This window comes from Mustela putorius, unplaced genomic scaffold (genome assembly GCF_011764305.1).
Source record: "Mustela putorius furo isolate JIRA1106 unplaced genomic scaffold, ASM1176430v1.1 tig00000224_pilon_pilon_pilon, whole genome shotgun sequence".
In the NCBI taxonomy this organism is placed as follows: domain Eukaryota; kingdom Metazoa; phylum Chordata; class Mammalia; order Carnivora; family Mustelidae; genus Mustela; species Mustela putorius.
Window position 1 is genome coordinate 6,273,373 of NW_025421321.1, and position 288,358 is coordinate 6,561,730.

Genomic DNA, 288,358 nt, shown 5'->3' on the forward strand with positions numbered 1-288,358 from the left:
TTCTCTGATGGCAAAAAATCACCCAGATCCGTGAGGGATGACACATCTCGTTCAAAAGGCATAAAGTGACATTCGTGGCGAAACCGGGAGGTCCGAACGGAGTCTACAGTTTTTTTACTCTGTAATATGTCAACATGGCGGGGGGGGGGGAGGTGAGGGGTCGATGGAGCTATCTGTAGTCCTTGCCTGTCAATGTAAAATCAAGGAAACATATAAGGCTAAAAATTAAATAAAGTGCTGAAAAAGTCCCTTTGACAAGAAGGCCAGAGATTTTGATGCCACGTGGAGAGCATCTGTTTGCCCAAATATAGCGCCCCTTGAACAAAGCATTTCTGATGCCGAGCGCACGCAGTTTATCCTTCTGGAGCATTCTCCATCCTGCAGATCAGTTCGAGTGTCCCTATTGTAGTCCATTTGCACCTGGAGCTGCGGAGGCCTGGCCGGGCTCAGGAGTTTCTGTCCTCATAATGCTGCCTTCCCAGCCACCCACTGAATCGGGCTCCTACTGCATTTCACACTTGGATTAACTCAATCATGCAAATTATGTCAAGCCTAAAAGAAATCAGGCTGCGGGCAAATAAGAAATGCTAATAACAATTGAAAATACAGCTCATAGCCCTGTTGCTCTTTTATGACCCTGCTGCCCACGGGCCTCAGAGGTGCAGGTTCTGGCCAGGAGGGAAAGGAAGGGACAGCCAGGTTTGAGTTATCACATAAATAAAAACCATAGGGTTAATTAGATCCCTGAATCTTGAGTCATCTCTTTGGGTGGAATTTTCTGGTTCCAACGAGATAAGTGGGATAAAGCTTCCCATGCAAAGCATTGCTTGAAATATATTTGTTTGTTCTTACCAAGCAGAGAGTTCCAAAGGATATTTTGCATGTTTCCTTTGGTCCTTCCTGTATAAAGGACTCCTGTCTTGGCCCCAGACTTCTGCCACGATGGTCCCTCTCCTTGGAACACCTTCTGTAGAGACTTGTATCCCCCACTCCGATGCTAATCGTCCCTTCGAGGTCCGGCTCCAACACAGTCTTTCAATCCAGAAGGCTGTCCAGGTGGCTTTCAGGAGACAGGCTCCCTTCCCTCTCTGCTCTGTCCCTTTTTGCTGGCTTAGGTGAGTCACAAACATTTACTGGTTTACATTGTACTCTTCTGTGGATGGGAGGCTCCATCCCGTCTGGTGTGCGGGTCCCCTGATAGGAGAGCCATGCCCTCTGGGCGACTCCCCGCAGATCTGGCACCAAGGTTTTCACGCACCATCGTGGGTGTTCAGTAACTGTTTTAAGAAGGACTTACTTAGTGTTTAGGTGATAGACAAAGGAGGTACCACGATGAAAGGTGTTATTAGAGCTTCTGATTTCTATCACAGACTTGCTCCTTGCCCAGACGATTTGGTTTCCCTCCCTATTGGCAGAGAATACAAGCCAAAGAGAGGGACCCACCAGGTACATTTCTAAACAAAAGCCAAATTGAAAAAGGACCAGGAACACACAAAGAGGTGCTGGGGCGCTGGTGGAAACCCTTGAGTGCATGATTCCAGCCTGTCCTTGGCTCCTAGGGGGGTGAGCCCAAATGAGTAGCAGGTGCTAGGTTTGACCCCCTGCTCCCTCCGGAATTCTTGCTCTGCTTAGCCCTGGGCCTCCTTCAGGGGCTTCATCTCCTTTACTTTAAAGCTATTGACTTAAGATCGCCTGCCCAAGAAAACTTCCTGTACCCACGAACATGGGTTTGATTTAAGTTTATTGAATGCAGAAACTACATTTATAACTTTTCTATATAGGTCACAGCCCTTAACCCAGACTGTAGTTCAAAATTAATCACCCCTACCAGTGGAGTAAGTTGACCTAGCAGGACCCTTCTCCGACCTGACTTCACGTCACCTGCTCCTGCCATGTTGCTTGGGAACGTGGCATGGGGAAGGTGCCACAGAACACAAACAATGGCGTCCATGCTAATGACGATGGGGTCGCTGTTGATCATTGCTGGAGCAACTTCTACTGAGTGCTTCCAAGAGCCAGGTGTTGCGTTTAAGGGACCCACGCTCATGATCTCATTAATTTTTCCTTTGGAAAGCCTCTGGGGCTGATGCTTGATTGTCATCCTTATGATAAACCTTTACACCCAAGGGAGCTGGGGCTTAAGCAAGACTCAGAGCCTGAGCCCCACATCAGCAAGCAAAGCAGCATTTTCCCTGGTCCTGTGGTCTTTCTCAATCTCAGGGTGTATCAGGAAGAGTGAAAGCCACAAGACATACATTTTCTTATACATAATCGCTGTTCTTAACAGATGGACTGGAATGCTGCTGGCTCTTTCTTTTGGGTTGACGCAAACAGTCAGAATTGACCAGAGTCTATTCTCCACTTCCAGTGGGGAGGCTGATACCTGCAGATCAGTAAGTTCATAGACGAATGTACTTGGGTGACCATATATACAGGCAGAAGGAGCCTGCAAATTTCCCCCCGAAGGATCTTTCTCCACAACCTGCGCTTTTGAGAAAAGAGCCACAACGTTAGATTTTATTCTGCATTCGTCTTTCCATTCCTGCCTCTCCTGGAGAAAGCTCAGCAACAAATATTGGCAATAAAATTATCTACCATAATCATTTTTCTCTTAAGCCAACTCACTTATATTTAATGTCCACCAAAGTTGGTGGGTTAAAAATAACCTCCTATTTTCTCCCGTTCAAGGTGATTGGCATCTCTTTTTCTGCTCAAAATTAGAGAGCGTACCCAAGCTCAGGAGCGGTTTTACTCCTGGCGGCTTGTTGGAACTGCACACACGCACACACACACCCCTGACAGATACAACAGGGATTAATGAGCCATGGCCAGAAGTTTGATTTTTCTGTCAAGTGCTCCCATCCGTTTTTAATAAACAGAAGAACAACATAAACTCCGTTGCCCGCGCTCCGCAGCTTAAACCCAGCCGGTCGCTCCCGGTACCAGGAGTGTTGAGCTGAGTTATGATTCTAAACGACTGACAAATGCTTTTATGAGCCCCTTTGGTAGGCTACTCTGGCGACTGCCTTTGCTCCCCCAGTCCCATCGCTCTGCCTCTCTCCAATATGGGCCGCTCTGTGCTTTGCCAGGGGAAACCGTCAAGTGTAATATCACATTTACAACTAAATGGCTTCAATTTATTGTCACTGGTGTAAAAATGCCAAAATACCCACTGTTTTCCCTTTAAGCCACGCTGTGTGCTCTTTTGCAGAAAGCTGTCTCCCGCAAGGACTAGAAGAGGAGCCAAGGTACGGAGAACTGATCACAGCAGATGGTGGGAACCAGGTAGGATCGTGGAACAAGGGCTGACATTGCGGTGCTCATCCCCCGTTCTGATGAAGCTGCATTCTGTTTCCAGGAAACATCTCTCCTTACCAAAAACCCTCATTCCCAGAATCTGCTTGGTCCACATTCTCTCAAAACTTGCGTTGCTCTGAAAAAAAGAAAAAGAAAAAGAAAGAAAAAAATAAAAAAAGAAAAGAAAAGATGAAGAATACAAATGTCTTTTCTCTTTTCCTTTTGATTTTGCAAAATATTAGGATTTAGGTGGGCCATGTACTCCTTCATTCCCCGAGATAGTCGTTGCCTTAAACCAAACTGACCACAGGATGTCACCAGTGTTCCATGAAAATCCCCAGGAAAGAGCATTTACCTGGTAATGCAAAACTGGTTTCTTAAAGAAGGAAGGTCAGAGCGCATGCATGTGGTCACACCTACAATTTCAAATAAACTCCGGTTTTGCAGCGGCCGCCCCAGCTTTATCACGTAAAATGAAAGCAGATCTGAGCTGAAGTTGTCCTTGAAGAAGAGGAGCCACCTACAAGGAAAGCCAGTAAACTTAACAGCCCAGAGCTGCTATTTAATTGTCCCTGAAGAGAAGTCACCCTGAGGCAGAGTTAATAACCAATACCAGATCTTATTTTTTCTCACTTTAATTTTCTTTGAAAGCTTCATGCTCGAGCAATGTGGCGACCAATACGTAACAGAATTAGATGCGGCTCAAATACCTTCCTTGTAGCGACATAGTTAGCCAATCCCAAAATGAGAGTCTAAACAGGTAAAAGGGACCTGAGTAGACATCTGAAACCTATTGAGGGAAATTTGGAAAGAAAAATTAGTTAGATCACAAGCCCCTGTCCTCTCTTGCTCTGTGATGGGGCGCACTCAGCCGTGGTGTGAAAGGGCAGGTCGTGCGTGGGTGAGAGCTTTAAGGGGCTGTGCCCAGGAGAGAACACGAGGGGAAGCCAAGGGCCAGAAATTAGGGAGGCAAAATTTCAGTTTCTGTTTGTAAAACACTTCTTCCGTGGCTTCGTAAATCAAGAGGCCGGAGTTCTCTATAAAAAAGAACAACAACAAAACAAGACCAAAAAACAGAGGGACTTTTCAAAGTTCTCTCCAGAAAAAACAAAAAACAAAACATAGGTCAAGCCAGCCAAAGAGCAAGGCAGCTTGTCAGCTTCCTTCTTGGCCTGCATGAACCCATGGATGAACCCATGGATGAACCCGTGAAATCTTCCACAAGACTCCTGTTGGTTTGTGTTATCAAAGCTTCATGAGCTGACTCAACAAGTATCCTGCCTTTATCCTCTCCGCCGGTATTATCTTGAGTCCTCACCTTTGCTACTGACCGTGGAAGCCTATTCTTTTCAGGCAAGACGTCAGACAGCCCACAGTGGTTCATCTTCAGGACAGTGTGACAGGAAAGAGTTTGCACGGAGGCTGGTTCTCACTCTTTCATTTATCCGTCTGTGGATACAAATCTGAGCACTCTGTTAATTTCAAAGTTTCATGTGGACAATGCTTTTATTGGAATGGCAGCTGATCTGTGCTGAATTGACCCCCTAACCCCAACCCCCTCAAATGCTGAATTTCTAACCCCCAGTGTCTTGGGATAGGACCATATTTGGAGACGGGGTCTTTAAAGAGGGGTTTAAGTTCAAATAAGGTCATATGGGTAGGCCCTAATCTACTAATATGATTAGTATAAGAGAAGGAGATTAGGATGCAGACCCACACAGAAGGAAGGAAGACCATGTGAAGACATAGGGAGAAGGTAGCCATCCACAAGCTGAGGAGAAAGGCGTCAGAAGAAACCAATGCTGCCCACACTTTGATCTTGAACTTCCAGCTTCCGGGTTTGTAGGAAAATAAAATTCTCGTGTTTAAGGCACCTGGCCTGGGGTGCTTCGTGATGGAAGCCCTAGAGCACTAGTACAGGGGCTAAAATATCTCACCTTGGTAATACGAGTTCTAGTCACACACTCTTCGGTTAAACACAGCTCCTGTCTCCATAGTAATGACTGACACCGAGAGCCTGCTGAGAGTGTGCGTGGGCTCAGTGACTGCAGACGCAGCCCACACCACCAGTGAACCCATCATTCACGTGAAATCAGACAACAGTGGGGCTGGCTGGGCCTTATAAACCCTCTGGCCCCTTCTAATTTCACTCAGGGCTCTGTTACAGCAGTCTGGACAGATGGAGCACGGGAGTCCTGTCCACCCCCCCCCATCCCCAGAGTCAGGGTTCCCCACGGTGCCTTTGGGGCTCACTCTGCGCAGCAAACACGAAGTGTTGGAATTCCTTCAGCTGGGTCAAAACTGCCACGGGTTGTATTTGAGTTAGTTACTTGCCTAGTTTATGCCCTTATGCCTGGACCAACCCTGAGGCGAGCTTGTCTCAGCCCAGCGTCTTTCCACAACACACTGCCTCATAAAAATAACTGATTTATTTAAAAAGAAAAAGAAAGAGACAAAATTCTTTAAAAAGACAAGCTAATAGATAATCGTTCTCATCACCAAGGGATTTGCAAGTCAAAGAAAGGATTCAGCATGCAGGCTCTCTAGGAAGGTCCCCTTGTATATCAGAAATATGACTGGCTCTATAGAAATTCATTTTATGACTCTTTAAGACTCACCTATTTTGTAAAGTGAAAGGGAGCACACAGGGACTCTGAGCATAGCAGGTGGAGTCAATAGTCATACCCTGGGAGGGTTCCCTAAGGGAAGGGGTCACAGGCCAGCGAGGAAGGGATACACTTTGATGCCCTTGAATCTGAGGGGAACTTTGTGAACAGCAAGCACTGTGTGCCCTGTTTCATGCGCATTAGCCACTGATTTCCTTTTCACAAGCCTGGGGGGTAAGAACGATGTTTAGCCCCATTCCACAGGTCAAGAGACTGAGGCAGTGAAAGATGAGGTGCTTTGCTCAAGGTCAGATTCCTCGCTGGTCCAAACCACCATGAGCATCCCTAGAAAATAGGGACTTTAGCTTGAATCTGAACTGGAAATTAGAAAATCAAAAAAAGCCACTGGACATTCACAGACTCAAAAATAGAGAACACGTATTGAGCTTCTGGTTCTGAAATTGTTTAATAACTGGAAAGTAGTTTCAAACATGAGTCTGGCCCAGTTTTGAGGAGTCCATTGAGAGGAATACAAGACTTATTTTCCAAAGCGAGTTGCTACATTTTTCAAGGCAATGATTTCAGTCTGAGGTAGGAGGAAACAGATAGGAGGGAGGTGTAATTTAAACATTTTATAACTAATTGATGTGTAAAGTAAAATATAAAGATCCTCCTTGTAGTTTTGACAATTGTGGAATATTCAAAGCCTTCCTTTTTAAGGATTAGGGAAAATATTCAGGTCCTTATTTGTTCAACTCAACCATCTAATTACGTGACTGTCTTCTTCAAAATACCCTACTATAGTCTCAGAGGAGATGTGTGAGTGTTCTACGCCATGTCTTCCTTACAATAATAGTAAGCAGAAAGTAAATACAATTTGGTGTTTAAATAGCTTTCCTCTTTTCTTTGGCCACCCGGGTCTTCATTTCGTTTAATTAATCTGTTCACTACCGACGCGTACCACCTCTCTGCCATGCTTTGGGATGCTGAGAGTTCCTGGTGTACAAAAGAACAATCCGTGTGGTTGGATTCTGGACCGTGAGCTTGCACGTGGGTGTGCGTGCACGCTGGAAACTTTCTTCCTCACCCCTGTGGGTCAGCAGGGACTTCCCGAGTTGTTAGTGGCTTCTGCCCGTTCTGAGCCGTCCACGGGGTCCGACTCCCCGTGCTGAACTCACCAGCTTAGAGAAAGCAAATGATGTCTAAACACCGTAAGGCACAATACTGTGAGGGACCCCACTGGATATCTGGCTCGTTTGTGCCATTACTGTGTGTTCACTTCTGTAAGCGAATATTTAAGTCTGGTCACTTGCTTGGTTTTCCGTGTTGTTTTTAATGCACAGAGCATCTACCGTTCAGCAGCCCTTGCCCCTCTTCCTTTCTTCCTTCCTGTGTGTGGGTGTGTGTCCTCATTTCCCTCCCTGGCTGCCCCCTCATCAGTACATTCCTTGGCCATCCCCCGGTAGGAGAATCGTGGGGCTGGGGGTGGGGTGGAGGATGAGGGGGGCCCAGGCAGGAATCACTGCCTACCTTTGATGCCTTTTCCAGCGCGGTGCTCTGACTAATGAACAGAGGCCACTAATGAAGAACGAGGCCGGGTCTCTCCTTTTCCAGAGACTGAGCCCATTACCCTCTTGGTCCCCACTAGCCTGCGGGCACCCAGCCTGCTTCCCGAATGGATGACTTCTGGCTCACTGTGCCGCTTCCAGTCCTGGTGCCAGTGGCCGTGAATAACCTTGCTTTTGTGCGTATTTATTTTATTTCGAATTTCTCCACCCTGGTTCTTTCCACCTCCAAACTCCCCACTCCTGCCGCCCCCTTCACTGGCCCCATGTGGTGATGTTTCTTGAAATGTTAGATTCTTTCTTCCTCTGTCCCCCCTCCAGCTCTGGAAGCATTTTGTTTCTGTACTGCTTTGTGAAGCTGGTGCTGAGTCCAGATCCTTGGGGCTTTAAAGTCGAATTAATTATTAAACAGGAAGGGAGCGGTACTTTCAGCAGGCGCCAAGTAACTATACTTAAACTGCAACCTGGCACTGTTTTCCCCACCCTGGTGCTGTGGTTTGCTGAAGGCAACTGGAGATTTTTATTCTAGTTTTAATCAAGCATCTCTGTAAGTTTTCAGGCCGTTAAGATTTGGCAGCGGAGGGCTGGGAAGTCAGTCTTCATCACCCCCTGACCATTTTGGAAAAAAAAATATATTATTGTTTTTTAAATCAGAAGTACTTTTCCAAGTTCATAAATCAACCTGAAATTGACCGCTCCCTACTGTGCACCCTTCCTGAGAACAGGGTGGGCTTTTCTCTCAAACGTATGTGCATGTTGTCTTCTATTTCTATCAATTAGTTCCCGCTTGTAGAGAAAGATGAGGTTTTTCGGCTAGAATCATCAGAGCATTGACCTTGTTGCCTTGTGATTGTTATGGTCATGGCTTTAATTTGGAGGCTAAGTTGATGATACCAGGATTGAGAACTACTAATGATGGACATGTAGTCGATTTCCCTAATTTCCTGAATCCAGGCATGAATAGTTTTAAGAAATCCACAACCCTTTGGAGTTGCTGGGCCCATTTGGCCCAGATACTGGCCATGGGTGTTCTGTCCCAGCTTTGTGGGGTAGTCGGTGCCAGTGTTTTGTAGAGAAACCCAAGCCCCTATCAAAGGTATCAAAGTAACAGCCTGAAAGGGCCAGCTGACCCCATGCCGGGCGCCCCCCTTTGATTTTCACAGGGCTGCTGGCGTGTGGTGGCGGTCCTTTCCCGGTCTCAGCTGACTGGCTTTCCACAGGAAGCTGGATAGGAAGAGCGCTCAGTCTGCTTCATTAAGTCTCCCCTGTGGCTGAGCAGCCTTGCGGGCTGCCGCAGTGGGAGGGGGAAGAGCTCTCTGGGTGCAGCTGGGTGCGTAGGTAGGAGCATGAAGCATCCTCAAGAGGAAAGGGAACAAAGATTTGGTTAAAAATTTAGATTCATGCATATACATTGGGAACAGGGCAGAAAACAGTAAGCCCAGCGCATACAACCCTCCTGCTCTCCTCCCGCGGCTTGTGACGAGTGTGCACGTTCGTGACTGAGCAAGGTACACCCTTCCCACCCTTCACGGTGTGTGGGGGCGGGGGGAGCGTTCACTGTGCACATCCTTTCTCTGTGAGAACGGGCAAAAAGGAGGGATGATCTGGGAGCCTGGCTAGCCAATACTCTCTTGAAATGCTTATTTCCTGTTAGAGATAAATATATGTGTGTGCACACATAGATATATACATTTATTTATACGGGCTGACAATTCTTACTTTTAAAAACACATAAAATTCCTACCTCATGTATATTATCTACATCTTGACTGTATAATTTCCATCAGCCAATACATTGAATAATGCTAAGGAAAAAGTGTGGTCCATTGGCTCATTTAAAAAGACCGGTGAGAAGAACCCGGATACATTCACACTCCTGAGAATTTAACTGAACTCTAAATTTCAGCGACCTTCTCTAGACTTCCCTGCATTGCCATCTTCCCCACTGGCGGACCTTTCCTCACTGTCTCATCCTGGGACCCCCCATCGTCCCCCCACCCCCCCGAGTGCCGATGCTGCTTTTGGTTCCCACTCTCCTGTTGGGTCCTGTTACTTAGGATTCTACAGTGGCTGCACTGTAATCGTTAGGCTTCTGACTCCACGAAGTAATTTAAGAACTTAGATGAAAAATGATGTATTCCGCATCGAGCAGTATTTGGAAGATATATTTACTAAACAGACGAGTTTGTACAATTTCGACCTGTTCTTCATGTCCCGTTCTCCCCCACTGTCCCCGAAAATATATTAAGAACTGGTTTTAAAATGAAATGATCGGATTTCTGGTCTTCGACTAAACAAAGATCTCAGTCCTTTTGGTTTGAAAATGAGCTGTTACTCTCATCTCTCGCCCATGGAGTGTTTGCAGCACAAAACTTTCAAAAATACTTTATTTAAAGTAATCTCCTAGGGGCTGCCCTGAATCTTCCATGTTCAGATATTGGAGCATGCTGGAAAAGTGAGTTCGCTTCGTTGAAAAGGAAAACTGGCCAACCACAATAACAACACTGTAAACGAAAACAAAAACAAAAAGAGGAAAGAATATGGGGAATATAAAATATGCATGCACTGCTTTTTCAACACCTTTTATTCCCCCTAGCTTTCAAGATAACTCTCAAAATATCATCAAGACCTATAGTTTCCTGCAGACTATCTCCCCCTGAACGCCAAAAAAGAAAGAGTTAGGAAATGCCTGTTTCTGTCTGATTTGCGTCAACACCGTTCTGAAAGAATAATGAGGCATTGCTGTCGTCGCGAGGAAGATTTACTTTAAAAGGGGGGCGGTCTGGGCGGTTGTCACCGTCCCTACTTGCTCTTTGGAACGACCAGCACCGGGCAGGGCAGGCTTCCGTGCCTCGCGACAGGCTTCGATTCTCGGCTGAGCCCAGCCGCCTGCCACGTTGCAGTCCATCTCTGCAGGTGTATGGGCCACAGCCCTAGGCAAGGCCGTCCCTGCCTTCCCCCAGAGGTCTCCGAGCCCTTCTGCTGCCCAGCTGGTTCCAATTTGAGGCCTACACTCAGTGCTGGAGCTGTATTGAGTTTCTTCCCTGAAACCAACAAAACCTGCTTCAGCATTTTGCTTGGATTAAAATATTTGTCCCTTTTTTCACAGGGCAGAAGGAGGACTCCTGAAGCCTCCGAAGGAAGGAAATCATTACAGGGCCCTACAGAAGTAGGTCATGTGCTACAGCTGCTCATAGTTTAAGAGGAAGAAACATGGGACCTCAAACCTGGAACACGACTCTTTCAAAATGCTTGAGAGCAGCCCAAGAAAAACATCCTCCCGAGGCTTATCTAATAACCATGATCTATAATCGTCTCAATGTGTGCTTGCGTTTCCTTCGGAGTTTGCACCTACTTCCCAGAGCTAACGAGATGTTGAAACAGAACACAGAAAAATTTAATGAAGGGGATTTAATAGTTTGTGTTAAAGCTAATATGGTCCATTAGGAACTGTCATTTTTATAAACAATGAAGATATGTTACCCTCTCCTTTGGTGTAAAGTCATTCCATGCAGGACCTGTAAACATTCAGTAATGATCTGTAGAACATGCATGAAAGACAATTAAGGCGCCACTTGAAAGAAAAGTCTCTTTTGCTCGCATATTTGGTTTCTTGCTAAATAAACTAGGAAAGATCATACATGTGTCAGCATACGCAGACATCGTGCAGAGGAACACGTGTGTGCATCGCCTTGACAAAATCAAAGAATAAGGGTCTTGTAAGTGTGTTTGGTTTGCGTAAGCTTGGGAAATATCGGAGGCGATTAGTTAATTTAGGATCACAGTTTCGGTTCTTCAGTTCATGCTGTAGTAATAGATCCGCCGCTATGGTATGGGGGTGTAGGGAACATGAAATTAACAGTTCACGATGCCATTAAAGGCGCAATGACAACCTTCGAAAGCTGTAAATAAAAAAGTTTCTGTAAAATCTACGCACTGCCAAGATAGTATGTTCTGCTGGGATCCAACTACCTTTCGGAATTTATTTCTTTAATTGTGGCCAGCACCCAACAGGGGTTGGGTTTTAGGAATTGTCTATTTTTTGGAGCCTAACGAAATGTACTTGAGAAAATGAAATCTCGACTCTCCCTGACTTCGTAAACAGAGTTTGCTCCCTCGCTCTCCGTTTTCTCTTAAAGACAAATGGCTCCTTCTTACAGGTTTTAGGTTTGGCAGAATTTGATGAAAAATTCTCCCAAGTCCTTGGTGTTTCCTTCTGTGGACAAGAGGGGGAAGGTGCAGGGATGGGGGGAGTGGAGAGGTCCAGATTAAAATTATTCTACTTATTCACAGAGACTTGAAAGCTCTGGTGAAGAGTTTTGAGAAGTAGCCTCAGGCAGAACTTGCTATCAATGAAGGCCAGGAACAAAAAACATTTAAAAGCAGATTACAAATCCCTCCTAACAAAGCAAAATCAAATCACTGATCGATAAGTGCAGCTGGGTTTAAATTGTTTCCTTAAAAAGGCTTTACAAACTTTTTTGAACGATAGGCTGGAGGCTGAACCTTTTATGCTTCAGAGCAAGTTCCTTCTGGAAAAGTCTTTCCCCTCTCTTCCTGGGAGGCCTCTCCTGGGACAAGCCAGGGTTCCTCTTTTCTTGCTAAACATGGCCCTGTGGCTGGAAAAGGCTTGCAACATGGTTTCCAAGAAAGGGGAAGATGTTCTTTGATGTATGTCAAGTGCTCTAAGATATTTTAGCAAATCGTCCCAGTAGCCTAGCTGGATTCCCCATGGTCATCTCGGAACTATTTGTGAAATGCCCAAACTGGGGTGTCTCCTGTTGCTATAGAATCAACCTGAAACCTAAAGAAAATCTTTAACAAAGAAATGCCCCAGACACTAGGTCACTCAAGCCACAAGAATGTGGGGGGTAGATTGTGGCTTGCTGTCTAGATCAAGGCCATGTGGGGGATGTGGAGACATACCTCCCAGACCCATACTTAAACTCAGATGCCTAGCCCTTTTGGTGACTGAATTCAGAGTTTTGTTTTGTTTTGTTTAAAAAAAAAAGGGGGAGAGAGAAAAGAAAGGAAACCAATGAGCAAGTGGTGTTTAATTTATTCCCATATGTTCCAAATGGCACAGAGATAAGCAAAAAGGGTTCTGGTACATTTTTTAATGATTTCATTATCACCAGACAAGAATTGAAAGATCGTCCAGATGTTACTGGAGAGATAGAAAAATGAGATTAAAATGTAAAAATAATAATAATACTATGAATGGCTCCCTGCCCTAGAAAAGTCCTGGGCCGACCTGATGTGATCTTTGAAGTTAGGCCTATTTGCAAATGAGTTTATACAAAAGGCAGGTGAAGATTAGGTACAAAAACTTGGTTCTGGCCTGGCCCTCTCTTCTGTCCATGAGCATCATTTGACTGGCCAGTGGCCGGGGTGGGAGGGCGGGGATTTGTAATTTTGGAGAAGAATCAGCAGGGGCAAAAGATAAAGGAGTCTCCCTTGTTCACATGGGCTTCCCCAGGCTGAGTGGTGGCCTGGCCTCAGCCCGTGTCTCACACACACAAGAATATGTGGAAGACAGGAATTACCCCCTTGCAAGTGGGTCACAGACCTACTCCTCCCTTTTTCCTGGGCTCTTCCATTCCCATAATATTCACCTTGAAGGAATGGATCCTGTCCCATTACAAAGTGTCTTGGCCACTCTTGTCTGAAGAAAGCTCTCCCTTTTTTGAGGGCTCCTGTCCTGCTCGTATAGAAATAATTTACTTCCTAGCAAATGGTTTTATTATCTCTTCACAGGCCTGCGTGTCACCTAGAAGACAGTAAGCTCCCTGAACGTGAGGACGGAAGTTTTCTCATTCCTGCTCTGGGCTCTTACTGTCCCAACTGCTCAGTAAAAATCGGTCTATTAGGGGTGCCTGGGTGGCTCAATTGATTAAACGTCTGCCTTCGGCTCAGGTCATGATCCTGAAGCCCAGGGATGAGCCCCACATCAGGCTCCCTGTTCAGTGGGGAGCCTGCTTCTCCCTCTGTCTGCCGCTCCCCCCCCCCACCACTTGTGCTCTCTCTCTCTGACAAATAAATAAATATAAATCTTTAAAAAAGGTGGAAGCAAGAAGTGGTTTTGGGAAAGAAATCTCCCCTTGACAGCACTGTCTGTCCCCTCGAACCTTCTTCTAAAAATCCCTTGAGAACAGGAACTGCAACTCCTGAGTTTGGATTTCAGGCCCTTGTCACCCTTTTATTCCATTAGGCTAAGACCTTCCACCACCGGGCAGAAGGAGCAGAACTCCCATCTCCTTGAAAATATTTGAGTTGCCATGTTTCTTCGTTCTGCATGACAAACACAGAAGGACACGTTTGTTTCATGGCTAAAGCACTCTCTGACCTACCTTGAAACCCCAAGAAAAATTCTCCAGCCACAGAGTTGTTTTCTAATGTTGGAAATAACCTCTTTCAGCAAAACGTTACATGAATACAATATAAATCAGTATAGCTATCTGAGTTGTGTATTTGAAACATTTTTAGGGATACTTGTAAATTAGGTTCTCAAAATTCTAACAATATCTACTTGTCTTTTTACTTAGAATTCTTTAATTTTATATTTTTAAAGATTTTATCTATTTATTTGAGAGAGGAAAAAAAAAAAAAAGAAACCATGATCGAGGGTTGGGGGAGAAGCAAGCTCCCTGCCGAGCAGGGGGCTCGATCCCGGGACCCGGAGATCATGATCTGAGCCAAAGGCAGATGCTTAACTGACTGAGCCACCCAAAGCAACCCAATCTTTACATAAGATTTTTTTTAATTTTAGAGTTTATCTTTAAGTAATCTCTATATCCAACATGGGGGTCGAAATCACAACTCTGAGATCAAGAGTCATGTGTTCTGCAGACTAAACCAACCAGGTGCCCCTATAATTCTTTCCCTTTTACCAAAAGACACCTAATTTCCTGTTTCCGGGAATGGAAACAAACAATATATAGCAGTGCATTTATTATGTTAAGGGTTGATCACTGGGTTGTTCAAGCCGCTGAGAACTTTTTGTCTTTGCTCCTGGAGAGGCTTGAAGGATGAGTCTCTCAGCGGTTAATGGTCTTTGTTAATTCATGTGCCATGAAAGTTCTTTTTGCTTGTAGTACAAATCACCTGGTAAAGAGCAAGTTCATCTCTTTAGCTGAAAAAACGTCTGTCAACTCCCCCATATACACAAATACTAGTGACAGCAAAGTTGCGTGTAAAGCCCATTAGTTGCCAAAGCTATTGTGTTCAGCTCTTCCTGCTTGTGTCTGTAACAGGACACAGAGTCAGTGGCTCCAGTTTATACAGCCAGGGCCCTGTTTCCCTCAGTGGTTCTTCAGGTGCATAAAGGCAAGGTCATCCCCAGATTACTGTCAAAATCTAAGTCTGTGCATGGGTTTTTAGTCTATATATATATCAGGTAAAGGCTTATTTTCCACGAAATAGACATGTTCTAAGATCCTGGAGACAGTTGTTGGACACCCATCATGATGGCATGTGTCATTTTTACTACTCTGTGGCTTGGGCGGCCAGCTTCAAGATGTCAGTGAGAAGGTCCATAAAGGGAGTGTGACGAGAACGTGGAAGTGTCAGTGAGGACCTTAAGTCCCCACAGCCCGTTGGAGCCGTTTTACCTGACTTTAAAAGCCCCCCTTCCTCCCTCAGTGATCTTTATGGAATTACCTGCCTTGTTGGTCCATTGTCCCACACAAGCAATTTGGTGTTTTCACCAAACTCGGTATCCTTCTGCTCTAGGACTTGCTCATTCTGGCCTGGAAACTTTCTCTTGTGTCTGCCAGTCATCCTGGAGTCTCCCCAACCAGTCACTTTTTACCTCTTCCAAAACTAACTCTTTAAAGCTTTCGTGCAAGTAAAAACTCTAGTAGAGTACTGGGAAGCGTTGGTCAAATAAAAGCCGTTTAATTGAACTTGGGATGACGTCACCCGATGACAAGTCCTCGCTTATTTCCCTGTCTTTCAAGAAGCTCTCCAGATGAACTCCGGTGTATATCCGGTCCTTCCGCTTCCGGAGATCCTCCTGCTTCTTCGGTTCTCAGTTCTTCAGTTTTTACTGTATTCTTCTACTTATCTGGAACAGGTGCGTGTGTATGCGTACGTGCCCATGTGCACAAGTTATTTTGGGACTACGAGATCCTTCAGGAGGACAGGAATTATCACCTTCCTTTTAAAATTTTTACTATGAGTCCCATTCCCACCTAGTGTCAATAATCCCAGAAGTCATTTGATAAACATTGCCAAATTACTGGTAATTTTTAAGGGAGAATTCTTGTGACTTCAATAAAAACTTCACCTGGGGAAGAAAGATAGAGTAGAGCAAAAACACTGTGCTCTAGTTCTGGATTAGTTCTGGACTAGTTCAATTCTACAAAGTGCATATTTAATAAGAAACCCTAATAAAGAAGAAGTAATGGAAAAATGAGTAATTTTATTTTTTTAAAAAGATTTATTTATTGGGGTGCCTGGATGACTTGGTTGGTTAAGCATTTGCCTTTTGCTCAGGTCATGATCCCAGGATCCTGGAATCGAGCCCCACATTGGGCTCCCTGCTTAGTGGGGAGTCTGTTTCTCCCTCTCCCTCTGCCTGCTCATGCTATCTCTCTCTCTTAAATAAATAATATATAAAATCCTTTAAAAAATAAAAAAAAATATTTATTTCTTGGAGAGACAGAGAGGCAGCACAAGAAGGGGAAGTGGCAGGCAGAGGGAGAAGCAGCCTCCTGGTTGAGCAAGGAGCCTGAAGTGGGACTCAGTCTGAGAACCTGGGATCCTGACCATAGCCAAAGGAAGATGCTTAACCAACTGAGCCACCCAGGCATCCCCAAAATTAGTGCTTTAAAATGCAGATTTCTTTTAGTGTTTCTAATTTTAAGTAGGTTTTGAGGTGGGTAGAACATAGTTCATCTTCAGATAATGTAGTCACAAGCAGAGCTGTCCTATGAAGGTTATTCAACCAATGTTTACCAAAGATACCTCTTGATTCTTTTCTTTTATAAGTAGTGATAGGATTTTTAATCCATTTTTTTTCACTAAAACTCTCTTGTCTTCTTGTCTAGGAATTGGACTATCACACCAAAAAAAAAAAAAAAAAAAGAAAGAAAGAAAAAAGAAGTCAGAAAAGAAACAAAGGGTATCACCATTTTTCTGACATTCAATTTACTTATTTCATTTATTCATTCATTTATTCAGGAAATAAAGAATTTCTGCCTATGGGCATAAGAGATCAGGGGGAAAAAATGTGGAGTCATCCACAAGGTTGAGGTAGAGCTAATGTGTTCCCATCAGATGTCCTGGGATGACTTTTGAGTTTGATTTTTGAAATTCATTCAGATATACAAAGGCCCAGTGGAGAGTTCAGAGAGTGCTGAGATTTAGTTATCCAGGAGACAGTTCAGTGCCTGCCTTGGGAGGAAAGCAACTTACAAAGTCTGAATGATGTAAGGAATGGGTTGCCATTAATCCACTAAGAGATTTCTGCAGGGGAATTTCTGCAAGCTTCAACTCACTATAATGTGGTAGCAAATGCGGTTCTGCAGAGATACTTAGTAAAATTCTCAATGAACTAGTAACAAACCCAGCTCCTTGTACATCTGATACCATTGTATTTATCTAGTAGTCAGCAAAAGAAAAAAAAAAAAACAATGTACGATTATTTTCCTAAGTAAAAGCGAATGAATGAAAATCTAAATCAGCCAAATTGTGCCTTAAAAAGGCATACTTTGACAGAGAGTAACAGTGGGAACTGCATAGTTTGTTGTCTGAATTAAATACAAATTTACACACCCAAATGACTAAAATAATGAAAGTGATAGATTAGTGTATTGATGCATAATCACTGTCTAGAATGCAGAACTTATGAGCAGCCTGATTTTGAGAACAATTACATGTAATTAAAGCTGTGCTGGTTACCAAAAAAAAAAAAAACCAACCCAACAAAACCCCAAAAAACCAACAACAACAACAACAACAAAAAAGCAAAAAAAGCCCAGAGAAGCCCTTTGTGTATAACACCAACTAATTACTTTTTTTTTCCCCCAGGGAGGATAGCTCTTAAATATCTGTGCTGCTATTTATATCTGAGCCCATTCAGGAGTGATAGTGATATGAATATGGATTGCTTAGTGTGTTCTTAGAATGTGATTCGCAACTCATGCTTTTTCGCCAGTCCTCTTTAAACACCTTTATAAAATAATAACATCCTTAAGACTTTATAAAATAATAACATCCTTAAGACTCTTATGTAAGAAGGCCATTAAGATTCCTGCTTTCTGGAGCACCTGGGTGGCTCAGTCCCTAAGCGTCTGCCTTCAGCTTGGGTCATGATCTCAGGATCCTGGGATTGAGCCCCAGTTGGGCTCCCTGCTCAGAAGGAAGCCTGCTTCTCCCTCTCCAGCGCCCCCTGCTTGTGTTCCTCTCTCACTGTATATCTCTTGGTCAAATAAATTAAGTCTTAAGGAAAAAAGGATTCCTGCTTTCTTCATTGTTAATAAAAACAAATCTTTAGGCACCTAGGTGGCTCAGTTAGTTAAGCATCGGCCTTTGGCTCAGGTCATGATCTTGGGTTCTGGAATCGAGCCCTGCACTGGGCTCCCTGCTCAGTAGGGGGTCTGCTTCTCCCTCTCGTCCTCCCTCTCTGTGCTCTCTCTCTCTCCCTCAAATAAATGAATGAAATATTTAAAACAAAAACAAAATTTTAAAACCCCAAATATCTAGACCTAGCATGGCAGTTTGTAAATCAATTTTTCTGGCTTTGTCCTCACTACCTGAAGGGCGACTCATGGTAAATACAGGAATGCTCCAGTGTGACAAACACTCTTTTCCTTGTAAGGTCCCCCAGTACGATCGTATTTAATCTAGCCTCACGACAGTCCTGAACTTCTGTGTCACTCCAGCATAAAAGGTTGTAGTGGTTCGTGTCTGTGTCACCAGGCACCCCCCATCCCTTGCCTTTTGGTAAGATGCAGGTTCAGCCAGCTGTCGGGGCTGCGGGAGAGGCTCTCGCACTGGTGTCCAGCTGCCTCCAAGGCTGCAACCACCTTCCAGGTGCAGTGACCTCACCCATTCCCCCCTCTATCCTAGTTACAGAACCACTTATGGATTTTCTAAGGCAGTTCTTTCAGACATGTTCATCATTCAGAGGATAAGCAACAGCGGCTAGATCCCTTTCCTGTTGTAGAATTGTCCGCACAAATCAGGGAAGGGGGTTTCTATGTCTAGATTCAGCGGGCAGGAAGAAAAGTCACTGGAAGAAATACCAAAATAAATGAGAAAATGGATTTTATTCAGGCGGGTGACCTCTGAGAGGTGTTTTGTTTATTTTCTGTTACCCAAGGTGCTTCTGACTTTTCTGGAATGAAAGGTGATCTGTCGTGCTTGACCATGCGAGATGGGAGATGGCACTGTCCAGGGGGGCAATTCCTGGCTTCAGCCATCAGTGCTCTAAGACTTTCAGAGACTTATCTTATTCCAGGTCTCCATGGGTCCCATTGGAAAAAACTACAGTAATATCTACGTCATAATGCTATTGTGAAGATGAGGAGATTTACAAAAAGGAGGCTTTCCGTGCCAGATCCAAAAGAATTTTGAGTTGCCCTTAGCTGTTCATTAATTAGTTGTATGTAAAAATTAGTAAAAACACAAAAATGAATGATTACTACACGTTAATTTTACCTCCGATTCTCATCGTATTCCTCACTTCTTTGGGTTAGGATATCATGGCAGAAAGTTCTTACTGAATATCGACCTGGTTATATGCTGAAGACATTTTTCTGGAAGGGCACAGACAATACTGTTGATAGCAATTTCCTCAGTGGAAAGGATCGGTCAGGAGAAGGAAGAAGAACTCTTCTTTGTCTTGTACAGGTCTCTGTAGAATTGAATTTTTACTGTGTGCAGTATATATTTTACTTTACTGTAACAGACATGGACACCAAAGTGGAAATGCACTTTTCACATTAACTGATGCTGCACAGGATTCTGGGAGGCAAGAATGGTTTAAATGAAAGACACTGTGGCCCATCTCAAGGCATAGTGGGGATACATGGGGACCCCACACCCTATTACTGACCTCAACACACTCTGATATGGGGATTATAGTCCATATGAGTTGGCCTCAGTCAGACCTGATGTTGAACATCAGTCTGGACACTGGTGAGCTGGGGTGCCCCTGGGAAAGTTAGTTCATCTCTCTGGGCAGCACTTCCCTCACTGGATAGGTTTTAAAAGGAGGATCATAATGTCAAATTCTCCATTTTTCTACTTCCACGTGTGTTGTGAATATTAATAAGCTCTGCCATAGGGTAGGGTGGGGAAAGTTGGTAAATCTTTTTTTTTTTTTTTTTAAAGATCTGATTTACTTTATTTTTAGAGAGAGAAAGAGAGAGCAGGGGGAGGGGCAGAGGGAATGAGAATCTCAAGCAGACTTCATGCCAAGCATGGAGCCCCAAAGAGGCTAGATCTGATAACCCTGGGGTGGTGACCTAAGCTGAAGCCAAGAGTTGGGCATTTAACACAGGTGTGTGGAAAGTTGGTAAAGCTTAGCTTTTTCTTTCCCTTCCTTGATTCCTTGTCTACTTGACCTGTGGAACTTTATTTTCCCCCCAAACATGGTATTTTCAATGAACTATTGGGACTTCATCAAGATAAAAAGCTTCCACACAGCAAAGGAAACAATCAACAAAACTAAAGGTAACCAGCCTACTGAAAGGGAGAAGATATTTGCAATATCTTTTTCTTCTTTTTAAGATTTTATTTATTTATTTGACACACAGAGATTACAAGTAGCAGAGAGGCAGACAGAGAGAGAGGGGGAAGCAGGCTCCCTGCTGAGCAGAGAGCCTGCTGTGGGGCTCAATCCCAGGACTCTGAGATCACGACCTGAGCTGAAGGCAGAGGTTTAACCCACTGAGCCACCCGGGCGCCCTGATATTTACAATATCTTGACAAATCTGATAAATCTGGCAATAAATAAATAAATCTTTGCACTATCTTGACAAATCTGATAAATGACATATCTGATGAAGAGTTAGTATCCAAGCTCTATAAAGAACTTATCAAGCTCAACACCCAAAAACCAAATAATCCAGTTAATAAATGGACAGAAGACATGATTAGACATTTTTCCAAAGAAGACATCCAGATGGCTAACAGACAGATGAAAAAAATGTTCAACATCACTCATCATCAGGGAGGTGCAAATCACATCTACAATGAGATATCACCTCACACCTGTCAGAATGGCTAAAATTAACAACACAGGAAACAACAGATGTTGGCAAAGATGTGGAGAAAGGGGAACATTCTTACACTATTGGTCGGAATGCAAACTGGTGCAGCCACTGTGGAGAACAATATGGAGTTTCCTCAAAAAATTAAAAATGGAATAACCTCAGGATCCACCAACTGTACTGCTAGTATTCACCCAAAAGATACAAAAGTACAGGGATGCCTGGTTGTTAAGTGTCTGCCTTTGGCTTAGGTCATGATCCCAGTGTCCTGGGATGGAGTCCCACATTTGGCTCCCTGCTCAATGGGGAGCCTGCTTCTTCTTCTCTATCTCCCCCATGCTTGTGTTCCCTCTTTCATTGTTCCTCTGTCATAAATAAATGAGACCTAAAAAAAAAAAAAAAAACAAAAAAACCCCACCAAAAAACCCACAAAAACAAAAGTACAGATTCAAAGGGATGCATGCACCCTCATGTTTATAGCAGCATTATCAACCAAAGCCAAACTATGGAAAGAACTCAAATGTTCATCAACTGATGAATGGATAAAGAAGATGTGGTATATGTATATACAGTGGAATATTACTCAGTCATCAAAAAGAGTGAAATCTTGCCATGTGTAGGGACATGGATGGAGCTAGAGAATATTATTATGCTAAAGGAAATAATTCAGTCAGAGAAAGACAAATACCATATGATTTCACTCATACATGGAATTTAAGAAACAAGACATGAACATATGGAAATGGGGAAAATAGAGAGAAGGAAACAAACTGTAAGAGGCTCTCAAAGAGAGAACAAACTAAGGGTTGATGGAGGGAGGTGAGTGGGGCATGGGCTAGGTGGGCGATAGGTATTAAAGAGGACACTTGTTTTGATGAGCACTGGGTGTTGTATGTAAATGATGAATCACTGAATTCTGCTCTTAAAACCAATATTGCACAGTGTGTTAATTAACTAGAATCTAAATAAAAATTGAAAAGGAAAAAATATATTTACGACGCAGTTCCTAAATTATAGTAAATATTATATCTCGATTTAGAAACAAACAATCAAACATGGTATTTTTTAGAAGAATTCGCTCCCTGTCTCTTTCTCTCTCTTACTGTCCTCTCAACACAGTGTTTGGTGTCTTAAAAAAGCTACCCAAAAGAAGCATTCCCAGTCTAGTCCAAAATTTTTTTAAACAAACAAACAAACATAGCCCCCCCTCAGGAAACTTTGCCTCAGAACTGAACCCTACTGTGGCCTGGTTAACATTCTCTGATTCCGCCAAAGTGGAGGCTCAGAATGTCTGCCAGAAGCTACTATTCCCTCTAAATCTGAGAAAAACGAGTAGTCTTTTTTTTTTTTTCTTTTTTAAGCCTTTGTTGGAGGCTAAAGCATCACTAATCATTGACATTCCTTTGTGGTCTTACTTTTTGTAGTTTTAAATTTACTTTTGGGTTCAGGGACTTTTCTAAAATGCCTTTTCTGGGCTTGGCAGGGCACATGGCTGGAGTACTCAGTTCTGCCTAATCGATGGAGAACGTGGCTGGTAAAGTCCATCCTCCCTGCCCTCTTTTGCTTCTATTTTGAGGATTAGAATAGGGTTCAAGTCCAGGGATCCAAAGGAAACCTGACTTCCTTCTTCCTTTCTTTAATTTCCAGTCTTTCCAGCACATCTTTCCAACACCCAGAATGGATTCTGTTTCTATCCCCATTGAAGACTCTTCTCGACTTATCATCACGTAGGCATCTGATCTGCAAATCACCAAGTGTTCTCTGTTGAAGACCTAAAGGCTGACTGTCCCAGCTCAAGTGATGAGCAACATAATGACATTTGGACTGGCTGCGGGAGAAGCTGGATTTCTCGTTGCTCCAGTCACTGGTACACATGATGACAAAACTCAAAGCCAGAAAGCCCACACTACTCCAAGGTAGATCAGGAGTAAACATGCAGTCTTCCAGGAATTACTTTTGAATCCAAGGGTTTCGTGGTAGGACCTACATAGCAAGTTCCCTCCGTGGACTAGAAGTCGCTGGATCAAAATATCCCTCTGGTGCGAAAGTTGCCATATTTGCAGTGTTCCATTCTTTATACAAGAAAGTTCCGTTCTTTATACAAGTGTGCTGCATTTAATAGATACACAGGGCTATGTTCACAGTACCCTAGGTTTATGGAGGAAGGTGTGTCGAACTAACCACGTTTTACAAACTGGCAAGTTTTTGGTTTAGTTTGTGGACCTAGTGTGTAGTATGGGCTCTAGGGGTTGCATTTCATAAGCAAACAGACAGTTATGTGCAGCTCAAAAGGGGGACCAACCAAAGTGTCCACTGACTGACGAGTGGGTAAGAAAGATGCGGTATACACACACACACACACACACACACACACAATGGAATATTATCCATCTAAAAGAATGAAATCTTGTCATTTGCCACAATGTGGATGGAGCTAGAAAGTATCATGCTAAGTGAAATAAGTTGGCCAGAGAAAGACAAATACCATATTATTTCATTCATGTGTGGAACAAAAAAACAAAACAAAACAAAACAAATGAGTGACAAGGGAAAAAGAGAGAGAGGGAAGCAAACCAAGAAACAGACTCTTAACTATAGAGCACAAAATGGTGGTTATCAGAGGGGAGGTGGGCGAGGAGATGGGAGTAAGTGATGAGGATTAAGGAAGGCACTTGCTGCAAGGAGCACCGGCTGGACTATGAAAGTGTTGAACCACTACATTGTATGCCTGAATCTAATATTACACAGTATGTTAATTAACCAGAATTTGAATAAACACTTTAAAAAATGGGACCAACAGATACAAGACTCCAGGAGAGTGGTAAATTCAATTCAGAAAAAGAAATGTTTGGCTCAAAAGTCAGGGAGATGAGGTTCTAAGAATTGGAAGTGGGAAATGAATTAAAATGCTTTTAGTTAAACATTTTAAAGGAGAAGGATCAATAATTATTTCATACCTTGAAATGTGACACTTGTTGGAAACAAATCTTCCTCTTAACCCAAAGGAATGAGAACAAAGACATTTAAGTGGCTGCAGGGAGGGACGGTTGGAGGCAAATGAACCTTTTTATGTCCCTTAAAAAAATTCTTTTTTGAGTCTAGTTGACACACAATGTTACATTAGTTTCAGGTATGCAACAGAGTGATTCAACTTCTCTATACCTTATGCTATGCTCACCACAAATGTAGCTCCCATCTGTCACCACACAACGTTATTACAATATCATTGACTAGACTCCCTATGCTGTGCCTTTCATCCCTGTGATTTATTCACTCCATAACTGGAAACCTGTATCTCCACTCCCCTTCACCCACTGTGCCCATCCTCCACACCCCTTTCCCTTTGGCCGTCATCAGTTTGTTCTCTGTATTTATAGGTCAAATTTGGCTTTTTTGTTTGTTTATTCATTTTCTTTAACGTTCTGCATATGACTAAAATCCTACGGTATTTTTCCTTCTCTGTCTGACTTATTTCACTTAGCATAATACCCTTTACACCCATCCATGTCAATCCAAGTGGCATGATCTCATCACTTTTTATGTCTGTATAATATTCCATCATCATATACACATTCTTTATCCTTACTGATGGACTCTTTTTTAAATTTTTAAATTTTTATTTTTTATTCTTTTTTGGACTCTTTATTTAAAAAAAGATTTTGTTTATTTATTTTAGAGAGAGAGAGTGAGCAGGGAGAGGGGTAGGCGGAGGAGGGGGAGAATCGCAAGCAGACTCTGTGCTGAGCACGGAGCCTGATTCAAGGCTCGACCTCATGACCCGGAGATCATGACCTGAACTGAAATCAAGAGTCAGACGCTTAACTGACTGAGCCACCCAAGCACCCCTACTGATGGACTCTTAAGTTGCTTCTATATCTTCACTATTGTGAATAATGCTGCAATGAACATAGGAGTGGATCTATCTTTTTGAATTAGTGTTTTCATTTTCTTTGGGTGAATACCCAATAGTGGAGTTATTGGATTATATGGTATTTCCATTTTTAGTATTTTAAGCCACAGTGGCTGCGCCAGTTTCCAACCCCAACAACAGTGTGAGAGGGTTCCTTTCTCTTCACGTCCTCGCCAACACCTGTTCTTTCTTGTGTTGTTGATTTTACCCATTCTGACAGGTGTAAGGTGATCTCTCTCTGTGGTTTTGTTTTGCATTTCCCTGATGGTGAGTGATGCTCAGCATCTTCTCATCTGGATGTCGTTGAAAAAAGAGTCTCTTGAGCGCCTCTGCCCATTTTTTAATTGAATTGTAAATAACCAACTGTGTTTGGAGGCAGAAGACTGGGGTTTGAATGTACCCCCCCATCAATTTCCTACATGGCAGCCAAAATGCTTTTTAATGACTCAATTGTGATTATGTCCATAACCACGGTAGGGTTCCCCAGCAGCTTCTCATCATTCTAAAATCCCCATGTCCATAACATCATCTATACAGGGAGACCTAGGGCCAGCCGCACCTGGGACAGTCTGGTTTGTGCTCTTATCCTGGTGTGAGTTTGACAGCACAATCTCTGCAAACACAAGCCTCTAATTTGGACACTTTCTGTCACCCCTACCCCATTGGTCTCCCCTGGGCCCTCCCTGCTCCATCCCTGCTGCCCAGCTGTACATGGGGGCAGAGCCTGCTGGTTGCCAACGTGTGTGTTCTCCTCCTCTTTCTCTTAGTAAGGGATCGATCGCCCCCAACTGTTAGACCTTATACAGTAAAGCCCATTTCTCCTCCCTAGCGATGAGGTACAACCATGTGATTAAGAGCTTGTTAAAGGGATGTGTGCCAAAGTGATGGAGGCAAGACCCAGGGAAAGTTCTTAAAAGGAGGAAGTATGTCCATCTTCTTCCCTTTTCCTTATCCTGCTGCTTGGACCATGGATGTGGAAGTGAGCCCTCTGGGACCATGGAGCTGAGAGATGACAAGATAACTGGGAATGACCAAATGGAATGGACCCACACACCAGCCTGGGGTCACCCACCTACCGACAGTTCCATGAGTAAGAATAAATGCCAAGCTTCACTTACATTACTTTTATTCGGGGTCTCTTTTACATACAGCTATACATACAGCATATCCAAATGAAACAGGATTTGCTACTAGAAATGCCTAAAATACAGGTGTTGGCTTTGTGTCATAAGCTGGTTCTAGGGCTCAGTGGGTTAAGCCTCTGCCTTTGGCACAGGCCATGATCTCAGGATCCTGGGATCAGGCCCTGCATCAGGCTCTCTGCTCAGTGGGGAGTCTGCTTCCCCCTCTCTCTGCTTACCTCTCTACCTGATTGTGATCTCACTCTCTCTTTCAAATAAATAAATGAAATATTTTTTTTAAAAAGAAGCTTGTTCTAAGGACTCAGAAACTGCAGGCTGTCAGGCAAGCGACCCTTTTCACAGATGACCCTTGATGAAAGCACCTCCTACAGTAACTGGAAAGTCAAATTACATACCGGTCAAGTGGGGGAAATGGTGGAGAAACTGGGTGCTCTAGTGGGTATTGGTGGCTCCTTAGCAGAGCCCCTGAAAGAGAGAGATGAACTCAGGTTAGAGGTAGTCATGTGGCAGACAGTGATGGAGGGCGATTTTGTTCTGCAATGGGCAGGACTCTGCAGCGTAAAATTGGGGTTGATGGAGAGACCAAGTTTAAAAAGCTAGCTGTTACTGTGCCCCTAAATGAAACCCGTTGCAAGCAAATCTACAGGCTTAGGAGGTGATATTATAGTCCAAAGTCTTTTCCAGGCATCTCTGGACAGTTTTTTTACTTTGTCAGACAGTGTGAGAGATAGATGAAAGAGGAAGGCGGGTGTGTGTGTGTGTGTGTGTGTGTGTGTGTGAGAGGGGTGGGGAGGGAGGAAGAGGGGGAGGGGAGGAGAAGGAGGAAAAGAGGAGGAAAGACAAGAGAGGCAGGAAGAGGGGGAGGGGAAACACTAGTCCAGTGTCAACACTGCATCCAGAGGGTATGGCCGGCCGCTAGAGCTTATCATTTCAGAGGATCTCAAATTGCTGTCATTAGGCTGAGAGGAGAAGGGATGGAACAGAGGGCTAACAAGAACAAACCAGTGGCTTGGGGCTTTGAGCCTGTTGGGAATTGACAGGTTGCATTCACAGGGTGCTGAGCAGAAGCAAACAGGGCAGGACATGACTGGGTTCTTTAGGCAACCGTGTTGCCAAAGAAGTCAGATATTCGCTTTGCCAGAACCTGTGACCCTCCACCCCTCAAGCCACTCCAGGGGCCCCCAAAGGGCTCAGGTAGGAAGGGGGCTGTGGAAGCTGACCTGCCATCAAGAAAAACCACCGATGCTCATCTCAGATGCGCCACAGCGGAGAAGGGATAAGGCACAGAGAACACGGCCCAGGAGCCCGGGAGACAGTGGGAGCAGGTTCCGGAGGCAAGGGCAACACATGTGCACGTGTGCCCCCCACATGCTTTACTCCATGGCCCAGTTGGGTTGTTGGAAACTGTTTTAGGAATAGGGGCTCCTGGGTGGCTCAGTCTTGAGCGCCTGACAATGGGTGTGGCTCAGGTCATGCTCTTGGAGTTGTGGGATTGGGCTCCACGTTGGACTTGGCACTAAGCGGGGAGTCTGCCGCTCCCTCGCCCTCTGCCCTTCCCCGTCAAAGAAATTTTTGATGAACAGGTGACCACTGCAATTTCCCGTCTTTGTCCTTCAAATCTGAGTGGGGGTATGGTGTTATTTTGGGGACTCTGTGTATTAGTTGGCTAAGGCTGATTGAAAAGCAACACAACAGATACTTAGAGTGTCACGGTTCTGGGAGCTGGGAGTCTGAAAGCAAGATGTCAGCAGGATTGGTTCATTCAGAGAGCTCAGGTGCTAGGAAGGCTCCAGTCCAGGCCTCTTGCCCGGGCTCAGGTGGGTTGCTGGCAACCTGTGAGCAGGCAGGCTCACCACCGTGTCTCCCTCCGCCTTCTTCTTCACACAGTGTTCTGTGAAGTCTTTGGCCCCTGTCTTCCAACCACCATATTCTTACAACATCCTGTGTTCTCCTTCATAGCACATAAATCAATGATAACTAGATGTATATGGAATTGTAAATGGAATTGAATGATAGCTGCTCCTAGGGCCATATTGTAAGCTCCTGAAAGGAAGGCAAAATTTGCTTCTCGGGTGGCCTCTGTGATAGGCTCATGGTCTTGGAATGCCCTCTTCTTGAGTGTGGGCTCAGCTTAGTGACTAAGGTAATATAAGATGACAGAAGGAATCAGAAGGCATTTCTGAGATGAAGTAATAGGAAGGCTGTGGCTTCTGTCCTATGTGCTCTGTCTTGGATCACTCCTTCTGGGGGAAGACAACCGCCATGTTGTAAAGGCAGCCCTGCACAGACAGGCCTACCTGGGTGAGCTCGGACTGGTCTTCCAGCCCCATTCATGACTTGAGATGACTGCAACCTTGTGAGAGATTTTGGGCCAGAGACATCCAGGTAAGCTATGCCTAGACATCTGAGGCAGGGAGCTGTGAGAAAGCAAAAGTTTGCTGGGGTAAGCTGGTAAACCTTGGGCCAATTTATTATCCAGCAATAAGGAGCCATACACTTCCTCATGAAGACATCCCTGGTACATAACCCGAGGACACTGTCAGAAAACACTGGTTGAATGAATGATGTATACATACATGGATTCTCTAATTAGGAAATGTAATATATCACTCCAGCTCTCTAAGTCTCAAGTTCCTCATTTTTAAAAAAGATTTTATTTATTTATTTGAGAGAGAGAAAAACAGAGACAGCACAAGTTGGGGAGAGAGGTAGTGGGAAAGGGAGAAGCAGGCTCCCCAACTGAGCCATGCAGGTGCCCCTTGAGTTCTTCATTTTTAAAATTAGTTACTCTTCTTAAAATAAGGATTAAATAAAACCTTATGCAGGAGTGTCTTATAAACCATAAGCAATGGCACAAATAAGTGAACTCACTTAAGTATTTGTGTTTCCTGTATGCTCTCTCTAGAAATGACCGAAGGGGACTGATGATTTGCCTCATGTGAAGGCCACTGGGCTGTTGGCACACAGCCTATCAGGTTGCCTACCACACTGCCCTGAGGTAATTTACTTTAAATACTTCACCAACCACATATGGCACACGTAAGCGTTTGTTTTCCATGAAAACCCCAGGAGTGCTTATTTAGCATTTGAAAGACCCTAATCAGAAACCCACACCCCAGGGGTGATGAATTATGAGATGGAGACCTTTACCCAGGAACCCACACTCCAGAGGCAAAAACTTTGACTCTTATTCTCCAGACCTGCTGGTGAGAGTCTGCCAACCAGCACAATCGATGTTAGAAGCAACTTTTTATTATTGTTTCTACTGGACAGCATTTAAGTTTGTGGTTGACTTGAAAAATGTGGGGGTTCTTCAATGCCTTATGTCAATAAGGATCTGGGGTGCTTTGGGCCCTGGTGGTCCCCAAAGGAGGACCTTATCTGCTGAGCTGCCTTGGAGGACCAAGGGGCTGCAGGAATGCCGTGGGCTGGTCACAGAGTGAACCTCCACTCAGAATTGAGGACAGAATTTAGGGGCTATCCTAAGCTTAACAGAATGGGCCTGTATAAATTTTTTTTTTAGGATGTGTTTTAGTAAGTGTTTGTGTGGCATGATTTTGCCTGAGACTTGCTTTCTGTGTGACAAAGGGTTGTGGGGCAGGAGACAAACAGCCTTGACCTATCTTGAATCACTGGACATGACTGAAATTCCCCCCAGAGGACCCGACATGGCTGGACCACTGACACATCTTAGGTCAGCTCACAAAACCCAACATTGGTGTGGCTTCACTGTCCACTGCCGAAACGGGACACTCTGTCCAAACTTGTAAAGACCAATACAAGTGGGAAAATGAATGCATTATCACTGAATTGCCCTCAGTCTCCTCAGATGGTGAATCCTGGTGGGAATATATTTGCTAAAAATAACTTGGACTTCATTGCTCTTGCCTCTGCCTTTATGTAAGATCTCCGCTTGCTGTCAGTCAACCCCACTCCCATGGCCCGCTGACCACACCCGCTGCTGGGCCACATCCTCCACACACCCCACATCCACTGGCCGCAGGCCGTGTCTGTCCCCCCAACCGCCATGGGCACAGGCTGTGTGGGCGACTCCCCACACCCGAGAGTTTCAGGGCCCCACCGAGAGGTTGGCAGATTGTCCCTTCCCTCAACTCTGTGTCACCGTCTGTCACCCTAAAATAGCAGAGCTCCCCATTGGTAGCTTTTGCCTCTCGCTGCGCTTCTGTGGGGGATCGGAACTTGTCTTTGGGTGCAGGCAGGGGCAGGAGACAGACACTGTCTCTCTCCCACCCTTTTCCACTCCCTCCTCCAGAGAACTTCACACCAGAAGGCTCTGCCTCCTCCTTCAGCTGCAGCCAAGTCCATGGGCAGCCTGGCTCCCATCAGCCCATCTTCCTTCTGATCACCAGACTTTTCAGGACCCACGGACCCCTCACTGTGGGCACAGCCCCGGTGCAAGCTGAAATTGCTGCTCTTTCATTACTGTGATTCGAGAGACAAGACTTTAAAAATGTCAGGTCCAGAAGGGTCTTTGGTTATGCAAAGATAGGGAATTTTTGCCCTAGTTTTTCTTCCTAAAAAAAGAAGCTTTGCTCCTTGGTCGCTTCGCCTTTCAACTTTCACAGCAGAGGCTTCTGAAGCTTGGGAAGAAACGATCAGCTCCTGTCATGAATTGATGCAGGACAGGAGTCAGGAAGCACATTCAAGGAAGTTCTTCAGAAATGTAAATAACACATAGGATCGTGGCAATAAGATCTGATGTCAATAATTAGCCCTCGTTGAGTTAACAAGTGGATTAACACCATTTACAAGCATGAACCCAAGAATGTGCTGGAAAACAGCCTCTCCAAGATGTGTTGGGACAGAGCCGTTACTAACAGATTAACAAATTCTGGCCAACAGACCGGATATTCTGTTGTTTGACAAACTTAATAAAACAGAGATGCTCACTGATATTGCTTTCCTACTAAATAGAAATATCCCAAGAACATATGCAGAGAGGATAAATAAGTATGCGGCTTTGACAGAAGACTCAGAATGAAAGCAGAATGTGAGGGACAAGAGAAAATCTAGCTAACGCTTCTGTACTGTGGATGGGTTTCCTAGCTTAACACACTGGACATTCGCTGTAATGAGACTTCATTCAAAGACAGAAGTTCTACGTGTATATATACAGGACTTTTTTATTCTGTGTTAACGAGTGATGGATAATCAAAATGTGGCCAGCTTCTGTTCATTTTTGAAGTACATAAAGATCTATTAATCCAAAGAGCAAGAATAAAATGCTGATGTGAAAATATATCAGGCTGTACACTTAAAATATATGTGTGTCTGTGTTCTTGGTGGTATGCTATGTTTTGATTAAAAATTTTTAAAGTGTTAATGCTGAAGATCTCCGCTCTCATTTAGGCCACAGTAAGCCACCATGACTCACATGTTTTTATAAAATACATTTTCTAGGACTACAGCCCACAGCACAGCTCTTCATTGTTTAATTCCTAGGCCGAGTGACTATTTCAGAGTTAGCCACCGAAGTGTTCTGATGGTACATGCTTTGCAAACTCTGATAGGTATGGAAAAAAGTGAGAGGAACATTAACGGTAGCCAAGAACTCTACGCTCTAAACACAAAAATAAGCCCACCAATGCTCTGCTTGCCCCAAAGTCACAAAGCTCTGCTTCTGGCCCATGGGGATGAGGCCAAATAGAGCCTCATTTGCATTGCATAGCACCTGGATTGTTTAAATTCTTTTGGAAGGCACACCTTCCTTATCTGTTGGTCTATTGATGGACACTTGGGCTGTGCCAAATTATGGAAGCAGCCCAAGTGTCTTTCAATAGATGAATGGATAAAGAAGATACAAATATATAGATATACATATATATGTATATATATGGAGTATTACTCAGCCATCAAAAAGAATGAGCTCCTGCCATTTGCGATGACACAGATGGAGCTAGAGAGTATTATGCTAAGTGAAGTAACTCATGCAGAGAAAGACAAATACTGTATGATCTCACTCATATGTGGAACTTAAGAAACAAAACAAATGAGCAAATGGGAAAAAAAGAAAGAGAGAGAGAGAGAGAGACAAACCAAGATGCTGACTTTACAGAGAACAACATGATGGCTACCGGCTGGAGGGGATGGGTGAAATAGGGGATGGAGGTTGAGGAGGGCCTAAGTGTTGCATGGAAGTGTTGAATCACTACATTGGACACCTGAAACTAACATCACATTGTATGTTAACTCTACTGGAAAGAAAACAAAATAATAATAAAAAATTCCTTTGGAAGGCGACTCACGAAGCCCCTCAGCTCTTTTCCATTTAAGTAAGTGAACTGAAAACATGAATCTTGGGAGCAATAATTCAAGTACTGGAATGTACTGGGTGAAATAAAGTCTGAAGATGAGTAATGCTTGAACACATGCCAGAACCTTCTGTCCAAAGCAAATACAGACTTGTCTGCAAGGTGATGATGGCATTGACACAGTGAATGTCACACACCTCAGGATCGGATGGAAGGCTGACATCATCGCATCTCTGTCCTGAGGGGTGGCAGGACGGCTCCTCGGGCCGTGTGTGTTCACTCTGGCTGGCAGTGAGCGTCCCCAGCAAGCCAGAGGGCCTCGTGTTTTCGCCCAGGCCTGTGATGTTGTAGATACAACACAGGCCACGGATCAGTGTTCAGTGGTGCCTTGTCACCAAAATAGTCTATAAGATAAAATCATAAAATAAATAAGACACACATCTTGGCTCTCCTTTTCAAATCTAAAAGGTGGGAAGAAAAACAATCCTTTGGAATTGTGAGGGAAAGAGAGGGGGAGCGGTCAAGCTGCCCATGCACTTGACTTGAGTGGAGGACCCCCGCTCCACCGATCAGTGACCCTGTCGAGGTCACACACACCACACACTTTCTAAAATCACTCTTTCAAGGGGCACGTACCAGCTTTGGCATGGGAAGACGGAGACTGTTAAAGAGTGGGTAGAGGGCCAACCTTCCATGGTGACAGAGTGGGCAGTGATGTAGGTGAAGAGATATGAGCTCTGATGAAGGTTTCCTTTCCCCCAACCCCTTTCTTTATTCAAAAAGCGGGCTTTGAGCTACTGCACCGAGCTATGTTCTGTGGTCGGTGTCTGCTCCTCCAGCCTGAGCAAACATGGTCCTTCTCTCTGCACTGACAACCATCACAGGTACCACCCAGTGCCCTGGAAGGGACGGCTTCCCTGGCAGGTCAGGTCATGGCTGCCATGGGGCTCCAGGCACTAAAGGTGAGGCCCAGGCAGAGAGGTTCTGTGCATGCTGTGGATGTTCCAAAGAGCAGAGAACAGGAATTTCTCAATCACATTTTCCTTGATCGATTCGGTTGCAGTGTGAGGATTTCCTGAATGTTGGCTCTCAAATTATCAATATAATAATATTATATAACAGCTTCCACTCACATATTAATTTTAAAAAGTCTTATCCATACTTTTTTTTTTTTAAAGATTTTATTTATTTATCAGAGAGAGAGGGGGAGAGAGCGAGCACAGGCAGACAGAATGGCAGGCAGAGGCAGAGGGAGAAGCAGGCTCCCTGCTGAGCAAGGAGCCCGAAGTGGGACTCGATCCCAGGACCCTGAGATCATGACCTGAGCTGAAGGCAGCTGCTTAACCCACTGAGCCACCCAGGCGTCCCTTATCCATACTTTTTTAATACGTTGATTATAGCGTTTCCCTCCCCTTCCTCCCTCCCTCCTTCCTCCTTTCCTTCCTGCTTTCCCTCCTCCCCCCTTTCTCCTTCCTTCCCTCATTCTTTCAAAATAGAAGAGATAATATGCCCCAAACCTATTGGCCGAGGGCTTCACTTGTTTGGGGCCCTGGGAAGGCTGGGTCCCCTGAATCAGCTCTTCCTGTCCCCGAGCTTGGAGTGACTCTTCGCTCTGTGACTGTCCCCTTTCTTCTTCCACTTTTTCCCTTCCATTCTCCTGCTAACCTTCGTTTTCAACCTCGCTTGAAACACTGGGGATAAGCTAGCTGCCACCTGCTGGGAAATGCGCTTCTCACACGTTTCCAGGACATAGATCCTACCATTCTCTTCACCCTGGGCACCCCAGTGTCCCTTTTATGCTTCCACTCTGCCCCTTCCCACCCTCGACCATCACAGAGCATGGGCCATGCTCTCACAGCCAGCAACTCCTTTCAACCCATATGTGACCACTCTGCATGTTTTAAACATGCACAGTTTACGTGCTGTTTCTTAGAGTTGACTGGATCTCGTTTTGAAAACAAAATGAAACAAAAACAGTTGCTAAACTCTGAATGAATTCAAAATCCTCCCTCCATTAGGAGAGTTTTACCCTCTCCTTCAGGTGCAATAGTAGTATTTGTTAATTGTTTTTGCAATACTAACCTGTCTTCACTATTTGGCAGTCTATTAAGCATTTCCTTGTCACAAGAGTTGATAAGTAACCTCTCTCTAAATTCTTACAGTGGTCCTATGAGGCAGGAACTGTAATTTTTTAAATGAGCAGAATAAGACCCAGAAAGTTTAAGTGACTTACCCATGTCACCTGGCTGTAAGTGGAAAGGAAGAAGAAGCCCCCCCCCCCCCTCAAAGAGGTGCTGAGCTGCAAGGTAGGGGTGGGGTGAAGGTAGTTTCCCTTCTTGCCCACTTCTTTCATACCATAGAGAAGACACTGCTTGTAGGTCCTTTGTTCCTTTAAGACTTAGAGAAGCCTGAGAGAGCTGGAACAATTACCATTACCTAGTGACCTTGACCTTGGCCTTAACTGAAACACCAAAGAAGGCAAAGCAGCCCAAAGAAGAGAAGAGCTTCAGTCCCATAAAGAACTTTGCTGTTTCTACTACAGCATATTTTTTAGCCTTTAATTCTCTCACAACAATATTACAGTATTATTTTCCTCGGATATATTATTATTACCCAAACTAAGCTTTTCGTTGCTAATTATGTTATTTTGAGACCATCCATACAGTAACAAAAACACATGGTAGAAAATTCAGTCAAACATTCAGTTGGACCTTTTCTTCTTGTTCATGTAATGTCCAGTAATGTCAAATCTAATTTTTACAGAATGAGTTGGGCCCAAGTTCATCCATAAAAATAGATTTTTTTTTTTCAGGGAAAATGGGAAATTGACAATTTCCCCAAGAATCTTATATGAAGAAGTACTCTCTTCTATTTGAACAATGACATGAAATTAAGCACTCCTGGATTCTTTTCCCCTTTATTAATGAATTAGAATACACAATAGATTTAAAATTAAATAAAATTCTCATCAGCATCATTCACGTCTTCATTACTGGTCACTTGTGCTTTGTGCAACTGGGTTTCCATTTAAATGGCATCATGTCAAAATAGGATTTGGCTGTGGATGCCTGCCAGGGGAGTGGGGTGGGGGTGAGGCCTAGCTGGGCTGCAGGCTGACCTGACCCTGTCCAGCCTGCTCCGAGGCCAGTCAGGGCAGGGGACGGCCACAGGGAACCAGCCGGGGAAGCCGTAACGGGGCAGCCAGGTGGAGGCAGCGGCAGAAGGACAAGCACAGATACAGAAAGCCGAGGCCAGCCACGGCCTTGAGACGGTCAACAACCACTCGGGTGACTCCCAATAAAGGCTCCTGAGACAGTTCCTCTCCTGGCACCTGGCTTGAATTGACTCACACAGCAGCTAACTTGGCTTTCCCTTTGTATTCCAGCCTAACACCTGCGGGTCACTTTCCGCATGCTTCTGGACTCTCGTCCAGATTCTCAGGAGATCCCCTGGACAGTGGGGACCTTAGATACTCCCTGGACAGGCAATTTTGGAATTCTCCCTCCTGTGGAAGGCAGACACCTGGACTCAGAGTAGGGCTTGAGGGCAACCGTCTGAAGGGATTTTTGCCTCTTGATTTACTAGTTGTGTTGGAAATGTGAGAACACAATGCTACATGGCTAATTCTTTTCTAATTCTGGTGCTGTTTTCCAAGAGTGACAGATTTCAGAATAACTAAATAATTTCTAGCATCTTTTTTTTTCCTCCCAATATTAGTATTACATGTGAAACCTGGTATTCTGAGACTTTCCACCACCTATCTGGTTCTCTAGGAATCTTTAAAAAGTGCAAGTACTAAAAAAAGAAAGAGGAAGAAAAGAGAAAAAAGAATGATTTCAGGGCCATACATATGTCCCTTTGGCCAAAGAGTGTTTTCTAGTATCATCAGCAGGCCATAATGAACTCAGCATCATTATCTAGTCTTAGTAGTTTAGGGAAGAAGTTAAATATGGTAGCATAATTGATGTCATCATGCATTGCTCAGATTAGGGATTGACTCTTGCATTCTTTGCTGTAGACCACTGGAAAGTCTTTAGTGAAACCACATTTAACCGGTTACGCCGACCGGTTACGCTACCGGTAAAAAGGAAATCCTCCTCCTTCTTGCTCGATTACAGTCAGTCTGAACTTCTCCTGCTCACACACCGCCATTAGCTTATAGAGGATCATGTGATCACAATGGACCCAGATCATCCCTGGGAGAGCTATGCCCATAGGCACCACTTGCCCGGGGGCCACATGTTCTTAAAAGATCACTCCCGTCTGTCTTCTACAATCTTGTATTTTTTCTGTTAAGGAATGACTGTCCTTTCTCACCTTCTGACCCAGAGCCACGTTTTAAAATGAACATAGGAATTCTGCCGAGCATTTTATCAGCTGTGATGGAGCTTCAGGTATTTCTACCAAATTATTAAATTTACGTGGGGGTGCCTCTGTGGCTCAGCATCTGCCTTCGGCTCAGGTCATGATCTTGTGGTCCTGGGATGGAACCCCGTGTTGGGCTCCATCACTCCATTACTCAGGGGGGAGCCAACTTCTCCTTCTCCCGCTGCCCCTGCCCGTGCATACTCTTGTTCTGTCAAATAAATAAAATTAAAAAAAAAAAAAGCTATGTGATAATATGATTCTGAATCCTGTTTTTGTCTTTGGTTTTTTTTTTTTTTTCCCTTCTCTATGTCGACTTCATTTCTAGAGCTGTTCTTTTTCCAAAGCGTATTCCTCAGTGACAGCCCTGGAAAGTGAACCGTGTACGAGGAGCCACCCACATGTATGGGAGCTTATGCAGATTGCTGCAAAGATTCTGAATAAAATATTAGCAGATAGAAATGGCCATCAATTAAAAAAATCAAGTGGAGATCACTCCAGAACACAATAATAGTTCAATATTAAGATATATGTTAATATAAATCACCACTTTAATAAATTAATCATCAATCATATGTTGATCCAAACAAATGCTATAATGTGTCCTAGAGGTAATATCACACTCTCATTTTTTAAAAAAACCTTCCTGTAATGGGTATACCTTCTTACTTCCTTATGATAAATCTACACACATATTCATTTCAATGTTAGTATCAGAGTGTTGTGTGGTAAATCCCTAAAAGACAAGTACTTCCATTTAAGTCAACAGCAGGTCAGGGGCCTCTATTATTACCAATATTATTTAAAATTATTCTGGAAGTACTAGTTGAAGGAATTAAAATCACAGAATAGGGGCGCCTGGGTGGCTAGGTGGGTTAAAGCCTCCGCCTTCGGCTCAGGTCATGATCCCAGGGTCCTGGGATCGAGCCCCACCCGCATTGAGCCCTGCATCATGCTCTCTGCTCAGCAGGGAGCTTGCTTCCTCCTCTCTCTCTGCCTGCTTCTCTTGTGATCTCTCTCTGTCAAATAAATAAAATAAAATCTTAAAAAAGAAATAAAATCACAGAATAAGAGGTCCAAATAATACACCTAAAGAGGAGGCAACATTTTTATTATTTGCAATGATATGATGTGACTTTACATGGAAACCCCATGGGAATTATATAAAATCTTATTTAAAGGTTGGGGCATATGGGTGGCTCAGTCGGTTGAGGACTGATCTCAGTTGATCAGTTTTTGATCTCAAGGACTCTTGATCTCAGTTCACTCAGGTCTTGATCTCAGGGTCGTGAGTTCAAACCCCACGATGGGCTTTGCGTTGGGCATGGAGCCTACTTAAAAAATAAAAATCTTATTTAAAAGAAAAGAAGGGGTGCCTGGGTGGCTCAGTTGGTTAAGCATCTGCCTTCAGGTCAGGTTATGATCCCAAAGTCTTGGAATTGAGCCCCACGTAAGGGCTCCTTATTCAGTGGGGAGTCTGCTCCTCTCTCTCCCTCTGCCCCCCAACTTGTGCTCTCTCTCGTTCTCTCTTTATCTCAAATAAATAAATGAAATTAAAAAAAAAAAAAAGCAAAAGAAATAGGTGACCATGTAAGAAAAAAAAAATTAATAGCTTTTAACCAAACAGAAGAAAGAAGGAAAAAAGGGGACACAGCATTCTTTTTATTTATTCATTCAACACATTTTTTTCTCGAGGGGCTCCTTTGTGCCGAGCCCGGGGACGCAGCTGTGATGAAACGGAGTCCTCATCCTCCAATACCTGCCTTGTTATTAGAGGAGATAAACGGTACATAAGCGAGGAAAGTTGTAAGTAGACAAATCAGACTTTTCAGACAGCGGTAAGTGCTGCGAAGGAATCCAGGAGAAGGGTGGGGTGGGATTGTGAAATTAGGGGGACAGCGACGGAGGAAGGTGTCCCCTGCAGGTGGAAGGATGAGAAAAAGCCCATCACGCAAAGGGCTGGGGACGGAAATGCAAGAGGGCGAAGGAGAAGGAGCTGTAGGCAAAGAGCTCCCGGGGTCTGAGAGACAGTGCAGAGGTAGTACAGCAAGCAAGGGGCTCAGAGCAGGAGCACGCAGGACGCCTTCAGGACACGGAGTTTATTTTAATGGCAACAGGATGCCACAGAAGGACAGGCTTTCAGGGGAGTGTCCGTGATGTCATTCAGTGCTCCCTTGAGAAGCTGACTCTGGCTGCTGTGCAGAGAACGGACGGCAGGCAGCACGGGTGGAAAGAGAACAATCTTCCACCTAGACGAGAGGAGACGGCGGTGGGGCGGCGACAGGGACGCTCGCAGAGCTTTGCCGTGTATTTCAGATGCAAAAAGAATTGCCAGTTCTTGCGAACAGATTGATGTGGAGAATGAGTAGGAGGAGAAATCAGGGTGTAATTCAAAGATCCCATTCACAACAGAAAACAAACAAAACATGAAATGTCTAAAAATAAATTACACGAGAAATGTCCAAAACCTATGTGAAGAAAACTATAAAAAATCTGCTGAGGGACTACGGAAGAGAGGGAAAAAAGATTTGCATAATGGAGAAACAACTTGGTTCTCGCAGAGGATATCAGTGCAATCTCAACAAATTTGGTTTTTAAAAAATATAACAGAAGGTGATGAATCAGAGACCTGTACCTCTGAAACAAATAATATATTATATGTTAATTAAAAAAAATATATCAGAATGATACCAAAGTTCATTGGAAGGAAAAAATATTTATTTGAAAATAGCCACAACATTTGTGGGGAAAATAAAGGGCAGTGACAGAAAAGGTCTCTACCAGCTACAAAAATGTGAATAAAGCCACAGGGAGGGAAACAGGGAGATCCTGGAGGTAGAGAAATAGACAAGCACATGAAAGGAGCAAATGAATGTCTAGTCAAGGAATTGATCCAAATATATCTGCACATTTTCTATATCATAAACATGGCATAACCATGCAGAAAATTATGATTATTAAGTATCTATTGTTAGGCTGCTTAACTAGGCCTTTGAAGAAATAAAGCTGGATCTCAATTTTGCTTTTGACAAAAATAAATTCAAATGGACTAAAGCTGTAAAGGGGAAAAGGTGAGTAATTTTGCCATTGCAGGGTGAGAAAGACCTTTCTACGCATGCTCCGATATCTGAAAGGGATGTTTGTCAATTCAAACTACCTGGACGGTAAAAAGTTGTTTGTGTGTCAAAGAAGCAAGAAGGCAAGCAAAATTCAAGTTTAAAAATATGATTAAACTCATTCAATTCTATGGGTTTGTATCCCATCTATTTGCTCGCAACTTCCGAAAGAGATCTCCAGCCAAGTATTTCCACATTGTTGTAGGTTGAATTGTGTTCCTCCAAAACTATGGTCCAGCCCTCACCCCAGGAATCTGTGACTGTGACCATATTTGGAAATAGGGTCTTTGCGGATGTCATCAAGTGGAGGTGAGGTCATCTGGATGAGGGCTGGCTCTAATTCAGTGACTGGTGTCCCTACAAGAAGAGGAAAATGTAGTCCCAGTCATCCACAAGGAAAGTCAGCCAGGCAAACGCAGAGGCAGAAATACAGTGAAGCAACTACAGACTAAGGAATGCCAAGTCCTGCTGGAAGCCTCCAGAAAGAGACAGACATGGGAATGATTTCCTTTGTGGAACCTCAGAGGGCATGTGGCCGGGCTGACACTCTGATTGCTAACTCCTGGCCTCTGGAACGGCAAGAGAATATGTTTCTGCTGTTTCAAGCTGGTTTGTAGTAATTTGTTACAGCAGCGCTAGGAAACTGATACACCCATCAGTGTCTCATGTTAGGGCTTACTGAGCTTCATTAAAATGAAACTTACCTGCATAAATAAAACACTGGAAATAACATACATCCAATGGTAAGAGTGGTTATATCTGGAGAGTGAGATAAACGGGACTTGAGCTTTTTACATACTTATATGGACTGACTCTTTTGCAAGCTTGTTTTTTTTTTTTTTTTTAAGTAGGAAGAGATTTTCAGAGAAAAGCCTGCCACCATGCCATGAATGGAATCCAAAAATTCAATTGTGTAGAACGGAAGGATATGTTATTGGGGGAGTAGGAGACACGATGGACATGAGCAGCTAACCAGCTAAGAGTTCCACGTGTCCAGTTGCTCATTCCAAACCCAACTTGGTCCCAGCTGGGCCTTGTTGCTGTGCTGGTGGTTGTCTGGATATGTGGCTTAAATATCCTTGGGGCTGATTCGAGGGCTTGGGCTGGCTGGGATTTCTGGAATAATGGCTCCATTCCTGGAATCTCCCGGTTAGTTAGCACCTGTTTCATGTGTCCAATTGTGGAGACTGAGCCTGAGGACACCAGCAGACACAGAGATCCAGAGTCTACCTCTCTCCTCCCCAAACTTCACTTCCTGCCACTGCCCATTGGCTCGGCTCCTGGATCTCTCCACACCTCTCTCTGAAATCACGGGTGCCACAGCCTTAAGAAAGTCAGCCTATCCCCTTTGGAAACTGGGAATGCCTAAAAGTCAGGGACCAATAGCCAATCTCGATACATATCTGAGTTTGAACTTCTATGGGATATACTAAGGAAGTGTGTGTGGTGTGTTATATATTGCACCATGACCTGGATAAGGAGTAATATAAAATAATAGTAAATTATTGTGTCTCATATGATTCTAAGGCCCAGTCCTACTCCCTTAATATTTTGATATTCTTGTTTTAGACTCACTTTTCACAAATCATTGGTTATTAACTGGATTCATTCTACTGGATTGCCGTTTGCCTTATAGGTTCATTAATACTTTAGCATTTGATTGTTTATATACATACACACATATATATATACACATATATTATGTGTGTATATGTATATATTTGTGTATATCTACACATAATATATATGTAAATATGTATGCATATTTATTTTATAGGCAGATGTATTTTATATATATACATATATCATCATATATACATATATATCTATTTATACATCATATATGATATCATCATATATGATATCATATATCATATATGATATCATCATATATGATATTATACATCATATATGATGTATATATGATGATATATGTATATATAATGTATATATGCATATAATGTATATATACATATATAATGTATATATGTATATATAATCATGTGATGATATCATATATGATGTATAAATAGATATGTATATATGTATGTATATATAGTTTATGTGTATGTTTATGTATTTATACATACATGTATAAGGTATATGTATGTGTATATATTTCATATATATGTCTGTGTGTGTGTATATATATATATTTCATGTAAACATATATAAATACAATCTCATGTCCAGAGTTTTTTATCTATTTCAGGTTTGTTGTATATATACCCTACATTGGGCCTGTTGGCGGCATCTGATAGACAATATGCTAATAGTTCTGGATAACTGTTCAACCTACTATAATTAGCCCTAAGTAACTGACCCTTCAACAGTCCCTCAACAGCAGCAGAATAAAGGGCGTTTCTTTAATGTGGCACGTTGGGCTACCTAAAACCCTGAGAATTCCAGCTGCTGACAACTCTCTTCTTCTGATGGAAATACCAGTTTTGTAAATCTCTGTGAATGCTTTCCTGCCAGTTTCCTACCCCATTTTACTTCACATACCAGGCTCTCTGGAATCTTCCTCACCCCAGAAAGCTAAGGTCATTTGTGCTGGTGAATTTTATGTGTCAGTTTGACTGGGCCACAGGATGACCGGAGAGCTGGTGAGACACCATTTCTGGATGCGTTTGTGAGGTTGTTTCTGAGTGTGATTAGCATTTGAATTAGTGGACTGGGTACAGCAGGTTGCCTTCCCCAGTGTGGGTGGGCATCATCTAATTCACTGAGTGCCGGAAGAGAACAAAAAGGTGGCGGGAGAATTCACCCTCTCCCTCTGCCTGAGAGCTTGAGCTGGACTCAGTATTCTCTTGCCCTCAGACTGGACCCCACACCATGGGCTTTCCTCATCGCCAGGCCTTTAGACTCAGACTGGAGCAATGTCATTGGCTCTCCAGGGTCTCCAGCTTGTAGATGGCAGATAGGGGACTTCTCAGCCTCCATGTTGCAGAGTCAACTCTTCATGATATAGGTATATATTTTCCAGTGGGTGTATTTCTCTGGAGAACCCTGACTAATACACCATCCCACAGCTTCGGGGCCAATCCTTCCTATAACTTTCAAGCATCCCAACCCTCCTCAGCCTTTCTACATAGTCCTGGAGCATGAGGGAGCCAGAAATACTGGTTCCACCATTCACCAGGCCAACTTGAGTGTCAAAGGCAAATGAGAATCGCCAGAGCATCTTCCGAAGCTGATGTAGGTACAAGGCAAAGACTGGAAAGCCTGGCCTGCCGCCAGAACATGCAGAGTCCCCAACAGACAACCGTTTCTCTAACAGGGGGGTAACAGAAGGGAGAGACTACATTTATTAACTGTGTCCTTGGCCTGCTGCTGCCTGACTTCCTTTGGGCTTAGCAGACGTGGTTTGGGCGCCCCACACTAATGCATGCATGCTACCATTTGCATGTCTGTGTTAAAGTTGACATAATAAGGAGGGCTTACCTCAAATAAGTGCTTAAATGAATTCTCTTACCGGTGTAACATTTTTGTCTACCACCTCTCACTGTGCCTTGTGGCTGAAAAAGGACGGGACCTGTGAAGAGTGCAGCTGCTCTGAAGCCATGTTTACACGCATTGATGTGCAGGAGGGAGAGAAAATGGGACTGGGGTCGAGTGAACTCCTGTAGGATAAATAGAGATAAATAATTCAGATTCTCATTATAATAGAGGCATATAGCTCTGGTGCATGGGAGCGCCCTGCCTTTGTGCAAATTGGTATGCAGTGGCTGTTCAGAAGCTATAGCATGTAATCTAGCATTAATATTAACATAAATCAGAGGCAGGAATTAGCAATATTTCTGAAGTCTTATAGGATAACTGGATTCACACTATATTGTTTAGTCCTCCTGGGCATTTTAGTAATCGTGTAATAGAAATGTTGAGGTAGTTGAGATATCCTTTATAAGACTCTATGAAAGGATCTTCAACACAATGTCTTTCGTAGACAGTTTTGATAGAATGCGTCGAACAAAAAGAAATATGCCTATTTTGGTAATATGGGTATGTTTCATTAGCTCAGCCTGCAGCGATATGACATTACATTCTAAAAGGAATACAATTAATAACAATGAGAGATTTTTAGCTCTCAGAGTGTAGCTGGAGGAACTAAGCACGGTGTCAGGGCAATTAAGCAGAGTCCCTGCATTACCTTTGTCTGCCCACCCTTAACATCACCCTGTCTCAATGCGTTGAATAGTTATTTCTTGAGCATCGCATTTGTAATTTATTTTGATGTTTCTTATAATTCAGGCCACCATTGTAGGAAAAAAATGATTCCCCCCCCCCTTTTTATTCAGGTAAGAAAAAAAAAAAATCTTTTAAAATAACCAGCTAGGAGAAATGAACATTTCTTTGGATGGGCACAGCGTCCTTTTTTTTTTTCTTTCTTTCTTCTATGAGGGAATAAATGATTGCAAGGAAGATGTACCCAGTAGCTGCCGGGTGACAAACTGGGATAGAGCTACCCTATTGGTACAGCAGCAAAGTAGAGAAACACTTTAGAAGTGGGTAGAGTCTGTGCCTTCTACAAGAGCAATCCGGGGGAAAAAAGTTGTACTTTGAGACGATTAAAATAATCAGCCGGGATATTATTTTATTCAGTGTTAACCTTTATGTTTTATGTTAAATGACAGTGAAGGTTCTGGAACATGGTGATTCCCTAGGGTCCCAGTAGCCGAGATTTCTTTTATTTCTAAAGAGGTTTCATTTCACTCTGCAGTGCTGAAACCGCTCTTGGCTCCGTTCACTGGTCAGTTTTAATAGGCATAGCGAAAGATAAAATGCTTTGAAACATGAAAACTCTGGTTTTTAAAAAACAGACGATGAAGAGGCTGGTTTAAAAACAAAATCCCATTTCTGTGCATCCTGTCTGCCTCAAGCTTTTGGAATCATGGCTCTGTTTGGGAAAGTGGGGAGCCTGAAGGTAATTGGTGCTGAGGAGAGAGTGCGGGGAGAGGCAGAGAGAGAGAGAGAGAGAGACCCCCACCGATCATTCTCGCTGCCCCAAATTTATCCTGACGGACTTTTCTGGGCGAACCTCGACAGTGTGTAAGCAGGCATCCAGAAATGCTACTGTTGAGTCTAAGCCTTGGGGGGATTAATACGCAACTCCATTTCCACTCATGAGTAATGTATTAAAATTTTGTAGCTAATAAATTCTTAATCTGAGCGGCTCCAGGTTATTTCTTACTTACACAGCGGCTTGGTTAATGTAACACCAACCTGGCCAAGGCTCCGGCTACCTGTTATTCTCTCGTGCTGTTTTCCCAAGGCTGCCGAACGCGGTCGGCCAGACTGCCGACTCCCCCTTCCTGTGACCACTGCTTAGTTCCTGCATATATGCAGAAGCACACACCTCTTCAGACAATTAAATCACACCAAACTGCTCGGGGACTGCAGACCTGCGAGGGTTATGTGAGCAGTCCCCCTCCCCTGCTAAGTATTATTGACAAATCCATCAAGGGCAGTGATGCATCGGTTTCCACCTTACCTAGAAGGACACTAGGGCAATGGTGACATGCTGTCACCGTGGTAACTGCAGCTGAAGTGAACAGCCGGTTAGGATAGGTGACCTCTGCTGGCACGGTGCCTAGAGATGGAGCACTCACTTGGCTGCCGTGTCATGGGGACCCCAAGGAGCGGCCCGGTGCCCTCAGATTGATTCATTAGGCCCTAAACGTATCGATCGCTCCAATTTGCAGGAATTTATTATATTGATATTGGACTGATTAACATTTTGTGCCAGACTGGTTCGATATGTGCTTGTAACAGCTTTTAATGATTAATTGACTTTTATGATTCCATCTCAGGGCTGTCAGTGAGCTGTGAACTGTGGGCAGGCTCGCTTCTGGGCTGTCTCTCAAGTGGCACAGGGCAGTGATTGAATACCTCGGAAATTAGTGTCCTTGCTGTCTCATTTTATGAAAGATAAATGCTATGACATTTAATGCAGACCTTAATTTAGAACAGAACTAAGCAGATCATTTTGCAATTTAATCATAAACAGGTAAATATCAAAACTTGTTTAGCATTTTACAAGTAAAGCACACAGAAAACAGAGGCAAAGCAGAGCAGGCGACCGGGGAGCCAGCAAGAGGCAAAATAAAATCCTATGGGCTAGGAGCCGCGCGGCATTTTAATAATCACGTAATTTATTAGGACCAACGTCCGAGCCCATTTTGCAGCCCAGAATATACTGCTCTCATTCACTCCGTGGTGAGCCCCGGGCGTGCTGTCTGGCAAGGGCTGAAAAGTTAGCATTTACCTTCCCGGCCGCAAGCGGCCCAGCAATATTGCCTGGTGAGTCGAGGAAAATACATTGGCTCCTGTGCCCCAAAAGTAAATAGCAGACTAAGGGACGGGCTCAGGTTGAATGTGTGCCCCTGACATGCAATAAGGGGTATATCATATTCAGCGTGGTTTATGTGTTACCTAAAACAACCGTAAACATTATGAAAAGGCAGCCCGGGAAGATGAGATTTTATTGTACTCTCTAACAACAGAGAGAGAGGAGCGCGCGGGCTGGGGGCTGCCAGCTCACACCTTCTCGCATTCATATTTAAAGCATATTTCCTTTCTTTCATTTTAATTAAAAGACTTAAGTTAGGGAGAAACTGTCTAAACATCACGTCAAATTATTCATGTTTGTACATATAAGGAATAAAATAAAATGGGTCTGCGTGCCATTCTCCTTTCTTCTTTCCCCAACCCGCGTTCTTCTATCAAGTGGCACAGAGAGTAAGGACACCTCTACCTGACAGGCAGTTGCCAGTTGCTGACGTGTGACGGGATGGAGGCCGTGTGCATACTGTATGGCCCTCTTCTGAGATATGCTCAAACCCCAGCGTTGTTATTTGACCCGCCCTTCTCGCCTGTGAGAGGCATAGGTGATCAGGAACCAGGCACCGTATGGACGCTGGAAAGGGCTTCTTGTGGCTCTGTGCGCTTCCGTCCAAGGCCAAGACCATCCCTCGTCCTGACCTTGCAGACAGACTACCTGACATCATTTCCACCTGTGCATGGAGCTACGGTTTTGTTCCCTGATTCTTTTATCTGATGGAAAGCAGAGCTTAATCAGGTTTCTTGATACGTGTGTATCTGCACACACACCCAAACAGGCAATCTTTGAATGTATGTACTTCACCTCCATGGTCTGGAGCGCCCTCACCTCACTGTCTGCCCCAGATTCTGAGCCTTGCTTGTCATCCGTGACCGTGGGCTATGCGTGGCCTCACAACCCGCTGTGCAGTGCCCCAAGTGTAGACAGGACCAGAGCATGGGAAAAACCTCAAAGTGCCTCTCTCCTGTTTGGAAATTGAGAAAGCAGAAACATAATTGCTTTTGTTGGATCACAGTCCTGAATAGCAAAAGATGTTTGAAACATCTGCCCTTCCTTTGATTGGCTTTACGTCTTCTCTCTTTTTTGGCTACTGTTCATTATTCTGCATTATATTCATTACCGAGAAATCTCTTCCAAGCCAGTATTTTCATATGCCGAAGGACGACTTGGATGCGGGGTATTTAATCTGATCCAGCCCCACACAAACTCATAATAGACTATGACACACCACATATAGATAAATTCTATAGTGAGGGCTCTGTTTCGTGCTCACGGATCTGGTTCTCTCCATTGTGCCAGAAATACCGTATCCTCAGGCGCAGAGGGGGGAAATGATCTCTTTCCAGTTTCTCCCTTTTATTGCAAAGAGGGGAGAGGAAGACTTTGGCGCCGTCCCGAAGCCCCGCTCCGGGTTCGTGCTGCCGTGCTCCGCAGCAGGGTTTCCTCCGAGTGTGTAAACACACACACACGCCCAGGCACACACTTCAATACCTCTGATCCATCACTTACGTAGGTTCTGCCAGTCCCCCTCCATCAGGGAGGGGTCTGTCCTTTTGGTGTCTCGTCGGCATCATATGCTCACTATGCTTCTCAAATTAGAACTCAGATTTCTTAACTTGGTTGAAACCCACTGGTTTCATCTGACTTCCATTCGTTCCGCAAGGAGAATTTGCAGGCACCGCTCACTACACTCTTGCCTCTTTCCTTCCAATCACTAATCGAATAACTTTCTGTGTCTATTTTATCTTCTGTTTCTGCTGTCAGATACCTGTCATACTATTAGCAGGAATTCCATGAAAAATTTAACAGGAAAAAAAAATGTTGATTCCCCCACATGGACTGCTGGAATACATTCTCTCCACATCCTGTGGTTATTAGCCTTCAAAATGTTTACCTTTTAGTGAGCATTTTAACTCGGGCAGAGGAAGGTATAAAAAAATGTGGACAAGGGTCTTATGCTAAATCTAACAGCTAAGGAAGATTCACAAGTAAAACACGTTCAAAGTTTCTTATTTAAAAAAAAAATACATTTTTTTCCTCCCTACATTTTATCAGTGAGAGTTACCGAAGAACCATGATGGTATGCTTTCCTTCAGTCATACAATTTGCAAACAACCTGTATTAGACATGTAATAGAAATTCTAGTACCAACAACCTTACATTTTTGTTACTAGAATTTCAACGAGGTATTGGCATTTTACTTAGCAATCATTGCCTTCAAAATTGATGGCCCAATCCATCACAGTGGTATGAAGATTTATTGTTTTACTCTATTCTGTAATTGTATCTGTGTGTCTCCTCACGTAGCCCAACAACACCCCCAGTGAAAGGTGCACATACAGGTATATCTTACCTTGTGTCTCAGTCAGTCTGGGCCGCTATGACAAAGTCCCTTAGCTTGTTGGGTGGCAGGCGGGGGTGGGGGGTGGCTTATGAACAGCAGAAAGTTCTTTCTGGCAGGAGGCTGGAAGTCTGCCATCAGCATGCACCCTTGGTAGGGCTCTGGTGAGGACCCCCTTCCATACTGTAGACAGCCAACTTCTTGTTCTCTCATATGGCAGAAAGAGAGTGACCCAGCTCTCTGTCCTCTTGCTGGAAGGGCACTAATCCCATCCATGAGGGCTCCATCCTCATGACCTAATTAATGATCTCCCAAAGGCCACACCTCCAAATATCCTCACGTTGGGGACTGGATTTCAACATCGGAATCTAGGGGGAAGGGGTCACAAACATTCAGGCCACACCCCTGAGGAAAACATAATTTTTCCTGAGATAGTTTAGTCGGAGTTTTAAAACTAGCTAAGTTTATCTCTTCATCCTCATAAGGCCTCAAGAGGGAAGCCTTGGTCGGCTTCCATGTTTCACTGTTTGAAGAGATCCTGAAACGTCAGTACCCAAGCAGTGTTGCTGAACGTCTGCTCGTTTGGTTGAGACGCACACAGGATACTGGTTTGAGGTGATGTTTCACTTAGTATCTAAGTGTTTTGGTGATGTGCAGACAAAAAGACCCACTGCTGAGATGTCACTCACCCTCTGTTCCTCGATAGTGCCAGGGCCTGCTTGGCCTGAGGCCCCACAGCACCCGGTTACCTCCATGGTTGGGCAGGCCCAAGCCACCCTACCTCTGAGTTAGTTCTGGCCTTTTGAGGGAGCTCACGGGTTGATGTGTGGCACTGTGGGTCAGTTTGGTGGCCGTGTGGTGACTTGCCCCCATCGCCCCCTCACCCCCAGCTTCTCCCTCTTCCAGGTGGGAAAGTAGGAACAGGTGAGCAAAGGAGGAGTTGAGGTGCTCCTTTTTTGCCCCTCCTCAGGTGTGATTCCACGAAATGAAACAATCCTGGACTTCCTATCCTTCAGCCATGAAGCCCCATCAGCTCTCAGGGGTCCAGCAGGCTTGTCGTCACACTGCTGCTCTGGTAGTGGAGCTCCCACTTCCCCCTCCACTTGGGTACCATCTGGAGCCCCTGACACAGAGACCCTGGGATGTTAATGGCAAGCTTGTAAGGAGAAAAGAAGAAATGGGGATCCTGAGGGCAGGGAGTCAAAAGTCCACTGCAGAAGAAGGTCTGGCCCTCAGAGAATGGTGGCCACCAGCCGGAGTCTAGGAGACCTGACGCTTGCAACCCAGCGAGCCAGTTCGGGTGCCCAGCTCTCAAGGGGCTGAGGCAAGGCCCAAGGGGTGAGCCCATCAGAACTCTATCCGAGCCCATCTTTGTGGAAACAGGAGGTTTAGGGCACAGGTCTGTTTCCAGAAGGCCGTGATGGGGAGAGGGGGAAGGAAAGAGCAGAGCACCAAAAGGAAAGTCTGACAAGCTGGGGAAGAAATGGACCTTCACCAGGTCTTGATTGTAAGCTAGGCTCTGTGCCAGGAGCTTCGCTGACGTCATTTCCGTGTTTCCCATGGTGTGTTTCCTGTGTCATGGACGGATGAGCTGGAAAGGCAATCAAAAAATTAAGTAAAATACAGTTAATACAAAGATACGGGGAGAACGATGAGGGTGTTACCTAACTGGTTGAACTTCGAGAGCCACTGCATTAGCTCATGGCATCATCAAAGCTCTTGGAGTCCAGCAGTCTTTGACTCGGATCATATGCGGATCAGTTCAGGGGGAATATGATCCCATCGGGCATCAGGCCCACATTCTTGGGACTGGAGAGTGCCGCCTGGGCAATATCCACCCTGAGCAGAGCAGGTGTGACGGGTATGCAAGTGATGGGGACCAACATTCCCATGAGACACAGGGCTGAGCTAGCAGGATGAACTCGGAGGCTTCCTACTCAGCCGTTCTTGGGTATGGCATGAGGAATGAGGAGAGCTGAGCAGTGTAACGGCCAGAAAATCCTGAGTCCTTAGGTCACGGACATCCTGCCTGCTTCCCTGCACAGCAGCTGTGACTTATTCTTGCCTTATTCTTGGAATGGACTCCTGGGTCGGCTTTAGGGTTCCTGTTCCCATCTGTTCAGTCTTCCTAATGTTGACTGTCCATCTACCAAGCTCCCTTGGGCTGAAAGCCAGCACCCTGATAATCCATCCTAGCCACCTCTCTGCCAGAAGACACTCAGCTGCCTGCCTGCCTGTAGGTCAGGGCTGGACCCCTGGAGACTGTTCTGAAAGCTTCCTAGAGATGCATCCATACTCCCCAAGATTACCTGGTCTTCAGCCCTGTGTCCTGGGTCAGAGGTTTCACTGCCTGGTGAGTGCCGTTTCTGACACGGCAAACCCTATGGGGTTACAAAAATGCTCAAGACCCCCAAATGGACAAGATTTCTCTCCAATGTGTTTATCCAATGGCTCCAACCTTTGCCCCTGAGGTTAAAAGGAAGTGGGAATTGACATGAAGAATGGCAGAAGCCGAATAGCAGAACTTCTCATTTGAGTTTGTTTGTCTCCCGTGGCTCGGCTGCTTTTCCTTGGGTTTGGATATCTGGGAATAAATTCTTCAAATTGCATGTTAATTACCGCATTTGTGGCTTCCGTAGTATCAGACATTTGCAGGAAATATTACAGTTATAATTTCCAGATTAATAAAACTGAAGACAAAGTTGACCCAGTGGACATAATTTACTGTACTTTTCAGAAAGCTTCTGATAAGGCCCCTCATAAAAGGCTATTAAGGAAAATAAACAACCATAAGGTAGAGAGTAAAATCCTATAAATTACAGCATCCGAAGAAACTAAACCAAGTGAAGGGATTCACAGTGACCTGCTTGTATGTATTGTGTTGTTTATCGAAAATGCGTGGGCAATGGGTAGTGAAGAAATAAAACAAAACAAAATTAAACAAAACAGAAAAACAACCTTGAATTTCCATTGAGTCTGAATGGCTTTGAAATTGTCAGACCCTGCAGAGAAATAAACAAAACAGAGGCTCTGAGAATAGCACGGTACAGAGGTGCATGTGAAGTGAGGAAGATGTCTGAGGAATGGGGCCGGGGGAGAAAGCGTGTGTGTGTGTACACACACACACACCGTGAAATACCTGCTGTCTGTTCTGTTCTGTACTGGTAGGTTTACTTTATTAGGATTTTTTGGTAACATTATAGATAAAATTCCTCAAGAAAATAGCATTAACAGAAAAAGAAAAGAGCATGTTTAGGGGTAAAGATGAGCACAGGCACAGAATAAAGAAAACCTGAGGCCTGCAAACAGACTTCACAGCCCTGGGGGAGGCGCGGGAGCCCCCTTGCCCCTGCTCCTGCACTCACCTCGCAGCGGGGGTGAGGGGAGCTGAGGCTGAGTCTCTAGGACGACACAGGATAAGACTGGCCCCCAACCAGCTCATCTACTGTGGTAGGACAACACTTGGAACCTCGTCTCCGTAGATGTTTTAGACAGTCTCCTTTTTTTTTTTTTTAAATTTTTATAACCATATAATATATTTTTATCCCCAGGGGTACAGGTCTGTGAATCGCCAGGTTTACACACTTCGCAGCACTCACCATAGCACATACCCTCCCCAATGTCCATAACCCAGCCACCCTTCTCCCAACCCCCAGACAGTCTCCTTCTTAACTGAAGTGGCCGGATGCTCACTCTTCCTCTCATCTGTGTTAAGTTGACCCAGCTACCCAGCCAGCTCCTCAGGGCGCCTGGATCAGGAAGTGACCAAAGGACTGAGCAGGACAAACACCGCTTCCTTGCCCCAGATGGAGGCAGAACCAGCTGGTGGCCAACACAGGGTGCAGGAGAGGATGCCAGAACTGCCCTATAAGAGACAGGCTTCTGGAACTCACCTTCTTGGGTTTTCTTCACTTGCAGGTGGAAAATCTTGTTCCCTGTGTTTCACAAAAGAGATGGGAAAAAGTAAAGGAATCCTTTCCTATTGGGACATGAAAGCTCTTTTAAAAGTTAAATCTTCCGGGGGCACCTGGGTGGCTCAGTGGGTTAAAGCCTCTGCCTTCAGCTCACGTCATGATCTCAGGGTCCTGGGATCGAGTGTTGCCTCTGGCTTTTTGCTCAGTGGGGGGCCAGCTTCCTCCTCTCTCTGTGCCTGTTTCTCTGCCTACTTGTGATCTGTCTGTCAGACACTAAATAAATAAAATCTTAAAAAAAAAAGTTAAATCTTTGATTAAAACACTGTGACAGTATGGTAAATGCAGAGAAGGGTGTCTATGTAGAATTTTATTATTTAATAATAATGCCTAACATTTATTGAGTGCTTTCAATATGGCTGGTGTACTGTACATACCCGATCCCAGTAAAACCCCAGAGATTTCCCCCAAATTCCATTGTATACACAAGGATAATGAGGTATAGAAAAGCTGAGGAATGGACCCAAGGCCATGGAGTTAATTGGCAGAGGCAGAACCCCAACTTGATAGCCAGCTTCCAGAAGTCACCAGGTGACCTACCCTCCTCTACAGCAAACATTTAGCATAATCACTATGCTAATACCTATATCCATATAATTTCATATAATATGTCCTAGATATCATACATGTAACTATGCCGTAAGAGCTAACACTATTTAAGCATTCGTAATTGACCTACTTGGTGCAAATTGCTTTCCATGTACACTTTCCAGTCTTCATTCAACTTAGTGAAGTCAGTGAAATTATCATTACTGAAAACTATACAAACAGTCTGTTTGGATAAATCTGGTCCAAGACATTTTCCTTTCCCTGGGTGGAAGGTAAACCATTTCCTCGTGCAGTTTACCCAGAGATGACTTGATTTCCCCATGTGGTCACACCACAGCAGCTCTGTTCTGGACTTGCTCTGTTTTCTCTACCGCCCAAAGAGCTGTTCTGAGCAGCACTGTCTTCTGGGTTTGGCCCAGGCCTTTTCAGAGTAAAATCCATAGCCAGAGTGAATAGAAGTGCAAGCCATCCCACTTAATGCCATCATAATGCCACCCATCTCTGGAGATCATTATCATTTTAGGAGTGTTTCCAACTCACCTTTGCCAACCTGGGTTTATTTCATTGTCAGAAAGTGAGTGTGAGCGTGGGGACCTAACACCAAGTACGTGACTCCGGTGCATACTGCTGAGTGACTCAGAGGGCCCTAAGCCCAGCCTGTGAGTAGTGTACACACTGTCCTTCGTCTGCAAGACTTGAGTCTTCAGGGCCTCCCTCTTCTTACACATTTGTTATTTCCTATGAATAAACATGCCATGTAAATGTAATGACCTCACTCCAGCGTCCATGGCCAACCCCTGGATATGACCACAGAGTGAAGATGACACGTGCTGGTAAACTTCTCAGAGACAGCTGTCCTCGTCGGTCCTGGTTGTCCTCTTCCACTACCTCAGTCTAAACCTTCACAACAGAGGGTATTAAATGCTGAAATGAGTCTGCTGAAAGGCTCAGATGCTGTAGCTCCCGCTGACCTCGGCCCTGCCTGAACCAAGTGGGAGGAAGTCATCTTGGCGCATATTGGTTCTTCCGGTGGCCCAGGGAGGTGAGCAGGTGTTTCCCAGCCCCTCCTCTCTCAGAGGGGCCATCTTCACATAGGACCTGGTGACAAAAATCACACAGCCAGAACATTAGGACATACAGCTCCCTTTTCCCAATCTTGCCACTGGATGGGTGAAGAGTCCACGACCCGGCAGCCCACACAGGGTGCCGGGCACAGTGTGGCATCCAGGCCAGGGCCTCCTCTTGGCCTCGTAGAGTCCTGGGCAGCTCTGACCTGAGCTCAGGCGCGTCCTTCATTCAGTTGCCTGGTGGAGAAACGTTGCTGGGGATGATTCCCTCTTTATAGCTCAGGAACGCTGTGTTCTTCGGTGAGCCATGTGCCTAATGTGCTTTAGGCTGTGTCTAAGTGATGTGTTTCTCCAACCAAAAGTGAAAAATTCAGACGGTTTGTACCATATTTTTGTATATTGAGAAACAGCTGGTTGATTGACTGAATTTTTAATTTTTCACAGAAATGTTTGATGTTCTGGAGACTGTGTCTTTTAAGTCCTCTGAGGAAAGAAAAGATTTATATGAAAGTTTCTTTTTCCATAAATATTTTAGACTTCACTGGATGGCTGTGAACAGAAGTTCGGTCCCTGAGATGATCCTTCCTCCCCCACCACCTCAAGGTTTGTTTTCCAAAGTCACGACCACCCACTCCGGCTTTGGGGATTTGCCCTTAAACCCTTCTTCCCTATTCAGCTGACATCAAACCCTTCCATCACATTTTGGAATTGGCTTTCGAACTGCTGTTACCGTAATTTCGAATAAACAAGCCTGAATATTCTGTCAAAATACTTACATCACCTGGGCTGCAAAAAATAGGCTATTTCTTCAAGCCTTACACATAATAGACACCAGATGGATATTCATTAGGTATATATATTGGATCAATATTAAATATTAACTAATTCTGGGGGGCGCCTGGGTGGCCTGGTTGGTTAAGTGTCCAACTCTGGGTTTTGGCTCAGATCATGATCTTAGGGTCCTGAGAGGGAGCCCTGCCTCAGGCTCGACGCTCAGCAGGGAGTCTCTCAGGGGATTCTCTCCCTCCCCTTTCTCATCCCCTCACCCCTCCCTCAGTCTTGTGCGCGTGCACATGCTCTCTCTCTTTAATAAATAAATAACATCTTAAAAATAATAGATATTTATTAATTTTTAACACACTAAGGTATTAACATAAAATTACTTATATGTGATACTATAATATTTATATGAATCAATAGATAATTAATAGTATAAAATATATTAAGTTGAATCCAATTGCCTCCCTCAGGTCTAATATATATGGATAAGTAAAATGATTCAAAAAGCTACAAGATTGGAATGAAGCTCATATTTAGTGAATATGTAAGTGGATGCTAAATATGGTGTTACATGTTTCATAAATTATCTCATTTAATCTTCACAAAAACCTAGGTGGTAGAGCCTACTGCCTCCAGCTTTACCCACTGGGAAACTCAAGGATCAGAGAGGGTCAGGCACTCACCCAAGACTGCACAGCTGGTAGGTGAAGTAGCCTGAAAGTTAGTGGAGGCTCTGGTTCTAAGGGCCATGTCTTTACATCCTAAATGCTTCCTTGAACTAGCCCTTTCACTGGTCTTCAGTATTGATTTGTCCCATCTTCTGGAGCCTTTACATTAGGTTCCCTTGGCTGGATTAGAAAGCAGAGCGTGGGCCAGGCCTCCAGAAGTCCATGAAGAACACGCACCCACATGGCCTATGAGTGAAGAAGTGGGGCGGGCGTCTCTTGGCCTCTTGCTCCTGGGTGTTGAGGAACGTATTGGATTAACTGGCTGTCTTTGCACAGTTGCTAACACCCAGCAGGTTTGAACAGATGGGATCATAACTTCCCAGAGTAATTTCAAGGGCACAGGATCAGAGGTCAGGAGACCTCATCCAGCCAGAGTGAAGGAAATGCAAAATATCCAAGTGTCTTACACCAAATTCTATGTACTTAGAAATCTTCAGGTGGGCGGCTCAGTCAGATAAGCATGCGACTCTTGATTTTGGCTCAGGTCCTGATCTCGGGGTGGTGGTCATGATCTCAGGGCCATGGGATTGAGCCCCGAGTTGGGCTCTGCACTCAGTGAGGAGTCTGCTTGTCTCTCTCCCTCTGCCCCTCCCCCCTCAAATAAATAAATAAATAAATAGCGTCTTTGAAAGAAATCTTCGGGTGGTGGCATTTCTTTTCCACAGGGGTGCTTGATGTCACTTTCCCCTCCTTTGTGTGACTCAGCCTGTTCCTTGGACAGGAAGCTGAGCTATTGAAGTCCCTCCTCTCTGATATTTAGTGTGGCATGGAGAGGACAGGGAAGGGAGGAAGGATAAACGTTGAGAGGTGAGAGCCTCCCCAGGAGTCAGCCACTAGTGTAACACGTGCAAGGGCAGCCCCTCACAAAGCAGGGAAGGTGCTCGACACGGTGAGGAGAAGAGGTGTGAAGAGGACCTGTCTCTGTGTCACACCTGGACAGGCCACCACGTTCCAATTTCTTACCTTCCCTTGGGTTTCTGATAAGTTGGTGGTTAAAAATAAAAATTCAGGCACACCTGGGTGGCTCAGTGGGTGGAGTGTCTGCCTTCGGCTCAGGTCATGATCCCAGGGTCCCAGGATCTAGCCCCGCATTGGGCTCCCTGCTCAGCAGGGAGCCTGCTTCTCCCTCTCCCTGCCCCCCCCAACTCATGCTCTCTCTCTCATTCTCTCTTTCAAATGAATAAATGAAATCTTATAAAAAACAAAATCAAAACTCATGAGAAAAGATGATTTAAGACAAAAAGTTGACCCCTGAACAAGATGGGAGTTGGGGCAGTTGAAAATCTACATATAACTTTTGACTCCCCCCAAACTTTTAACTATGAATACCTGCTGTTGGCCAGAAGTCTTACCTATCACATGAAGAGTTGATCAACATGTATTTTATATGTCATATATATTATATACTGCGTTCTCACAGTCGAGCAAGCTAGAGAATAAATATCATTGTTTTTTAAAGATTCTATTTATTTATTTATTTATCTATCTATCACCTATCTATTCATTTGAGAGAGACAGAGAGAGCTGGGGGAGGAGCAGAGGGAGAAGGAGAATCCCAAGCAGACTCTGCACTCAGCACAGAGTTCCACATGGGGCTCGATCCCATGACCCTGAGAGACCATGACCTGAGCTGAAATCAAGAATCAGGTGCTCAATCACTGAGCCATCCAGGCGGCCTTAGAGAAAGAAAACATTAATAAAATCATAAGGAAGGGAAAATACATTTACAGTCCCGTATTGTATTTACTGAAAAAAAAAAAAATCTGTGTATGAGTGGACTGGTGCCATTCCAAGCCCTATTGTTCTCAGACCAACTGTATATTTTCTACATCATAGAATTCTCTATTAAGAGAGAATTCTATTGACATTAATTTAATTGACATTGCCAAGTTCTTCCTCACTCTAAAAAGTCAGTAGTTTTTGCAGAAGTTACGCATTCGGTTCAGCATGACTTTCCCTGGCACTTGCTGTGTGTCCTCCTGCATGGTTAAGAGGTAGAGACAGGAAGGTGAGAATGACCGCTTACCTGCCGGGAAGTTTCGCTGCAATGGTGCCCCCTTCCGCATGGATCATCTGGTTACAGGGGTGGGGTCCTCGTATGGAAAGGGTCCCAGCTTCAGAGGCACAAACTTGCATGACTAGCGATGGGACCTCTGTCCCAGTCCCCTCAATTTCTGACTTTCAGTTTTCTCATTTATAAAGCGTTCAAATACTATTTCTTTTTTGCATGTACATTTGAGGCTTTGGTGAGATCATGAGGGAAAACCACTGAGTGGCACACGCTTTGGCTCTCCTAGGTGCCCTTATTAGTATAGTTTCTTAAGGGGGGAGGCCCTCTTCCCCTCAGCTCCACGGGTAGCAAACTGAGCAAGGCTTCAACGTATTTATTAGGAGCTGGTCCGGCGCATTTCACAGAGTGATATCAGAATTTGGTCAAAGGTGACCAGGGAGGACATCTGAAAACAAACAGTTTAGGCCTTCGCAGTACTGATGCAAAGACTATCTTCCCCCACCCCCACCCTACCCCGCCCCCGCCTTTTCAGTGGCATAATTTGGGAAGCGCTGACTCAGAGTGTTTGAATCTGTGAGAGGGAGGGTGTCACTGGGGGAGAAAAGAGGGAGGTCTCTTCGCCAAGATTTGCAGGTGTTAAATATAAACCCCAACTTGGTTACTGTGACTCTCCTGAGATGGGAGAAGGAAGTGGGTGGGTGGACGGGAGGGTAAGGAGTGGCAGAAACAGGCTGGGAACCAAGGAACTCCATATGAGGAATCTGAACAGATACTCCTTTCATATTTCCTTCCTTCTCCTGGGGGTGGGATTTACATAAGCATTTTCTTGAGTCCAGACCACTAAGACCATGCCTTAAAAGACATTTCACTTTTCCTGCCCATCATCGGGGCCAGTACCTTCCAAGAGGCAGAAATCCTGGAGCAACAACGAAGGTGCTCGCCGTGTTCCAAAGCCTTCCAAATCACGGCACGAGAAAGAACGAGGAGGTGGCAAACCCCACTACCAGCCTGCCATCCGAGCTACCCTTTTAATCAGGAGTGTTTGTTAGCCCGCTGCGTCGCCATCCTGTTCAAGCCCCGCATCAGCTTTGTGATGCCACGCACAGCAGAGTGATCTGTTAAGCCTTCCTAATAAATAGTAACCTTTGGAAAAGTGGTTAATGTTTGCCCCCTAAGAGCCTGTAAAAATATGCCCATTTCACACGCGTGGCAGGGCGGCCCCTGGAAAGACTGAAGGGTGTGCTTTTCAGATGAACGGTGTCTTTTTCAAGTGCAGTATTGTTGTAAAAGGCATATTATATCTGAAATGGATGCACTTTTGGTAGATAATGAATGATAGCACTTCCTTATTGTTGGTACCCACTCTCAACTCTTATGAAAAGTGGGTGCTGTACAGCTTTTGCAATGATCCTACAAAAGAAAAATTTTAGAGGATTTAAATACCTGACTGTTCCTAATTGTTATTCAGAATAAAAGGTTGTACTTCTTAAGTGTTCCCGCTTTTAACACTGTTTTTAGTTCCTCCATTTAAAGCCTGAAAATAAAAATGCTTTTGCATGTGAATACAGAGCTAGGTGTTCCTGGGGGGGTCTGTCTTGGGGGCTGGGGGCAGACACCCCCCCCCCCACCGTGTCAGGAAGCCCATGGGACTGGGGAAGGCCTGGGGAGACCAGGCACTTCAGCCTGCATTCCCACATTTACTGGGCATCTATTATGTGCTGGCTGTTTCCAGGATCTGCAAGGCATATAAATAGTATGACATTTTTCTGCCTCAATTTCAGCTTTCAGTGGCGAGATATGACAGAACCGTTCCCTTGGTTGTGCTATCTGATCAGGGCTTGGGGCATTGAGCAATTCCACATCTGAAAAGGGCCCCACCCGGGTGGTTCCAGCCTACAATGAAGACTCTTAGCTGGAAGTTTCCAGAGACTCTTCACCCCTGGATTCTTCTAGGTGCCTTATGATGCACCTTGGCTTCCAGAGGGAAACTGGACTGAATCTCTTCAGTCCAACCAACAGTAGTTTCATCAAAAGGTGTTTGGGTCAATCGACAGCTGAGAATATTCTATTCCTTAGGTCCCTGGACAGCCAGTTTTTAGCAATATAACTTTTACCCTAAGTCCCTTATCATGTTTAATGAAGGACAGAAACTCATATTTTGTTTTGTTTCCCTTTGGAACAGCCCAGAATGTGCATTCTTCCTGCATTTTGTGTCTGCCTTGCTGCTCCCCTACCTCTCACTCAGACCTGACAGTTCTCAGCACACACTAGGAATTTAATAAGCGTGATTATGCATCCTGAGCGGCTCAATTTTCAGTGATCCTTAACTTCCTTGTTCTGTACTAGACATCCTCCATTTCTAGTACATTCACCTTACTGTCCCTTGGAATACCTTTAGGGTTAACCCGTCTTTCTGGAGTCGCGGCGCCCAGGAGGGGAAAACCCTTCACAACGAGGTAATGATGAAGACTTCCTATCTGCAACCCTTTTAATACCTCCCAGGATGGGACTGGGTCTCACTGTCACAAACCAAGGCAGGATGGCCGTCTCCTGTCAGCCCGTCCGAATCAGAGAGGAGTTCATTGCTGGCTTATGGTGCCAAACCCTTGTGGGCTTCTCCAGGGATAGACAGTTTTGCCTAATTCAGTGGAGACATGTGCGCCCCGAAATTATCTCCATTAGCTATGGTGCTGGGTATGTGGGAACGTGTGTTCTGACTTTCTCAGCAAATGGGTTTACAAAATACTTCAAGGGCTGGTTTTAGTGTCACAGAGAAGCCCTTGTTCAGTTGGCCCGCACTCATCAGTGGGATGCTTGGAGAACAGCGGAGGGGCTGGTTCCCTGGGGCAGCGAGCCGTGCCCCTCCACCTTCGGGAATCAGCAGGGGACACAGAGAGAAGCTCTCCTACCAGCTGCTCAGACTCAAGAGGGTTTCTGCAAGCAGCTTCAAGGTTTAGTAGCATTGAATTCCACAAGTTCTCACACAAATAGGCAATCCTCTACCCCTGGGTATTTTTATCCCCTGGTATACCCCTGATTTAGCTCCCAGGGGATTTCAGATATCACCCTCAAATAAAGGTGTCTGGATTTTCATCACTGTTCCAAACTAATTTTGAATTTAATTGTATCCCATCTTTTATATACTCACATTCTTTTCTGTCTCCCCTTCCAGAATCCTCTCTCTACCGATCATACCAGATCGGTGTCATCCCTAACTTGATGAGCATGATCTCTATTCTAAGCAATTCCTACAGGTAAGAGCAATTCGACATCATGTGCAGCAATCTGAAACGGACCACTGAGGAGGCACCTAGGGAAGCAAGAGCTACAGAGAACGTTCTTTCCATCTTCCTCCCATGCCCTGTTATGTTGTGTGTGTGTGTGTGTTTTTTGGTTTTTTTTTTAGTTCTGTCCATCAGCTGCTGGCAAGCTTAGGGATTCTGAGACAGGATCTCTTTAGGAACCGGGCTCTTTACTTATTAGAGAAAGGACAAACATCCCCCTTGCTCCTCCCCTCCATCTCCTCCCCAACAGTGAGAACCCGGATGATATTCATTCTCAAATGTTTGCAACTTTACAACACAACATGCCGACGTTCTGACAAGAAACATACGGCTGGTACAGGAGGTCCTGGAAATGTTTCCCCTCTGTATTGGAAGTAGAGAATTGCCTTCGTTAGAGTCTCCCAGGTGCTAAAGGAAGAGAGCTGGGCTGAGAAGGGAGAGCTGGACAGAATCCAAAGCTGCTGTGTTATCTTCCTGACTCTCCTTTGCCAGATCTTCCACAGGCGAGAGCACAGTGCGCAAAGCTCCCTCCAAGGGCAGACCTGCTCCTTGCAGCGCTGCCTAATGGCAGACCAATGTGTGTTCATGCCCAATTTGAAGGAGGAAAAAAACAAAACAAAACAAAACAAAAACCCAAAGCTGTCAGTGTGTGGTTTCTATGGCCCCAAGCCAATCCAGGGTCTTGAACGGTTTCATAAATCCTCAAGGCCAAGGCTGCCACAGGCCTGGGGAGGGTGCTATACAGGCGTGATGCTGCCTTGCTGAGGGCATCACACACCAGGGGAATTCCACCTCACTAATGGCCGGGGCCCCTGGGAGTGCACCTCTCGCTGCATTCAGGTTGAAAGGCAGGCTGTTTTTCTCCACTACTTCCCCTTAATCCATTGAGGGGTCATCCCTGCCGTTCTCCACAGGAAAGACCTGCTTTCTGCCAAAAGGCCAAGCCCATCATTCTCCTCCTCCCTGTGAGGGCTTTGCCTCAGAAGCTGATGTGGGGATAACTGCCCCCCAGGACCTCTCAGGTACATGTTGATGGCTATTATTTTCTGGATATTCAATAGTCTTCTTGCTTACAGCTACCTGTCATTTTCACCTGTTGTTCTGGTATCCAATTCTTACCCTAATCTACTTTGCAAAGCCTTCCCTTTATTCTGTGGTATTTCTTCTTGGCTCCTTCCTAGAGGGAGTGAGTTAAATTAAAATTTAAAAACAGAAAAGAATCATGTGAGAAGGTGTACATGCCTCTCAGCGTGCTTTGCATGTGAATTTGTTTCTGAATTCAGATTTCGAGTGTTGAAGTCGCACAGTGTGTCAGATGAGGATGGTGAGCTCCCCTGGATTACTCAGACGTCAGCGAGTAGGATTTCCAGTCAGTGCGAACAACATCCCAGTTCTAGTATCTACTCTACAGAGATGAGGCGAGGTTGAAGGAAGAAAAGGGTAAATGAGACCCTCCATGTCTTATTTCCGACCAGAAAGATTGTGCTTATTAAGTCAGGTCAATATCTGAAATTTTAAATTCAGGTAAGACTTAAAAAAACATACAAACAACCTTTCACTTTGAGATGCTGCTCATTTCTTAGAAACCCATTCCCTAACAGTAGATTTTATCTGCTCTAATAATCTTTTGCTGAGTCAGTAACTCTACCAACTGGACAATAAGCAAGGTAGCAACTTGCTTCGTTATTTTCCCTATAAGTGTGGATTTTATTTCTTCTTCTTCCATTTTCAAAGAGGGGAAGGAAAGAACAACAACCTTGAGATGCAGTGAAGTGCAGGGAACAGTGATTATCCAATGATAAATATCCCAGGTTGGAGAACCCTCCCGTCTTAGCCCAAGGGACTGGGACCCAGACCAAGAGACTGTTCTTTCTTTGTTAGGATATTGTGGCTGCAGCTCCAACTCAGAGGAGCATACTGATTCCTGGGAATGACGGGGGTCCCTCCCGTGGAACCCTCCCAACAAATCACTATAATTAAAAACCATAAATGAATATTATTCTACCAAACTCAGGCCAATTTATTGGTTTTTTTAGATATGCCCACAGCTATGTCAGAAAAAAGTCAAGGCCACTGGTTGAAGAGCTCGCGTGAATTTTACGTATACATGGCAGGGAGTGACTCACTGAATTTCTGTGCAACCACTGTATCTGGAGAAAGAAAATTAGGTATGTATAGAAACTACGTGAATATCTTTTATGTAAAAGAAACTCGATGTGCTTCATCTTCGAAGAGTCTAAAGCAAAGAATATTTTCACCCTGGTAATGTAATAAGTTGTTTTTGATACACACCTTTTGCCTCATTGACTTTTTAGAGCATTTAAGGGCTGAACGGATTAAAAAAAAAATCCCCCAATCTTCTGTTGAGGGTAAAGGGCGGACGTGTACTGGTGTATCAAAGGGAAGAGTACCCAGCCCCCTGGTGCCCAGAACAGATACATCCTGTCCCTAAGGCTTGGCTCAGGGCAGAGACAGGTACCCTGCTCACAGGCATTCCTCTGGAGCTCAGTGACAGTCACTGAGTTCTCCAAGGACTGGGCCAACCAGACACACTCTGATCTTTAGGAGAAAAGAGGAAGACAGCGTGAAGGGGTTTCCTTTCTTTTGTGCGTTCCCAGCCCCCTCCCTTGCTTGGTACAGAGTGGTGAACAAATCAGAATGCATTTGATGGCACGGCCTTGAGAAGCAGTAGTAGACTTCTCTGAACACTTCCAGGGGAGACATCCAGGACACTGGCAGTAAATACAATGCAGCAACGTATCTCAGTGAGGAGCACTGTTGGGTGCCTCAGAGTGTAACTGGGAGCCAGCAGGAAATGGGAAGGGGCTCGGGCCCCTCAGCTACTCCTCCTAGAACCATAGGTCTCTTATGGACGTCCACGGTCTCCCTCCAGCCAGCCGCACTGAGTTAATCACACAGACTCCACTCGGTCCAAGCACAGAACCAGGAAGCAGAGCCAAAACAGGGCTTTCTCCTCCCAAAACGCCGGAGAGGGCATTGTTGTAGACAACGCAGGATAAAGGAGAGAATCTGGCAGGAGGAATCTTTTCCATCCTCCTGGCTGTGGAGTGAACAGGTGGTCCCAAATCTGTCTAAGTGGTGGTGGGGGGGAGGCGGGTGGGGGAGAGGATGAATCTGAAAATATAATGTCCTGAAACTGAAATCCAAACCGCAGAAAGGAGGGGGAATAAGTGATAAGGTAGTAGTCTCAAAATTTTCCACCAAAAGATCAGTAATCTCAGAAGAAAATGCATGTGTTTGGATGAGAAGGGGCAGGGATGTGTCCAAAGCCACCATCTCCAGCCACAAAAAGCATCTGAAGTCTTGGTGGTTGCCGCAAGCTTCTTGCATAATACTAGATTCACACTTATTTTTAATATAAAGGAGTATTTTGAAATTATCTATCTGTTAAATCACTTGACTTGTCCCTGAAAGAATCAGACATTAAATGGGTGCTCCAGGAAGACACACTGTGCTCGTCTGTGACTTGGTTTCTGGAACCCAGACCCATCACCTGCACCATTCTGTAGCCGCAAATCGAACGAATATAGCCACCGGACGGGCTTTCTGCTATAAAAACAAAGTCCGGAGACCAGATCCGGAGATGTCAGGATGGGGGCGTCCGTAGAGGGGAAGGAGACATGCACCTTTTTCCCCATGACTTCCCCTCGCTTCACCACTCCCGCTCTGTTCTGCTCTCCAAAAGCCTCCCTTGAAATGTCAGGGCCCAAATGTGGGAACAACTTGCCTCTGATCATTTCTCTTAGCCTCGCCTAGATGGGTCATTTGTTTTTCAAGAAGACCCAGGGGGGAAAATGAGAAAACAAATAGGAAATTAAGGCTAAGAAGCACAAAATGCTGGGTCTCTTGCTTTTTCCTCATGCTCTCACCTGAGATGACCACACTTCACCTCACAGGGCTGGCGGGGCTTGGCAGCCACTGTACCCTTATGGGACCTGGTCTCCTGGACATCCAGACGAGAAGGAACTGGGTCAGAGCCCAAATGTGACTGAAGATGTGTCGTGTTATGTGTGTGTGTTGTCTGTGCTTTGTGTGTTTTGTGTCTTGTGTGTGTGTGTGTGTGTGTGTATACAGTGTGTATGATACGGGCACACAAATTTGGGGACACAGTGCAGTGAATCTTGAAATCAAACAGAGCTCAAGTTCGATCTTTGTCACCCACCTAGACCCCTCCCACTCAGTCATGCCACCTGAGGGGTCTATTTTTTATCCGGAGATGGTGAGGAGGGGTGACTGGCAGATTCAAGAATCTCAACTCTCAGACGAGATGCCAACGCTTGGATACAAGATCTGTCTCAGCCCTGGATTCTATCAAGTGCAAATAGTACTAGGTCCACGTTAATAAACCCAATACTCACACAAGAATTCTAACTGTTGAATAGTAAGAGTGCAGCCTTATTACAAAAACACAATGCAGCAAAAAAGTCCCAAGCCGCCACTGAGAATATGGAGGGGGTTGAGAATAGTTGCATTTAGATATTTCATTCCAGTCTGTACTATGGAATAGGCAAGGACACAATATTTATATAACAATATCGACAGTTCTTAGGCTTTCCTTTTATCACAGTCAAGAAAAAAAAATGGCAGAGAGGAAAAAGAATACACTTAGTTGGAAACAACTTATCCTTATTTCCAGACCAAATCCTATAATTGAATTTAGTCTCTTAAATTTGGGTAAATTGCATGATTTTGTTTCCACTCTGACCTTTGGAATCTGGCTGATTAAGGCTCAGTCTGCAAGGGCAGCTGGTCTGTTCTTCGACCAAACCGACCCACGAGAAACCAGGCAACCAGCTAGGAATCATCTAGTATCTGGTTAATCTTTACTGCTTCCAAATGCCCAGATTGTTCAACTGCCTGCATTTGAAGGTGTGTGAAGCTTTTCCCTCTCATCTTTGTCCTGCCACAGGAGGACATGAAGGACGGTCTTCAGGGGGAAGGGTCACTCTACAACTTAGAAGAGATTCATTGGCAGCAACTGAGCCCTGAGGCGGTGGCCTCCCAGCCAAGCCACACACGGAGGGCACGCACCAGCTTGCCTCTGATTCTACGTCTCTCTCCTTGGACTGAATGGGACCGTGGGAATTTGGGTGGCCTTAGCACACACTATCATCAGTGGAAAGCCTCATTGCAGACTGTAAAAGGAAGACACCGAAATTAACCACTGTGTTCCACTATCTGTGGTCTCTGGGTTTATGGAGAGGACATTTTGCAGGCTAACTGTGTGTTAAGGATACACTTTGGCTATCTCCCCTGGCAGGGTCAGTTGGAGGGAGAGCTAATCACTCAGTAAACAGAGAAGAGAGATGCTTATACTTAATAAGCCATTGCAAATGGAAAAAGCAAGCTCCTAGTCGATGTGATTCTCTCTAGAAACAAATGGCTTGGATCCAAACACTACAAAGCCTTTCAGAATGCTGAGGGGTCTCCTGGTCCCAGGGCCCTCAGGACGTAATCCTTCTGCCTCGTCTCTTTCACATGGAAGTAGCTTTAACAAGGGAAGAGGAAATGATTGTGCGTGCATGCGTTTGTCACAGCCCTGATTTTTTTTTCTTTTGTCTTAAGTTACGGGAGCTCCTGATGTGCAGCATATCCTTCCCTCTAGGGAACAGACGCGGCAATTAAAGGGGAGGGCCAGACGGAGCCTCCGCAGCACCCTTCCCCAAGGGGCTGCCCCGCCCCCTCCCCCGCCCCACCCAACCCAAGAGAGCTGCAGCACAGTCAAGCTGTGGCTGTTCAGCAAGTGGCAAAGTTGGCCTGTTGGCAGAAGGGAGGTCGAGGTCCCTGCCAAGGCTTGCTGCTCCGGTTTCTCTCATCTCTGGCCCGTGCCAACCCTCCTGTCAGATGGAAGGAACAGTGTGCTTCAGTGGGCCAAAGAAAGCTCTGCGACCCCGCCACCACCACCGTCCTCTCTAGGTAGCATCTTGTGCCCATTCTAGATAGTTCCACTTAAAATGTGGGCAATAAAAACACTAACTGGGGGTACTTGGCTGGCTCAGTTGGTACAGCGGGTGACTCTTCATCTCAGGGTCCTGAGCTTAAGCCCCATGCTGGTGGGGGGGGGCAGTGGTGGGTAGAGTTTACTTAAAACGAAAAACAAAAAAACCCTCAAAACCACTAGCCTGTTTCCCTGGGCACTACTTTAAAAAAAAGAAGGAAGGATAATAGAGCACTTTGTAAATACACTACACATAATACTAAATAAAGCTGATATGAGGTTACTGCCAGACAGGGCCATGGAAGGAAGTGGGGGGATGCTTTGTACAAGAGAGAGCTCCCAACCAAGGAATTCTACCAGTAGAATGGCAGCCCCCCTCCCCCGCCCCGGCTTGCACATTTCCTTCTGTTCTTTCCCTAGGAAAAAGGACTTCAGAGATTTCCACCAGTCCACATGGCCAATGTCTGGGACACTAGCATCTTTTAGTTGGAAGAAATCAAAGAATCCAGGAGGAAGACAAGACCATTCACCTGCCTCTCCTCTCTACTTAAGAGAGTGTGAGTCTCTGGTCTCCTTCTGCAAACAAAGAAAGGAACAAGTTTACTAATCTGTGTCCCTTCCATGTTCCAGCTTGTGATGACAAAGTGATGCCAAAACACGGTCATCAAATAGTGTTTGTTCTGTGTACTCCTCTATTTTGGCCATTTCTAGAACTGGACTCAAAACTAAAGATCAGAGATTTGAAATGATTACCTGGATATTTCCACTCTGCCAAAAACCTCTGGCTAATTTGTCTGATCAGTGTTATTTCATTATGTGTGTACATTTACACTTGAAAAGAAGTTTTAAAAGCACAGTGAGATACCACTTCACACCCATCAGGATGGCTATTATTATTATTAAGAAGAAGAAGAAGAAAAAGAAGAAAAACCCAGGACATAACAAGTGGTGGTGAGGATGTGGAGAAATGGGAATTCTTGTTCATGGCTGGTGGGAATGCAAAATGGTAGGACCGCTCCCCCCAAAATTAGATGTAGACATCTCATATAACCTGGCAATTGCACTTCTAGGTATAGACCCCAAAGAAGAGAAAGTAGGATCTCAAAGAGATACTTGTACACTCATGTTCATAGCAACATTATTCACGATAGGCAACAGGTGGACCCAGCTCAAGTGTCCATTGCTGGATGAATGAAGACCCGAAATGTGGTCTGTCCATACAATAGACTATTATTCAGTCTTAAAAGGGAAGTAAATTCTGGCTGGTGATAGAACATGGATGAACCAGGAGGACTTGAAGCTGAGTGAAGTAAGCCAGCCATAAAAGGTCAGATACGGGATGATTCCACTTCCATGAGATACCTGGTGGAGGCAAATCCATAAAGACAGAACGTAGAATGGCTCCCTAGGGCCTGGGAGGAAGGAGGCAATGGGGGGGTTTGTATTTCAAGGATACAGAGTTTCCATTTAAATGAAAATTCTGCGGATGGATGGCGGGGATGTTTGTACCCAATGGGAATGTCCTTAGTGCTATTGAACAATACACCTGAAAATGGTTAACAGGATAACAGGATAACAAGAAAAATATTAGTCCATCTGATATCATGGTCTACCCTCATAACATACTTGAGGGAGGAAAAGGCTTTCTGATCTCCATTCTATAAACCAAGGAAGGCAGGACAGGGGCTGTCACTGAGATCCACCACTTCCTCCTGGAATCTGGACTCTAGCCCAGCCCCATCTGACCGCATCGCCAGCTCCAACCATCCTGTCCAAGGCGGTCCACAGGCCCTCCCTGCCTCCGGCCCTTTGCTCCAAGGCACTAGAGACAGGATCCCCCCACGGTTAAACCTTAGGATGTCTGACAGTTGTGGGATCTCAGGAGAGGGTGATCAGGCCTGATGGCACCTCTCCTTGTCCTCCTCGTTTCACAGAGGGTCAGAGATATCAGCCCCTCTGCTGTCCTCCTAGACTCTGCAGATCTCCCGACCTGACCGGAGGGCATGGTTCCTGCTTCTATCGCCTGTGAGTTCCTCCCAGTGGCCTGGAACCTTCAGGAGAGGCCTGGATCTCCTCAAATGCCAGCCACCTCCTGGGTAGGTGGGTCCCTCCTTTCCATTCCCTTCCTTTTCCCTCTTCAGACACCCTTCCTTCCTGGACTTCAGCGCTTCCCACTCTCCAGGGCAGCTCTTCAGAACCCAATCCCTCCCTCCCTGGGGACAGGAAAGCTCTCCCCAGGCCAGCACAGGACCAAACCCCCCTCAGTTGAGCCCTTCTTTTTTGTTACAATACTGTTATCCTCTCTCACCTCCTTTCTTCATCCCTCTGGAAGCTTCTTTGGCTGCTCTGCATTACGTGGCTGTTCCTTTTGGAAAACAGGTGTGCCCTCCCAGGGCTTCTTGGGACTTTCCATCACAGCCCAAAAGGAAAAAGAGAGAACTTGAAAAACACCAGGACCCTATTAAGGCAGGTGCAAGACAATCCGTCCTCTTCTGTGGCCTGGAGGAGTCCGGAAGGGAGGCGAGGACAGGGGAGCTGGGGACAGTCCCAGGGGACAGGCAGACAGGCGGCGCAGGCATGCTTCCTTGGGAAAGTGGGCTTCGGGGTGGTGGTGGTGGGTGCTCCGGAGTTCCAAAGCATGTATGTCTGCGTGTGCTGGGGGGGGGGGGGTTGGTGTGTCTAGCCCCGATGTACGAGGAGAGTGGGGGAGGGGATCCTCCACGCCTGGGAGTCTCCCCCCACCCCACCCCCAGCCCAGCCTCATGGGTCCTGACCTCCACCCAGCGCCAACTTTTTGCTGCTTCCGTTAGATGGCGCTCAAGACTTTCTAACCACTTGCGAAAGTGAGCCTGGCCCGGAACAAAAAGCACCGCGGGGTGTGAGTGTGAGCGTGAGTGTGAGTGTGTGTCATTGGGAGGGCCTGCGCGAGGCCGGGCACAGGCGCGGGCGTCGCCCTGGCACCACGCAGGGCCGGGTCGCGGGTCAGCCGGGCCCCGGGCGGGAGCGCGCAACCAGGAGGGCCTCCGCACGGCCGGCCGAGAACTTTCGCTTTTTCCTCGCCCAAAGTGGGAAACACTTGGGTTCGCAGCCGGACCCCAGGCTGCGCTCCTCTAGAGGAGGGAGCGCCGGGCCGCAGGCCTGGGGATGCAGGCGCGGGCGGCCGGACGAAGGCGGGTGCAGGGCAAGCGGGAGGAGAGGGCCCGCGCTGCGCGGCTGGGCGACCTGGGGCGCAGACAGCAGCTTCGGGACGCACTCACCGCCACCCTTTCCTCCGCCCGGACTGACGGCCCCAGCTCTCCTTTTAAGAGCAGGGGACAGGTGCGGGGTTTGTTGTTTTAACCGTTCAAAGGCAACTGTTTAGTGCAAGGTTTAATAAACTTAGCGCGTTCGTGCGTCTCCAACAGCCAAGGGCAAACTTTCTTGCTGGCCCCAATGCAGGTTAAGCCCGAGTGCTGCAGTCTAACAGCTTCCGTTTTAAAAAAGTCCCTGGGTACCTTAAGACGTAAGATACGATCGCTGATTTTAAAATAACCGATTAGGGATCCAGGTGGGAGCTTTGTCTCCACCACCAGGAGCACGTCTCCTTCCACGCCCTCCAAAAACAGTGACTCGACGAGAAGGCACTCCCTTCTCCTGATCCTCTCCTTAATGTCAGTCTGAGCGGGCACCGAGGCGGAGTGGGGATAAGTCGCCTCAACCTCGAGAACACAGGAGCCAGAGACCTTCCTTTGTGCCTCCCCTCGGGTGTGAACTTTGTCGCGCGGTCCGTTCTCCTTTAAGAAAGTCGCGATCTCTGAATATAACGCCTGCGGCAGCCGGCGGAACACTGGGAAGCCCAGGAGCCCACCCGCTTGGATCCCCGCGCGTGTTGCGACCCAGGCGCGGGGCGAGCGCGTCCACACCAGCGGGCCGCGGCGAGAACCCGGGTCAGGGAGGGCGGGGGCTAAAGGGAGCAAAGGGCTGGGAGCAAAGGGGCTGGGGCCGGGGAGCCGGGCGCGGGGTGAGCCGGCCGTGCGGTTCATTTCCATAAGAAAGCTGAAATCTCTGCTGGAGGGAGGATTTCTCGTCCCGACCGCCCTCCCCCTAGACCCGGTTTTCTTCAAGAAGCGGGCTTGGGAGCTCAGAGCCCTACGTGTGCGCGCTGGTCTTTGATGGTATTGATAAAATGTGGTTTCAAATGCTGCCCCGACTGAGGCCGGTTTCCTGTCTGCGTGCGGAGTGGAAGGACCGCGCGGGGTGAGTCCAGAGCGCCGGGGAGCGGGCAAGAGTAGCAGGGGAAGAGGAGAGGGAGGGCGGCCGGGAGGCGCAGAGGAAGTTCTCCGGTGGGATTCTCAAAAGGAGAGCTGGGATGAACCAAGATCCCAAGGCCAGAAGACTGGGGGTGGGGGGCCGTGGCGAGGGGGAGCGCGTGATCTGGGAAGAAGGCTCGCGAAGCCCCCAACCCAGTCGCCTGGCTGGTGAGAAGGTCTGGCCCGTTCCGCGGTGTCCTTCTTCAAAGATCGAGGGAAACTTTTCCTCAGCGCCACAGACCCTCTTCCTGAGAAGGAATAAAGTGAACTTGCTTACGTACTTGATTCCACGGACGTTTCAGTTGTTCCTGCTTTCGCCTTGAGTCCCTTTTCGGCTTTCAGTGTGAACACCAACCATGTGTCCTCAATTTCTATAGTGTGTGTGTGTAATCTATTATATATATATATATATATATATATATATATATAATATTATATATATATATATATAATCTCCTAGGTACTTTATGATCCCATCTGGAGAAATTAAAACCCAGATCTGTAATGTTTATTCTTAGATAGTTTACAAAAAGCAGGGGAAAAAAATGTGTGAGACACATGTCTGCAAATATAACAAAAGTACTTTCCCTTCTGCTTGAAAAAGTTGCCTGCAAATGGCTTCCCTTTACTGGTTCTGGACCACCTGTACTTATCCCAAGAAACTAAATGGGGTCAGGAAGAAAGCGCCAATCAGATCAAGCAATTAAATACCAATTATGACTATTAGTGACTTTATTACTCATGATTGGAGTGGAGGACTTCAAACCTGCTCAAGATAATCAAACTGTTTCAAAAGTCTGCTACCTAAGTTTTTTTTTTTTTTTTTTTTTTTTTTTTTAAACAGCACTCCACCCCCAATAAAGGAGGTAAGAGGATAGAAGATAGAGGGGATCTTTTCAAAAAGTACTCCAATAGGTTTCCTATAGTCGATGCTGAATTTCTTTCTTTCAACAAAGTTTATTGCCATTTCTGATAAATGACAGGGTCCACTTTTCTGGCGGGCATCTAGTTTGGCAGTGTGTGGCTGCTGATGGGGGTTCCAAAGTCTGGATGCAGAATTGGGGTGGGGAGGGTGTTTTCTCCCACCAGCAACTCTGGGACTGCTTAAGCCCCAGAGGATTTTTAAGGAGCAAGTGTTATAAACCTTCAGATGGGGTAAAACTTACTGGGATGGTTGGGAGGTAAAGAAGTGAGGGATGGTGAACTCAGGGAATAAAGGAGACATAAGGAACTTGGCTTAGGGTTTAAGTTTCCTTTTTTGCTCCTGGGTTGACATGGTTTGGGCCTGTCAAAAGCTGAGCGACTTTTTGAAACATAAAGGTTCCTGAGAGGAGTCTCTTGGGTTTAAAGGCTGCTGTGGTTGGGTCTCTTTATTAATTGATTGTGGTGAGGATTCCATGGTAAAAAGAGAGGATGGGGCAGCCTGCAGGGCCACCAGGAAGCAGGTGGGCGAAGCAGCCAGACCATTTCCGTGTGTGTCGCCTCCCCTCATTGCCCTTGAATTCAACCCCCTCCTATGGGTGAGTTGGGACCCTGAATTTCGGGTCTGTCTGCTTTGGGCCGTCTCCCCAGCACCTTTGTTCATGGGTGGAAGACCACAGCAGCATCACACATCTTGTTCTGATGTATTTACCGGGCTGGTCTGGAAATGCCCAGGCTGCATGGTGGCAACCCGAGCTGCTTACGACAAGCAAACTCCCCTGAGAAGCCTGTAAAAGTTTGGACAGTTTCAGAGTGCTGGGTGGCCCCTTCTGTTGATGTGAAGCACACAGTCACCTCCTCCCAGTTCTAGCTTGTTAGAGTTAATTGCCCTTCAGTGAGAGCATCTCACACCTCAGCCAATACCTCCGAGGAGGACTCCTCTATAGGTGACAGGAGAGCGTGGAACCATCTAGGACACCAAGAAGGTCCCCAAACCTCACCCGAATGAAATGAGCCTGGGATGGTCTCCTCTCCATTGAGATACATGTCTCTTCTGCCAGGCTCTGGCCATGACCTACAGAAGACCCTTGAGTCCAGAGACTCAAACTACGCTCACTTCCTTGAGTGCTCAGGCAGCCAACCCCAGAAGCAGATCTTCACAGGACAGCCTCATAGGTCCATAGCAAATTTGCTGCTGACCCTGAGAATGCCGCGAAAGAGGGGGCCAGAGCTGGCATGAAGCACCCCTTACCCTTAGCCATTTGGGCCCTGCCTACCACTGACCCTGGCAGGGAGGGGAGAGGGGCAGGGCTTGGGAACAGGGCTAAGAAAAACCATTGTTCCCGGCCTTGGGTCAGCTGCAGACAAGCCTGAGACAACAATTCCTAGGAGGAGGAGTGAGGGTGGAGGGTGGAGCTGGCCCTCTGGTTCTCTCTGGCTGTAGCACCAGGAGTTCTAGGGCTCTGTGCTAGGGAAAGAGAGAGAGAGAGAGAGAGAAAGGCTGGCGGTACTTGCTTTCTCAGGAAACCTGGTTGGGGAGTCTGGTCAGAGTTGGAGGCAGTTGTTCAAGGTGTCAGGCCAGGAGAAGGAGTTCCATCTGTTCCCTGCACCCCAGTAAATACAGAGAAATTCTGTTCCTTAAAAAGAAATGTTAGAGCTTTAGACTTTTCCCAGCCAGAAACCTACCTAGTTTCCTCAAGGTTGCTTGTTAGCTATATCCCATCCTGCCTCTTTTCCCCTTTCTTTGTGGCCTCCGGTTGCATTTCGGGGGGCTTTAGATAATGCTGCTCGTGTCAGCAAGCTTCCCTGTCTCCAGCCGCACCCCATCTCCCTGTATGGAATTGTAGTCGGAAACCAAACGCGCACACACACAAATTCTCGTTAAAATTTTCTGCTATTCTTCCTGACTGGAAGAGTTGACAAGACGGAGACATTAAGTTGCATAAAATACAGTGGACTGATCAGCCAGAATGCATCTCATTTGCACTTGTACGAAGTCGGGGTATGAGCTGGTGTCACTCACGGCCTCCAGTCCTCTTTGCAGTGCTGCGCTGCCTGGCTGGAATTTTCTAGCAGGCCCCACTGTGGAGGCCATTTGTGAGGTTGGAGCCTTCCCCCCCAGCCCAGGCCATTCAAGGTGAGGGTGGAATTGGGGAGGGCAGAGGCCTCTGGAGGCCTGGCCCGAGGGCTTGGGCCAGCTTGGGGAGACCTTCCTCTTTGGGACGCTCAGACAGCTGGATGCCCCAGGTCTGCAGTGATTCCAAGGGGATCCCTCTGGCTTGAATGAAAGGGGACACCATGAAGGAGAGGGATGGTCACTGAGCACATTTTCTACCCACTTCTACCCATCTCCCTAAGTTTTGTTCTCATTCCCTGCTTTGTCCCCAGTGCAGGGGTCCCTGGGCCTGATAGTTTCCTTCACCTCCTCCTCCTCCTGACCTCGGACAGAGCCTGAGGGCTTCTCTCTTTTCTCCTGTCTCCCTGAGCTCCACTCCTGGGCTCCAGAGTTCCAGAAAAAAATGCCTTTCTCATCAGCTCCCAAAGGCACCTGGCACCTGCTCAGAGAGCCTCAGGATCCCAGCGGGGGCACTAGAGGAAGTTTGGAGTCTTTATGCTGTTCCCCCTCACCACTCACAATCACCTTCCAGCTTTGGTGTCCACTTTTCCTGCCCCAGATGCTGAGGCTTCAGATTCCTATCTACCAATTCGTACCCAGCACTTGGGTGCTGGGTAACTGCCAGGGTATATTGGAGGCTGGAGTCCTGGAGGCCTTAGTGGTAGAAGGTCCAGAGGAAATGGGGTCTTCTGGGAGCCTCAGTGGGGGTGGTGGGAGGGCCTGAGTGCCCCAGCTTAGCCTCCTTTGAGCACCCCCAAAAGTGTGTCCCGGGTGCTTCTTTTCCACCGTGTTCTGCCTGCTTTCCTTGCAAAGGTCATGGGACTCGGACTTCCGCCAATCCTAGGAGCTCCCCTTTTCTCCAGTGCTTTTCTTGCCCAGCAGGGAGGCTTCTGGACTGCTTCTGGGCCTCCACTGCCAGTCCCCGACTTCGGCCTGTGACCTTCCCGGAGGGGTGGGGAGCCAAGGGCCAGGGATGTTGCCCAACAAGACCACCGCCTCACAGGGCCGCTGGACCACAGACGAGGGCCTTCGGACCCAGGCGCAGCCAGCCACCCACCCGTGCCCGCGGTGGCCTGCAGCAGCGCAGGGGCCAGGGCTGTGGAGCTGGGCAGCCAGCCCTGCACCATTGACAGCCGGGGCACGTCTGCAGCGCCCCAGGGAACAATCAATGGACTCTGTGTCCCGGGAGCTGGGGACACGCCTGTAAGGTGTGTGATAATTTAAAGATCCTTGGTACTACTTTTGCATGAATCCTTTGTTACAGCTTTGTCAGTTCGCATGCCTGCAGCAGCTCCCCCTCCCGGGTCCTCCCCCCACCCCCCCATCTTGTTCCCCCTGGCGAAAGGGACTTGGCACTGGGGTTCTGCCCAGACCCACTCCCCAGCTCCACAGCCCCTCCTGCAAAACCGCTTGTCCCTTAGTTGTGATCCACCCCCCCCCCCCAATCGTGCTTGGGGCAGATGAACACAGTTCAACCGCCTTTGCCTTGGGAGGCTCTTCTGGAAGAACAGGCTTTCTGAACCTCGGAGGGCTGCAGGGGTGGACTCCTGCTGCTGGTGAATGAGTGGCTCACCTGCCTCAGCATCTGGGGGACTGCAATGGGCACAGCAGGGTGCATGGGGGAAGGGGGAACCTGCTCTTCCAGAGTAAGGGTTGGAGGATTCCTTCAGAAAGAGCAAGGGTGAGGATAACTCAGAGCTCAGAACTGATGGCCTCTACTAGCCTGGCATCAGGGCCACCAAATCCCAGCTTCCTTGGGTCAGATTGCCCTCCCCTCCAAACCCCAAATCAGGCATGACTCCTCTTCCGGCCAAAGCACAGCTCTAGCTAGGGTGTTTAAAGAATGCTTGGTCACAGAGAATGTGTAGGAAAATTTACATGCTTCATCCTATATGACTATACATTTCCCATAGATTTCCTATATAATTTGCCTTCATCCCTCTTTTCCAGGCCTTTCTGCCTGCACCGTCACTGGGAGAAAAATCAAGTGTAAGCTCCTCACCCTGCAGAAGGTTCTGTATGTTATGTAATGCTCACACGGGGTTCCTCAGGTTACCATTTTGCTGCAAATCAGCCGCCACACGGTTTTCTGGCCCTGAGATGGGGGTGAGATCCTCAGGGTGATGCTAATGTGGGTGGGGGCCTTCATTCCCTGGAGACTTTTACTCCCCTCCTTGAAGCCCAGGAACAAGGCCCAGGAACAAAGTGGGTAAGTAACTGATCTGCCTTTTGGTCTCTCCCCTCCCTTTTACCCCTTCACTTGCAGGTCCTCCTCTTTGATACATAGAGGAAAGCCTGTGGGATTGAGGTACCTATGTAAATAGTGATGACCTCGGTGCCCCTTCTCATTGAAAAGCAGAAAGTCCATTGCAGGTGCTGGCTGCTCAGTGGCCCCACTTCCACTCGCCCAGACTTCACTGGACCCAAGACCCCTTACTTTGCCTCCTTCCCTTGTTGAAAACATCCAGGACAACTATTAAATAGTTCTCAGAAGAGTTAAAGATATGTCTCAGGGTCAAAACATATTTAAAGCCCTGGATGAATCTTCAAGGAATACAATCAGTAGGACGGCCTGAGCACGTTTGAAAGACTGCCCCCCACCACCTCACCGCCCTCCAAAATGCTCGTTAAAAATACTTTGTTATTGTGTTCCTTAATGGGTTTTTCCACATTGTAACCTACAGATTCTCAAGACCAAGCTACTAAAACATTAATTTCCCTTTTGTTAGTTTCTGGGTGATACTACACTTTCTGATTAGACTTACTGAATTTATTTTTAAAAACTTGGCTGGGAGAGTTTTCAACCTTGGAAGTGTGAGTGAAACATAGATGCTCTCCCTCCCAGATTCCTACAGGGGTTGGGGGAGTGGGACAAACCCTGACTCACACCTCCAAGTTGGCCTGTCTCAACCTGGACAGAGCGAGGGTAGCAGGTTTTGTCACCTTTCATGCCAGTGCTGGAACAGAGTGAGCTCCTTGAAATGAATATCTATTCTATTTCAGTGTGCAGCATTCTGGCCGACTAAATGGGCTTGCCTTCTGCAGAGAGGCAGTCCTGGAGGACATAACTCAGGAGCCATCTCCCAGGAAACTCTTCATCAGAACATCCCTTGTCCTTCTGTATTTGTTTTTTTGCTTTTGTATTAAAAAGCTGTTTTGGGGGCCGCCTGGGTGGCTCAGTGGGTTAACCCTTTGCCTTTGGCTTAGGTCAAGATCTCAGGGTCCTGGGATCGAACCCCGCATCTGCTCAGCAGGGAATCTGCTTCCCTCACTCTCTACCTGCCCCTCTGCCTACTTGTGATCTCTATCAAATAAATAAAAAAATGTTCAAAAAAAGGGTTTTTTTTTTTTCAAAAGCTGTTTTTTGTTTCCCTCTCAGCGCCTGTTCTGTTATTTTGCAGCGACAACAATGAAACATGAACAGTTGATCATTCTTTTTGTCCTCTGTAAAAGTGTCGTGTATTGGGGATGTCACAAAGCCCTAGACACACCTCAGCGTGTCCTGTGCTTTTGATGGTTACTTGCTACTCACCAGGTCACGAAGGACCCACGCTTGATTCTGCCTTCCCCCCAGATGATTCTCCCAAACAAGGTCCCTCTTCCCAACTTGCAGATTCACTTAAATGTGGCTTCTCAAAATCAGAAGGACCAAACTCAGGTTCTCCAGGGAAGTCGTACTGGTTTATACAGTGACTGGGCAGCCTCCCCAGGATGACTCCTCTCAAGAAGGAGGGAGAACGACAGATATGTTTCCAGAGACATTTCTAAAACTATGGCAACTAAGTGAGTTTCACGGATAAAATTCTGGTATATTCCCAGTCAGCTCAAGTTATTTAAATTTTAGTTTTGTTCCCACGTATAGGCACGCACACGCCAACTAGGATTACGTTAGCGGCGCATTTTCACTGGACAACTCTGGTGACAGCAGCCACGGACCAACAAACTTATTTTCTGAAGAGTGGAAAAGAAAAAAAGCAAAAAGCTCTCCATCTCTTTTCAGTGGTTATTTTATGCTGCTTAACACCCCAAAAGACAAGAATTGCCTGGACTTCCCAGTTTCTTTTTCTAGGAACAGGTAACTAACCATGCTCTTTCCCCTCCCCCCCAAGACCCAGCTATTTTTAAAAGCTAAAATTTCTCTTTCCAAAGGGAGGAAAAGGAACGAATTTCATTAATGAATTACTTACATGGAATGTGGCTTGTCTGGGGTCAATTGTATTTGTAAATAAACGGCTTCCTGTTTATTATACACGTTTTACCAAAAAACGGATTCTAATGCCTCTGAGCACTTAACACAGCAAATATTTCAACTTCTGGTTTGATCCCCCCCCCTCTTTTTTTCCTACTCACTAGAAAGAAATCCGGTAAAACAGTCATTTGGGTGTGGGGTGAAGGGGGGAGGTATCGTTATCCTTAAGCATCCAGACTGCCCTGGGGAAGTCACCCCTTTAAGTTCTCAGGTATGCCAAAGTGCGAGCGAGGGGTTTTGGCTCTGGGGAATGATATTGGGACCCATTTGGAGAGTTTCACTTTGCCCCTGGATCTTTCTAAAAAGGGCCGCGGCCTTCTTTTAGCGCTTCAAAAGCCAAGCCGGCGCGCGCTGGTCCTGGCGGGCGGACTGGGCACCAACTCGCCGCCTGGCACCCCTGCCTTCCCCTGCGGCCCGCGCTTGCCTGCCGCCAGCTCGACATCGCCGCGCAGGCCCGGGGCCCGCGGTCCCAGGCCCGGCCCGGGGTAGGAGCGCGGTGGTTGGTGACCCCGACGGGGCCGGGCACTCGCAGCCTGCTCCAGCATTTTCCCGGCGCTGGAGTTTTCCCCACACGCGGGAAGCCGAGGCGCGGGCCGAGTGCCCAGAGTTCCCCAAGCACTCCACTACCGAATGCGGCGCGCAGGGCCTGGAGGCCCGAAACTTCACAAAGCCGCCAACGTCCTCCTGGCCCTGCCCCCGCTCCACGGCTCTGGCTTCCAAGGTCTCCGCGTATTCCCAAACAATGCGACCTGCCCGCGCACGAGGCCAGTCCTCTCTGACCCCTACTCGCTCCCCCCACCCAAACCTCTCCACCTTCCGACAGTCTGTAGCAAAGGGTTAGAACCTCATTTCTGAGCCATTGCTTCCCCTTCCGGGCACGGCACCCTTCGGGTAGAGACACAAAGTGCCCCCCCCCCTTCTGTAAATCCCAGGCTCCGGGCTGGGCCAGAGTCTTTGAAGACCCAGGGGGTCCAGCTCCGTCTGTACTTTTCCTCCAGGGCTCCGGGCCTTGGGGCAGCAGGGAGGTGGATCTCCGGGAGGGCCTGGGTCAGCAGGCCCTGAACTCAGCCCCTCTGAACTCTGCGGTCCGCGGAGGGGGAGGCGGCAACTGAATTCCGGGAGAGGAGGCTGGACCCCAGCACGGAAAATCCGCAAACATGGAACGGAGGTCGACTGGCATTTCTACCTTGAATTCCCCTATGCGTTCCAAAAAAGTGTTCGCCAGGACCTCTGGAACCTGAGCCGACCGACCTTCCAAGGAAACTTTCCCAAGTTTTCATTTCTCTCTCTCCTCGATTTCTTAGGTTTTCTCCAGCCACCGGCCTTGTCAATTGCTCCACCAACTGCCCTTTAGTCTCTAGGGCTCCCAAGGCCCTAGTATTTCCAGAATTATGACAATAATTGTTATTATCAGGCTGGGGAACGAGCGCAGCATCAGAGGACAGGGAACAGGGGGAGAGTAGAGATGCTGATGAAAAGGGATATTTCAACCCGTGTTTCAAAAAAGTTTCAGTTGACAATTATCAGTAACCCCGATAGACAACTCCATTACAGAAAAAAATTTACTACTGCTCTTGAAAAGCCGTTATTTTTTACATCGCTTTTAGGAAGATAGATGAACAAAACATCGCGTTTCAAGCCATTTTGATCTGTAATTAAATGGCAGGATCGGTTTGTATTCTCCTACGGCTTTTACAGAAGTTGCAGTGATCCAAAGTCGGGTTGCTGTGTCAGAGTGGCATTTTATTAATGAGAATACAAAAAGCTTGCATATTCTTAGCCCTGCTTGAATTTAGTTGCTAAGCAACCGGTGTATGGTAATTCATCCGCGAAATTTAAATCTTTGAGAAAGGATCGTGCGTTTTGCTGAATGGTCGCCACGAGGAAAACAACTTGTGGGACTGGCAGCAGCTGTTACGGCTGGGCCTACGGCCGGGCCAGGCCAAACAGGGATCGAGCCACCTCACGGCGACCGCCACCACCCCACCTCAGCGCCCGGTCTGCCCTGGGTCCCAGAGAGAAGCGGGGTTTCTCCCGCACGCTGCCCCGGCGCTGCCTTCCTCCGCTCCTCGGGTCCCCATTTCCACTTGAGGCAGGCCCTGCACCTGAGCAAGCCATCTTCCTCCCTAGGGCTTGAGAGTCCAGGCCGAGAATTTCCGCAGCCCCCTCCCCTCCCCAGCACCCTCAGGCACGCGGCGCGAAGGCGCGAGCGCACACACACACACACACACACACACACAGCGCGCGCACAACGTGCGGCCTCGAGAATGCCAGTTGCCCTCTTCCCAGACCCCTCTGAGGTCATTTCCAGAGCCATCTCTTCCTTGAGGAAGATCCGACTCAAGACTCATAAAGAACGCAGCCCACAGCCCTCCAGAAGGCCAGGCGGCCGCCGCTGACCGGCAGTGACATCATAGGCTCCTGCTCGCCACGCTCGCTCCCACATTTTAGGATACAGGAACAAACACGGATGTGAAATCAAGAATGAAAGAGAGAGTAATCTAATTAATAGGCCATGAGCCAGGCTAACAAAATCAAAGAATCTGATTACACAAGCACCCCTCTTGCTGTCTCCGCTCTTCCACCCCCACCCAGGTCTTCCAGCCTCCGCACTATTTCCTTTTCTAGACTGGAAAGTTCAGGCAAACCCAGAGCCCTCCGATTTCCTTGTTGAAATCAAGATCAAGCCCACGGTGGGGCTCCAGCAGCCGGGAGGTCACGTGGGTGACCTTCAGGCCCTCGGAACAGCCGCCCTGAGGAACTGAGATGACCAAGTGACTTACAAAACCCCAGGAGCTGGGGAGGTGGCCCCCGTATTTGTGACGCGCCGCACTCTTCCCAACATCAGCAACAGCAACACCTGTACTGATTGCTCATGCTGTCAGAAACAGACTAGCAGAGAAAGGTTCTTCACTCACAGCCATTTCAGGAAGAGCTATTTTTGGAAAACAAACATAACACAACTCTATCTTTCCAATCACCTTGCTTCTGAGTCACTGATAGCCTCCAAGTCTTAACTCTCAACACCTTTCCCCCAGCATAGATGTCTGAGCACAGCCAGGTATGGGGTTTTTATCACTGATACATAGCATCTGTCCTAATCAGTCGGCAGCCACGTGCATTTCATGAAAGAAGAGAATTCTTTCATTGCTATCCTTCAGCCTTGAAAAAAACCAGGTCCACCTCCTAAATAATTAATTTCAAGTCTGCATCCAGTGCCAATACTTGTTGCATCCATTTTAGAGTTTGATTAATTACCCTGGAACTTGGGCAAACTAAACTCCATGTGGAGAGAATGTTTCTTCCTTCAATTTAGTTCTGAAAGCTACAAGTTATTGATGGCTCTTACTCTATTTACATACAAATTGGTGCAAATATGCCCATATCTTAAAATGCATTTTGTATAAATATATAAAAGTGTCATTTTTGATTTAGCTTGAAGAGGTTGATCATTTATTACAAAAATAAACGAATAAATACAACAATATATTGTTGCTTCCAACAGGATAAATACTTTACAAATATATAATTTAAAAAACAAATTTAATTGTTAAAATTATTTAAAATATTACACTTATCGATAAAACTATCAATAGTATATACTGCATTTAATATTAGAACCAATTATTCTCTGAATGTTGAAAACCATTCATACAAAACAGATTATGAGCATGGTAATAAGCAAACACTGGAGGCTACAGGGAAGCAGAGGGAATCTCTAAGATCAATAATGAACAGTTCTATTTTGGAACAAAGAAGTAGTCCTTGGCTAAGTACTTAAAAAAAAAAAAAAGGCAGAGCAACAACAGCAAAGTGACTATTTTAAATACACCTTGAATGATTTATCGCCCATACTTGCAGGAAGATGGTTGGGTGAATGAGGTGACAGGGGCTTGGACAACTGATCAGGAACCACAGGACACTGCAAACTATAAATGGGCCTAGCTCGGGATTAGCCAGATTGATGGAACAGAACTTTGTCACTTTCCTTTGGGTTGGAAGGGGAGGAGGGGGTGGATTGAAATGGAGGAAACAAATGGCCACTTTACGAAGCACAAGACACTTGCGCTGCAAAGGAACACAATGACCAAATTCATTAAAAAGATCTGGTGATATATAACAATATTTTCATTATTTACATGTGTAACAATATAAGCCTTAGCACAAAACCTCTCAGTTATAGCTGCCCTCTTTTGTTTTTCAGCCATGAATTTCATTTTGTAAATACATTCAAAGGGTTGATTTAAAAAAAAAAATATGGAGTGCAAGCATGAGCTCACTTTTAAACGCAAAATGATGAAATAAAATGGGCTTTCTTTCCCATCTTCTCCAATCAAAAGTTACTCTGCTACCCCTAAATCTGGGCTCCTTCCAAAGTAATCAGCAAAGGTTGCTTTTTAATAGAAAACAGTGTGAAATCTAATGTTAGTTCTTTTGTTGTCAGCCAAATCGAGTAAGCAAATACCTCCTAAAATTTTAAATGGACCCATTCTTGGTCTAATCAACCACTACCATTCCTGTAGGGAAAATAGGGTTTCATCTCACGTGCCAGTAGTAGCCACCCTATAAAACCCACCACACCCAGTCCTCAGCTTTCTCACGAGGCCTGCTTTACTTGCCCCAGTAGCCCCTCAAAAAAATGATGAAGTTTGTCCCCACCCCCAACCCTCACTCCAGGTTGTAAATTTGCCGGGCTGAGAGATTACAATAACAAGAGAAATAGGAAACAAGAAGGCAAAGAAAAGTAAATTGTAGTTTCTTGTTTTCAATTTTTTCCCTTCTCTCTGTTTAATAAATATGGCCTTTTTCAGATTTCACAAATCAAAATGATTGTGATTTTTAGTACGATTTGGTGTTTAAAATAATGCAACCCAATACACGGCCATCTGGCTGGGCTTGATTTATGAAAGTGACACAGGGTCTGTCTGGAAGAAATGACTGTTCCTTGTTGCTCTCACAGTTTTCCGGGTTTTTTTTTTAACCCCTGCATCAATATCAGAGGAAGAGAGAGGAAGATGAGAGAAGGTAGAAAGTGAGAGACAGCTAAATGAGATTAAGAGGAAATTAATCCATAAAAATCATTGCTTTATCACTCCCCAATACTTTTTTAAAGTACAATACAAAGGGACTCAACTGAGCAGAGTCTTTTGCGTCTGTAGTACTCACAACCTGAGGCATTATACTTTCATTTTTCCACATTGTAAATATTAATACATTAACTTGATAAATGTGACCGCTCTGCAGGGTGTGGCTAAAGAGTGATCAAAAAAAGCTCAGAGCCCAGGACCAGTAAAGAAGATACAGAATCATACTGGGGAAAGACCAGAACACAGAAATATGGCATCTGAAGTCTGAGCTGGTGATCACACTGAGGGTAATGCAGTGTAGCCCGAAATCAGGGTATTAGAACTACATTCTTCCAGTACAAGAATAATAAAACAAAACAAAACAAAACAAAACAAAACAAAACAAAAAAACTCCCAAACAGCTTAATAATTTAAACTGAATTGCATATAGTTATTAATGGGAAGTAATTAATATAAAAATACTTTATAGACTTGTAAGCTATTCTTTACAACTATTAGTCTTCAGAAAAGAGGAAAGACACTTAGTATGATTGGGGGGACGGGAGGGGAAAGAGAGGCTAAACTTGGGTTGGGGAGCTCTGTCTTAACCATTAATAACCAGTTGGCACATTATTACTGGTGCTGTAGTCCAGTCTTCTGGGAAAGATGATAAAAAGACACAGGTATCTCCAAGAAAAGGACTAGTCTTTAGACAATCTCACCTGAAAACACTAAAAACACCCACTGAAACCAAGGGAGAGAAAAATGTTGTGAGATTTATGGATTAACGAGGAGTGACAACTATGTTAAAGTACTAGCAGTTTCTGTCATGTCTGTCCTTTACTCTCTATTTCCAAATATACCTTAGGTGGAGCAGGGTCTGCTTCCTCAGTGCTATCACTTAAGGACTTGCATTAGTAAAAAAATATCTTCTAAAGAACTCTTTTCTTCCCACATAGCGTTTACGCATCAGACACAGACTAGTTCATTCTAACAAATTTATTTTCTCGATCAGCTCTTACGGAATCACTACTCAAATTAAATTACAATCAAATGATCACATCAAAAGATACCCTTACTACCTAGCAACTGTCCATATTTTCATTTCATTTTGATTTGTGCTCGTCTGAAAAAAACACGTAATACAAGATCTGGGGAAAAATAAATTACCGTTTTGCAGCAGTTCATAAGTATTCTGAATAAAATATTAAAAGAAGTCATTTAATGAAAATATAAAGCAAATATTTTTAGATCAACAACGGATCTAACAATTCTATATTGCCGTCTTTTGAAAAGTCTGTTTATTAAAACCTACCAAAAACACTGCTTGGAAATGGCAGTATTATGTAATCACAACCTCAGCACCCATTCAATCAAAGTTGGCAACGGATTGAGGAGAGAAGTCCAGAGAAGTGCGTCGGCTGGTGCTCAGTCCTTCTAAATCTCTTTATCTGAGTCAGTCCAGAAATAAAAAATAAAAAATATTAATAAAAAAAATATTAGCGGTGGAATCTTTAGGCCTCATCCACCCTAGTGACCGCCGTTAAAGCCGGGGTTGGTGGCGGGGCCTCGCTCCTTGCCCAGTCCGCGCCCGCCCTGCCCAGGACTCGGCCGGGCCTCTCCCACTCCTCGGAGGACATCCCCTTCTCCCTCGCCCATCCCTCTGCTCTTTCATGATGCTTTATTTCCAAGGTTACTTTGAGGATACTTTTTCTTTTGGCTTTGCTATTCAGTCTGTTAATTTCAGAAGCTGTGAATATTTCCTTTTTTTTTTTTTTTCTTCCCGAAGACTGTTCTTTGTTTTCTCCTTCCCATTTCATAGTCAATTTGTCCCCAAATGACTTTAACATGGCCAAGAAACACAGGGCCCCCGAGCACAGAGTCATCCTCTGATTAAACCCGGTGCCTCAGCTTTCTTTCAGGTCGTTCCCAGGAAAGAAAGTTTCCGTAGATCACTTTAGGCAGCCCTTTGGAGGGGGGAGTGAGTGAAAAGGAGAGAGGGGTGCTTTTTTTTTTTTTAAGAGGAGAGGACGAGGCAGGTGCTAGGTGCTGGTCCACCGTTGCCATGTAGGACTTTCTAGGGTGGATAAAACCTCAGGAGTGCAGTTTTGGTGCGCGAGGCATCTTCACTCTTCTTTAAAAAGAAAAAGAAAAACAAAAAGGAAACACCACCACAGTATAAACGAGATCTCATGATCGCCTCCTTTTTCTCTTCCGGTTTTGTTTGTTATATATATGTATATAAAACAGTCTCGGTATTTATTACGCTTTTTGTTTTGTTGTGCCCCTCCTTCCTTGGACTTCAGAAACGTCTCCTTGGTTTGTCTCTCTCTCGCTCTTTTGCCTCCAAGGGCCGGCATGTTTGTCTTTGGGCGGAGGGGAGGGCGGCGGACCGGCCCCGGCCCGGTGCGGCCCCAGTGCGGGGTTGGCGCTGCGGCGGCGGCGGCAGCGGCGGCGGCGGTGGCAGCGGCGGCGGCAGGAGTTGGTGGCGGTGCTGACAGCGGCTGCGGAGGCGGCGGCGGCGGCGGCCCTCTTTGCGCTGCGCCCCTGGCCTTCACTGCACGCTCGTCTGCAGTCCGTGGTGCGGCGGCGGCGTGTCGGCGCTCACGGTGCCCACCTGCGAGTAGACGTCGTCCGGCGTCTGCTGTTGGATCCCGGGTGGCGTCATGCGCTTCTCCTTTTGGCGCCGGTTGCAGAACCAGACCCGCACGACCTCTTTCTCGAGCTGCAGGCTGTCGGCCAGGTTGGTGATCTCCTGCGCGGAGGGCTTGGGGCACTTGAGGAAGTGGCTCTCGAGCGCGCCCTTGACGCTCACCTCGATGGAGGTCCGCTTCTTGCGCTTGCGGCCCTGCGCGGCGATCTTGTCGATGCTCGTGGGGCTGCCGGTGCTCGAGTCCGCCTCCTCTAGCCACTTGTTCAGCAGCGGCTTGAGCTTGCACATGTTCTTGAAGCTCAGCTGCAGGGCCTCGAAGCGGCAGATGGTGGTCTGCGAGAACACGTTGCCATACAGCGTGCCCAGCGCCAGCCCCACGTCGGCCTGCGTGAAGCCGAGTTTGATGCGTCGCTGCTTAAACTGCTTGGCGAACTGCTCCAGGTCGTCCGAGGTCGGCGTGTCCTCGTCTGAGTGCGGATCGTGGCTGTTGAGTCCCGGCCCCGCGCCGCCGCCGCCATGGTGCGGAGGCCCCTGCGCGTGGTGCGGGTGAGGAGGGTGAGGGTGCGCGTGGTGGTGGTGGTGGTGGTGGTGCTCGGCCAGCTCGGGTGTGTCCCCGCGCACCAGCCCCGGGTGCACCAGGCTCTGGGCGCCGCCGCCCGCGCCGCCGCCGCCGCCGCCCGGACCCGGGGGCGCGCTCAGCATGCCGTTCACCGTGAAGCCCCCGGGCTGCGAGTAGAGCAGACTCTGAGGCGGCGGCTGCTGGCCTCCGGCCATGGACGGGAGGTGTGCGGCGGCAGCGGCGGCGGCGGCGGCGGCGGCTGCGGCTGCGGCGGCCCCCCAGCCCCCCGGGTGGCCCTGGTGCGGGGGCGGCGGCGGAGGCCCGAGGTGCGGCGGCCCGCGGTGGTGCAGCGCGGTGCCCGCGTGCAGGTCGTCGCGTCCGGACCCGCCCTTCACGTCGGGGCCCTGCGGCGGCGGCGGCGGCGGCGGCTGCGGCGGCTGCTGGGGGCTGCCGGCCATGCCCACGGCGCTGCCGGACCACGGCGAGCTCGCCTCCACGGCAGCAGCGGCGGCGGCGGCGGCGGCGGCGGCGGCGTGGGGCAGGGCTGTGACCCACTGGTGCGCGTGGCTTAGCATATGGCCGCCGTTGCTGGCGGCCATGGCCCCCTGCATGAAGTCGCTCTGGACCATCTTGACGGAGGACGGGTCCCCTCGGTAGGCGCCCGAGGTCACGGCGGCGCTACCGGGCTGCATGCCGCCCGCACCGCCTCCCGCGCCGCCGCCGCCACCCCCGCCGCCGCCACCCCCGCCGCCGCCGGCTCCCGCCGCGTCCGAGTGTACAATGGAGCCGGCCGCCAGCAGGCTGTTCCCCGGCAGGTAGGGGTTAGAAGCCGCCGTGGCCATGCCGCTCCGCTCCCGCCACCCCACCGCCGCCACCACCGCCGCCGCCGCAGCAGCAGCAGCCGCGGCCGCCGCCGCCGCCGCCGCCGCGCCCCCCCGCCTCCCGCCTCCTCCCCCCCCTCCTCCCCCGCCCCCGCCCGGGGCCCGGGCCGGCCCCGCCGCCTTCGCCGCCGCCTCCTCCTCCGCCGCCTCCGCCCCCGCCGCCGCCGCCGCCTCCGCCGCGGCCCCCGGCTGCAGCTGCAAGGCCGCTCGGCAGGGCGCGGGGGTCGCCGGCCGGCCTTGGTCAGCAGCAGCAGCAGCAGCAGCAGCAGGAGCAGCGCTCTGGGAAGGGGGGCTCGCTTCTCGGGGCGCGCTCCGTGGCCGCCCCCTTCAGGGGGGGTCGTGGCCGCCCCCCAGACCCGGCGCGTTCCGCTCGCTCCAGCGGGGCTCACCGGGCGGGGCGCGGGCCTGCGCTCCGGGCTCTTTGGCGGGGCGCGCTGGCTCCGGCTCCTCCTGCTGTCCTCAGACGAGTGAGGACTCTGCCCGGGCGCGGGGCTCAGTCCACCTGCTAAGTGAAGATTTCACGGGAGACAACAAAGAAAGCAGCCGTTCCTCTCTTCCTTAACCAAATTATGGATGACCAGCCACCGGACTGCTCCTTCCCCTCGCCCGCTCTCTTCTCTCCTCCTCAGGAACACATTTCACTCGGTTTCCTTTCGAGTAGTAAAACTTTTTTTTTTCGTCCTTGAAGGCGTGGTGATGCTGGCTGCTCGCGTGTGCGGAGAGGAGAGGCTGGCTCCTGCTCTCCTCCTCTGGTCCTTTCGTTTCAAGTTTTGTTCTGTCCTAGGAAAACTTCTTGCGATGGTGCATTTCTCTGAAGTTGCTATTGCCGGAGCTCTTGGTTGCCTCTGAAACAAGAGTCCTTTTTCATTCTCCTCGCAACAGTCACAGTCTGATGCGACATCTTTCCTTTTGGGCAGAAATTAGGAAACAAATATAACAAGGAAAAAATTGAACAGGAGAAAAATGAGGTCGAATGGCTCTGTTACCTTGTTGCTGACGGTTGGGGTTGGTGTTTTATTTTTTTCCCAGCAGTTGTCTGGAGGAGGAGGAGGAAGAAGAGTGCATTGGTGGAGGTGGAGGTGTGTGTGTGCATATAGGGGATCCTTGATACACAACCAACTCCAGTGGGCACGTTGCACGGCTCGTAGAGTGCACCGACGGCGCTGGCGCTGGCCGAGCCGAAGCGGAGTTGCAGCGGGAGCTCGCTCTGCGCCCTCGTTCGCGCTCTCTCTCCCTCTCTCACTTTCCCTCTCCCTCCCTCTCTCTCTCTCTCTCACTCCCTCTCCCTCTCTCGCCCGCCCGCTCTCGCTGGGATCTGACAGTTCGCTCTCTGTCCCTCCCTCTCAGAGCAGGGACTGTCGAATGTTTACCCTCCGCCGCGAGCGCGCACCCACCACCACACTTTCCCAAATACAAGGAAGTCGAGCACCAGGGCCCCCGCTGATTGGCTACCCGCTGGGTGATTGGCAGGCCCAGAATGACTGGCTCAGGACGCGCGGCCCCCCTTCCGGCCGTTCCGATTGGTTGCTTTTTAATTTAGGCAGAGCGTCGTAGAAGCTGGAAATCTGTCGCCCCCCCCCCCCGCCCAGCCTCCCTCCCCCTGGCCACTTTCTCCTCTCCGCCCCTCCCCCTCCACCCCCTCCGCCACATCTTAACTCTTAGTGTCCGGCCAAGAGGTTGGCGTACTCTCCGCGGCTCAGGGCGTTCGCTACCAGTCTGGGAAGGGGGATGAAAGGGGAGAGAAAAGGGAGGGAGGGATGGGAGAAAGGAGGTGGCGGGGGTGTGTGTGTGTGGGGAGTTAAAATCAGAAGGAAAATGAAGAGGGGAAAAAAATCATGAAAAATAGCAACCTACCCACTTCACCTAGTACTGCGTTGTGTTGCCGCCCTCCCCGCCCCCACCCCCATCCCAGAGATTTGTAAAGCGCGTGGCATGGATGCACCATTCACGCTAATACCTATAGGCAGATGTATCCCCAGTGGTTTCAAAGTTTCCTTTTTCCTTCACCAGCCGGCCCCCATCTCTGTCTCGGCGGGGGTGGAAAGGGAGAGCTCGCATCGCCAAGGGCTCGGGTCGTGGCCACGCTCCTTGGAAATCCGCCACCGCAACTTTCCGCAGTCGCTTTGCGCTGGCGGCGTCCCCCTTTGTTTAAGTTCTCGGATGCCATCATCTGGGAAACCTGCAGCCCAGGACCAGCGCGGTGCCCGCGCGTGCGAGACGGACCGCTCGCTGCCGCGGCTTGCTCTCTCCCCCACCCCCTCTCTGCCTCTGCGCTCTCCCTCCCTTCTTCCCTCCCCCCTCCTCTGGGATTCAAGCAAGTAGCGAGCGTGTCCTTGTGTGTTTGGAGGGTGCCGGTCAGCAGAGCCCTGCGATGTATTTGAAAAGCAATCAGCTCGACCTTTCCCCATAGATCCATCGTAAGTGTATTCCACCCCAAAGGCTCCGGGGATTCCCAGTGCAGCGGGAGCCGGCCTAAAGAACCAGGATCCACTAGCCGCGCCCTCCACCGCTTACATTGTGCTTGTGTGTGCATATGTATATGTATGTATGTATGTATATATATGTGTGTGTGTATGTATATATATATATATGTGTGTGTGTGTGTGTGTGTGTGTGTATGTATTTTCCCCTCTATGGTTATTAGTGGTGTTTTGCTTGCTCGCTATTCTTAGACACAGTGGTGCTTTTTCTTTCTTTTCTGTTTCGGATGGGTTTACGTAGTGAATGGGCTGGCGGCGACAAACGCTTTCTCAGCCCCAGCCTGGCTGAAAGAGTTAAGGGGGACGGGAGGGGGCGCGCGCAGGGTAGGCGGGAGAAGCGGGGGTGGGGGGACGCGGCCAAGCGGAAACGCTGCACAGAGGAACCTCAGCGAACCAAGAAAAAAGAGAAAGTGGCAACGAAAACAAGGGCAAATTGAACCCTCCTCGGGGATTTCCAATGAACTAACCCAACTCGGACATTCAATAAATACATCGTTTCTAATGAGTGTGCGCGGGCGTGCATCCCGCACCCCTGGCTGCGGGTGCGCCAGCCCTGCGCCCGCCGCCCCCAGCCAGCTCCTCCAGCCGGCAGTCCTGAGCTCCAGCGGCGGCCCTGGGGGTAGTCGCGGAGCCGCCGGTGTGCTCCGATTAATCTGTGAACCGGGCTGCCCTCTCCCGAGGAATCATTCCTCTGGCTGAATGCAGTTAGGTGTACTCAGTTAAAGCCAGAGCTCTCCAGCCCAGCCGCAAGCTACGCCTTTGCATGATCTCGAGATTAACTGTAGACGCGTAGGATTTAAGATCTCCTCCAGCTCCTGCTTGCCGGGTGAGAGATACCGTCGTAGGTAGGTTTTTAGCAAAGCCATTATTGCTAAGGTACAGCTCTGAAAGGCAGCGGTAACCAAACCCCAAACAGAACGGATTTTTCCCCCTTTTACGTCCCCCTAAGATTCCTTTAAAAAAAAATATTTATGTATGTGTATATGTATATATAAAAGACGGAACACAGATTTCATTGAATAAATCTGAGATCTCCAGGTGCAGACGTTTGAATAGTCGGTGCCAGCACCCCGTGTTTTCCTTTCCTGCCGATTTTGCTTGGATCCGGCTCAAAAACCGAGAGAGTCTCGTGGTTTTGTTTACACTGAATGGGGAGGATAGGAACAGAGCCATGGGGCCGCCTTTCATTAATATACAGTGAGGATTTTGTCTAAATTACTGCTATGAATTTCACAGTACACGCTTTCAAAAGCAGTCTCAGGTGGCCTGATGAAACGTGATAGCGCCTCTGCAAACAGATCCACTTTCTTTCTTTTCAAGGAGGGTGTGTGTGCATATGGGAAGCCCCCCAAAACGCTGTGCTCCTCGATAACAGAAATACACTTCTGTTCCGAGGTCTGTCCCCTTCGTCCTCCCCCCCTTTCTGCGCGTATTTAGTTTTCGAGTCGCTCCCCAGCCTCCCCCCACCCCCAGCCCCACCCCATCCGCCCCCTCCCTTTGCCGAGTGTGATTGTTTTGTCTGGAAAAAAAAATCCAAAGTATATAACAAGGGGAGAACAGTTAGTGCTGATTTTCATTTGCATACATTTTCATATATTTTGGTGAAAATAATAGACTGGTGGAGAGCTGGGTTTAGAAGAGTCAGTGTAAAGGGAAGACTAAGGATGCATCGGTTCTGGGGAGTTGAGAATATGCCTCCCCCCCCCCAGGCACCTTTAAAAAATAATAAAACATCTTCTTTTATTTTAAAATCTAATCCTGGAAGTTTGTTCGGTAAGTCCTTTTCATTTTCTTTACCTGCTTTCTCTCTTTCTCCCCCCTTTTCCGGTTTGTTTATGCTCTTGTAGGTTTGGGAGCTTATTTTCATGGCTTGGGACAAGAGAGGGTTCACAGAGCAACTGTTTTGAAGGAAGGAAGGGAAAGTGTGCTGGGGGAGAGTAAAAACACTCAACCCTGCTAAAATATTACATAAAAAGATGGACTCATTCCAAAGCTCCCCTGTAGTGAGGCATTTCACTTTTTGAGGGGTGGGGGAGGAGAGTGCTATTAATTTTAATTGTTGGTTGTGAGGGAGAGCCCTAGAAAAAATCATTATAAAGCACGCAGTATTATACATATTTCTTGTTTTGCCCCCCCCCCCCCAGAGAATCAGGAACAGAGGGGAAGTTACCCCCTTTCTGTAGCCAGGGCTGATGTGGTGACCCTTGTGTGCTTGTCTGGGATTGTGGTGGGGGGATTCCTGCTGGGAGCAGGGGGATGGGGGGGGCTTGGCAAAGGGAGGGCAGAGAGCTGCAGTGGAAGGAAGCAGGGGAGGAAGAGGAGGCAGGAAGTCAGTGCACCCCTGGTTAATGGCGAGTCTGGGGAGCAGTCTCAGTTGGTGCCTCCCAGCTCGGTAGTGAAAGTCCATCAGAAAAGGGTGATCAATCAAAACTAACCAGGACATCCTCCACTTTATTCCCAAAGGAAGCGGGAGCTTTATTATAAAAAACCAGATTTTACTTTGTTTTCCATTTTGACAGCCGTCTTTGGCCCTCCACCCTTGCCACTGTCCCTGGGTTTTGTAAAAATCGAGGGGGAAGTTACTTGCGAGGTGCAGTTAATTAGATAAATATGGCTGGAGGAAAGAGCTAGGCCAAGGCCAAGCCTGTGTGGGCACCTTACCTTGGTGAAATAGGCTGGAGAGGATTGTAAAAGCTTCTTGGTTTTGTTCTTTTTTAAAGAAAGCCGAGTCTGATGTGATGAGGGGGTAGGTTCAAATGGCTGGAATTTTATTGCACGCTTGCTTCCAGAACACCTTACAATTCAAAATTTGTAATTTCTTTGGAAACAGTTGATGCCAAATCAGTGAAATGGTTTGTAAGGAGGGAGGAAGCAGTTTCAGTTGGGGAGGGGGTGGTAAGAATCACCAGTTTTCCACTCCTTGTTTACGTGCTTGGCAGCGTTGCTTTTGACTGGGGTTAACTCTCTGTGCTCCATTGGACCAGATGCCATATAGAGCTGCTCCCTGAAGATCATTTGTTTCCTTGATGGGGAACATTTCTGAGCAGAGCATATTGGTTGCCATAGAGAAAGAAATAAAAGGAAGAACACTAGTCACATTAAGCTATATGTTTGTGCACTGGGCTTTAGATAAAAGGACCTCGGTTCAGCCAAAGAGAAAAAGCCAAACTAGAGATTTCTAGCGCCACTAAAACTAGCTTTATTTTGTTTTGGACTTTTACAGTTGAAACATATAAGCTAATTTTATTGGTTGTTGTTAATTTTATATGACACGGTTTACTGAACAAAATAAACTTTGGAAGTGCTCGGGAGTCGCACTGTTGACTTGTCAGCAGGGGGCGCACTGACTCGCCTTAGCAGGTTCTGAGTAAAATGTAGCTGTTTCAAAAGCAAATCTGCTCCTCCAAACTTGCCAAAGGAACAAACACCCCTACCTCTCTATGCATATTCACAATGAGGAGTGGATTCATTACATAACACAGGGTTTTAAATGTGAGGAACGTGACCTCTCTGTCTCCCACCCATCCCTGTCCGTGAAATGGCCCTGAAGGAAATACAGTTAAAAAAAAAACAACAAAAAACCAAACAAAACCAAACAACAAAAAAACCACAGAGAAACAAAAAAAGCATTTGTCCATTTCTCTCAGTGAAGTGTATGTAGGATTGGGAAACAGAATTGGGCTATGGAAGCAAAAACATTTAAAAAATTATCAAGAGCACAGAATAAGTTACTTAAGAAGCTACATTTCAGGTTCTATTTTTGGGGAAGCAGTCAAGAGAGCAAAATTGCATTCTAAGGTATTATCTGTTAAATACTAAATGTTCTTCAACTTGATACATGCTTTGACTTCTAAATAGAACTCAGGCTCTTGGAGATTTAGTCAAGGCTTCCAGTATCCCTTTTACTCCATTTGATACTTAATGGTTACTTCAATTCTGGCTACTTCCTATAGCTGTAGAAGATTTGGGGTTTACCCTGGAAAGCCTTGTTAGGGAAAAGAAAATACAAAATAGCCGTCGGTGAGAGGAAACTGTGGGCTTGAAACTTTTGGGGACAATATTACTTAACACAGTTGAAGAAAAGTTTTAATAGAGCACAAGCTTCCCGCCTCAGGGATTTTTAGGTACGGCCAATGAAGACTGAACTTTATTGAGCAAAGGATGAAAAAAAAAAATGTGCGGAAAACTTCCTAAAATAGTGAAGGGCAAATCCTGACCAGTTCTGAGGAATTAGTCTGTTTGTCACTAACAATTTTCCCAAGGAGATTTAGAGACTATGACTAAGGAAGGGAAGCCATGAGTGACTGGAAGTGAGAAGCTGGCTTCCACGGTTCAGTGGTTCAACGCACCTGTGAATGTGTCACAGAGCCTGTTAGGAAGGGGGCACGTTTTGTGAAAGCTCTAATGTCCCTCTGGAAGAGGGGAAAAGACACTTTATTCTTTCAAACTCAACTCCAAATCAACCTGGTTCCAGCCAGGAGAAGTTTTTCTTTGAAACTGACTTGAAAAAGTCAAGGTTTGGATTTATAAATGGCATTCAATTTCAGGAGAGTTGAGAGATTATGAGACTCCTGTGAGCAAAGCAGATAGTCTGAGCAACATTTTAATTCCACGATTTTCGAACGGGAGCTCTCACATTTAGTCAGGAGATGTACTGTCAGGTTTGTGCTAATAAAACAAGGTGGAAATTTAAAGAAACTGTGTAATCTGAGTCCAAACATTGCTTTTTCTTCAGCTCTCCGGACTTTTTCAGACAAAGAACTTCTGGGGAAGATTCACGTGAACTGGACAAATGCCTCTAAGCTCCAGTTTACTTTGTGTGTCCAGGGTCGCTAAACGCATTTAAAAATTATTAAGGAGAAAGGAAACTTTTTCTATTTAGCAAGACAGTTTGGGAGAAAAAAAGCAATAATTGTACATATTTAGAGAGTGAATTTTTTTGGTTCTATGAGATCTGTGATTATAACTATGTTGGCTGCTACTTTCCTTTCTTGCAAAGGTACTTAAAGACACACACACACACATACACACATACCACACCAATGAAAAATGCTCGCTCCTTATGATATCTATAGTCTCAGATTACCTAAAGTAAAGGAAACAGAAAATAATAATTCTGGGTAAAGCAACAAGTTAATTTGAGAACTGACATATTATAGAAATCGTGTTAGGATTCTATAATGATTTGGAGGTGGCAATGATCAAGCTGGGTATGAATTAAGATCCCAAGTGCTGGGCAAAACTACAGGCTTTTAATCGTTGGGGATGGTGAAATTGCTTTTGCCAAAGGAGAGAATGAAGAACATTACCTAGGTCAAACGTACAAAACACAAAATGGGTATTTACTCTTTTGCTTCCATTTGAGGATAGTAAGGTGCTCTGATATTTGTAGAAGCACATTCGCAATTATCATTTACAAATTAAAATGTTAAACATATTCATAACCCATACTGTGTGTCATATACAAAGGAAGGGGCTCTTCAACAGCAGCTTTTGGGTGGAAATGAATATTTGTCATCTTGGCAGTGGATGAGTTGTTTCTTGGTCTTGCTAAGTTTTTATTTATTTATTTATTTTTGAAGCCTGTGGATAGCCCCCTCCTTCCCAGCCCAGTTCTTTGTATCACTTTTATCTGATGATCTGTAGGAAGGGAGCAAACACTTAGTTTTTTTTTTTTTTTTTCCCCTTTTAAGATGGGTTTGGAGGAGCAATTGTAAATTCAGACACTAGAAATTCTCACCCTAAATAGTAAGAAGCTTTACTTCTGATGCTTGTAGGACTGCTTTAAACTACAGGCCATTTCAGACTGTGGAATCTAAATGAAAAAGGCATGTTAAGTTGGTTATCGAGTGCAAGCTTTTAAAACAACCCATTTCCAAGTGTTTGCCCGCTCTAGCTGCATGTATGCACCTGGCAAGTCTAGTAATGAAAACTACCAATCGCTAGGGCAGCCATAGCTGACACAACGTGGTGATGGACTATTCTTGCCTGCCCCTCTCACCTCCCTGCTTCCCTATTCCCCCCCCCCCCCCAACACAATGGTCTTCTTCGAATTTAAATTCACAGAGCTAGGTAACATAGAACCCAGCTGATTGACCAGGGTGATGATGGTGATTTATTAACCAAAACATGTGGGTATATCCTAGGTAGGAAAATATTCCAAGGTCAGATTGGTGTGTGTGTGTGTCTGTGTGTGTGCGCGCGCGCACGCGCACGTGCACACAAACGCGTATGAATTTTTGTGTCTGTTTTTTTAAAAACAAAACCTAGAAATATTAACTCAGTCTTGCCAGAGGGGTGGCTGGATTTTCGGAGCTTGTGGTTCTAACAGAACTGAATCCTCCTCTCCTTTGGAAACACTCTATCCAGACCGTTCCTGTACATTATACAGTATCTCTTTTCTGGCTTGGAACTGAGTAGTTTTGTGATGGATTAGAATCATCGTGGCACATCAGAAAACAACTCTTGCACTTTGGTGTCTCTGTTTTTTATTATTAGATCTTTTGGCATTTGCACTCAGCTATTGTCTGAGGAGCTGAGCGCAGCTTACCAGACTGAAGGCTGCTCTTTTGGACATTTTCCCCAATGTGGGAAAATGTGGCGTCTCTTGGGTGAATGTGGAAGTTCCCATTTATGTCAGGCTACCTCTTTAGGCCCACCCTAGACCCCTCAGCCACAGGGAGTCTTCAAGAAAGTGCGGTTATTTTTGTTCACCTTTAAAATACATTCCCAACTTTAAAATACATTACCAATGTTTATTGATATTTGATACTTCAACTACTACATGGTTTGCAGCAATATAATTTCAGCCCTATATTTGGAAAAGAGACTTCGGTAGTAGAACTAAGTGACTTTGCTCTCTGCAGTTTCATGTACTGGGGTTTGTCCCTAGTTAAAAGTTAGGTATCCCCTACTTCTTTGAAGGCCCTCCTCCTCTCAAATTTTCTGCAGGGAGCCTGATTACTCAATAAAGCCCAAGGGAAGGATCCAGTCTTACAGTGATGCTTGAGAGAGGTCAAATCTTAATTTAATATTATATCTGGGTGCAAAAATCCCCATAAGTCATGGCATGTATTGTCCAAAATGGCCTAGGCTCTTCCCTTTATTTTTTGTTCACGACTCAAAAACAAGTAAAATTTGACTTGGACAAACACATTATTGAAGTATCATAAGTTCGAAAACACTACGATTTTCTTGCAGGGGTCTGATAGGCGATTCTTTGCCAGGGCTTTAAAGTCCGATTGGAACTTTCCCTAGAAACTAGGTTTGTCTTGAGGGACACCAGCGTTCCAGGGCTGCATTGCCTAGCGGAGCACTCCACTTGTGGCTGTCGGAAGTAACCTCTCCCGAATAGGTGGTGACTTGTGGGGGTCTCAGGGCCAAGCTCTTCTTCCTTGTACTGCATTTTATTTTTTTTTTTTAGATTACAGTTTGTGTAATAAAATTAAGAGGATCCCATTATTCCCTTTCTCTCTAAACACTGCCTTTAAAGGTCTTTCAAACTATCGTTTGAACGCCCACAGCGGTGTTCAGAAGTTAAATTAGCATTGCTTTTCTATGGAAAAGAAAAATGTAAAGAGATTTAAAAGAAAAAATAAAAAGGCCAAAGGAGAAGGATAAAAGGTAAAAGGAGTAAGGTGGAGAAAAAAGGAGGGCGATTGGGGACCGAAAGGGACAAGAGAGAGGAAGACTGGGGTGCGGGACAGCGAAGAGGTGAAGGCTGAGTCACCGTAACAGGTCACTGGGTACACAGGAGCAAGAGGGAACAGTCCAGGAAAAACAGGGTGCAAATCGCTCCCCACCTCCCAAGGCCTCCTTCCCGCTCCGCCGCTGGAGCGCAGACTTGGAGCTCGGCGCCGCCCGCCCGCCTTTGTCACCGGCTCGGTGCGCGGCCGCGGGCTCCCGCGGTGGGCTTTGTTCTGGCGGAGCAGGGCAGGACCCCTTCGCACCGCCGCATCCCCGCCCTCCCCGAACTGGGGACAGTGGGGGTGGGGACGGGGCATAAGGGAAGGGGACCCGAGGAGCAGCAGCGGGCGCCTCCGAGCCTGGGATTTCTTTCCTTCGCTCCTTTCCGTAATTGAGCTGTTGTTCTCCCTTCGGGAGGGGGCCAGTGCTGCGCGGGAGGAGGGAGAGAGGGAAAGGGGGCGCCCGTTCTCACCCCGAAGCAAGGGCAAGGTGCAGCTCTCCGTGCCTCCGTCCGCATATTTGTAGGGTATGCATTTATGCAGGATGGATGGAGACATGCATGTATGCATGAGGAGAACCGTTGAATTTAGTCCCACGTTCTAGGTTTCTAGCCGAGGTTTTGGCAACTGCAGGGCACCTCAGGTCGGTACTGGTTATCTCCTAAGATCTGCTCTCGAGATGTTTTGGGGCCGCGGGTGGGCGCTGTGGACGCTCCCTGGGTCCGGGGACTGTTCACCAAGAGCGCACAGAACCCTGTGGCGGAGGCCTGTGGCGGGGGACAAAGAGGCAGACACTGGGAGCAATCAGAGGGCAGGCGCGCACATGCACCCACGCGCGCACCCCACTTAGAGTCCCTCCCCATGAGCCCCCGCGCCTGGATGCCCAGGGCTCTGTCTCTGGAAAGTTCGCTGCTTGCAGAGCTAGCTCCCTTCTCTCACCGTTGCATTTAGAAAACGGCGTTTGAACGTGTGTCACCCTCTCCCCAGCCACCCCCAAAGGTGTGGGCAGATTGCAAGAGTTACTGCTGTTATTGTTTGTCAAACAGGCCCCTTCTCTTGGGAGAGGGGCGAGGGGCATGTGGCGGATCCCGGGCCAGGATTACATTAATCAAAGTATTATTTCCCCAGAGAAGTCGAGCACAAATGAGAGTAAATCCTAATAAAATTGGATCGCAGAGAAATGGTACGCTTTAAGTAATCTGTACTGCCAGATAAAAATCTCACATTTATAAGATGTGGGTCTTTAAAAAAAAATTCGCACACCTCTGGCCATGGCTTGGCTGCTTGGTCCCGATCAGGACGTGGGACAATTACTATCCAAAGCTCAGCTGAACTTCTGGAATGAGAAAGGGACGTGGACACCCTAGAGTTCGAGGTTTCACAAAGTCAGGTTTACTCCAAAGGCACTTTTGACCCTGGGCGCCCCTGTGGGGTGTGTGAAGAGTCCCTGAGACAGATCAAGCTCCCCCTCCGTGCCTGTGAGGACTTGAACTCTATACTTTTGGAGCATGGCCCCTGCTCTCCTCCTCCAACGATGCTGCAGGGTGGGCTAGTCCCCGGGGATGGGGGCGCAGAACCCCGCCGAGCGGAAAGGCAGACGCGGCCGCCGATTCCGGGTCTCCCCGTTCCCCCAGCCCAGGACCGGCCGCATCCACGCTTGGCCAGGGAAGGGGCGTGCATTTGAGGGTGACTGCTGGGGAAGCCGAAGGTGCAGCTCGCCGGCCGGACTTCTGGTACTTTCGGGTCGTCCCAGCCAGAAAGCAAGGCTCGAACTTTACCCGCCGTCGTTCCCCGAGGGGTAGGAAACTTTGCGACGCTTTGCGCGGCTGTGCGGAGGAGAGAAAAGAAAGCCGCCCTTCTCCCCCCCAACTCCAGAGCCAGGACCGAGTCAAGCCAAGCCAACCAGCCAGGTGGCAAACACCCCCTGCCAGCTCGCGGCCTCCTGCAGCCGCGGAGACAGACGAGCGGGCTGCGACGCCCCGCGGCCTCTCGTTGATGACCGGCGTGCAGTCACTGAGTCTGGTGCGGCGGGTGAGCCCCAGCCTCAGAACTCCGCCAGACCCTTACCGCGCGGCGCGGGGGAAACCCGCTTCGGTCCCGGTCCTCCGCCCGGCACCTCCTCCGCGCAGGGAGGCTGGCTGCCGGGCCTCTCCCCCGCCCCCCGCGCCCGCGCCCCCGCCCACGCCTCAGCGGGGCGCCAACTCGCGGCGCCCCCTGCAGGCCAGCGCCGGGAGGAGCCAGCGCGCCGCTCGCCCGGGCTCCCGGGCCGCGTGGGCTTCCCGTGCTACCCACGGCCACGCCCCGCCCCCTCCCCCGGCGCACGCGGCGCCACCGCCTCCTTCGAACGCCAGCTCCCCGCTGCGGGACGGGAGGAGGGAGCGAGGGCATGCAGGGAGGCGCGGGGAAGGAGGCGGCGGCGACATCCCCTCCACGGCCTGCTCCCGCCCCCTCTCCGGTCCGCGCCGGGCGGCCCCTGCTCGTGCGGGCGGTCGCGCGCCTTGTCTCAGGCCTGCTGGCTCCGGAGACCCGAGAGCCGCGCGGTGCGCTCGCGGGGGGCAGTGCCGGACCGGGCCGCCTCACCTCCGGCGAGCGCACCTCGGAGGGGCTGCCTCCTCAGCAGTCCGGCGAGCGGAGCTGCTTGTAGCGGTGTGCGTGTGCGAGGGTGTGCGTGTGCGAGGGCGTGCGTGTGAGTGCGGTGCGCGCGCAGGGCAGGGCAGGAGGCGGTACGGGATGCTCCGGGGCAAGCGTAACCTTTGCAGCCTCGAGATCTAAATCTGCAGTAACCCCCCCCCCCCGCCCCCAACACACACCCCATCTCTGCACGTGCGTCTCCTTCTTTTGCCTTCGTCGGGTCTGATTCCCAAAGAGATCCCTCTTGTGGTCCGGGGATATTCATGGATGCCCCGACTCACGTGAGCGAGGGTAAGACTGAAAGGGACAATGTTCGCTGAGAAATGCCACCGAGAGCATTTCCATCATCCAGCCTGCTCTGAGGACTTGATTTCACTCCCTGGGAAGCCAGGGTTCAGGGGCTTGTGTATCTGCTTCCTCTCTTTCTTGGCCTTAAAAACTGCTTGGAGGTGGTTTTGATTTTTGGACGCGTAGGGAGGAGGTAGCAATCAATTGAAAATCACTTTCTGGCTATCTCTTTAGCTGACTAGTTGTGCTCCTGTTCTGTGCCACTGTCCTCAGCCCCTTCCCAGTTTACTGGCTCCTTTCCAGTGATGGGCAATTTTTTTTTGGGGGGGGGGCGTGAAGACACCCACACCTTTTCAGTTCTGAAATAATGACTTCCCTTTCCTCCAGTCTGTGATTTCCATAATTTCATACAAAACAGGGCTGTCAGTTATCTCTCATTAGAGAAGAGAAAAGCAGACTTGCAGAAGAAAACTTGGGCCAGATGCAATCCCTCCTTCTTAAAACATTAATCAGTCCCATCCAGATTGTTCAACTCTCAAAGGGAAGACAGGGCAGAGAGAATTCAGAAAAAGCTTCCATACTCTCTCCATTACTGAGAATATGAACCCAATTGCCGAACTGTATTTTAATAGCATGAGGCTCAGAGAACCCTAAAGAGAAACTTTATAAACACTTTTAGTTGTCCTCTTTTTGCCCTTCTGTTTGTATCTGAGGATTTTTAGTAATTTGGAGAAAACAGTGGCATGTATATATATTTTTTATTTCTTGGATTTATTAATATTAGGTGTTTTTCCTATTAGCCACAATACTTTATAAGACTTCCTGTCCTGGAGAAAGGCTGTAAGTGAAATTTACAGATCCTCATCTCAAGAGACCTAACCAGCTAACATCTTGATAGAATTTCAGTTATTCCTTGTCACAGGGTAATTTATAGATGGCTACATTTTAATAAAGAACGTTAATGGTTGATGTTAATGTTTAACGAGATGAGTTTTTGTTTTTGGAAAACCAGAATTTAGCTTTTCTTTGAATTATTAATCAGGCTGTTTGCCCATAGGCTTTCCTAAGAGAAGGGGAAGGTGCAGGGGAGGGTATCACTAATTTATTTAAAGCTTATGTTGACATACGATTATACAACTAGCCTTTTGGAAAACAGTAAATATCTAAACCATGTCTATAAACACCCACCTTTGGGACTGTGAGAAAAAGGAAAACCTAATTACTTCCATAGAAAACAGCACTCAGTTAACAGTTAACTAAAATATTGTTTGGCAACCCTTAGAAGCTCCTCCTCCTCCTTCAGTATAGTACCCTTTGGTAATATACACATATTTATACATGATGTAAATATACATATGCACATGGGTAGATGTTTATGTACATAACATAACAACATATATACATACCCCCAACTGAATACATTTGCATATAACATGTCCATGTGTAATATAGCAAACTTCTACGATTAACAATACATTGTACAACAGATAGTCTTAAAATAGCTGGGAGAGTAAATCGTATTCCTATTGAAAAAATGTTCACAATTTATTTGGAAATCTGAATTGTGCTAACTGTAAGATGACACCACAGAAATCAGTAAATAATACATGCATAGTATTAATATCTTAAGCACACCCCATTTAAAAGTACTACGAACTTAAAATAACTTGTCTTATGTAGAATAAAAAGGTATTGTATTTTAGAATGCACATTTAAAATAAAAATATTCTATCTAAATTCAGGTATTTTGCCCCCCTGCAAATTAAATACTGTTGCTTTAAAACAAAAATTAAATTCTGAATGCAATGAAAATAGCATTAGTTTTATTTTCCATTCTACCATAAAGAAAATATTTTTAAGTATTTTAATTTTATGTGCCTTTATATCATCAAAAGACTTTCAGTAGTCTAGTGATAATTCAGAGTGTAAACGGGAAATCTGAAACCATATATTTATACTTGAAATGATTTGTTTAACATGGGATGACATGTTACCTATTTGTTTCTGGTTAGATAATATTCTGAATCGTAGAATTTTCAAAGTTTTTTTTTCCCTTCTTAAAATAAGAATTACAGTTAAAATGAATATATTGGCAAGAATCCAAATATACTTTTGTGTTGGCAAATGTAAAGAAATGTTATACCCAAATGTTATGCTTTAAAAGTGATTTGTCCTAGTTAATAAAGGAATCAATGGTAAAGTTTTGAAACTTTCTTGAAGACCATGATAGGAGGAGCTTTCTCACATAATGAGAGTTACATTTACTAATGTCATAAAAATATTATTTTGGTTTTTCTATGTTTATTTAAATGTATATTTCTTTCCTGGAAAACATATTTAAGGTGGTGTTCCCATGTGTAATTTGTCATTTATTGCAGAGAGTGTATTTCAAAGACAGATAACTCCTCATTGGTATCTAAATATTAGTGGTGAGCTTGTAAAAACAAAATCCAATTTAGCAAGCTGCTTCTCCAGGTTTGTTTCTTAACCTCTTTATTAAAAAGTTTGAAGTCACAATGATGGAAATACCACAAGTGAAAATCTTAAAAAAGGAATATTGCTTGTAAAGAGGCAAAAAACCTTTTTATTCTAGATGGGGTTTTGAAATAACTGCAAAAATAAATTAGTCTTTTATTTTAAGAAAGTTTTCTGTGTGATGGTGTGGCGTGATATGAGTAGGCACAGGCTACGTAATGATTTTAAAATGCGCAACATTCATTCAAAAATTTGGACCAAGAGTCATTCACTACCAGAATGTAAAAGAATCTTTTCTGCCGATTTAATTAATGAAGTGGGTAAAGAACTATTTTAGTAGGCTCAAGTTACACATATAGAAAGATTTGTCAGAATAAATACTTTGGCATTCTGTGGCCTAACAGCAGACAGAACTATAATATAGCAAATAAAACACCCCAGACTCTAGGCATCCAAGATTCAATTTTATTAAAAAATTTGGCAGTTAAAGAAAAGAAGGAAAAATGCTTATTAAATCAGGGCAACTATAAAATGTTGACAGATCTTAAGTTTCATATCCAACGAGGCTCTGAGGAAACAGCTAGATGTTTGTGGACTACACGTTATTCTGTCAAACCATTTTTCCTAGTGAATTACCTTTTCAATCCCCTCCACTTTAAACTCCCAACTTCGTAGACTAATCATTTTCTCTCTCCCTACCCCCATTCCCTCTCTCTTTCTCCTTCCCAAGCCTGTAAGCGTTTGGGTGAATCTGAGAGACACCCGAGAGGGATTTCAGGTAGTCAGCCTTAATGTTTAGACATTACCAATGACACACATGAAGGGGAGATGTATCGGTGTTCTCTCAAAACATTTATTTATTTTTTTCTTCCCTCATCCAACTACCAGCTTCTTTTAAAGAGAGAACCAGGCGAGGTCTACCGAAGGCAAAATAAATCAGAGAGTTGAATTAATTATCTAGAGAATTCAGGCTGCTCTCCCTTCTGCGTAGCTATTAAGGAAAAAAAAGAGGGAAGACAGAGCGAAATTTCAACAATCTAGATTGGCTATCTGTAGTGATTAAATTTGTAAGATCGCAGCAAATTCTGTGAGATAGTGCTTGATTCTTCATTCTACCAGTGTAATGAGAGATGGAACACACACCTGAACAGATCTCTCGTTGAGATATTTACCAGATTTAAATAAAAAGGGTGGAGGGGCCTGACTTGCCAGGTTTGGCTGAGGATATTGATGGGATAATTGTTCACCTTTCTGCTTAGCCCCATGAGAGGAGACATATACACATATCACAAAATACTTTAAATTAATGTTAAATAGTCCGACTGGGATCGCTAAAGTTAGTTACATCTAGCAATGGATTAAAATGTTAGCATTAGACGGGTAATGTACTAGAATCTTAGTCTCCTCGTATGCTATGACTTGGAAACATTTGCTGAACAGGTTTTCAGGGGTCTTGTAGGGAGGACAGTTTTCTCAGTGTAATTTGGAAGGTGGTCTCCTTTTACTTTCTTACTTTACTTTTTCCAAGGAGAGACAGGGGACAAAAATCGAGAAAATACAGGAGGGCAATGTTACGTATTGTAGGTGGTAATTAGGCCCACAGACTATTTTAAAGTAGTGTTTGGTAGAGTAGGCTAAGATTGAGCATGATTTGGGCTTAATCTAGAGAACATTAATAAACTTTAATTGCTGGTAACTTAAAAAAAAAAGACACCTAGTGGCAAATATGATTTTAAAAATAGCACCTAAGAATCTCTATTAACAAGCTTTGCTTTCTCAAAAATTTCTGGAAAATTGTGTCACTACATTTTGCATTCATGTAATTAAACATGCTGAAGTATTATTTAACACATAAAGCATGAATACTCCAAGAACAAATAAAAATGTAGGCTAGATAAAAATTGCTGATTTCATATTTGGTATAACTTCAGGGGGGAGTGACCAGGTAAAAATTATGGGCTAGTAATGCTTTGTATTTATTCATAAAGTTTTATTATCCTGACCGAAATGATATCCTCTGGATTACACCTAGAAAAGTGAAATCATCTTTTAAAATTTTAAATGATTCTTATTTCTAGATGCACATAAAGATAGGGAAACACTTAATAGCGTTCAGATTTGCTTGCATGGAAATTAAATGCATAGCAAGATTTAGTGAGTAAATGAATGATGTTTAATAGACTGGGCAGTTAGACCCAAGATTGTACTTTTGTTGTTTAAACAGCAGCCTACCCTATTTTGTTCCCTTGAGCCTCAAGAACTTGTATCATGTGAAATTATTCCAGAATCACTAATTATTCCTCACCTCAGACCCTTTTCAATGAAGCGAGGCTATCCACTGAAGATTTACAGTGAAACAGGATGTTGAACTTATTATTAGGGAGCACTCCTGTCAAAAAAATTTGCAAGATTTTTTCGAAATAATACCTACAGGGACATTTATTTTGCTTCTTCGCTTTCTCATTGAAAAGTTAGGGCCCAGTGCTCCACGTTGGCCGTTGATCATGGTGGAGGCTCCTGCGAGGTAGGCATGTAATTTCTTTATCTTTCACCTGCAAATTACACACATTATTTTACAGCTCAAAATAAGCATTCCCAATGAGTTGCATTCAGCAAATGTCTTTCACGGCATTAGTACAGAACTGAGGTACAAAAGAATATTAATCTAATACATTCCAAAATTCAAATACTTGTGATTAATAAGCATTATTATCTATAAATAAGGCCCTAATGATACTTTGGCAGTGTTGTAAACACAAGAATCAGAGGCAATTATTGTCATTATTGTTCAGCAAGTACTTCCCATGAATACCAAATGGGTTTTGCTGTCCAGCTACTTGGCAAGAAAGGTTCCTATAAAGAAACAGATGTTGGCCAATCAGGACTGGCTACTATTAACGGCCCTTAGTCCAAAATGCAGAGTCCTTAAAGAAAGAAAGAAAAAAAAAAAAAACACCTCAAGACATCAAAACGGTTTTGTCGTGATTTTAAAAAAATGCCCTTTTATTATAAACGTAAAAGCATCTTGAAAATAATGCTGTTTTCCAGTACTGACTTTGGTGAATGGGACGCATTAGCAACCATTGTGCCAGCCGGAAGTAAAGGTCTTGTTTGTGAGGCTCTAGACCCGGTGGGATGAGGTGCCCTTGAAGTGAAATCAGTGGACAACAAAAAATAAATTGCAACAACATGAATAACCCTTCTAAGAGCACAGGCATGGCCATGTTTCTCTTTTCCCCCTCTTCAGGTTACAAAGAGCTCATTCCCTCACTCTTCTCTGTTAAGCAGGACCAGCACACCAGGCCTAGCTCCAACAACACCGTGTGTGTGTGTGTGTGTGTGTGTGTGTGTGTGTGTGTGTGTAGGGAGGCTGCTGCAGTATGAGTTAAAGCAAATTCCTGACGCTCACAGAGGAGTCCATGCAGGCCCCTTGCCATACATTTTCACTCTGCACTCTGGGTCCTACAAGCTAACGTAGGACCAGATTTGGCTGTGCCAAGGAGCTGATTTTAGCTTGCAGTCTTACTAAATTCAATGGCACTGGGTAACAGCGAGATTAGTTTTTGTGGAGAAGCAAAAGAAAAAAAGGAAAGTTCTGTATACATTTTCCCAAGGGATAGATGCATTGAGCATTGAATATAGATTTATTGTCTATTTTCAAGTTTTCCTGCACCAAGTCTTATGCTTTAAAGATGTTATAGGTCTGGGGCACCTAGGTGGCTCAGTGGGTTAAGCCTCTGCCTTCGGCTCAGGTCATGATCTCAGGGTCCTGGGATCAAGTCCCGCATCGGGCTCTCTGCTCGGCGGGGAGCCTGCTTCCTCCTCTCTCTCTCTCTCTGCCTGCCTCTCTGCCTACTTGTGATCTCTCTCTGTCAAATAAATAAATAAAATCTTAAAAAAAAAAAAAAGATGTTATAGGTCTGTACGGGGCTTTGAGGGAGGGGCGGGGGCATTGAAAAAGCATTGAGTTGGTTCCCCATGGCACTGGAGAAACTTCGAGAAGAGTGGGGTGGCCGTGGAGTAGGTGATGTTGTGAAGAAGCCACGTGTTTGTCAACCACCGTTGCTGGCTCTCAGTTTTGGTGTGAGCATGTTGTTCGTGGAGAATGCACTGTGGCATGGGGCGCTGACCCACTGGAGGTGAGTGAGAGTGTTGTATGGACTCCATTCACCCCCCTGCCCCCAGCAGACACCTCTTTATCAGCACATTGGGTTTGATGGGATTTTTCCCTTCTTGCCTTCAGGAAACAGAAGCAAGGGATTCCACTTTCCTGGCAATAAACTGGGTGGGGAATCAGGGAGAGTGTCAACCTATGAGATTTTCCTCTGCTCCTAAGGAGAATGTTCTTGCCACACTTAGCCCTTAGCCTAGACTTCTGTCACGGAGGAAGGTCTCCATGCTCAGGGCTGCAGGTGGCTGGACTCCAAAGCTGTTGTTGACAGGAGGCCCTGGGCACTGTGTCCTCTCTTCTATTTTCAACTCCTCTAAATGGGCTGGAGGGAGAATGGCCCACCAGAATTCAGCAGCCTGTGCTCTCTCTCTGAGTGGGTAACAGTAATGATAATGACCCAGTCTTTTACTAAGGACGTAACACGTGCTTAATGTGCGTCATCGATGTGCTTAATGTGGGTCGTTGTACTGAAGCCTTTAAGTGCATGTTTGTATTCAGGTTTGACGGAGGAGCCGAGGGGGGGGGTAGGGGGTTCCTAAATCACCTGCCCAAGGTCATGTGCTAGTGGTACCCCGTTTCAGTCATGTCTCTTAGAGCTGGTGTGTTTTTAACAGCAGTGCTTTACTGCTGTCCAAATTCTGGGGTACCCTGCTGCTTTCTCCCCTTCTTGGAGTTTCCCAGATGTCTCCACTGGCAAAGCAGTCCCGTAATATTTGTGAGTGCAGCTGACCACCCCTCTGCAACCCTCCCCCCCAACTGCAGGCTCATATCAAAACAAGGCTGGTAAAGGCTCTTAAGGCCTACTAACACAGCACAGCCACACTCAGCCACATCTCCCAGCCCTGTGTAGTATGGGAACAGAATAAAGCTCAGCCTCTTAACCTGGAAGGATTACTGCAATTTGGTTTGGATGGCCCATTTCCACCAAAGCACAGCAATTATGATGAGGGTCTCAGAAAGTGCATTTGTGTCTATCTGTAAATTCCTGCGCTGGATATGCAGAAAGAGATGTGTCAATTTCTCTGTATATGAACACCCTAGGGAAGAGAATAACCCGCTAGTGGGAAGCACTACCCAGCCACAAAGTTCACTGTGACTCTGGAGATTGTCTCTTCTTCCAGGCTGACGAAAGAGCCCATCGGGCTCTTTTGGCTGGTCTGCTCCTCACTGTGCACACATTTGCAGGGAATAAGTGGGTGCCTTGAAGACACAGGCAGAGCCCCTGTTTTAAGCCTCTTCACTGGACTTGGCATCTTTTGGGAGACAGTGGAGCTGTTTCAGATGAGCCCAGGATAAATCAGGGGGGCTGGACCCGATGTACCCCCTGTGAATCTGAGCATTTATTCCTCCTTACATTGACCAGAAAGCAGAGTATGCAAATGCTGGTTCCTGCCAGGAGGGAAGTGCATGCTTTCTCCTGGGGTTTAAGAGAAAGTACAGTCAGTTGTGGAACTTTGAGAAACACCAGTGCTCTACTCACCGCAACAGTGACACAAAGGTTGAAAAAATACTCCTCAATAATGATCTCGTCCTAAATGAAATCTTCATTGCTTGTCACTGGCCCCCAAAGGGCAGAATGTTATCTGTAAAGGTCAGAGTGAAAAGGTTACTTGACTTTTGGAAAATGACTTTCACCAATTAATTAATTAGGTATTAATTAGTTAATATTCTGCCTCATACCAAGAAAGAATATGACACAATTTATAAAAATATGAGACAGGCGGAAACTAAGGTCGGAAAAATGAGCCAGGGGGGAGGCAGCCTAAACTAATGTGTAACCTCAAATTCTGTGCTCTGCTTTAAGATGCCAGAAAGTCACACAAAATGACACGAGATAGCGTTTGCTTTCTCCGTCACAAAAAACCAGAAAAATAAAAAAGAGAGCCTTTCCACTAAGCTATCAATCTATGTTAACTTTTATTTGAAAAGACACTGCTTTCAAGATGAACTATCAATTACATATGAGTAGAATATATTTCCTAAACTTCCTTGCTGTATTCAACCTCAAAGACGGTGTTGTGAGAGGAATTTACTACGATCGCTTTTGTATTCAAAACAAAAAAGCGAATCTTGAGTCCATTCAAAATGTGTATTGGAGAAGTAGCATTATGATGCTCTTCGGCAGCTTCTAATGTTAGCGACTGGCATTTTACTTCCTATGTTTACTTCCCATAAAATAATTTGACAGTTTGGAAAATAGAGACCTTGTCTGCTTCTTACAGTGAGACCCAGGAAATCAGTGAATGATCCATATTTTTACTGTTCCTTTTCTTCGTCGTTGTTGTAATTGTTGTTTAGATAGTCAAGAGGGAGACAGGAGAAGAACTCAGTGAAGTCCTTTAGAGTTAGGGGCATCTCAATTCATGCACTAAGCCACCAACTAGTTTAGTGGTTTGGTTGCCTCATGTAACTCTTTTGCTCTCTGATTTCTCATCTGTTAAACCAGGGTAAGGGATTTAGTTGGTCTTTAGCTGCCTTTTCTAGTCATAGAATTCTGTTGTGTTGAATTTTCTGTCATCTAGAGAATCCATTAATGTAAGCATGATTTTTAAATATCTAGTTATATTTCAATTGCTATAGAACTTGCATGTAAAGAAGAATATGGGGCATTCTATTATGTGGTGTAAATCAATAAAATGAAAATGTATCCATTGACAACATTTGTATTTTCACCTATTACAGAACGGTGCCATCTCTTTGAATACAATACACTTTTATGCCCCATTAAAGCATGCTTGACATAGCTTTCAACTACTTGCAAATGCTGAGAAGTTGCAAAACATAACATTTACAAAAGATACATCTGGTGCATATTTATATGACTTCGAATAAGGAATCATTTAAATACTGCTGAGCCATCTCCATATTAGGAGAAAAGATACTCCATGTCCATATGTGAAATCGGTAGTAAAATACATGTAGGTTTAAATTTCTCTTATGCATTTTTTTTCTTCACACATGTTAAAAATATGAAAATACTGATTAGGTCTTAATTCATCTATTTGAGTTGCTGCAATTGCTTTTCCCTTGAATTCATAGATCACATCATTAAACCTAGTTTATATTCTAGAGGAGATGAGTTTTGAAAGGGGTTGAAAGTAGCACTTTCTACTTAGAAAAGTTGCTTCTTCAGGTGCAGGAATTCTTAATGTGGGGATCATGGATAAGTTCAACGCCCAGAGATAAGCTTCAGGCCTCTCTGAACCTCCTGGATTTATATGCAAACATTTGTGTGTGTCCATCTGCATGTACATATATTTTTTCCCTGGTGAAAGCATAACTCACAATTGTATCTTAAAGAGGTTTGTGATCCTGGAGCAGTTGGAAAGATTTGAAATCCTGGGGAATACTTGGGGTTACCTCTCACTAGTCGTTTAATCTACCTTCTGTAGCCCCTGTCTTCTGCAGGTTTTATCTGAAAAATATAAGTGTTGCACTAGGTAATCTCAGATGCCATATGCCATTTTCAGCACCACATTCTGTAGGTTTAAGTGGGAGACTTCCCTCCATCCCCCTAAACACTTAAGCTCTAATGTCGTCAGAATTTGTTCTACCCCATGCGTTTGTTTCTGATTGTTACTGTGGAGTTTCAGAGTGGAGTAAAGGTGGGTTACACTGAGCAGTATACAGGACTGTATACATACCAATTTGGGAAAAATGAACACCTAAATTGTACAGCTTTTCTAGAATGCCATGTGGTACAGCATATGAAATATAACTTGTACCCTCCAGCTCACACACACTTTAATTAATGTTATGGGCTGTGCTTTAAACGGAGACAAGTGAGAAAACCAAGGTTAAGGACGCTCTGTTCTTTACTATGTAGATGGAAAAAAGAGACAGCTATGTAAATTAAGGATTTCGTATCTCCTTGTCAATTTCTTATCTGTTGTCAGTTTGAATGATTTCTAAATCAGAAGAATGCTGAAGATCTGTTTTCCCATCAATTTTGAGCCTAAGGAATTTGGAGCTGAAGTTCTGAGCCAGGAAACAGTCCTGTTTTGAATTCAGAGGCTCTGCTGCTGAGCACAGATGCCAGGCTGATGATAAATTCCAAAAGGTTCAGCTTGATATTTCAACCCCAGAGGTCAGAGAGGATTCTTGGAGTGGGCAAGGGGAGTAGCAGGGAATCTGCTGTTGTAGCACTTGGGAGGGGAGCAGCTTAGCAGGCCCGGGTGACATGGCCAGCTAGGAGAGACTCACCTTTCCTAAGTGGAATAGTGTGGTGGGCACTGCCGGCCTCAGGCTGGACGGCAACTCTATGTTTTTGTATGTTTGACTTGGTGCATCCCTAACATCTGGAAGGCTTTCTAAATTTCTCACTTCACAGTTTGTTATTATGGTGTTTCAAAGGCCAAACCTCCAAAGCTGATGTGATCTATTGTGCAAATTTTCTTAATTTGAGAGGTATTGATTGGGCAGATTGTCCCGCATTATTATTTTTTGGAGCCCTTGAGATCAATCATGTCAGTGTGGCAGCTGTGTGTGCGGGCTAAGTCCACAGGACCACCACAAACCAGATTCCAACCTCGGAGGCAAGCACTGACTGCCACCTTTCTAGCCTTCTCTCTTTCCTCAGATATTTTTCTCTGTTGCAGATCTAGTAAAACTCTTTACTTTAACAAGAAGCGATAACTTTTTCTGAGTTCAAAGCCCCACGGAGATTATTTTTTGGGGGAGGATGGCTTGAAAGTGTCCTGTAGAACCGAGATGGCTGCAGTCATGAACTTCATACCGAAGTCCGATTTAGTGCAAATGCGTTATGATGTATCCTGATGACAGGAGGAAACCGGGGATTTATTTATTATTAATTCGTATTTTGAAGGGTTGACAGAACTTTTCACGACCAATTGAAATGAAAAAAAAAAAAAAAAAAAAAAAGGACATGATTAAGGCTTGAAATATCACAGACCAAATTTCAATGGGGAAGGGAATAAAAATATGGTTTTTTTCTTCTAAAGGACCATAACTCTAATGTTCCCAAGTGTTGTCAAAACCAGAAATACATCCTGCATCCTGTTTCCTTAAACAGTGAAGGGATTGTTCTGCCTTTTATGGTTATTTACCATGGTGCAAAGATGTGATGAGTCAACCTGAGTACCAGGGAACCCCAGGAGGTGGGAGGGAGGTCAGAGTAAATTCGGCTAATGATGTTGCATTTTCATCTTTGGAAGGAAGGGAAATAAAAGACTGATGCTTGCTACTGACGCCATTGTGTCTCCCCTGGAAGAGATCTGAAAGGCCAAAGTTGTCCTGATCGAGAGCTCTGTGTTCTGTCCTCTCGGTTTTTCCCGAGCCCTGTCCCCAGCCCGGGTGCAGCAAGACTGTGGTTTGGTAAAAGACACTCTACCTAGGAATACTCTCTCGGGAACCTCTTTGAGAATATCAGTAAAGCGACCACAATAAAACTGAGTGACATGCCATTGATAACGTGAGCTGGTTTAGGTTTAACTGAAACTCATCCAGTCAATAACACATCTGTTGATTTCGTGTGCACAAACACAGGGTAAATAGTATTTTACTTCAGTGTCATAAGGACCTTGGGAAAAGAAATGAAGTGTGTCCAAAGCACCTTAGGAAAAGCCACCTTCCGGGTCAAAAGTAACCTTCCCGTCAGAGTGACTCAGTGTTGCTTGCAGCAGAAGGTCATAAGACATCCCATGCAATGGAAAGCAACAGAGAAACAAACGACAAAAGATATCTGGCCCTTTTTCGCCACGGACTTTTTAAGTCCCTTCCCTGAGGTCCTGGTATTTCTCCTGTAATCAACATACATTATTTTGATTCAGAAACACCATTGGTTTATCATGATATATACTTTTTTCAGTTGGATAGTATTATTCGGGGGGAGGTAATTCCATCTTGGAGAGGTTCTGCTTTGCAGAGGTGAGAACTGAAATCCTTCAACTCGGGTTTCTTAGATTGCAGTCCACCTAGAGAATGTTTTCTTATGTCTCTTGAACTTTTCTATTCATTTCATTCATGACTTAAGTGAATCATGGGTGGGGTGGTTTTTTTCTCACCCTCCCCTCCCCGGTTTTATGGAAAAATCATTGACACGAGTCCCTGTCTAAGTGTAAGGCACACAGCATGAGAATTTGATTTACATGTACTGTAAAATGCATAATAGCTTCGGCCAACATCTCCCTTCTCATACAGACACAATGAAAAGAGAAGAAAGACGAAAAAAGGAAAAAACAATGTTTTTTTTTTCTCTTTGCGCTGAGAACGCTCAGGATTTACTCTCTTAACTTTCTTATACGTCATATAGCTGTGTTAGCTGTAGTCCTCTCATTGTACATTATGTCCCTAGTATTTATTTATTTTATAACTGGAAGTTTATGCCTTTGCACCACCTCATCCTTCTCCTATGAGGGCTTTTTATTCTTCCTTTTAGATTCCACATGGAAGGGAGATTACAGAGTATTTGTCTTTGTCTGACCTCCTTTGCTTAGTTGAATGCCCTCAGGGTCCATCCATTTGGTCACAAGTGGTGGGATTTCCTCAATTTCTTTTACGGCGGAATAATATTCCATTGTGTATATTTCCCAGAATTTCTTTATGCATTCATCCGTTGATCGGCACAGGTCTTGACTTTTGTAAATGACGGCGCTATGAACATGGCTGGGGGTCCAGATATATTTTGGGGTTAGTGTTTTTGTTTCCTTTGGATATATTCTCAGACAAAGAATTGCTGGATCATAGGACAGCTCTATTTTTAATTTTTTGAGGGTGTTCCATACTGTTTTCCATAGTGGCTGTACCAATTTACAATCGTAACAGCAGTGCACAGGGGTTCCCTTTTTTCCACATCAGTGCTAACTTTATCATATCATAATGTTATCTTTTGTCATTTAGATAATGGTCGTTCTATTGAGCTTGAGGTGATACCTCCTTGTGCTTTTGATTTGCATTTCCCTAATGACGAGTGATATTGAGCGTTTTTAATGTACTTGTTGGCCTTTTATGTATCTTCTTTGGAGAAATGTCTATTCAGGTCCTCTGCCTATTTAAAAATTGTTTTTTTGTCTGTTTGTTTGTTTGTTTTTTGTTACGGAGTTGTATGAATCCTTTATATAGTGTGGCTGTTACCCTTTATCAGATATATGGTTTATCAATATTTTTCCCATTCTGCAGGTTATCTTTTCACTTTGTTAGTTTCTTTTGCTGTCCAGAAGCTTTTTAGTTTCATGTGGTCCCACGTGTTTATTTTTGATCTTGTTGCTTGTGCTTTTGGTGTCATATACCAAAAATCATTACCATGACCCATGACAAGGAGTGTTGTTTTCTTTTAGGAATTTCATGGTTTCAGGTCTTACATTTATGTTTTTAACTCATTTCGAGTAAATTTTCGTGGGTGGCATAAAATGTGGGTCCAGTTTCATTACTTGTGAATATCTACTTTCTCTGGCACCATTTATCAAAGAGACTGTCCCCCTCCCCCCCATTGATTATTCCGGGCTCTCTTGTCAAATTTTAGTTGACTGTATCTGCATGGGTTTATTTTTGGGCTCTTGATTGTGTTCTATTGGTCTATTTGTTTCTTTTTATGACAGTACCATACTGTTTTGATGACTATAGTTTATAATATAGCTTGAAATTAGGGAGTATTATGCCTCCTTCTTTCCCAGATTTTTTGTTTTGTTTTATTTTTTGTTTTTTTTTTTTTGTTATCTGGGATCTTTTCATGGTTCCATATAAATTTTAGGAGCATTTTTTCTACTTCTGTAAAAAATGCCATGGGAATCTTGGTAGGGATTGCATTGTATCTATAGCTAGCTTTTGGTAGTACTGACCTTTTAACAATATTAATTCTTCTAATCCATGAACACAAGATACCTTTTTATTTATTTGTGTCTTTGATTTCTTTCATCAATGTCTACTAGTTTTCAGACTAGAGATATTTCACCTCCTCTGTTAAACTTACTCCAAAGCATTTAATGTTTTCAATGATATTGTAAATAGGATTGATTTCTTTATTTTTCTTTCAGAAATTCGTTGTCACTGAATAGAAATGTTACAGGTTTTTGTATGTTAATTTTATCTCCTGCAACTTTACTGAATTCATTGATTAGATCTAATGATCTAACAATTTTTTCATTGACTCTTTAGGATTTTCTGTATATAAAATTATGTCATCTGTAAATACAGACAGTTTTGCTTCTTCTTTCCAATTCTGATATCTTTTATTTCTTTTTCTTGCCTAAGTGCTCTAGGAACTTGAACAGGAGAAGAGGGAGTAGGCACTCTTATACATTTCTCATCTTAGAGGAAAAGCTTTCAATATTTTACAAATGAGGATGATGTTAGCTGTGGGCTTGTCATATATGATCTTTAGTATATTGATAGATGTTTCTTTTATACCTAATTTGTTAAGAGTTTTTATCATGAATGGATGTTGAATTTTGTCAAATGCTCTTTTTTGCATCTAGATGATCATATGTTTCTTTTCTTTCATTTTATTGATATGATGGATTGCGTTAATTGATTTGTATATGTTGAATTATTCTTGTATCCTAGAGATAAAGCCTACTTGATCATGGTGGAGGTGCTGTTGAATTCTGTTTCCTAGTAGTTTACTGAGAATTTTGCATCCATCAAGGATACTGGCCTGCAATTTTCTTCTGTAGTAGTATCTTTTTCTGGTTTTGGGATCACACTGTCCTCGTAAAATGAGTTTGGGAGTGTTCCCTCCTTTTTGATTTTTTTTTTTTTTTATAAAAGCCTGAGAAATACTGGTGTCTCAAAAATTGATTTTTGTGATTGGTCTATTCAGATTTCTTATTTCTCCTGATTCAGTCTTGGGAAGTTGTATATTTCTAAGACTTCTTCTATTTCTTCCAGGTTGTTTAGTTTGTTGGCATACAGTTGTTCATTAGCAGCCTCTTATGATCCTTTGAATTTCTGTGCTATCATTTGTAATGTCTCATTTATCATTTATGATTTTGTTGATTTGGGTCTTTTCTCTCTTCTTGGTTAGTCTAGCTAAGGACTCGCCAATTTACTTTATCTTTTCAAAGAACAGAGCCTTAGTTTGCCTAATTTTTTCTATTGTTTTTCTGTTCTCTATTTCTTTCTGCCATAATCTTTATGATTTCCTCTCTTTTGATAACTTTGTGCTCAGTTTGCTTTTCTTTTTCTAGTTCCTTAAGGTATAGAGTTTAGTTATTCATTTGGGATCTTTCTTATTTCTTAATGTGGGTGTTGATTGCTATGAACTTTCTTCATAAAACTGCTTTTGCTGCATCCCACAAGTCCTGATACATGGTGCTTTCATTTCCATTTGCCTCAAGAAACTTTTTTTATTTCACTCTTAGGTCTTTTTTGATCTGTTGCCTGATTAGGTGAGTGTCGTTTAGTGTCCTTATGTTCATGAATTTTCTAATTCTCCTCTTGTTCTTGGTTTCTAGTTTTATGCCATTGTGGTCAGAAGAGATATTTCATTTGATTTCTATCTTATTGCATTTGCTAAGATTTGTTTTGTGGCCTAAAACATGGTCTTTCCTAGAAAATGTTCCATATGAGGTTGAGAAGAATGTGTACTGTGTTGTTGTTGGATAGAATGTTCTGTATATGTGCATTAGGTCCATTTGGTCTATAGTGTTACTCCAATCCTCTGTTTCCTTATTGATTCTCTGTTTTGATGATCTATCTGTGGTTGAAAGTGGGATATTAAAGTCTCCAACTATTATTGTATTACTGTTTATTTCTACTTTGAATTCTGTTAGTTTTTGCTTTATATATTTAGGTGCTTCCATGTTGAGTGCATAAATATTTATAATTTTTTATCTTCTTGATGTATTGACCCCTTTATTATTATGTAATAACCTTCTTTGTCTCTTTCTGCCATTTGTAGTTTAAGGTATATTCTATCTTCCATAAGGTATATTCTACCCCATTTTTTTTTGGTGACATTATTTGAAATGTTTTTCCCTATCCCTTCAATCTTCTTCTAGTTTAAGGCCAAAGTGAATCTCTTATAGGCAGCATATTGTTGGATCTTGTTTCTTTTTATCCTTTAAGCCATTCTATGCCTTTTAATTTCAATGCCTTTTAATTTCATCTATTTGTATTTAAAGTAACTACAGCTGATGTTTGAACAATGCAGGGGTTAGGGACCTTGACCTCCTACACAGTCAAAAATCAGAGAATAACTTTTGAAATTTCCAAACTTGGGGCATTTGGGTGGCTCAAAGTGTCTGCCTTTGGCTTAGGTCATGATCTCAGGATCCTGAGATCAAGGCCTACAATGGGCTCTCAGCAAGGAGTCTGTTTTTCCTTCTCTCCGGTCCCCCTGCTTGTGCTCTCTCTCTCTCTCTGTCAAAATAAATAAATCTTTAAAGAAAAGAGAAACTCCCAAACTTTATCTACTAATAGCCTACTATTCCCCAGAAGCTTTCCTGATAAAGAGTTGATTAACACATACTTCATATGTGTGTGTATTACGTAGTGCATTCCTACCATAAAGTAAGGTAGAGAAAAGAAAGCAATATTAAGAAAATCATAAGGAAGAGAAAATACATTTACAGTACTGTACTGTATTTATTGAAAAAAAATTGTGTATAAGTGGAGCTTTGCTGTTCAAACCTATGTTGGTCAAGGGTCAACTGTTATGACTTACTATTGTCATTTTATTAATTATTCTCTGGATGTTTTGTTGATCTGTTTTTCCCTGTTTCTTATCCTGCTGTCTTATTTGTTTTGACACCTTTTGACTTCTTTATTGTGTTCTTTTGTATAGTTATCATAGGATTTTTTTCTAGTGGTTACATGATACTTACATGTAATACCTTAAACTTCTAACCCCTTATTTTAAACTCATAACAATTTAGGAGCACCTGGGTGGCTCATTTGGTTAAGTGTCCAACTCTTGGTTTCAGCTCTGGTCCTGAGATCATGAGATTGAGCCCCGTGTCAGGCTCCATGCTTAGTGCAGAGTTTCTTTGAGATTTTCTATCTCTCTCTCCTTCTGAGAGAGGAGGCTCTCATGCTCTCTCTCTCTCTAAAATAAATAAATAAATCTTTAAAAAAAACCCATAACAACTTAACTTTAATGCAGTTAGTAAGCTTTACAGTTTTATTTTTTCTTCTCCCTCACATTTTAGGTTATTGCTGTCAAAATTTATGTGTTTTTTTTCATATTGTATAACTAATAACAGATTATTGTAGTTATGGTGACTTTTACTACTTTTTTTTTTTTTTTTTTACTTTCAACCTGCAGGGTTTTCTTTTTCTCTTTCTTTCTTTTTTTTTTTTTTTTTTTTTTTTAGGGAGGAAAGATGAGGGTGAGGGAGAAAGAGAATCTTGATGTGTTTCTTTGATTTTGTTATTAATTGGTTTATATAATTGGCTGGTCCCATCTTAGGGACATAGATATTTAAAATTGTTAGATCTTCTTGTTGGACAGACTTTAAGTATGATATAGTGTCTTTCCTTATCTCTCATTATAGTCTTTGGCTTAAAAAATCTAATTTTTCTGATATAAGGATTGCCACCCCAGCTTTCTTTAGATGTCCATTAGCACAGTAAATTGTTTGCCACCTCCTCACTTTAAATCTGAGGTGTCTTTGGGTCAAAAATGAGTTTCTTGTACACAGCATGTTTATGGGTCTTGTTTTTTTATCCATTCTGATACCCTGTGTCTTTTACATTGGGGGCATTTAGCCCATTTACATTCAGGGTAACTATTGAAAGATATGAATTTAGTGTCATTGTATTGCCTGTAAGGTGACTGTTACGGTACAGTACCTCTGTTCCTTTCTGATCTGTTACTTTTAAGCTCTCTGTTTGCTTAGAGGACCCCTTTCAACATTTCCTATAGGGCTGGTTTGGTGTTTGCAAATTCCATTAATTTTTGTTTGTCCTGGAAGCGTTTTATCTCTCCTTCTATTTTCAATGACAGCCTACCTGGATATAGTATTCCAGGCTGCATATTTTTCTCATTTAGTGCTCTGAATATATCATGCCAGTCTTTGCTGGCCTGCCAGGTCTCTGTGGATAGGTCTGCTGCCAATCTAATATTTCTTCTGTTGTATGTTACAGGCATCTTTTCCCTGGCTGCTTTCAGGATTTTCTCTCTGTCACTAAGACTTGTAAGTTTTACTCTTAATGATGGGTCATGGACCTATTTTTATTGATTTTGGAGCTATTTTTATTGATTTCGAAGGGGTTTTTCTTTGCCTCTTGGATTTTGATGATTGTTCCCTTTGCCCAATTAGGGAAATTTCTGTACTATAATTTGCTCCAATATACCTTCTGCCCCTCTCTCTTCTTCTTCTGGGATCCCAATTATTCTAATATTGTTTGTCTTATGATATCTCTTATCTCTGGAATTCTCCCCTCATGGTCCAGTAGTTGTTTGTCTCTCTTTTGCTCAGATTCTTTATTCTCCATCATTTGGTCTTCTATATCACTAATTCTCTCTTCTGCCTCATTTGTCCTAGCAGTAAGAGCCTCCATTTTTGATTGCACCTCATTAATAGCTTTTTTGATTTCAACTTGGTTAGATTTTAATTATTTTATTTCTCCAAAAAGGGATTTTATTTCTCCAGAAAGGGATTCTCTAGTATTTTCCATGCTTTTTTTCAGGCCCAGCTAGCATCTTGATAATCGTCATTCTGAACTCTGGTTCTGACATCTTACTAATGACCACATTGATTGGGTCCCTAGCCTTTCGTATTGCCTCTTGTTTTTTTTTTTTTTTTTTTTTTTTTTTTTAAGGTGAGTTTTTCTGCCTTGTCATTTTATCCAGATAAGAATAGATGAATGAGAGAACAAAATACTAAAAGGGTAGCAACGACCCCAGAAAAATATACATTAACCAAATCAGAAGAGACCTGAAACTGGTGAATAGAACAGAGCCACACACTTGATTTGGGGTATATTTTGGTCTGTTAGAAGAAACAACCTTCCAAAATTTTTAAAGAAAGAAAAACTTATATATATACACAAAAATAAGGGTAAACACGATGAAGGGGTGGAATATAACTGTAAAGATGAAAATTTAAAAAGATTCTAAAAAAGAATTTGTAAGATAAGAAGTTGGCTGAAAAAAGAAAAAAAAGAGGAAAGAATGTGATCAGGCTGGAGACTAGAGCAAAGCCATGTGCTAGATTTAGGGTATATTTTGATCTATTAGAAGAAATTATATCCCAAAATTTTAAAGGAAAAAGAAAAAACTGTATGTATACAAAATATAAGGTTAAATACAATGAAGGGATAAAAGATGAGCATAACAATGAAAATTAAAAATTATTTTTAAAAAGGTATTGATGGGGCGCCTGGGTGGCTCAGTGGGTTAAAGCCTCTGCCTTCAGCTCAGGTCATGATCTCAGGGTCCTGGGATCGAGCCCCACGTCGGGCTCTCGGCTCAGCAGGGAGCCTTCCTCCTCCTTTCTCTCTCTGCCTGCCTCTCTGCCTACTTGTGATCTCTGTCTGTCAAATAAATAAATAAAATATTAAAAAAAATAAAAAATAAAAAAATAAAAAGGTATTGATAAAATAATTTAAAATGTTAAAATAGGAGAAGAAAAAATTTTAAAATAGAGTAAGAAAAATAAAATTAAAAAGTTTAACTTTGAGGGGTGCCTGGGTGGCTCAGTGGGTTAAGCCGCTGCCTTCGGCTCAGGTCATGATCTCAGGGTCCTGGGATCGAGTCCTACATTGGGCTCTCTGCTCAGCAGGGGGCCTGCTTCCCTTCCTCTCTCTCTGTGATCTCTTCCCTTCCTCTCTCCTACTGTGATCTCTCTCTGTCAAATAAATAAATAAAATATTAAAAAAAAAGTTTAACTTTGAAAAACTAAAGAATCATGGGGAAAAAGCCATGAATTCTATGTACAGCATTCCCTCAGTTCTAGAGTTCCATGGTTCTCATTGATGGGTACACTTGGTCTTGGCTGAATATTCTTGCTGATCTGGAGGAGGGGCCTGTTGCAGTGTTTCTCAAATGTCTTTGCCAGTGGCAGAATTGAACCGCCCTTGCCTGGGGCCAGGCTAAGTCATCTGCTTGGGCTCATGCTTGGAGCTTTTGTTCCCTGATCATTTTCTTTACAGCTTTGGAGGTTGGGAATGAAGATGGTGGCCTTCTTGTCTTCGCCCCAGAGGAGCTTAGAGTTCGGGGCCCCACTCCTCAGTGCTCCCTCAGAGAAAGCAGTCAATCCCTCCCATCTCCTTGGTCTCCAGCCGCACTCTGTGCTCACGTGGCCTGTGATTGAGTGTTTTCTATCTTGGCACATGGCCCCGTTTGGAGTCTCCAAATCCAGCTGATTCCGGAAGCACACTGCAGCACCACTCCTCGAGTCTCCCAGGATCTGCCACTTATGGGTCCCTGCTCAAAGAGCAGGGGCCTGACTGCACCTTGAATCATGGTTTAAGGTAACCCTGTCCTGCGAGCCCACTCCTTGGCTCCCTCTCTGCAGCTGGCTTCCCTGCTCTGATACCTGGGGGTTTTGCCACACTCAGACATCCCAGGTCTTTCTGTGCCTGCGGGTCCTGAGACCACACTGTCCTCACAAGGGCTCCACCTCCCGCTTAGCCTCTGGAGGGACATCTCCCCGCAGAGTAGACTTCTAAAAGTTCCGATTTGGGGTGTCACTGCTCTACCACTTGCTGGGAGCCCCCTGCCTCGCGGTCTATGGTCCCATATATCCTGTCATATTCACTTCTCTACACGTTCTACCTTCCAGAAAGTGGTTGATTTTCTGTTCCTAGAATTGCTGTTCTTCTGTTCCATCTCCTCTTGAGTTTGTAGGTATTCAGAATGGTTTGATAACTATCTAGTTGAACTCCTGGGACCTGCTATTTCAGTCTCCTACTCCCCTGCCATCTTGCTCCTCCCTCCAAATAAATCCAAGGTAGAGAATCTTAAGCAGACTCCATGTCTAGCATGGAGCCCTATGTAGGACTTGATCTCACAACCTTGAGATTATGACCTGATTTCATTGCGTCCCATAATTCTTGTAGGTTTTCTTTAGTCTTTTGTATTCTTTTATCTTTTTGCTCCTCAAATGGTTAGTATCCAATGTCTTACACTCCAGATCACTGATTCTTCTGCAAGGTCGAGTCTGCTTTTGAAACTATTAAATTCTTTAGTTCAGTTATTATTTTTTCAATTCTAGAGTCTCTCTCTCTTTCTTTTGTTAGTTGCTGTTTCCTGTTGAACTATTTATTTTGTTCATGATTTGTGTCCCTTATTTTGTTTAGTTGTCTGTCTGTGGTTTCTTGTAGTTCACTAAACTTCCTTAAGAGGATTATTCTGAATTCTTTGTCTGCCAGTTCACAGATCTCTGTTTTTTTTGGGGGGGGGTGTCCATTATTGGCACTTTATTAGTTTTCTTTAGTGGGGCTATTGGCTTGATTCTTCATGATCCTTGATTCCTTCTTTTGGGATGTTCACATTGAGTGATTGTGCTCTTATTCCAGACGTATAGCTTTCTTTGGGCAGAGACAGTTCTTCACCAGTCAGCTCAGTTTGGGTTTCTAGGCAGGTTTACTGGTAATGTCCTTGGGAAGGTGGAGCCTGCTGTTATGGTCTATTTTTAGGTGAGGCAACTGTCTAAGCTCTTAGGAAGTGGATGGGGATGTATGCCACTGGCTAAGAACAGTTGGCTAGTATGGCTAGCTCAGTTTCCTACTCAAGTGAGGCTGTAGGATGGGCTTCATGGTTGTTGGGGTTCTCTGGTCAGCCTTGCTAGATGGTCAAGACTAGACATTATATTAAGCTATGAATTACCATCCCTGCACTGGCAGGGAAACAGGACTGACCCTGGAGCCTATATAATTCATTATTTGGGTGCCCAAAAGATGTTAGAGTGTGCCCTGAATTCCCTGGGAAGGTCTGGCTACTAGTTTTGCTCTGCCTGGAGGGGAAGGCAGGACTGTGCCTTCAGCTGAAGTGCTGCTCTAGGTTGGGCTTTTGAGTGGGCTCTGCAGCTTCCTTTTGGCTCTGGTTAGGTTTCTTGGTTGGACAGGTTGAAGGTTGTATTCAGTAATGAGTGGGGCTAGGGACCATTCTCTATCTTGGTACAGCAGGAGCAGCAGCTCTTCTAAAGCTGGTAAAGCTCTTTGGTTGTTGTCTTAACTCAAGCCAATCTGCACCCTAAGTTCCCTGTCTGAACAGGGTCACTGGCTTTTCTCTGAAAGCTATTGGCTTTGCCAGGATAGTTTTGCTAAGTAAATATGAAACAGGCATCTGGATGAAAACAAAACAAAACAAAACAAAACAAAACAAAACACTAATAGATGTTCTATCACTCCCAGTGAAAGCACTGAAACTGGAAACGGGAATAATTCTTCTAGAGATGTTATATAGAAACCATGATCATGACATTGCAAAAATGAGGTGGGACAGTTTTGTAAACTATCTTTATGTTCTAAGTTGGGAAGCATTATCATTTAAAATGTAGAAACATTTTCTTTTTTACTATTTGTTCTAAGAATACTATACAGTGTCTGAAATTCCCTTTTTTCTTCTATTATGAACCAGGAAGATTTTTCTGATTGAGAAGATTTCTAAAAGAAATCAGGAAATGTGCATTTTTGAGGTATAATTCTGCATAAGAAAAGTCATACACTACTAAATTATCCAAATAAAGTGGCATGGGTTATTAAATTATCCCTGCAGTGTTGGGAATTTATGGGTGAACATTCACTATATAATATTGAATGTTCATATGATAGATCCAGAATTTTTTAAAAAGCCATTTTGCGAGGAAACAGTGAAAATTCATTAAAATAGAAGAAAGTACATCATGAATCTATATCCTTAAATGGCTGGCCGGTTTGGACTGAAATGAATGATAATTGAGCTACAAATTCCAGTTAAGTTGGTGAAACAGTTAATGCAGTAAACAAATTAAGTGGGCTAAATTTTAAAAAACAGATTGGAAGATTAAAGTAGATAGATCAAAATCAAAGAATGCTATAAAGGAATATGGACATATCCTCCAAAATGAGAAATTTCTTGTGCTGCCATTTCCAAGGAAGCGAAGAAAGAGATGACAAACGTATTTTGTAATTATTTGAGATTAATGTGTAACTTTTTGGGTATGAAAAGTAGGAAAATAAGTGAAGAAAAATATTTGAATAAAAATCTGGAGCATTACAACAAAAATATTTTTTAAAAGCCTGCGTATGTTTAGACTATTAAAAGGTCTTCCTTTCTCTTATTTTGGTTATGCCTTTTTAAATAGCTAATGGATATATCAGCATTCTTAACCTGAGTCAGATGATTTGGCCCCTTCATGACTTTTCTAGTGCCTCTGATACCTATTTCAACTTGTTTTCTAAAGAGACAGTATGTACTTAGCTTTCGCAGAAGTAATTTGGAACCTTTCAAACTCCCGAGTTTCTGTAGTCTTTGTTTTGTTCATTGGATTTTCTTCCCCTTTGCCTTTCCCCCCTCCTCTTAAAGTTTAAAATTAACCTTCCATTCCCACTTTGTTTTTTTCTTTTTGCTTTCCTCTGTGGTTCACTTCTTTCCCAGTGATACTGCTAGGATTTTTTTTTTTTTTTTTTGCTTCACCATCGAGTTTCTCTTTCATTTTTCTTTTATGCATCTATTGACTCTCCTTTATCCATAACATCCATTTTTTAAAAGATTTTATTTATTTATTTGACAGAGAGACATCGAGAGAGGGAACACAAACAGGGGGAGTAGAAGAGGGGGAAGCAGGCTTCCCACAGCAGGGAGCCCGACGCGGGGCTCTATCCCAGGACCCTAGGATCATGACCTGAGCCAAAGGCAGATGCTAAAGATTGAGCCACCCAGGAGTCCTATTTATAGTATCCTTATCCATCCCTGTCCCTTTTTCTTTTATGGACATAGTCATGTTGTCTTCTTTCTGTGGGGCAATTTCCCAAGCTACTGGAAATTTCAAACCAATATATGTTGATGGACAACGGATGTTTCGTGCGGTACTGGATTTCTCCATGGCCTTTCTCCCGAATTTCTTACCCACAGCTGCTCAGGCTTGCCCTCTGGCTTCCTAAGGGATGCCAGCTCTGTCTTTACTTGTGTTTTCGGACCCTTCTTTGTTTGGCCAGCTTTGGTTATGTCTAAGAAACTTGAGGTTGGGAGTTCTGCTTCACCAACTTAATGTGGCATTTTATTTTATTATTATTTTTGCAGATCATTCTTTCTTTTAAAAAGTTTTTATTTTAGTTACAGTTCGCTAACATAGTGTTGTATTAGTTTTAGGTACACAGTAAACATGGACATTGTAGTACATTCTTCTCATCAGCTAAATACAGGGTACCTCCCCAACCATCCTTTTGGGAGCAGACCTGGCTGATAACAAGAACACCTTTAGATGGGAGGCAGAGTGTTCATGCTGAGTCAACGGACAGACAAGGGTTTGGAGAGGGGTCCTCCGATTATACTGCGTGTGTCACCCTGGGTAAGCCATTGGATTCTCTGCACCTGTCTTCATTCTTGGAGATAAGGGTTTTTTGCGTACATTTTGTACCTGGTGCATTTCCAATAAGGTTTCATTCCTTGTATATGCGCCTGTGGTTGAGACCTCAGAAAACTTAAAGCAGTACCATTAGGCACAGTAGACACGGTGGCACAGCAGAAGGCAGAGGTGGTAGAAATAATGCCATTACCACAGTGCTCTCAGTGTGTGCGTTTCATTTTATCTTGACAATGACCCTGAAGTCTGATGAAGATCCCTGGCCCCTCAGTGGGGAACTGAGACCTCTCTTTGGGCCACCACTGTCATGTCATTAATTTGGGAGGGAAGAAATGCCTACTAAAAAGCCACGTGGATATTGTGAAGGTAATGGGTAGTACGAGATCATCCTGAGTGTGGAAAATTGGAGCCATTCAGCCTCGTAGAAAAGAGGAGTTTTATGTTTCATTCCCAGGTTCAGAGAAAAGAAAACCTTTCCTTTTCTTTTCCTCTTTGTTGTTGTTGGCAAGACTCTGTAAGACTGCAACTCACATGTAAGACACACTGGGCCAACTTTTCAAAGAGCCTCTATACTTTGCATGTGTTAGATTTTTCATGCATAGCTACAGTTTTCGGCGGTGGTAGAGCTTGTGGGGTGGAGGGGAGGGTGGGCACAGATGGATTTTTCACATTTGCCACCTCACTTTGAATGTGTAAATGTACTAATTTTGTGAGATTTGGTTTCCGGAAAAGAAGAGATCCCGAAGCAGGCTTATATCTAGAGCAGTGTCTTCTTTAAGTGAACAGCTCTGAAAGTGGTCAGGATTTGCAGATCTGCTTGGATGGTGGTAAGAAGGTGGTGTATTGTTTGAAATAGAAATCAGCCTGAGGAGAGCTCTGAAGTGTCTTGCAGTCTGGGTGGGCTAGACATTAGTCTTGCAGTTGTGTACGGCTCATGTCATGCCTTTTTCCTAGGCACTTTTTGTCTCAGATGGACCTTCGCTAGGGAATGATCGAATGTCTCAGAGTTAGTGATTTGCTAACAGAAAGCCTGGCAGGTTTGTTTTATTCTCAGAAAGATCTAGATTCTTTCTTTCTGATGTGACCCTCAGTAACTTTAAACTCCCTAGTTTTGTCTATTTGCCATCAATGCCTGTTAGGATAGAGAAAGTTACATTATGGGAGAAAGTAGGCATCAAAACCTCAGCGGCTTAAGATTACAAAAGTTTCTTTCTTTTTTTCTGTTGTTGTTGTTGGCTCTGTGTTTTTGCTATTTTACTTATTTATTTTAACTTTTGTTCCAGTATGGTTTCTAAAATTTGAATTCCAGTATAGTTAGTAGACAGTGTTTTGTTAGCTTCAGATGTGAGATAGAGTGATTCAACCCTTTCATCCAATGCCCAGTGCTCATCACAACAAGTGCACTCCTTAATCCCAGTCTCCTATTTCCCCCTCCCCCACCCCAAAAGTTTATTTCTTGATCCCATTTCACGTCCACTGAGAGGCAGAAGGGGTGCCCATCAGCTATAGATAGTTAGGGACTCAGAATGATGGAAGCTCTTCTCTGTACCTGCTTCCACACTCACCATAGCGGGAGGAAGGAGACATGGCGAGGCTTGCCCTGGCTAAGGCGTCTGCCCAGAGGTGACACCTGCCACTTCTCACATTTCATTGGTCAAAAAGTCTCATGACCGTGCTCCACTTCAAAGCAGTGGAAGGCACATTCAATCCTACGCCAAGTCTAGGAGGAGAAGAGAAATTAACAACCTGCTGGTGACTACCTCATCGGCCATTAGACATCAGCACGCAGGGAAGGTATTTGTCTTTTGTTTATGGTAATTAGCACCACCAGTGCTAATTTCTCTACCCTGGACATTTCTGAGCATTGGTAAAAAAGTGTTGTCACATATTTCCACAGTCGTCCCCATGAAGTGAATGTTCCGCCTCCTTGGAAGCTTATAATACAGCAGCTTCAAGGACTATGGATACTTTGAAATGTTTTTAGTGACAATGATTATGATGAAAATAATAGTGAAGAATAAAAACTTACCCACAGAGAGAAATCCATCCCTTAAGCCGTGCTTTAAACTCACTTCTTTCTTTTGAAAGTACTTTCAAGTCTTAATCAAAGGACAACATCTTCATGACCAAATTAATCAACATTTGATGGATAAGGAAGTTAAGGATCAGAGAAGATAGAGTAGACTTCTCGGGTCTCTAAGATAGAAGTGAAAGTGTTGAATTCACATTGGGGGATTTTACTGTAATCACCAGAACAACCTCTGCCACCATCGCTACGGACCTCTGTCCCCACCCCCCAACCCCATCATTATCCCCACCACCCTCCTCACCCCCCCATCTTTCCCACCTTCACACTACAACCACTATACCCATCTAATGTTATAAACAAAGACAGTATGACCCAAATAATGTTTCTTTTCAGAACAATCAGGAGGACCATAAAATTAGGTAAGATTTTTTTAAGCTATTAAGTTTTTTTTTTCTTATACATTTCATAATCCAGGAATAAAAAAGGTCACGGAAGAGGATTGGCAACTCTGAACAGCTTTGATTGGGAACATGGTTTGGACTAAACGTGTCTTTCTTCTTCTTCAGTTTGTCTTTTTATTTTTCCCTTTCGATTTTCTTCCTGGGGTACTTTTACTTTCCCCTTTAAACTTGAAAGAGAGATAGTGTTAAAAAATGCCAAACTCCATGACCTTCACGGCCCAGAAGGGGTGGTGCATTCGTGTACTATGGTAGCGCTTACTTTATTTTTATATAGCCCTTTGAAGAGCACAGATGTGGGCAGGATTTCCAAAGTCGGGGCTCTTTTTCCTGCCAAACTCTGCTTAGAAACCAGCATGGGGATGGTAGAAGGACCATCCGAAGCAAAGTGGCACAGTTGCCCAGTGAATCAGAGGGATTTGGCAGAATCATTGCAATCAGCATGTTGTACTTCATGAGTCCACCTGTCTGCTCTGATTTGGGTGTGATGCCCCAGGCCTCTGGGAGAGTGTTCAGAGTGGGCTTTCTTTGGAGATGATTCTTTTTTTTTTTTTTAAAGATTTTATTTATTTATTTATTTGACAGAGGGAGAGATCACAAGTGGGCAGAGAGGCAGACAGAGAGAGGAGGAAGCAGGCTCCCTGCTGAGCAGAGAGCCCGACGTGGGACTCGATCCCAGAACCCCGAGATCATGACCTGAGCCGAAGGCAGCGGCTCAACCCACTGAGCCACCCAGGCGCCCCAACTTTGGAGATGATTCTTATTGGCCCCTGAACTGTGGAGATCAGGATTCTGTCTTAGCCTCTCGGGCTAACCTGGGGAAGGATGGCATCTTGGATCCTTGCCCATGGCCTATGCTGTGTTACCAACCTTCTACAAGGCCCCAGGCATTTGTGTCTTTAAATACCCTTGCTGGCTGAGATAATGATGGAGGGTAGAGAGATTCTGGCCCAAAGCTAACACCCTAGAGCTTTACTAACCCCCCTACCCTTAGCTCCAAATATTAGCAAAACAAGGACGTTATCACATTACCAATCCAGGCTGCAATTGATTATTTGCCAAGAATTCCACGCTTCCACCTCACATAATACATTTTATTTTTCTTTTGGGGATTTGTTTTCTGAATCAGTTTACTTCTTCGTGGTCCAATAATCACCAAATGGAATTCTCTCCATCTTTCATCCTTCATCATTAGGGGAAAAAATACAGTATCATTTTCTGGCAAGAAATAAATATCTCAAAATGAAAGACAATATTTAGTGACCAAAAAAAAAAAAAATCCCTCAAGAGCACTACTTTTCTGATGAATCAGAGCTGGAAATGATTAAGGGCTCAGTGCATTAAAACAATGAGCACTCACGTCCATTCCTTCATTTTCATAAGAAAATCAAACATCCTCTTTTAAGGAAGTGGGGGGTTGCTTAACAAATCTTTCAAGTGAGCCATAGATAAGTGCATTGGCATGGTTTGAGGAAACGCATAGAGGAAATTAAAAAAATATTTATTTTATTGAACTAATATTCCCAGTTGGAGATTAAAGTAGCAAACGGAACCCACAACTGTAAGGTCGATGCGATTTGGCCATTTAGTTTCTATTTATTTTGTTCTTAACTGTCAACTTGAACTTGAGGAGAAGTTTAAAGTTGTAACTTACTAAGTGCTTAAAAGAGTGTTCCTTGTATATGAGATGGGGTTGTCTCAGATTGTATTTTTGGGTAAAAATACGTGTGGTTTGATTTTATTTGAATCGGTGTTTTTCTTTTTAATTTTACATTCAGAATTTGAAATTCCTGGCTGTTTTCAGGTTGACTAAAATTTTGCTGTGTTGTAGAGAGTTATGATTTCATGATTGTGTGAGTTTGGAAAGGTTCTTACATCTTTTTTGTCATGGATTTCAAAAGAAAACGTTTTTAAAGACACCATTTAGGGGGCGGGCACCTTGCTGGCGCAGTCGGTTAAGCATCCGACTCTTGGTTTCAGCTCGGGTCTTGATCTCAGGGTCGTGAGATTGAGCCCTGCACTGGGACCCACACCCAGCAGGGAGTCTGCTTAAGATTCTCTCTTCTTCCTCTGCCCCTCCTGCTCATGTGCACATTCTATCACTCAAACAAATAAATAAATCTGTATAAAGAAAATTAAAGGCATTATTTAGGAATCAGGGCTAACTGTTTTTTCATTTCTGGCTGCTACCTCATTGCTATTGGATCTGGACCTACTATTCTAGGCTGGTTGTGTTCCATTTGGTCATTGATGTCTTCTTCCTGGATGGACGACTGTGTACTTTTTATTTCAGATTTACAAGGAAAGGGACATCTGGAATGCACACCTGTCACATCAGACAGTCACGTTTGCTCAAGAGGCAGATAGTCGCTACCATGGTTAAGCTTCCACCAGTACTTACTATGTTCCAGGAAATAGGCTAAGGAATTTATGTCCATTATTTCTTGTGGAGACAGTTACTGTTTTGCAGTAACTATAATTATCCTCATTTTATAGGTGAGGAAACTGACCTCTCAGAGAGGATCCTTCACTTTCCCATGAGCCCCTAGCTGGCAAGGGCCAGAGCTGGGGTTCTCCTGGTGGGCATCCTCTTGGGTCCCCCCTCCCAGATGTTGCGGGGCTTCTCTAACAGTGGCAGAGAGACCCAGGTGTTTCAAGATGGTCGTAAAGCTCTTGGGGCAAAAGTTGATAAATGCAAAAGCAGGGCTACATCCCCGTCCTCTTCCAGTTCACAGCAATTCTCCTGCAAAACAACTGTGCATTTGCAGGCTGGCTTTTCCATGGAAAAGCTAGAGTGGGCACACGTTCAACTCAGTTCCCACTGTGTTTTCTCACAGAGGTTCTTCCACAAGATTACAAAGACTGGGAACCCAGCCTATTATTATTAATAATTTTTAAAAGTTATTCTGGCTTCTTTCAGGGCCATATCAGTTTCAAAGATCGCTGTCAGGGTGGGAGCAACTGAAGTTGAAACGGCCTGAATGCTAAATGTAGCCTGAGAGCGGAAACTTTGTTCTTCAGAGTTGAAAAGTCGGTGGAATATTCATAGAAATGTAATATGAGCACAGGATACCGAGTCAGTGTCAAAACTTTGTTCCAAACCATATTTGCTATTTGTAAAACTCACTCCTCAGGGCCCGGCTGGGGGATGAGAGGGCAAATGGATTACAGCACGCCCTGAGTCAGGGCTGTGTGTTGGGGGCTCCCTTCCCCACGGGGCTTTTCTCCACAAGAATTAGGGTTCGTAAGGGGGGGGCAAAGGTAATGGGGTCCAGCCCTTCTAGGAGGACCATCTCTGCCTCAAATACAGAAAACTTTCCTGTGTGTTTCACCTACAGTTTGTGCCAGAGTTTGAAATAGAAACTGTGGAGGGGTCTATGTAATGTTTCCCATGTGCAGAAGTGACACCATTTGCTTTTTTCCTTGAAGCTCTCCTGATTGAGATATTGATTTAAAAAAAAAAAAAATCATGGTGGCATAGTTCGCAATGAATATCATCATCAGATGCTGGACTTCTATCTTAAAACTAACCAAAGGACCCATCTACTGATGACCCAAATTTCCTTTCAAGAATTAATAAATTCTCTCACATTTTTCCCCCCGTGGAACTCTACTCATCTGTAGTTAATCTAAGAATTAACATTTAGCAAATTACTGCCCTAAATGAGGTATGTGCCTGGTGGCTCCGTTGATTAGAACCCTGTGCTAATGAGATCACGGGTTCAGTCCTCGGGAGGGCTGGTTCCCTTCACCGTGGTCCCTGTCTGAATCCCAGCCAGGCCTCCCAATGCACACTGCTTACAAGGGGCCTTCTGGGGAAGAATCAACACAAATTCTTCATCATTTGTGGGAAAAAAACCAACTCAAAGCAGATGCCTTGAGTTAACTCAGGGCATGACAGTGATCCCAAGGGGGTAACGAAATGGTACCCTAGAGAAGGCAAGGGCTGCTTGCAGATGGTGGAGGTGTCGCACTTCCTGGGGATGGCTTCTGGGCTGGGAAAACAGATTTGGTGTGTGTAGGACGTTCCAGTCCTGCCAAGTGAAAGGGGGACTTTCATATAGGAAGGGTAGGAGGCTGGATGTTTATCCATGGGGCAGACTCAGAAGGACACTTGGTGGTGTGGGGGGGTGTTGGTTGTTGAACTTTCACTCATCACTTATTTGAAAGACAGATCATTCTGAGCCTTCCCTATAATGTCAGTAGTCATGTAACCCATGGGACCATTTCTCCTACAGCCAGGCCACTCCAGTCTTGGGCTGGCAGGAGACACCGTAGCTAAGAGCTTGAAGAGCAAGGGTGGTTCTCACTCTTACTCCCTCTCCATTTTCCACTCTCAGAAACCACCTTTTCAGAGGTAGGTCCAGGTTTGAGGCCAAACCTCACCCAAGCATGACCGGATGCCTTGATATCCTCCGAGGCCATTTCTTGGGTTTAAGGAAGAATAATGCCTAATGAGCTCCAGCTGTGCCTAGTGGCATTCCCTGTTGAAACCAGCAGCCCCCACTGGCTTTCTTCCATTTTCCAAGAATACCTTCTTCAGGGCAGCGGCCACCTCTTTTTTTTTTTTTTTAATTTTTAAAAAACTTTAACTATTACATCCTTATTGCCCAGCAGATTGCTTTGTGTTTGGAAGTTCAATAAATATCTGATGGATATTCAATTGTGCAACTGGTTCCATTTAGACAAAGGCAATATTTTAAATGTTATCATCTTATTTTTCTCTTTGCAAAATTATATGCCCTTACCGGAAAAAAATGAGAAAATAGAGAATAAATATCACCCATAATGTCATCAGTTGGAGATAGCCTTTCCTGGCATTTTAGGGTGCATGATAGTTACCATCTGTATGCATATCTTTCAACTATACGGGACTCAGACAATACATATTATTGTGTAATCTTTTTTTTTTTTTACTTATATAAAAATCTTTGCATGATACTATATATTGAGATTATATATTATTCCACCTTATTACCTTTAATTTTTTTCAGAGCATTTTATTGCATGACTGGACTTCAACTTAATCAGTCACATATTAAAATCTTGTAGTTTAAACTCTTTGCATAGTTTTGTTTATTTCCTTGGGACAAATTCCGACAGGAGGAATTGCATGGTTCCACGGTTTTCTAATTTGCTATGTGTTGGCAAGTTGAGGGTCAGAGAGGTGCCCCCAGTATGAACTCTGGTCTGCAACAAACAATGTAGTGCATTGCCACTCTCCTGCCTTGCCAACAGTATTTATTAATCTTTTGTATATTCGCTAACTCCTAGGCGAGAAGGTAGCAGTGTGCTTGTACTTTGCATTTCCTTTATCAGTAGTGAAACTGAGTATTTTTTTCGTGTGGCTATTTTAATGTCTACTTTGCAAGATGACTGTTAATATTTTTGAAGACCCGTGTATTTTGGGGGCTAGTAGACCTCCTTCTCTCTGTTCCTTTATTGTAAAAAATTAGTTAACACCATCTATTTGAATACAAAGCCATATACAAATATGTTGATCAGCTTTGTGACCCTGCAGGTTGAAGGTCAGAAGGAAGGGTCACCCAAGAGTAAATGGGCTGAGTAAATGGTTTCCAAGCAAAGACCTGGGTGAGCTTTGCCAGAGGAGGGGCGGGGAGAGCCACCTGTGAAGAAAGGGAAAGAGGATGTGACCTGAAGATTTGTGACTTTGAGAAGGTCACTGGAAATAGACAAGGTCAGAGATAGTACAGGGGCTGGCAGCTCCAAACGGGAGCCAATTAGACACAGAAGGAAGCGAGATGGGCAGGGGAGCTGTAGGAAATGAAAGAGATGGTGCCCCGGGGTGGTCTGTGGTCTCCCTGGGGGGTGGGGGACAGGCATCTCCTCAGATGTCCCTAACACAGCAATGGAAAAGAGAAACACTAGCAGCGCCTGCTTCTCTGAAGACTTATCTGGAGTCCAGTGTGACCAAGGCAGGCGTGTTTAAGACCAGAAAGGGAGATACCACTGCACGCACGTGTGGTCTTCTGGCTAGAGTACACCTGTGCTTTCTTGGAAAGCCCAGGAGTAACCACACCTGGGAGAGGGAATTGAAATACACAAATTAGTGGTAATTAAATAAAGATAAAATACTGCACTAAAGTTGCCCCAGCATGTATATGACTCCAGTTATGTAAAACTGTATATAAAGATATGTAATACGTCATTATAAATATAGGTTTTAAACATGATATGTATATATATATATATATATATATATATACACACACATATACATATACATAAAATACCTGAATATAGGAATATGCACACTTGCCCATGTCATGTCCAGAGAGTGGTAATGAGGTGAGACAGGGAGAAGGAATTATTCTCGCTTTTCCTCACATTTTTAAGTGTTGCTTCACTTGTTCCAGCAAACATGTATTCATTCTCTAGCTTGTACATGGTCGAACGAAGAAAAAAAATGGTTAAGACGGGAAATATATGTGTGCTGAGGGCGGCCTTCCACTTCCCCTCAGTGGCATGGCTGGGGATTCATGAGGGCAGTAGAAGCTGAGGTCCTGGGCTGTCACCCGAGCCCCTGCCAACTCAGACAGAGGAACCCCTGGAAGTACCTGAGAGTCACACCTGGGCCCCGCAGGGCACCGAGCTCATTGGCATGTCACACTTAGATGACAGGGGAAGCCGTGCCTTCTTGGCAGGCGGGACTCTAGCCAACAGGTAAGACATTTCCAGGCCACCTGTTTCCAGATCAGGTGAGCATCGCCACCTGGCAGGGAGGAGGCACGGGTTCATTGCAGGGGAAAGAACTCGAGCTTGGTGCAGGAGGAAAAATGAGAACTTTTCTCCTTCCGTTCAAGAGCTGCCAGTGCATCATGAAACAAAGTATCTGACTGGGACTTTTTGTTATTTTACATCAGGTAAAGCCACTTTAAGGCAACACGGTTTCCTGCGTCCTTTGTGTTCCCCTGTCCTGTGGTCTGGAGACAAAGCTGGGGAACAAGACTCAGCTGACCTCTGACATTATGGAGCTACCCTTGAGTAAGGGAGATGGACGGATGGCACGCGAGGGACCAAACAGAGAGAGGGTCACACGTGGTAAGATTGCTCTGAAGGGAACCAAAAGCGGTGGGAAGCTCAGGGCTGGGCTATTTTGGATCTGGAGACAATGGAAGGTCTTTCAGAGGAGAGGACGTTTACCCTGAGTCAGGAATGAAGAGAAAAGGTCAGCAGGTGAGTCGCCAACTGGCAGAAGGGGGACCCAGGAGGTGGGACTCAGCTCAGCCTGCTGACCATCGGTCTGAAGAACAGCAAGTGTGTGGGGAGCTGGTCAGCATGAGGTTTGAGAGGCCAGCAGGCATCAGGTCATGCTTGGCCCCATAGGTGGGTCATATCTAGATATTCAGTTTTGTCCTTAGTGCGAAAGCAAGGTAAAGTGTGCTTAGAAATCTGACATCATGATGCCGCTTCATTTTACACAAGCTTAACACCAGCTTCAACTCAGCATGTGTAAAGATCTGTTGAAGGAGTGCAAAATAGATAAACGGACTGATGTTCCAGGGTCAGAAAATGTCCCATGTTTATTTTATATTCTATTCTATTCTATTTTATTTTATATATTTTATCTTACTTTGTTTTTTTATTTATTTTTATTTATTTATTTGACAGAGAGAGATCACAAGTAGGCAGAGAGGCAGGTAGAGAGAGAGGAGGGGAAGCAGGCTCCCTGCTGAGCAGAGAGCCCAATGCGGGGCTTGATCCCAGAACCCTGGGATCATGACCTGAGCTGAAGGCAGAGGCTTTAACCCACTGAGCCACCCAGGTGCCCCATCTTATTTTATATATTGTATTTTATTTTTAAGCTACCGTTTTGACTTCCATTACATCAACAATCACCCCCATTTAGATTTATTTTCACAAAAAGACCAAGCTACAGAGATGTGAATGAAGTCTGATGCTGCAGAGCATGCCTGAAATCAAAGGAAAGGTTAATGAGATACTGTCTCCACAGCGTGGAGTGCATGAAGCGCTTCCCCAAACGGGACGCCATCCATCTTTGTCATCTCCCAGCATGCTGGGCGGAGCAGATGTTCCTGCTGTCTCTGTGGTGTCTCCAGATGAGGAAACCATCTCAGAGAAGTGAGAAAGGACTGGGTGGGGCCATACCCCCAGGAAACCAAGAAGCACCTGGGAGTCCGTGTGAGGTAGAGAACAGACATAGATGTTGAGCTTGGGCAGATCTGGTTTCCAGACCAGCTCTGCACTTAACTGTTGTGGGGTTTTGGAATAGGCACCCTACTGTATGATCTCCATGAGGCCCACTTTCCATCTTTAAAATGAGGGTAATATCATTTACCTCATAATATATTGCTGCAGATTAAAAGAGAAGAATTAGAGTATCAGGCACACATGAGACACTCAAGAAATATTAGTTTCTAGGTTCCATTACCCATAAAAATTCAATGAATCCTTCCCAAAATAGAACATCCTTTAGAATCTTACCCTCCTCTTTTTTGTTGTTGTTGTGGATGGGACATCCAAAAGGATGTTAGGGATTTTTTTTTTTTTTTTTTTTTTTGGTTTGTGGTAAGCTGACTTTGCACTTTAAAAGGGAAAAGAAGGAAATCTGTAGTACCTCAAACAATGAGCCTTTTTAAAGCCTGCATTGGACTCCAATTTCAAAGAATATTCTTATTAACATACTTTCTTATAAATGGAGCGCTACTCATCAAATATTTATAAGTAGTAGCCCTAGAAGCCAGCGCAGTGCTTGGCAAGCCTGGGGACATTTCCCACGTGCGCTGTGGGATGGCGTAGGCAGGAGAGACCCTTTAATTTTGTGACATGGTTTGGGGGCTCCAGCGTGAGCTAGTCTTGGCATGGTTTCTCCCTGCTCTGGGCCTGTTCTGGAGCCTTTCAGGACTCCCACGTAGACTGTCCTCGCAGGCAACTCCCTTTGAAGTCCCTGGGAGCTCTTTGAATGGAAAACATACACAACGGGGGTGTTGATGCAAATAAGCATCAAACCTGATGTACGTGGGGGAATAAAGGTGCTTCTCACCCCAAATATTAGCTCTCAAGCCCAGAAACTACGGTGTGATCGTTAAAGAAAAAAAGTCATCCCTCCAATAACCCCCCCAATCTATCACCAAAGCTCCATCATCTCCATTTGCTTAGGAAATGGTAAACCTGCTAATTACCCGAGAGTTTTAATTAAGCAACAGATACAGACAGTGCAGGGCTCTGTTTTTCCTTTAAACATATCAATAAAATGAAATTCTCAATTCCAGAGCAACTTGCTAAATGGAAAAAAAATAAACATTACTCTCTTTTGAAATATCACTCATCGAGCGTGATAATTTAGAAAAATATCTCTATTAGAGATAGTTAGAGATATTTTTTGGTAGAAAATGCAGTCGCCGATGTAGCACAAAGCTGCAATTTGTAGACAGGTTAAGTAAATTAAATCACTCACTGTCTTTTTTTTTCAATGGCTTTAAAAGTTAAAGGTAATTTGCAAAGAAAATGCTCAGTTTGAATTGGTTTGTAATATCTGTTAATGATCTTTAAAAAAATCCACTTATTCACAATCCGGTCCCTGGGGGAATTCCAGCGTGCTATCAGAAAAATTTCTGAAGTCTGAAATGTCATTAGCTAGTGATTCCTTTGAAGTAAAAAGCCCCCCCAAAATAAATTATATAAGGTATACAAGTGCGCAGGACAATCACTTTGATGAATAATATCTGTGTTTTTCGTAACTAAGAACGCAACAATTGAAATCCAAGCTGCTAAATTATAGAGCTGTCTTGTGAATTACCTCGGTGGAGGTATGCCTGTTCTGTTTATTTCACACATATATTGAATTCTTCCATATATTTATAGATTGTTGATGTAAAAACAGTAGTGTTGGAACAATTTTGATTATATTCATTGTGTTTACCTTTTGGAAACACAAGGTGTTGCCTAAATACAGCTCTACAAGTGTTGCCAGCCGGAACTAAAACAATAGCCTGTTTTAGGGCAGCCTCCTGGATCCCAGATCCAGGTGCCCTGAACCGCGGCGCGAATACCGCACAGCCCTGCGAATTGTCCGATATTAGATAACAGCGCTGTGAAATACTACACCAAAGGGGACATTTTCTTCCTGACCCTGGCTGGCTATTGGTTTTTGCCTGGAAGCAGGGGAGTCTTTGTAATACGATATTAGTCAGTGTAACTACAGATGCTGCTTCGGCTGCTATAAATAGCTATTTTTTTTTTTTTTTGAGAAGAGTCGGATTTTAGTAAACCGTTGGCTACAGGTTAATTATACATTTCGTAAGAAGGCACTTCCTTGTAGGCAGCCTAAATTTGTTGCCTTTTAATGCTGCTTTATGTGAGGATAGCCACGTGTGAGCCTCTAGGAGGACCTTCATTATTTCTTTATTTTACACATTGGGAATTTAACTTTTTGTTCTTCTCAACCTGAACTGCCAAGGGACCCAGTCTTATTCATTTTTCCTCCAGGGGAAGGCATTCTGTTCTTCCCAGTTCTGCTGATTTATAATTGTAGGTGTGGTTCTTCTGGTTTTCTGTTCTGTCACTGACATCCGGAGAGCACACCGAACGTGGTTAAGAACAAGCCCCTGACTGATTCGGTAATATTTAGTGCCTCCGTGTGCTTCATCTAAGAAATGGAAATCAACACTTGAAACTTTTTTGGGAAGCTTTATTGGCGTTCCATGTATGGAAGATCACTCAGTGTGTTATCCTGGAAAGGGCACACCCTGTAACTACCTCCCAGGACAAGAAAGAAAATATAGCCAACATTCGTGACTGCCCCTAGGATGGGTCGCTCCTTTCCTCCTCAAAGTAGCCACTTTCCTGATGTCCAACACCATAGATTTGGTTTTTGTTTTTGTTTGAACTTTGTGTGAATGAACTCCTATGGTTAAGTGTTCTTTTGCGTCTGATTCTTTCTTTCAACATTGTGTTTGTGAGCTGTGTCTATGTTGCCAGGTGCAGTTATATTTTCCATTTTTATTCCATTCCATTCCATTCCATTGTATCAATAATATACCACAATTAACCATTTTACCCTGGATGAACATCGGGGTGTTGTCAGTTTTTGGCTATTTCAAGAGCTACTATAAGCTTTGTCATGCATGTCTTGGGGGGGTGTAGCTGGTGTGTAGGCTAAGAGGGAAGTTACTCCATTTTAGGGCATGACCGCGCTCAGCTTTAATGATGTCAGTTTTCCAAAGAGGTTGTATAAGTTTCCACTCCCACTGGTGGTGAGAGAGATGTGCTGCTCTCATTCTTGTTAACTGGTATTTTTCTTCTTTCTGATTTTGGTCATTCTGGTGACATGTAGTTGAATATCATTATGGTTTTGATTTCCCATATTATTAAGAAGTTGAGCATCTTTTCATATACATTGGCCGTTTGGAAATTTTATGAATAGGGTTTTCAAGGATTTTGTTTGTTCATTTTTCCATTGCTTTGTTCATCTTCTCTGTTTTGAAGGAGATAGTTATATATTCTGGATTATTCTAGTTATGATTTTTTTTTTTTTTTTTAAGAGAGAGAGCACACACATTCGCTGCTGCTGCTTTAGCAGCTTTGCATCCACTTCTGGTGTGCAGGAGTTCCCAGGCATAGGAGCTGGAACAGTGCTCTTCCTCTCAGGCCTAGGAGCAGAGGGGTTGGCCCCTCAGACTGGACCCGAAGAGCACCTTGGATAAGGAAGAGCACTTTGGATGAGGGGTATAGGGTGAGGGGTGGAGGGCGAGGGGGAGAGAGAGTCCCAAGCAGGCTCCATGCCCAGAGCGGAACGCAACATGGGCCTCTAGCTCAAGACCCTGAGATCATGACCTGAGCCAGAATCAGGAGTTGGAGGCTTAACCCACTGAGCCACCCAGGTGCTCTAAGGATATAATTCTTTTTTGATGATATATATTGCAAATATCATATACCACTCTGAGTTTGACTTTTCACTCTAAATATGGTATCTTTGGATGGATAGAAGAGTTAAATTTTTTAAAAATTATTTTTATTTTAAAAAATTTTTTAAAGATTTTTATTTATTTATTTGACAGACAGAGATCACAAGAGGCAGAGAGGCAGGCAGAGAGAGACGGGGAAGCAGGCTCCCTGCTGAGCAGAGAGCCCTATGTGGGGCTCGATTCCAGGACCCTGAGATCATGACCTGAACCGAAGGCAGAGGCTTAACCCCCTGAGCCACCCAGGTGCCCCAAGAAGAGTTTAATTTTTACATGGCCTAATTTCCTAATATTTTCCTTTATAGGAAAAATTAAGTACTCACTTATTTATAGAATAATCATGACTACCCCACCCCCCAGCACTTTATTCTGTTAGTATGATAAGTTATTTAATAGGTTTTTGAATGTTAAACCAATCTTCCATTTCTGGACTAAGTCCAATTTGGTTATGATATATTATTTATTTGAAGTACTTCACATATTTTGATAATTTTTACAACAATGTGTATGCATGAAACTTACCTGTACTTTTCCTTGAGTGTAATGTCCTTGTCAGGTGAGTTATCAAGGTTTAGCTGGCTTATAAAATGATTTGGAGAAGTGTCCTCTTTACGTTCTTTAAAAAATTAAAACATAAATAAGTCTAATCTAATATAGTTATTTAAAATATATGTAGTTTGTCCTAAGAATATTATCAAAGTTCTCCAGAAAAGAAGAACTAAACATTTGTGTGTGTGTGTGTGTGTGTGTATTTATTTATTATAGGAGTTGACTAGCACAGTTATGGAGGGCAGGAAGTCCTACAATGTGCTGTCTGCAATCTGGAGACCAAGGAAAGCTGCTCATGTAACTCACCTCAAGTCTGAAGACCTGAGAATCACAGGGGTCCCTGGGGAGCAACTCTGTAAATTCTAGCTGGATTCTGAAGGCCCAAGACCCAGAAACTCTGATGCCCGAGGGCAGGAGAAGATGGATGTCTCCACCTTTCTTCTGTCTTTCTCTTCTATTCTGGTCCTCAATGGATTAGATGACGCCTACTGCATCGGTGAAGGTGATCTTCGTTACTCATCTACTCGTTCAGATGCAAATCTCTTCCAGAAACGCTCTCACAGACACATCCAGACTTATGTTTTACCAGCAGTCTGGGCATCTCTTAGCCCAGTCAAGTTGACACATGAGAATAACGGGCACAGTGAGTATTCGTCACAATTTCTTTCATTCCAGGCTTCTGTATATTTTAATGTAGACTAGTGGCAGGAGACCGGTTTTGTGTGAGTTTGCCTGAGAAAGAAAATGGAAGTCACACTATCTTCTGGGACTCACAATCTGCTCATGCGCCCAAGGTTGAAATTTGTTATCACATCTCAATCTTGGGACCCACAATCAAGGCTCATCCTGGGTTTAAAGGAGGACCTGTAAGATGAGAAGCTTTTGGGACCTAAGAGAAGCATTCAAATAAAACACCTGCTCCCCTATGAGAAGCTTCAAAGCCAATTTCTCCACTTTTGACCCTTCAGTTACTGCTCCACAGAGATTATTTTTTTTAACTTTAATCCTCTTCAATTCTGTATATCTCATGCCTTACCCCATCTTTCCATTCCTACTTGCTAGTGTCCAAGTTCAAGGCCTTATCACCTACTGCTTGGGCTATGGCATTTGTGGGACATCTAGTGTCCATTTTATCCCCTTCCGAGCCATCCAAGTGCTCGCCTTAAAATGGGCAGCTGGCCATGTTAGTCCGTGTTGGGAACTGCTTGGTGGGTCTCTATTGCTCTCTGAGAGGTCGTCCAGGTTCATGAACACAGCACACGTATTCTCCCGTGACCTGGCTCTTGCTGACTTCTTCAGCACGTGTTGCTCCTCACACTCCAGCAGCTCTGTCTGCTTGCGGTTCCCAGTACCCCCCCTGGGGTTCTTCGTGTCCCAGCTTTTGTGTGTGCTAATCTTTCTCCCAGGGATAGACTATCTATGTCTTGCTCCTGGGCCATCCATTCTTTCACAGTCAACTCAAGCCAGAGACCCTTCATCCCACCCACCTGGGGCGGCATGGTCTCCTTTTTCATCCATGCCTCTGGCTCTGATTAGACTGTGAACTTCTTGAAGCCTGGGTTCAAATCTGAGTCATTCTTCCATCTATAACTTGCTCTGTGCTGGAGGGTAACAGGTGTTCAATGAGCATGGATAGGCTTAAACAGAAGAGACAACACTTACTAGTTGACTAGTTTGGGTTTCATTTCTTTTTTTTTTTTTTTCTTGCAAGCCCGAGATGGAATGAAATGAAGTGGCCCAAACGCCATGACCAGAAGGGATGCAGGAAGTCAAAGATGATGGAAAATCTGAAGATAGCCATCTCTTCCTAGGATGGGATTCATTTTTGTAGAATGGATTCGTGACAAGGATTTTCTATAAAGATAGATTTTTTTCCAGAGAAACAAATTTGAACACTTTAGTCCAAGAATTTAAATGAGGAAAAATAATCCTACTTAAAAGGCAAATTGACCAATATCCTTCCTTTTTTCTCTTATTAATAAAAGAGTTTACACGGAAACTCTGTAAGAAATTGTGTAAGAGATTCACAAGGATCATTAAAGTCTCTATGAGACATTCACTTTCACTTTGTAAAATTGGCTATACCCTCAAAATGGTATCCCATAAAAATGGACTTTCTGGGGCTCTTATATATATGAATGGGTTTTAGTCACACAGTGGTGCCATTCATTTTATTTGGCCCATTTATTGCAAGTACATTCTAAATTTGGCCTTAATTATTTTTCCTTTCACAAAAATATTTTGTGGGCTCTTTTTGAACCCCTACTACTTCCTTCTTGCCCCTTAAGACAGAATCCAGGAGTGTTACTTTTGTTCTCTTCTAATTAAAATAATTGCTTGGTTCCTTTTAACTAGATTCGTTCAGTTATTAGCCTAATACATGGATGGGTGCCATGGGGTGCTTGAGAAACAAAATGAAAAGTGATCGTGTAGCTTCACATGAAAAAGATTGTGCAGTGCCAAGGAGCATTACTCCTTTCAGCTGGCATTTTATAACGGCCTTTAGTAAACCTGGCCTCCCCCTGCCCCCATACCCTCACTAAAAGACTATTAAGTGAAAGAATGGTTCTATTTTCTCCATTAGGTAGACAGTGAACTTACTACAATTTGAAGAGGGGCACTTGATATGCTGGGTATGGCCCAAAGACTGGGGGGCTGGTTTTAATCTCTGCCCCGGCTTTGTCTTTCAGAATAACTGCAATTGAAGGATAAATGCTCCGTGTCCTCTCTCTGCCAGTTGGCGTTTATCAGAAGGCACTGGAAGAAGAGGGACAAAGGTGCCTGGATGTATGTGTTCACCAAGAGTTGTCAGGACCTTGATTCTAAAAGGAAGTTGTAAACTAATGTTTTTGACGTCAAGATGTTTCTGGAAGTGGAGGCAGTTCAAGAGTTTGGCAAACACAGGCCTGCAGGCTAAGTTCAACCTATTGCCAGTTTTTGTAAATAAAGATTTATTGGAACACAGCCACACCCATTAGTGGACTGGTTGTCTCCTGTGGCGCTTGTGCTACAATGTGGAGCAGTAGTGGCCTAAAAGATTTACTGTCTGGTTCTTTCCAGAAAAAGTATGCTGACTCTTGATACAGTCCGTCCAATACACTGAATATTTATGAATGCACTACTCCCTGCTGAGAAAGGTATTTATTGGAATTTCAATGGGGGTCCTCATTTGATGAGATGCTAAGGGCTTTTGGTAATGTGCTTAGGTTATGAGTGTTCGGTACTGGTGAACAGACAGCAGGAAGTGAGGCAGATTTGGGGCAAGACTTTATGGTTTGAGAAAGAGGCTTTGCTATTAATGTCTCAGTGGCAAGTCATTGATGGCTGGGCTGTTCCTGTTAGATAACAAGATTGCTCTACTACGTGGAGAAGGTGCTGAGATTTCCAACGTGGAATGCACCTTGATTTACTCCTTCAGGACCTTATGGTCAACATTATGGATGTCTGCTTCCAGGCCAAAAGATGGGCACCCTTTGCCACCAGTTGGTAGTTGGATGGGTCAAGCGAGAGAATGTGCATCCCAAGCATTCCCTAAACCGTAAGATGCTCTATTTGTGACATATGAAAGCAGCAGGGCAACTGTTGTTTCTGTCTGGCACATGAAGAAATGACGTAGCCTACCCAAGATCAAGTAGTCAGCCAGAAGAGTACCCGGAGGCTAGCTCTCTTGCTTTAAGTCACCATTCTTTCCAGTATACCATATGCTTCTTTGCGTCACGCTTCTTTCCATGGCTTCAGAAATGCTCAGTTCTTTAGTTCATTTCTTTATTCTTTCATTCACTATTGAATGTTCTTTAACAGCCTGCTATGAATGGATAAGGAGCTGGATGTTTCAGGGAGAGTGAGGACTATGTAAAAAGAGTTGGAAGACCCTTATAGTAATTTTATTCTTGGACCCCTGTGGCCAGAATCCTCCAGAAGGACGTAGATTCTTCTCTTGAGTTCCCCTGCCCTGACCAAGGAGCTTATTTGTTATATGGAGAACAAGAAAGTAGATTGGATGAGAAAGGGAGAGCAATCCTGTCATTCAAAAGGGTTGCCTGACATGTTGTTTTATGTCGTGTGTGCGCGTATGGTATGTGTACACACCATGAAAGGAATGAAAGAAAGAGGGATTCTGAAGTGTTGATAGCAGATTTTACCAGCAACTGAAGGATGGAGACAGTCTAGGTTTGGAGGATTTGCAAGTTAGGATTTTGTATATAAAGTCCAAGGGAATCGATATCAGAGGAATTTTCCAATATGAATTGTCCGATTAAATGACATAAATTAAACATGCCAGATGTGGATTTATTTTATCACACTGTTAAATACAGCCTTCATTCAGATTGTCTTCATTCAATGATGTGTCTTGTAAGTTTTGAAATGATGATTACCAAATGTGCCTGGAGGAAGCAGCTTCCACCAAAATATTAAATCTGCCCTGTTATGGTGAGAGAAGTGAAATTCTTGAAGTTTCTGTTTTTGACACTAGCTGTTTTAACAGGGAAGTTTGCCAGTATTTTCTTCATATCCAGTGTTGTTGGCTACTTGTTTTTTTCAGGTTTGTCTATGAGCCTAAGTCTACGATTCTCTGAAGCAAATATGCCGGTGAAGTTGCCTGATAAAAAAGCAAACCTCCCAGAGTCTTCCATTGGAGAATTGTCACCTGCAAAGACCTCTGAGAGGTAGAGTAGAAAATTCTGCCTTATTCTCCTCTCCCTCCCTTTCCATAAGTCACTCACAGCCCTGCCAACTGAATTTGGAGGTGGTGCTATCTGATTCTGCAATTCATTAATGAAGCCATGTTACTTCTCGGATATTCCCAGGATCCAGGATGCTGCTGTCTTAAGAAATGTAATTTGGTTCAGCACAGAGAAAGCATATTCATAGCAGGTCTCAGCCGTGAAACAGATAATACTTTTCATCTGTAAGAAATTTGTAAGCATTGACTAATTTATTTAAGTTCCCTGTAATTGAGCGAATTTTCTTCCATTTGCTGTGGGAAAACCCTTCTTTTTCTAATTCTAATCTTTCATCAGGTATTCTCCTGAAACCTTGTCACCATGCTGGAAATGTTTTGTAGAGGGGAAATACATCTTTGAACACAGTGTAATATTTCACTGAAATAGATGACCTCCATTTCCTCCGTGTAGAGCCTATTTTTAAATGTTTAGACAGTGTTCTGGAAAAAAGTGAAATCTCCTTGAAAATTGTGGGAACTGTTATTGCATTACTCCAGCCCCCATTCCTGCCATGACTATGGGCAGTATTCTTCAGGGCTTAGAGGTATTACTTTGGGTTCCCCAGAAAGGAGAACTGGAGGAAAACCCAGGTGCTGTCTTTTTCGTGGAGAGTTCAGTGTCAGAGTGGGACAGGCTGGGGAGAATGGTGGTCAGGCTGAGATGAAAGGAACAAATACAATGGTGTGTTATCAATGTGGCCCCAGCTTGGCATGGGGTGTAACCGACTGCTCTCTCCTTGGGATCGTGGTTGGCTAGACAGTGGTCCTCCAAAGAAATGTCTGTATCCTGATTTCTAGAACCTGGGCATGTTGCCTTCTGTGCCAAAGACTTTGCAGATGTGATTAAGGATCTTGGGATGGAGGGATTGCCTTGGATTATCTGAGTTGATCTAAAATCCAATGGCAGATGTCTTTAGAAAATGGAGGCACAGGCAGAGGTGCAACTGACAGATGAGACGGCAGGGTGACTGTAGAGGCGGGGCTTGGGCACTCACCAGAAGCTTGAAGAGTTGAGGATGGGACCCTTCCCTGGAGCCTCTCCGCCAGCCCCCCTGTTGGTGTCTCAGCCATACTGATGGCATACTTCCACAGTCATACATCTCTGTTGCTTCCAGCCATCATATTTGTGGTAATTTGGTACAGCAGCCATGGGAAACGAATGCTGGGAGGTGTCAGGATAGACTAATAGAGGAAGGACAGTGAAAGAATTTATTTGCTACTTCCAACCATTGACTGGGGAATGGTTTTCCTCATGGGACATTGACACCACTTTGTGTGCCCCTCTTACCTCCGGATTGATTGTGATTGGGTGCAGAATTTCTCTGGAGTGTCTCCTGCTTCAGGGATAATGGGGAAGCTCCAGGAAGGGAGGACAGAGGCTGGCCAAGCAGACTTGAGAAGGGGCTCCATTTACATGCTAAAGTTTGTGGTCTGGAAGGTGGTAGAAGCAAGTAGCTGAGAGCCCAGAGCAGTGAGGCCAAGTCACCACCTGAGAGGTGGCATAGAAAGGGGTTGGAAATGATGATCTCCTTGGTTCTCACCACAGTGCCATGAGGCAGATCCGGTATGATCTCCTCAGTAGGTACTCATTCTCCAGTCTTGACTAGCATGAGCTTCTGGAACTCACTGTCACTCACAGTTGCCTGTCTCATCTTCAAATGCAGTGACTGAAATCCTATCCTTTAGTTGAGTCGAAACCCCCCTTCACAGACGACTCTGTGATGGCTCTAGTATTACTTCTTGAGGCACATAACATAAAGCTCATTCTGGCATGTGAAAGCTCTCTCCAAATATCTGAAGACAGGTTTTATCCTTTTTCTCTCTACCAAGCAGAGCACACCCCATTTCTTCAACTCTGGCCTAGTAGAACAGCTTTCTCTTTGTGGCTGGTGGCTGTCCCCTGTCCCTCTTCTGGACATGCTACAGTTTGTCTCCTCACAGGGAAGTTCCCAGAATACACTGGGACTTCAGGAATGGTCTCCTCAAGCACACAGGGGTCTTTCATCCTTGGTGTTTATGTCGATTATTGTGGTCAGAGCTTGTTTTTATTTTATTTTTTTGTCAAGCACATCCTTTTTAGTTGCACTAAGTGTGGTGTTGGTTACAGTGTTTCTCACACATGTGTATGGATGTAGAAGCAGGTGTTAGTGAAGGTGCTTCATCTTCACTGAAGGTGCCCCTCCAAGAGCTCCAAAGAATGGATCAGTTTGCAAGTGGTGTTACTGTATGGTAGAGATCAAGATGCCACCCCATGTCATGGCAGATAAATAGTCACAGTTTTATGCAGAATTAAGGTCAGTTGAGGCTTCTTACAGGTCAGTACCAACTGGCCATTCTCAGCCAACTTGCCCTGCCACCATCCTTTCTCCTCAGAAAACAACCAACCAACCAACCAACCAACCAACCAACCAAACCCACTTCTGGAGCACCTCCTGGGATGGAGGAGATCTACCTGGGTTGAGCAGGCAGAGCTCCCCTCCTGGTACCATGCAAGACCTCAGGATCTTCTTCAAGAAGAGCTATTACCATGGGCTAAGAAGGCCAGTGGACATGAGTTTTAGATCCATTATCTGCCATCTTCACAGGAACCCTGCAAGGTAGACATGACTGTCTTCATTCTACTGATAGACAAGTTAAGGCTCAGTTCAAAGGAACTTTCCTGAAGTTGCAGTACAGCAGGCCTAGGATTGAGCCTCAGGGGGCCAGCCTCTCTGTGCGGTGGTCAAAATGATTTTGAAGCTGTACTTGAGGGGAGAGGGAGTCCTTGGACCTCTGCACGTGCACTGAGCCTTGAGCAGAGCCTTCCAGACCACCTGAAAGAACTGGGGAGCACACAGTTGGCATTAAATAGCCTAGGCTCTGTAGGGTCTCCCTCAATGACTGGCTCTTCTGGTCTCATATGTGTTAGGAAACATTCTTGCCATGTTCTGGCCCAGCCTCCACAGTTCACAGACTTGGGACTTTCTTTGGCCCAGTATTCATTCACTAAGTGCCTTTTGGCTCTCTTGCATAAGCCAGGGTAGAGATGGAAGAACAGATGTCCTTGGCTTTAGTCATGCAGCATGGGAGTAGAGGGGTTTGACTGAGGGTCTCAAAGGTCTAGGTCACTCAATATGATCCTGCAGAGATGCCAGTAGCACTTGAACTTCCTCTGGACATCTACCCAGACCAGGGTGCTCTTGACCCCATGACACGGGCCAGTAGTTTATGAAGCGTTAGCCACCCTTTTTACCTCTAGGATTTTTCTTTTCACTTTTACCTCATGCAGGCAACTAGGCCAGTGCCTACTTGTTTTGGGGGGAGGGAAGTGACAGTGAAAAATGGGTCTTCACCTGGTCTGGTAGATTCTTTAAGTTGGCAGCTTCACACCCCTCTTAACTGGTTATTTCTTATAACAGAGGCTAGACACCAGACATTCAACTTCCTGCCGCCCTACAGATTGGAATGGGCAGATGCCTCCAGTGATGAGTGTGAAACACACAGGCCCCTTCCTTCCCGGCCGGCTTTGTCCCGCTTGTCTGGCGTGGGTTGCTCAGGGTCATTGTTAAACAGGGGCCTGGCTGGAGGCTAAGAAAAGCCTGCCTGCTTCCTTGACTGCGCCTTTGAGCACTATGCCCGATTTTTTGCTTGTGTCTCACAATAAATTTCTATTTGGCCAAACCTCTGTTGTTGGGTTTCTGTGACATCCTTCCAGATATGAGGCTTACCCACTATACTGTTCTGTTTTGCTACAGCTATGGGGGAATGAAACACTTAGGGCCCTGCTGAAGAGTGGAGAGAACAAGTCTGTGGGGACATTTCACACTCATGATGGTCGGGGAAGGGGACTGGGAGAAGGACATCTGTCCTTGGTGTCTTGACACCTGAAAGGGACTGGAAGGGTAGAACCCAAGGGTGTCCCGGTCGGCTTCGGCCAAAGACCTGTGAGAACCAGGTAGGGGGAGTGACGGATGTATCAGAGGTTGCCTGCATAGACAATTAGCACCAAACCCCGCCAGCCTCTCCCCTACCACGACTTAGAACTGAAGATTCCTCAGAACTTGGCCATGGCTGAGGGAAAGGTGAGACCCCATGACTGAGTTTCTGCCACCTTGCAAGAATGAGGCTTCAAAGTAGACATGATATTAAGTTATTACAAACATATTTTTTATGCCTGAGTTGTCGACTGAACTGAGCACCACCTCTGTGTTAGCCATTGGGTAGAACCCCTAGAAGCACTCTTTGCCAGGCTGAAATGTCATGCTGGGTGAACCCTCGAGTGGGCCTGCCTCTACTCCTGCATGAGGACCCAGTCTAGGGGACAGTATCAGGCTGAGCGGTGGGGCAGGGCTGCCAGGGTTCAGGGTTTCCAGGGTCTCAAGCTGACCTCTCTGACGGGGCCCCTGTTCTCTCTCACAATCCCTGAAGGGCTTCTCAGTGCCCAGCCTGCTTCCGCCCAGCAGGTGGATTCAGCCTGGAGGCCCTGGGAGGTTGCGCAGAGAGAAGGTTTGTCTTTCTGTCCTCATGGAAATGTTGCCGAACACTGCTGAGGTGGAGAGGGAGAATTCAGCAAATCAGTTTTGATTTTGGAGATGATTATAATTAAGCCAAATCGTTTCCTGCCTTCTTTCAAGGCTGCCACTTTTCCAACTTTCCATTCAATTAAATGCTGCTCATTTGAGCAGCAGCCCTGTGGTTACTCTGTACTCTCCAGTAGCTGGCTGGCGGGCTTTGAGGGCTTCTCCACCATGTGACCTTGGGCAAGTCACTTCATGGATCTCTGCATCATCTGTAGACCACGGTGGATGACAGGACCTCCTCCCTGGGTTGGGGGAGGAGCAAAGACCTGGGAACCGGGCGAAGCACACGATCCGTGAGGGCCTGAGCATGCGCTTTCTCACCTGATGCCTGTCGTTCCCTAGGAGATGGGGACACTTGGCCTCATCAGGAAAGAGCTGCGTCACCAGACACAAATCTCATGCTTTCCTTCTGACGGTCATCAGGGAGCAACAAGTCCACGTTCATGGCTCTGCCTAGGTGCCTACTGAATAGTGTTACTATTTTATATTTTGTTTGAGAGGAGGAAGCTTGCTTCAGTTGACTACCTTGTACTTCCTGGAAAGGTGATTTCTTTTTCGTTTCTTTCTGGTTTTGTTGTTGTTGTTGTTTGTTTGTTTTGTTTTTAGAGAAAGAGAGAGAGAACAGGAGGGGCAAAGTGAGAGGGAGAGAGAGAACCCCAAGCAGACTCCCTGCTCAGCAGGGAGCCTGACCCAGGGCTCGATCTCAGGACCCTGAGATCATGACCTGAGCCAAAATCAGAAGTCAGAAGCTGAACTGACTGAGCCCCCCAGGGGCCCCAGGAAAGGTCGTTTCTTTCTCACTGAAGGGAACCTTCTCTTCCACCCCTGCAGGGGCTTCCAAAGATGGCTGAGTTCTATTGCAGGGTTGAACTCCCCATCAAAAAGTCAAGGATAGTTGGAATAAACCTTTAAAAGTGAAATTCTTAATTGCATTATTTATGATCACACCTTCATTTCTTTGTTCCATTCTAATAGTTTCCCTATTTTTGGATGATGATGATCTGCTGCCCCTCATTACAGCACTCCTCCACCCCTAGCGCCTCTCCGCCCCCATCAAGGAAGGGTTCTCCATGAGAGCTGGTCTCTCTCTGTTGCTCAGAAGGGCTGTATTCCAATGAGCTCCTTCCCTTCATTCATTATGCTGAAATCATATTTCTAGAGGACAGAGATGAATGCTGTGTACTTATCTGATTAAACTGCCTGTTGTTTTAAATCTATTTTCACCGACTTTTTCCTTCTGATAGACATTCAGTGACACAACACATTAAAAATTGTATCTGTATCAGTGGTTTCCTCCTTTGTATTTATGTAGTGCGTGCGCATGCGTGTGCGTGTGAGTGAGCAGGGCTAACCCAGCGGTCCCCTCTTAGGATGGGTGTGTATTCAACAATCATGAAACAGTGGCCCCTTCGAAAAAGGAGAGGTTGAATCATATGTTTTATTGATCGGTCAGAAAAATCGCACCGTTGTGTGAGCACCAAACATATAAATTACATTAAAATGAAAAAGTACAAAGAAACACTGTTTACCAAAGGCTTTTTACTGGAGTGCCAGAGCCTTCATTGTCATGGGCAGTTCGGCAGGTCTCCCTTCTGGGCCATTTTCCGAGTATTTTTGCATTTGCCGAGTATTTCAGCAGGGCTTGGGGATCAGGACTGAGTGTGTGTTCGTCCTTGCCTGCTGGTGTCATCAGAACCTCCCTTAATCTCTGAGTTCTTTGCCCCCGCTTTACCAAAAGAATAATGCCTCCCCCGGAATTACGCAAAAATCAATGGCGAAGTTAATTGAAATCTGGATCTCTTAATGTTTTGCTCTTTCTTAAGTGATGGCTTGGTTTCTGAAAAGTGAGGTTTAACTCAAAGGACAACTTTAATTGAGGGTGAGTGAATTGGGAGGTGAGTGAAAGTAGAGGTAGATAATTTTCCAAGAGACTGAAAGATAGTGTTTGCATTTAGGATTTCATTTCCTTTCAAGTTTTACACTGGAGCTTAAGGAATGTTACCAGATGAGAAGAATGACCAGGGCCGCTGCTCTGTTGTCTCTTTAGAGGGCTGGAAATGCTTTGAAGGAGGCCGGCCTCTTCCCTTTCCTCCCACGGGGCCAGGGAGAGCAAGAGGGGCGAGAGAGAGCGGTAGAGGACTTCCTGCCACCAGAAGGGGGTCAGCTTCTTTATTTTAAAGATTCTCCACTTTTTTGGTGATTGAGGTATTCATATTATAAAAATTCAGGCCTGTAATTTGGCTTAATGCTGGCCACACTCGTTATATTTAAAACAGTTTATAATCCTCAGAGTAAACTCTTTGGCGGGATTCTCATGCCAGTTTGCGGAGGCAAATGCGACCGGTATTTTAATCTCTACTTTGCAGAGGAAGACACGGAGACTCCAGTGGGTTAGAATTTGTCCAAGATGACCCAGCGAGGGGCGGGGGATGCCGGTCTATAGACTCTTAGGGAAAGAGATAGGGGGTCAAGGCCCAGGCACCCACCTTGATGGGGTTCCTGACTGTGCGGTAGACAAGGTTCAACTTCAGCTAGTGGGGACATAGGCGGCATCCCTCTAGTGCCCTCGCTCAGTGCCAGTCCCACCCCTGGGCTTTGCAGTTCAGCGTGCTGGTTCTGACTCTCATTGGGATCTTCCAAAAATATTCAGACAAAGGACTCTGAAAGGCATCTGGTCAAGCTTTGCGAGGAGAGAAAACTTATCCTCTGATTCCCGAAGCCCCGAAGTCAGGGATTTGATTATGCTTATCATGATCTCAGCTTCCACCGCTCCAAATGTGATTAGTTTTGTAATTAGTTAATGTCATTACCTGTCATCAAATCCAGACAATGTTGGTCTCTGAAACCTCCCGTGGCAGAGAAACCCACAACCTGACATCTTTTCACTGTTTAACACTGAGTTTCTTTAAGAATTCTGGCAACTGTCCCTTCTTTCCTAGACCACAGGTCTGAAAGTTAGGGGAAAGATGTATTTCTTGTGTTTCTTTAAGGCAATTTAAAATTCTTCGGTCCGCTTCCCAAAACTTTTCTTCACTCCAAGCAAAGCATAAATATAATCTTTTCAGCAAATCTTATACCCCACCATATTTTCCTTCTTATGTATGTTGGCTATATTTTGCTTTGGGCGGAATGGCCAAAATAAGAACCAGTTTACCGTAGGGAAACACCCCGTTAAGAACTATTTTTACCTTATATAAAATGCTGCTTGTCTTATTGCTTACTTGCTGTTAAATGCTGGGAAAATGGTTTTTCTTCTTTGCTTCTATTCAGATATTCAATACATATTCTCCGAGTGTCTGCTGTATGCAGGTACTTGGGAATACAACAGAGCACAGATGAGCTAAAATCCTGTCCCGAGGGAGCTTACATTCTAATGGGGGAAGGTCCATGATAGGAAATGAATATGTTGAAGTAAAGTACACAGTAGGCAGGTTGGACAACTTCCATTTGTGCCCCTAGACCCCCTCTCTCCCCTTTACCACCCTGCTCTGTGGAGAGTCCTGGGAAAGGAGGTCACTAAAGTTTGCATCAGTGGCTTCTTTGCCCCCACCATGGTCTGGCTGGGTCAGGATCTGGAAACTGAGGCACAAGAGAGTGAGGTCGAGGTACTGATGACCAGTCTGTCCCCCTCTGCTGGCCCAAGGGTAACATAATTGCTTTTCTATCTGGTGGGAGTCAGCCCTCCCCAGTGTTGCTTCAAGCCCAGGGGTGATATCTGCTCACCAAGTTTGGGTTTTCTTAACCCTCATGTAACAACACCTCTGAAAACAGACCCTTCGTTGGCCTCTCCCAAGTCACCCATTTGAACGAGCCCTCTGTCTCTCACCAGGACCCTGACTGCCACAGCAGGTTAGAAGACAATACCACGGAACGATGCCATTCATCGGCTATATTGCTTGCTGTCACATGTGTACTTTTGGACTAAATGTCATCAGACTTCAGGTCTCATGGCTCCCTTATGACTCAGCATCTCCTGTCGTGTGTGGGGGCCCCAAAGAGCTGCTCCTTCCTCCACCAGTCCAGCAAGCCTCCGAAAGCCTACAGGAAAGGGTAGGTCCCTGAAATGGGGTCCTTGAGACCCTCCCCAGCCCTTCCTCCTGCCCCAACAGCTCTCCCTTTGCCCTGTGCCCTACCCCACCATGTCTTTTTATTCCTCTGCGATAAAGAGCTGGTTCAAGAGCCCTCTTAGAAGACTTTGCTGGTTTGCCATTTTGAGGAAGGAAAATATATATAAATATATACAACATATATGTATTTAAAGGTTTGATTGAATTAAATTTCCTGATTACGAAGAAGCTCACGCTGACTGTAGAGAACACAAAGTACAGGACTTGGGAAAATTCATCTTACTCTCATCTGTAGGTACCACAAACATGCTGGATGTATTCAGGAACCTTCAACTTTAGCTTTGAGGGGAACACATTTATACGTTGCCAGGCCACCTCTGTTGACCAATGCCTTTTTGTTTTCTGAAGAACTTTTATAGAATCTTGGACTCTTTTCCCCTGCCCAGTTCACACCGGCCTGAACTGCCCACTTAAGCCAAACCAAGTATTTTCCTTGTCTGCATTGGAGCTTATTGCTTGGGTTTGGGGAGTGAACTTGGGCTCCCTTCTCCCCGGTTCAGGGCTTCTCCTCCTCTTGAAAACAGGGTCCAGGGATTCAGATGGCCTGGAGTGTGCCCCGTGTTTGTGGGTGGTTTATATACTTATCACCTTCCTGCTGGAAACCCCTGATGGGTGCTGTCCAGTCAAGGAGTTTTGCTCCTGAGTAACTCTCCCCCTCACCACCCCTTAACGCACCCCTGTGTGTGTTAAGGCCACATTATGGTGCCCTGTGCAAAAAGCCCTTAAAATATGAAATCCCCCATTTCTCTTGATAGAAATGATGCAGAAAGAAAAAAAAAAAAAAGCATAACAGCTTTGTTACCTGATGGTACTTATTAGTTAGCTTCCCTCAGAAACAGTTTTGAGAGATTTCATGTGGATTTAAGTTAGACTCGGGGAATTCGTCAACAAAAGCCACTGATTGAATGCCATTCATATGTTCCCTTTTTTCCCCCAGTCTAAAATAGATGAAATAAGGATAATAGTCTTCATTTGATAATGCACTCAAGAATCATTCAATATAAGTTTTAGTTTAAAACTCCCAGTTTCCAGCAGCCTATTTAAAACATGTGCATGCGTACACACACACACACACACACACACACACACACACACACACACACCCCAGTCTGGCTAAGAAATATCCTCAGGAAACCAGCCTGGAAGAACAGAGGGTGAAACATGAATGAGCTATTTAGCTTTTCTTGGAAAATGGCATAATTCTCAGAGGAATGAAAGGCCAAGCATTCCCCAGATTTTTGTCAGGCACATGTACCAGTCCACAAAATGCTGGAACCCCAAACACAGAATCTGGATTGATTTCAATCTCAGTAATTCAGGTGTTTGTGGCAGAGAAGAAACACCACCCAGAAGGCAGCATCCTGAGTTACCAGAAGTTTCGGGTGCAATAAAATTTTCCGCAACACTTTCAGCTTCTTCCACACAGGGATAGTAAGTTAGTCATTCAGTTCACAGAAGCAGAACGTTTTACTATTTGAAAAAGAAATCCCGAATCCACCAACATTTGGGACTAATATGCTGAATTAATGTATTTTTCTAAGGTTGGGTAGATCTAGCTTCAATCTGCTGGTATCTTTGTTTTTTTTTTTTTTTAATTAATTAATTTATTTATTTGACAGAGAGAGAGACACACACAGAGCGAGAGAGGGAATACAAGCCAGGGTAGTAGGAGAGGGAGAAGCAGGTTTCTTGTTGAGCAAGAAGCCCAATGCAGGGCTCCATCCCAGGACCCTGGGATCATGACCTGAGCAGAAGGCAGCCGGTTAACTAACTGAGCCACCCAGGGGCCCCTGCTGGTATCTTTATTTCGACAGCTCTGTGAAGTGTTTGTTGAGTGTCTGTCTGACGGGTGGTATGCGGTCTCATTGTGTTAGATGGTACGAACTGTGGGAACTCACATTGCTATCTCCTGCTTTCAGGGAACTTGCCATCCAGCCAGGGAGACTGGACAAATACTTATGAAACAATCAGTGGATAGCACAAGGCACTAAATAAAATATGTGAACGAGTGTGGAGCAGGAATTGAGGAGAGAGAATGAGAGAGAGAGAGAGACAAATTGTACTAGATTGTTACAGGCAGGGCTGTAGGCATGGGGGTACAGGCTAGGGGTTGTTTTGTATAGGTTGAGGAAGAGAGGTTAGTTTATCAGGTTGAGATTTAGCAAGAGAAAAGCCACTAATCGAAAGAAAAATAAATTGAATATCCAGGTGCCTGGTATTTCTTAAAAAGAATTAGGATCTTCACGTTCATGAGCTATTTCTAATAATAACCACATGACAAGTTATCATAGCTCCCATTTTGGATATGAGCAAAATGAGACTTAAAGATATTAAATAATTTGCTCAAGATCATACTGAGGGTAGCGGCTACACTAGGATTGTCTCGGGGCCATTGAAGAGGTCTGCCTATTTATTTCCCTCGCTTCCAATTAGAGCAGGAGGCACTCTGGTCAATTGCATTTTGCATCTTGCATAGGAAATGAAGAAAGGGATGGGAAATTTTAGGTGTGAAAACAAAAACCCATCTAGATGTTTACTGAGCTTTGGAGCCAAAGAGGAAGGGGAGGATTGATCATGTTGGAGCCTCAATGCTCAAGGTAGCCGCAGTGATTGTCACCCAGGGCGTCTTGGCAGTGGGGACCGTAGCAGGGGAGGTGGAGGTCTTCTTCCTCCAATCAAAGACAGTCTGCACACAGGTTCTGCTATCCTGCGGGGAGAGGTCCCAGAAAGTTCTCTACTCAGAAAGGAGTCGAAGAACATGTGGCAGATGGCGAGTTTTCCCTAAATCTGTCCTTCTTTTCTCCCTGGACATGAAGTCATTCAGCTAGAGACTCTATTTCCCAACCTCCCTTTCTGGACAGAAGATTAAGTCATGGCCTATGAGATGTGAGCAGAAGCGATGTGTGCAACTTCTGTTTCTGGTCTTCAATGGAACCAGCTCTTTCTAGGCTTCCTCTCTTTCTCCCCCTCCCGCGGGCTGGAACTTGGGTGTGCTGGCAACCCCATTAAGCCAAGCAGATGCTCAGTGCCCTGCAGGCCAGGAGGCAAATGGAGGGAAGAATCTGGGTCTCTTCGTCACTGTGTGGAACAGAACATCCCACCAGCCTCGACTGTCCAACTCCAGAATGTGAAAAACAAAACAATTCGATCCCAGGCAACACTGTTGAATAATACAGAACATTTCTGGGCTGGAGAGCAGAGAAATTATTTCAAGTCAATATCTTATCTTCCCTCCTTTTTTCCCCTCCTTTCCCTCCTTCCACAAATATTACTTCCACAAATATTCCCAACTCTACACCAGTAACGCTCAAGTGACAAAAGAGTCATGTTCCTCCCGTGTCAGAACCTCCATTCCAGCAGGGAAAGAGATAAAGCAAGCAGACAGACATAAAATTAAAACACCAGCAGACTGGAATACATGTTGTGAAGGACATGCACTAGGGTTTGGGATATACATGGCTGAGCGAGAGAAGGCCGCTCGGGACAGCAGGGGTAGGGGGAGTCTCCGTGGGGAGGAGGTGTTTCAGACGAGTCTGAAAGGAAAACAAGAAGCAAGATGTGCCGAAATTGGGGGCACACCCTTCAGAGTGGACGGGAGCATGTGCAAAGGCCCCAGACATGGAGGAAATTCTCGAGCACAAGAAACTGGAGGCAAGGTTGAGTGGAGAGAGACGCACTTCTTTTTGGCAGCCTGTGTGGGGGCTGGTATTCCAGTGGCTCTTGAAGGGTTTTAACAAGAAGGGTCTTGTGTGTTTGGGAGGAGGGAGAGTGCACTCAATGTTATTTAAGATCATTTTTTTGCCTTTTTATAGAAAAAAGAAATCTTACAGTTGGCACAACTATGGTAGTCCTAGCAGTGGAGATGGAGACAGGTTATTAAAAAAAAATTGCACTCACATAGATGAAAAATGCAGCATAAGGGGATATTCAAAAAATCACAGAAGAATTTCTCTAATCATATAACATTTGAATTCAGGTTAAAAAAAAAAAATCAGTACGGGGCGCCTGCCTGCTCAGCCATTAGAGCACATGACTCTTGATCTCAGGGTCATGAGTTCGAGCCCCACGTTGGGTGTGGACCTTCCTTAAAATAAAAATAAATACAAGTCAGTAGTTTGAAGCACTAAGTTGAAAGAGGGTTTTGTCAGCAATTCGCTGTCAGTTCCAAACAGGTCGGGAAATGCTGCTTTAGAGTTTAGAAGCCCTGTCATCTTGTCAACATTTGTAGTTTGGGGTTGTGGGTAAGGTTGTTGAAAAGGGGGTCTCCCCAGAGACACTGAGCATTGACATTTCGGGGAGTTGGAGGCGATGTCATCGTCTTGGGACTTTTGAAAGCGTCTGTGCCCTGGCCTTTGGAATTTCTCCCCCTTGGTTTAGAGACAGTGAAGAAGGAAACGGGCACATTTCAATTCATAAAACTTTGCAGACTGTTACAGCTACCTGTTTTTTTCTCAAGCAAGTGAAGGCTGTATTTAAGATCCATCATTTCCTCCAAATATTAATTTTTCTGTGTGAGATTTGCCTCTTAAAGAGCAATATCCTGACTTCTTTTGAAATAACTATTCACAAGTGGGATCTTTCAGAAAGGAAATGATACAGTTCTCAGACTTGTAGATGTCAATGCCGTTATTACTGGGGTATTCTTTCTAAGGTTTTTTTTTTTTTTTTTTTCTCCCCAGCCTTGTGGAGATAGAACTGACATATAACACTGTTTAAGTTCAGGTGTACAGCGTGTGGAGTTGACATACTTACATAACTTACAGTGCTGAGGTTTTTCACAATTGTCTTTAGAAATAGGACATCATGCCCCCTCCCCCGTTTTTTTGGACAGAGAAGTGATATCGGGGTCTGAAACAGACCCAATTAAGTATATTGCGAGATACTCTTTTGTTGGCTGAGGCTTTTTTGTGCATGTAAGAAATTTCACAAGAAAAGAAGTCCAAGTTTCAGCTTCTGCACATCAGGAAATGGTTAGTGTGTCCCAGGCTCGCCTTACAGACCTGCTGGGGAGGAAAACCTTTCTTTCTCTTCCCTGCCCCCCATCCCTGCCCATCTCTTACCCCCAAAGGATTCTCGAGGGAACCGGGGTACGCTTGAATGCCCCTGGAGAATGGCCACCGTCTGTCCAGCTGCTCCCGGAATCGGCCTTGGAACCAGGCTCTCCTGGGGGCAGGAGGGGGAGAAGGATGTGGGGTCAAACATGGCTGGATTTCCTATGGCAAGGCTTCTTTGCGGGTGCTTTCTCCCTCTGCTCCAAAAACAAAACAAAACAAAACACCAAACCAAATCAAATCCAAAACCAAAAAAAAAAAAAAAAAAAGGAGAAAAAGAAAAAGCGCCCCTGGAAGAGGCCTGGGGAGTCAGATCAAATGTACTGGCTCAGAGCCAAAGCTTGACTTGTCCCAGCCTGCGTCTCAGACCAGGGACTCCACATTCTCAAGTCTTCATTTCTGTCCCGTTGAAACTGATAGCGAAGGTTAATGAGATTAACGTGGCCAAACACTGCGGGCTTCTGAAAAAAGGAGCCAGATCCGCGCTGGCCACTGTGAAAAAAGCGGTGGGGCCATTCCCGTTGGGGACATTTTCTTGGGCTCTCCTCGAATAAAACTTGATTGTTTTGTATCAGAGGATTCAAAAGGGCTAGTCCCACCAGTGACTACCCCCGTAAATGCCTGCTGAGTCCCTGAATGAGTGCACGTCTTAGTTTATTTTATTTCGCTTCTGACCTTTTCACCAACTTGGCCCAACCCTTGCCACCTTTGCAAATATACAGCGATTAATATTTCCTGGGATGGGACCTTTTATTCAGAACAGCCGTTGCGGCTGTGATGAAATGCGGTAAAAGGAAGACCTAGTAGAGAACGAACCCCAAGCTCCCTATGGGGCCCGAGAGAGGAACTCTCTCTTTGGTTGGAGGCTTTCAGAATAAAAAGGTCTCGAGAAAGGCGGCGAGGAGGGAAACGTTGGCCTGTGCGTTTATGAGCATTTTTAAAAAAATGAAATAGAAGCGAAAGGAGGAGAAGGAGGAAGAAATTTTGGTAAATCTATAAAGTCGCCACAATTTATGAGAGTTTAAAAGGCAATTTCTTTTTAAGGGGCCAATTCCTAATTTCCCACATAAAAGTATGGGAATTGAATGGTAAATCCTTCTGCAGCGACAAGACCCCTGAAAAGAGGTATGAAAAAGAGTTACTGTTCCTCTTCCATTCATGTCTCTTGAAAGCCGGTGGATGTGAAACCGCCCTGAAACACACAGCGCTGGGTTTCAAAGCTGCCCGGATGACTTTTCAGAAATGATCTATTGTGGTGCTTTGTTTTGTCCGGGTCGCCCTCGTTTTGTTCTGCTCGGGCTGTATCACTCTTCTGCCGCTGCCATTAATCCACCCTGTCTACTCCTCCCCATTCAGAGGCACATTTTACCCCCTGCCCCGCACGGGGAGCCCTGGGACGACGTGGCTGAAAGGCTCAGCGTAGCTGCTGTGGAGGGACCGAGGCAGAAAGGCAAGGGGGCGGGGCGGGGAGTGGGGGGGGGAGCAGGTGGGGTGCTGGGTGCGCAGGCTCACCTGGGTGGTGCGGGTGTCTGGGAAGAAAAGCCCAGGGAGTGGGGGAGTAGGGGAGGGAGGGAGGGGAGCACGCAACGGGAAGAGGCTTTATCCGTCTTCTGGGAGCCCGCGCACGTTGGGAAAACCTTTTGCTTGCACTTGAGCTGCGGGGCTGAGCTGGCCCGTGAGGCCCTGGGAATGGGAGCTCGGGTAGCCTGCGAATAAAACCGCCCTTCATTTTCAGTTTTGCTTTGGCTAACTTGCTTGCAGCTAAGTAAATAAGCTCCTTGTCGCTCCGGGCGGGGTGGGGTGGGGTGGGGTGGGAGGGGGGTGGCGGACAGAAGGCAGCCTGGGATAAAATGGCAAAGGATACGATGATTTGTAAAAAAAAGACCATTATATCTGAAATCTGGTGTTTGGGCAGTCACTCAAAATTTGGTTCCCATCCTTGTCTTCTCTTGGAAATATCATTATATTCAATTATATTCTAAATAAGGAAGATGCTTCTTTTTTACTTCTCCGTCCTGCACATCTCTCACTCGTAAGAGCCGGGGGGGGGGGGGGGGGGGGGGGGGGGCGGGCTGCGCAGAAATCGCGAAGGGTCCTGGGATATGCTGGGTTATACAGTAGTAACAAACATCGCCCTCATTATCAGTGGCTTAACCATTAGTTTGTTGCTCTCACCACACATCCAGTGGGGGTCGGCAGGGGGCTCTGCTCATCACCCTTCTTCGGGGAGGTGGGACGATGGAGGCTCAGTCTCTACACGTTCATCCATGATCTCCATGGACAGAAGTAGGTACGATTCTAGGCTCTCACACTGGCAATTAAATTTCTGGCTCAGACGGTGCTTCCCCTAACAACTAAGTCCAGTGGCTGGCCCCTACTGCCGGGGCCACTAGGCTCCCTCCCTGGTCTCCAGGAGAAGGAGGAGAACCAGACATCTGCCAGGACAGATCCCACACACGTTCTCGGGATTCAGCAGAGGGCTGCATAAAAGAACAAAGAAGAGGGCATGGAGCCATTTCCAAAACTTTGAATGATACAAGTCAGGAATTAAACATGCCGAACACAGTGTGGTTCGCCCTAAGACTCCCCTGTGATTAGAGCTGCCCGACCTTAGGCAGGTTACCCAATTCTAATCATTTATAGAGTCAGTCAGTGGGTTTGATCGGTGGTTCTCAAATCCAAGTGGGCTTTAGATCACCAGAATAGTATTAGAGCATTAAGAATGGGACCTGACACCCACGCTCTCTGATTCAGCAGGCTTGGGCTTGGGTCCAAGACTTTGCTTTACTGACCAGTTGCCGAAAGATGTTCCTGCTGCTGGTCCAGCGACCACATTTCCCAGATGGTGTCTTGATAAACTCTACAGTTGGATGTAACAAGGAAAGGTAATCTCTCCTATAGGGAATGGGGTAGAATTAGTTGGTGAGTTGGCTTATAACTACAGTAAAGTTTTCGTGTTGAAATTTGACTGGAAAATGATTCACCGGAGCCTCACCCAGGCTTCACCTTTTTCCAGAGCACATTTGCATGTTGGGCTGACATGTATAGTTTAAAAGACACATCTCAATTACAAGATGTGGTCCAGACAGCTGCCCTTGTGGGGACAGAGGCGGCCACTCAACTCTGAGCAATTACTTAAAATTAGACTTGTCAAATTTGTTTAGGGTGACCAGGCAAGTACATACATTGACCTGATGTCACTCTTTCCAGAGAGACACTGTAATGATTTTGTGTATCAGTCAAACTATTCAAATACTTACGCTGCCTTCATGCCGTAATCAACATTCTGGTCAGATGTCATCTTTAGAAGCCCTTGGGGATTTGCATCCCTTAATTATTCTTCAATACCCAAACCAAGCATTCTTTAATTGGTGTAAATTGAACGGTGTTCCAGTGCAAACAAGGAGAGGGCACACTGATCAATGATTCCGTGCATGTCTATTGGAAAGCCATTGCCATTAGATCAAGTCACAAATCCTCAACTCCCTTTGCTGCCGTGGAAACACCAGCTCACAGAGCCCGCTGATACTATTTCCACTTAAGTCATCAAGATGGGCAGGCACGGAGTAAGTTGTGACTCCAAAAAAAATCTCATCTTTCAGGGAAAGGGTTAAAAAAAATCCATCCTAAAAATGCTTTTCTGTTCCCGTGTCAGAAACCGCATTCAGGAGATTTTTATTGAGAATTCAGCTAGAAGTGTTTCTATCCTCCTGTGATTTGACGTCTGTCTCTCTCTTTCTAAATTGGAAACAATATAAAATTTTTGTTAACTTGTCAAGCCGTTCTCTCCCATGATATCTCTATTTTTTGTTCCTGATAGTGCGTGATCCACGCGATCATACATCCGAACTGCGGTCGGGTACGTGAAGGAGGGGCTCCCTCCTACTTTTAATATGATCGAGAAAACTTAAGGCCCTATACTTAAGCAGCCCAGGAAAAATTCTTCTGGTAAATGCGTCGTGCCCACTTTTCACTCTTGTCTCTTTGTATCAGCTCTCTCAAATAGATTATTTATCACTGGGCTGGGAAGAAAGAGAAGCCACAGGCCCGTCACACGCCCCTGGCTCCGATCTGCCAGTCTTCCGCTCCCACGGCTCAGAAATACTCGAGGTGCGGTGGCTATGTGTGTTCATTTTTCATCTCTCCGGCTTTTGACAAAAAAGTGCTGGTTCTTGGGGCCGGGAGTGGTGGTGGGGGGAATCTTTCAAGTTGATTTGAGTTTGAGAGTGGTGCAGGGCCAGATGCTTCCAGTGAGTAGAGGAGTAGAGAGCTGTCAACTTCCTCGATGATCTATGTTATGTTGCTTGGATGTCAAGGGCGGCTTCCGGTGGGTAAGCTTGTTTGGGAAGCACGTCTCCATGTAGGGCGCTGTCATTTACACACGTCCTAACAGAAAGCACGTTGCTAGTTTTCAGCAATCTAGGCAAGGGTTTTGAGGATCTCAGAGCAGGCGTTATGAGAAGTCTTAGCCTCGGGGTGGGGGGTTCACTATTCTGCTGGAAGAATTCAAACAGGGTAACACGGGTGGTCATATTCCTGTGTCTCAGTAGGTATCATGGACTGGAACATCAGCCTTAAAATAAAAGCACATTCATGCTGGGAAGCCAAAGGAGATCAGTGTTCCTTTATTTGGATGAATGTTGAGAGTCTGAAAAAGTGGACTTGAAAATGGACAGCAGAAATGATCTGCCCCCTCCTGGTTTTGAGGGACCCCTTGGCATCTGCCGTGGAGTGGCTCCCCACCCTCCCTGCTCCATTTTTGTCACCCTTCTTCCCACAGACACTGTTGCCTGGCTTTCTTCAGCCCTGCAATGGGCACATGGGACATAAGAGTAGAATCCTTGGTTTGGGTCCTGGCTTGTCCCTTAGAAGTCATGTGACTTCTCTGGGTTTTGAGTTTGTCACTTGCAAAATGAGGGGGTCCAATGAGGTGGACTCTAACATCTCTTGGAGGTATTACGGCTGAAGAGCTATTTTTTCGAGTACTGACCCCCATGGAAGCCAAGGGAAGGAAGCCCAAGCTGCATTTCCTTGAAATCCATGGTCTGGCTCCCATTCACAGAAATGGGTATCCTGCTTCAAATGGAGACTCTAGGGGCGCCTTGGTGGCTCAGTGGGTTAAAGCCTCTGCCTTCAGCTCAGGTCATGATCTCAGGATTCCGCACTGGGCTCTCTGCTCAGCAGGGAGCCTGCTTCCCCTCCTCTCTCTCTGCCTGCGTCTCTGCCTACTTTTGATCTCTGTCTGTCAAATAAATAAATAAAATCTTAAAAAAAATGGAGACTCTAGTTCAGTAGGTCTGCAGTGGGGGCTGAGACCTCGTTTTTCTCAGGTCTCATCCTTCCCGTTTCCCACTGTACCTGTGACTAAACGGCCGGACTCATGACTAAACGGGCCCGATGCCTCACTGGGCAGTGTGCTCGTGGGAGTGGGAGGAAGGTGGAGGCATTCGTGGGAAGAAGCAGGTGCCTCTCTCCACGTCTGGCTCCTCACTCATTGCCCAGAGGCCATAGTTCTCAAACATGTACTCTTAGTGCTTTCTTTTCCTTCTGTTGGTTTCTCTTTGATGTCCATTTCAACAACTACAGATTATTTAGAGGGAGTGCCATGTTGCACGTAGCATGACAGTGGCTCCAAACATCACCATTTTATGGAAGGAGCACTGGTCTGGGAGGCAAAATATACGGGTATCACTCTGGCTGGCCCACGAACTAGGGCAGTGAAGGACAGCCCATCCGAAGTTCTGAGCTCTGAAGTAGGCGGAGCCTTTCCAGCCTGACTGTTGACTGGAGAGGATGTTTGTAACAGTCCTCTGGAATCTGCAGCGGGTAGGTTAATGAGTTTGAGTGAGTTTTGAGTTTTCACTCTGCTGTACCAGGGAGTCCTCTGGGGGCGGGGGTGGGGGGGGCGCAGAGACAGTGCCTCTGGCTACTCTTGTTGCAACCCCGGGCTCTCGCAGGTGTGAACTTACAGAAGGAAGTTCTCTCTCCCTCTCTTCTTCCTTCCCCTTCTCTCTTTCCCCTATTTCTCTCTCTCTCTCTCTCTCTCTCTTTGACGCATGTGCACACAAATGCGGAAATGTTTGCTTTTCGCATTGTAATCTATTTTCAGTGCAGGATTCCCCAAACTTTTCTGATACAAATAAATTTGGGCCCTTGTGGAGCTCCTCCATTTCCAAGGAGCTTCTCTGAGTCAGCAGGTGGGGGGTGAGCCGTGGGGGTCAATCCTCCCATCCCATTCTCTTTTCCTCTGTCTTTTAAAAGAGTTCCAATGGATTCTTATTTTCAGAGATGTTTAGGAAAGAGTGTTTTTACAGATCAGAAAGTCTGGGGATGGGACGAGGCATCAGTGATGTTTAATTTCCCCCAGAGGATTCCCATGTGAAGTCTGGTATGGTTTCTGATTTGCTTGCCTAGCGCAAGGAAGCAATTAGGGGAGCCCATCACCTTGTCTATAGGCCAGTGATTCCCTAATGTGATCACGTGTGAGAATCGTCTGGACATATTTTTAAAAATCCCGATGCCTCGGTCATACTTTGTAGCAATTAAGTCAGAATTTCTGGAGGTGGGAGCCTGGCATCAGGATTTTTTTTTTTTTTTTTTTTTTTTTTTTTAAGATCCCAGGTGATCCCACTGTGCAGCAGAACTCAGGTTCTATTTGGTTGCAGGTTTCAGTGATGAACCATATGGCCTCTGCTCTAGGCCTTGCTGCTGCTGAGGATGTGGTGCCTTTCACCCTTGTGTCTTTAATCACCCCCAAATCTGCTGGGGAGTCCTCTCTCATCTTCTCAGGCACTTCTCAGCAGTGGACCCCCTTAGCACCAAGCAGAAGGAGGATCTATCTGACTCAAGCCTTCTTCACCTCCTGCAGATGTTTTGTTTAATTAAGGTGAAATTAACATAAGATGAAATTAGCCATTTTAAAGTGTAAAACTCAAGGCATTTAGTCCACAGTAAGGTACAATTGCTTCCTGACTCTAGTTTCAAAGCCTTTTTTATTACCCTGGAAAAATATACCATACCTATCACTTACTCCTCGTTCTCCCCTCCTCTGGCCCCTGGCAACAACCAATGGGATTTCTGCCCATGTGGGTGCCTAGTCTGGATATTTCATATAGATGGAGTCATAAATTTGTGACCTTTTGTGTGCCTGGCTCCTTTCATGTCACAGAATGTTTTCAGGGTTCATCTGTGTGGTAGAATGTTCCAATGCTTCCTTCCTTTGTATGGCTGAGTAATAATCCACCACATCTCTGCCTGTTTTTGTTTTTGTTTTTTAAAGACTTTATTTATTTATTTGATAGACAGAGATCACAAGTAGGCAGAGAGGCAGGCAGGGAGAGAGGAGGAAGCAGGCTCCCCGCTGAGCAGAAAGCCCGATGTGGGGCTTGATCTCAGGACCCCGGGATCGTGACCCCAGCCAAAGGCAGAGGCTTTAACCCACTGAGCCACCCAGACGCCCCCTCTGCCTATTTTTGGAATGAAGTTTTCACGGGCCCAACCATTTCCCTTTATGGCTGCTTTTGCATTTTCACGCCAGAGATGAGTTGTCATGACAGACCATTCAGCCTGCAAAGTCTAAGATATTACCATTTGGCCCTTTACAGGAAAAAAAAATTATTTATTTATTTATTTATTGCTGATTCTTGTCTTAAGTAATATGGGGGGAAACTTTGTTAAAATCCCATGTATGGAAATTCTAAAGTTTTAACATAGCTTATTTTTTTCTTGTGACACAACTTATAAGTTCAGCTGGATGAACACATATGATAGAAAGGCTATGACAATTTTGAAAAAGACGGGTAGCAGGGGGAAGACCTTTCCTACAACGTAGTACATAAATCCCGGAGCTATGTTAGCTAAAGGATGTGGTGGTGGTACAGAAATAAGCAGGTAATGGAAAAGGCTGGAAGCTAGGGAGAGTCAGAAATATATGATCAAGGTGGCATTTCAGGTCATTGGCGGGGGAGGTGGGTTAGTCCATGTAGAGGGTGTTGGACTTGTCTCACTGGGACCAACCAGGTAGAGATCCTGAAGCTGAATCCCCTTCCACTCCTTTGAAATAAATTCCAGAGGAATAAATTATTTAAATGGACAAAAATGTATAAAAGTATCAGAAAAAAAAAATTGGAGACGACCTTAGCAAGTTTGTAGTAGAAAGCTTCTTCTATGCTTGACAGGAAAGTGACAATAGAAGAAAAAGTTGATTAATGTGGCTAAAATTTGATAAAATTGGCTAAAATGTAAAACTTTCATGCTAGAAATGTAATGTAAGTAAAGCTTGAAAGATCAAAGAAAATTAACTTCAGAAAAGTATTTTTTGTTATAGGCAAATGGTTAATGTCTCTAAGAGTAAAAAAAAATGAATGAGAATCTGAACAGAACAAAATAAATAGGGGGGAAATATACAAACTAGTAATAATGCAGTGAATGCAAATGGCCAGTAAATGTGGTACTAAGAGTGTTCAATTCTTCAAATAATTATTGTCACAGGAACACTGGTTTCAATAAGATGTCGGTTTTTGTTGGTATGTATCAGATTGACAAAGGTAAGGGTGTGTGGGGGAAGGCTCTGTGATAACTTCTTGGATTCTGTGTTTTTGGTGGTATAGTTCACCTTTGTAAATGTGAATACCTTTTGTAAATAACATCAGCAACCTGACTTCTTGGACATTATTTTATTACATTTTAAAATTTATTTAAAGAAATTTAAAGGTTTTTATTTAATTTCCAGTTAGTTAACATATAGTATAATATTGGTTTTAGGTGTACAATGTAGTGATTTAATACTTCCATATATCACCATGTGCTCATCAAGTAGGATTTTTTTTAACCTGCTTTATGGAGGATGACGTGTACAATCTATGCATATGTAGTGTATACAACTGATGAGTTTGAGGACAAGTATACACCCATGAAGCCATTGCTGACATCAGGATCGTGGCCACAGCTACCACCTCTCCGAGTCTTCTCCTGAACTCCTTATTATTATTGTTATTATTTTACTTCTTTGTGATACGATCACTTAACGTAGCATCTACCCTCTTAACAAGTGTTAATATGCAATAAAGAACTGTTAGCTAGAGGCATTGTGCTCTATAGTAGATCTCCAGAATATATTTATCTTGCAAAACTGAAACTTTGTATGCTTGAGCATCACTCCCTATTTTTCCCACCAAGAAGAATTTAGTAAGTTATGATATACCCACATGATGGTTTTCCAAGGAGCGATTGCAAGTGAGGTCGCATTTTCAACATTGATACAGATTCTAAGTACTCTGTTTAAATCAAATTTGTATTATGTTTGCTTCCCTCTTTTATTAAGAGACTCATCTTCTGGATCCATTAAGGGGAAAAACAATGCACCTTATTGCCAACCTTGTCCAAGTGTTGGCTATTACATGCCTTTAAATGTTTTACTTACTTATTTCTACTAGCGACGTTACATTTAACATATAAGACTTGAAACATACAAATCCATGTTTGAGGACCATGGACTTCGGTTGGTGTTTGTGGGTGCGTGTGTGTTTGTATGCACGTACATGTGTGCACGCATATATTTGTGCCCGTGAGTGTGCTGTCCTTGGAGAACCTCACATCTAGCGGAAGGTGCTCCCACTCCTAGAGCAGTTCTGTTCCCTTTAAAGATAGATCAGGGATTAATAAACCAAGTGAAGACATAAACGGTCTCTCTGAGGATAAAACCTTTCCTCCTGTAGACTCCTTTATCTTCTGAATGGAACAGCCTGGGATGTGGATGCTAAGGGAAACCACAAATAAGTCTGAGAAAACTTGCCATTTGGCAACAAGCTCCATAATCATTACCCAACACTCTGGAAATTTTTTCTTTCCTTTTTTTAAGTCTTCTGGGGCTTCATCCACTTCCTCTGGTCCTTTGGAATTAGTTCCACCTGGTAATGAGGTCCCTGACCCACCTCACTCTCCACTTTATCTCCCCACTCCTCCATCCAACTGAGCTGGTTCAGAAGGCAGTGGTATGCCCAGATGCATGGTGCTTTTGGTCCTACTTAGAGAATCAGGAGAAGTTGCCTGAGAGCAATGACCATCAAGCTTTTTAATTGCTCATCCTAATCACGAAAATATTTTGGGCATAGGCTTCCAATGCATGCTTATCTATATATCTACCTATCATCTATCTGTCTACCCGCCTACCTACCTATCTATTGTGTACCTCTATTGTACTAAGAGATTATACACATTTTTAATATTTACATAAAGGTGAAAATTCAAAATGATGGCATTAAAAAGTAGAAGTTCCAATATTTTCATGTAATGTCTACATGTCCCCATGTAGACCAGAGGGGGAACGTCTAACTTGAGGGCCTCAAGGGTACTGCAAACACGCAAGGCAAGGTTTCCTTCCCCAGTGATCTGCCTGGTCCGAGCTGCCCACTTGCCTGCTGTGGACACAAGGTGTTGCTGCAAGTGACTTGAACTAGTTTGTCTCTTGGAGTTTCTTTCACACTCTTGCCTCCTTTGCAAGGCTTCCCCTTGCCCTTGAAGCTGCACTCATGTTCTCTCTCAAGGGCTCTGTTTCTTGGTTAGGACCTGTACTTGGCCAACCACAAAATGCTGGCTTGGGTGAATGGATGGATCCATGGGTGGATGGTCTTAGAGGATTGGTCCAAAGCCTCAAGGAGCTTGAACAGCAAGGGTGCAGATTCACACAACAAGGGCTGGTCCATGTGCTGGAATGGAGCACAATGCCTGGGTGTCTCTGGGATGCAAGTCCCTTGGGAGCAGAAGAGTTTTCCTGACACTCTTCTATCTCTTCCCTCCTCAGCACCTAGCGCAGTGCACGGCACAGGGGAAAGACTTGAATGAATGAATGATACAAATGTTATCGTGGAGTGGTATCAATCAGGAGAACTCTTCCATTGTTGACTTTGGTTGGGGATCTAAAAACACACTTCCATTCACACGCAGGTTGTTTTTCTTCCAAAGTGGGAGAAAAGGTTCTGCTTTGGGGGATAATCTCACTGACTTATTCAAATAGGCAACTGGTACTATGGGGTAAGAAATGTTTGAGTGTCATTTCTGGCAGTTTCTCTAGCTAGCATTGCTACTCCCCATGGGGAGTCCTGGCTTCCTCTGACACTTGATTTCATCATTATAGCTTTTTTCCAGATATCTCTGGACCCATTTCCCCACCCACCCCCGCCCTCGCTGTCCTCCTCTGTCTCAAAAATCTCTTAATTCCCCCTTACCTTGACCCCTACCTCCTCTCACAAATGAACATTTGCTTTGGGCTTCTTTCTACTGCACCCCACCTCCTTCTAAAGGAATTAAAAACTAAGAATTTTTTATTGTGGTAGAAAACACAAGATTTATCCTCTTAACCATTTTTAATTGGACAGTTCAGTAGCATTAAATTTATTCACATTGTTGCAAAACAGATCTCCAGACTTGCAAATCTGAAACTCTATACCCATTAAATGATAACTCCACTTTTTCCCCCTTCACTAGTCCCCTTGTAAGTGCCATTAAAAAAAAAAAAAGATTTTATTTTATTTATTAGAGAGGAAGAGAGAGAGAGAGAGAGAGCGAGCGCACACAAGCAGGGGTAGTGGCAGGCAGAGGGAGAGGGAGAAGCAGACTCCCCACTGAGCAGGGAGCCTGATGGGGAACTTGATTCCAGGACCCTGGGATCATGACCTGAGCTGAAGGCAGATGCTTAACTGACTGAGCCATTCAGGCATCCCATAACTGCCATTTTCATATCTGTTCCTATAAATTGGATTACTTTATGTCCCTCATATAAGTGGAGTCCTACAATATCTAACTTTTTGTGACTGGCTTATTTTACTTAGTGTCATGTCCTCAAGGTTTATTTATATTGTAGCAAGTGACAGGATTTCCTCCTCTTTTAAGCTTGAATAATAACATTTCATTATTTGTACATATCACATTTTCTTTACCCATTCATCTTTTGATAGACATGTGGGTTTCTTCCACCTCTTGGCTACTGTGAATAATGCTGCCATGAACATGGGTGCATATTTATTTCTTTGAGACCCTGCTTTGCAGTCTTTTGAACTTATACCTACTAGTGGGATTGCTAGATCATATGGTAATTCTATTTTTAATTTTTTGAGGAACTGCCATACTGTTTTCCATAATGTCTGGACCATTTTACAGTCTCACCAAGAGTGCACAAAAGTTCTTTGCTAACACTTATTATTTTCCCTTTTCTTAATAAGAGCCCACTTAATGGGTGTGAGGTGATATTTCATGATATTTTTAATTTTTTGAGGCACCTCCATATTGTTTTCCATAGTGAATGCTCTACAATCCTACTAATAGCACACAAGTGTTCCAATTTCTCCACATCCTCACGAATCTTCATTATTTTCTGTATCTGTTTTTGGTTCGATATTGTTTTGTTTTGATAGTAGCCATCTGATGGGGTTATCCCATTGCAATTCTGATTCATATTCTCTGAAGATACATGATGTTGAACATCGTTTCGTATGCTTGTTGGCTATTTGCACATTTCCTTTGGAGAAATGTTTATTCAAGTAGTTGTTCATTTTTTATTTGTTTTTCTTTTATAAAGATTTATTAATTTATTTGAGAAAGAGAGAGCATGAGCACGTGCTTGTGCACGTGGGAGGAAGAACAGAGAGAGAGGAAGAGGGAAAGGAGCAGACTCCACCCACTGAGTGTGGAGCCTGACTCAGGGCTTGATCTCATAACCCTGAGATCATGACCGGAGTCAAAATCAAGTGTCTGATGCTTAAACAACTGAGCCACGCAGGTGCCTCTATCTGGGTTATTTTTATTTTTTAATTGAAAAAAAATTTTTTTAAAGTTTTTATTTAAAATCCAGTTAGTTAACATATGGTGTAATATTAGTTTCAGGTGTACAATATAATTGTTGTTCTTGAGTTGTAGTTCTTTGCATATTCTGGCTAGTAACCCCTTATCAGATGTATGATTATAAATATTTTTTCCCATCTATAGGCTTCCTTTTCACTCTGTTGATTGTTTCCTTTAACATGCGGAAGTCCAGAGTTTAAGGTAGTCCCAGTGTTAAATATAGTCCCAATTGTCTACTTTTGTTTTTATTATTTATGCTTTTTATATCATGTCCAAGAAGTCATTGCAAAATCTAATGTCATAAAGCTTTTTCTTTATGTTTTCTTCTGGTAGTTTTATAGTTTGAGGTCTTAGATTTAGGCCTTCAGTCCAGTTTGAGGTAATTTTTGTATATGCTGTAAAACAAAAGTCCAACTTCAAAATTTTGTATTAGATATCTGGTTTTCTCATTATCATTTATTGAAGACATTCCTTTCTACATTGAGTGGTCATGACACCCTCACCTGAGGGTCAAAGATCATGTGGCCATATACATAGAGTTTATTTCTGGGCTTTTTATTCTATTCCATTTCTGTGTATATATGCCTTTATGTCAGTACCACACTATTACTATCGCTTTGTAATAGTTCTGAAATCAGGAAGTGTGAATTCACCAACTTTGTTCTCCTTTATTTTCAAAATGGTTTTGGCTATTTGAGATCCATTGAATTTCTATCTGGATTTCAGGATTTCTAAAAATTTAAGTAATGCTTTTGGGATTTGGTGGGAATTAGGTTGAATTGGTAGATTGTTTTGAATAGTACTGACCTCTTACCAGTATTATCTTATAATTCATGATCATGGGATGCCTTTCCATTTATCTGTCTTTCATTTCTTTCAACAGTGTTTTGTAGTTTTCAGTGTATAAGATTTTCACCTCCTTGGCTGGGCTTATTCCTAAATATTTTATTCTTTCTGATGCTATTATAAATGGAATTGTCTTCTTAATTTCCTTTTTGGGTCATTTATTGTTAGCATATAGAAACACAACTGATTTTTGTGTATTGATTTTGTATCCCATCACTTTGCTGAGTTTATTGGTTCTAACAGTCTGTGTGTGTGTGTGTGTGTGCGCGTGCGTGTGTGTGTGTGTGTGGCTTTTAAGGTTTCCTACATATAAGATCATGTCATCTGTGAACAGAGATAATTTTACTTTTTCCTTTCTAATTTATATGCTTTTAACTTATTTTCTTGCCTGAATGCTCTGGCTAGCACTTTCAGTACTATGTTGAATAGAAGCAGACGGACACAGTATCCTTCTCTTGTTCCTGCTCTTTGATGAAATGCTTTCAGTCTTTAGCCATTGAGCTGTGAGCTTTTCATATATGGCCTTTATTATGTTGAGATAGTTTTCTTCTTTGCTAGTTTATTTAATTTTTTTAATCATGAAAGTATGATGATTTTTTTCTGAATGCTTTCTCTGCATCAATTGAGAAAATCATTAATTTTTGTCTTTTATTTTGTTAGTGTGATACATTTATGCCATTCTTTACATAGTTCCTGGAGCTTGTTAAATATTTCTTCCCAATCTTCTGCTCTCTGACAATACTGAGTCTTCAGTAAAACTGTGGGTAAAGATTTTTGTCAATATGTTATATGTTGTGATATAGTAATTTTTAAAACATATCTGATCTCTTTAGTACTAACTATTCTGAGTTTTGTTTAAGAGAATATGACTCTATTCCTCTATGTTCACCTAGCCCTTTATTTACAGTTCTTCCTTATTTTTAATGTCTTCTGAAATCCATAAGTAACCCCCAAAGCATTCCCCCAAATCTCATTTTGAAGTCTTTTGCTTTTCTGTGAAACTGCTCAGTATGGTGACTTACCACTGAGGCATTATTAAAACAATAGGAACTGAAACTTGACATTCCTCCTGGATGCCAATATTACCTTCTCATGGTGGGTGTTTTCTGAATCTATGGAACTCAGTGGCAGGTGTTAAACATATCCCCCATTACTGGGGCAAAAGCAAAAATCAAACAATGAGACAAAACAGGATAACAGGGCCTAGCAGATATTTGGTAAGATAGGAATTTTATTTTTAAAGTCAGTTCATCCTTTATAAAACTGAAGGTTAATTTATCTATGTGTTATTTATAGATGTAATCAATTCCATTCAGAGAGACACACCTACAGAATTAGGTCATAAGTTGGGGCATGGTGGCTCAGTGGGTTGGGCTATGATCTCAGGGTCCTGGGATCGAGCCCCACATCGGGCTCTCTGCTCAGCAGGGGGCCTGCTTCCCCCCCCCCCGCCTGCCTCTCTGCCTACCTGTGATCTCTTTTTCTGTCAAATAAGTAAATAAAATCTTTTAAAAAAAGCATTAGGTCATAAATGAAGGAAAAACAACATAGGACATAATGTAAGAGCAGAAAGGATGAGAACAGTCTTGTCGTCTCTGATATTTGTCACCCCCAAGCTCTGTTTTTTTTTTTTTTTTTTTTTTTTTTGAGAGGTTGCAAGTAGGTAGAAATGAGGGTAAAGGGGAGTAGCGCAAGCCCAATCACAAAAATGCTGTCTTATCATAATTATTTTCTAAATACTGCTGTAATTACACTTACCTATTATTAGTTCTTTATCACAGTGATGTTAATAACAATGGCATGTCTAAAAGGGACAGTTTACATAAAGCTTTCTATTTGAGGCCCATGAAAGCCAAGTAAAAAAATTTTCAAAACTGCGGTTTGGACATTTTTTAATTAGGTAATTGGCAATTGTAGATTATTTCACCTTTTCTAGAGCTTTTTGTTTTTGAGGATCAAAAGGCTTTTCCCTCTTGTTAATGTCAAAGAAATAAATGTCTGCCTACCACTGTTGTTTCATGGATGAAATGGTTCAATCTTTGTACCAGTATTATAAAATTCTGGTCTGAATAATTCAGTTGTGGAGCCCACATAGAATTTCCTATGAGGAATCCATAGAGAAATCCAGCGTCTTACAAAATGATTTCTCTTTCGTTCATGTTTTATTTTATTTTTAGTAAAACTCAATCATTAGTAGACACTACGGGTACCATGAAGTGTCAGTCAGTATGGAATATGTGGTTTATCTTTACCCACAGCTCTAGAAACTCTTCATCCCTTGAAAATTGGGCTGGAAAAGTGAAATATGCAGGGGCACTCCAAATTCCTGTCTTTGGTGACATTGCCAAGCAGGTGGGAATTGGCTGAGTTCTCTGAGGTGTTGTGTTTACCTCATTCTCATCTCCTGTGTGAACTCTGGGTTTTCTGCCCGTCAGATGGAGTCGCTGCCAGCATGACATTCTCTGTCACGAGCTTTCTGTGCTCCCTATGTTACACAGCCGAACTACAGGAGTATCAAACAGACCTTCAAAATCTTGGCTCTGTAGTTTCCCCAAACCCCAAGCAGGAATTCTTCTGGAGTCACTTCTTTAGGAATCTTTGCTTGGCTGGTCCAGCTCCGAGGGGAGGATAATTGTGGCAGGATAATCTCTTGTAAGGGTCTCAGGTTCTGTCTTATTATTATTATTTTTTTAAAGATTTTATTTATTTATTTGACAGGGAGAGAGAGTGAGAGAGTGAAAACAAGCAGGGTGAGTGGGAGAGGGAGATCCGCAGGCTTCCCGCCACCAAGCAGGGAGCCGATGGCAGGGCTCCATCCCAGGAATCACGACCTGAGCCGAAGGCAGAGGTCTAACGACTGAGCCACCAGGCGCCCCGCAGGTTCTGTCTCATTCCCTGTTACGTCCATGTTCTTTTCTGGCAAAAGATTAGGTGTGGGTGCATGATCACGTCCAAGGAACTGAGGGGGTTGAAGCGTGGTAGGTAGAAGGACAAACTAAAGTCCTAAATAAAGTCCTACTACAGGTGACACTACCTGAAGCATTGTAGTCCGTAAAATGAATTTGGAAAGTTGTGCTGACAAGAGGTAACACGAGCACAGGGGGCCCCCATGGTTTTGGAAAACCACGGGACTGTGTTGATTGGAAAGAGAAATGGGAGCGTCGGGGGCCCCTAAAAGGACCCCCGAAGGGCTTGTCAGACTCCTGCCCAATATTTTTTGGCTCCATATCATCCTTTTGGGATTTCTGTTGACTTAGGGAAGTGGGGGTAATTAGCTCCCTGCTGCTTCAGGAACTCTCCACGCACGTGTTCTCTGACCATGGCAATTTGCAACAGAGAATAAACCTGGGTAGAGAGGCTTGGTCAATCACTGGTCAATTAACCCAGTTGAGGAACTGGTTAAGTGGCCTGGCAGGGTGGCCAGGGACGGGCAGGCTGCTCCCGCAGTGGGTGGGACCTTCCCTCTCCTCTCCCTTCCTCGACAGCTGGGCTTCCAGAATGCCGTCGCTGGGCCACCTCCCTGACATACAGTGGTAATTTCGGCTGGAAGGAGAACATCTGGGGAGGCTTCCTGTGGCAATCTCAGGGGGCTGAACGAGATAATCAGGCTTAGCAAATTGGGTTGACTAGACAATGAAATATTTATTGTGATTCCTACCCCCCCCCTTCTTTTTTGAAGTTCAAAAATCCTTGTCATCCCTGGGCTGAAGTCTGTGTACTTGACAGGAATTCACAATTAGATTAGAAGTGGCCTGCTACCATTTACTGATGACCTCAACCTGCGGCAGGCAGAAGGCAAGTGATTGTGTCTGCATACGGGCTCCCTTTAATGGAGTTTTCCCCTAATAAACCAGAGAAGTCCACGAAACAAAAGAAAGCAATCCCAAAACCCGCCTGTGTGATGGTCTTTCATTAGTTTTTGGTGGATGAGATATTTTCTTACTGGATGAAAAGAGAGGCAAATAACTTCGATATGGTTTTAAAACGGACTTTTTAGCATGAATGATGTGTAGTCTTAAAGCTCTGTGTTTGAAAATTTACCTTGGATGTGTACCAAAAGCACATAGAGCATTGTCATTCAGTCCAAAATGCTGGTTTCCCTTTAGATATTTATATAACGCTACATCTGCCTCGTGTGTTTCGTGACCAAGTCCTCTCTTCGAGTTAGTTGATTAGGTCTTGGCTGTACCCTCAAGCCAGGTCACATATCAGGGGAGAAGCATTCAGATTCGTCATCAGAGAGGACTCAGCTTTCTGCCCAAAGTGGACAACTGTGTTTCTTCCATGCGCACACTAATTAGTAATCTGGAATCTAGAAGTTTCAATCAATCAGCAATCAACACTGATTACAGAGAGAGAGAGATGAAGGCTCCTCATCCGGGTATAAGATGATGTCTGCTTGGGGCCTCCCCTACCTGTCTCGCCCCAGTTCCTCCCATTCTCCAGGGGATCCCGTGCTGCAGGGAAAAACTCTAGTATTCCCAAACCTGCCCAGATCGCTTCTTCCTCCATGACTTCACACCTGCTGTGTGCCCCTAACTTTGCTCATTGGGCAACTTCCTGCATATCTGCTCTTGGAGACCCCCTTCTTCCTTCCTCACCTCCTCCTGGATACCTTCCCGGGCCATCTACTTTCCATCACGCTCTGTGCTGAGAAAGGCATCTCTGCTTTGGCCTCCCATGTCATCCTCTTTGCTGTTCTACTATATTATTTTACTTCCTTCAACACCCCCAATTACTTATGGAGGGTCTCCCCTAGGGTAAGACCTGCCCAGATGGTGAGAATTTGGACCCAGTTCCTGCCCTCACGGGGCTCACATTCTGGTTGAAGAGAAAGATTATAAACAGGAAGAGGAAATGGTACTGGGTATGGTGACGAAATATACAGAGGATTTTTTCTCCTTTCTGTCTTTCCCAGCACGCTGGGAGCCAGAGCAGGTGCTGGTAACTCTAGGAGGAAGCAGTGCCTTCGCGTACATGAGGTGTCAGGAGATAGGGAACAAATGAGCCGAGGAAAGGAGCATTCGGTGGACCTTTATCTATGCTCCCAATCTTTCCCGCACTGCAGGATGTAAAAGAATCAAAGCTAATTTTTCTCGTGTTTACAGGTGGAAAGTTTTCTCGTCTCAAAGAATATCTTTGTGACCTTTTCGGAGATAATAAGAAATTTTCCCTCTTACCAGGAAACAGCAGCTGGTCCATATAGGGAGGCAGATTGCTATTAAACATCTCCTGCCTGTCATTGATTCATCATTCAGATAGATTACACACAAGACACGTAAAAAATGATGGTCGGCACCACAGGTTTTTTATTTCTATTAAATTCTATGGCATATGATCTTGAACAAACATTTGTAGTCAATATTTGATAAAAAGTCCGATTCAATCAAGTAAATAAAGCATTAGAAAAAATAATTTCATTCCTTTGCTAAACTAAATCCATTAAGACTCTAACACAAGTAGAATGGAGGACAAAGAGTGTTTAAAACAAAACAAAACAGTGAGACCCATTGTGCATTTGCATTTTGAAATTAATTGCTGCCCTAATTATTTGTCAGTAGAAGCATAAATTAAGCAAATATAACTTACGGTAAGCTTTTAGACACCCAAAGGATTCTCCCCTCAAGAGTAAATTGTCGGAATGGTTCTGTGTGACGGTTTATTTTTGCTGTCTTTCCATGATCCAGGGAAGGGAGAAGACTGGAAATGGAGCGGTGCGGAGATGATACAGGGACTGCAGACGAAAACGTCGACACAGGTAGGTGCTTTTAATTTTCCCCTGTAAGGTGTGAGAGGGTAATAACAAATAAGGAATGTTGGTGCCAAAGGAAACCTTTGGAAACCCTACTGAAGTTGAACTTCCATGAAAAGCAAGTGACCCCAACACGGAACCAAAAGGTGAAAAACACCGTTAAGTGTGGCGTGGTTATTCATCGTGCCTTGCATAAATAGGATTGATTGGCTTGAGTATTTGCTCCATCTGGTTTCCCTTACACCGTGTCAGTGGAGCTATAGGCATCTAGCACAGCTGGAATATTTTTTCTAGCCCACAATCAGGCATACATTGTTGGTGATCTCTCTGAAAAGCTTCCGCAACAACACAATGATGCTGAATAACAAACAGCTCCAAATCTCAATGACTGAAATTAACCACCAAAGTCTACCGCTCATGCTTCCTGGGCTGCATGTCAGCCGTGGCTTGGCTGATTGAGGGTGGGTTCAGGTAGGTGACTGTCCTGCGGGTGGGCTCTGCAGGTGTGTGGGTTGGTGGGAACAACTCCTTCACCCTGCGCCTCAGTTCCGTTCCTTTTCATCTGACTCTCATTCTGCCGGGGTCATCTGAATTACCGGGCTCATGATCTTCTCACGGTAAAAGTGGAGGCTCTCAGGGGAGTGAGTGTAAACATGCAATTCCTTACAGCCTAGGCTCCAAATAGGCACAATGTCATGTCTGCCCCCCTTTCATGGGCCGAAGATGTCCCATTGTCAAGCTCAACGCCGGTGGGGTTAGACAGTAAATTCTCCCCATGGAGGTCAGTGTGAGTGTGTTGGGGGGGTGGGGAAGTGACTATTTGCTGAGCGATAATTTAATCTACTGTGACTACACATATGGAAAGGAAGACCTTCATTTTCCGATCTGGACCTTTACACAGGAATTATTTAAAGTTTGCCTTAAACTACCTCCCTACCCCCTCATGAGTTATGTTAATTATAAATATGTTAGATGAGTTAGAAAGATCTTGCAGGAAGATAAAAATATGGAGGATTTAGACAGATATGTGAACGAAACTCTAGCAACAATGGCCTGATGTGGCCAACGGAGTCTCACCCTGCCGTATGAACAAGGGGTCTTTTGGATGCGGGGCTACAGGCGGCCTCAGTGGGCTTTGAGGCCATGCACTGAGCTGCCTGGTAGAGACCAGACAGCAAGAAATTTTGCCTCAGCAGATGTGTGCATGACTTCACTGCTCTGATTACAGCATCACCTCTCCCCTGTCACCAACTGGCAACCCACAGTAAAGGATGTTTTTCTGATCATTTTGCACTCATTAAATGCAGCTGTCACAACAGTGGATGTGAGGACGCATGCAAAACTTTCCTGCCACGTCAAAATAAAACTGAAGAGCTTTTTTTAAAAAAAAAGAGCTGAAACCTTTGAAGCCTATTCTCAAGGAATATTGGAAATATTGCCTTTCGTCATTGACAATTGAAAGAGTTCCCTCACGATCCCAATTAAGCATTGGCCCAGGCTAAGGAAGCATCATCCGTCAAAATTTTGCAACAGAAAACATTGGGCCGAGCACCGGGGTTCAGTTCCTGGGTCTGAATGATCTAGGGGTTCCATACTCATGGAAGTGGCTGATCCCTGCTAATGATTTTAATGGGGCAAAGGAGTTCCCCGATTCTTGAAGAAATGTTACAAGATTGAAATAATCGGACGTCTCCTACATACCCCATCAGAGAAGTGGGGCAAACAAGTGGATTCTGGATCCATAACACAGACCTGCTGATTAGACTCTCAGGGTGGAGGTGAGGGCCTTCCTTGGTCTTGGCTCCCTCATCAAAATCCATTTCACCGATCTACAGATTTGCAAAAAGGACGGCACCCTCAGTGATGTGTTTTTGATGGAGCATCTCTTGAGCATTCCAGTTCCTTCCCAAGTACCAGTCTTCTTCAAAAGTTGACTCTGGGTTTTGCTCTTCTGAGTAACTTTCCATCTGCCCCCTCCGTTGGGGTGGTAATGGGGTCATTGGCTGTGTTCCCTCCATACCACTGCCCACCTATATTTCACAGTAGTGACCACTCTGTCCCTGTCGTGGCACCATTTGCTCATGGGTCACCACTTGACTGGGATTTTTTGAGAGTCAGGACTGGGTTTATGGTCATATGTGTGGCCCTAATGGAGTCATATGGGGCTGCCTGCCACCCCAAATGGTGAAGGGCAGAAGGGAGGAAAAGAGAAGAAGGCAGTCAATGGCATCAGGCAATTTCAAGGGGTGACTGGGCACACCTTGCCTCCAAATGTTGCTGGTGAACATCCGGTAACAGAGATACAGATATTTTTGCCTCCCCACCTCCCCTCTGGTGCACATTACAGGTTCCTGGGCACATGGGCAGTAATTCTTGGTTAAGTAATAGGAGAATCACTTACCCCTGGGGTGAGTGTGTCCTTCAGGGTCCAGTCAGGAAAATTTACCTCACAAGATATTTCTTATCTCTGAGTCTCTGCCTAAGTTCACTTTTGGACAGAGCCTAAAGGGAGCAGGGGAATGTGTCCCAGCCCCACAACCATGAAGCAGAGAGAGAAGAGCTGGGAGCTTGGCACCACAAGAACCAGATGGCTGAACAGTTTGCAAAAATCGAGTTTGCTCCCCATCACAAGATGGGACACACTGGAGTGACCCACTACAGGGTCTGACCACCATGTCCATCGTTCTCACCTTCTCGTGATAGGTGGTGATGTCACAGGCAGCTTCAGGGAACAAAGTGTAAGGAGCTGAGATGCCGTCTTCTGCTTGATGCCACACTGGTGAGAAGGTCCAAGACCAGAGAGAAAGGACGAGTTCAAAGGAATCGTGGATGGGAACCTAGCATTCTCTGGTGTGTGGGTCGCCGTGCCTGTGCTGCTAGAGATCTGAAATAAGAGCTAGAGGACCAGGCAGAGGGTAAGTGGGCCCGGAGTTCGAAGAGTGTTTTGCCAGCTTAGGTGAGCCCAGGAGGGTCATGGAGCCCCTTGTCCACACCACACTCTGCCTCGTCCTGAAGAATGAAGAACTTCTTTCCTGGTTGCTTTGTCTATCCGGGAGTATATTTTGACTAGATTTTTTTCCTAATTGGAATTTATGAGATCTACTTTATAAACACTGCTCAACAAATCAAGAGGGGGTTCACACTGCTTGTGTGTGTACTGTGTGCAAGCTAGCTCCTTCCCTTCCTTCCGCAACTCACCTTGAACGTCCGTCCCTTCCACGGAGGCCATCCTTTAAACGCCCACTTTGAAGTTGCTCTTCTCCATCACTCGCTACCATAGGTGCTGGTTATTTTCCCTGCCTAATTATAATTTATAATTAGTTCCTTTACCTGTTGAATTATCTGGCTCCTCCAGAAGGGCAAGGCCAGAGTCTATATCCTGACGCTAGCACGGTGCTTGGCGTTTCATAGAAATGACAGATGAGCTAAATACTAATACTAAAAAAATACGCAGAGTGTGGAGTGGAACATTAAATAGAATCCACTGCTTTTTATCTCAGACTCTTAACATGGGGAGGAGACATAGATACAGAGGGGTACCAAAACCAGGCATTGCGAGACAATCCCTTTTTAGAGAGACACCGCGATGGATTCTGATAGAAAGCATTTCTGGTGACCTTGGCCATGGTGTGGATTGCACTGCTCTTCAGCTGAGGAGAAGGGTGAGCAGAGAAGCAGAGTGGGCTTGTGGTAGTGGGTTTGTAGCAGACACAGGACAGGCATCCCCTGACTCCTGAAGAATGGACTTCTCACTCACTGTGGTTTGACTCACAGAGGTCAAACTCTGGTCAGTGTGTGTGTGTGTGTGTGTGTGTGGTCTCAGCCTGAATCATCAGGTAATTCTGGTGTCATGGAGGGTCCAGCCTGTTTGAGGGGCAAGTTGTCCTAGGTATCTTCGGTCTGTCTCTCGGTCTCCCAAAAGTCAAGTGGACTGTGCTATTACTCTCCTCTTGGGTGGTCCATGGGCCTCTGTGGTCCTCAGGGAGTGACAGTAGCTTACACCCATTCCATGGGCAGCAGACAGTATTTAATTATATTATTCATGCCTATGCTTCTTTCAACTGTGCTTTCTACATACCTTTCATTTTATTAAGAAAGTGCTCACAACTCGGTATCAATAGCACCATTTCTCAGTGTTTCCTGAAAACTCTTAATTCTGAGGGCTCTGGGGTGTGGCAAGACCAAGACTGGAGCTCAGAGGGTTAACAGTGCCTGCCTGGAAGGGGACCCTGGACCCTGCAGCTTATGGGAAGGAACTGGTCCAACCCTGAGAGTTTGGGCGGGCCACCACCTCGAGTTGGGGCGACCACCCGGAATTTGGGAGGCTTGAGAATTTATATTTTCATTAATGAATGCTTCAGAAAGTGTACTGTCCCTAATTCCCTTCCTTGAAAGATGGAAACTTTAATGTGCAGTTAATTAAATGTTGTGTTGATTTGCAAGCCCTGAGCTCTTAGGGGCCTCGGGAGGTAGAGGCAAGTTTAGAAATCAAACAACGGGAGGACTGGCTGTCCCTGATCTGACCACAGAGTGAGTGGTACTGTTTGCTCCAGATGCCCAGGAGGCATTTGAGGCGCCCCTGTGGCCAGGACCTGTGTCCTGGGTTTGGTAGTGCCCGCATGGTCTGTTTACTGTGGAAAGGAGCAGACCAGGGCCCGGCTGTTTTCAGGGGCATTCTCCCCCCCCCCCCCCCCCCCCCAGTGCTCCAGCACTTCTTTGTACTGAGAGGAGCTGTGTCATGCTAGAATTCTTTTCACAACAAACTAAAGAACCCAGCTGTGGCGCTTGGTGCGACCGTGGAAGCTGTGGGCTTGTGCACACGGTCCGGAATGGGGGGAACCATTTAGCTGTGAAGGTGGGCTCCCTGTCAGACACAGTGCCAGCCCGATTGGGGTGGGGGGGAGAGTGACTCCTGCTCATGGGGTGTCTGGGGCCCGGCATCGGAGGGCACCGAGGGGTTGATGGATATTCTGGTACTGAGGATTGGAGGCTGAGCAGGGCAAGGCCACGGAGCTCGCCTTCTCTCACTGCCGCCAATAGATGTAGGGGAAATGTGACCGAGAAATTCAGCGGCTGGATTTTGCAAGCGGAAGTAGGGTTCTCTCCAAAGAGCTAGCACCTGTTAACAGTGACAACCTTATCATCCATTTGGCCCTGGCTAAAGGCACAACTTCCGCAATTACCGAATGACATCTTGTAGGGTTATCTGCCACCAGCGCTTGCTTTCCTCGACACCACGCCTGGCAAGAACAAAGCACCCATACCTGATTAAGAGACACACTGATGTCTCGTTTTGGCATCCGAACTCCTGACTTATCAGTCTTCTGGGCGGTCATCTTGCTTAGGGTGCTCTAGAAAGCTGGCAGAGTTTCTGGGATTGACTTTGGAAAGTGTTGGCGGTGCTACGATATTCTTATTATGAATAAAAATTTTAAACCCAAGCTGATAAACATATTTTTTTTCACACTGAATTCATCAGGAATACATTAACATTTTCTAAAAGGTAAAGACAGAAAAAAAATGAAAGAATTAAAAGGAGAACATTAGGATGTATTTGGCCATTAGGATCCCCGTTTCCATCAGCTGCTGTATGAGCCAGAACCTTACCCCATGTAACTCACACTCGGGGAATTAGCCTATGGAATAATTATCACTCCCGATGAGCAGAGTAAGAGCTTGTTCCCGTGTGTGTGTGCAGAGCCATTCGTCCTAAGGAAGAAATCTGGAGTGAAAGCTCACAGCATATTTTGCATAGGTCCTGTAAAAGGATCCAGGCAAAACAGGCTTTGCAACATTAGCTATGATCATATATGGAAAAAGCAGTTACTTTCTGTGGTGACATATGGCTGAGTTGGTACGATGCCCAGGAATCTCAGTGTCCCCCCGCCCCAAGAAGGGTGAGCCCCGGCTTTATCCTCTGCCCCGTTGTCATCGGGACCAACAGCACAGGCAGCCTGTGGAGACACTGCCGGCAGAAGTGAAATCACGTACACCTGCGCCAAGACCAAAGCTGCTGTTGGGCTCTGGCAGTTGTCAGGTGGACTGTCCCCGTCTGTGGAAGTGATTTTTCCTAAATCAGGGAAATTATGAATGGAGCCCATACCCATCTGCTTCAAATTCGAGCGTGGTGACACCCCACCGTCAACAACAACGATCAAAGCTCACTCTTCTATCGTAAGGGTGATCCTGTCCTTCCATGATGGGAATTTCGACTCTTTCTCATACTCTTCCATAACCAGGAAACTCACTTCCGAAATTTCTAACGTGGCCAGGCAAATAAATTGAGATTGGTTATGGAAGGGGCAGAGAAACGTGACCATGTGAGAGCAGGACACTCGTAAATTCACTCATTCATTGATAGGACCGTGACTTGATTCAGTTAAGCGTCCGTGCACGCCGGCTCTCAGTGCTGGGGACGCGAAGAGATCTTTTCCTGCAGGGTTCACAGTGCCGAGAGAAGGACAGCGATTCCCGAGGAAGCTGCCAAGTGACGCACGCTTTAATTACAGGGTTGCCTTGACAAACCCCTTCCCCTTGGCTCTGGGGTGGGCCAGGAGGGATTTAAGCCTTCTAAGTGACCCCGATTGCTGGGTGCAGGTGGGGAGGACAGTGCCGCTGGGATGGGTCCATCCAACAAAGACCACTGCTCTGCTGCTTCCTAGCTCTCGACCCCTGATGGAGACCTGCAAATCTCCGCTTCCTCACTCTCCGCACAGAGAGGGCAGTGCCTCCTGTCGCCCGATGTGCTGAGGCTTCATTGTGGAGTTTTATGAAAAGAGCTTCATGGGCCCCTGGCTGTTGTGAGCGCTCAGGAGGGTCAGCGCCCTGTAGCGGGGAGTGTGGAGCCGGGCTTGGCGAGGCAGCTCCCAGGGCCGGTTTGGGCCCCAATGGGTGAGTTTTCTGCAGGCGGAAGAATCTCCTAGGTTCGGGTTTTGGGAGGAATACTTTGGTTGGAGAGGTTTCCGTACATGAGTTAGGAGACCGAGAGACAGAAGGGTGGAGGGTGCTGAGCTGTGGCCAAAACCCCAGTCTGGAGGAGGCAGAGACAAACTGGACGGGGCGTTGTGAAGGTCCATCTGCAGGGGCACAGGGAAGACACACCTGGAAAGTCAAATAGGAAGGAGGAATGAAGAGAGAGACACGGAGGGGAAAAGGGAGGGAAAAGGAGGGGAAGTGAGACACACATACACACACACACACTCACACACACACACACACACACACAGGTACAGAGAGATATATAGAGAGAAACAGGAAGAGAGACAGAGAGACAAGGAGAGAGGGAGGAAGAGGGGACATGGGGAGACTTTGGTGTTGAGGCTGAGGGCCATGGCACTGACTGAGAATACAGCAGGGAGGATGCTGAGTAGAAAGGGTGTAGGGGGGCGCCACCCCCTCCTCCAGAAGAGGAGCTGCCCCCTAACGGGTGCACAGGTGTGCACAAGGCACTTGGCTTACCCCCAGCTCCCGTCTGCCTGTTCCAGCACTCCCAGCTCCCCACGGGCGACCTGTTCTCGGCATTCGCCCAGTGGCACTTGCTCGGGAGCTGTGTGCCCAGATCCCGGCGCGGCTCCCAAGGGTGTGACCGGCAGCCATCCATGGAGCAGAAGATGGACGCTACGGGGCTGGGGGCTGAACTGAGTCAGGAGATGGAGAGCTCAGCCGCAGGTGCCTATTGGCCGTTCTGACAGTGGCTCCTGCGGGCTCCACGCAGCCCCCACACACACCTGCTTCTTCCCTCCGTGCCCAGGGTTGCAGGTGCTGCCAGACTCACTCCTCATGCTCGCACATGTTCCTCAACACCCGAAGAGCGCCTCCTGTGCGGGGCTCTGTCTCCAGGACCAGCCACCGGGATGCCCCAAACGGATGGGGTGTGTCCGTCAGGAGTGGGGCCTGGTGTTCCCCTCCTCCTCCAACTGTGGCCTGAGGGGTTTGATCTCTTGCTAGAGAAATTCCAGGCAGGCAGCAGGTTGTGTGTGGAGAACGAGGGGCTCGTCCTCCCACTTTGAAGCCACAGCTGCTCTGCCTTCTGGCCGCGCTTCCCTCGGCCTTGGCTTCAGAGGCCCCGGGGAGCTGTTTTCAGGGGAGCAGCTCCAGGCTCTCCCACAAAAAACATGTTCCTGGGGAAAATGCAAAGAGTGTGACCTGAAAGAACAGATAAAGCTATTGCAGTTTCTTCTCCAGGCCGGTCCAGACCCTTCAGGGCTAGGATCTGCTAGTTTCTGTAGTGAGTGGTATGGCTTTAGCAGATGGGTCTCTCTGTACTTTGCCATGAACATTCACGGAGCACTTTGTATGGGGATGGGGCCTGGGTGGTGGCTGTCAACTGCGTCACCTCATCTAAGCCCCATAGTGAAGTCCTGTGAGGGCGGGGAGTACAGGGGTTCCTTGAATAACACGAAATTGAACTGACATGTGGATTGTTTAGGAAATTTTTTTGAGATTTGCAGCAGTTTGAAAAAACTCGCAGACCCAACTGAGTAGCTTAGAAATACCACTCCTCCCTCCCAATTAAGGTAAAGGTATTATTGTGAGAATGCAGTATATAATACTTATAATGCACAAAATATGTGTTAATCCATTGTTTATGTGATCGGTAAGGCTTCTGTCAGAAGTGGGCTATTAGTAAAGATTTCGGGGAGTCAAAGGTTATGTATGGGTTTTTTCTTTTTTTTTTTTAAAGATTTTATTAATTTATTTGACAGACAAAGATCACAAGTAGGCAGAGAGGCAGGCAGAGAGAGAGGAGGAAGCAGGCTTCCCGCTGAGCAGAGAGCCCGATTCGGAGCTGGATCCCAGGACCCCGGGATCATGACTTGAGCCGAAGGCAGAGGCTTTAACCCACTGAGCCACACAGATGCCCCTATGCATGGGTTTTCCACAGCAGGAGGGGGTGTTTGTTCCCCTAACCCCCACATAGTTCAAAGGTCAGCTGGGTTTGAGAGTCTCTGTGGTCTAGGCAGGGGCACCAGAGTTCAGAAAGGTTAAATAACTGGTTCCTGGTCACACAGCTAGTCATGGCTGGAGATTTTATTTTTGAGAAAGAGAGAAAGAGGAGGAGAGAGAGAGCAAGCATGAGTGCTCGCGAGCAAGGGTGGAGGAGAGGGGCAGAGGGGGAAGGAGAGAGAGGATCTTCAGCAGGCTCCACACCCAGTGCAGAGCCCAACATGGGGCTCCATCTCATGACCCTGAAGTCATGACCTGAGCCGAAATCAAGAGTCGGATGCTCAACCGACTGAACCACCCAGGCGTCCCTGGAGATGGTTTTTGAACCCCGATCTTTGGATTCCGAGAGCAGAATTCATTATATTATAGTCTATTGCCTCTTCCAGAGTTCTTCATTTTCAATGATTTTATTTTCCGCCCTTTTTGGGCACTTCAGCGAGTTTGGAAGTAGCTCAAGGAAGAGGCACTGGGTGGAGGGCGAGACTAGTGCTAAGTTCATGGGCTATTTGTAAATCAAATGAGCCCTCTTCTTGCAGCCTAGTGGAACACTTCACACACCTGGAATATCTTTCCTCTAAAGCACGGACGAGCAGCATGCAGTCCTCAAGCTCTAGCAAGACAACCTTTCATCTAATAAATGCAGGTACAAATGCCTTAGTTCCGGCTGTGGAGCCCTTCAAATGCACACTCATGCCTTCTGGGGTGAGCTGGCCCTCCAGCTGTGGCTGGCCCTGGGAGCCTGGGGCTCAGGATGAGCTCTAGACAGATCCTCACCCGAGAGCTGTGACATCTGAGTTCATGCGCGTGTAGCTAGCTGGTGTCCCAGGAATGAGTCGGAGAGACACAGACTTTTCTCCTATCCACACACATCTTCAAGGAAGGGTCTGGCAAGACGTTCCCATTTCACTCTTCGAGAAGTAGTTCCTGGAGCAGGACATCCCACCTAGAAATCACGTTGCCAGTGACTGTGTGACTGTCATACTTTTTGGGTTGCCCCTAAATCCTCAGCCAAATCATAGGTCCCCTCTGCCTCCACTTCTCCAGCGACCAGAAGTCAGCCGTGGATCTCTTTGGTGTTCCTGCCTTGGGGTTGGACTTTCATGCTTACTTATCCCTCCTTTGTTTTTCCCTTAGTATTTATGGAGGGAGAGATCATTCTTCTCTAAAGTTCCCCCGTCTGCCCTCCCTCTTCACCAGTTCTTAGTGCACAAAAATGTGTTTAAAACACGGACAGTTTCAGATTCTGGATTTCATGCTGCTCTTGGCCAATGTTCCCCTCCCCTGGCCTGCCATCCCAACAAGTCCTTCATGAAGAGGGCAATAGTAAAGGAGTGTTTGAAGCTTGGGCATATTTGTAGATGCTGAAAAGTATTCTATACATGTACATTTATATATGGAATTCATAAACATACATATAAGTCTTCCCCCTGAATTATATTTCATGCTTAAAAAAAGAGTACAAAGAGCCTCCCGTGCAGAAAAGTCACTTCAAAGAGCCACCAGCTCTTGAGGAAGTTGGTAGGCTATGTGTGGATTCTAGAAACCAAGGCCGGCCTCTGTCCATGGGTTAGGAGGTATTGGGATGGCTGCTCCCTCCACCCAGCGTGAAGGTGTGTCTCGTGCCTCTTGCCAGTGGGAGAAGCTTCTTTTTCATCTCAGGGTCCTGGGTTTCATGGGACTGGAAGGTCCTAGTGGTGGGGACCATGATGGTCAGTAGGAAGCCACCAACCCAGAGCAGCTTTTTCCTTGGTTCCATTCCTAGGAGGGCAGCAATGGGCTTCTTCACCCTCCCCCATCCGTATCTCTTCCAGATACAATCTTAGCTCTAACATTATATCCTGAAAAATAGTGTTAGAGAACAAAACCCAGCCACTTTCTACCATGTCTGACCACTTCAGGTTAATGATCCTGGCTTGAGAGCATCAAGTGAAATTCACAGGAAAGTCACAGACGATGAGAGAGAGTCAGATCTTGTGTGTGTGTGTGTGTGTGGTGCTCAGTTCACTAAGAGGTAACTGGGAAGGAATCTGAAAAGTGTTCAAAAGGGGAGTTGGTGGTAACGTTTGCTTGTGAGGTCCAGGTTGCCAGATTGGCCTTGTCTGGAGTTAGATTTTGAGAGGCTGTTGTACTGGAATTTGCCACGTGAGCCAGAACCCATTTGCTGGGTTTCTCCCTCAAGAACTGCTACTGAGAGAGGTGAACCACGATTTGGTCAGGTGAAACTCATTGACGGGGTTAGGGTGAACAACACTCAGGGTCTTTGGCCCTCTGTGGGACAGACACTGAGTCTATGGTTGACTGAGGGGTGTGGGGGGGTCATTGCTCAAATGGACGCTGTGGTCTTTTTTTAGTAAGAGCATGGGAACTGGCATGACATTGGGGAAGATGTGTGGGATGAGGGGACTTGGAGGATTGGCTCATTGCTTTCCTCTTAAGCTGACGCCTTAAGAGGCGCCTGATGGCAAGCCCAAGCCCACCCACAGAGATGAGAACCTACAGAAATGGTGAAGCCCTCCAGGGAAGGATGGTCTTTGGCAAACTCTGCTAATGTCCTAACAATCCATTCTTCCTATTGAACTTAAATTCTTCTCCCTCCGGTTCAAGCCACTAGCTTCTCACTCCCTACTAAATGGGGATGAAGAACAGCTGGTTACAATCTTCTGTGCATAAATCCACAGTTCTTTGAGAAATGAACTCACACACACACAAAGCTCAGAGTTCTACCTTTAGGATTGTTTTTTCCCCTCTGGAAAATATTCTCCAGATTAAATAGAAATTAATTTTCAATTTCTCAAAAATCTTATTTCCTAGCCGATAGCATTTCCATATGGATATCTTACAGGAAAATAGTAGACCCTTAAGTTCTGGAGGTTTAGAAGTCTTGCCAATACTGCTTTTGAAAATATGAACTAAAAGTCTTCCTATGGAAAGACTTGTCATAAATAATAAGTTCTTGGAATGAAAGTGTCCACGAACTCAAGGGTTTGTGTGATGTTGTCTCCCTGAATCTTACGGCATCAGGAACTAGGGTTTTAAATTTGGAAAAATGTATGCGCTGTAAGCGGCTTGTACTGTGGAAGAGGATAAGCTTCAGGGCTTGGCTCTGCTCTATTTTTATTTCCATTATGGGTTACTTTTGTGTGTTTTGATGAGATTCTACTGATAGAGGAACCAGGACAGTCCAGGTCAACATTTGGCTTCTGGTTGGACCATGCTAGAAGCAATGGGTGTGGGGTGGGTGGGGGTGAAGAGTGGGGAGCACCCACAGCAGTGGGCAGCAACACCTTGGTGCCTCTTCTTGGCTGCCCTCCTTCCTTTCTGCTCCCGACACTGCCCTTCACCAGGGCAGCCACCAGCAAAACCCAGAAACCTGGAAGACACTTGGAGAGGTCACCAAGGTGGGTGCAAATTTCTTGGTGGGGGGAGTGGATTGTTTCTGATTTTGCTGCAAAGGCCAGAAGGTAAGAATGATAAAGAGAAGGGGAGAAGAAAGGGGGACCACAGTGGAGGGAAGAGGGAGGAGCAGAGGGGGCGGAAAGGCGCCAAGGGAAGGGGAGCGAGAGGCAGGGAAACAGCTGTCAGTTTCTGGGAAGAGAAGCTGAAAGTTACAGTGATGTCTCAAGGCGCAGCAGCCCCAGGGCTGCTAAAAACTCCGTCATTGGATTCAGCCCCTAAGCCAGCTGGCACCCCCCACGCCCTCCACCACCTTGCTCTCCTAGGCACTGGGAGTAGTAGCAGAGTCACACAGGGAAACTCCACTTAACACCGTGTCCTTAACGATTTCCCTGTTCCCTCTGTCCCATCCGGACAGAACTCGTTCAGGACCTCCCCGGCCTTCCCTCCATCTGGCTCCATTCCATTTCTGGCCCCCTGTTCTCGAGCCCCAGCAGCCCTCCCCGGCTCACAGCAGCGCCCCAAACGTTCATGCTCTGGCTTCTAGCCCGCATCTGCCTCACCAGCTGCCTCTCTTGCCAACCGACCTTGAACCGGGTGCCTCTGCCACCCAGAGGTTTTGGTGACTCCCCCGGGCCACCCAAGCTTTTCCTCACAGCGTTGCACAGGTTGTGCCCTCCATCTGGAATAAGAAAACCGGGGAGCTCATGGGAGCACTGGCAGGGGCTAGACTGTCACCCTTTGAAGGAGGCACCAGGATCACCTCCATTGTTCCAGAGGAGTAAACCGAAGCTTCTAGAGGTTCGCATCTGGCCTCTGGGAAAACCTATTAGATAAGGAAAGAGTGAGGGGAAAAAAGAGCTAGCACACATTGAACACCTACTGTGTACAAGGGCTATGTCAGCCCTGGATGTATGCTCCCGATGCAAGATGCCACGACTTGAATGCCAAGCTGTCCCATTTTTCCAGAATAGAGATTTTTGATCCGTGTTTAGTTAGAGGAGAGACATGCAGACTTTGTTAGTTTGTTTTTTATCTGGTGTGATAAGGTAAGGAGTTTCTCTGTCTGCCTCTTTTCTCATTGTCAGTCCTTTTGGTTCCTTGGCTTGCAGCTGTTGTCTGTCTTTGAGGCTCACGAACTGTTTGCAGGAAGAGCTCTAGAGAATTTGGGAAGAAGGGGGGTGGGGAGGAGAGAGGTGCGTGGGTTTTCAAGAAGCCGGAAGACACAGGGAAAATAAAGGTGCTCTCGAGTGTGTCGCCTGCAGCCTTGTCAGGGAACGTTTCTGTACATGGTTCTTCTTCCCTCCCTCATGCCGAGCTGGCTCTTCATCATTTTTTAACATCTCTTTGGGGACAGGGACATGAAAGTGAACAGCAGGTCAAAGTCAGGAATTCAGGGTTCTGGGGTGGTCTGGTCTGATAGGCTCCCTTCGTCTGTGGCTATGCCCTTCGTGGGGGCCGGTGAGGCCGGTTCACGATTCTGGTCACATCACCCGCCCCTGGGTGACAGCATCACACCTCTATCCGTCCATTTACATTTCAAACCAGCACCCGCCTGCTCTTGATTAATTATTCAGTAACGCTGGTCACTTGTGAGCTTTTCTGAGCTCCTATTTCACGTAAAAGGTCCACTCCTTTTTTAGCCAAATCTTCTTTCCCTGATCCTTGTGTAGTTTTTGAAATGAAATGGTACGCATTCCTTTTGAGCCCTCAGCACTCACGGATTGGCTCCTCTTCTTGGCAGCGGTACACCTGGATATTGGATTAGCGGGGCAGCGGGGGCGGCGAGGGGAATCGCCCGTCATCATCCCCTTCTCTGCCTACCTCTGACCTTGGCCAATTCCCCCTCACGGAGCTCCATTTTTTAATAAGTGAATAAAGGGGTTTGGAATGCTGAGATTCAAGGTCTGTCTGCTCTCTCTTTAATTATTGAGGGCATCTAGGAGAAGTCACAGAGGGACATGGGCTTTAGAATTCAATGGAATTTGGGGTGTCTCCACTGGCTCTGGCACCTATTTGCTTATTTCTGTGAGACTTTGGATAAGTTAGGTCATCCATCTGCATCTTACTTTCTTTCTGTATATTTCCACCCTACAATGGGGGTGGAAATATACAGGTAGCAGGGTGGGGGTGGGGTTGAACAGGGAGGCATGAAGCGACACCGGCCACAGGTAAAGAGCATGGACCATGGGAAGATGGCGTACTAAAGATTTAACATTGACCTTCGCAAGCAATGCAAATAAAACGGTTGACACAGAAGCAACCTTCAAGAACAGTTAGGAGGTTTCTTGTGGGGTTACCTTTGCCCCAGGCAAAATTCTCACTGGTACCCACGTGGGGGAGTGGGAGTGCCACGTGACCAAACCACCTCAGTTCTCAGTGTTTGAAACCTGAGGTTTGTCCTCCAGACTTTTAAATTCTGGCTCTAACACTTATTAGTTGTGTGCCGTTGGAAAAATTTTATTTTCCCTGGCCTTAGTGTCATCATGTTCAGAATGGTTCTGATTCGACCCAGCTCAGAGGGGGATATTGTGAAAAAATTAAATGCAAAAGGTGGAAACACCTGGTAGATAGTAGGCCTGCAGCTGATGACTTTGCTTTCTTAATGTCATGATAAATTAAGGTCTGCTCATAAATGAGTTCTGGTCAGTTCTCAAGACAGAGAAGGAAAGTCCAGATTTTTCTGTTTTGTCACCAAAAGTATTATTAGGTTTTCAAGTAAACAGAGTGCATCCTTTATCACATAATAAAACTGAATCTACTGGTTTTCTGGCCAGGAAAGAAAAAAAAAATAAATAAATACAACTGACATCAATTCTCTGTGCGTCTTGCGTCTCCTCTCCCCGGTTTACAGTTTTCAGAATCCAAACGTCCATCTGTCTCGGAGACCTTTCTAGTCTCTAGAAAAGAAAACACTGTCTAGATATAGTCGTGCTGTTTCATGCGGCTGCCTCGGAGCCCCCTTGCATGCTTCCCTTCTGCTGACAAGTGCACGAAGCCAGGATGCTGACTTATGGCTCCCTCTGCCCCCGTGGGTTAACCCCCATCACAGGCCACTCTGTGTGTTAATTTCATCACAGCCTCCCCCTGGCATTTTTGTGGTGAGAACACAACAGAGGACACGCATCTCGGTGTGCGTTGCTTATTGCCACCCATGTGGAAAGAGCAGCTAGAACATTGTGGACACCCAGGCCCTTCTTTCCACGGTGTTTATACAGTCTCAAATCAATCAGAGAGCTCCTGATCTATTAAGCCCATTAACGCACAGCACACAGTATTACCTGATGGAGAGGCCTGTGCTTGAGAACATTAAAATCTTGACTTAGTTTTCCAGTCCAGGCCCCCCTTGGCACATTAGATCTGAGCCACACACCTCGGATTTCAGTTCAAATGTCCTCTTACTCTGTAAGAGGCAGAGAGAGAGAGAGAGAGAGAGAGAGTGAGCAGGCTCCTGGGCTTTGGGCAATACTTGGCAATTAGTGCACAGATGTAGTAAAAGAACAACAAAAATGCATTTATTTCCCATCTCTAATGAAAAAGTGATCAAACTGGGGAAGTAAGACAGATTCTATTTAATTCTCAAGTAATTTCTGGGCTCACGCAGCGGTTGGTGCGTCAGGCCCTGGATCTCTGTCCTGTGAAAGGTTGAGAGGCTGCCTGCTGGGGCCTCCCATCCTGCTGGGGAGAGACTCAAGCCCCAGCGGACAGGTCAGCTGGGACCTGGGTGGGAGGAAGGCAGAGTGGAGGGTGGAGCCTGGGGAAGCCTTCCTCGGGCTTCCTCCCTCCATGTACACGTGGCAGTCCCCAGAGCCCACCCTCCAGGGTTCCCAGCTCCCCTCCGCCTACTGCCCACACTCCTCACCTGGTCTCAGGTGCAGCCCGAATGTCCTTATTCCATGGCAGGTGCTTCAGTCACAGAAGTGCGTTTGGCGACCCTCAGGACCTTATTTCTTCCATTCGAGACACCAAGAGCAGAACTACCCCTGCCTACTTCACAGCATGTGTTAAGAAGAGGCAATGGAATCCTACCGGAGGTTACCAAGAGGCTGAAAGAGTGTAAATACACAGGTGTTAAACAGAAATCCCTGCCGACTGAATAATAGATGGGTTGGAACCCCATGGCCAAACTCAGCAGCAGCCGGCCGTGGTTGTCCCTGGGGGCAGGGTGGCGACCTGGCCTTGTGGAGTCCCTTCCAGCAGTTGGGGAGGATACTAGTAGGCAGAACGGCCAGGACGCCGAGTGTCGCCTAGCTGGAGCTGCATCCCCCTCCCACAATCCCCTCCTGACCCTGGTTGGTTGGTAGCACGAGCCACTGCACCAGCAGCAGATATCCCTAAGACGCGGCGTCTGGTGAGGGAGGAGGCGGCGGAATGTGCAGGCTGGGCGCTGTCCACCTGCCGTTAGCAGTGACTCAGAAGGAAGACCGTTTTACACTGGGTGAGTCCGAGACAATGCTGAGTTTGTGGATGGGCTAACTCTTCTGCAAGGAGGGAGGCCGGAAGCCTTTTGTGAAGATGAATCAGTTTTCCTATACTTTCCCGTGGCTGCCCAGGGGGCCCCTTGGGTCAGCGCTGGGAAAACATGGCAAAACTCTGAAGCTTTGCCGTGGTTCCCATTGTTTTGTTTGGTTTTAAATTAAGTCCGTGACAATGGTTACGATATCCAGGCACGACGGACAATAGTCAGACTGACATTCCATCTTCATTTTGAAGAGCATTTAAGTGGGAGTCAGAGGATCATACTGTTAAAATAAGATTAATGACAGAATAAATGCTAACCTCCCTGATGTTGGGAAGAAATATAATGAACAGCCAAGGCTGGTTACATGGAAATGTCATCAGTGGCCACACAGGTAGAGAAAGTTACTACCACGGAGGACAAAGTTGGGCTGTGCAGAAAATGGGGTCCAGGGGTAACTGTAGCCTCAGCAAGATAAAGCTGATTTTTCTTTTGCATGGAAGTCTGGGCATAGATGGTCAAGGCTGTGGGCGTCTTGCCGTCCACTGCTTCGTGGCTCTTCCTGGGGGTGACCGTGGCTTTGACTGGCACACCACCCTCTACCCTCCATCTCTTGCTGCTTCTTTCTCGTGCTTGCCCTTGAGCCTCTATTCTCAAGGACATCTCTCAGTCCAAGGGTGCAGAGGTAACATACCTGCACTCCTGCTGGCAAGAAAGAGGGCTGGGGAGGCTCTGGCAAAGGGTAGATGCCTGCTGTTACCTGTAGAAGGTTCCCAGAAGCTCCTACATGGCACCCTCGTCTACACCCTGCCTGCCCAGGCCACAGCCACGTGGCCACACGTGGCTAGCTCTGTCCTACAATCAGTGCTTTGCCAAGACCAAGTTCTACAGAAGAAGTGGAGAACAGAGAGTGGGGCAGCCCTGGTGGTCTCTACCCATCATGTAATTTCAGCGCTTCTGGAAGGTGCCTTTTGCCTTCCCTTCCACGTAGCTGATGCCGAAGGTTTCTCAATTGTATGGAGTCTTTCCTTAAGACAAAGTGGACTTTCTTATGCTGTGATCTTCTCCAGGCCACTTGTAGGGTTCCCGGTACTCATTCTTTCCCCCAGTAACTCCCAGCCCAGCTGAGCTGGTATCATGGTAATACCATGTCTTCCCAGTGTCCATTTTAGGAGAGGCATAGATATTATTGCGGCTGACACTTAAAACACACTAGATCTTATACTCACAGTTTAGATTTTTTTTTGTTTGTTTCTTTGTTTTTTTCTCATTTAGCCCCCAGCAAAGCCCCAGGAGTTGAGTGCTCTTAAGAGAGACGCAGACTTAAAGCCAGAACCCTCACTAACCCTGGTGCTCACCATCACAACCACATGGCCTCTCCTTTATCCCATCTGATCTCCAGGTAAGGGCAGGCCCTATGCTGATTCCAGAGAAAGAGGCACATTTCTCTGGGTCCTGGTTCCGAGTCTGAGAGGATGAGGAGTAGAGGTGGGGTGGGCAAAACCATACTAAAGATCCAAAGGAATGTAAGGCTGTTTGGTAAGTTCCCTAAGAGGTGAACGCAGGTGTACTTTCCTGTAGGTTTCAGGAGATGTAATGTTAAGACACTAGAAAGGACACTAAAAAAAGAGACAATCGCTTTACTGCAGCTGCATCTCCTTCCCTCTGGTATACCTGGAGCCCTTCACTGGGCCCCCGTTTCAGCACAGTGAAGGTCATGTCCCCATGGGAGCCAGCTGTCAGCAGGACTCCTGCCCCCGGGGATATGGTCCGACTTGACTGGAATCCTTATTCTTCGCTTATTTCTTAGCACTTATTTCCTCAAACTTCTTTTTTGCTTTAGTGCCCGGATGCTACTTTTTCTACGTTAGTGTTTTTCATCAAAAGTCACTCCTACCCATACAGTTTCTGAGTTTAGCAGATTTATCAGAGACTAGAAGGATTTTCAGGGAGATCTCATTCTGGGGTGAGGTCTCTGGCACAGCTGCCCTGCCTTTTCCCTCCCACCTCTGGAATAACTTCAGCATGATTCCCCTGCATTTGTGAATTTATATCCAACCACCAGTTAAGATTCCTCAGAAAAATGGATTCCTTCGGCTATAAGAGATGCTAGAGAATGAAAGGGTCCTTCCCTTGTTGCCCTTGATGTTTTGGTGGCTAGACGGATACAGCCGGAATCTGTCTGTATCTTCAGGTAAGGAAGAGATAACATGATGCTCCCTGATGCTGGCAATGAAGGAGTCTTGGCTTGTCATGTGGGCTTGAAGGCAGGGCCTCGGGATCATGGTGAGTTTATTGTTCCTGAAGCAGTGGGACTTGCTGTAGTATTCAGAGGTGGAGATCACTAACAATTTTGAAGGTGGTTGCCATGAAGGCATCTGTATGAGTTTGGTCATTGATGGAAGTGATGGAGATGCCTAGAGCTTTCCATATCTGGTCTCCCTTCATTCCTAAGCACATGGGAAGGCTCAAGCTGCTCTGAAACTTGTTAGACTAGATCTTCCCAATAGGCTTTGAGTGAAGAGATGTGTCATTTTTGGTCTGAGGCAGTTGAGAGTTTTCCATAGTCTTTCCCATGAGCCATGTGTCGAAGTAGTAGTGGAGAAAGATAAGAGGAGCCTAGATCCCCGAGAGGGTGGGTGGACAGGAGCCCAGCTGACCTGCTTTGGACTTTTCATGCACAAGACAGAAACTTCGCTCAGGGGATGGGTATTGAGAGAAACACCAACAGACAGAAGATCTGCTATTTTGACCTTTGTTACCAGAGCATGGACTAGTTTGTCCTGAATACAGATAATATAGAATTTATATAGACTGTGCTCAGCTCTATATAAATTCTTCAGAATGTTCCTGGATGTCTAACAGATTCTAAGGTTTGGATAGTCAGGGGGATGTTTTGGGATGAGAAGAAAGGAAGGATTTTCTGCATCCTTTATTATTATTATTTTTTTTTTTTTCTCTCCTTAAGTGGCCATCATCTCAAAGACACTGGGGGATAAGGTGGCAAGTACTGAACAGAAACACTAAGAATTGAAGAGAAGCACTGGATAGGACGGTTCCTGAAAGCCCCCTCAAGCCTCGGCTTCCCTAATTGATAAGCTGTTCTGGAACAATTCTGCTTGACATGGTGCCCCGGCAGGTTAGTAAAAAGGAGAATGTTGTGTTGAATCCATGTGTTGGCATCCCACCTTTCACAGCAGCTGAGAATCCAGGCTCTGTTTCCATGAGTAATCACCAAACATAGCAATTATACATATCACACGAGATGAGAAAACCCCAGGAGGATACTCTGTGTCCATTCCATTCAAGTCTGAAATCCATTGCGGATATTGGCGAAGTGGCTCCAGCAGGGAGGTGGGAGAGGGGACGGCAACCCCAGAGGTGACTGAGGTAGCAGACAATTCGCACATTCCGCTCTTGGAAGCTCAAAGGGTGCTGAATACTATGCCTAATACGACACAAAGTGAATATTTACTTATGCAATGGTGACTCTCAGTTCAGAATGAACGTGTTCATTAGGCGTAGAGATTGTTTGAAAACGCTTTCTGCTGTGCAGAAGTAGCGTGTGAATCCTTGTCCATATCATCTCCAGCGCAGAGAAAGGCTCCACCTACATATGGGGTGCGTGCCTCCCTGTGATGAGTCAAGTTTAATTCTCTGCCCTATATTCTCTGAAGCTCTTCCCAGGAATAGGGACACTCCAGCCACACAGTTGCAGCTGGTGACATCTGCAATCCTTCCTTCTAAGGATGAGGCCAAAGCGTTGGCAAGAAGGCATGTGAGCAATTCTACTCATGTGTATTATCTGTGCAGCTTCTAGAAAAGTCCTGATAGAAGGAGGCACTGAACTAATATGGGAATCTAAGAGAATATACTTCATTAAAGAGGAAACCTCCTTCTAACTCCCAAATAGAGCTAGAGGTTCTGTCTAACAAAACACTTCCCTTCTAATCTGACTTCTGGAGTTCCACCTTGGAATATGGAAAAGTGTCTCTAGAGTTAAGTACCTCTCAGAGAAAGAAAGATTTTTCTTGACTCCTTCGACAAGGAGCTTCTGGCACTGTTCCTGTGTTCAGTGACCCTGTCTCAGCTGGCGAATTCTCAAGTTCTCCAGGTGGGTGGGCTGCCAATGTTCACTTGAGAAAGTGAAAGGCTATTGAGAAAGGAGAGACTGAGCTAGCTTTCTACTTTCTTCTTTCCAGGATGCTCTCCAGGAAGATTCCTGTGAGCCTGACTCAGAAGAGCAGCAGTCTGTCCGTGAACCTGGCGAAGAATTTGATCTTGAGAATTTGATCTTCCTTCCGCAAGAGCTTGTGATGGCCACGTTTTCCTCTTCTCTGACTTCTTATCAGCTTTTCAAATGGTGGATTTAGAAAAACTAGAGTTATTCTAGCATTGATTATGTGATCTCAGATTCTTACAAGTAGTTTTCCTCCAGATGAATATTGGGAAGAGTTTGGTAGCAAGCTATATGGTGAGGCAGGAGACTGGAATGAAAGTCCAAAGGTGTTGTAAACTGGGGCAGGTTGCTTCATCTCTTTGACACTTTGTTTCATCAGCTCTAGATTAGAATGTGGATTAAAATGTTTCTAACTACTAAAGTCTATAAATCCTGAAAGCTGTGCTCCAGAGGAGAAAACACACACGTATATGTATATTTATTCACTCTTTTGCCATGCTTTTGTAGACTGGTTCCAGAGAGTTCTGAATTCACCTAGTAATAACATTATCTTAATTTGGTATTGAAGACACAGTTCCAATAACTTAACCCGTAAGACTTGTACACTGGCTGACTTCCATCCTTTCCCTAATAAAGTAGATTAATTAATCCAGGCAATTACTGTCAAGCAAAGGAGCAAGGTTGGACATTCTCTGAGAAATTTGGTGGTTGTACATCTGATATGGTTAATTTGCAAGACCTTGGATGGAACATTTTAATTAATTATTTCAGTTATTATTATATTTAGATAGTGCTGGATGGGTAGAAATCTATTAAAATGATAAAGTTTGGGTCAATTTACCAACGAAAAGGATGAACATCCTTCTGCCTTTTCTTTTTTCTCTCTAGAACCATAGTGATTAGAGAAATTATATCACGATATTGGGCAAATAAATTAGTCAATCCCAGCCCAAAAGTAGTTTATGAGCAAACCATTAGAACCCTTTCCCAGTCAAATGGAGGTCTATTGAGAAGCAGTATGTAAATATAGCAAAGCTTATGAAATGAAATTGACAGGATAGAAAATTTTCATAGACACAACCCGCCAACAAGGACTTTTCTTACACATGTCTCCATTACCTTGATAAGATTGGGAGGTGGCCAGTGGCTCTATAAATTTAAAGCAAAAAGTGGCAATTAGGTCCTCAGGGTACATCCTTCTCCCTCTTTTATTCACTTCAGGTTCATTGTTTTGGATTTTTCAATTATATTTTTATGTTTCTGGTCCTTGGAGGAGGCTGAATATGACATTTTGACAGTGGAATCTGAAAGAGCTACAATTCTAGATTCTGTAAATACTTCTTGATCATTAAAAAATGTCTTAGTTTTAACTTTGATTACTGTCTCATTGGTCAAGCCCTTTGGATTACATATACATTTTATTGAAATGTCAATCCCCCAGATTCACGGTATAGAAATCTGCTTTTCAGAGGTTCAAACAGTGGGTGGTTTAGTTCATATCCTTTACCCCAAAATGAAAATTCTGGGATTCTCATCAGCCTTCTCCCAAAGCAGACCTTTAAAGCTTCCCCAACACATGTAAAAACCAAACTTTATGGGGATCCAAGGCCAGCCAGGAAATTTTAACAAAGACTAAATTTTAGAACAGCGAATCTTCAGTTGTGCAAAGGACATTGCTAAACTTCTGGGTTGGAAGGTATCCTGATCTACCTAATTCTATTTATGAAACTGCATATGTGCTTTGAAACTCCATTTAGATCCAACTCTTTCAGCTAGAGATGGAAACCATATGTGTGTCTAAGGCCCATATGTTAGGGCTTGGAGAGTCTTAGATTTTGTTTTGATTTCCAACGCAGCATCATTTTCAGATTTGGAGACATCTGGGTATGTCCTTGACCCTCTGTGTCATGAGGCGATATTTTTGTTATCCATTCTTCTTCTTCTTAGATGATTCCCATTTCCATATGCTTAGGAAGGTGTTGCGGCCTTTGGCTCTCAAAAGATCGCTTTAAGGGGAACAGAGAATCGAAGTAAGTATGTGGAAAATCAAGTTCACAGTCTTATACCTGGGTGAAATAGTATTTTGTTTATTGTTTACGTGAATTCATTAGGGCTTCTTTTCTCCTTCACACACTGTTTCTTTCCTCTACCGCGGACCTCCATTTCTGCTGCACACATGCCCAAGGATTGTGGACACACGCCAGTGTGAGGATGGCTGGCTGACCTCCAAATCTATTTCCCCATTCTTTCGAGGTGATAGTCTGGTTGTAGCCAGACATGTAGCCTCTCAAGGACTATCTTCCAAACCTTACTGACAGGTGTGTGTTGAAGATCTTATTGATGAAATGTGAGCAGTAGGGATAGGAGACATTTCAAGCCCTACGTCCTAACACACAGCCTTTCCCTTTGGTTGGTACTAAGACACAGAAGAGTCTAAAACCAGCTTCAAATGCAGATGATGGCAGTATCCTGGGGGATGATGGACAAAAACAACGGGAAGAACTGAACTCTTCTAATTTCCTCAAGGAGCAGAACCACCTGCTGACTGCTCCCCCCTCCCCCCAACTACTGGACTGGCAGGAAAAAAGCTTCTTTGTCCTTAAAATCATGTGTAGATCTTAGGGTTTATGCATCATATAATTAAAGGAAAAGGAACCCTTTTCTGCATAAAACCAAGAGAGATTCGTAGGCTGTGGGGACATGGATTCAGCAGAAAATCAGTTCTCCAAACAAAACATGTAGAGATCCATTCGGGGAAAAATAGCCAGTATGGTTATTTGGCTTGATGATATTGAGAGTTGGAAGAGTTGTTTATTCAACATGAACTCATTTTTCTTCTTGGTTGGTTGGTCACTTAAACCTCTACTCTTGAAATTTTTAACAGTTGAGTTAATCACAGGGTTAGTCTTTGTTGAAAAACATCTCTTCAGTGAAAGGGAGCAGACATAAGAATGAAAAGCCAAGTGTGTAAGATTTTCCTGAGGGCAGAAGGTCCGGGAGCTTTTCTCAGTAGCTCACCCCCTGGGGGCAGGCTTTAGTGGACAGCTCCTGGGCTCTGGTAGGTGAGATCCGCTGGGACCTCAGTCTATGATTTCATCTGACTTATCCTCATGTCTCTAAACTATGACTTGGCAATGGTGACTCCCATTTCATTCATTTTTACATCTGGTGGATCATTTGCAATAATGTCTCTATGATATCTGGCACATAGCACGTGTTCAATAAATGGTGTTCTGAGGTTGAGGGTGACTTCTGACAGGTTCCTATTGCTGATGGTGGCTACCGGATACGGGGTTTGTGGAGGCAAGGACAAAGACTTGTGTTTCCATGAGAGCAAAGAAGGAGGGGCTGGACTTCCAGATTGGCTTCCTTTGGACTGATTCGAGATTTCAAGAACCGCGATGTGCCAAGCCTTTTAAAGATCTCAAGGGATTAATATGTTTTTAAACATAAAAAATATGCTACATGGGGGTGCTTGGGTAGCTTTGTCTGTTAGGTGACCAAGTCTTGATTTCAGCTTGGATCCCAATCTCATGGGTTGTGAAATTGAGCTCCCTGCCTCATCTGACCTTACCCTCAGTAGGGAGTCTGCTTGAAGATTCTCTCCCTCTGCCCCTCCCCCCCAACCCGCACACTCTCTCCCCCTAAAAGAAATGCATGTTAAAAAATACGTTCTATATTTTTGCATCTTTTATAGTATATCAGGATTTGCATTTGACTTGATGCAGAGTGTAGTCCGAAGGAATGTTTGAATACACAAATGCATCGTTCAATGGGACTGTCAGTGGTGCTTATGTGATGTTTATAATGGTATTAAATATTAAAATGAAAAGTGTGGTCTGGGTGTTTTGTATACAGATGCCACATACCTTTATTTATTTATTGCATTATATGGTTTAATCAGATGGTACAGTGGAGAGCTTTATGCAAAACATGATAAGTGGTAGGAAACAACTGTGTAAGCTCTGATGTAAAGACCCTGAGGGCTGTGATGTAATTTCTTTTCTTTTCTCTAACATCAATTAATTAACATTTAGTGTATTATTCGTTTCAGAGGTAGGGTTTAGTGATTCATCAGTTGCAGATAACACCAGGCCTCATCACGCTGAGTGCCTTCCTTACTGCCCATCACCCGGTTACCCTGTCCGCACCCTCCCATCTCGCCTCCAGCAACCCTCAGTTTGTTTCTTAGCGTTACAAGTCTCTGGTTGGTCTCCCTCTCTGATTTCATCTTGTTTTACTTTTCCCTCCCTTCCCTTATGTTCATCTGTTTTGTTTCTTAAATTCCACATATAAGTGAAATCACATGATCATTGTCTTTCTCCATCTGACTTATTTCACTTAGCATGATACCCTGTAGTTCTACCCATGTCGTTGTAAATGTTAAGATTCCTTCCTTTCTTTCTTTTTTTCTTTTGATGGATGAGTAATATTGCTTTGTGTATATATATATATATATATATTACCTCTTCTTTATCTAGTTACCCGTCAATGGAACTCTGGGCACTTTCAATAGTTCGGGTATTGTGGACATTGCCGTTATAAGCATATATAGCATTCAAATCACTATATTTTGTATCCTTTGGATAAATACTTGCAATTGTAGGTGATAGGGTAGCTCTCTTTTCAACTTTTTAAGGAACCGCCATGCTGTTTTCCAGAGGGCTGGCCCAGTTTACCTTCCCACCAAGAGTGTAGGAGGGTTCCCCTTTCTCCACATTTTCCCCAACATTTGTTGTTTCATGACTTGCTAATTTCAGTCATTCTGCCTGGTGTGAGGTGGTATGTGATGCAATTTCTATTCAATCTTCCATGTAGTTTGATTTTGAAGACAAATCATCATGACTCGGCTCACGTTTGTCTTAAAGCTGCATTAGGAGTGGCTTTGGATTGCTGTCTCTCACTCTTCTGACAATTCGAGAATCACACATTTGCCCTGGGATGATGTCAGGTGTGGTTTTAGAAAATCAGTTGATTGAGAAGATTTGGTTATAGTTGAAATGAGCATCCTCAGATCATAGTGAGTTCCATAACTGGTTTTGGCAGTGCAATGGTCAAGATGGAAAAGTTCATGACTGATTTACTACGATGATCAGGGACAATTAGAAAGTTGAACAGAACGAATGGACACCAGGGCCCAATTTTTTGGTCATATGTAGAGGCTTTTACCTCTGTAGCTGGTTGTTTTCATGAACCCAAATGGTTGTGTTTGTATACAGAAAATAAAGTAAATGGTTGAGGTAGTTATTCATAGAATCCAAACTGCCCCTCTTTACCAATCGCTTATGTAAAATATATTAAATATTTAGAACAGCAAATAACAATTAAGTGCTGAAAAGTTTGAGTCCAGAAACAAATACTTATGGATTTACAAATCTACAAAGATGCACTGTACAATCCATGACTGATTTATTCATTTGGAAGACTGAGGCAAATGTTGTAGATCTATCATTCATGGAGCAATTGGTTTCTTTGGCCCCGTGGCCTACCAACTGTGTTCAAAATGGGTCTGTCACTAAGCTGCAAGGAAGAACAGGCACGAGAGAGAGGTGTGGTTTGGTGGATTACGGTTATCATTTAGGGTAAGACAACTCGATATAGCCCTTCTGATGAAGAGGTATGAACTTCCAGTTATAAAATAATAATAAATAAATCACAGAGATGGAAAGTACAGCATAAGGAATATAGTAAATAATATTGTAATAACATTGTATGGTGACAGATGGTGTCTATACTTTTCATGGTGACCCCTGAATCACATATAGAGTTGTCGAATCGCTATGTTGTACACATGAAGCTACTATGGTACTCTATGTCTGCTCTACTTCAATTAAAAAAAAAAAATTACCGTGGACTCATTTGAAGGCTACATCTCCTGTTTTCCTCCTGTATCTCAGGCTGCCCCTTCTGGGGCTCTTAGTCTTGTAAATGAGGGTTTCCTCACAGCACCTTACAGACCGTCACAAGTTTTTCACTCGACTCCTGTCCTGGGAAATCTCATCCATTCCTGTGGTTTCGGTTTCATTTATACTCCATACCCGTGTCCTCCAGTGCAGAGCTTTCTACCAAATGTCGGATTCATCTTCAGATTCACTTACTTATTAACATGCCTGTCTGTCTCATGACCCTTAAATTCAAAATATCACTATATAAAGTGATAAATATCACTTTATCATTTCATCACGTCTTTCCTCTAAGTCTCTGTCTCCACTGTTTATCTAGTTGCCCAAGATGCCCCTTCCCTCAACTCCACCCCGCAATCAGTCAATCCGCTAATCCATCACCGATCAGTCAAATGTCCATGTTCCCAGTATTCCTGTATTTCAGGTCCCCATCATTTCCTATCTGGCTTATCTTCCAGACTTCTGATTTCCTCCTGCTAGAGGATCCATGCAATAGAGTTTATCTTGTTTTGCAATCATATACTTGTGTGACTGTATGATTGCTTAACTCTGTCTGTAAACATGAGTTCCAAAAGAGCATGGACTGCACCCATTTTTGTTCACATTGTCTGGTTACCTAGCAGACGGTAGAGGTTTAATTCATATTTGGTATTTGTTGAATGAACATTTGAATTAATCTGGTTTCTTGCTATAGCCTGATCACACACTCTGTCTTCAGTCTTGCTCTTATATATTTCACTTACTATCTTGCAAAACATTTAAAGGACATCTAACCATGCTATGGCTCTCCATATCATCCTTTAATGATTGGTAAGATCTGAACCTCTCCACACACCTACACACCTTAGACTTTTTTCTTTCCTTTATTTTTTTATTTGAGAGAGAGAGCACGAGAGAGAGAGAGAGAGAGCGAGAGCGAAAGAGAGAGAAATAGAGATCATGAGCCGGGGGAGTGGTAGAGGGAGCAGCAGACTCCCCACTGAGTAGGGAGCCCGATGCAGGACTCTATCCCAGAACCCTGGGATCTTGACCTGAGTTGAAGGCAGATGCTTAACTGGCTGAGTCACCCAGGCATCCCACATACCTTAGATATTCATGATTTGTCCCCACCAATATCTCCAGTCCCATTTGTTTTTTGTGCTAGTAGGGGGAGGGAGAGAAGGAGAGGGACAGAGGGACAGAGGGAGAGGAAGAGAGAGACATTCCATGCAGACTCTGCACTGAGCATGGAGTCTGATGCAAGGCTCAGTCTCAGGACCTCTAGATCATGACTTGACCAGAAATCAAGAGTTGGACACCAACCAACCGAGTCACCTAGGCGCCCTGCTTTTCTTTTATTTTTGCTGCCTGCCTCCCTCCTGTCTCCCATCCCACTCTTCTTCTGCTCTCAAACCATCCTAGCCTTGCTAATTCCTCCTCATCCTCCATGTCTGGACTTAGATGTCACCTGTCAGGAATCTTTTTGTGACCCTGCAAGAAGCTTCATAAACCTGTTTGGAACCTCTGTAGTAATTTGCATATGTCACCACACTCTGAATGATGACACGTTTTTCTCCCCACTGTACTCCAAGAGTAGAGTCCAGTACCTGGGAAAAAGTAGATGAATGACAGACAGACGTGTAGCTCTGAGCACCAGGATGCATGATGCTTTCAAGGGACAGGGCAGTCTCAGAATGACGGTGAGTTAGGACTCGCGTAGACACATGATCAACCTGGGTCATGGAGCCCTGCAAAGGTTATTCTCAATCTAACCGGATTCCTTTGCTCCTGCCAGGACACCCTCTGGCAATTATTAATAAGAAAGAGGGTGAGAGAATGAGGGAAAGTAGTAAGTGCACAATGAGGAAGGAGGAGTGAGGGTGGAGAATGGATAAAAAATACACAAAGACAATGATAAAGAGCTTAGGGGTGTTACTGCTCGTTACAGTCTGAGTGATTTGTGATCTAAATTGTTCCATAGTGACAGCATTACTGTGTGATGGAGTTTCCTGACTTTGTTTTATTGGAATGTGGTTGCACTGTGGAAATGGTCAAATTCTTTGGTACTTTGGGGAATATGAATCTTAATTCCAATCACCATTCTAATTCTTTTCTTTTAAAAATATTTTTTATTTATTTGACAGAGATACTGTGAGAGAGGGAACACAAGCAAGGGCAGAGGGAGAGGGAGAAGCAGGCTTCCCGCTGAACAGGGAGCCCAATTTGGGGCTCAATCCCAAGACACTGGGGTCATGACCTGAGCTGAAGGCAGACACTTAACGACTGAGCCACCTAGGTGCCCCAATCATTCTAATTCTTCTAATTCTGGCCAATCATAGTATTGCTTTTAGTCTTGGTCTATTTATTTATTTATTTATTTATTTATTGTCCTCATATGGCTTAGTTAAAGTTGGATTTTCAGTGATTACTTGCTCTTTTTGGCACCAGGGTAATTTTTTAGAGCTCGAGCTTGGTTAATATTTAAGAATTTAAAGTAATAATCCTGTTTTTCACTTATTGGTAATTTTCAAAACATTGTGCCTCTTAACTGAAATTTCCATGCTTAGTCATGGCCCAAACTGAAACAGTTTTTAGAAAATCGACAGTCAGCACATTTCACATACTTTTCACCTAAGTTGAAGATGGGAAGTATTTGTGCTTTGTGGGCAACATTTCAGTTTTTCTAGTTACTAGTGAAACAAAATACCTAAATCTAAAAGCCCAGAAATACACAGACATAAAGGTCAGAGAATTTAAAAACAAAAACTGAAATGAAAAAGAAGCTGGGGCGCCTGGGTGGCTCAGTCTGTCGTGCATAGGACTCTTGATTTCAGCTCGGGTCATCAACTCAGCGTCTTGGGATGGAGCCCCACATTGGGCTCTACATTCAGAACAGAGTCTGCTTGTCCCTGTCCCTCTCTTCCTTCCTCTGCTTAAGGACTCTCTTTCTATCTCCCTCAAATAAATAAACAAACAAACAAACAAATAAATAAATAAAACCTAGGGTAAAAATAAAAAGAGAAGCAAATATTGTTAACCTACCACTTGGTCATTGCTGATTTTCTATATATTGAAGACCTATCTTTATCCCCAGTAAGGCTATGTCTGTATTTAATAGTGAAGTATGTAGTGAAACCAATAAAAGTAACTTGTACCATTATGTTCACTTGAGTTTAATTCAGCAGACATTTCTTTTTAAATATATATGTTTATTTCTTAAAATAAAGATTGTGTATATTTAAGGTGTATGACTTGATTATTTGCTATACATTATATAATGAAATGATTATGGAGTCAAGCCGATTAACTTATCTTTTTTTTTAAAAAAAAGGATAAAATTTTCCCCCCAAAGATTTATTTTAGAGAGAGAGAAGGAAAGAGAGAGAGAGAGAGAAGGTGAGCAGGAGGGGCAGAGGCAGAGGCAGAGGGAGCATCTCAAGCGGACTCCCTGGTGGGTATGAAGCCCTATTTGGGGCTTGATCTCCTGACGCTGTGCTGAGATCACGACCAGAGTTGAAACCAAGAGCTGGAGGCTTTGCCAATGGAGACAACCCCGCCAACATATCACTTCCTATATAGTGATCGTTTTATGTGTTTGTGTGTGATAAGACCATATGAAATCCACTCTTCGCAAATTTCCAGTATTCAGTGTGTTATTGGTCATCACCCAGCCCATTAGATCTCTAGACCTGCATATCTTACACAACTGTGACTTTGCACTTTGGGGCCAATATCTCCCCATTTCTCCCACCTTCCTGCCCCTGGTAAGCATTGTTTTAATCTCTGCCTCTATATACTTGGCTTTTTTAGATTCCACCTATAATGAGATCATGAATTTTTTTCCTTTCTGTGTCTGGCTTATTTCAATTAGCATCATGGCTTCTGGGTTCATCCATGTTGTTGCAAATGGCAGATCTCCTAATGGAATTATATATATGTGTATGTATATCCACCATCTTTATTCACCCATCTTATTCAACATATGTACACTTGGGTGGCTTCCATTTTGGGAATGGGGGTGCTGCTATCTCTTTGAAGTACTTATTTCATTTCCTTTGGGCATATAACCCAAAAGAAGAATTCCTAGAGCATATGACAGTTTTATTTTTAGTTTTTTGAGGAAACTCCGTACTGTACCAGTTTACATTCCTGCCAGAGGTACCCCAGGGTTCCCTTTTCTCCACATCCTCCCAGCTCCTAGCTTTTATTTCTTTGGTAACAGCATCTTAACAGCTTTGAGTTGATAATGCGTTGTGGTTTCCAGCAAACCTTTCTGGAGTTCTCACTCTCTGCCAGGTACTGAGATAGTATGGGGGATAAAAGAAAATGGCCATAACTTATCTTCGCTTTTGAGAAGCTCTGCTGTGTGGGAGACCCGTGTCTCAGTTTTCTATGGCGCCTGTAACAACCACGCCCTTAGTGGTTTACGACACACATTTGTTACCTTACGGTTTGGACAGAAAGATGTCCAAAATGGGCCTCAGAGGGCTAAAAGCAAGGAGCCAAAAGAGCCGTGTTCCTTGTGAAGGTTCTAGGGGCAAATATACTCCTTGTCTTCTCCACCTCTAAAGGCTCTCACATCCTTGCCTCATGGCTGCATCGCTCTGATCTCTCCTTCTGTCCTCTTGCCTCCCTTTCTGTCTCTGACCCTCTGGCCACGCTCTCTTATAAGGACCCTTGTGGTTACATTGAACCCACTCGGATGAGCAAGGTTGATCCCCCATCTCAAGATCCTTAATTTAGCTACAACTGCCATGTCCCTTTTGCCCTGTGCGGGAGCTTATCCATAGGTTCCAGGGATTAGGACATGAACATCTTTGAGGCCATTTCCCATCCTGTTACCACATGTAAACCACTACAGAATCATATGTCTGTTTATATGTTCATAGTTGTGCTCTTCTCTTCAGCTAAATAGTGGCAGGAAGTGGACACAGTCCTACCCACCATGCCCAGACCCCACAAGTTAAAACTCAAGACGACGAGCAATGTAAGATAAGCTATGCCAAGCATTGCTATGGAGAAAACACTGGAAGCCAAGGCTTTGAATTGGAGGTCATATAGCAACTTGACCTTGAAGTATAGGTTGATGAATTAGAGTACTGGAGGTACAAAGCCATGGAGACGTGAACCCGGGTGGTATGTCTGGAGAGCAGCAAGCAATTGAGTTTGGTGGAAATGAATGTATGTGTGTGTGTGTGTGTGTGTGTGTGTGTGTATGTGTGTAAGGCACCAGGGACCAGGGACCAGGGACCAGGTCTGGGGCTCATGGATGACAGGATACCTCATACCGAGCAAAGAGAGAATGGTACTTGGGCTAGATTATTTGGGGGACATCCAGAGAATGTATAGAGAGCAAAAGTAAACCAGGAACATACTAGAAGGAGGACACGTTGTCTCATGGAGTCAAGGACAAAGTGACCAATCAGCACAGATATTTGCTACTGTATTTCTTTATTCTCTGAGATGAGAACGATGCTTTGCTGCTGTTGTTGTTCTGTAAGAATTTTCCTTATAAGAAACTTTCAAAAGGAATTCAATGAGAGAAAAAAAATAGCTAATTTATTTGTGGGTCCCAAAACTTGGTTTAGACCAACCGTAGCCATAGCAGGAGCCTGGCGGTCCTCAGGAAGTCCCCCTTATTCCAAATATTTGTTCCCCCTCTTCAAATGGTGTGTTGCCCAACTGTGTGCAACTTTTGGCCCTTCTGTCATTGTCAGAAGCATTGTCATAAAGCACTGTCACTGCTTTATCATCATCAAACGGAAGGGGATAAGGTATCAGAGATGAAAAAGACCGCTTCTTGAGAGAGAGAGAGAAAAAAAAAGAGAGAAGCTTTGAGGCAATGTTTGGATACTTTAACCAAAAAATGTATTTTTTTTTTAATTACCTGAAGATTTTTAGACAAATGGAAAACTATAGACTGGGATTATTCAGAAAATTGATTTGGGGCTTCAGAATCCATGGGTGAGGGTTTCCGGAAATGAAGCTTCTGTTCCTGCAAATTGTCCTCCTTCCTGTGCCTAACGGATCATAGCGGTGAAGGGGATAGATCTGGAGTCGGCTTGCCTGCTCAGCTCTACTTACTCGCTGGGTGACTTTTGTCCGACTGCTGGGCTTCTCTGTGCCACAGTGCCTTCATCTGTAAAGGGGGGAAAATGATGGGCTGTTCAAGCTTGGGTGCTCCTAGAGGCTCAGCGTGAACAGAGGGATCTGTGTGAGGTGTTAATATGAGAGCAGAACCCCCGACAGTGAGGGGGAGGACAGTGTGCTCCCAGTGTTAGATGGACTTGGGCCAGATTGTCATGGTTTGAGGAAGACACCCTAGAAGAGATCATTGCAGATCTAGGGGGAAGAGGAAGGCTGTTCTCCTGTGGTAGAAATCTGCTGGTCAGGGCTCCCAGGCTCAAGGTCAAACACAGGCCTCCTTCCCGGACTTGGACCCAGGACCCACTGTCCTAGCTGTTCACTCGGACTCCTCTGGGTTCCCGCCACCCTTCATTTGACCATGAGTGTGGTTCTCAGTTGTCTGCTTGTAGCTTTTCCTCCTCACCTGCTGCCATAAAAAGTCTCTTGCTTTCAAGTCTATCTTGGGGAAAGCGCTGACAACGGAACCTATTGTTTCACTCTTGGATTTGGGACTTCCTCATAGCCACTTTAAAAAAAATGAACAGACTTACTTATTTTAGGACCGTGTTAGGTTTATGGATAAATGGAGCGGCAGCTCGAAAGAGTTCCCCTGGAGCCCCTCTAACCTCTCTCCCCCCAACCCCCTTCCTACCCCCGTTAGCCACGTTAGCCATATTTACACTAGTGTGACAGGTTGGTTACACTTGGTGGAGCCAGTGTTGACTGACTCACAAGACCTATACTATCAATAATGCCAATAAAATTATTTTACTACAGTCTATGGTTTCAATTAGGCTTCACCCTTTGGGTTGTACGTTCTATGTACATTCTATGGCTTTTGCCAAATGCATGATGACATGTATTTCCAAAGCAACACACAAAACTCCCTCTGTGGTATTTAGAGGCACCAGTGCCCTGTGCCCTGTGCCATGTAGGTGACAGGGTATTGCTAACCTCTCCTTCACCCTCCTCCCTCCTCCCAGCCAGGCTCAGGCAATAGCCCCAGGGACCATAATCAACTCACCCCACTCATCCCCAGTAATGACATCTTTCTAACCATCGGATGGCCAGTGATCCGGCTCCACTCCATTGTTCTGAGCAACTGCTTACAAGAACTGCACAGTTTCCAGGCGTCCCAGCTTGGATGGTCTGAAGGTGGGGGCAAAAGACAACGTTGATGGTGAACAGTCAATGGGAGCTGGAGTGGGGAGCTGGGGGAGACAGGCTTGGAAGGAGGGAGAGCCTGTACCAAGGGTGACTGAGGAGGCCGTGGTGCATGGCCGGCTGCTTGGTCCTGGGGACTTCATGAGATGTGTCTCAGAGCTGTACGCCTTTGATCCCAGAGTGGCCAGCAGTCTTGCACTTCTTGGTGGCATGTGTGTGAGTGCAGAGCGGGGTTCTGTGAGCCCATCTGTGGCATCAGGGTAACCCGGGACAGAAGGGAAGAGGTGCAGGAAACAGGAACTCCATCACATTGCCCTTGAGCTTGTAACCCATGTGGGAGTGGTCACTGCAACAGTGTTGGGCGGGAGTGGGGGTGGTGGTGGGAGCCTTTGAGGTTGCAGCACTCACAGGGGAGGTGTAAAGTCCCAGCAGAGGGATGGAAAGGACCCAGAACATCACTGGTGTATGGTGAGCTCTATCTAAAGAAATACTGGCTCTGATGGTGACAATGATGGTGACGGTGATGATGGCTGGATGATGATGGTGATGATAGCATCATCAGTAATATTATCACCTGGGGGAAAAAGGAGCAAGCAAGCAGTGATGTACATGCCGAGTGTGCTTGTCTCTCTCTCTCCTGGGAAGCTGTCCTATACCACAGAAGGGTCCTTAATGTTTCCTTACGTCAGCTGGTTTTTGGCAGTCCTTGGTCTGAACCTGGCACCTGGGCAATTCAGATTTTTAAAGTAGGTGCCTCTGAACGGCTTATCGGCACTGCGACAGATCCGCCGTGCCCCCCAGTCCCACCGCTGCCTTCTGGGTTCACCCTGAAAGATGACATCCTCTAGTTAGTTCCACGTTGGTGTGCCCAGAGTCATTGCCAGTCGTCCAGGAGTGTTAACAGCTTCCCTGGTTTGGGAATTGAGACCGTTTTATTGTAATTGAGTATGGCCAGGGTACCTTGGGAAGGGTCAGAACAATCCTCCTTGGGGAATTGAATCGGAATAGAGAGAACAAAAGAGGTGGGGGTGCATGGAATACCTGCAGGGTTGGGGCGGGGGAGACACATGGGTCCCACTATGGGAGAAGCTGTTCCTAAACTGTGCTCTAGGTGGCGCCATTCACACCAGACTCGTCCTGAATGGTGTCCCTGGAAGGTGTGTAACGACCCGCTGGCTGATGGGGTGGGGTGCGGGGGAGGGGGCGGGGACCGGGCGGGGATGGGCTGGGGTTAGGGAGGGGCAGTTGGCTCTGCTTCTATGCCCGGTCACAAGGGAGATTTGAAATTTCCTGGGTACGTCTGGTCTAGCTTGCGGGACTCAGCGGTCCGCCCCTGTTGTCTGTTTTTGTATTTTCAAGTTCTTCACTTCGAAGGCTGAACAGCTCTTCCCACCCCCAGTGATGGACAGTGTTTTACTCCTTTTGGGTGTGTAAATTCTGGTATACATGCTTGCTTCCATCAATTAAAGACCAAATTTAGAAGGCTATATGGTCACAAATAAGGAGCAAAATTTTCATTGAGTCTTCTTCTCTTGGTTTCATGACCTATAAAAGGCAGTTTGGTTGAAGAAAAGTTCTTGAGGATATTTACAAATACTCCAAACATTTTTAAGTATTTCAAATATTTCCCAATATTCTTATTCTGAACGTATACCAGTTGATAGCTTTTTTGGTGAAGTTTACAGAGAAATGAGAAGACATCATGTTTAAACACAAAATACATTATGACTAAGTTGGAAATAAATTACAGGAATTTAAAGATTAAAGACAAATGACAGGGATTTAAGATGTATGTGTTCACAATATGTTCTTAAATACAAGGCAGTTTGATTCTAGATCATATTAAGCCTAGATCAATTCAACAGAAATCCTTTTTGCGATGAGTGAATGTTACAACGGTTGCCAGGGTAATAAATATCTTCTACCTATTTCACCAAAATATTGGGTTTTTTTGTTGCTGTTAACGGAAAGAAAAATACGTTTTCAGCCATAATGATTTCTAAAGAGGTTCTATAAACGCGGGTGTGCCTCGAATTAAGAAAGCCAGACATTTAAATAGTTGACCTTACAGAGCACATAAATTAGAGGGTAATTACTTAAATGTTCTTCAGTTTGTGAAAGGATTTACAACAGGGTTCTTCTAAATAGCTAACTCTCTAGTGAATTTAAATTGCTGGTGTGTGTGTGTTTTAAAATTAATTCCTTTTTTTTTTTTTAAATTTAAAGAAACACACCTGTTGCCTAAAACAAGGTGTGTCTGAATTAAGAAAACCTGAAGGGTTTTTCTCCATGTTAAGCATATTTTTAGATTGCATTATAACTCATACTTACCAAACTTCCTTTGTGGGGAGGGATTTTTCAGCAACAAACTTCAAAGTCACTGCTGAACTCACTTATGTTCTGGCCCCTGGGAACTGGGTGGCACACCCTCTCCAGGTTCATCCTGGTGGTAGAAGGTTCCAAAGCATTCCATTCAGGCTCAAGGCTGATGGGAAGTGGTTATTTTGTGGAGCTCAAGGAGCGCCCTAGGCTGAGCCTTTCTATCTTGGAGTGGGAATGCAGTGGAGGTGGTCCCAGAGAAACTATTGACCTTGACTGGAACCTGATTCTGTGACCCTGAGTAAAGGTTCAATACCCTCCCAGTGTTAGTTGCACCACCTCTTAAAAGGACACGAGGATTCAGCTGATGATGAGGAACTCTTCCCTTTGAGGCTAATTGCAGTGTCTGCACCTATAATAGATCTAAGTTTCATTTAAACACCAACCCTGAAGTACATTATTCCTCAGGAGGTTGATCTTTTGAAATCATATATGGATTCCTGCCTCTTGAGATCTTGTAGGTGGCTTATCTTTCTGCCCATGCCACAGCTTGTCTCTCTGTGAGTCCATGACTTGGCACGTAGTGTGTTCTGTCCTTTCGGGCAGAGAGAATAACTTTGGGACTGAGGCCCAATGTCATGGTCCCCAAGCCTTGGTCTGCTGCCAATCACCAAGCCAAGGTACAGCATTCATCATTCATTTATTCAAGGAAGTTTCTACGTCTTCCACTTTACGTTATCCACTGCTATCCCCGCTGGGTATATAGCAGGTCATGAGACACAAAGTACCTGTCCTCATTGGGGGATATAGGCCTTAGTGCCTGAAGCAAACAAATATAGAATTCTTGTTGGCAGAATTAGAAAAAATAAAGAGGATGTAGCACATTTGTCCTATGGTCATATGAATTTAAGGTAAAATATTGCCTATATACCAATATATATCTGTAGTATTTTAGAACTAAAATTTCATTTATATTTTTGAAATAATTGTGCTATAGATGGTGATTAAAAAACCAGTAAAGTGAAAAATGGGTAAGCTAATCAGGCTTCCAAGATTGCCCCCCATGAGCCCCACCTCGCAGTACTCACATACTCATGGAGGATTGGTATCAGGGTTGGTCTTTGTGAACAACAGAACATAGCAGAAGTGATGGCAGTCCATTCCAAAATTAGTTCCTAAAAGACATTGTGGTATCCACTGTGGTTGCTTTATTTTTCTTGGATCATGGGTCTGCGGGAAATCAGCTGCCATATCATGAGAAGTCCAATAAAGAAGCCTGGGTGTTGAAGACCAGACAAGGAAGAAATAAAGTCCAGCATCACCAGCCTCGGGAGGGCATGGAAGTTGGTCCGTCAGCCCCTGTCAAGCCTTCAGGTGATGGTAGCCCCAGCTAATGTAGCAACTGCTTGTCATGGGAGAGGCTGAGCCAGAACCCACCCATTCCCCCCGCCCCAACTGAATCAATCCTGGCTTTCCGACACTTTGAAACTATGAGATAATGTTTGTGTTTCAGGAAAGTTGTTATGCAGCAATAGCTAACTGATGCAGTTAAAACCCATTGTTTTCAAATAACAACAACACAAAAATGTAGCAATTATTATTCCCTAAGAAAACAGATTCTTCCTGCAAAGCACTAGGAGCAAAATGATACTCTTTTGCTGACACTGTTGATCATTTTATGTGTGAAAGTGTCCCTGGTGCTTGTTCAGGTTACTACTGGTTTAACATACCGCTCGATTGCATATCTGGCTGAAATATCACCCTATCTACTTTTCTTTAGCCAAACCCCACCTCTTTTTGGTCACAGAAATGCTTTTAGGACAAGTAATACAGCTCATTAAAATCTAGGTTTCCTGGTGCCTCTGAAAAGGAAAAGGAAAAGGAAAAGGAAGATGATTTTACACCTGTAGTTGCAGTATTTTTATTAAGGGCATCCCCGTTCACTGTTAGAAATGTCCACGTTTGGAGAAGTCATATGACCATCCTAGCTAAAAGCAAAAAGCTCATTTATTTATCTTATGTTTTCTCATTTTGCAAGGTTTTTTTTTTTGGTAGGGTCTTGAGCTCACTTTCGAGGGCGAATGATGGAATGATTGAACATACAGCATCTTTTCTGCTCAATAATGTTTTCCCTCCTGATGTCTGTGTGGAAAGAGACAAGGCTCCCCTGGATTCCAAGTATTCTAAGCAAATACTATTAGTTTTCAAAGTGGCAGCCAAGGGTCCAGCACCTGCCGTAACAGTATTAACCACAGGGATGGTAATTAATGAGTTTCTTTGCTTTCTGAAGGAAAGCAAAGGGGAGGGGAGATACAGTGAAAGTGATTCTTCCAGGGAAGAAAGGAGGTGTCTCTCTAAAGGATGTTATAGGGCTGTTGTGCCCCTGGCTTCCCTAGCATGTCCGAAAGGAGCAGGCCTGGAAACTGATCAGCCCCCTGATCAGCACATGGGCAGCCTGCAAGATTTGTCTCATACAGCCTGGGTGGTGAGCAGAGTCCCACCATGTGGGAAGACCTGGAGGATTCTGGACATTAGGGTGGGTCTGATTTCGGCACTCATAGCTAAGAGGGATTCCTCTTGCATGTGGATTTTATGGCATGGGAAGTTAGGCTGCTGTTGGAGAGGCAGTGGGGAGAGGGGCAAAGAGCACAGGATTCAGAGCTGGACCAATCTGGGCTTTGGTACTTATTGCAGCTCTTATTGGTTATTGACCTTGGCCAACCTACTTGACCTTGGCAATCTCTGAGCCTCAGTGTCTTTGTCTCATAATCATGCCAACTTTCAAGTATCATACTGAGGATTAATTAGGACAAGTGTAAGACAGAACATAGGGACAGGCATCATTGGGGCACCCTGGCTGGTTTTTGTACAATGTACTCAGATGACAAATGGTTTGAAGGAACTTTTCAATGTCATTTGCCCTCAGCTTGGGCTGGTCTCCAGGGTTGCTGCCCCCTCTACCTGGGATATCGTTCATCTTCTCTTTGCCCATCTACATCTTATCTATCTTTCCCTTCCCCCCAATCCCTATTGATTTCTCAATCTCTCTCCCTATCTCTTCATCTCTATCTATATTCAGGTCTACATTATGCTCCATGAGCCTGGAAGGTAATGATTATCTTCACCATTTGAATTTGTCTCTTCCTCCACTCCATGCTGCTAGAGTGCTTTTGAGTATTGGGATCATGTTTTGGAGGTGGTAGGGCTTGGGCTATGTGAAAAATAAGTACTGATTGGTTGTCTTTTTTAAAAAGGGAGCTCTGACTGTAAAAGGAACACTTGCATTTCATGCAGCCCCTAAATTCATATGCCAGTATCTAGAGCTGCACCAGTGAATTCCCTGATATGTCCCAACAGTTGAGCATTGATTTTTAAACATCCAAATACACAGTCAATGACATTGCTCTTTTCTCCATCTCAATGAAAAAATTTGATCTTGAAGCAATGACTAGAGACATCAGGCCCAGGAAGTTTTTAATACCCTAGCATGGCAATTGGACAAAGAAAGGCTTATTTATAGTGGTTCTCTATCCATCAAATGTGTCTGTGGATTTCAGTGTCTCTTGGTTCAGCTCCAGGCATGGCAGGAAGTCGAGAATGTGTGCCATGGAATACAACAAGGGAGGTGTCAATCAACTGAAAGGAAGTTGCTTGGGCCAAGGCCAAAGCCAATGGCTGGATGATGGTGTGTTGCTCCTCAGCACTAGCATTTGCTCTGGGCCAAGGAAACTAACTTTTGAAGTTAGATGAGGTGGTAGTTGGGGGGGTAGAAATAAAATCCAGAGTTCTAATAAGAAAGAATAAAGATCAGGAAACCATTTTTAAGTTCTTAAGTTCTTAGATCCCTGGATCTAAAATATAGCAGGAGGAAATAATCTGAGACACTTGTCCTAGGATACAGTTGAACTGTGACCACCTTCTGATGTCACTAGCAACTGCCTCGTGCCATGTGGAAAGGGCAAGAAAGGGCGAGAGTCAGGAGAGAGCGCCAGTTTAACTAGGACCAACTTTTTAAATTAATCAGCAAGTCTGGTCCCTCCCACTCAGTCAAAACTTGTGTAGGGAAGGCCTGTGTCTTTTTCATCTTGGTCTTCTTTGTGTTTATGGCATCCAGGGGGCACTCAGTAAAGTCAATGATGACCAAAACATGCACTATGGCTTTATTCCTATAATTAAAATTATAAAAAAAAATGCATATATTACTTCTTAATGGGAAATCTGCCAAAATATACAAAACATTTTAGTGCCTTGTCTACTGTTCCTTATTCCTTCCCTTTTTCTCCAAGTGCATGAAAAAATAATAAGCACCCATGGAAAGTTAAATACTAGGCTACCTGTATCTCTCGATATTGTGTTTTCTTTGAGAAACATATATTCCCTCTAAATTCTGGGGGATTTTTCTTCTCTGTTGGAAGGTAGACTATCATTCTGAAGTTTCTGGGATGATTTTGATTCTGTAGCTTGCTCTTGTTCATTTGTCAGTCACTCTGATTGTTAGAGTTTGGAGTTAACTTTAACATTTCCAAATGGGAAAAAGGTACTGTTGTGCTCTTGTTCATTTATTTTCTCCAGATCATTCCCTAGAAGAGAGTTCTGTGTAATGGAGCACAGATATTGCAAGGGGTTTTGACACATTACCAAAACGCGCTTCTACTACTTGATCAGTTACCGATCAGTAGCAAACAACCAAAACCTACTGAGCTAGTTTAAACAAAAAGGAGTTTATTACTAATTTTGGTGCTGACAATCAATGGAGGGCTGCAGGATCCATTCTGAGGCTGAGCATGTAGGGAAGAGAGGGAGTATTCTGTCTTGCATACTAAGGTCTCTGAAGAAATAAGGACCAAAGCTGCAGGCCCAGGAAACAGATAATTTGAGGGTGTGGGGTGGGTTTTTTGTTGTTGTTGTTGTTGATGTTTGTTTGTTTGTTTGTTTGTTTTGAGTATAGTTGATGCACAATGTTACATCTGTCTTGGGCATACAACATCTGACAACAGCTCTATACGTCATGCCATACTCATGAGTGTAGCTCCCATCTGTCACCATACAATGCTACTACAATGCCATCGATGATATTCTCTATGCTGTTGAAGGTGCATTATTAAGTGGAAAAGTGAAAAATGCCAAGCTTACTCCCTTCCCTGGCATGCTGGACCGACATTTTCCAGCAACAAAGAAAGGATGCCTTGTGTTGGTTGCCGGTTCAGAGTATATACTAAAACTTAACTTTTCAGGGTTCTTCTTTCTCTGTTGGTGCTAAAACTGAAGTTATGGTAGGATGTTCTGCGGTTCTTTCAGGCCACCTGCTTCTGGGGATAGAAGGCAAGGTTAACTCGGTGAATCCTTTGAGTACCAACTTCTTGTGTCACTTTCTTTGCTATAAAATCAGTTCTGTAACCAGAAGCAACATGTTGGATATTCTGTGAATATTGCATTTGGTAAGTCCTGGGGATTGTTGGTAGAAGGAAGGTGAACCTCCCTTTCCCTCTGTTTCCATGCCAGAAAAGACCCCGAGGCCCCTGCCATTATGGAAGGGGTCCAGTTATAACTAATCTGCTATCTGGTGGCTGGCTGCACTTGGAGTTGTGAGGCCAACTAGATCAGTCTTGTTGAAAAGAAATCCATGATCACCTCCATTTTTGCCGTCCTAGCTACTGAATGCATGAGTTTATTGAGAAAGCATTGGGGTAGTTGGAAAATGAGGCTGGTGGGTGTCCATAGGGTCCCATCTTGTTCTTCTGATGATTGAAAACCTCTTCCACAGGAGAACTCTTGGTGAGTATTCACACTCCACTCTGAGACCATTCTGGCATATTCATTCATATACCGATTCTCCAGACCACCATGTCACTCATCATTTGCTCTTGGTTTTTCCAAACCTTTTACCATATGGCTAAACCATCACCCATATCCCATGAGTTCGTATAGGTCTGTACTTCTGTTTATATTTCTAGACAAAGTGAAGAACAAAACAAAATAAAACAGAAACAAACCCAAACCAACCAGATGCACCACTAGAAGTTCTGCCTGAAAGGGGGTTTCCTTTTTCCATTGTCTTTCAGGGAGTGCAATGTATAAAAGTCCAATCATGATTGTTACCAGTATTATCATGTAAGCCAGTCCATAAACCAGGTTCAATTGTTTTTCTTTTTAAGAAAAAGAACTTTCTTTTTAAGAAAAAGAACATTTTCCATAAAGAACTCCCCATGGGACTTGGACCTGACATGCTTGAGTGCTGGGTACATCCAACTTCATGGCTTGGTGATTCTGATAACACCCAGTCCTGGGTGGTCAGTTAAGAACACATGGTTACTCATTGTCCCATTGTCAAGTATGCAGTCTACCAGGCTTTAGAAGTGACCCAAAGTCTGTTTCTCCAAAGGAGAATAATTATACTCTTGGGAACATCACTTCGCTTAAGTCTTATGAGTTTCGATTATTATTATCTTAATTCAGGTCTGTACAGTATTGAATCCTGCCACAGATGTTTTGAACACAACTAGATCTTCTATATCATGAGGTCTGAATGTTTGCAATTACCAGGGCCCTCTGGAAAGACTTCTGTCGTCCTGGGTCTCCCTAAAAGAGAATGGTGGGGTCCTTTTTGTGTATTTGGTAAATGGATGGAAGCAACACCAGCAAATGTAGTGTGTATTGCCTCCAAAGTTCAAGGAGGCCCCTTTCTTAGTTGTCATGGGTTCATGATACAGCAGGTTATTTGTAGTGAATTTTGGTTACTGGGGAAAAAAAAAGTTCATCAGATTGATAGATGAACACTGGGTACCAAGATCTGTTGAGTTGCTTCAATAATGAGATTACTTTAGGAACAGAAAGGAGCCTTTAATATCACACTCTGACCAAATTTTTGAAAATCCAACATTTTTCAAGACCCACTTTTCTTTGACATACATTAAATGGTTGAGTTCGGTGGGCTTGGGATGAGAATGACTTGTCCTGAGTCTTTTCAGGTCTTTGATGATGGTTCTTACCTCCATGCTTCCACCTGTGTTGTGTGGTATTGTTTTTGGTTTACTACTTTGTATGAAGATAATGGTATGCAAATACAGTTCCAAAGATTTCCATTTGGCCTTCCTCATGCATGGCTCAATTTCCAACCAAATCTTATCCCGTTCAGGAAGGAGGCGTTAACTACAGGATGTGTTCATAGATCTCAAACCTTCTTTCCAATTCTTCACTTGACTGGTTAGACCACAGTGGTGTTCTGGTTACCTAGGAATTGATGATAACTCAGGACCAGGATCTAATAATCCCTGAAAGATATAGGTATTTCCCTTCCATCTCTGAGTCTCAGTTTCTTCATCTGTAACATGGAGAGGAATACTGCAAGTACTAAAACATTTGCCTTGAGGATTAATGAGAGGGGAAAAGCAAAAGTCTCAACAGAGGATCCGGCACGAGGTTCAAGCTGAAAATGTTAGTACTACCAGGATGCTTGATAATGGTGATGGTGATGATGATGTTGGTCATGATATTGATGTTGGTGATGGTGATGATGATGGTGGTGATGCTGCTGCTGCTGTTGCTGATAGTGATGATGGTGATGATGATGGTGATTATAATGATGATGATGATAGTGATGATGATGGTGATTATGATGATAATGATGGTTATGATGATGGTGATGGTCATGATGGTGGTGGTGTTGATGGTTATAGTGATGAAGGTGATGATGCTGTTGCTGCTGATAGTGATAATGATGGTGGTGAGGATGGTGATGGTGATGATCACTCTTTTGAAGCCATTCAATAGACTTTTGCATCTTTTTCCATTCAGGTGATGAGCAATTCTCATTGCTTGGATTTTTGGTATTTTACTGTTTTTTGTTGTTGTTATTGTCAAGTGGTAAAGAAAATTCCACACTTGGGAAGACACATCACACTAAAAATTTTTCAAGCTAGGTCATGTCAACTTTTTTGGTTTGGAAAATTTTAGGTTTGATTGTTCCTGCTCTTTGACACCTTAAAGTAACAGAGCATGGCAGTGTTGTTCAGAATCTAGCACTCTGGTCATTGGTTTCTTCAAAGCCTGACTTCTCCACTAGACCTCAAGTTCCCTTAGGGTCAGTGCCAAGTCTGCTTGTTCTCTGCTATAGCTCTATCATGCACCTGCCTCTACTATGTGCTCAATAAGTATTTGTTGCTTGAATAAATAAATGGATTTACCTGTGTATGTTTTTAAAGCATCTTTTTTTTTAAAAAAGATTATTTATTTATTTATTTGACAGAGAGACACACACACACACACACACACACACACAGCGAGAGAGGGAACACAAGCAGGGAAGTGGGAGAGGGAGAAGCAGGCTTCCTGCTGGGCAGGGAACCTGATGTGGGGTTCGATCACAGGACCTGGAATCATGACCTGAGCTGAAGGCAGATGCTTAATGACTGAGACACTCAGGGGTCCCATCTCTAAAGCATTTTATTTGCTTCTTCCTTTCCACCTTTTCCAGCTTCCAGCTACATCAAGCTTCTTGCTCTTCACTGAATACCCCAGGATACTTATGTCTCCATACCTTTCACATGCTTTTAAAAAATTATTATTATTATTATTATTTATTTATTTATTTTTATTGCTGTCATGTCTTCCTACCTCTGTCAACTGGAAACTGTCATGTAGACTTCCTGCAAGAAAGGTTTCCAGCAGGTTTATTAGTGTTGTGAACAACTCTTTTCACTCAGGCTCCAATAATATTCTGCATTTTATTTTAGCATAATTCTTATGATTTTGAGCCTTATTTATGTGTACACACATCTGCCTTCCCATGTAGACTCTGCCCAGCACAGTTTCTGGCATGGAGATGTTCAGTGAATATAGAATGAAAGCATGAGGCTCAGTTTTGCCCTTCAGTTGGGGGAGAACAGGGACAACACAGTTTCCTGGTTCAGATGGGAGCAAACATGGTACAAATCACTCTTTTATGATTCCTTCTATCTGCAAAAACAATCAGGACTCCTTCTGCATAGTTAAAACTCTGGGAGAGTTTTCCCTCCCAGCTGCCAATGGGAAGAAAGGACAACTGCTGATTTCCAAAGTTCATTCTGTCTTGTTGAAAAGCCAAAGTTTCAAACAGCATGTTTTTTAGACATGGCTTAAGTCTTAAGGAAATTATTTCTATATTGGAAAAATGTGAACTAAATACGCAAAGGATAAAATTCTGTAAATGGAAAGGGTGGATGGATGGAGGAACAAAGTGGGAGGACACCAAAGGGTTTATCTGGTAATCTGCTTTGTCACTTTTACCTGGTGGAATCAGAGGATAAACATCAATGCTCCATATAGACTTCTTTTAAATAAAGTTAGGAAAATGGGGGTAGTATTTCATTTCCTGAAATGCATTAATGGAGTTTACATGGCTCATTAAATATAACCTCAGTTTAAAAAAATTAACATATAATGTATTATTAGCCCCAGGGGTAAAGGTCTGTGAATCGCCAGGTTTACATACTTCACAGCACTCACCATAGCATGTACCCTCCCCAATGTCCATAACCCAGCCACCCTCTCACTCCCCGCCTCCTCCCGGCAACCCTCAGTTTGTTTTACGAGATTAAGAGTCTCTTATGGTTTGTCTCCCTCCTGATCCCATCTTGTTTCATTTATTCTTTTCCTACCCTCCAAACCCTCCACATTGCATCTCCACTTCCTCATATCAGGGAGCTCATATAATAGTTATCTTTCTCTGATTGACTTATCTTGCTAAGCATAATACTCTCTAGTTCCATCCATGTTGTCACAAATGGCAAGATTTCATTTCTTTTGATGGCTGCATAGTATTCCATTGTGTATATGTACCTCATCTTCCTTATCCATTCATCTGTTGATGGACATCTAGGTTCTTTCTACAGTTTGGCTATTGTGGACATTGCTGCTATAAACATTTAGGTACATGTGCCCCTTTGGATCACTACATTTGTATCTTTAGGGTAAATACCCTATTGCTGGGTCATAGGGTAGCTCTATTTTCAACTTTTTGAGGAACCTCCATGCTGTTTTCCAGAGTGGTTTCACCAGCTTGCATTCCCATCAACAGTGTAGGAGGGTTCCCCTTTCTCCACATCCTCGCCAACATCTGTCATCTCCTGACTTGTTAATTTTAGCCATTCTGTCTGGTGTAAGGTGGTATCTCATTGTGGTATAACCTCAATTTTTTGACAAGGTTTTCGGGAGCAAGAAAATCTAACATGTAACTTTATTGATTTTGAGACATCCCTTTTCCCAACAGAAGTTAAGAAGTGGTTTGAAGATGTCTATAAAAGAAAATCTCAACTGTAAATAATAGATAGGTTATTTAAGACCCATGGGAGGAAGAAGAGCAGTGTTCCTCCAATGAATATTGGAGTTGTGCATTTTGGGGGTAAGTTATAAAGGAGACAATGCACTGAGGCAGATATTTGGAGGTACTTGGCATGGTTGATGGCAGCATTAGCAGAGAGGCAGATGCTGAGAGGGTCTTAGGTTGGCAGCATAATCAAAATAACAGAGATGGAAGGATGAAGAACTTGGGGGATACAGATGAGGCATGTAGATAGGTTAGTATTCTCAACTTTTACTGTTAAGATTGGACTAATAAGCCCACAAAACACATACAGGTGTGGCCTATAATACACAGCCTCATGCGGTGAAGACAGGAAAATAAGCTCAAAACCTTATTGCTTTTGTAACTATTTGGCCATGAGGTACCATAGTGTATTGCATACATCATGGAACCTGGTTGCAAGTTTCAAAGCCTTGCCCCACTTCTTCTTTGACAAGTTACTGGATCTCTCTGTCTCTGTTTTCTCCTTTGTGCAATCAGACAGTGGAATCAGGGCTGCCCCATGGATTAAGTGAGTAATATTTCTAAAGCCCTGGGCTCCTATAACTTTTTGCTGTTCTTAATTTTGCAATGTGTAGATAGATGATGCATCATAATTTCCATTAATTTTGTGGTCTACATCACTATATAGTTATGATTACATAGAGCTTTTTATACTTCCAAATGAATTGACACTGGGCTCCTTTTTAACTTTTCTGTGACATTTGGTGACTTGAGATTTAAGTTTTACTCATGGTTACCTGCTGAAAATATGAATTTCATAATAAATTAACAGATGATTTTATTTATTTAATTTTTAAAATTAGATGCCTTTATACTCAACCAGCTTTCATTCCACATGTAAAGTTCACTGCGTGCCAGTTATATGTCAGGCAGGCACTGTTCTAGAAAGACAAAGATTCCTGTCCTCCTAAAAGATTTCTGAAAACCAAACAAAAATTTGGTGCCTTATACTGTTTATAAACAATCTGTCAGATTTGGGGGCTGACACCAAAATGAAAGATTCTGAAAAAAATTAAGTATTTTAAAAGATATGAGGCAAAAATCAGAATTATATACTCCTAAATGATATGAAGATATGTGATGAATAAAAATATGTTGTATTTTGTGTCATAAAAGTTACCCAGATTTCTAGGTTGTTAGCAGATGCTAAGATTTAGGATCTTTTACTGTGGAGATGAAATAACAGAGATGGAGGGGAATGAAAGCCAGTCAGACAAAAAAGAATCCTGGAAGAGTAATTAAAACCAACAATTGAAAAATACAGGAGACTGAGAATTTATTACCAATTAAAATGGAACATTTTAATGAAGTCCAGTGCTCCTGATTTCTCAGCATAAAAATCAGAGATTACAATCACCAGAAATCAGGAGAGGAGAAAAAATTAAGCCATATGTGTTTATAATCTTCTAAGAACTCTCCACGATGAATCTTATTGAGTGTTTACATTCAAGTCTAAGGAGAATTTTATTCTCCTCACTGAGGAGGAAACAACAGAAGATTTGAAAGGGTGAGTAGCTTTCCCTGGATCACTGGGTTGAAATGTGATGGAGTGAGGTTTTGAACTTGCCCTATTTTCTTCCAGAGCCAAAGCACGTTTTTAACAAATGATGTTCATTCCCATGGGGCTGTTCAAAAATTATTTTCACCTCTTTGAGGCACCCGAGTGGCTCAGTGGGTTAAAGCCTCTGCTTTCGGCTCAGGTCATGATCTCAGGGTCCTGGGATCGAGCCCCGCATCAGGCTCTCTGCTCAACAGGGAGCCTGCTGCCTCCTCTCTCTCTGCCTGCCTCTCTGACTACTTGTGGTCTCTTTGTCTCTGTCAAGTAAATAAATAAAAAATCTTAAAAAATATTATTTTCACCTCTTAAAATTATTCATTCTCAATTTATCATAGTTTCATCTTGTTGATGGAATGTTCTAGTGTAATAAACACTCTCCTGTTCTGCTCCCAGGTTGGACTAGACTAGCAGTGAGCCAGCACACGCTCACGTGCCCCTGCGTACATCCCTCAAAGTCCCACCCAGCAGCATCATATTAGATGCTCATTTCGATTTTAGTGATATTAAGATAAATAAGACAGAGTTCCTGTTCTCAGAGGGCTTACAGTGTTTCTGGAGACAGTTACTCTAGCAGATAATGATGAGATTGCAAAATATGTCATATTGATTATTATTAAACTCCTCTATTCAATTCCTTTAGATTAAAGGCGAGAATACTGACCAAGTGTTGACCACATGCAAAGACATTGTAGTTTCAGAAATGACCATGTTCTGGAAAACTAGGATGTAGCCGTATGACAGGGTGCCATGGACGGGGCATATGGAGGTGTACAGAGTTGGCATTTTCATTAGGACAAAACTGGCTTAGCCCGAGACACAATTAGCACAGCATTTTAGGAAAGCACACCTAAGCAATTTGTCTATGTAGTTTTTAGTAAGAACAAAATTTCCAACTGAGCTTCCCAAAGGCGGATGTGCTTGGGTTGAGAGATCAAAGGAGCTGTTTTCAATTAGGACAGAGGCACAATTTGTTTGACTTAACTCAAAATTGTTAGGGGATTGTAAGTCAAAGTCAAAGTTATGACTCAAAGTCAAGAGTACCTATTGTTTAGCCATCCGTTTAGAATATCGGTATGCCCGATACATATTTAGCATATGGTGCTCTAACAAAAAGACTTGTCTATAGGCAATAAACGATAGTGAAACAACGCTTAGTTATGAATTGGTATATATTTAATCAGGATACCAAGTAATACCCAGAATGGGTAAATTGGATAATTGCATGCATAAAGTTAAGGGTAGTTACTATGAAGTCATTGCCCTAAAATTGTGGATTTTCTTCTGAGAGATTACTCTTTGCTTCTACTATCTTGTTTTTATTTTAATTTAGTTTTTAATGGTATTAACCTATATGCATTAGGCATTTAAGATTATCTGTAGAATTCCAAGTCACCTGTCTCCATTTGCTAATCAAAATAAAAATTATAAGATACGTTATATCTATAGAAATAGATATAGAAATGTCCTGATGTTTTAAGTAAAGCAATATGCACTCTCTGTAGAGTGTGAAGACTTTATTAAAAGAGACTTTTGAAGCACAGAAAACTCAGCTGCATCTTCATTTCTGAGATCTTAAATTCCATAGAAATCAAATCCGTCGTAATTCATTCTGATCAGATTTGCTATCAACACCACCTTGTGCCCCAGGACAGTCTGTCTACCGACGGGGCTTCCTTCATTAGTCACCATGCATGCAGCAAGCCAAATCCAAATCTGTGCAGGAAAAGTAATTAGATACTTTAAGCAGTGATAAGAACATCACAAATAATCAATTTCTGTGGCATTACCAGCTACCTAGTCGAGGAAAGTCTATAAACGCAAGAATTTATTACAGAGTACCAGCCAGCCTATCGGCCATTGATTCTTCAGTGTGCACAGATTGCTGGGTTTAAAGGGTGGTCCGTTAAGATGCTCACCTTTAATTTTTCCCCTCAGATAAAAAGAAGTCAAGGTGTCCATAAAGCCTTCAGAATAAGCAAATGAGTGTCTTTATGGCTGTAAAGATGTATTGTGAGACTTTTCACCAAAATAGGAAACCAGCAAACTGCTCAGAGGTAATTAGATACAAACTGATGCCTGCCACTTCATGAAGGGGGACGAGCTAATTACAATCACAATACACTGTGCTCAGAAACGTATTTACTGTGCTTATTTCAAAGATGTTTATTTCACCTGAAAGAGAAGGATCACAAAGGCATTTCCGTGTAATCAACACAAAGATCATCTTTTCCCGACCACATTTATTTCAATTTCTAAAGTTCATGGCAGACAGCATTTTAATCCATTTTAACCTTTGAGCTCCTCACGTGTTTAAAACTAACATCACGGGGAGCCTGGGTGGCTCAGTCCGTTAAGCATCTGCCTTCAGCTCAGGTCAAGATCTCATGGTCCTGGGATGGAGCCCCGAATTAGGCTCCCTGCGTAATTCAGGGGAGAGGTTAGAGGGGAGGGGGGTCTGTCTCTCCTCTCCCACTCCCTTCCCCCTGCTCTCTCTTGCTCACATTCGCTCTTTATCTCAAATAAATAAATAAGGGGAGGGGTTTGAGGGGAGGGGGGTCTGTCTCTCCTCTCCCTTCCCCCTGCTCTCTCTTGCTCACTCACATTCGCTCTTTATCTCAAATAAATAAATAAAATCTTAAAAAAAAAAAAGGAAAAAATGAAACTAATATCGCTTAAGAAAAAAAACACACATACCTACCTCTGGCTTCTCCCTTCCCCCCACTGGAGACAGCATGAAATACAATAATTTGACACAATAATTTAACCATAGTTTTTCTCTGAGAAAGGAATTCGACACTTATATATTCATTAAAAGATGAAATGTGCAGTTAATCCTCAAAACTAAAATGAACCACAAAGATCCAAAAGAACTTTCCCAGCACCATTTTGCACATGCTGCCCTCATAATGAAACATGGAATATTCATTACTGCAATTAAAATAACACCAATTAGAACCCAAATGTAAGTTGTGACTTAAAGTAGAAAGAAGTGGAGATGGATTAATAATATTCCTATTATTCAGGTTGACTTTGAGTTATTAAGATGGAATATAAGGCAAAAAACTTCAATCCTAAACCCCAAGTTAATTTTCTTTTAATTCTACCTGGAACGTGACTTCTGTGTTATGTAGAAGATACCTGAAATTAGAGTTTAAGTAGAAGAAGAAGGAGGAAATGAAAAGAGTGAAGGGTAATTGTAAGTTCCTAAGAATTCGGTAGTGATGCATTTCTTTGTTTTTGAAGAATGGCTTACCAAGGCCAGAGCCGGGTGGGAGGTGAGTGGTGTGGACACTCTTCTGTGCAGGGAAGGAGAGAAATGCACACAGAGGGAGGTCCTCGGCGGAGCGTTTTTGGTGGACCCTGGTACACCAACCACCTGGTGCATGGAGTTCTTTGTGCTATTGGAAGGAGAGCTCCACAGCAGGATACCATGGGACCCGTTTTTGACCCTTCCTGGTCTTCCATGCGGTGTAGCCTCCAAACTCTCAGGGGACTGAGTTAGCATTTTCTGCCTGGTGAGGGCAAATCATAGAACATATATTTACTCTACACTCTAGCTTTTAAAAAAATGTAGTTTTAGAATATGCTAAGATTTTTCCTCACACTAGAACTTTCTCTTTGCCCCACAGATTTGTCAAACGGAGTTGAAGGCTTACATAAACCCATAAGCACCTTATTTCCAGAATAGGCTGATTTCAGTGTGTCCTTCTGTACTTTGGAGGAAATGCCAAGAATGTTGAAATGAGATGCTGACCAAAATTGACGAGCACATTATGACTTCAGGTTTTTTTCCATAGAAGATTGAAATTAAGAACCCACTGAATTAATATTTTATTTTGAGGCATGGGAAAAATACACTGCGTGTCTCATCAGTAGTTGGGATGCGACTGGAGAATATCTCTCAAGTTCATCAACTACTGAATGAAAGGAGAGATATAATTGCTCCAAGTTTAAGTTCTTAAGGATTGAAGTTGACAGACATATTTTTGTAACAAAGAGCTACAACAAAGCTCTGGTTGAGTTTCCAGCGATGTCAAGATAGTCAACAAAGACCCTTTTCAAAATACTGAGAGCCTTATTAAAATATCAGCCAACATGTTTTTTATGTGTTCTTTGGTTTTCTTCAATATTTATGTTCTGGAAATGGGAAAATCGTCGAAGCCACAACGACGGTATCTCAGAGTAGTGAGAAAAACGGTTTTCTATAAAGCAACGACCCCATCTCAAACTGCTGATTGTTGGTCAAAACGGAAGACTTCACAATAAATTGGAACTGGGAATTGAGAGGGCCAGGCCACACTAATTGAAGGTACAGGCTTCCCTGGGGAAGGGCACCGTCTCCCACCTGGGATATCAAGTCTCCAGAGAACATGTCAGATGGAGATGCAGACATGACCACTGACCCCGGAGTCTAGTTGTGTTGCCCAAAGCCACCTAAGTGGGAGGTACTATGATGACACACACATGCTTTCTGTCCTTCTCTCGGCGTGTTCTTGCAGTGAAAATAGCACACGTGTAATACGACAACCTTGAGAGAGCACAAACTGCAGGGAAATGTTACCTTCTGTGCTGTGGAGGATTCATGAGTTTTCACCAGCTGCCCGAATCTGTCCGGACATGTTCCAGTGCTCCTCGCGTTAAGACTGGCAATTAAACAGAGTGTGATAGCTACAAGACCCCAAATTTGATTTCATCCTCTTCTCCTCTTTGCAGAGCCCAATTTGATTTTTTCCCCGGCTTAAAAAAAAAATAATGCATAGACATATATCGCTAATGTGTGTGTGTATTCCTGAGGCACCTAAACAAAAGTGAGAATTTTGTAATACTAAAATATGGATTCCCTACCACGAAAGAAATGCATTTTGCAGAAGGACGAATTCTCCATGGGTCTTTTAAACAACTGTGTGTTTAAAAATACACCTATTTCAATCGCATCTTTGAACTCAGTCTCATCTTGTCTACATACATAGGCACCAAAGTTCCCAGTTGGTTTACCACTGAATGTATAGAGAAATGGAACGTGAGCTTTCGGACACTCAAAAGGGTAGTCATCTGGAGAGAGGATAAATACAAATAAGTAAATATGAAAGTCTTGCAAGTCTATGACATGCTACAAAGAGGAAATAAAAGCATAATCTGCGAAAATATGAAAAGAACCTGGAAAAGGAGCGCACCGTGTGTTTATTCAAGGCGACTGTGTGTTTGCTGAAAAGAAAAATGCATTTCAGCAAGGGACTGCTAGGATGCACAGATCGTCAGGGGAGCTGAAAATGGAGCAAGAATGACCAAAGTTAAGAGACCCAATGATTCGTGACATCTTCCCTTAAAAATAAAGCGCCCAAATGGGAAAGGGATAATACATTTTAAGATCACTCACTGATTGGCAACTCCGATTCCGCTTTATTAGGGAGGACAAGTAAATTTTATGTGATAGTTTGTTGTATTTAAAGACAGTGTAAAACTCTCATTGCAAACAGTTGTTTACAGTGCGTTTTTCAGCGCCGAGCTGTTTTAAAGCTCAATTGTGCATTTTGCAGATAAAGTGGGAAAACTAACTGAAGGCTGTATTGTAAGCAGTGGTTGCCGTGGAAACCCCAGTTTCAAGAGCTGGTTCTCCATTACCACTTAATTTAGGCTTCCTAATTGCATTCCACTAAATCGGTAGCGACAATATCTGCAGAGCAAAACTGCATGCCCAGTCTAGCGCAAACCTCTTTGAAACAGGCTTTTTGAAAGCCAGGAGCTATAAAAACTCAGCATGACGCGGAGCATATGAGAAACCTGTAGTTCAAATGTACTACTGCCTGCTTTCTCATCCTTGGTAACTTCAGTGCGTTCCACACCAATCTATTAGTTCAGTCTACCTTAAAGATCATAAAGCTCTACCATGTGGAAACTCATCTGTCCAGCAACACATTGGTGCAAAATAGATTTAATTGTACTCCCAGCCCGGTATCATGTCCATCTTATTTTACTACACACCAGCAGGTAGCCACGCACACAGTCTCACTTTCCTTGAACTGCCCTTGCTCCACAATACGAGGAGAACAATACTTTCTCAGCTCAAATTATTTGCCGCTGTTGGTCTGAGCGCGGAGCTAGACCGCCCATATGTGACTTGAAGAGAGGCTTGTCAGAACCACTAGACATAAAAGCATTCCAATTATCGACCACACTGCTTTAATAGAGGACGCAACTAATATGATCGTGTAAGTGACGGTGCGGGTGAGGAGCTCTCCGTCACTGTCAGATTAACACTTGAGTTAAACTCTTGTAAATCAGTCACATTATGACGCTGGTGGAGGAATAAACACAGCCCTATTATGCTTCGGATTCCAGAGGGCTCTCTCTGCAAAAGGAGTTGCACTGGATGCCCTATTCATCTGAATTTTGTCATGTTTATCATTTCGCAATTACGAATGTGGTTGGAACGTTGGAAAGGTTTAAGTTGCCCGCGATCAGATTCGGAAGCGGAAGCGTGTGGGTTGGGTGGCGAAGGAGAGGGTCCGCCGGACCCCTCCCGGCCAGACCCTCGGGGGAGCACGGTGGGCATTCTGCCGCACGGCCAGAGGCGGAGGAAGCGGGCTAACCCCCCCCAGCCCCCCACCCCAACCAGTGACCACGGGATCCCCCAATCTGCGGTTTCTCTTTTCCCAACAAACGCTTTCAAGCAAAATGCCTGGCTGTTTTGGAGTACATGACTTCAAGTCAATCCGCGACGAAACTCCTCATGTCCTCGCTCAGGTCCCTGGGATTTGGCATCTCCAGGAGAGGCGAAGGGACTCTTTTGCTCCAGAGAGACAAGTAAACAACGGCAGCGTTTTATCCTCTCCCTGGCGTCGGTGCGCGTTGCTGAAGCAGTCTGGAAGCGGCTGCCAAGCACTCCACTATTGTCCTCCACCTCCCAAGGTTTTGAATGCCCTTGCTCTCCCAACTGTGGGTCTTCTGCAGGAATGAATGAGGCATTTTCCAGGACAAGACTTTATGAATGAGACAGACTGTGTATTACAAGGCAAGGGGCTCCGTGAATTTCCTAGATTAAGAAAGCAAATGTTAAGGGAGCCCTGCGTCTCTGTGCCAGTGGGAACGTGGAGAGGAAGGGAAATAACATCGGCCGCCAGACTTTGCCAGAAAGTCTCCCCACTGAGTCACGATATAAAGAGGCCCGGCCTATAGGAACCCTGCCCCGGGGTGGGTTCTGCTACAGGAGTAGGGGGGCTGTTCCAACGTGGTGGGGAGCTTCCCACCACCCCCTGGCCGATGACCATTTCAGCCTGCGGGCAGATCCGGCTGCTGCTGGAGGTGGGGTGGGCCGCTGCGCACGGGGCTGCACGTTGCCTTGGCGTGAAATACACCCACTCGCCATCCTGTGACGGAGGACGCGTTTTTCTGGAGACTGAGCTCCAGTTCTGGGCTTTTAGTTTTCCTCCATCATTTAGACCTGATCAGGGTCATCATGTCCCGATTCCCTAGAGCTCCCTAGAGCTCCCTGGTATCCACTCGGAGTGGTGAACACACTTCTCTAATTATGATGATGATGAACTTGGATGTCTGGCGCTTTGGTGTCCGGCCTGGCCTATGTCCCCTCCTTTCTTCCTCACCATGAACAGAGAAGAGTAAACAAGCACAGTTTGTGTAATCTCTTTGATGTTGCCATCCTTCAATTAAACAAAGAAAAGCCAGTGGCCACCCCCTCCACCGCCCCCACACCCGACCACGCTTCTGTCCCCCCAATTCTGGCCAAAACACTCAGGAGCAGCTCCCAGAGGAGCCAGCGGGGACCCAGATCAAGGAAAAGTAGAGTCAACTTTGTTCAAGCATCAGGTTCCTGCTAATTTCCTCTCCTACTGCCCTTATGGAAACGTCTCTGATTTTATCTGCGTTCTCCCACTTTGCCCGGCTTATCTCTGATCCACCTCACCAAACTAATAAAATAAAGGACTAATGTTTCCTTCTCATCCTTAACAATTTATACCAATTCGAAAACTTCTTTGATCTCCCCTCCATTGTCCTAAAACTAAACCCCAAATCTTTGGGCTTGAAATCAGGCCTTGTTTCTGTTCACAACCCAGATATCCTATGGAAAGAAAATCACAGCAGCCACAGAAAATGATTACTGCTGAATTACAAATCACAGAGAGTTGTATAAATAGTTATGAGGGAAAATTGCAGGATAATGCTGCTGATAGAATCAATAACATCCTTGATGGTAATATACCCAGGGGTTCTATATATTATCTATCCTCTGAAATGTCAATATAATGAAACCTACAGAGGAATTTATATCAAGATCCATTCTGTGTTAATTCCCAGGTGAATAATAAATCAAATTGGATATCTCAAAGATCCCCTCTAATCGACTTGTTTAAGAAACTGGTTAAACGGGCCATCTTGCTTTTCCAACTAATGGATGTTAGTTTATACAGCATTTTAACCTATTGCCCGTGATAGTAGAGAACAAAATGTATCTTTTTATATATTCCCTAAGTAACTGGGGACCATGTAATTATATTTACCAGAAAATGTTTAATATTTGTCTTAGGTCACTTTGAAGCTCACTGCTTAGGAAAGGACCCAGAAAAAGTAAGGGTCCCTATAAAATGTTTTTTCAATACCCAGATAGATATCCATCGAGCTTTCTTTATCTTTAGCTGTCCCTGCTCATTTTCTCTTTTCTTGCCGTCTAACATGCTTTATATTAATCACTGTGAATTTTTGAGTGCTAGATAGCAACCTAGCTAACATTTTTGTACAAAAATTAAATACGCATTTCAAGCGGAAGGCTTTTGTGATCCTCGAGTGACACCATAAATGAGACTTCTACGGGTCTTATTGTCACGTCAGGTATTTTTGCAAATGGCAAGAAGGCTCCCAGCTCACTACGGGACTGCTGATTAAATCTTATTCACACAAACAGAGCTTTCACATATATCTCTTTCCAAAAAAAAAAAAAAAAGTTTCCACATTGAATCAATATTCAGTGTAACAAAATTCCACAAAGATAATCGTTTTTCTTTTTCTTTTCTCCCTCCTTCTCTCTTTTCTGCACATTGTTGTGCTATGTTTGTTTGTTTGTATTTTTTTAGAATAATTTATTTATTTTTATTAACATTATAATGTACTAAATGTATTATTTGCTTCAGGGGTACAGGTCTGTGAATCATCAGTCTTAAACATTTCACATCACTTGTTTTAAAAGCTATCTATTCTGATTCAAATAATGAAGCAGCTATTTTCGGTGTGTTTTGGGAACCAAAAAATGTTATTGGAAGTGGTCACGAGGTACCTACCTGCGCGTGGCCTCGTGTTGGAGGATGAATCTGGTGAAGCGGTCGGAGGATTATCTGGTGGATGTTAAGATCTTCAGTAATCTGCCATTGTCCTAAAACAAAACCGGAGTGATCTGTTCTACTTGAAACAAAAAGATGTTCAAGAAATTTTGCTTCCATAATTCTTAGGAGGAAAAAAAAGTGGAATCTAGGCAGTTCTGGCGATACAGTTGGCAAGATCCTGGGCAAAATGAAAGGCAGGGCCCTCTGTACAAAAATTAAGAACCGTAAAAAGGACAAGAGCAGAGGCTTGAGCTAAGTACAGGCCCTTCTAAGCTCAGCGTCCTGTCTGGCTGCATGGGATGCTGGCCCGAGCTTGGCCTCGGTGGGATTCAAGCCACCGCCACCCGCCCCCCCCCCCCCCCCCCCCCCGCCTTTACTGTTTGTGTGTTCTTGACCAAGATAACCTCACTTAGCTTAGGCATTCTGGTCTTTAAACATGCTTTCCCTCACCCTTGCTGTGAGCCCACAATGTGAAAGTGCTTTGCACATTTCAAAGCATGATATAAAACTATGTCTTGTCATGCAATCATGTTACTATTTTTTCATCATGGGCTAGTGATTAGGGCTGGGAATGCACAAGATTATGATGTAACCAAATGCTGTCTTCCCTTCTCTTTCTCTGCTTTTCAGTGAAATGACTTGCTGTTCCTCCAGCCTCCTTGGGCTTTGGATCACATGAATACACCATCTGGTTTCCCCAGGAAACGAAACCCAACAACCATCTTCTGCCTCTGTTTAAGGTGCCCACTCTCACTAGTTGCTGGGGCCTGAGAGTAAGTTACCTACTGAGAACTTGTCGTCCTGAGGGGATCTTGTGTCCGAACATGACCTAATGAAGTCCCTCGGAGCTGTTTATCTGAGCTCTCAGAGCACAAACATCATACGCTCCAGTCGAGCCTGCTTTAAGTCAGAAGAACATTTTTCCCTCAGGTGCAGGCAGGGAAATGCCCTGGGATGTGAATGTAGTATTTCCCTTGTTGAAAACCACAGCCAAGTCTCCCACGTAAGATGAGCAACTGTAGAACCGAGTGGGGACAACTTGTCAGTCCGCAGCCTGCTTCTGAAGGTCTCTGAAGAAGCCCCCTGACTAGACTGAGAGCTCCCCAAAGATAGATGTTTCCATTGCTTCTAAGGCAAAGGGACCAGGTTGAGTCCTCCTTTTTGCCTAGATGCTTGGCTGGATTGGCTTATGAAGTGGAGACACAGGAGGCTCAGAGCTGAATCCTTTATCACAGCAGCCTAAGTGAGTTTAAGTAGCAGCTTCTTGAACTTCTCCATAGAACCAGGCATGCAGGCTTGGCCTGACAAGTTCCCTAACCGTGGAGTGTTTTCAAAACATCAGGTCCCATCCCCAAAACCAGTATAGGCAAAACCTACCATACAGAAATTAAAAAAAGCAAAAACACTGGCACATTTATGTCATAAACCGTGAATACCAATGATAATAAATAAAGAGTTCCACAAATTTGAGATGGACATTGAGGTGGACAATCTGATGGCAAAATGGGCAAAAGATGTAAGCAGATGGTTGATAGAATCAAGTGAAATGAGCATAATTTGTAGATGAGACTGGGAGGAAATGGGCCCTGTCATATATTTGCTGGTGAAGATAGAAAACGATATATCTAGGGAGAGGAATTAGGCCATGTTTAGCAAAATTATATATGATTTTACCTTTTGGTTGAGAAATCTCACTTCTAGGAAGCTATCCCATAGACACAGTGCCAAAAATAAAGAAAGGCATATGCAAAAAATTGTTCATTCCAACATATTAATATTAGCAAAAGATTGTAAATAACCCAGGTGTCTCCATTTATCTGGGACTGTGGGAATAAACAACAGAACATCGAATTTACAAAGAAATTCTGTATGGCCCCCAAAACAGGAATGAGAAAGATCTCTATACATGGAGAGAAAGCAGCAAACACAACCGTTTGCATAAAAGAAGCACTATAAATATATTTACCAATTTGCTAATGTTTATTTTCAAAAAAGCAAACTGGAGAGAGAAACCAAAGATAAATATAAAATCATTATCTAAAGTAGAGGGCACAGGGGACAAGAGGGAAACGAGATTTCTCTGACTCATGTCAGTATTTTGCAGATTGAAAAAAATACACAATTTAAGTTTCAAAACACACTGAAATGAATGAACCCACTCTGTCACCATTTGGTGACATTCTTACACAGAAAAAAGAATGATTTCAAGTAACTGTAGACGACGTTATTTAACCTGTGCATCCACAGTGGAATATTTTATAGGGTCAATAGAGCTGTAACATAATGTTCAACTCCATTCAGTAATCTCATTGTTAGCAGTAATATTGGTAATATCACTTGGTGCTTATTTTATGTACTTTGTAGGGTAAAGCAAATGAGTAACTTGAAGCCAGTATTTTCAGAGTAAAGAACAAAGACGTACGAGTGTAAAATGAAAGGATCTAGCAAAGCTCCTGCAGTGAGAATTGGATATTTCAGTATTTACTCAATTAAAAAAATTATGGATGTGGGGGGTGGAGAGAGAAAATTGATGATGTTTCAGGGTACAGACTTGCAATGAGTAGTAAATAAGCCATAGTGGTCTAAGCGCAATAGAATGAACTTGAGCATCAAAAAATGATGACTAATTAATTAAAGTCCATGAAATATGAAAATGTGAACCCTCAGTGATCCTAACAGTCAGCAGCTAAAGATAACAAAGCAAAACAATGCCCACATACATACAAAACAGAACAATTCATTGGAAATTGTTGCAGGTAACTAAGATATCAAATCCTTGGAATGCTGGCAACTAAAGGAAAAGAACCAAACATTTATCCTATTTTTTGTGTACAAATGTAATAGCCCTAGTTGATGAAGGAAAAAAAAAATCTTTTTTAAAGGTTTTATTTATTTATTTGACAGATCACAAGTAGGCAGAAAGGCAGGCAGAGACAGAGGAAGGGAAGCAGGCTCCTTGCCAAGCAGAAAGCCCAATGCGGGGCTCCATCCCAGAACCCAGAGATCATGACCTGATCCAAAGGCAGAGGCTTTAACCCACTGAGCCACCCAGGTACCCAATGAAAAAGGAAATTTTTTTTTTTACAAAAAACGTTGTGTGTGGGGGGGGTTGCTTATGTGGCTTAGTCAGTTGAGTGTCTGACTTCTGCTCAGGTCATGGTCTCAGGGTCTTGGGATTAAGCCCCTGTGTGGGTCTGTGCTCAGCCGGAAGTCTGTTTCTTCCTCTGTCCTTCCTCCAGCTTGTGCGCATGCTCTTTCTTGCTCTCAAATAAATAACATCTTTTAAATTGTGGACAATTCAACTCAAGTAGAATGTCACTTAAAAAAAGATTTATTTATTTATTTATTTGAGAGAGAATGAGAGAGAGAGAGTGAGAGTGTGAGCAAGGAGAGGGGCAGAAGGAGAGAAACAGACTCTCTGCTGAGTGTAGAGCCCAATGCTGGGGTCGATCCCACAATCCTGAGATCAGGACCTGAGCCAAAATCAAGAGTAGGATGCTTAACCAACTGAGCCACCCAGATGTCCCTAGAATGTCATTTTTTACAGCATATAAAGAATAGTGCTTCCAAAGATGGCGCCAATGATGTCTCCCTTCCTCTTTCCTCGTGTGGCCTTTGACTTCCCCATCAAGAAATGAAGTCTCTTCCCAATCATTTTGATCTAAGCTGGCCTTCTGGCTTGTTTGGAACAACAGAGTGAGGTGGATGTCATGCTATGTACCTTCCAAGTGGGGACCGTCAGAGACTTGAAACTTCTGCCTTTATCCCTTGGGACACTCCCTCTTCAGTTTTTTTTTTTTTTTTAAAGTGAGACCCATGTCTTAGGTATTCTAAGTTTTTTTTTTTTTTTAAGATTTTATTTATTTATTTGACAGAAATCACAAGTAGGCAGAGAGGCAGGCAGAGAGAGAGAGGAGAACGATGCGGGGCTCGATCCCAGGACCCTGAGATCTTGACCTGAGCTGAAGGCAGGGGCTTCTATCACTGAGCCACCCAGGCGCCCCAGGACACTCCCTCTTCAAAGTCAGTTGTTTTATAAGACTCCACAGAGACCATCATGCCATAAGGAAGCCCAAGGTAGCCATGTGAAAAGGGAGGCCATATGGACAAGAGCTGAGGAGCCAGACAGGTGACATTGTTGAGCTTACCAGCCCAGCCCAGCTACCAGCTGAATGTTGTTGAATGAATGATCCCCATCAGGGCTGCATGGATGATCAGGAAAAATGCCCAGCCAAGCTCTGCCACTATGTGTGGAATGGTGAACAAATAAAAGGTTATTGATTTAAGCCATTAAGTTTTGGGGTAGTTTGTTACGTAGTAGCAACAACATAATTAGAAAGTCACTGTTTTGTGAACGACAATGAAGTATCCAATTCAGGCACAGGTTATGAATGAGGAAATCAATACATGAGTTTGGTAGAGATTTTTACATTGGAAAGTCCATATCTGATCATCACCAAGAATGAGAGAGTCTAACAGTAGGTGCCTCTGTATGTGATGCCAGAGGGAGGACACAGCTTGTGAAATCTCCCTCTTCTCTTCCCTTCCTCCTCCTCCGTCCTCTTCCTCTTCTTCTCCTCTTCCTTCTTCTTCTTGGAAATAGTCTTGTACAAAAGGCAAAACACAAAAGACTCAGAGTTAAACTTGAGTTCCACCTAAAAGATTCTTTTGAGTGAATTCCAATTTATAGAAAATATAGAGATAGAACTACGAGTTAAATGACAATGAGAAAAAATGAACAGGTGCATCCAGGGAGAGAGATTTGTACAGGACCACAGACCTGGCTGATCTTCAAAGAGTCAGTAACATTAAAAAAAGAAAAAAAAAAAAAGAAAGAAAAGGGGGTAACTCTAGATCAAAAGAGACTTAAGAGACTATCAGCTGTAGAATACATGAGTCTTGTCGGGATCCCGATTCATTCGAGCCAAGTGGCAGGAGACACACTGAGATATTCAGTGAAATCTGAATATGGAATGGGTGTTACATGACACCAGGAAATTATTTTTAATTCTTTAGGGTGTGATAATGGTATGGTGGTTATGTAAGAAAATGTCTGGTTTCTATTTTTCTTTCTTTTTTTCGATAAAGAAAAATGTGCTATGTAGAGGTGAAATGACGTGAAGGTTGAAATTTATTTTAAAATTCTTTACCAGTTAAAGAATAAGGAAGAGGGGAAGAAAGAGAAAAGGGAATAAATGATACAAAGTCTTGAGAAGAGTTGAGTCTGGTGCAGAGATACAGAAACTCATGATATTAAAAATCTCTCTGCTTTTGCTTATGTGTGAAAATGTTCATAATAAGATTTACATAATGAAAATCCACAAAATATGGAAATTTATATACCTTTTATATCTTAGCTTAAATCATAACAATATTTACTTGAATCTAGAACTATATTTCTCCAAAGAAAAATTTATTTGTATTTATTCTTTTTGATGGAGATAAAATTGGCGTATAAAACTATATTAGTTTCAGGTGTACAACAAAATAACCACATCTTTAAATGCACAAAGTGATAAGTCTGGTTGCCATCTGTTATCATACGTTTGTTCTCCCTCATTCATTTCACCCACCCCCTAGCCATCTTCCTCTCTGATAGCCACCCATCTATTCTCTGTACCTATGAATTTTGTTTTGTTTGTTTGGTTGACTTTTAGATTCCATATCTAAAAAAAAAATCATTCTATATTTGTCTTCCCTTATCTGATTTCCTTCACTTAGCATAATATCCTCTAGATCCATCCATTTGTTGTAAATGGCAAAATTTCCTTCTTTTTATGGCTGAGTAGTATTTATTATAGATATGCCCCATTTTCCTTACCCCATTGGTCTATCGATGGAGACTTGCATTTAGCCCATAGAAGCAGGCAGCTCTTAGTCTCAGGCTGATGGGAAGTCAGAACCTCAGGTAACAGGTTTTAAAGTATGCATACATACACAGTCCTGTGAGACCATATTTGTAACCCCTTGCTGGCCCCGAGAGCAGGCGATGTGGATATGTCCATTGGTAACAGTGGCAAAAATTGGTGCTCCAGGTGAGTGCTTAAGCCCCTTTCTAGGAGGTACCGGGGAGCTGTATAGAGGCCAAGGGCAAGTGCCAAGATGGTGACCGAGGATCTATATTCGCCAGGAGCTCCTACACAATCTCTAGATGTGTGGCAAACCTGAAGGTGCCCTTTAGGATAAGCCAATAGACCTTTTTCCCAGGAAGACTGGGGGTGAGTTTTTGTTCTCCCTCTGTGCCATACTCTGGGGTGTGGGAAACTTCCAGTAACTGTCTTTCCAATTGTTTCAATCCCATAGGGGACCAGCAATGCAGGACCCCTTGGCTGCCAGTCCTCCTTGTGGCTTGTGAGCAGAGCTGCTTGTGTTGGGTGTGGGCAGGGAGAGGTAAGCCTGCTGGCTATAGTGGGGCCATGGGCGAGCCTGCTGTTGCAAGCTAGAGAGATGGAGTGCAAGAATGGTGCCCACCATCCCCTCCATCCCCAGAGAAAGTCCCCATAGACCTCTTTGCCTCTGGCAGACATTTTAAGATTAACTAATTAACCTTCTTCACATATAATCTAGATGAGTGAGTCTGTATGCTGACCCTTTAACAGTGGACCCCCTGTTTCCTTCAGCCCATGCTTCTCCTAGGCATAAACCACGTTGATTTTGAAAAGGAGATATTTTGGCGACTCATGTCTCTGGTGCAGGTCCCAAGGGTTGGGATGCCATATATGGGGGATGGATTCCCTTGCTCCTCAGGAGATGCTCCCATGTTTGTGAGATCCCTCTTGAGTGTGGGTCTCTGTACAAGAGGTGGGGGTTTTGGTGAGACTGTATCTCTGTCTCTCCAACCTATCTGGTATGGTCCTTTTATCCACATGGAGGAACTGCTCAACTAGCTTTCAGGCCCTTTTCATAGGGAATTGATCTATGTGTAACTGCGGATTTGGTGTGTCTGTGGGAGGAGCTGAGTTTAGGATTTTCCTACTCTGCCATCTTGAACCCAATCCCTCTAGAACTGTGACTTCAAATTATCAATGAAATAATCTAATGTTGCTTCCCAAATATTTTAGTAAAACTGACCTTCCAGAAATACCTGCTACCCCTCACACTCAGGTAAAAAGCCAAGTCTTCTTGTATCTTTATTCCTTAACACATATTCTCTTATTACTTCATTCTTGCTCATTTTTGTTTTACTAGTTTGGTGTTATGTCTTATCTAGTTAGTTAGTTGTAAATGCTTCTTGGACATCGATGGGGTATGAAGAAAGAAACTGAATGTAAGCATGAATGTTGACAACCTGACTCTGCTTACTCATAATAGGGTCAAAGCACAATATGATGCCTAATGTGGCCCCTGGAGCCCATCTTCTTGGGTTCAAATCCTGTCTCCACCAGTCAATTACATGACCCTTCGCATGACTTCCATCTCTGTGTCTCTGTCCTCACTTGTAAAATAAAGAGAAAGCTGTCAGATCTTATTTGTAGACCCAAGTTCATAGCAGCATTATTCACAATAGCCAAAGGGTAGAAGCAACCCGAGTGCTAAATGGTGGATGAGTAGATACATATGGCATATACATTTAATGGAATATTATTCAGCCTTGAAAAGGAAGCAAATTCTAACTTGTGCTACAATATGGATGAACCTCGAAGAAATTATTCTCAGAGAAATAAGCCAGTCACAACAATACAGAAACTGAATGATTTTGCTTACGTGAACCACCTAGAATGGTGAAACTCAGAGTTTGTAAAGTAGAATGATGGTTGCCAGAGCCTTGATTAGGGGATGGTGGGCGGGCGGAAATCAGGGTTAGTGTTTAAGGGACAGAGTTTCAGTTTGGGAAGTTAGAAGAGTTCTGGAGATGGATGATAGTAATGGTTGCATAATAATGTGAGTGTACTTAATGCCATTGGGTTATACATTAAAACATAGTTAAAAAGGTAAATTTTATGTTATATATCTTTTATTACCATTAAAAAAGAATTGAAAGCTCAAAAAAAAAAAAAAAAAAGCTTAGCAGCTCCTATGAAGAATTGTTTTGAGAATCATTGGCAGAGGGGCTCATGGGTGGCTCAGTCAGTTAAGTCATCATGCTCAGATGAGTCTTGATTTTGGCTCCGGTCATGATCTCAGCGTCATGAGCTCAGGGTCGTGAGATCAAGCCCTGCACCTGGCTCGACACTGAGTGTGGAGCTGGCTTGGGATTCTCTTTCTTCCTCTCCCTCTGTTCCTCTCTCCCGCAAACCACACCCCACTGCCCCTGCTCATGCATGTGCTCTCTCAAAAACAAATCACAAAGACTCATGGGCAGTCACAGAGCGGGAAAATGTAGAGGAGCAGGCTACATGGAGTGAGCGATCTGTTAGTGGCTACTATGCCGTCACGAAGTTTATTACTCTTACTTCCCTTCCACTCTGAAGACAAGGCTTTAATTCAATAAATTAACACATTATAGGGTTGGGACTTTTGGAGGGTGGGCTCAGACCCATCGGAGAACCTAATGAAAATTAAGAAACCTCTCTCTCTCACAGCCCTGCTCTGCACAACCATTTTGCATTAATTTGATAGATTCTCCTTCCCCAGCAGAAGTCAGAGTCCGGGGACACGGGCAAAGAACGCCTGTTTCCATGTTAGTGACCGCCTATGTGTAAATTGCCCCAGGAAGTATGTGTATTGTAATGGAGATCTGTTGGAGAAGAAGCCATTACACAAAGACATGGCTTTTCTTCCTTTCTTTCTCCCTTTCTTTCCTTCTTTCTTTCTTTAAAATTTTATTTATTTATTTGACAGAAACAGTGAGAGAGGGAACACAAGCAGGGGGAGTGGGAGAGGGAGAAGCTGGCTTTCTGCTGAGCACCCCAGGATCATGACCTGAACTGAAGGCAGACACCTAACAACTGAGCCACCCAGGCGCCCCCTTCCTCCTTTGCTTCCTTCTTTCCTCCTCTCTCCCTTCCTTCCTTTGTTTTTGAGAGACAGAGAGCACATCCGTGCACCCACAAGCATGAGCAGGGGCGAGGGGCAAAGGCACACTCCCCACTGAGCAGGGACCCAATGCAGGGAAGGATCCTAGGACCCTGAGATCACGACCTGAGCCGAAGGAAGACAGTTAACTGACGGAGCCATCCAGGGGTCCCTTTTCCTTTCTTTCTTTTCTTAATAGTAGTAGAATATACATAACATAAAGTTTACCATTTTGACTACATTTAAGTGTACAGCCCAGTGGCATTAAGTATCTGCACATTGTTGTGTCACCGGCAGCTTCACCACAGAGCTCTTTCATCTCCCCCAGCGGAAGCCTGTCCCCATTACACACTAGCTCCCCTTGCCCCTCCCCCCTGCCCCTGGCAGCGACCGATCTATTTTCTGTCCCTGTGAATGTGACTACACTCGGGACCTCACATGAGTGAAATCATACAGAGTTTTTGTCTTTTTGTGACCAGCCTATTTCATTCAGCATGATGTCCTTGAGGTTCATTTGTGTCGTAGCACGTGTCTGAATTGCCTTCTTTATTAAGTCTGGATGATATCCTAAATGACGGAATCTTGACAGGATGGTATGTCTGAGGGGTAGGGACATGGATGAGTGTGGGTGAGTATCTGTATGAGGAAAGAATGCTTTCTTGAAGGTTTCTAAATTACACTGTGGAATTAGTTGCCTATTTTGCTGCTCTCTGAAGCTAGTCCAAGCTTGGTTTTTTGAAAAAAGTGTTCATAGAATTTATGAGCCTTGGAAATGGGAAGAAGTTACAAGGGGTCCTTGAAACAGCATAGATTTGGAACCACTGTTTTCAGAGTTCATTCAAGACTATTCTAGTGGCTGCAGAGACTGAAGGCAGCTTCCCAATGTCCCACTTGCTTTCTATATCACACCTTTTCACCTTATGCCATGTTTCCTTGGCATTCAATATGCTTACATATATTTCAAGATAATTTTTGGTCTTGAGAGCAAATATTTACTGGGTTATTAGCCAAATGAAAGGAAAACAAAACATGACCTTCTAGGGCTGAGCCCATATTTAGGATGGGAGTTTAAGGCACATAAACGCTTCCACATGGAAATTGGCATCAGTTGGGTACAGGCCTGAATGTATAAATTCCATGGGGATTTTCCCGTCTCTCCCTACATTGCTAATGTTCAAGAAAAACAATGATGTGTGTGGAACCCAATGAGATTAGACTAAAACCCAGAATAAATAAGGATTTTGATATCATCCTTTCCTGACTCATGTCTTGCATGCTTTAAATTCTCTTGGCCCCATAAACACATTACAACTAATTATGGTTGAAGCTCAAAAGGCTTGGGGGTTGAGTACACAGTGGATTCCAAGGCATGAAAACCCAGCTCAATTTCTCCACGTTGGCAAGGGCATACTCCTCTTCAAGGGCCAAAAACACTGGGGAGGTAGGGATGTAGTTTGCAGCCAAATACAGGGAAGGAGGAAAGAGAAATAGAAACCAATCATCCATCATCGCGTCTTTAAAATCGCTTGGGGTTTTGGTTTTCTTTTAGTTTGTCCATTTATTGTAACAGCTGGAAGGGTGAGCTCAGCTGACTTAAAAATATTTTGTAGTACTAACATATTTGGTGACAACCCAACTGTTGGAAGCTGAGCAAAAGTGGAGAGATTAAAATCAGAGCTAGAAATTTGAGAATTCTCTGACATCACAGAGAAGAAATAGAAGATTTTCTTCTTTGATCTGTTATGTGACGTGAGTGTGATCGGTTATCAGTCCTGGAAACCCAAACTCAACAGCAAAGAACAAGGGAGAGTGCCCCTAGAACATGTGATTTGCCAAGGGCCTAGAGCTTGGAGGCCAGGATGGGTTAAGCCACCAGGTGATGGGGGGAGGCCCAGGGCCAATGGTCCACACTGCTTTGAGGGGCTCACAAAAGTATTTGCATTTCTTTTAAACGCAGAAGAAAAGAAATAAATTTTGGGTCAAAGAAAATGTTTTCATATGTAACATGAAAATATTTGTCTTTATAGCAACACAGTTGGAAGACAATTTTTCATCTTATTTTCATGGAGGATAGATCCCACAAAGGGCAAGGGAGTCTGGGGCCCATAAAGGCCATAATGAGGCTTTGTATGAAGTATTGGGTTGTGGTTCTATGTCATCCATTCCAGTGCCTCTACTGACATCTGGGTCTTGGAAGGAACCCCGGGAGGTGGGCAATCTCCTTTAGGCACATGTCTGTTTGTGTTCATTGATTCCATAGAGGAGGTTGACATGGACTAAGAGCTATTTGGATTTTGACCATTTTCTTCTGAGGTTCCGTTACCATGAACCTGTTTGAGTTTCTTCCCCTTTGAGGCCAATAATCTTGTTTCCACCCAACTCTTTGGCCTTTCGCGGGAGGAGTAGATTCTTTTCTGAGAGAAGAATAAAGGGATTCCCAGTCCTCAGGGAAATAACAGTGAATTCCCTTGGGCATCTGGAGGAGCTGACAAAGAACCGTAACTATCTTTGGAGGAACTGAAGGCCACTAAAGAAGCAACTTAATGACTTGTGTTCGAATTTGGCATTTCCAGCTTACCAGATGCACAACACTAGCAACATTAACACATTAGAATTCTATAAAATGGTAATAATCATAAGTGTCTAGGTTGCCTTCTGTAGTTGTTATGGAAATCAAATGAAATAATGCGTGTGAACGTGTCGTGGAAATTTGGGACGTTTTCTCTCACAGGAGAATCTGTGAGTCATTTCACACATGATGTCTTTACAGGTAAAATGAGGGAGATGGACCTGGCTTCCAGTTTAGTTCAGAGGAGGGTTTTGTAGAGAGGACTGGTCCGCAGGAGGAAGTGTACTGAAGACATAAATGCTTCCCATGGTTGTAAGTCATTGCTAAGCGATTACCTTTATCTGCGTATCATTGTACAGAAAACAGACTGTAGTTAGAACACCCCAGACATGTATGTTGGATCTAAAAACTCAACTCAAGAGCAGAACACTTGCATTTAGCCCATTGGAAACAGGGTTTTAAATTCTCCCCAGTGGGGAGGCCGAGGTGGTCCCCTGTCCACGGGTCTTATGTGACACTGCTCTCAGACACATATGCTTTACCTTTCCTCTGTGTGCCCATACACGAGTCCTTCCTCGTGAAATAACAGCTCACCCACTCACAGCAGGCATGGTTTTGCAAAGAGCCTGAACTTAACTCATAGCAATTACCTTTTCCTCTGGCTCAGTTTTTGATGTGCTACCCAGTAATCCCTGGAAGGAACTGCAATCCCTACCTGTTAGATGGGTTCCGCTCCCCAGGGAGAAGACAAATGGCTCCATGACCATTTCATCCTATGAGAAGTTAGAGCTACAAACCCACAGAGAGGCTCTCACTATCTCTGTTTCTGTCTCGGGGGGGAACCATGGCTTCTCTTCGCCCTTCCAAACCCTCTTCCACCATATATCTTGACTTTGAAGTTAAACTTTGTAAAGGAAGTCTTCATGAAAAAGTTCTTTTTCAAAGCCTGCCTTCTCAAAGGGCTGGCGACAGGAATCTGCAGAGCCTAGTGAAATGAAAATACATGGCCTGGTCAGGAAAGGGGAAGTCAATGGCGCTTTCCCAAAGGACTGCCTCAGCCCCTGGGGCAGCCATTTCTCCAGGACTGCAGCCTGTATGTTGTGATGTGCTCCAGACCTGCGTGGAGGTGGGCAAGGTGATCCCACCGAGGCATCCACCAAATGATCCCTGGGGTGGACAGCTAGCACTGGCTTGTTCCAGAGATGTCCTAGGTCTGTCGACTGACTCCAACCAGCCCTCCTACTCATCCAGTGGGGGTGGAGGCTCTTGGTGGAATTCGGCTTTCCCCTCCATCGCCAATGTGATGGAGGCTGGCAGTGGTGGGGAGGCAGAAGGGGGAGGCCTAGGGCACAGGGGTGGGAGGTTGGATGGGGAGTGGAGTGTGTGCTGGGGGCAGAAGACTGAGACCCCATCACAGGAAGGCCAGAGGAGGTGAACAACAGCCCCCCCCCCATAATGTTCTACTGTCTTGCTGTCCCAACAGATTTCACTTACAGAACCCAAATTCAAAGACAGAGTTAATTTCAAAAGGGTGACCACAGGGCATTCAGTTCCAAGGGTGGCTACTCCAGTCACATGCTGTCTCATTTCCTCCTGCCAGTCAGGCTCCTGCTTCCCACCACACTGGTGGTCTTCTTAGCCTGCCTAGTGTAGGGGGTGCCCTGTGCTCCATTGTTATCTCACTCAACCCAGTCATATCAGCAGTTCTGACAGCTCTAGAAGCTCTTTTCTAGAACCTGTGGTTCTTACCTGGTTCACCCTGGCTGCTCGGGAGTGAACCCAGGCCACATCCTGGGCTTACCTCCGGGTCCCATGCTGGGCCACCACGGGGACCCCATGCTAGGTCATCCCAGGGATCCAAGCTAGGTTCATGTTTTCTCATGGCATTCTCTCCCATGAATGTTCTCATTCATGTTCTTGGGTCAGAGACCACTTCACACACCTTACCCCTACATTGGCAGGCTCCCCCCAAATGCTCCACATTTAGTTTTTCATAACTGATTTTAGAAAGTTGTCCTTGCATCTGTGCCTCCTAATTATAAAGCAACAGCTTTGATTATATTCTGTGTGTCTGGAATTAAGTTAGACCTTTTCAGGACTTTCATGGTTACAGAAATCAAGAATACATTCTGGACTTTATATTTCTTGGTGTCTAATACAGCCAGAGCAATGACTCATTGATTCTTTCTCGTAGACTGATTACTTTTTAGAATTATGGAAAAGTGTTTTTAATTGAAAATAAACAGCCGGGAGTCTCAAGATTATATGGCTTGGGGCTGGAAGGTAACTGAATATCTCTCAGGGTTCCAGAATTTCATTGAGCGGCCCAGAGGCTACACCTTGAGGGTCAGAGGGAGGCTGATTGGATAGCTCAAGCATTCCCTCTGCATTTATTTTCTCTTTTAATTTCATATATGATTTCATCAGAGGGGAAGCCCTTGCAGTCAAGGGAACTAGTGAGTTGCTAGAGCTGTACACTGATGAGTGGAGGGACCAGAATTAGAGCTTTGATTCCAATCCCAGGTTGTTCAAGGCAGGGTTGAGAATAGTCTCGACTCTATATAGATACGCATGTACATACACAAATGTACACAATGCACACACATACATACCCACATGTACACATACACACAACTCTGTGTTACTGAAATTCATCTTGAGTTTGGAAAATTAAGCTTTCATTTCTCTCTTCAGCATTTCGGATTTTGAGGAACATGCAAGTTTGTGATTGTTTTAGTCTCGCAGTTTGGTAATGGCCTTCCAGAAAACGCGAAATCACTTGGGCACACTGGATCAGCATCGCGGCTCTTCCAAGGCCCTGGAATTTGCACAATGGCATCAGAGATAGCTCGCAGTACTTTCGCCAACAGTGGACCCGAGGGCCAGAATGATTCACTGTCCTACCTGCAGCTTGGTGGGTAAGTCTCGGTGCTTTGAAAGGGACATGGCTATCGTTACAGATTCTCAAATCTTTTGAGAAGCTTTGTTGATCATCAGGACCCTGTTCCCAAGCAATGTATTTCCCAAGTTCATTTTCTGTTGAAGCAAAACTGCCTTTACATTTCCTAAAATCCATAAAGATGAGGGACTGCTGGTCCACAGGAAGACATGGAAGTTGGATGCAGACAGGAGTCCGGACTTGGGGCATTTAGCTATGTCATTGGTCCGTGTTGTTTTATTTGCTCCAGAATATGCAGAATTGAATGCCCTTCATATGTTTATGCTAAGAATTAACTTATTCAAAAATATGATGTGAAATATAAAGCATGATGGCTATGCAACAAATGGGAAATATACAAATATATGTCTGTCAATGATCAAAGGATGAATACTCATCTAATCCCCTCCCACCCATATATAATTTTCCATATTATATCAGCTTGAGGGATGTTCGCACTACCTGGCATATACACTTTGAGAAAAAATAGTTTTAAATCATTATATAACTATTTATTTGTCTATTTATTTATTCAATAAATACTTACTGAGCAAATATCATGTCAAAAGAGACTGTATTCAGCATACGAAGATAAGTGAGTCTTTGTACTTTGCTTCTAATCTAGGGACAGCACACAATACTTTTTTTGTAGCCACACGACTTTTTTATTTGTCTTGAAAATTTCAAATGTCAGAAGCAAATTTCTCAGCAAACTACAAGACAGTTTCTGATGAGTGTTCAAGCATTTTGTCTTGAATTCATACTATCAACTTGATATCTCTGCTGTGTTAAGAGATACTCATGAGACAGCTGAAAGGGATAATATTAAAATAGATTAGGTGATTGTAATTCAGTGTCTATAAAAAGCTATAATCTAAAGGCCTAGAAAGTTTATTTCTATAACTACTAAAATGTAAATGGACATTCAAATGTAGCATTCATATTTTTAGCCAAACATAGCTTTTATCACATATAAACAAACAAGTAATCCAAGATTGTCAAAGAAGTTGTTAGAAGTATAAAATGACTAATTAAAATAAGAAATACCGGTCTTATTACCCTGCAGTGGTCTGGAACTGAATTGAATGCTGTTTGATTTAGGAATTATAGCAATTCATATCTTAAGGGCTCTGGAGTCTTCATCAAACCATGGAAAATATGGTACATTAACTCTGGCGACCATACACAGAGATGCTAAGCTAAGGAACATTCTAGCCAATGGAAATTTCTAGAGGGGGGAATCATGCTTTTCTTTCTGCATTCTGCGTTTGATCTGCTTAGTTTTGGGTAACCATTGTTCAACACTCAACATTTTAGTCAAATTTTTTAAAATATTTTTTTCTGAATTGGTAGCAAATTCTCCTATTTTGGAAAATCACCTATTCAATATGCATATTTCCTCATTCCTCAAATGGGATTTTTGTGGGTCTGAAATGGGCATGGTGACTAAAAACTTATAAAACTTAACAAAAGGGCAGACTAGCAAGCCCAACCCCACTTTAAGGAATTAAGATTATCAAAGTACAAATTTTATTAGAGATCTGCAAATTCAAGATTTATAGTGGGGTCTTGGAAGTGATTTCTCTCTACTAGTCCCCACTCTCGAATGTGACTTTTTAAGGTGAAATTTCAATTTTAAATGACCCATCCTGCATTGGTAACAAGGTTCTGAGATTTTTTTCATGGACTTGAATTAACACCAGATGAAATTTTGCCATGCGTATTCCACTGTTGTGGGAAGGCAGGTGAAAAATGAAAACAAAGTTCAGCACACATCAGCATAATCAATGCTCTCAGGAAACCTTCCTTCTTTGCTGCATTCCTTTCTCTATTCCCACTCTGTTTCCCATTTTTTATTTTATTTTATTTTATTTTATTTATTTGAGAGAGAGAGCACATAAGCAGGGGGAGTGGCAGCCAGAAGGAAAAGCAGGCTTCCCGCTGAGCAGGGACCCTGATTCAGGACTCCATCCCAGGACCCAGAGATCATGACCTGAGTTGAAGGCAGACACTTAACCAACGGAGCCACTCAGGTGTCCCTCTGTTTCCCTTTTACATGCTTTCTTTTCTCCTTCCCTTCTTTCTTTTCTTCCTTCTTTTGTACTGACATTAAAGAATGAATGTTTTTTAAAGATTTTATTTATTTTTTGACAGACAGAGATCACAAGTAAGCAGAGAGGCAGGCAGAGAGAGAGGAAAGGAAGCAGGCCCCCTGCTGAGCAGAGAGCCCGATGTGGGGCTCGATCCCAGGACCCTGAGATCATGACCTGAGCCAAAGGCAGAGACTTTAACCTACTGAGCCACCCAGGCACCCCATGAATGAATATTTCATTTGTAATATTCCTTTTAAATTTTAAATTTTTATTTAAATTCAGTTTCGTTAACCTATAGTGAATGTATTATCAGTTTCAGAGGTAGAGTTCAGTGATTTATCAGTCTTTTTATAAAAGATTTTATTTATTTATTTGATATATATAGAGAGAGCACAAGTAGGTGGAATAGCAAGTAGAGGGAGAGGAAGGCTCCATGCTGAGCAGAGAGCCTGATGTGGGACTTGATCCCAGGCTCTCAGATCATGACCTGAGCCAATCAAGGATGCTTAACTGACTGAGCCACTCAAGAGCCCCAAGTGATTTATCAGCCCTGTGTAACACAAGTTACCTGTCTTCCTTAATGCCCAACACCCAGTTACCCCATCCGCCCCCCCGTTGCCCCTCCAGCAACCCTCTGTTTCCTTATAGTTCAGAGTCTCTTATGGTTTGCCTCCTTCTCTCTCTCTCTCTTTTTTAAACATATAATGTATTATTTGTTTCAGGGGTACAGGTCTGTGATTCATCAGTCTTACACAATTCATAGTGCTCACCATAGCACATACCCTCCCCAATGTCCATAAATTTTCTGATTCCATATAAATTTTAGGATTATTTGTTCCATTCCTTTGAAAATAATTGACGGTATTTTGATAGGGATTATATTAAATGTGTAGACTGCTTTAGGTAGCATAGACATTTTCACAATATTTGTTCTTCAAATCCATGAGCATGTTTTTCCATTTCTTTTTGTCTTCCTCAATTTCTTTCATGAGTTATTTATAGTTTTCTGAGTATAGATTCTTAGCCTCTTTGGTTAGGTTTATTCCTAGGTATCTTATGGTTTTGGGTGCAATTGTAAAGGGGATTATTTCCTTCCTTCCTTTCTTTCTCTCTCTCTCTCTTTCTTTCTTTCTTTCTTTCATGTTTCTACTTGGTTAGATTTTAGTTCTTTTATTTCTCCAGAAAGGGATTCTCTAGTATCTTCTGTGCTTTTTTTTTTCAAGCCCAGCTAGCACCTTGATAATCAATGTCCACATTGATTAGGTCCCTAGTTGTCGGTACTGCCTCTTGTTCTTTTTTTTTTTTGAGATGAGTTCTTCCACCTTGTCATTTTATCCAGATAAGAATAGATGAATGAGAGAACAAAATATTAAAAGGGTAGCAACGACCCCAGAAAAATATACATTAACCAAATCAGAAGAGACCCAAAACTCGGTGGGGGAGGGAAGAAAGGAGGAAAAAAAATACACACACACACACACACACACACACACACACATATATACACATAGATGCATATACATATATGTTAATAGAATAGAGCCACACTCTTGATTTTGGGCGTATTTTGTTCTGTTAGAAGAAACTGCCTCCCTAAATTTTAGAGAAAGTAAACTATATATATATATATATATATGTATGTATGTATCTAGATGGATATCTATCTAGATACACACACATATATATACACACAAAAAAATAAGCATAAACATAATGAAGGATGGAACATGACTATAAAGATGAAAATTAAGAAAGATTCTAAAGAAGGAATTGACAAGGTAAAAAGTTGGTTGGAAAAAGAAAAATAAAAGAGGAAAGAATATGATCAGGCTGGAGACTAGAACAAAGCCATGTACTAGATTTAGGTATATTTTGATCTGTTAGAAGAAAGTGTATCCCAAAATTTTAAAGAAAGAAACACCTATATGTATAAAAAAAATAAAGTTAAATACAATGAAGAGATAGACTATGACGATAACAATGAAAATTAAAAAAGATTTTTTAAAAAGGTATTGATAAGAAAAAATAGTTAAAAAGGTTAAAACAGGAAAGAAGAAAATTTAAAAGCTAGAATAAGAAAAAAATAAAATTAAAAAAAAAAAAAACATTGACTTTGAAAGACTAGAGAACCATGGGGGGAATAAAAACAAAACATGAATTCTATGTGTTACATTTCCCCAGCTCTGGAGTTCTGCAGTTCTCATTGATGGGTGGACTTGGACTTGGCTGGACATTTTTGCTGATCTTCTGGGAGAGGGGCCTGTTGCAGTGATTCTCAAATGCCTTTGCCAGAGTCGGAATTGCACTGTGCTTGCCAGGGACCACGCTAAATAATCTGTTCATGTTCACCCTCAGAGCTTTTGTTCCTTGAATGCTTTCTGTACAGTTTTGGAAGACAAGAATAAAGATGGTGGCCTCCCAATCTCCTGCCCGGAGGAGCTGAGAGCTCGGGCCCCATACTTCAGTGTGTTCTCAGAGAAAAACACTCAATCCATCCCATTTCCCTGGTCTCCGGCCACACTCCAAGCTCACCCAGCCTGTGACTGAGCATTTCTATCTCTGGTTCATGGCCCTTTTTGGAGTCTCCAAACCCTGCAGATTCCTGTCACACTGCTCCTCCCAGAGGAGAAGGAAGGTGAATCTCCCCGGCTCTGCCACTTGTGGGGTCTCCACCCAACGAGCAGTGGTCTGACTGTTCCTTGGATCACAGTTTAAGGTAACCCCAAGCTGAGAGCTCACTCCTTGACTCTGTCTCTGTAGTCAGCTTCCCTGCTCCGATATCTAGGAGCTGGAGCTCTGCCACACTCAGACATCCCAGGTCCTTCTGTGACCCCACAGGTCCAGAGACCACACTGTCTCTATGAGGGCTTCACCTCCGCTTAGCCTCTGGAACAACGTCTCTCAGCAGAGCAGACTTCTGAAATTCCTTTTTTTTTTTTTTTTTAAAGATTTTATCCATTTATTTGACAGACAGAGATCACAAGTAGGCAGACAAGCAGGCAGAGAGGCAGGTAGAGAGAGAGAGAGGAGGAAGCAGGCTCGCCGCTGAGCAGAGAGACTGATGTGAGGCTGGATCCCAGGACCCTGAGATCATAACCTGAGCCAAAGGCAGAGGCTTAACCCACTGAGCCACCCAGCTGCCCCCTTCTGAAAGTTTTGATGTTGTGCTCTGCTGCTGCATCTCTTGCCGGGAGATGGCCTCTCCCCCTGTGCCTTGGGGAGGGGCCCCCTTGCCTCTCTATCGTGTATTGACTTGGATTCACTTCTCCGCATGTCCTACCTTCCAGAAAGTGGTCGTTTTTCTTTTCCTAGAATTGCTGCTCTTCTTCTCTTTGATCTGTTGAGTTTGTAGGTTCTCAGAATGGTTTGATAACTTGCTGAACTCTTGGGACCCCACAATATTTAGGTCTCCTACTCCTTCTCCATCTCACTCCTGACCCCTCCAGAACAGTGATTTTAAACCTATATTCAGCAGAATCTATTCAAATGCTAGGCGCTTTGCTTAACCCATACTCACGGAACCTTCTTAACCCATTTTCTGGCCTCTGAGATCTCTTACAATCTAGCTCCAGCCTCTTTCTCTAACCAGGCCTCACTCCCTTCCCTGTGCTCCAGCCACACTGGCCTGCTTTTGGTTCCTGAGAAACCCAGCTACCATCTCCTCCTTCTCTGTTTTTATCTTAGTTTATTTTTCCTTCCTTTTCCCTGTGTTCATCTGTTTTGTTACTTAATTTCCACACATGAGTGAAATCATATGGTATTTGTCTTTCTCACACTGACTTATTTCACTTAGCATAGTACTTTCTAGGTTCATCCACATCATTGCAAATGGCAAGATTTCATTCTTTTTGATGGCTCTGTAGTATTTTTTTTTAACCTATGAGAATGATCATTCTCCCTCTTCTCTCTGAAATCCGAATTTTAATTTTTTTTTTTTGTTAAATTGATCTCTTTAAAAATACATCATTACCTATGAGAAGTTCTCTCATGGGCTAAAAATCTAGGCTTCTGTTGCTAATGTATGCCTTCAAATTTTAATAATTTGATGTATCTATAGTTACAGAATTAGTGAGCAGTAATATATCTCAATTTTGGAAAATAGAGGAAAATGGTATAATCTGTGAGAAAGAAATTTAAAATCCACTTGAAATCTGTGAGTAATAATTCCTGTAGGAAATGCTTCTTTACTTATATTTGACTTGGCATTTGTTTATCAAGTGAATACAATTTACCTAGTATTCACTGAGTGCCAACTATGTGATACATGATGAAAAGAAAAAAAAACATGTATCCAAATAAAATTCTTTGGTATACTATTCCAGGAAATGGTTTATGTCTTAGTACTGATATTAAACTAGTGTCACTGAAAAATATTAAATTAGAGAGGCACCTGGGTGGCTCAGTTAGTTAAGTGACATGACTTTTGGTTTTAGTTCACGTCATGATCTCGGGGTCATGGGATCAAAGCACCCATGGGGCTCCACGTTCAGCTGGGAGTCTACTGGAGAGTCCCTCCCTCTTCCTCTGCCTCTCTCCCTTCCCTCCCCCATGGCTCTCTCTCTCTCAAATAAAAAAATCTTTTTTTTTTTTTTTTTTTTTTTTTAGAAAAACATTAAACTTCAGTTGTAGAAATGGTCTTTTTTAGAGAGAGTGTTGCTGTTTTTTTTTTTATAGAGCACGGTATCACATGTCATTCCAAGGACCACATGAAAGAGGGCACTGAGACAGTGCACTGGGTTGAAAGGCCATAGTTCAATGTCTTAGTCTTTCTTCTTTATACCTACAATATTACACAATTTGCTGGCTAGACATATGGTTCATTTATTACTCCATAAAACCAGAGGCACAGAATCAGTGTATCTTGAGTAGAGAGATAACTGATCTCCTTTGGTTAATCATACTCTGTATCCATTCTTGGATCTTTTACCTGTGATTTAAAATTTACCAGATGAGTACATTTAAAAAAAGATAATTTCACTTCTTCCTCAATTTTTTTTCTTAATTGACTCACAGGCCAAGTTTTACATTTTTAACTCTTGTATTATTTTAAAAATACCTGCATATGTTAAAATTTCCCTTACAACCAGGATTCAGTTAGGAGTCCAACATAGGCAGATCTATGTGGACAAGAACAGAGCTGTGAAAATGTTCAAGCTGTAGCATTCACCTGCTTGTGTCTGGATCCGGGCTCTATCCCTCAGTAGCTTGGCTGCACTGGGCAAGTTACTGACCCTCTCTTTGCTTCTGTAAGATGAGGTTAGTAACAGAGCCCACTCACAGGTTTGTGAGTATTAATACATAGAAAGCATTTAAACCAATTCCTGGGTTAGAGCAAGAGCTCAGTAAATGTTATTGTTATCATTATTATATTAAAAGGTATAGATAAATTTAAATCTTAATGAGTATAGTCAAATTCAGTCTCACAGGGACACTTTCTTTTGAGTAAAGGAAATGTATTGCCTATGGGGAAAATAACATGGACTGAATTAATCATTACTAACAGCAATGATATCTAAATACAGACACTTAGCAGACAACAACAAATGGAGGGCAAGAGTTCTGTCATGATTGGTCTATTTTGTTGGTAATTCTTCTCACTGTGCAACTACTTCATGATACTCTGAAGTCCTGCATCTTGAAAGAATCCTTACTCTCCTTATTTGCAGCATCTTATCCCTTCCCACCAACTTTGCATCTCCTTTGGGGTCAAGGGTGGTCTTCTCACTTTTCCCTCCCTCTTGCATAACATACCTGGGATGTGCACCCAGGGCCTTCCACCTTCTGTGTTGAAGGTGGGGTCCAGCCTGGGCTACACAGGGGACAGAGCTTGGAGACATGGAACTGCAGGCCTTCGGCTAAAGGAAACAGGAGCGGAGAGAAACTGACCCGTTGATTACCATCCATGGCCAAGCACTGCTTCTTACTCCTAAACTTGTATTAGACCACTGAGACAAACGATTGAGACGAACCTTGCGGAAAATGGGGCATGAACAAGTACCCGATCACTTTTCTGAATTCTAACTCAGGGGTTTTTGCGTCAGCTCTCCAACCCTTGGGAGTGGGCCTGAATGTTCATTTGTGCCTTCTCTCAAAATGGCTTAGTGGCAAACACCAGGTCCCTATGTCAACCACAGAAAAATGAAGGAACACGAATCCTGAGTGAAGCCTTGTTTGTCCCTCCAGAACCACTCAGTTAAATTGCAGCCCTAACGTTAGCTGTGTCTCTATTTGCCTTTATGAGATGGGTACCTTGGTAAGGGAATACTGTTCTGCTCTTTATTTGATGAATTTCCTAAATTCAAGAATTTTATCTCTTAATGTTTATGTTCTATATCCAAGCTGCTTTACAAATATGAGCAATTTTCAACCATGTAATAAACACAGTATTAAAAGTCATATTTTAATGGACTCTGCACACCTAAAGAGATACATTATCTTAGGGTGTTAACTGAAGACCTCAGAGAAGTGTTTTATGCAGCCACTGCTTACAGTGTCTGTTGTTCTTGTCCCCAAAGTGTAGAGAACCAAGTTCGAAATCTCATTTATGCTCAGTATGATTCGATGCAATGTCTCGAATGTCATAAGGAGAATGATTCAAATTCTTCCCACCACAGGGGCAGGGGAAACCATTGCTAAGATGCATTTTGAAAGAAACTGAGGCCACACAAATTTCCGAAGCCTGTACCCAAAGACTGAAAGCTGATCTGCTCCTGTAAATCAACCACGTGTTGAAGTATACAGATCTCCAAGCGTTGAAGTATACAGATCTCCAAGTGGTGAACACATGTCCAGAGTTGTTCCTTTACACTTTCTGGGGAAAAAAAAAAAAGAAAAAAGACTTGCTGTGAAAGCTTGGGTACCCAAAGCAAAAGACACAACCTAACCTAACCCAAATCAAACCTTAGACTACATCCATATTGAGAGAATGGAACTGCTAGATGTTGAGCCATAAATTCCATGTCAGAAAAGCTGATTAAAATGATATTAATGGGGCGCCTTGGTGGATCAGTGAGTTGGAGCCTCTGCCTTCGGCTCGGGTCATGATCTCAGGGTCCTGGGATCGAACCTCGCATCGGGCTCTCTTGGCGGGGAGCCTGCTTCCTCCTTTCTTTCTGCCTGCCTCTCTGCCTACTTGCGGTCTCTCTCTGTCAAATAAATAAATTTAAAAAAATGATATTAATGGATCCTTCTATTTTTCGAGATACATGTGCTCCGTAAACTGAGCAGTTTGATTGGGTGCCTGGGTGAAGCTAGGCTCAGTGACAATTCTATCAAGATCAGAAAGGAAGAGACCGGGTGCCTGGTTGGCTCAATTAAAGCCTCTGCCTTCAGCTCGGGTCATGATCCCGGGGTCCTGGGATCCAGCCCCGCATCGGGCTCTCTGCTCAGCGGGGAGCCTGCTTCCCCCTCTCTCTGTCTCTGCCTGTCTCTCTGCCTACTTTTGATCTCTCTCTCGCTAAAAAAAAAAAAAAAAAAAAAAGAAAGGAAGAGACCAAAAGAATGGTAACTGATAATTAACCATCTAAAATCGGAACATGCAGACACAGAAGTACATCTGACCAATTCTGAACTTTTGAGAAGGGAAATCCATTGCGATAAAAAGGCTCTTCAACTGGCAGCAAGAGTTCTTCTCAGTTTTCTGGGTGCAAATGCAATCATGTCACATCAAATCAGCCAACTGGTGAACAAAAACACATTCCTTTGTGGTTGCTTATTGCTTAAGTGGCCCAAATTAATGGCAGTCAACTCAACCTGATTTCGGTGGTTCCCAGTGACAATGGAGTCCTGGATGAACCCGCTGTGCTCACAGGTGTCTAGGGGCTAGCTGGCTCAAGGGGAGCTGGGGGCTTTGGTAATTTGCCTTCATGAATGGCTCAGACTTTTCATCCTGCAACACGTTGAATTCTGGCAAAGTCAACATTGGTTGCCTTTTATAGTGAAAGCTTCTTTGAACTTGTCCTGCCCACAAACCCAGAGGTTGCCCAGTTCAGATACTTCCCTTAGTCTCTTGATGTTCCTCCATCTAATATGTGATTGGCCTTGAACCAGAGTTTTTGTCCACAACTTCAGCCTCAAAACACAAAGTCTGTAAGGCTATTTGCTGGTGCTTGCTGTGGAAACCCTTTACTTTACTTCCTGCTTTGTGCTATGTAGGGAAGCCGCCAAAAATGTGTTTTTTGTTTATTGGTAATGGATCTTGTTGGAATTAAATTACTTAAGAATGTGTCTGTTGCAATTAAAAGAGGTATAATGTTTATATTAACATTTTGAAGTTTGGTTACTCTTGGAGCGTCAGTTTACATGAGTATAAATAGGCGATAATGAACATGATGAAGTATTCCATAGTCAAACTGTAGCTTTCTAGGAAAATGTGAGTGTGGTTAGTCTCCCCAGTACCAGCTGCAGGACAATGTAAGATATTACTGTTAGGGTTTAGTTTCTGTATGCCTTAAATAGTAGGTGAAGAAAATTGCTCCATGAAATTTTCCCACTTGAAATTTCAGCGAACGCCTCAACTACAGGTTGCTTAAGATCTGATTGTGAAGAAACGAACTTGGAAATGGTTGTGGGAAAATAAAACTAAGTATCTGGATTTAAATTCTTTGCCAGGGATTTTGATTAAAATCATACTGGTTAGAGAAGAGCATTCTGGATCCAATAATGCATTCCATTCTGCGTCCTGGGGGCCCCCCATGATGTACTTTTGTATGTATGTATGTTGACTTAGGGCTCGCTGTCTACAGCACTTTCCTGTCTTCTCAGTGACGTGGTCATCCCCTAAAACTCTACAGGGACCTCTCCCTTCTACCTCTAACCCATTTTCATTTCACTGGTCTTATTGTCCAGTGGCATGTCTCAGTGTTCCCTGCCGCAACCTTTGGTTTGTTTTCTGGGATCTCTGTGTCCACAGTGGGCAGAGCCTATATATTGGAAACACACAATTTGTATCTCTTCTTTCGAAAATTTTTTCACATGATGGGGCCCTATCATTCTCAGGAGACACTTAATTTCCCACTCATCCTGCGGAGCTCACAGCTTCCATACCCAAGGGCACAAGGGCCAAGCTGAAAGAAAGAAATCAAACTTCTCACTCCCCAGGGAATACTTTCAAACCAATTCAATAAATCTCTGTGGCGTGCTTGTTATATTCCAGATACCGGGTGCCATGGGCTGGGGTGGGCAGGGAGAGTAGATCCAGAGATACAAATAAGAAAGTTCCAGCCATTGACAAGCATTTGTGGAGAAAATCTACATGCACACAAATCACTGTATAAGGCAGAATGCAGGGGTGCCCTGGTGGTAGAGTCGGTTAAGTATCTGACTCTTGATTCAGGCTCAGGTCTTGATCAGGGTCATGAGATTAAGCCCTTTATTGGGCTCCGCACTGGACATGGAACCTGCTTAAGATTCCCTCTCTCTCTCTCTCCCTCTGCCCCTCCCCCATGTGTGCTTGTGCTCCACCACGCCCCCCACCCCCACATTCTCTTAAAAAAAAAAAGATGGAATGCAGAATAGAAAGGAGATTTGAAGCGCTGTAGTTTCCAAATAAGTAGCTACATCTTCTCAGTGGAAGGGTAGAGGAAAGCTTGACGGAGACGTTTGCCCTGCTGATGGGCCTTGAAATGGGGCTCGGTTCTTGGTGTCGGCGGGAGATGTCAGGGGCACAGAGACCAGGAATCGGAAATGAGTAAGATGAGACACATCCTGACTTCATGTGTATAGGAGGGGCGGAGGAGGGCAGTGAGGGAGGGGCCTGTGTGGTGGGTGGGGACAACCGACCTGCGCAGCATTTATGATCCCGTTCTGAGCCATTGAAGGATTTTCCAAATATTTTCTTTTCTGAGGAAATTTAGGAACTACGTAGAAGCATAAGGAAGAAAGATACAGCGCCTATCTTTCCTGCCTAGAGGGAAACTACTGCTGATATTTGGAGGGGTTTCCTGTTTCTTTGCTATAAATTTTAGAGAAACAATTAACAATATATAAGTGTTCTGAATTATTTTGATAAAACTTTGTAGAAACACCCTTGTATTTTTTTTTAACATTCAGTCGATATAATTTTAATGGCCACAATAATGTCCCCAATTAACATACGCTTTTCCCTTTCTGCAGGGTGACCGATGGTGGTGGGGCTAGCAGTCAGCGTAAAAATTGTAAAAAGGGATTGCACATTGTACGTACGAAACCGTTTTCACAAGACATCATAATTAAACCTCACTTTCGTCCTTTTCATTATTAGAAATTCATGCCACTTGATTAAAACTCAAGGCAACTCAGGGCCCCCGATGCCTCCTGGACCAGAGCCAGCTTCCTGGAGGATGCCAGAAAATGCGGGCACCCGTCCTCTCCCTGGCATTCGCAGTGTGATTATTTCCCTGTGAGCCCTGCAGAGGCCGTTCCACTCACTTCTCTCGGAGTTGTCTGACCTGCACTCTTCCTGGGCCACCACCCCTTACCCAGTAAAGGCTCTTCCTCTTGGAGGGCTCTGGAGGGACCTCTCCTGGACATGTACCGCCCCTCCACTTGCATCTTCCAATGCAACAGACCTGCGCTGGCACAACCCTGTTCCCTCTCCTCAAACTTCTGGGCTTGGGCCCCTGAAATCAAGGTGACTCGCTCCAGCAGCTTATGCTCCTGCTGGTGGCTTGTCACGGTCTAGCTGGAGCTCCAGGGGACAGGAGTCTGATTTCAGGTGCCTAAACTCAGCATAGCCTTCTTTCTCCCTGTTCACTTATCCTTTGTCATCTTTATTACTAGCAATATTTCATCCTGATTAAGTTTGAATTGGCTCCGACCATGGCCATTATTCCAGGCCTTTCACTCTTTAATGCCAATTTTCACCTCTGCCCAACTAACTTACTCAGAACAGCTTACTTTACCTTTTATCAAGAAGATGGACAATACCTAGAAAGATCGCTTTTGGTATTTTTACTCATCCTTTAACATAGCCTTGGATTAGTACTTCTCTCCTGCTTCAGGAAACACTCCATGAAACACAGAAGTGCCGGAATAGACAAAAGACTAGAAACAAATGGTTCATTTTCAAAATTGAAATAATGAATGAATCGGTAAAAAAAACGAACCAAACCAAAAAGCTGCCTTTGGCTTTTGACAAGAAAGAAATACCCAATTCTTTTCAGCAAGCATACAATGTGGAATTTCAATCATTATGATGATTACTGTCATTTTGCACACTATCAAAAACCTTTCAGAATATGGTTGCAGAAGTGAAAAATATATCGTGAAAATTTGGAAAACTACAAAAACAACGTGAAGGAAAAAAATAACCCACAGAAACACAGTGGATAGTGTTAAGTAGGACCAAGATTGTCTGAGATTAAATACTGGCAACTTATTAGTTGAATTATTTGAGGCAATTGAATCTCTCTCCCCTTTGGTTGTATCATTGTAACCATAGGGATCAAAACAGGATACATTCTGTGAATTATTAAATAAATAAATTAAATAAAGGTTTAATCACAGTCCTTGATGTTTAGGAAACCTCGATCAATGTAGGTTTTATCCTTTCTTCCAATGTGTATATATGTGTATACATGTATACACATACATACATACACGTATACACATACATACACATATTACATATTACATCTCACACATGTACACATATTTATGAAACTGGGGTCACATTGCATTTAACGCTCTATGGCCTACTTTTTAACTTGACATTGTCTTGTCAGCATTTCCCTGAGCTATTTCGCATTCTTTGAACACATGTTTTTTAATGGCTGAATAGCATTCTGTTCTATGGATTTACTATAATTTTACTTAACTAAATCTCTATTGTTGGTTAATTAGGCAGCGGCAATTTTTTGCTATTATAAATAGCATTGCAGTGAACATCCTTGTACATAATCCTTTGTTTGTTTCTCTCATAATTTCCTTGGGATAAATTCCAAGAAGTGTAATTATTAGGTCAAAGGACCAGAACATTTGTAAGAATCTTGATCCGTGTGGCCAAGTTGCTCTCCAGGAAGTTTGCCCTAATTTGTATTCTCTGTAGCAATATGTAGGAGTTTTTATTTCAATCACACCTTGACCAGTGATGAGTAATGCACAATATCCATTTTGGAGACTGGTGGCCTCTTTAATAACAGGAAACCTTAGAGCACTATTCATTTGTCAGCCTCAGTTAAAGGAGTGAGTCCTTGGTGATGTTAGGAGAACAGACCTTTAGGGCAATTACTTTTAGGCAATTCCTCCTAGAGTGCTAAAGTGAACTTTGAAAAGTTTCAGATTTGCATATGAAAAATTAAGTGCAATTTAATTAACAATGATTACTGTTAATCAATTACCAACAATTATTTTTCAGATGAATATTATACTTATTTTTAAATGCCTATAAAACTAAGGTTATTTATTTGAGAATTGATCTGTAGTATTTGACCCGAGCAGTTTTATTGTCCCTAAAACTTGTGGGATGATGGCCTGTCCCCAAGAACTGAAAGTGAGCCAGCGCTTCTCCCACAGTGAGATCAAGTCCGGGCACACCCCACTGGGTATGCCTAAGGGCTTGCTCTTGACATTTAAAGAGGGATCAAAGGGAAGTCTTTTTATTCATAATTCACTGCTTCTATCAGTGGAGAAGCAAGTGGGTGATGGCGTAGGTAGGGGTACGGACCCTATCAGAAAATGCTGGAGTTACTACTCAAATAGTTTTTTTTTTTAAAGATTTTATTTATTTATTTGACAGAGACAGATCAAAAGTAGGCAGAGAGGCAGCCAGAGAGAGAGGGGAAGCAGACTCCCCTCTGAACAGAGAGCCCCGTGGGGCTTGATCCCAGGACCCTGAGATCATGATCTGAGCCTAAGTCAGAGGCCTAACCCACTGAGCCATCCAGGCGCCCCATACTCAAATAGTTTTGAGTCCCTTTTCTCACTCTCTCTGTAGCTGGTAAGGTCAATACAGTAAGTTACATCCACCGTGTGAATGTGAATAGTGTGTGTGTGTGTGTGTGTGTGGTGTTTAAGCTATGGATTTTGTTTGTTTGGAGGAACATGCCTGCATCATTTAGAAAGAAGGGGACAGATACTTGTCCCTGGGAGATGGGGTTTGTGGTATGTGTTGAGTCTTGGCCTTTTTACTTAGTCGGGCAAAAGAGAAAGTCTTTCATTTTGCCTGCAAGTGAGGCGGCCATCACCACATTTGTCCGAACAAGCGAGAAGAAGTTTCCTTGTGCTATGGGGAGCAGATTAGAGTAAGGCATGCTCCCAGTGGAAAGCGGGTAGTGGAGAGGGAAGTGGGTGTGAGTGAGTGCGGCCAGCCTTCGGGTTGGGATGGACAGCTGAGGAAAGCCTGGAGCAGAAAGCAAACCATTCAGGACAGTGAAAATCCAGGAGACAACTCACAGCCCAGATGCTGAGAAAAAGACAGAACTTATGTAAATAGAGCTCAATAATAGCCCGGCTTCCACAGAAGGGTGGTTTTTAAGTGAGACTCAACCGATTTTGGTTGCTTCAGCATCCGCCTTTGTCTCTAAGGCTTGATCCCAGGGTCCTGGGATTGAATCTCACGTCCTGCTTCCATGCTACTCGGGAAGTCTGCTTCTCCCTCTGCCTCTGCCTGCTGCTCCCCTGGCTTGTGCTTGTTCTCTCTCTCTTTCTCTCTGTGAAATAAATAAATAAATAAATAAACCAATCTTAAAAATAAATAAATAAATAAATAAAAAAAGAAAGGCCCCAGTTAGATACTGTCTGTTATAACAATAGGGATTAATTTTAGTTTGGATCCTTTGCTGATAAGAGTGCTGTACCTGTTAGCGCATAATAGTGGGTATTTCCACATCACACTGTCATGACTGAGGTAGAAGGAGTGACTAGATTAGCACTGTAATTTCTCTAAGTCTTCGGTAGCTTTGTTTAACTAATGGCCCGGATGTGCTGCTTTGCCAAACACACGCTTTGATTTTGATAGAGACTGCGCCTTGATTCCCTGGGGGCTGGGGACAGTGGTCTCTGTGAGCACAGGGTGTCCCGCCGAGGCGGATGAGAACGCACCGTTGAGTGGGCTCTGTAGCTAGAATTCCAGTCAGTCAGTCCAAGTTGGGACTTAGGACTCTGATTTCCTCTCTCAGCCTTGAATTTGTGCTGTTGGCACATGAATCCTTCTTGATTCTTATCTTAGTCTGTAAATAGCACAGAAATTGCACATGGAAAAATGGAACAAATCATACTTTCTTTCAAAGGGCAAATTAAACATTCCATAGAATAAGGGAAGAGTTGTTAGCGGGGGGAAAAATGCACCCTTGCTAGGGCCAGTGTGAAAAAAGAGTGGAGTCAATTGGACTCAAACTCAACCTTAAAGAAAGTTTTGAGTATTTGCACTTTTTTCTTTAACCACCCTCTTAGCCTTCCTGCCAAATATCAAATCCTGAGTTTTCCGAAGGTTTGAAAATATTCCCATTAATTTTTTTCTCTCATAGCCCTGTATTTACCAGGGCTTAAAATGGAAATACTGAAACCCAGTAATAAAGGGCACTATGGTATTCCTGGTCTGTCTGAGGCCAAGCACTCCTGGCAGGACTCTTAGGGAGTCCCGCTCCTACCAGGCTCCAGGGGAATTTTCAGTTAGAGACGGTTTTGAAAATTTGGGTTAATTCAAAATAGGCAGTTTACTTCGAGAAAGGGAGTGAGCTCTTTCTTTGACCGAAGGAAAAAAAAAAAGATAAATTCAAGGACGAAATTCAGAAACTATCTTCCTGAAAGGGGAGTGGAGACAAACCTTCCTCTGTGAGAATGACCTCGGACTTGCAGGCTCTTCTCGTTGTTGTTCAGGAGACCCTGGCTACGTCAACTATGATTTCGTCTGGGTTCAGGCACACACACGGTTTGCTGCTCACTGGTGGGATTTGAGAGCGTCCCCTTTCTTCTTCTATTCAGGGTGCTTTCAAGAAGCCTCTGTTTAAGATACGGGGGTGTTCTGACTCAGTGTACACACCGAGCGCCTGGCCCAGAGCACAGTCCCCAGCAAACACCTGGGTTGTTCAATGGGTGGCTAGACAGATGTAAATGTGGAAGAGAATGCCTGGCTCTGTGTTCTTCTGAACAGGCTTGGATGCGGGGAGGCCGGGTCTTGGTTGTGTGTGCACAGCTGTTCTGCCATCCAGTTAGGCTCAGGGTCTGGATGCCCTCGCCCACCCCTCCCCCCCACCGCCCTGCCACCATTCTGCGTCTGTTTGCTGCCCAGCCATCTCAGGGCTTTCCCAAGGACTGCTCATCTCATCCCAGCCTTTAACTTTAAAGTTAAAGCCAGCCCCTCAGCTGGTCCACTTTTTTGCTTATAACAGCAGCCCCTCCCCAGTTCCTACCCTGATCCACACCCCCCCCACCTCTCTTAGCTTAGGGTGGACATTTCTGCTGCTTCCTTACGCCATGCCTGTAAGCAGAGTATCCTCCCCTATCTGTCCTCTCTTATTCTAGGAGGGGCAGCTCTATTCTTTTCTGGGGGAGATACCTTCTGCCAAACTGTCAGGCCCATCTTCTACCCTCCCCCTCCCGTAAGGGTGTAGGCTCTTGTGCTCTCTCTCTCTCTCTCATCTCACTGGGCCCCAAGCCATTCTCTGGATAGGCCGGACCCCCACATGTGGCCGGGGCTGCTCAAACCTGCCCTCCTCTGCATGGAGAACTCTTCTAGAACCCCTTCCTCCTTTGCTTTGCCTTTCATTGCTTATGGACATTTGCTCTTAATATGTTAATTAGGACATTAAGAAAAAGTACATTTCAGAAAATATGAGAAAATAAATCACCATAGTTTTATATATCATTTTGGCTAGTTACATTTTTTTCCCCTAGGTATTTTAAAAGCAAATTCACAATCCCATAGAATAAAAAAACACAAGTGTATATGCTATTTATTTGATTTAAAAACATATGTGCTCTTTGTAGAATATATGAAAAATGTAGAAAAGCCCGGAGGGGGAGATGTCGTAGAATTTCACCCTGCATTTCTGTGTACTTCCTTAGAATCCCTTTTATTGCATGAATATATAAAGAGCATACTGTATGCACAAAGTTTCAAGAATCACCTGGCTCAGGAAGACTCACAGGAATCTTGCTGGGGGGAATTTAACAACAGATTACAGTTACCCTTGGTGCCTCAGTACTCTTTACCAATAAAGAGAGAGAGAGAAAAAAATCTCATGTGGTTTTAGGTCATTCTTGTAAAGATGCCATAAATCATGACTAATGTTTCGGGCAATAAAAATGCTTACTGTATTATTTTATTTACAGATATCATGGAAGAAAAAAGATGCTTTTTTATTTTAATGGTTCTGGTGTCTCAATCGTGTATTAAGCTTCGCTGGGATGGAAACTGATCATTTATTAGACTGAGAGGCAACATAGTTTAGTGGCTAGCCATAGGGCGTCCTTGGCTTCATGGCCCAGCTCTGCAGCTTATTAGCTGTAACTTATTAGCTGGTGATAGTATGAATTCTTATCTTGTCCGTCTCCATAGTTAGTCTTAGTGAGAAGCTGGGTAAATCAGTGTAAACAGCCACTGCTGGCCAAAAACCTGGTGGTGTTTCCTCTTTGAGAATTCTTTCCAGCGTCCCTGATCTGCACCTCACTGCGTAAAATTCATTTCTTTTTTTGTGCTTATATAGAATGGGTACTCAAGTTCTATCATCATACTTATTTCAGTGCACAGTCTAGTTATTTGTTTAAGTGTCTGTCATCTCTCCTCCTCTATTTGCCAATACTGTGAGCATATGAACTTATTAAATACGAGGACTTTTTTTTTTTTTTTTTTTGAATCTTTGCGTTATCAAGACCCTGCCTGGACCCAGTGAGTGCCTAATAAAAGTGTCTGTCAAATGACCCACCACTTCTGGCTTTGATTCTCAAACTGAAATACATGGTTTCATATTTATTCTTTCTGCATTTTACCATTTGTGCCTCAACTTCTCAGGGGTGTTTATTGTTATGTGGCACGTGGCTATAACCTCGGAAAAGTCCAAACAAAACAAGACAAAATTCTGCATCAGTAGGGGGCAGTGACAGAGCTTGCTTGAACAACAATTACATCAGCAAATGAGGTGCAGTGGAATCTATAAAGAGTGTAACAATGAAGGTATTATTTATTTTTATTTGTTCCTATTTCCCAAATGAGCCAACCGAGGCTCAGAGAGGCTTCATGATGAGGGACAATGCAGAGTTAATGGCGGGACTAAGCCTACGACACTTTGTGCGGTGGAAATAAAGGAGTTTCTTGAGATACAATGATGAATAGAAAACGCTAGGTGAGGAAACCTTATTCTAGAAGTGGCATCATGAATATTATCTGGTAGCAAACACACTAGAATAGAATAGAATTTCAGGGAACAGAACCATAGTAACTGAGAATGGCAAGGCTCAAGACTTGAAGGAGACTGAGAAACTTGAGGTTGACCAGATGTATGGCACAGAGCCGTTCTTCTTTCTTTCTTTCTTTCTCTCTCTCTCTCTCTCTTTTTTTTTTTTTTTAACAATTTATTTATTTGGGTGGGGGAGAGGGAGAGAAAGTCTTAAGCAGACTCCAAACTGAGCAAGGAGCCTGATGTGGATTTTGATCCCATGACCCTGAGATCATGACCTGAGCTGAAATCAAGAGTTGGGCCCTCAACCAACTGAACCACCCAGGCGCTCCTAGAGCAATTTTTCTTACGTAGCTTGAAATTTCTTTTTCCCCAGACCCCAGAAAATGGCTCATATATCTGAACAGCCTTGATTTTTCTGTTTCTGAAATCTCTATTGCCATCCTTGCTCACCTCCAAATTCAGAGGTTCTAGAATGTAGGTGAAGGAGTAACAGAGGTGATAAAGGCAGTCAGTAGAGAAATGCCATTGCCCACGGGTACTATGGTCCGAGTTTTAGCCATTTGTAATTTTGTTAGCATACGTTGGTGCAGAAGCATGAAACATTGGTTAAGCTCTTTTTACGAGATCTGAAAATAATTGTTTAAAAAGGTAATCATTTTAAGTTGTTTATTTCAAAGGTATTCAGAGTACTTGATGTGATAGAAACTCTTGACTTCTCAATGAGGTGGAATATGGGAAAAAAAACAAGGTCTCATTAAGGATGCAAAAACACACATGATTGGAAAATTTTCCAGGCTGAGATAACAAAAGGAATGTAAAGAACTTCCCAGATGAAGGAACCTTTAAGGTTTGTGTCAGAACTGGGGCATGTGGTGGGTTTTGCCATCTGAAAAACAGTGTGTCATAAAATTTCTGCAAACTTTGAAGGCTTTTTACATCCTTAACGCTGTTTCTAAGTGCCACCAATAAATAAAATGCATACCATAGCAAACATTTGGTAAATATTTACTTTAGCTATTGAATTGTACTTACTTTGAAGTTTTTTTTTTTTTCTTTCACCTCTGAAAAAGCATGATATAGATTACAATGAAAATTGGCAGTCACACACATGTCAAAGTGTGAATTTCAGATGTGTGCAGGTTCTGAATATGTGGAATTTTGATCTTGAATGAAAACTTAACATCACAACCTTACATGGTTGGAGAAATTTCGCAATAGCAACAATTTCACATTTGCATAAACAGCTTTATTGTAGTTGGAGTAATATATAGGAGGAACACAGATTACCCTGACCAGAGTGAAACCTATAAAGCAATCACATTTGAATGAAGATTTTACTTAAAATCATAGACTCGGCAACTTTACAGTGCTTTTATCTTTCACAAGAGACAAATTTAGCCTGTTATGAATGAAGTCCCTTAATATCGGCATTTTCTGGCTGGCATATGTGTTTTGCCTCAATGAAACTTTAAAATAAGACCACACATACAAAAAAAGTGAAAGGGAGGCAAGGAACCAAAACATTTGATGAACAAATTCAATTTTTCACTCTAAATAGTAAAATAATTGAGTCTAAAGTGTTTATTTTAATTGAACTATAAACGTATATTCCCACTCAATTCTTGATTTCAGTCTGAAGGTGTGGAGGGTACAGAAACAGCTAGAATCTTTAGAAATTTATCCTTCTCTGACCTTCTGTTGGTGTTGGCACCATCTTTTGCTCTTGATTGGTGGTGGTCCCGTTTTGGTGGTGCAATTTTATAAGTATTTTGTTAAAATATTCAGGGAGGTGGGTAGCTACATTCCACTTGTAACATATTACAAGCTGTTCTTCTTGATTAATCAGAATATTTTATAATATCTTTTTAAGCCTAAGGTTGAAAACAATTTGTGTATCACCATCAAGGTATGGTATTCATTTGAAGAATTATGTAAGTTAGTTCAGCATTTTGGATAAATGTTGGATTAATTATTTGGCTCCTAGGAAATTTCACTCAGGTGTGTCTTAGTGGCCTACAGTTTGAAAATAAAAAGCAATTGAACTGAGAAATACAAGCATACTATTGCACGATATTGCTATTTTTATTGTAATTCTAAGACAGTTTTATATAGCAAAACTCCAAACTTCAATGGAGGGAACCTTTATAGTTTTTAATAGGTCTTAACGCAACTGGTTATTAACTCCGACTCTTAAAAATATTAATTTATAAATTTGAAGGGAATGAAACAAAATTGTGTCATCATTTGAAAACTGGTAAAGCCATTTGAAATCAAAGCACCCCTCTACAGGATTTCATTTTTCTAGTCTCATTCAAATTGATGTGACCTTGTCAAAGGCATTCTGATTTTTATGTATTTTTTACTCACTCTTAACACACTAAACGGTGCTTTGGTTCCTTAAATTCAGAAGTGGAGTGCTAATTCAGGAGACAGAGATGCAAACATGGGGACGTCTTTATATTCTTCCCCTGACAAGTCAGTGGCTTGTGCAGGTATAAGGGGGAAGATCGCATTTCCAAACTGGAGATCCTTCCAGGGAAAGGATGAGCAAAGATGAAGGGAATTCTGTTAATGCTTCTTCAAATACCAGCTGCATATCGGAGTATAGCTCGGCTGATTTTGGTCTTTATTGTAAATTTGAAAACTGAAATTTAGTAGCAGATCCTAGCTGCGTGTTCCCTTCTTTACACGTTTGGATTTTTGCTTACAACCCTCGGAAATAAATACAGGTATTATTCTCATTTTAAGGATGAATTAATGGAGGAAGAGAGTGGTTATGCAAGCTCTCAGTGTTGGTCATTGGAACCCAGGCATCCTGTCTGCAGAGCACACATTGTGTTATCTTGTCTTGCCCTAGTGAAAACCAGCATGGCTACATATTGCTCTGGGTCCTGAGCAAAGAGTATGACCAGTAATTTTGAATACATTAGATTTTTGAAGATGACCTGACAATAGAAATAAGCAAGGAGAATAGATTTGAAATCATGTGGCATCCCATTAGCAAGCAATGAAGATGATAAACCTTTTGGAGTATGGAATTCGGAATTCGAGGTTTTCCAGTAAGTATGGACACATCTGCACACAAGCACACACCTGCTGACTCCTGGGCTTTCCCCAGGAGAACAACGTCCAGAACTCAGCCCATCCTTGTTGCTTCTCATCTAGGGGCATGGATACTGCATAGAACTGCGCTGTGAAGAAGAGCTTAGCAGCAAATCCACAATTCCTCTCTACAAATGTCTGCCCTTGCGTGTGTGTGTTGACTTTCTTCTCCTTCAAATTGTTGCTGGTCCTTTTTCCTTCTCTGCCTGCGGTGTCCTAATATATGGAGCATTTTTCTCTCCACCAGCTGTTACAAGGCCATTGCATAACTTTTTTAGATCCTCTAGAAGCTGACTGGTTGGATCATGGAGGTACTCCCAAGGGCTTCCAAGTAAATTTTCTCACAGCGGGTAGCCTGTATTTAACACAGATGATCTCGAATGTACTCTTGAGAATTTGTGCAACCCTTTGTACTTTCTCTCTTTATGTGGCACTTGTTAGGACTACTCACCAAATATTTTCTGTTTGCTGCCTTCTGAGTGCATTGTAGGATTGTACTCTCTGGCCTTCTTATGATTGTGTGGGGGGAATCATATGACTGATTTTAGCCAATAAGGTGACTGAATTGATAATTCCAGATACTCTAGAACACTGCAGCTCACACGAATGTAAGTCACGTACATAATTTTAAGTTTCCTCGTAGCCACATTAAAAAAGTAACAGAAACAAGTGAAATGAATTTTCACAAGCTATTTTCCTTAACGTAAGCCACTCAAAATGGATTCAACATGTACTCAACCTAAAGTTAATGAGATATTTTACATTCTTTTGTTATTATCATTATTATTTCTACAAAGTTTTTGAAATCACTTGCATGTATTAGGCTTAGAACCATCTAAATTCATACAGGCTCCATTTCATGCACTCAAAGCTGCATGTGGGTAGCAGCTACTGTTTTGGACATTCCCTCCGCCATGGCGATTGGTGGTCGGCCATGTTTCAGATGGACACTTTGAAGGACATGTGGGGTGAAGATGTGTGACATATGGGACAGAACACACAGTTGCTCCAAGCAGAATATGAAATACAAGCGAGGATTAAATGTTTGTTGTTAAAAGCCACTTAAATCCTGAAGTATTTGTAATATCACAGCGTAAACTAACCCATCCAACCTGTTTCTTCTTTTCTCGAAGTAGAATCATACCCTTTATGTAGTTTCTCGCCAACTTTGGTATCTAGATATCCTACTTGGTATGCCTTCATAGCCACCATGACACCTCTTCACTTGGTTATACCATAATGCCTCTTATGCGTATAACGCAGTTTATTGAACTGGTTGTCTCATTGTTGTATATTTAGTGTTTGTTGCAATTATACACCATAATGAGCAGTGCTGTTATCCCCATCCTTACAGTTAAGTCTTAGGGAACAATGACGACTTTTTTTTTTAACACCAACTCCTAGAAATGAAGTAGCTGGGGTAAGGAGCACAGCACTTTTTATAGGGTTTAATAATTACTTGTGGTTATTTCCTCAGGAAGTATTAGCATTTTCTCTACCTCCTGAAGCACGACTGAAGGTATTTGAACTTTGACTTCTTACTGCGGTTAAACACTTCTTCGTGAGTTGGACAATTGTATCTACTATTTTGCTAATTGCTTGTTCATATCTGTTCTCCTTTTTCTCCTGAGTTGTTTATTTTTTTATTGATTTGTAATAATTCTGTCTGTATGCACAATAATTAACCTTTTGTTACCATAAATATTCTATACATTCCTCACTTGACATTTTTCTCCAGGTTTCAGAGTTTATAAAAATAGAAAAATATGACTTCAAGTGTGTTTTTAAAGTATAATTTGTCTTTAAATCTGGTAATTGTTGCTTTACAGAAGCAAACTAAATAAAGCATTACTGAACACTTAGTTAATCATTACGAATCTGCCCTCCTCTTACAAAGCCCCATGCAAAACCCTCCTTGATCACAGAACATGACACGCGCTATAAATACTAAACCTCTGAGTTGCATATAAGTAAATAAATTCCCACTCTAAGTTCTGTGTCTATTTTCTATATGTAAAATACATAACATCTAATATTTCTACAACAATTTTAGGTTAACTGTACTAAGTGCATCTTCTCGTTCGTTAACGTTCAAACCACTTTTGACAAAATTCCTATTTTTCATAAAATTTATATTAAGAAATGAGAGTTGATTCTCCTTTCCCACTTCCCCATTTTGTCCAGTGACTCATCGCAAATTCTTTCTAAAGGATTCTCTTGCTTCTCATCTGCTCGGTGGTCGCTGTTATCATTCCACGCTTGCGATATCCGCCTGTTGTTCTTGGAAAAGTGTACTGTGAACTACAAGCTTATGCTATTTCTTAGCACACACAAGATGATTTGCATTCATTTGTAATCATTGTTCTTTGCAAAATACTGGTAAGGGGGTTATTATAATAACTGCCATTTTGCCCGGAGGGAAAGTGAGACCCAGAAAGGTTAAGTGACTTACCCAAAGGCATACAGTGAATTGATAGCAGAGTCAGGATTGCAGGCGAGAATCCTCAGAGGTCGTCTGCTGTGGAGAACACTGAGCAACAGGGCCTCTCGGCTGTGTTTTCTTCCTTATTATTCCTTCACTACGTGAACAATTCTTCTAGGACACGTGACACGTTTATAATACAAGGTTGGAATAACAATATCTTTCATTCCATTTGGTCTTTCTCTTTTTGTATATATTATTTCAGCAACCTGGAAGCAGGTGAGAAATGGAGAAATCATTCAAGCTTTTTATGGGGGACAACTGAGTGGGACCACTGAAGAATCCAGAAGTGTATCGAGGCTTTTCCCTTAGGGGTTGGGAAACGCAGTCAGGTGTAGAAAGTAACCATGCACTTTCCTACGTCACATATGTTTCAACAATAAGAGGGGAAAAGTAGATATTAGCAGTATCACAAGTAGGTGCCATGATTTTAAAGATCTTTTTTGTTGTCTCGAGTGATAAACAATGCACAATGGAAATCTGTGGGAATATTAATTTCAATTTATCCCCCAAATTATTTTCTATTCAAACTTTTTTTTTTTAATAAACACTCCTGGTAATAGCAACGCTATTAAACCATCAAAACAATAGGTTGTTAGTGAAAAAAGGTTTTCCAGCTTCAAGTCTTAGAGACTAGAACGCTTTGCAATGTCCTGCTGAAATGTTGACTTAGTATTGTTTTCAACATAAGATTTTGGGAATAGTTAGGGAATTCTTCACTTGGGTGTGCTTTTTGAGGATCAGTATTGTACTCATATAGAAAAATAGGCTGTAACTTTCTCTCTATAAGTCCCATTACTGTCCCATAGCCCCATTACTACTTGAAAGAAAACTTGTGTTTGTCTTATTTGCAATACTGTTTGTGACTAGTTTTTCCTAGTTTGAAAGATATACTTTGACAGCTTTTCCTAGATAAGTTATAGGAAAACGTGATTTTAATAGAAATCTTTGGAAAGCACCTGAAGAATGTAAAATAAATTGTTGTCCAACTTAATTTGGAGCCCTAATTTAGAACATACACCTCGGTTTTTGCCTCCAAATGGTTTTTTGGTAACTCTCTGCCCCAAGAAGTTATCAATTATTACCCACCCTCAGGAAGCAAGCCAAGTATTCCAAGGTAATCAGATTAAGAGTGAAACTCAATCCGATTTACCTCAGAAGTAAGTTTTCTTTTTCAAACTTCCAGGGATAATACATATTTATCTAATTCTGTGGTTCTGTATGAAGAATGTTAGGTCACATTGCTTCCTGGAGAGGCTACTCAGACACGTTTCCTTTTTCCTTATTCCACAGTGCTCTTCCTGTACCAGGAAAAATGAGGTAAGAAGAAAAACTCACCCTCTTAGGCAACTTTAGGCCTTACGTTTCAGAAAACAATAAAGCAGAAAATCAATCAATGGAACCAAAGGTGGTTCATATCTTTTGTATAAAAGCAGTAACTGCCTTCTCTCTGGCCATCTTCCCATTTGCTCTCTGCCTTTCCACCCGCCACCGCCTCCAGTTTTGTGTGGCCACACCCCCTCTGGACTTGGCCACACCCCCTCTGGACTCCACAAAGCCCAGGGAAGCTGAGAGATGGGATTACCCTTGGGTTTCCTCTGTCTGGATTCCAGGGTGCCGGGCAGGTGGACCAGATAATATCCCTGTTTCTTCTCTGCTGTTTCCTGTGTTCAAGGAAGATCAGCCCACTGCATGGTCGGCTTCCTGCCCTGGGCCCCTGGAAACTGATGGGTCCTGGCTCGCAGGAGATCAGGGAGGACCATCTTTGCAAACTTATATGTATATTTAACGGCGTAGCTTGGGCCTTGCACAGTTCCTTCTGGGATGTGAGTTAAACCCTGACGGAAAGAAGATGGGGGCTGGGGCAGGCAGGGAGGGTCACGAAATGCTCCGGGGGGGGGGGGAGGTGAGCCCGTTTTCACTCAGGACAGCAGTAAACCCACAAGGTTATCACCTGGCCCAGTACTCCACTGACCCTTTGTTCTTTAAAGGGTCATAGTCTCATCTCCAAAAGAATTAGGAAAAGGAGGGAAACCCCGACAACCACAGTGCGTGCAAACGCAGGTTCCGAGATTAATAGTTACCACGTCTAGCAATCAGCTCTTCGGGGTCATTTATTTGAAATCCGTGAGTTTGGGGAGGTCATGATTGGTGGGGGGTTTTGGCAGCCCTAAGCCTAAAATAGACGGAAACTCCTAAATCGTCCTATTAAAACCAGATATCTGGCCACATTTGTTGATGTTAGTTTGGCAAACATTTTTTTTTAATACAATTTTTTTCCAGTTAAAAGTTCACTTAATCCTACTCGTATAAGCTTCCCTCTCTCTCCACAACTCGTTCCCCTTCCTTTCCTCTATCTATTCCCTGGAGAGAAAAAGAACAAAAAACAAACAAAAAACCCCACCCCATACTGATGCTAAATGAAAACCAGAAAGAGCAACCTTATGTCATTTATTTCTCTGGGATTGAACAGGAATTATTGCTTTTCTTCGAAAACTGTTTTGGTTTAAACTAAAAAATACTTCAAAAGATACTTTGCATCAAATGTATATCTTCCATGACAAAAAAAGTCCACACCTAGTGATTTTCTTATCTTGTCTCTCTCTGATAAAATCTGTGTAAATATCTTTCAAAAAAGAAAGAAAGAAGCAAAAAGATAAAAAGAAAGAAAGAAAACACTTTGTGAGCTGCAGAAATCTCTTCTTCAGTCTGGGGCCCTTTCTATTCCTTTCTCTGGGGTGGAGAGGGGGGAAGGGAGCTTTCTGGGCCAGGCTGGCCCTACGACCCTCCCTCCGAGTCTGGGGCCCCTGTGGGCCCCCCGACTTCAGCTCCTACGCCATTCATTCTGCTCGACCTGGGAGCCCGGGTTCAGCGTCCCCCTCCCCTGGAGTTCACCCTTGGACCCTGCTATTGTCCCTCTTGTCTGACCTCTGCTACTCTAAGTTCCAACAAGGTGATCTGGAAAAAACACCACTGGCTCCCTGGCGGGCTCCCGGACTCGTCTTTTCGCGCTCTCGGCGGCGACTCTTTCCTCCGGGGGACCACCAAGCGCTCAGCTTTGCACCGCCAATTTATGGCGCTGTCAGGGGCTCGGGCGCCGCGCCCATTGTGCGGGGCGCCGGGCCTGACCCCGCCAGCAGCTCCGGGGAGCCCGATTGTTCCCTCATTAGGGCGGCCGGGAGCGGCGGAAAGGCTGGCGGCCCTTTCCCACAATCGGCGACAATGTACGGCCGCAGACGTGTCACTTTCGCAGGCGAGGAGAAATGGAGAGGATGTGCCTCGGAGTGGGCTCCGGGCACACGGCATTCCCACGCCGCCGGGACGAGGAGGGGGGACCCGAACCCTCGGGCCCCCGGGAGCCCTGGGGACTGTAGTTATTTTTACGCGGGGTTTTGGTGGGGGCGGCCAGTGCGCATAGGAAGTGTGATGCGGGAAGCAGCGAGAACGCCTTCCAAAGAACTCAATCAAGAGTTACAAAGAACCAAAAGACAGTCGGTGAACCTGGGCACAGTGGGTCTTTGTGCGCAAGGGCCAGGATTGCCCAGATGTAAACAGAAGGCTGCACCCTGCCCTGCCAGGAGCTGGGCCGGTGGCCACCGGGAGGAAGGCAGGAGCAGGGCCGAGCTGTGAACCAGTCGCTAGGAGATGAGCTCTCGCAAATGTTTCTTTTATAAGGAGAAGACATCCGCTGTGTGCAGCAAGCCCCTTTCTGGCCTGGCTTCCAGAGCCAGTTGCTTTTTTCCTCTTTAGTGTTGTCTGTCCGGAATGTGTGTGTTGCTGCTGCTCTTTCCCAGTGAAAGTGGCTCCCAGAGAGGTGAGGGAGCCTCAACTCCAGACTGTCACACTGTCACTTTCCCTCCTGGCCCGCAAAGTGAGGAACGGGAGCCCAAACCATGCTTCTCTCTCTCCCCCCCCGCCGGCCTCTTTGGCCTGTTCCATTGAAGAGGCCTTCTCTGAAACTGCAGATAAAGAGCCCAGCTTCAGAGAAACCGGGCAAAGGCTCAAGGGGAAGGGACAAAAAGAACCATCTCTGTCCTTGCCTCTTAGATGTATACAAAAGGCTATGCTCAGATTCTTAGGTCTGTGAAATGCTATTTGAATTGGACACAATACCCGCCTCACAGGGCAGGCATGGAAAGCTATTTCAGGCAGCCATAACTTAGGGTAATTCTCTTTAGTTTATAAACATCATTAACTCATCCTCTGAGATGATGCAAAAAACATGGAACATTTTGCTTCTGCACTTTTCAAAAAAGTGGATTCTAGAGCTTGAGGGCCGTGACTCTGCCTCAGGAAGGAACCGTGGTTATAAGCAGGTGATTTAAAATCAGGCGCCCAGAGGAAAGTTGATGGCAAGAAGTTTCAGGAAGGCTGTGCGCAGACTTGTCACTTTCGAACTCTCCTCAACTCAGTGCTTTCAAACTGCGATGGTGTTCATGTCTTCGGTAGAATATAGGGGTGAAAAGAAAGTTTGCATTCCAAGATGCTATTTGTGTAAAATGTGTATTCAAAGATACCAATGTCTGTATTGCAATGGCCATTTAAAAAGTCTAAGTCCTCCAGGATTTTAAATTTCTCTTGTGGTAGAGCTGAAGATATTTTCATGATTGCAAAATCATGGGAGTGAAACTTTTTTTTTTTTTTTAAAAAGATGAGGTCTCATCTCTGACGTGCATCTTGTTCTATGATTTTGTCTAAACTACCAAAGCTTTTTTGACCAGAAAAAAAAAAGGGCTCTAGGCTCTTGTTTTTAGTATTATAACAAAAACTGGGTGGAGGTGTTATCACAAGCCAATTTGTGTAGTTTATAAAAATCACCGCAAAGATTAATTTGGTTGTGACACTTTTTCCTTTTCTTCTCCTTCTTCTTCTTCTTCTTCTTTTTTTTTTTTTTTTAGCAGATGGCTTTCTGTTCTCTGTTAAGCTTAAAATCAAATGTGTAAAGTTTTTCTTTTAAAAAAAAAAGTGGTCTTAATTTGAGGCACGTTGTGTGTATTATAGTTTGTGATGCCTGTTCTTTGGTGATGGAGGGGTGTTTCTTTTGAATTTCTAGTTTTCCCTAAGTCTGTTAAATTTCACTGTTCTTGTAGTTCTGGGCTAGTAAATCTGCACTTGATCTGGGCCCAAACATATTTTGATTGTAAATAAAAAGTCTTCTTTTATGAGGATGTTCACTTCACAGGTTGAGCAGTGTAATTTTTATACAGGTCTCAGCGATCAATAAAAAAGCCACAGGAGGAATGATTTATCTTGTTGGTTACAGAGACTGTCACCGAGAGAAATTGTAAAAGATCAATTTACACAACCTGGTGTGAGAATGTTATTGATATAACACGGTTGATCAGTTTCTGGTCGTCTATGCACAGATGCCGGGGAAGGAGTATATCTTGCCATAGGTCCACTGGCCTAGGTCTTAATAGACTCAGCACTCCAAGAAATGGACTGAGAACCAATGTAGCTGAAGGTGTCCCGGCCGCACGGGGCTCAGCGGCAGAGGGGACCAGGCATTGGCTGAGCTCCCATTACTTCGTTTAGTGGTGTCATGCTTCCTCCTCTGTCTCTGTTTCGGTCTCTCTCTCTTTCTAATATTTTCCCTCCTACTGTGAGAACTGTTCACTTGGAGACTCCCCGTCTTAATTACAAAGAGCCCTTTTAACCATAGGTCACAGGACTTGGCTCTCTTGACAGGAAATAAGGAAACAGGCTACCTTCCTGGTTAAAAAAAAAAAAATCAAACTTCCACTTCTCAAATTAGTTAAATGAAGCTTATCAACGGTTGGGAGTTGAGACTTTGACAGTTGGTTAATTGCAGTTGGTACATTAACTATGCTTTAACCAGAGCTGTTGGGGATGCAAGTAAATAAAAAATAAAGTCTAGGCATTTCCAGGGGAAGGCAAAGTGCTGCCGAAAAGAAGAAAACATTAATTAAAAAAAAAAAAAGAACACAATGTTAGAGGATTTAATTTCAGTCTTTCTGGCTGTAAGTATCACAAGACCACAAAACAGAGTCCAGGCCTTTACCATTTTAATTAAATAGATTTACAAGCATTAGCATTTTAAAAATGACATTGAAACCCCTTTCCATCTGAGGAAGTTCTTTCTCTCTCTCTCTCTTTTGATTCTACCTTCAGAATATCATCTGCCCATATAATTTTGTATGAAACATGCTATGGGAAATCTACCTAGTGCATATCTGTCTCCCCGTCCGTGTACACCAGTCTCAAATACAGAACGTTTTCAAACGAAGATGAATCTTAATGGAATTGGTTTATTTTCCGATCTGCAATTCTTTAACGTTATTACAGAAGATGGAATATGAGAGACGGTGAAGTAAAGAACAGCAGCCACGAACGTCCGCGCCGGGGGCTTCTTTACCGAAAAGACGACTATAGTAAGGCCGGCAGAGAGAAAGCAACCTAGATTTAGGAAAATGTCACTGTGTTTTTGCTTATTTAACCTATCATTTGCACTCACATGTAATGTCAGAATGATAATTCAAATGTGGCCGGAGTTACAAGAGTATCAGAGAATGAAAAGTTGAAGAAGACAAATGATTACATTCTTCCAGTTTAGATTTTTAGCTATAATTTTAGTAACATTTTCTCATGCTGTTTTGTTTTTTAACAGGGTCCACAGTTCCTTGTATCTGTATATGCGCATGTGTGTGTATATGTGTCTATACTTATTATTTATTGCATATCTGAAGTCTGTTTTTTTTTTTTCACGTTTTTGCAACACACACACATGCCTTCTGCTTGGAAAATGGATGAATCTCATGCTTTCTGAACACCTATTTAAAAGGTAAAAATCAACTAGTTTCTATGCATTCTATTAGATCAAATTTTAATTGTGAATGTCCAATTAGTATTTACTTGCTTTTGCTTACAGAAGAGTGAGTAAATGCGATCTTACTTTCATATTCCTGTATATTAAAATTCCCTAATAGCGCTCATTGTCTTTTCATTAGCTAAAATTCATCCTCACTTTCATTATCAACTGAACACAAACAAAAGATGGCTCATGAAATCTACCCTCCCTTCTTTTCCTCCCCCCGCCAAGTGTTTTCACGGCATGTGGATATTCCTATCTCGATATCAATGATGCCTGTAATCCGGCATCAGACAACTTTGATGCTGCTTTACTCTGCAGGGCTATAAATGAATCCGTGCCCATATTATGTAGCTGGTAAGGATGCTCCAAGTCTATAGTGGGAGCAATTTTCCCCTCTAGATCAGAAAAATCGCTCCTCGGTATCTTCACATCTGGAGAGGACATGCTTGCTCACATCTTCGACCCATGTCTTTTGTTTTCTTTCTTTTTGTTTTAATGCAGTTTCTGTTCGTGCCAAGCTCCTGATGGCCGCAGGGCCCCGCAAAGGTCTGGTACTGACTGTTCTCTGCCTTAGGCTTCCTCCCACTTCCACCCTCCTAACCAGATCAACCCCTCCCCGGCAGGATCCCACAGATCCAAGTTAAAATGCAATTTCCTGCTTTTGATAAGTAGACACTATCCAGCCAGAACAAAACAGAACACTCTGATGCAATTGTCTCGTGGCCAAGGGGGAAGGCAGCTCCCACCCTTCAAGTCTTCCCTCATTTAAGCCAAGCAGGAAATGCAATTTCAGATCTTTATTCCTGCATTTTTCACCAGACTTTCCAGAATCATATTGATGGGGTCCGCACATGCAAATCATTCGGGGAGCCAGGGCCAAGATCTCAATCATGGGGAAGTTGTAGACAATCCTACCCACCCTATTAATTCAAACAGTAATGGTTATTTTCGATCTTGAATAGGCAAATAATCAGAAGAATCCCAGTTCAAGAGCTCCAAAACGTATTTTCATACCTGACATAGTTGTCTACCAGAGTGTGCCTTATCTTGGGAAGGTGTTAAACTACCTAGAAATATGGCCTGATTTTGCCAAATGACTTTCTGTAGGAGCTATCCAGCTGCATTATCTCTTCTGAAGACTATCAGTTTTTATTCAATTATCATTAATATTATTGGCTTCCCCTGCTTTTCCTGGAGTAGCTAAAGGACATATGGTTATGAATAGAGTTTCCTAGTGCATACAGTAGGACAAATGGAAGGGAACTAAGTAATTAATCAACCAACATATTTTTTCTACATGCAAAGCACTTTGGGCAGTCCCAAAGGAGTTATAGAAGAATGTAAGATAGACTTATCTGAATGAACCTATCAATTGGTTGGCAAGAAATCGTACTCAGTGACGAAGAGTAAATATGAAATTGGATTGAACTGATTAGGTGTTTTCCAGGAGAAGGTGGTATCAGTAACACTTGGATTTATTAGAAAAGCTTTCCAAGATAGAAAGGATTTGGTGTGAAAGCGGGAAGAACAGAGAGGATTAGAGGTGGAGAAAGAACATGAGAGATGTTGTGGAGACAGGAACGGATGCAGCCTGGTCTGGAGTCCATATCATGATGGACATCATTAGACAGAGTCTGTGTTATCTTCTCGGTGGTGACAATAAGCAGGTTGGAAAGATAGGAAACCAGGTTATGAAGAGTCTTGATAGATATATCAAGACACTTAATGCATGTTCAATAATTAAGTAAATGAGCTTAGATTCAAAGTGGTATAATGTGAATCAGTGAGGGCTTCCGTGTAGTAGCATGACTTAATGAAAGAGAGAATTTTGAGATATTGCTTAGATATTGGTTGATGTCTGTTATTGTGTGTGTGTGTGTGTGTGTGTGTGTGTGTGTGGTAGTAGGTTGCTGTTGGTGGTGGGGGTTGCCTGGAGCAGAAGGGACAACTGCAAGATAATCTGCCATCATCCAGGGGAGAGGTAATGAGAACCTGAACCTGAACTAGAAAGTCATGGATGGGGAGGAGGGAAATGAAAAGAAAGGGTTGGTTTTGGAAACATCAGAGAGAACGGCGTCTGTACTTGCTAGGCAGTCAGTACAGAACTGATGACAGCATAATGTCATTGGACTAATATTGAAGGTAATGAATAATCCAAGATGGCACCAGAAAAGGGTGACTGGGATCATGGTTATACCACTGGCGGGGCTAGACTTCCTGATTTGCCTAAGGAAGAAATACATGGCTTGGGGCATGTATAGGAAAGAAATTATAACCATTTCAAATAAAACACTTAATGGAAAGTTAGACTAGACATTGGTTGAAAGAGTAAGTCTGCATGGGCAATCATGAGGATTGACTATGAATCTATAAACCCAACAAGCCATGAATGTAGGCTTTATCTATATGCTTCTAATGTGAGTTTAAAGAGGAATGGGATAACTTTCATCACATACTTTGCAGATTAAAGCAGGATAGAAATAGCATACAAATATAATGCATGTCCTTTAAGAAAAGTCAATAAAATCTTTTTTGATGGAACCATGTTCTCTTATTATATTTTTGAAAGTAAAGAACTCATCCTATTCTAGCTTTTCTTTTTTTTAATAAAGCATAAAGATGTGTGTGCAGAGAAACATGAAAAATGCAACCTCTCTTCCTGCTGAACAAAGTACCATCTATAAGGAAGCTCTCCACACTGAACTCATGTTTCACAACCCAGGGTCTGTGAACACAGAAAAAAAATCTTTTGAGGGAAAAGGAGTTGTTGAGTGAGTGAGTGATGTAATAAAAGCAGGATTCAGGGTCAAATGATCAGGCAACAAATTTCGAGCATGTAACTAGACACCAGGACGCTCATCAAAGGCTGACTTGTTTGGGAGAACTATAAAAAATTTTCCCAGGTAGTACCTTTCATCTGATCTTTGCCAGAATTAGCTATGGAAAATAGAAAAAAATTAATTATTTATGTAGCAAGCATTTGCAATGACCATGAATTTCACTGTGGATAGTATCATCAACTCAATTATGTAATTATTTTCTAATCCCATAAAGAATATTGTAACTTTTTTAAAAAAGATTTTGTTTATTTATTTGACAGAGATTGCAAGTAGGCAGAAAGGCAGGCGGAGAGTGAGAGAGAAGCAGACTCCTTGCTGAGCAGAGAGCCGGATGTGGGGCTCGATCCCAGGAGCTTGGGATCATGACCCAAGCCCAAGGCAAAGGCTTTAACCCACTGAGCCACCCAGGTACCCCAAGAATATTGTAACTTAAATTCCAAGTGACACCACGCAAGATAGATGTTAGTGATGTTGGTTGGACACAACTGAGACATATGAACAAACTAGTTATAAAATCTCACTTTGAAACCCTTTAAAAAACAAATGCATTGAGTCATAAGTGCCAGTTCCCTCTTTTCCAGAAGGTTTGACCTGGCCCTAAGTAACAGAAATTTAAATCATTTGTGAATTAATACAAAGGAAATGAAGATTATGATAGGCATGCTCTATTGAACATAGTACAAGAAGGAAGAGAAAAAAGGAAAGAGAAATATATTTGTAATAAATGCTGAGGACTCACTGAAAATTCTGACACCGGAGATGAGGACATTCAACCTGTGGAAATTATTTGGAAGAACTTTCGTATCACTAAACCTACAGCTCATTTTAAGGACAAGAAAACTAGGTCATATGAATATCCTAAAATTCTTTGTAATCAAAAGCAACATTATGTGAAACCAAACAACCCTGATATCCTTGAAGAGAAACAAATAAATTTGATTCATCAGTTTTGGTAGAATAAACTCTTCGTGCATAATATCAAATTTTAGTAAATTGAGAACAGATGAAAATGTGTCAAACATAAGGAGGACTTATTAGAACCCAAGCCCCTGGACTTGCAGAGACATCTTTAGAGTTAAGAAGAACACAAGAAGTCCTCTCACATGGCTAGGTCTAGACAAGGTATCATGACAGATATAACAGAAAAGAGAATATAAAACAAATGAGTAAGCAGCAAAAATATTAAATAGGGATTATCACTTTGGATATGCTTTTTTTATTGGCTTGAAAAAAAATCTCATATTTTATTTCTTGATCTTTATCATGAGATTTCAGTGAATAATGGCACTGGTCCTTTGCTGTGTGTTGCTTACCATGATAAAACATGTATAACAAAGTTTAGCATTTTAGCCATTTTTATTTAATTAATTAATTAATTTATTTATTTAAAGATTTTTTTTTTTTAAATTTATCTGACAGAGATCACAAGTAGGCAGAGAGGCAAGCAGAGAGAGAGGAGGAAGCAGGCTCCCTGCAGAGCAGAGAGCCCGATGTGGGGCTCTATCCCAGGACCCTGGGATCATGACCTGAGCCTAAGGCAGAGGCTTAACCCACTGAGCCACCCAGGTGCCCCTAGCCATTTTTAAATGTAAAGTTCTCATTGTTGCATAACCTCACTACCATCCATCTCCAGAACCAATCCATCTTCTGAAACCGAAACTCTGTCCCCATTAAACATTAAACCACATCCCGCCCAACCCCTTGCCTCAGCCTCTGGTAACCCTCACTTTCTTTTCCGCCTCTTTGAATCTGACTAGGTATCTCATATAGGCAGAATCATACACTACTTGTCCTTTGGTGTCTGATTTATTTCAATTAACATAATGTCTTAATGTCAGAATGTCTTCAAGTTCCATTCATGGTGTAGCCCATGTCCGAATTTCTTTTTTAAGGCTAAATAATATTCCACGATGTGTATAGACCACATTTGTTTCATCATTCATCAGCTGACGGATAGTTGGGTTGTTTCCACCATTTGGCTCTTGTCCATGATGTTAATAAGAGCATGAATGTATAAACAGCTGTTTGAGTCTTTGATTTCAATTCCTCTGGGCATATACCCAGAAGTGGAATTGCTGGATTTTATGGTAATTCTGTTTAATTTTTTTTTTTTTTTTGAGGAAACATTGTAGTATTTCCCACAGCGACTGCATCCTTAGGTGGCACAAATCTTCCAATTTCTCTACATGCTCACCAACTCTTATTTTCTCACTTAAAAAAAAAAAAAGATTTTATTTATTGATTTGACACAGAGAGAGAGAACACAAGTAGGGAGAGAGGCAGGCAGAGAGAGAGGGGGAAGCAGATTCCCTGCCAAGCAGAGAGCCTGATGCGGGGCTTGATCCCAGGATTCTGAGATCATTACCTGAGCGGAAGGCAGAGGCTTAACCCACTGAGCCACCCAGGTGCCCGTCTAACTTTTTTTTTTTTTTTTAAATAATCACCATCCTAATCAGTGTGAGCACTGGTCCTTCAAAATCCTCTTTTCCATGTGAATTGGGACACACATCATTTAGTTTTAGCCAATTGGTTCCTAAAGATAAACATCTAAATATATGTAGGCTGAGGAAGCATGCGTCCCAGATGATGAAGACAAAGCACGATTCTTTTCAGCGGGATGCAGTCATGCCTCCATTACATCATCACATCACAGTGCATGGAGGAAGAAGCCGGAGGGGAGGGTTGTCTCATGCCTTGAAGGCACTGATGCACTAGGGTCTTCTGGTCTTCCTGAGTTTCAGAACTTGTTGGAGTACTTTCTTAAATCCAGGGAAACGAAGGTTTTTATTTTGGTGGATGGTCCCATGGTCTGGCACTTGCTGGACTCTCTTTCCTCAGACACTGAGATCTGTGCTCACCCTGATAACATCGGCTATTTCTCTTCCTTCCTCCTCTCAAATCTTCCACCTCTTCCTACTCTCTTGAGAAATAAGAAAGTTACTTCTGATTTATGTATATTTCTTCCTCCCGCCATTCCATGTGGATTCCAGATACGCTTTCAGTCGGGTGGCTTCAAAGTCAAGTTGAGGGATGAGCTCTTTGTGGAAGGCCAGTGCATCAGGTCATCTAATAGGCATAAAGAATACAAATTAGGTTCCTAAAGAACATAATAGAGATCAGATTGCATCCTTTGCCTTCATAAGCCCAGGGTATAATAAAATAATGTCCAAACACCATTGCTGCTGTGCTTGGAGTATGTGGCTTGTTGAAACAATTTTGAGGCACCTTCTTTAAAATGTAGCATTTATAAAGAAC

The 288,358-nt window shown here is 44.1% G+C and overlaps 1 protein-coding gene and 2 long non-coding RNA genes across 7 annotated transcripts; 2 read left to right on the plus strand and 1 right to left on the minus strand.

Moving 5' to 3' along the window:
• The first annotated feature begins 69,761 nt into the window (after positions 1 to 69,761).
• On the plus strand, positions 69,762 to 77,063 carry LOC101690308. Its single transcript, XR_001181488.2, has 3 exons — positions 69,762 to 70,759; positions 74,853 to 75,057; positions 75,800 to 77,063. It is a non-coding gene; the product is annotated as an uncharacterized LOC101690308 (long non-coding RNA).
• A 7,085-nt stretch (positions 77,064 to 84,148) lies between these two features.
• On the minus strand, positions 84,149 to 87,295 carry POU3F3 (POU class 3 homeobox 3). The gene has a single exon (XM_045077619.1). The coding sequence runs from the start codon at positions 87,216 to 87,218 to the stop codon at positions 85,719 to 85,721; it is 1,500 nt and encodes a 499-aa protein (XP_044933554.1). The 5' UTR covers positions 87,219 to 87,295; the 3' UTR covers positions 84,149 to 85,718.
• Positions 87,296 to 91,293: 3,998 nt separating this feature from the next.
• On the plus strand, positions 91,294 to 203,463 carry LOC123391354. Of its 5 annotated transcripts, none has more exons than XR_006605996.1 (11): positions 91,294 to 91,510; positions 134,769 to 134,946; positions 140,595 to 141,021; positions 142,090 to 143,515; positions 144,922 to 145,045; positions 153,490 to 153,710; positions 178,209 to 178,279; positions 196,347 to 196,473; positions 197,266 to 197,357; positions 198,040 to 198,210; positions 199,274 to 203,463. It is a non-coding gene; the product is annotated as an uncharacterized LOC123391354 (long non-coding RNA). The 5 variants fall into 5 exon arrangements; XR_006605995.1 differs by having other exon boundaries at positions 142,090 to 143,165; XR_006605994.1 differs by having other exon boundaries at positions 142,090 to 145,045.
• Positions 203,464 to 288,358: the final 84,895 nt, after the last annotated feature.

Bases quoted from the DNA above. Each gene is read 5' to 3' on its own strand.
- POU3F3 (XM_045077619.1), bottom strand. From the start codon at position 87,218: ATGGCCACGGCGGCTTCTAACCCCTACCTGCCGGGGAACAGCCTGCTG.